Below are 284,795 nucleotides of genomic sequence, written 5' to 3' on the forward strand. Positions count from 1 at the left end.
GACACAGAATCCAAACCAGGATCCAGGCTCTGAGCTGTCACCACAGAGCCCAACGTGGGGCTTGAACTCACAAACTGAGATCGTGACCTGAGCTGAAGTCTGATGCTTAACTGACTGAACCCCAAGGTGCCCTAACATATTTGAAATTCTTAAAAATCTTACAATTTCTGAATTATTTTAATGAACTATATGTATATCTCAGAAATATGATCTAAGAAGGTTAAACAATTACATTTTAGGGGCGCCTGGGTGGCGCAGTCGGTTAAGCGTCCGACTTCAGCCAGGTCACGATCTCGCGGTCCGTGAGTTCGAGCCCCGCGTCAGGCTCTGGGCTGATGGCTCAGAGCCTGGAGCCTGTTTCCGATTCTGTGTCTCCCTCTCTCTCTGCCCCTCCCTCGTTCATGCTCTGTCTCTCTCTGTCCCAAAAATAAAAAAATAAAAAAACGTTGAAAAAAAAAATTTAAAAAAAAAAAAATTTACATTTTATTTGATGTTTCCAAAATAAGCCTAAATAATTTTTTTTCATTCAGAATTTGAGGGAAGTTTGTCAAATATGTCAGAAGATTTAAAACATTTGATCAGATAGGATCATCAGTCACCGTGAGACAATACTTACCCATTCAACCAAAGTGACAAAAGATTTCAGAGGCAAATACAGAAAGAGTCATAGTTGTAAAAACAAAGAAAAACCCTTAGCTTTTTTAATAAGAAGACTCTGTTATTTTCTTAGTCACCAAAGACTTGATTGATAAAGACTTGAACCACAAATTATTTTCATAAGACATAGAATCTGTTTACTAGGCAAATTACATAAAGGTAAAAACAAAACAACTTGTTTATAATTTCTTAAGAGCAGACCAATAATCTAAGAAAAAAACGGTTGTTTCAACAGAGGAAACCAAATTTTAATTTTGCATCTGTATACTTTTGATATTAAATGTTAAAAAAAATTTTTAATGTTTACTTGTGAAGGGGAGAGAGAGGGAGACAGAATGAGTGAGGGAAGGGCAGAGAGAGAGAGAGAGAGGGAGACACAGAATCTGAAGCAGGCTCCAGGCTCTGAGCTGTCAGCACAGAGCCTGATGTGGGGCTCAAACCATGAGATAGATCATGACTTGAGCTGACTTGGACACCTAACTGACTGAGCCACCCAGGCGCCCTGATATTAAAAGTCTTTTTTAAAACAAGTCCATTCTAAGCTTGATCACATAAAATTCCTTTCTCAAGATTCCCTTTTCACAAACCTTCTGTAACTTTCTATATCCAATTAGGTTTTGTCCTTTTTCCTTATTCTGGAACAATCATTTTATTTTAGGACAAAATTACTTTTTATTTTTTTACTAAAAAAAAAAAACCCAAAAGTCCTTCGTATGTTTCCTTATTCAAAAAACATTGTTTTCTTTACCTTCTTTTCATATGCAGTTGGTCTTTTTAGCCCTTTTATTTCTAGTAGATATATATATATATATATATATATATATATATATATGAATTCTTAACTGTTAGGATCTTTAATTCCTAGTTGAAAACTAAGAAAAAAAAGTGTGGGTTGGCAAATTTATAAATATATTTCACAGTTTCTAAAGTAGATTTTTCAGTGTGGCACAAATCATGTTTATTAATGGACCCAAATATCTTTTATCTCTGTAGAAAATTAAAAAGCCAAAAGTAGATTAACATTAAATGCTAAATGTAAGTTTGGAAATGATTTAGATATTCAGTGAATACCCATTATTCAGTTAGAGTTAGTATAAACTTTAAATTATTACTTTAAACAGTTGTGCTTGGATTAGACATAAACAACTATCATATTTTTTGGCAAATGTTGAAGACATACCTGCTTTTATTAAACCAGCATACTTAAACTAGCTTGTATTTATCAAGGATTGTCTTAGATCATAAACTTGAAAAAATCTGGGTTAGTTTCTATACTTCTGAGAGTATCTTGATAAAACACTTTTCTTTAAATTAAATAGAGCTCTTTACAATTTTGGTAATACCATCTGGAAAGAGAAACATATCACCTATCTGTAACATACATAGACCTACATAAACATACAGACATCCAAAAAGTTCTTAAAGCTTTTGTTTTGAAAACTGTAGCCACGTCTCAGGTACAAAAGTCAAAAGAATTGTTGGATACAAACTGTGTTTCTGGCAGGTGGACTAAATTAACAGTACCTACTTAGATGGCCAAAGACACTATTTGCATGCTGTAAGGATTTTTTTCAGAGCTCTTTATGCAGTCATTTTCGTCTTTTAGAAGCTTCTACATGCCATTTAAAGAATACATTCCATGGTTTCTGAGAGGTTTGGAATCTTCTAAACGTGCTTAAGGTGGACCTATCTAAGTTAAAAATTCCCCAAAGTGGCCACTACAATTTCAAAAGATCAGCCATTTTCCAAAAAGGCACAAGAGCCTCATCCATAGGCCAGACGGAACCCGTCTTTACCTTTAATGTCTTAACTGTGAGAGGCCCTGTTTTCCAACAACTGTTTCAAAACACAGGGAATCACGTTCCACCCCACCCCCACTCTTTGAACAGCACAGAGTGACTAACCAAGAAGCTTCAACAAGCAAAATGCAGGTGTGCACAATAAAGTTGGAGCGCTCAAAACACAAAGAGCAGACCTCAGATATCAGAGACTTACCCTCAAATTCCAGGGTTAGGTAGAAAGCAGTGAGTTCACTGGGCTTTGTGGGTACTAGGCACCTATGTGTTCACTGGCCTTGGAGACATTCAGGGTCTTTGGATCCCACTTCTTTTGCCAGGAGATGTCAGAAGTTCAGAAATAACAGAAGTAAAACCAATCAATCACCAAAGCAGTTAATTAGTAAAAGTTTATTATGCACACACCAGAAACACTCAAACCAATATGTGGAATGAGACTCAGGGGAATATTTGTTATCAAGCAGCTGCTTTTACAATGAGAAAACAGTAACTGTTTATTCAGTGTTAGAATATATTAGTGTTTTCTTACATTATAGGGAATTGGTCAGTGTGTTACTTCATACCAACTTTGGGAACTGTTCAAGTTTTGCTTATTTTCAGAGGCATAAGCAAGAAATGACCCAGGTCAAGTTAGTCTTGCAAAGTAAGCTAAATCAAGTTTTGTTTATATGACTAAACTGGTTTTGTCTGTTCAGAGAATTTTCAAGGCTGGTCTCCATTTGTTTTTTAACACTGCCATGAGTGTTCATGAACATGTCTTAATGTAAGCATGTTTTCATTTATCTTCATAGGTTCATACAAGTGGAATTGCTGGGTTGTATGGTAACAATTTTTAAGAAACTACCAAACTTCTTCACAGCGGCTGTACTATATTACATTCCCATCAGCACAGTATGAGTTTTCTGGGTTCTTTTCATCCTTAACACTGTGTGTTGTCCTCTTTGATTATAGCCATTCTGGGTGTGAAGGTGTAGCTTCATGTGGTTAAATTCATATATTTTTTTCCTAAGGGAAAGGGTTGCTCTCTAGTGGTGCATTCTGCACATTACATGTGGGAAAAGGGCCCTAATGAGAAGCCTAAAGCTAAAACTTGTTAAAATTCATTCATTTCATGTTGCGCCTGCATTGCTTAGCACACCGAGTGCAATTTGAGGCCCAGGTTCAAAATGTTTTCCTCATTACCACTATTCATAATCCTCAGGAGCTGGCTGGTTGTCTGTGGCTTTTACTTAATCCCCAGAGGTACATTATAGTCAAAACCCTAAGCTTTTCTGCTTCAGATCTCCTCCTCTTTATGCACACAGATCTCTTGGTGTACAGGTTTACACCTGCAGGGTGGCTAATGCCTATGAATAAGGGGAGGAAGAGGCCAGAGACGGTTTTGTTGACTCAAACCTACCACATCCTTTCAAGCCAGAGCCAGAGAAGTAAATAATTCTTACTAGTGGAATGAATGTAAATTCTTTTTAATGAATTGCACACAAATGGAATGTCTGGTGGCTCCTTGGTATTTTCAGGTAACACTTTGTAAATATGCCTGTAGGGAGTTGTAAAGTTTTAGGAGAATGGGTCTCAGCTGACCCTAGGCTTCTAGGCTCTGCTGAAATGAGAGAGCACTATGCACATTAAAAATAGCAAAAAGTTGAGCCAAGGAAGGAACCTGGCCAGGGATTTACTTAACTTACAGGAATGTATATTTGGTAAGTAATGAAAGATGTGGCTTCAGGAAATTAGGGAAGTAGAACCAAACATTTAATGGTTTAATATAAGAACCTACAAGTTTTGTTTTATTGCAACAGGATTTTTTTTTAAGTGTCCATATGTGAAATTTCCCTAACTTCCTGTGTTTTAGGTAAATGTTTCATGCTAACAATGCATTTTACTATCCTTACCTATCCATTAAGTGATTATGGAGATTCATCATTTGTGTAAATATGCACAAAAATACATATGCATACTCAAATGCCTGAACACAGAACTGTAGAGAATATAATGGAGGGGTCTTGCCATGGCTGATTAATGTCCCAGTCAAGTGGAAACAAGAGGAAGAAACACATCTGTGACATTTTTGTACACAGTAATTCTCCATAGTCCAGTCCACTTGTGTTTCCAATCGAGGTGGATATAAGCGTATAAGGTTCAGGATAAAGTTTATTCAACTTTCGGTTAAGCGCTGGATATAAAGGGGAATTAAAATATTCTGGGATGAATACAATTTTTAAACATGTATTAGAACTTCAAAAATGTTGATATAATGAATAGCGCTTTCCAAAGAATATGTGGAGATTTTCATTAATCCAGTGATGCTGCCATCATGCCCAAAACAAACATAAGGAGACACTGGAAGTATTTAATAGGGACATACTATTTTTGCCTCTGCCTTTTGAAAATACGTGTTTTAGAGCTAAGCCTGGTGAGTTATTTATATGGACAAAACTACCATATAGTAAGGTGTGTGTATGCTTACCCATCGAGTACTGCAAACAGCTTTAAAGTGTTCTACATATTTTCTGAGCAGTGCTCACTGATGTGTACTCCTCCCCCTCACCCAAGATGATGATTTTGTAGGACAGTAGTCCTTTTAGTGAGTTCTGTGTATCTCTAAATTTTAACCCATCAAATTTAACAGAAATACATGATTACTATTACTATTTCATAGACTTTAGGATAGTATGTATTTCAACCCCTTTCTGTTTTGATAGGAAATAGTATCAGACATTTAGGTAACTTGCACAAGGTAGAGGATGATTATTGTTTTGGCTTCTGGTTGTATTTTATAGATACTGTATCATGAGAGTGAGACGCATCCTGCCGGGCCAAGGCATTCAGCCTTCAAAGTTGTTAGTTTCTAAGCTAAAGTTTTACTTGGTCCCACTACTGTACAACTTGGAGGGCCCTGGGGGGATTCACACTGTTGCCAGTTTCAGTTATTTCATATTTGTTGGGATTTTTTTTTTTTTAAATTTTTTTTTTTTTTCAACGTTTATTTATTTTTGGGACAGCGAGAGACAGAGCATGAACGGGGGAGGGGCAGAGAGAGAGGGAGACACAGAATCGGAAACAGGCTCCAGGCTCTGAGCCATCAGCCCAGAGCCCGACGCGGGGCTCGAACTCCCGGACCGCGAGATCGTGACCTGGCTGAAGTCGGACGCTTAACCGACTGCGCCACCCAGGCGCCCCTATTTGTTGGGATTTTAACCTTTGAAGTTACTTTGCATGACTTTAAAACTTTTGTTTTATGCTAGTTTCCTTAAAGGTTTATGACAAAAAAGTAAAATCTAGTGATACTTTTTTTTATTAAATAATACATGTCCTCATAAAAAGGAAAAAACCTATATATTTCAGCAAGCACTAGAGATGTACTCGTGTTCTGACTGGTTCAGGTAAATGGATAAAATCTACAAGGCATATGTAAGGCAACATCTGACTTGGGAAATCCCCCACTGTGCTAGTCATTGTCTAGTGACTACATATTCTCAGGACTTCCTTCTCAAGCTCCATCAAAATTTTTTTTAAAGTTTATTTATTTTGAGAAAAGAATGAGAGCAGGGAAGGGGCAGAGAGAAGCACCGAGGTGCCCCTTGAGCTCCATTTTATAAAACCTAATTCCTACCCACAATCCAATTTTACTAATTGCCTCTAGTATAATCCAAAAGTGGTTAAATGTTAAGAGTGTTACAATTCTGTTTGTAGAGGACATTAAAAGAGCTTATTTAAAAACAACAACAACAACAAAAGCCACGTTTCCTCTAGTTCATTCTCATAAGCAAAATTCTTCATAATGAAGTCAGACAAATCAGTATCATAATCTGGGTTTCACCTTTTGCTAGCTGCTTGACCACAAATTACTCATCTTTAGCTTAAATTTGATCATCTGCATGATAATGACTAATTTGGAAGGTGGTTTTAAAAATACAACTATGGAAGTTATACAGGACAAGTGGCTTAACATATGTTCTTTTCCCCTTCTCCATGTTTTCATTTTCTAGGTCTGTTGGGCTCTGGGGATGGGGATGTATCATGGAGGTAGTAAATGAAAGGGAAAAAGACTGAGTGGCTCCATTTTGCTCTGGTGAATTCAGGACAAATACATAGACACAAGAGGAGTGCTGTCCTTTGCCTAATAGATACACTGACATATGCCATGCTGTCAAGCTTGAAATAACTCAGTCTGAACATTGTAGCTACAGGGTGTTAGTTTTACAATAGCATCTATATTAGGACGGGCCAGAGGCAAGGACAATGGCTATCTGAATGGGAAAATATCAGATCTGAAGTTAACCTGTCACCTGGATGGAAAAGAGACATGCCATCCGGAAGCCAGGCACCTTGACCTATACTTTGTGCTACACACATTCTGAAGCATGTCACTTTACACAAAGGAATCACTCAGACTATTGAATGGATAGAATTAAACTTCATGGGGATAAGAAATCAGTCTTCCCTTGCTCTTTTATCTTCATCTAAAATAAGCAAATTATCAGGTTATTAGGACAATAATCAAGTGAGGCTGGGGACTGACCTGTAACAGATTTTAGATTTGATCTCTGTAGGCCATAGAGAAACCTATGGTGAAATTCATTCCGTAGATCCTCAAAACTGTGCCCATATTTCATAGCTTCCATTTTATCCAGGATAAATCTCATCTGCTTGGACAAGGAATATGTTTTAAAGATTAATGGAGCTTCAAATCCTGTGTATCAATGATGTATGCAGTTTCACTTACTTAGGGGTTGATCATTGTCTCCTTCAGGGTTGGAAAAAAAGAAATGGGAATTGTAAGCAGCTCACAGATGATGTTTTCTGAGGTGCAAGCAATGGAGTATTAAGAAAACAGTCCCATTTACAATTGCACCAAAAAGAATAAAATACCTAGGAATAAACTTAACCAAGGAGGTGAAAGACCTCTACTCTGAAAACTCATGAAAGAAACTGAAGAGGACACAAAGAAATGGAAACACATTCCATGCTCATGGGTTGGAAGAACAAAAGTTGTTCAAACGTCTATACCATTCAAAGCAATCTATGGGTTTAATGCAATCCCTATCAAAACACCAGCAGCACTTTTTCACAGAAGTAGAACAAACAATCCTAAAATTTGTATGGAATAATAAGATGCTGAATAGCCCAGGAAATCTTGAAAAAGTAAAAACTGGAGGTATCACAATTCCAGATTTCAAGTTATATTACAGAGCGGTAGTAATTAAAACAGTATGGTACTAGCATAAACACACACACAAAGATCAACGTTATAGAAGAGAAAACACAGAAATGAACCCACAATTATATGGTAAATTAATCTTCAATAAAGGAGGAATGAATATACAATGGGAAAAAGTCTCTTCAACAAATGGTGTTGGGAAAACTGAACAGCAATATGCAGAAGAATGAAACTGGACCACTTTCTTTCACCAAACAAAAAATGGATTAAAGAGCTAAATATATGAGACCTGAAATCATAAAAATCCTTGAAGAGAGCATAGGCAATATTTTCTCTGATGTCAGCTGTAGCAACATTTTTTCTAGATAGGTCTAAGGTCAAGGAAATAAAAACAAACCATTGACTACATTAAAAGTTTCTGCAAAGGAAACAACAAAACTAAAAGACAACCTATTCAATGGGAGATATTTGCAAATGACATGGCTGATAAAAGGTTAGTATCCAAAACATTAAAGAACTGATACAATACCTCAAAAACAACCCAATTTAAAAATGGGCAGAAGACATGATCAGACACTTCTCCACGGACATTCAGATGGCCAACAGACACATGAAAAGTAGCTCAACATCACTCATCATCAGGGAAATGCAAATCAAAACCACAATGAGATATCACCTCACACCACTCAGAATGGCTAAAATCAAAAACCACAAGTGTTGGCAAGGATGTGGACAAAAAGGAACCCTCCTGCACTCTTGGTGGAAATGCAAACTGGTGCAACCATTCTGGAAAACAGTATGGAGGTTCCTCAAGAAAATTAAAAATAGAACTACCCTATGATCCAGTAATCACACTACTGGTCATTTACCCTGAAAATACAAAAACACTAATTCAAAAGGATACATGCACTCCTACATTTATAGCAGCATTATTTACAACAGCCAAACTATAGGGGCACCTGGGTGGCTCAGTCTGTTGAATGTCTGACTCTTAATTTCGGCTCAGGTCATGATTCCAGGGTCGTGGGATCGAGCCAAGCATAGGGCTCTGTGCTGAGCGTGGAGTTTGCTTAAGATTCTCTCTCCCTCTCCATCCCCACTCATGCATGTGTGCATACATGTGCTGTCTCCAAAAAAAAAAACCCAAAAACCAAAAAACAAAACACACACGCGCGCACACACGCACACACACACAAACAAAACTTAAAAATAGCCAAACTGTGGAAGCAGCCCAAGTGCCTACTGATGAATGTATAAAGATGAATGTATAAAGATGTGTTGTATACACAACAGAATATGATTCAGCCATAGAAAAGCATGAAATCTAGCCATTGGCAACACGGATAGAGCTAGAATATAATGCTAAATGAAATGTCAGTCAGAAAAGACAAATACCATATGTCACTCATATGTGGAATTTAAGAAAGAAGCCCAAAACAGGTGGTGGTGGGTGGTGGTAGAGAGATAAACCAAGAAACAGACTCTTAACTATAGAGAACAAACTAATGGTTACCAGAGAGTAAGTGGGGAGGCGAGGATTAAAGAATACACATATCATAATGAAAGAAAAAAAAAAAAAAAGGAAAGAATGCATACCCATCCACAGTTGCTAGAAGAGCTTTTTGGGAGAAGTAGGTTTGGTAACATCAAAAATTTTTAATTTGACTTCTCTTTTGACTGAGACATCCCTCTTACAAAAATTTATCCTGTAAAAATACTTAAAAGAATGCACAATGATGTGTTTATCAAGATTCCTAAAAAAAAAAAAAAAAAAAAGAAAGAAAAGAAAGATTCCTCAGTATAGCTGTTTGTAACAGAATAACGGGCAGAGGCCCAGGGGAGGCTTGTATGCATAATGTGAGAATGTTTACATAAAGGGAGATATATCCTTATTACACAATATATTGCATCCAAAATAGGATTACCATAAAAACACTGACATAAAATCAAAAGAATCAAAATATACTCCAAACTTACGTTTAAAAACAACGTATAAGTACACAATGAGTTCTGGAATGAGATGCACCAAAAGTAATGGCTATTAGCTCTGGAGGGAAATGGATGAAGTATGTTTGCCCTTGTGACTTTTTTGTTGATTGTTAAATGTTTATTTATTTTGAGAGAAAAAGAGCAAGTGCGAGTAGGGGAGGGGCAAAGAGAATCACAAACAGGTTCCACGCTGTCAGCAGACAGCCCACGGAGACCAATGAAGGGCTCCATCTCACGAACTGTGAGATCATGACCTGAGCCAAAATCAAGAGTTGGATGCTTAACCGACTGAGTCACCTAGCTGCCCTTGCTCTTGTAATTTTTGCTCTACATGCTTTTATGTCATTTGATTAAAAAAAAATTTTTTTTTATGTTATTTTGAGGGAGAGAGACAGAACATGAACAGGGGAGGGGCAGAAAGAGAGAGAGAATCTGAAGCACGCTCCAGGCTCTGAGCTGTCCGCACAAAACCTGACGTGGGGCTCGAACCTATGAACCATGAGATCATGACCTGAGCCAAAGCTGGACTCCTGACTGAGCCACCCAGGTGCCCCATCATTTGATTTTTTTTTTTTTTAGGTTTATTTATTTTTGAGTGAGAGAGAGAAAGGGAGGGAGAGGGAGGTAGGGGCAGAGAGAAAGGGAGACACAGAAGCTGAAGCAAGGCTCCAGGTTCTGAGTTGTCAGTGCAGAGCCCAACACAGGGCTCAAACTCGCAAATTGCAAGATCATGACGTGAGCTGGCACTAAGTCAGGCACTTAACCCACTGTGCCACCCAGGAACCCCTCATTTGATTTCTTTTAATGGCCTATCTATAGATCAGTTGAAAACAGGATTTAAAAAAAAATCCAAAATAATTTACATGATTGGGAAGCTCTGCAAAGCCACTCTAGCATATCACTCCCTTAAGATGCTTGTAAAGTCCTCAACTACAATCCTGCGTGCTAAGTCCTACCAGCAGGAAGAGTTTCTTCAGAGACTGTAAGACAAAGATAGAAAAGCAGGGAATTGAATAGTTAACTGAAGACATTTTTCTAAGGCCCATGCAGTTCAGTACAACTCATTTTTCACATCTAATCATGTATGTACCTATAGAAAAATGTGTGTGCATGCGCCTGTTTGTGTGTATTGTTGCTTAGATGATAATTTATAGGAATACTTAGCAGTAGAGAGATACAAACCCATAATTGTTTCTGCCACCTACACATGAAATAAGGTAAATAAGATGTTAGGACTGGGCTGCAGCAACAGAGAAGGGTGATTTACAGCACTTATCCAGAGCAAGCACATGGTCTTTTGAAGCTAAAATAGAATTGTCTGTTTAGAAAGCATTCAAGGTCTACCCTGCAGTCAGAAGGGCACAGGTCTTTATTATCAGAGCCTTGATGTCTCACTACAGTCTCGCTTTCAGCGGAGTGTGGTCTACAGGGAAACCGCAAACACCGAAAGAGTCCTGTTCTAAGACAAAACAGACTAGACGGGTACATTTATCTAAGCACAGCCAAAATGACAGCAGATAAAATTCTGATTATATTATGGTAAACACCGCTGGGCTTCAAAGTTGTTTGGAATGGACTGGAGGGTTCTAAACACCTAGATGTCCTAAGTAAAAGTAGCCTGGATTGTGACAATTTACATTTCCAACAACTCTGGTAAATCGTGAACAAATATCTATATAAATAATTCAGGCTCCACAAGTGCCTAAATACTTGCTAATACAAATACTAACAAGGCCACCGAGGGAAATTACTACTTACCTCAGAGTTGTTGCTGGTTTTAAATAATACAAAGCCTCTCAGGGTCTGGGAAGCAGCCCACACATACCTCAAGACACCAGAAGCAGAAACTGCAAAGACATTGGCAGAAGTTGGCCTACTTAAAACTAAACAGGCTCTGCTTAAAAGGGCCCTAATAAATACTGAAAAGCAAAAGATAATTTGGAGAGGAAACCTTTATAACATAAGGAGAGGTTAATATCGTAAATACATAAGTCAAAAGGAAAAAGATTAATAGCTTGAAGGGAAGTCATCTATTCCTTTTTCTGCTCAGCATCCTCTTTGTTAACAAAACCCTTCCTAATGGTGAACTCATTACATGATTTCGGTGAAAACCTTCCCCACATCTACTGAATTGGACACTTGAACTGGATTTGGGGTACTGGTCACATAACCCATGCACTGCAAATGGCCACTTGGTACGTGATGGGGAAAAAAACCATGTACCACAGGAATAATATCTGAATGAAAACATCAGAAGATACCATTTCCCATCTATCAAATTAGGTAACTTTTCCCTTTGCATTTTTTTTTTTAATGTTTATTTTTTGAGAGAAAAGAAGAGAGAGCACAAGTTGGGAAGGGCCAGAGAGAGAGGGATACACAGAATCTGAAGCAGGCTCCAGGCTCCGAGCTATCAGCACAGAGCCCGATGTGGGGCTCAAACCCATGAACCGCGAGATCATGACCTGAGCCAAAGTTGAACGCTTAACTGACTGAGCCACCCAGGCGCTCCTCCCTTTGCATTTTCTAAACATGGTATCTAGAATCGGAAAGGCAATGGATTATCAATGCATGCTAAAATAACTGGATGTTGGAAGATGTTGAAACAGGGAAAAGCCTGTATTTACAACAGCGTTCTGGTGGTCATATCTTAACCACTCACTCAAAGTTAGCATCACTGGAGATTTTAGGTGTCTCCTGATGTAACACCATGTGAAGTATACCACATACTCTGTAGGGTCTTTTCAAATATAATCAAGACTCTAAGACTGAATCCAGTTTCCAGGAAATACAGAAGTTAGAGGAATGAATTAAAGGACACTTGGTGGAAACACACAAATGTTTTTAATATAATAAATGTTACTCATGAAACTTGACTGAATCCTGGTTTGAAAAATAAGCCCTAAGGCCTTTCAGGGACAAATGCTGAAATTTTAACATGAACTGAACTTCAGATGTTTGTGAAAAAGTTTTCTTAGTTGGTAACATGTTACTGGCATTGGAAAATGTCCTGGGAAATGCATGCTCAACTTTTTAGGGCTGAAATCTAATTCAGCATAAATATATACATGCACACATATACTAAGGATAATATAGTACAATTAATCCTTAGTATATGTGTGCATGTGTATATTTATGCTGAATTAGATTTCAGCCCTAAAAAGTGAATCTGTCCAAACAGTTTGCTTCAGGGATGGTTGTGGAAGCATTCTTTATAATATCCCCTACTTAGAAATAATCTCCATGTCTAACAAGGTTGGTTAAATAAACTGGTACAACCATGCAACGGACAACCACTACTGATAATCTATAATGGACAAGATAGGACACGGATAGCATTTGTGAAAAAGATGAAAACCAGAGATTTTATGACCCATTTTTCCAGGCTTCGTTCAAATGAGAGCTCTTCCCTAGAGATCCCTCCCTTCTCTTAATGAAACACTCCCTTTTCCCACACTTGCCATTGCATGCTTACCAGTTCTTGCTGCTTGTCAACTTTACCACAAGCTTGCCGAGGGTGGGTATCTATTCATTAGGACCAATATAAGTAGAGGTCAACCTAACCTAAGGAACAAAAAATGAAAAAGAGGTGGGTAGTGAGGTCTGAGGCTGGAGGGTAGCTGTGGGCAGTGTGGTGCAGCAAGGGGAAGGAATAAATTAAAGGAGCCACCAATTTAAGAGTGTTCATGCCAGGCATTATGCTAAACACTCTCCATATCCTCTTGTACAATCCTCACCATCTTACTAGGTACATACCAAATCAACAAAGTTTATAAATGAAAAAACCCCACAGAGGTTAAACAACTTGCCCAAGGACACATAGCAAACTCAGGGGCCAGAATTCAAATTCACCAAGTCAGATTTCAGTATCTGGGTTCTTGCTGATTTTCTAAAACCACTGGTGTAAAACATTAGCTCCTTCAGAGTAACAAAGGGAGGACAGACCATATGCCTTTAGATTCCTTTTAATACTAACATTATACAAATCTGTCCATGCAACAAGTTAAAAATAGGCAAATTATGGTCACCATTGCACCGGGCAGTTGAGGTCAGAAAGAAAAGATGCCACAGTGGTGGTATCAGGCTAATTTGTGTGTGACTGAAGTTCTTGAAAATAAACCAAAGGGAAGGATGAGCACCCTCTGCCCCCACTTCTGTTCCCATTTTAACAATAAATATATACTGTGAACAACGGCATGTTATTCCACCATGTGAGGCTCGCCTTGGCTATATAATGGTAATTATATATGGCAATTTTAGGAATTCGTTTATTCAAGCAAAAGGAAAGCATGAATTCAACCCCAACAATTTCTCTAAATTTTTATTAATTTTTTTTTTTTTACAGCTCGATCCTCTTGTGAAAAGGAAACAATTTGAAGATTAACAAGTCAATTACATGTTTTTGTTTTTTTTTTTTAAACAGCAATTAATCCTCATTACAGAGAACAAACAAAAGATCTGTGGCACAGTATCTTTGGAAAGATCTTTTGCAAATTTTTCTTCTAAAAAAAGAAAACTATAATTTTCACAGATCACATGTCTCTTTCAAAGGACTATACAAGGCAGCTAAATTTTATTCACAAAAGCCCCAAGTTGCAGTTCCATTGCTGAAGTAGATAAAATACATGGAGTCCCCTTGTGTTGCACATCTTCCCATTGAGAGCATCACTGCTTCCCTATCCTACATACAAAATCACTGTATGGACTAGACAGCTGGCACATTATTCCACAATAACTAAAGAAAAATTCATATTTTAGACCAGTGATCATTTATCAACTGGACAATTTTATTCTTTTTTAAACAATTTTAATACCAAGATTTGACTTCCTCTAAAGTTATAAGAAAGCAACAAATATATAATATAATATAATATATAATGGTAATAAATAAAAAAAAAAAAAGGCAACCCTGCTCAGGTATCATCCAAAACATGATCACATTCAGGAAAACAAAACAAAACAAAACAAAAAAAACAAAAAAAAAAAACAAAAAGATTTGGGACACATGCCTATAAACACACACACACACCAACATGAACAGTGTATACTTGATATCTGAGGGGGGATGTGCAGTAATTTTAACAATACATGTTGATGGCCTGAACAAAAGGCGAAGTTAATACTGCCTGTGTTAAGCATCACTTCAACATCTACTTTTAAGCAAAGCAAGTTATCTTCCTTAGGTCAGCCACTGCCCGGTCTCACCAGGGCAGCATGGCCACCTTGCTGCCAGTGGTCTTATTCCCTTGTCCTTCCAGGCCAATATAGTACCATCTAGGCTCACGGGGAGCTGTAGGTCTTCTTCCTGCCCTTGTGGGTAGAGAAATATAGGCACTTTTCTGCCCATCACAGTACCTGTTGATATCTGGCGCACAGTGGAACATATTGTGATTTCCCTAGGACGACAGGAAATTCACAGCTCCCTTAAGTAGATGGTGCTTCTCAACTCATCACAAAAACTAAAGAACATGGCCAGTGGTCATCGTTCTTAGTCACCAAGAAACCAACACAACTGGATTGCATACTGGAGGTTTATACGGTAGAAATACCACTTGCAATGTTTGAAGGAAAATCCCCCGACATGTTATTCTGCCAGTCCACCTCCAGCAAACAAAATGACAGAAGATAAAAAAGGCACAGGAAAAAACCTTACATCCATTAATTCTCAATAGAACCAAAAACAATCAAAAGAGGCAACCCACCACAGAAAGGGAACAAAGGAGTAAGTACCGCCATAATCCTGACACTCCTCCTCCATGGCCACTATGCAGAACTCACTTTCCAGGGAGTGAATCTCTGCATTTGTTTCTAAAAGAAGCCCAAATATTCTTGCAAAATTTAAATGTTGGTAATTGATAGTAAAGAGTGTAGTAGATGAAGTGGCAAAGTTTTTCAAAGATTTGTGTAGTGTCTGGGAAAACAAATCCTTAAGAAAAAAGTAGAATCTGTGGTAAGAGGTACGGAATCAAGCCTTATTGGATTCATTTACCTTAAGGTGTACAAATATGCATCACACTTCATGAAGCAGAAGAGCAAAGGTACACATTAACATTTAAGACCCACATTAACAGGTCTTAAAGCCATATCAAAATAAATACAGCATTATCCCCAAATTACCATTACTTCAAAATTATGTTTGGTCAACAAAGGCACAATAAATATATCCAATTCAACCAGCCTCATAATCTTGTGTGTGTGAATGTTTATGTAACACATACAACACACACACACACACACACACACACACACACCTCCTTTCATCTATCAGATATAAGAGCTGTTCGTTTTGGAGGACATAATGGTTAATCTTTTTAGTTCTAAAAATTATTGGACAGGAAACCTAACAAGAGTAATAAGCTCCCAATTCTAACATGAATATTTAAGGTACCAATTAAGGCAAGTTTTCAGCCAGAAAGGGGTCAATTGTTAGCTTCTCAACAGCCTGAGATCTGGAATTAAAGGATATAAATGTGTTCTAATTTGTCTACAGGAAAAGGCTAAATATTTTGGTCAAAACAGATCTATAAAATCAAGGTCCTTTTGGCTTAAAAAATCAGACTCATTCAGTCTCATTCAGTACTGAGTATATCAGATAAACCATTCTATTGCAGTTCTCTTCCTGATACTATACCTGCTGGACCCCTACTTCCTCACCACAGCCAGCATGTGGTGAGTGTTTTCACATTCTTAACCCAGTGTGATTTGGTAAATTTCAGTGAAGTGTTTTTCATTGTTTAGCAGGGCCCCTAGTCTGGCTAAAATCTCAAGTTCAGTGATTCACATTTTAATTATCTCCAGAAAGGACAGAAACATTCAACATTTTAAAAAGTAAAACAGTGTTCTTCCATTTCTTAGTACACACACACACACACACACACACACACACACACACACACACACACTGTAGTGCCAAAGGCAAGATTTTCACTTCTTAAGATGTTTTGTATTTGTCTCATTTTATAATCTAGTCCTTTCAACCATCTACCTCAGTACAAAAAATCTGCCTTTGGGAATTTAAGCATGCAGTGAAAAAGTGCAGCGATTTTAAAAATTCTTTAGACTTCTATATACAACTGTAACAGGAAAAAGACCTTATGAACATTAAGGATTCATCAGCCACTATTTTTCATATACTCTATTTTAAAAGTAGCCATTGGGAATCCTCTTTTAGGTACAATGCAGTAAGAATCGGAAATATTCCATGATCAAAATACTACAAATTGATCTCTGCAAATTAATGTTTTTTCAAGGGACAAATAAATTTTTAATATAAAGGTCAGGGTGGGGGCAACGCTACACACAAGGAATAAGGCCACTGAAAAAGCAATCAGGTTTATTTATTTTTTTTACAAGTGGCTGAGAAATCGACTTAGAAACGTCTTCAGTCACAGGAGCACTGTCTTTCACCGGAAGACCACACATGCCCTCACACACACACCCACACACTCTTTCTCTCTCTCTCTCTCTCTCTCTCTCTCTCTCTCTCTCTCTCTCCAACACAATCTGCATAGATCAGAACCTGTCCTAAAAAACACACACTTCCAAACTGACAGGTGACTTGCATTGGGGAATGGTGGGGTAAAAGGGAGGGGGAAGGCCAAGTGAATAAGGGGAAAAAAGGCATTAAATAATCACATAAAGCTGATTCTGGTGTCTGGTCTCCCACATTTTATGAGATGGACACAATGCCACAACCCACCAGGCAATTACTGTTCATTTAACAAAAAGTTTTGTTAAATGGCCGTGCTTTAGAACATCGATAAAGGAAATCTGTCCATCGAAATCACACATCAAATTCTTATGCTCAGGTATTACTACTGCCGTAATTCTCCGGCTTTAACCTAAACATGAGGTAACAAACCTCTGAACTAGCTACTGGTAACAAAATAGGTTGGATAAGACACTGAGGGAACAGCTTCACACAAACAGTTCATATGTGAAAAATAATCATGGCTCCCACCCTCTACACATCCCTTTAAAGATAGACCAAAACTTACATTCCTCATATGGACCTTCAATCTGTTCATTACTCCCTTCCTCATTAATGATACGAAAATGACAAAACATTCTTGGTAGGAAACAAAATGTAGAGGGGCAGAATGGGATAAAGGTAGTGAAAAATGAACCAACTACAGAGGTAACACTCACTCCTCAATTTTAGTACATGTGCAAATTCTACTTCTAAAAGAGATATAAAGAATTGGCTTTTAAAAACACTGCACTCAAAATAATGCTTCCAATAACCTTCAAAGTTTTAATTAAAAAAATCTGTGCTTATGGTTATGTGGGAATTTTGATCGTGTTCTTTCATTCTAGGTCATTCCAAATGAACTTGGTTAAATGTCTATAACATGGCACTAACAACACATGGGAAGGCCACAGCTCCTCTTTAATCCAATCAAATCTAGTTGACTGAGAACACTTTGGAGTGAAGGCATGTGGTGACTTTTTTTTTTTTTTTTTTTTTTTTTTTAAAGTCTAATTAACCACCCAAATCCCCACATCCTCTCAGGGAGTTGATTTACCCTAGACAATCAAGGGCTCAGAAAGTCTACTTTTTGCTATAAATATAAAATAATTTGTAGCAGAAAAATATAGCCTCTCTAAGAAGTAGATTTCATTTTTCTTTGCTGACAAAATTCTGAGTTGGTTAGACAACATGAGTTACCACATAACTGTAGACCACAGATCAGCACCTCAAATTCCAGCTCTACTCAAATAAACATTAAAAAGCACTTTAGCCATCATCTGGTCAGGTATAAACGTTGGTTCCCTTCTTCCCCAAGGTAGAAAATTCATAATATAGTCAATGGTGACTGCCTTTCACGGAAGCGGGGTGGTGGGGATGGCAGCGCCGCGTCCTCCATTGCGCATGCGATCTCAAGATGGCTTCCCGGTGTGCGGTAGCCCCTCCCTCCGCAGCTCTGGTGTAGGCGGACTTGCAGCAGTGACTGAGAAATTGGAGCTGGGGTGAACGCGCGGTGTACTCCAGGCAACAGGAGGGTTGGGAACCGGGGGGGGGGGGGGGGGGGGGGAGTTGCCTTCAATTTTATAAATTATGACAATACTTGGTATTATCAAAGTGATTGTTCACGGGCAGAAAGTGGGGTACAGTGGAGTCCTTCACAACTTACGCTTTATAGATGACCATTAGAATTTACTAAACAAAACAAGTATTTCCCCCCTAAACTTAAAAGAAAAAAAAAAATCATCCACAAAACCCTACACCAAAATTCATTGTTTAAAAAATTTCCTTCTGGGAATGGACTAAGGTGGCTACTGAGATGACATGAACTTGCTCTCAGAGCTGAAACTGCTTCTCCTCATTTCATTTGCAATTTGCATCCTGCTGGTTAAAAAAAGTATGGAAATGTTTCTAGACCACTCATACGCCCACTTAAGTCTACATTGCACTTCTGTCCTTTAGTTAGGAAAGGCAAGATCATCTCTGAGGCCAGCCTCCTCATTCTGCTCCTGCATAACCACCGTGTCCAACCAATGATCACTTAAGTTCTTGAAAGTTTAAGTGGACAAATGTCCTGGCCATCTCACGGTGCTTCTCTTCTCGGTTTGGTGTCCTGATGAGACAAACGTCTGAACTGTTTTTGAGGCTTTCAATGTGCAAAAAAGTTCCCAAGCCATCAAATCAACTTGGGCCTCCGTTAAGGTGTTTTGGTTGCTTGTTTTAGCCGGTGAAAACCCTGTCTTGTATAGTGCACCAGATCCATCAAACTGCTGTTGAGGGCCAAGGCACACACACTTGTGCTGAGCTGAGCAAAAAATTCTGCAAACAAAGCAAAACCAAAACTAAGCAAACACATTTTCATACACAAAAATAATACAGGAAACATAAAGAGTCAAAGTTCCGGCAACTGTATCCCTGCAATATTCTGTACTTCATCATGGCAAAAAAAATCACGATCTACTCTAACGGCCTGCTAGTTCACACCCTTCTGCTAGACCAGAAAGGTTAAGAACTGAGTTGGTTTTAGAGTTGAATCCATAATGCCTGGCACAGTGGCTGGTGTTGGAGAATACCCTATTTACACTACTGGATCAGCAGATGCATGAATCAGAACAAAACAAAACAATCCCAACATGTTAAAAGCATCATTTGTTTGCTAGGAAAGAAAGTTCTAAGAGGCTATGAGAAAATTAAGTGGCTACAGCCAGCTGGCCACCTCCTTCCCTGCAGCCAGGAAAAAATATGTAATGGCATTAATGTGGCATTTACATATACGCATCTCCTTAGTGGTCACTGGCACTGCCACGGAGCGGTCCGTCTAACAGCACACCCTATACCGTCTCCTAAATCTTGCATTTCTCCAGGAGCTGTCTTCTCAAAGGAGTCTCAAGAATGTTCACTATGCCGTATTTCTTCCGCTGTCGCTAACCATTTTTCTCAACGCACACTGAAAACAAGCAGGCAACTCCGTATTTAGGTTACACCACGCCATCTGTTGTGCCCGGAGACGGCCAGGAGCTTTCCTTCTTCACCTGCCTTGTCCCTGTGCTGGAGTTTCAGTTCAGGCTGAAGTAACAATGCCAGAACTCCTGAAGGCACAAGGTGCCGAAACCATTCCTAACTTAACTTTGCTAAGATCGAGCCACAGAGATCTGGCTCCATGCCACCAGAGCTCAAGAAAGAACTGTGACTAGGTGATGGAGCAGAATGGCCAAAATGTGAAAAGAGTAAATACCTACACATTTCCTTTTCTTCGATAAAATGCACATAAAATACAAACCAACAACATCCTTCCCTCCCAAGCCCCCTGCCCCAGGAATTACCAGCAGAGCCATTTACCTTTATTCTTCCTCGTAAGGACCTCAGCCTGTTCCCAAAGGTCAAAGGCGGCAAGGACATGGGAAGTGATGGTGACATAAGAAGATGTCATGTTTTGGATGGTGACAGGCATCCCACTGCTCCCTACGCTGCCAGCACTTGACTGGGAACCCATGGAGCTGGCAGAAGAAGGCATTGGGGAAAGAGGGGACGGTGTGCCTGTACTTCTGAAAGGTGAAGAAGAGAACTGGTTAATCATCTAAACCCACAGATTACGGATTTCTTGTCTCTGGGACCACAGTGCTAGTTACAAAGTTTCCGTGTGTATTAGCCAAAATGACAATCGCTCCCACCAGATCAGAGACACCCTTTCAATATTTGGGGATTTCATAAAATACAACAAAATGCCCCCCCCCAATAGAGAAATTAACAGAACAGAGGCAAGGTGTCCTCCACATAATCAGGCAGGCAAATCTGGATTCTGAGTATGCCTACTCCATTTACACAGTCTACCCCCTCAGCCCAGAAGCCCTCCTTTTCCCCACCCTCAATTCCAACTTCTACTAAGACAATGCTTCCCTGTGAAGATGGTCCTAACCTTCTATATATTCATTCTTTCATCCTCCCCATTTACTGAGTAAAACTCTGTACCCGGCAGTCTTCTAGACACTAGGGAAACATCATGGCTTCCTTTCAGCCACCACCTGAATGCGTCTCTTTGCATTTACCTATCAATTTATCCATTGCATTTATCACATCCCATTATACCCTTCTGTCTATTCCTTTTCCTTCCTTGAAGGCTGGGACCATTTCTTATCAACCTTTGCATTTCTAGCACTTAGCACAAAGAGTGGGCTCTTGACAAATATCTGCTGAACCAATGACTGGATGAGGACAGGACAGCCTCTGAGGAGACTGAGCAAGAAGTATTATGGGAGTCACAGTCTTCTCTTTGCTCTCATCTTGCCTGCATACCTGCACATACAAGTTAATGAGAGCCTTGATGTGCATAAAATGCGAAACACAAGGAGAACACTTACACATAAAAAGTAATGGGAAGATGGGCCAGTGGCCGGAGCCTCACGACTGGGTATGTCTGCCCTCGGGGGGCCTGTAGGGACCCAAAGTGTCTCCAGGAGAGCGTGCATTTTGAAAGACTAGAGTGGAATCTCCATGAGGGCAGAGATTCCTGCCTATTTTGTTTACTGCTATACTCCCTGTACCTAACAACAAGGTTTGGTACAGAGGTGGCTTGCTATATAGTGACTGGACAAACTGAAGTTCTCTCAAATAATGTGTCTGACATGTCAGGGGTGAGGATCATGAAAATTTTCAGAGATACGAAGTCACTTCTCAATCAGGACTTTTTTTTTTTTGAGAGGCCATATGGGAATCTCTTGAGTGAGCTGGAAATGGGGCAACCTTCTAGGTGATACTCTTAAAATAGCAAAACTTACCAGAACTGGGAATTTTTCAAGGAGTATGACCAAATTTTTAAAAATACTAGGCAAGTGCTACAGGGAAGAAAATTCTATCTTTATTTTAAAAACACCTGCACAAAAATTGCTCTGCAATATATTATGGTACAGATGAACAATTTCAGTTCACAAGGTGGGGTAGGGTGTGTGTGTGTGTGTGTGTGTGTGTGTGTGTGTGTGTGTGAATTTAGTTAGAACTTTCTTCATTCTTAATATCACTGTCACTGTCATAGATCCTAGAGGAGGTGGAGGGCATACAGTTCTGGATTGTTCTTGTTTACTGAAACACCAAGACAACATGCTATCTAGAGGGAGAAAAGACTGGCTCTGACTGGCTCTGCCTCTGTTTTGTTGTCAGGCAAATCTAAAGACCCTATGTTCTCTGTAATTATCTTTTTATATTACTCAATAAGCCAACACGTTGACTTATAACTATTCCTTAAAAAGGTAGAAATATGATAATAATTTAAGTTTAAGGAGATTAGCACACAGATGTACACAATCTTTGCAAAGCCAAAGTCATACAGATGGTTGCAAAAGCAAGAAGTAATTAAAGAAATAACTCAATTTTGAAAATTATTTAAATTAGACTCTTCATTACCTTGCAACGCATGGAGATGGTGCCTGGGCAACTTTGAAAAAACTGCTGAAGTGTTCATTAAGAGCACGAGAATACTTTATTGCTATATCTTTTTTACAACGAAACATCGCCATGTTCAAAATGGATTGGCAACGCATGCTGTGGACATACACAGAAGTTTAAGTGAAGCATTACTACTTTACAGACACGAGTATCACCACTACAGAAAGCCATCTAACTAATCTCTTATAGCCTAAAGAACACACTGGGTTTTCCTCCTCTACACTAGGAAGAGTATCTTAATCTTACTACACTATTCACACTATCAGCAAAAGTAAATATTGGTGGAAAAACACAAATATACAAGAACATAATTGAAGTTACAAGACCAAACCATCTACTGAGTCATCGGTAACATGGCACTAGATGCCTTTCATAAAAAGTAACTATCACTAGGTTTCACCCCTTGACCACACCTCCTACTACTTTCTGGTTTTGTTCCACCTTTCATTATAATTTCCATGTTAAGAAAGCAAATTTTAAAATCTTTTTTGTAACAGCAAAAGAGGCAAAAGCAAATGCTATTTAGACAAAAAAAAGTACACACCATAAAACAGCAAGTATTTTCTCTTGTGGAGCTGAGGCATCTGAGAAGGATTTTAATGACATTATAAATCTATAGGAAAACATAAAAATACATCACGTTAAACAAAAGCAGTTAGAAAATCCCAGGCACAAAGACATTTTATTATGTCTGTCTTAGCTTTCTGCTGATTTTCCTGAAGATGTGACGACATGAAAACCACGCAGAAAAAACCCCAAGGCTTTAGAGCAGTAATTCGAGCCATTCAGAAAAGCAGGTGAGGGCATGTCTCTTCCCTGGCCTGTCTACCTGCTGTAAACCACGTAGACTTGTGACTTGCGTCCTCACTGAGTCCCCTGCCGAAATGCAGATGATAAGGAAGGGAGCTTACAGTGAGCTGATAAGAAAGCCAAACTGGAAAAACCAGCCTCTCCCTGAAAGGACTGGCATTTCACAGTGAACCTGGCACAATGAGAGAGCCAGACTCAGTCACTCTGCTCTAGCGCATCATCTAGAAGTGCTACACCCTTAGTTTGGCTCCAAGAAGAGGTCCTGGATCAGTTACTTTTTTAAGGCTCCCCTTTATTAAGTTGTCTTCATACTAAGTTCAAATGGATTAAAGCAATAAAGGAGAGGAAAGAGAAGTACTTAGGGAGATGGCAGAATGACTGGGCACTTACTTAATGAGGTCTACGGTTTCTGAGTACACCGAGTAAGCCGACTGGGACGCCGGGCTCTCCGACTCCATGGCGATCCCACACTCGATAAAGGACAAGGCGGCCTCCAAGTACTTAAAAGCCTTCCCAACCTTGTCTGTCTGCAGGAGGAGAACATGGTCGTTGTTAGACCTTTGTTTAGTTTCTCAAACACATTCTTTAACCTTCATTTCCCTCCAACTGTCTTAGTTTACTTATGGCCAGGGAAAAGGGTGAACTCAAAATGATAACCAAAAAGCCTGCTGGCTCTGACCCGCTGAAAACTTTCTTTTAGCAAAAATTTGGTAGGAAGATGAAAATAATGTTGTTAAGACTGTTCTCTCAAAATCTTAAACTACATATTCAAACCAAGGCAATAAGTCCCCTTGCTGTTAGTGTGCAATTACTCATTACATAATTTTCTTGGGAAATAGATTTTTCTACACATCTAGACTGATGCAGACACAAATATCTTTGTTATGTGTTGAAGTTTATCTTATAAGCAGTAGAAAACATTATGGCTTATGAGCATCTTAGATATTATGTCTAACAATAATCGTTTTATGTATTTTACAGCCAAACAGATTATCCCAACTTCTCTGGAAGTCAGGGTTCAGTGCACAAGGCTATCCCCTAGGCTAGCAGGGATAAACTTGCAGAGTCCCTTAAAGGGCAAGCAGAAATCTATGAATGAAATCAGATACCGGTGGTCACCCAAACCTGAAGGCATACTGTGTCACTTAATGCCCCCTCACTGGAGCGCAGCCAGCTCCTCTGAGGCTGTGATAAGCACAGCCTTTTCTCTACACTTGGCATCTGCACCACATGTCATAAGAGCAACTGATTAACATGACATTTCCAAGTTTGCAGCTGCTGCCAAGGCTTTCGATCTGATACGTTCAAAAAGAAGTAATAACAGCGAAGATGCAAGTGGAGTGGAAGGAGATGGTGACATATCAGCAAAGAAAGATAGTGTGGGGCTACTAAGTTTTTAAAATAACTTGGTTCTGGGGTGCCTGTGTGGCTCAGTCGGTTGAGTGTCTGGCTTTAGCTCAGGTCATGATATCACAGTTCATGGGTTTGAGGGCCATGTCGGGCTCTGTGCTGACAGCCTGGAGCCTGCTTCACATTCTGTGTCTCTCTGTCTCTCTCTGTTCCTCCCCGGCTTGTGCTGTCTCTCTCTCAAAAGTAAATAAAAGTTAAAGAAGTTTTTTTTTTTTTATATAACTTCGTTCTAAAATACTTTTTCTAGAGCAGGTAGGCTCAGAAAATTAGCGACAGAAAGAATAAAGATCAAAGTGGCAAGCTCCAGTGAATCAGCAGTAGAGGCTTAATGGTTTTGCTTCATTGGTAAGAATTTAACTCCTGAAATTTATTTATTCAATGCCAACTCCTTCACGGAATTTCCAAGATTTATACTGGCCTTAGCCTATACACAAAAGAAACTACAGCAAAACAAGATGCCTCTTTGAGGTAACTATTTTCTAAGGCCATTAACGCAAATATTCCTGTGCCGGCTCCTGTGGAGCTCTGGAGACAGTGTTCCAGCAGTAGTATTCACACTTCCGTACTCAACAGTGACTCCAATGTGGAGATAAAATACACCCCTCTATATTCAGTTGTGAGCTTAACTCCTTGGAATTCAAAATGGACCTAGTTGAGACCTTGTGCCATTAAAAGAATATTACAAAAAAAAAAATTACAAAGAGGCTGGTCATTCAGGTTTTTGTCCAAACCGGCATATTTTCACAGGAAAATGAGCTGCTATTTATTAAAATGAGATTCAACAGGTATAAATCAGGACTATCCGGGGCGACCGGGGATACAAGGACAGCTTAGGTAGGGAGAAAGAAGATGTGCAACTGTATAAATAAAAAGCAAAAGAAAAACAAAGTTCCCTGTACTACTGTTTGAATAATGAAGGGATCTAGTAATGAAGGGACGCTGAAAGCATCCACTGCCAAGACAAATTTTAGATAACCGGCTGACAAAGTACTGAATATTTGCTCTTTTACAAAACGCAAAAGGTTCTGACAGTTCTGGCACCAACTTTGGAGAGCTAGAAGGCAGAGACTGGAAGAACACTGTCATTTGGTACAGAGTCAGACATCTTAATCTGACTCAGGCCATCCTAGTGACAGGGCAGCTTTGGAGATCGGTCTACAGAGGCTTGTCTCTGATCCCCTTACAGCACCCAGCATAGTAAGGACTTGATAAACATACTGCCCTGGTGAACGGGGCTGAAAAAAGGGTCTCAGTCCAGCCCTCCCTAGGCAGTCAGTCTGAGCAGAGATGTCTAGGTTGGAGTTGAAGAGCACCAGGCCAGGATCTCAGTGGCCACCATGGCCTGGTCCGACTGCGATTCCCCTGGGCCTCTGGAATGTGTGGGTCGGTTTGTATGTGGGAGAACAGAGGCGACCCATGTTCTTCCCATGTGGTACAAGGTTCAATATATGGTATTGGCAGGGGTTTAGGTCTGGGGAATACATTAAACAAAAGGCCCAGAGTCTCAGATGTTTCAACATAACAAAGGGCAAACATTATCTAATTATACTACAGCAGAAATGTAAAAGCACATTTTTTTTTTAATTTTTTTTTTCTTTCAACGTTTATTTATTTTTGGGACAGAGAGAGACAGAGCATGAACGGGGGAGGGGCAGAGAGAGAGGGAGACACAGAATCGGAAACAGGCTCCAGCCTCTGAGCCATCAGCCCAGAGCCCGACGCGGGGCTCGAACTCACGGACCGCGAGATCGTGACCTGGCTGAAGTCGGACGTTTAACCGACTGCGCCACCCAGGCGCCCCATGTAAAAGCACATTTAATTGCACATGCACAAAGCATCACTTTCCAGAAGTCCCAACAGCCACTGGGTAAAGAGAGCTCTTCTTTTAATTTGTTTAATGTTTTTTCATTTCGAGACAGAAAGACACAGAGCATGAGCAGGGCAGGGGCAGACAGAGAGGGAGACACAGAATCTGAAGCAGGCTCCAGGCTCTGAGCTGTCAGCACAGAGCCCGACGCAGGACTCGAACTCACGAACCATGAGATCATGACCCGAGCCGAAGTCAGACACTTAACCAACTGAGCCACCCAGGCGCCCCAAGACAGCTCATTTTTAAAAAGCATATTTACCAACAGTATAATCATTACCTTCATCTTAAAATTTTACCTAACAGCCTTTGGTCTGCATTCCCACGGGTTACTATTTCAAAGGTTTTAATTTTGGAGGCAAACAGACTATCTCACCTTTTGAAATGTTTCAAGCTGAACATAAATTCATAGAGTTTCAATAGCAGAACTTGTCTTTCACATCCAAAGAATTCATTCAGTGGCACAAGGAAGCACTCATGCATTAAATCAAACACTACCAGGTGGATTTAACTTCCATTCGTTTAGATATAAAACTTGTCACTAGGTACACTGTATATTCGCCCACGCTCAAACTGAGTCAGAGAAAATAATTTCACTAAGAATCCCTTACCCCTTGTTCCTTAAGACCCCGTTGATCCCACTTACACTGTGGCCAATGTTCGCCCTGCCCCCACCCTCCCCACTCCACCCCCGCTGTTCAGTGAGATGGCAAACTACAGATAACTTATCAGAACACATTCTACCAAAGGGAAGAAGAGCCAAACTGACCATTAATTCTGCTCTTTGCTTCAACTTTTTGGCCTCCTTCATGTGAAAATCTGCTTGTTGTCTGAAAGAGAAGCAAAGATCAGGGGTGGGTCACAGGAACCTAGAAATTACTACCGGGGGCAAGAGGACTTAAGACTAAGAGGGAAGAAAGCGATGGGAGGAGACAGAGGGCAGAGGAGGGAGTCAGCAGAGAAGGGGCAGAGGGAAAGTGAAAAAAGCAGGAGCGGTGAGCATCCAGGGTCTTACCTGTCAAGCTTCACTGGAGGCTTCCCTGGTTTAGAATTACCATTTGGCAAAGAAGGCACTAGAAAAGGATTTGCAGTATCTCCAGAAGATCCCTTTAAAAAAATCATCATACAGATCACACTCCAACAGTTAAAACCATTGACCTAAAGGTCCCACCCCTCTAAATCAGACCAAAATAGTAGTTCAAAAAAGATGAAATCAAGCACTGCACAGTTTAGCTTGGTTTAGCATTTTCCCGGCTAGATTCGACTGACACTGTAGGTTCTGATTATACTGAGGACTAAAAAGACAAGAATGTCCAGAAGAGATATTCAACAAAGCTAAACATAACATTTTCTCTTAGTCAATACACACACACACACACACACAGGTTAGTGGGAAGAGAAGAACTTGTATTTGACTTGTATTCGAAAAGTGGCTAATTTTGTCCCATTATAACCAATAGTGAAAGTATTTGACATCAAACATCCAAACCGAGAACTAACCAGAGTAACCAATTTTTATTGCAAATCACCTGAGAGAAAATTAACACAAAAACTGATTCTGATTTTTCAACCTCTGAGTCACTTTAAGATGAATAAACTGATATCTAAACTTATATGGAATATTAACCATCTTTTTACTCTCCCTCTAAAAAGTAGAACTTTAAACACAAATAACTCACTGCAATACCACCACCGGGAACTTCTCTTACGGGGAATTTAAAGATGTATCGATGGACTCCGTTCCCTATGTCCCAGCAACCCTTGCTTACTTTGTGCTCTGTACAGCTTCCAGATCCCTTCCCCTCCACTCTTCTGTGCTTCGGAGCAGAGGAGTCTTTGTGGCTGCCCTTGCTACTACTGGCACTTTGGGGAGGGTCCTGGTCCGCTTCCCGCTTTGGCCTCTTTTGTGCAGGCTTGGCTGGCTTCTGGGAGGATGAGGACGAGGAGGACACAAGTTGGGGGGAAAGCATTTCCTTCTTTGAGGGCTCAGAGGAGGGCCTGGGTGTTCTGGAAAGAAACATCACTCAAAATTGAGTTAAGGAAGAACACAAACCACATAACTTAGTTGTTTAGTTGTAAGATAAATGGCTGCTGACACCAAAAATTAAGAAATCAGACCATGAAATCCATTCTTGTAGAAAGGCCAAATTACAGAGACTTTGGTGCCTCTGAAAGATCTAGAAAGGCCAAATTACAGAGACTTTGGTGCCTCTGAAAGATCTAGAAAGGCCAAATTTCAGAGACTGTTGGTACCTTTGAAAGATCTAGTTCTATCTATGAACAATGGATTAAGTGGTGGAATTTGTCACTAAGCTTGCAGAGCCTGCCAGAGATCCTAACCTCCCCTAACCCAGTTAGTCTTATTAGCTACTCCCCAACCTGTATTTTTCTCTGACAAGTGGGCAAGCCCAGCTGCCACCTTCACCCTCCCTCCCTGACTCCCTCTCAAATCTCTGCTGGCTCCCAGCCAGTGACACTATGCACTTTCTTTTGCCGAGTCCTGTTGGGAAGCGATTTCTTGACTTAACCAGAGAGTGAATAACAATTACTTTCTATATTCAGACCTTCTTGGAACTACTCCCCTTCTCTTTGGCCCTCTCTCTCCAAAGCAAGAGACATAGTGAGCAGGCATGTGCATTCCTAGTAATTGCTTCAAGAAAGAGCGCTGAACCCAGGCCCTCAGAGTTCAAGTGCTGGTTCCATCTCTCAAGAATTCTGTGACTACAGACAAGTCATCTTCTCTCTCTGTGCCTTGGTTTCCAATTCTGAAGAGTAGGGTAATAGCAGCACCTTTCTAGTTTTATTTAAAATGCTTTTAGAAAGAAGCTGTTTCCAGAAGTTCTGGAAATTTTCCATTGTTAAAATGCCTTTGATAAACCCAAGTTTGCTGCTCAGTGAATTGCTAATTCCTAAAAGGTCCTTTTCCATGGACGACAGCAACATCAAACCAACCTATCTGCACATCTGAGCTGGACGTGTGTGTTAATCCACTCCTACTGCAAGAGAGAAATGTTTTTGCCCAGTCAAGACCCAGGAAGACTCGATCACCTTTCAAGTCTGTTGTTAATCTCTATACTCACTTTGTTTTAGAAGAATCTTTATGGGAAGATGAACATGATGGCTGTGCCTTGGTTTCTTTCTCCAGTCTGGCTTTCTTGCTATCGTGGTCTTTCTCTGTGTCACCCTATGAGTGCAGCATAACCAAGTACACAGTTATAAACACAGTCATGCAGACAAAACAGAAGAGACTACACGGCAAAGTAACGACAGTAATTAGGCTTTCGGCGACATCTATACCACACAGCAGACTTACAGGTACCTACACCATGTGTGTGTCGGGGGGGGGGGGGGGGTGGAGGGAAGCAGACAATCTAGATTTGATGAGGTTTGTACTGAGACAGATTTCTGCCTGAGGAAGGAGTATTCTTCCCACCTAGGAAAGGGAGGATGTCTAAGTAATAGCTGACAAGAGTGATCGTCTTCAACAAATTACTGAAGTTTTTTAAACATAAAAGAATCAATAAAACATGCATAGTCGCAGCAATAAAAGATGATTTTATGAATAAGGGTATCTCCCTTTCTTTCACAAGAACCATCCACTTGATGCCTATTAATTTTTTTCTCTTTTTACTTTTAATTTTTTAATGTTTATTTTTGAGAGAGAGAGAGAGAGAGAGAAAGAGAGAACGCACACGCGAGCAGGGGAGGGGCAGAGAGAGGGTCCAAAGCTGGCTCTGCGCTGACAGCAGTGAGCCCAATGAGGGGCTCAAACTCACGAACCATGAGATCATGACCTGAGCTAAAGTCGGATGCTCAACCGACTGAGCCACCCAGACACCTCCCTTTTTTAAAGACTGTTTTTATATTTCTTTTTAAATATTTTTATTTATTTTTGAGACAGAGAGAGAGCATGAGCAGGGCAGAGAGAGAGGGAGACACAGAATCTGAAGCAGGCTCCAGGCTCTGAGCTGTCAGCACAGAGCCTGACACGGGGCTCGAACTCACGGACTGTGAGATCATGACCTGAGCCGAAGTCAGATGCTCAACCGACTAAGCCACCCAAGCGCCCCTATATTTCTCTACATAGATATGGGGACACATGTTTTTATTTTTCAAAAAATTTGAAAAAACTGAAGGATAAGTATAATTTGAGAGAAGAGTGATGAGCAAAACAGATATTTAATTCTACAGAGACGCACGTAATCGCAAAAACACGTTTATACCAACTAAAGTACAAGATAAACATATGCAATCGCTAAGAGAGCAAAGAATTCTTTATTTGTCATTTGTCAACATGCAAACCAAGTTCACAGGAAGTCTAACACAGACCGAGTGACTTCGCAATGGCTTCCTTCCCACTGGTCTGGACTCACATGACCGCTCTGTGGGAAGAACAGTAAGCAGCAGTGAAGTGACAGGTGGGAGGTCCTTAATTCTGATGCACATTTAGAACCAAACTCCTCCCACTGTCAGTTCACCAAGAGAAATCTGGGACACGGCCAGTGAAACTAGGACAATCCCGAAAAAAACCTAAGATCCTCTCTCAAAGCCTTAAAGGAAAAAAACATTCTTCATATTAACTGATTGTGGGAGGCCCTGGTTTTCACCACAGTCTCTCCTTCATTCCCTGAATTTCTCCAAGTAAAATGAATAAATTAAGAGGTGTAGGCTCAAGCTCTGCCCCAACCCTAACAGCCTGACCCTGCTCAAAAGATGGGGAAAGAGGAAAAACATACCCCTCCTCCTCCAGACATTCTGCAAACAAATGTGCCTAAGTGTGTACATGCATTCAGCCCTTCCTATCTCCTTTGGAAAAACAGTTTTATTTCCTGTTCCAAAATTGACCATAGGGGCTTAGAAAAGGTAACAGGTTTTTAATCTCTTGGTGTATGTACAAGTGAGATTATTAAAAAGGGTAAATATGGATATAGAAGAGAACTTAAATCCAAGGGAAAGCCTTTACCTTCCTGGAGGCTGATTCTGTGGGACCTGCACACTCTGGACAGCCCCCAGACAGCATCTAGAAAGAACCTGGACATGGGTAGTCCAAAGTGATTAAGTTCAAAGACAGAGCAAAAATGAGAAATGTAATTATTTTTATATTGACTAAACAATGAAGTAGTGATGTTTTGGATATACTGGATTAAATAAAAATTTTTAAATTATTTTCACTGTGGGGGCACCTGGGTCGCTCTGTCAGTTAAGCATCTGAATCTTGGTTTCGGCTCAGGTCTTGATCTCACAGTTTGTGAGACTGAGCCCCATGTCAGGCCCTGTGCTAAAAACAAGGAGCTTGCGTGGGGTTCTCTTTCTCTCTGATCCCCTACCCCTGCGTGATACCTTTCTCAAAAACAGATATACAGGTTTTTTTTTTTTTTTAATTATTTTCACTGGTTTTTTTTTTTTTTTTGGTGCTACATATATTATGTACGTATATATATGTGTGTGTGTGTGTGTGTGTGTATGTGTGCATATATATATATATATATATATATTTTTTTTTTTTTTTATTAGAGAGAAAGAGAGCAGGGAAGAGGGGCAGAAAGAGAGAGAGAGAGAGAGATGGAGAGAACCTTAAGCACACTCCATATTCAGCATGGAGCCTGATGTGGGGCTTGATCCCATGACCCTGGGATCATGACCTGAGCTAAAAATCGAGAGTTGGACACTCAAAGGACTGAGTCACCTGGGTGAGGCTTTTTATATTCTTAATGTGGCTACTAGAACATTTTGAATTACATATGTGGTTTACATTGTATTTCTAGTGGACAGTGCTGTGCTACAGTTTTCAAGAGCCAATCTGCAAACTGGGCTCTGAACTTCCAATTAGCTAATGCAAAGAAGGAATAATAAAATGTACAGGCTAAATAAGATAAAAAAACAAACCAGCTGCTCAAAAATATAACTATTTATTACAGAATATTGGAGAAAAAGTATCTCGGGGGACCTAGCAAGGAGATAACGTGATGTAAATGAATAGCTACATCTAAAAGGCACAGCCGTTTCTCCTGTGACGTTAAACACAGGCCAGCAGCAGAATTCAGGAGCACAATTCAGAAGAAATGAAAGGCACTGGCACATGCCAGGAGAAGCCTCCTGGGATTCTGCCCAGCACATGGATCCCCATTCAACAATTCATAATGGTAACACTTGAGAGATAGTCCATGTTGGCAGAGAAAAGAGAGTAAATTGGGAATGAATGGGTTAAAATAGAACCCTACTATCCTATCCTCCTTGTCAGTTAAGAACCTACTTATGCCTGGGGCATGGGGGTGGCTCAGTCAGTTAAGTGGCGGGCTCTTGATTTCAGCTCAGTCACGATCTCACAGTTCGTGAGCTCAAGCCCCGCACTGGGCTCTGTGCTGACAGTGCAGAGCCTGCTTGGGGTTCTCTCTCTCCCTCTCAATCTCTCTCTCTCTCTCTCTCTCTCTCTCTCTCTGTCTCTCTGCCCCTACCCTGCTTGTGCTTTAGCTCTCTTCCAAAAATAAATAGTAAAAAAACAAATGAACCTACTTGTGCCCAAGAGTCTCTGCCACCAGTGGACCCAATGAATTCTCCTGAGTTTTAGATTAAAGGCTAGAAAGTTGGCAAGCAAACAGTGCAAGAAGATGGGAGATTTATCTTTGGAAAGTCACAGAATTTGCTAAAATATACAGATATTAACTTGCAAGTGGAGTAGTTAGTAATACATACTTTTTCCAGTGGAAGGTGTTTCCAAGCAATTAATGACATTTAGGGTAAATTCCCAAGGCAAAATTAGGCATAAACTGTCCACAAGGTTACTTCCTTAAAAACAAAACAAACAAACAAGCAAAGCCCACCAAACCCCAGAGGTGAAATGTGAGTTAATTTTTGTTTATAGATCTTCATGCTGCTTAGGACTATAAAACCAAAGTGGCAGACCTTATACACCACACATGAAAATAAGATTCATAATGAGTCAATCCTCACAGACCGGACATAACCCTGGCTTGCGCCAATCAGCGACTCAAGAGAACAGCCAAAAAACCCCAAGAAGTTACCACACAATAACTTCGACACAAGCATTTAACAACTGTGTTGGCACTTACTGGAATAATATACTGATTATATTGATGTGTAGAACTTACAAGCTGATAATATTCTTTAAGCTGGTAGAAAGTAAGCCATTAAACCAAATAAAGCAACATTCCCCTTCTGGTGATTTTCCTCGCCTGAGTTCAAGCCTGTGGGCTTGAGGTTAGTATTTCTGTACACTATGCACTTGGAACCCTGTCATCCTCTGTCTGGAACAGTCACAGAGGCTTCCCCAGAGTAAGTATTTGTCCGGTGGCACAGAAAGCAAGTTTGGCAGCTGACGGCACAGCTGAAGCCCCTGGAAACAGGACTGCAAGACAAGTCTCAGGGGGTGGATTTAGGAAAGGGCCATTAAACAGGGAGCCAAGCAATACTGAGCGGCAGGAAATGCACACTTGAATTCCAAGCCTCCAGTTCTTAAGATTTTCCTGGGACATGAAGCCATTTGAAAATGAGACAAGGGGCACCTGGGTGGCTCAGTCGGTTGAGCGTCGACTTCAGTTCAGGTCATGATCTCACGGTTCGTGGGTTCGAGCCCTGCAATAGGCTCCGTGCTGACCGCTTGCTCAGAGCCTGGAGCCTGCTTCGGATTCTGTGCCTCCTCTCTCTGCCCCTCCCCCACTCACGCTTTGTCTCACTCTGTTTCTCAAAAATAAATAAATGTAAAAAAAAAAAAAAAAGAGAGAAAAGGAAAAGAAAAAGAAAATGAGACAAGAGCGATGCACTCCATCTTCAAGAGGAAAAAGACGTCTCCTTTGCCCTTTGGCCTATTCACAGATCACCCCCCCTTACAAGGAACCCTTGTCTAAGGTCTGGGCTTCAGAAGTTCTCTTTTTCTAAAAGGATAAGCATCTCAAACAGGGCCTATATCTACAACAAAAGGAGGCTGCTGGCTGATGACTGGTTCCTAACTGACTTGTTTGCTTTTCTTAACCTGGTGGGTCAGGCGGCCAAGGATTATCTGCCAAATGGCGCTCCACCTACAGAGTCCAGTGGAAGGGCAAGCATGAAGACCATACAAGGAAGAGATGGGGACTGTGCTGGGCCAAGCTGATTCCTGAAAAAGAACACCCCCAGGGCAGCCTCATGCCCACCCCAGCATCTGGTTCACCATCTATGTACCCAAAGGTGGCAGAAGGAACATGAAGACAGCTTTAGGCCATAAAGTTTCTAACAGGTAGAAAGATGGTCTACCACAAGCTTTGCTATGGCAGGGAAAGATGAGGGGCATCTGAAAGGGAAACTGATGTAGAAGGGTGTGGGGGGAGCACTGGAGTGGCAGGAGCAGGGACAATGCAGGGACTGGGCCAGGGATGACACTCTATCAGTGTCCATACACTGCCCTTGAGCTGTAACCTTGTGCCTCTCTCCAGTAATCCCCCCACCAGACACCTGTGTACAAAAAGAAACCCCCATCAGGTGTGAAAGATAAGAGCATTGCTGGACTGGAAGGGGTCAGCACATGTGAGCTCCAGACCCACTGGTTGCTAAGCAGCCAAGCGATGTTAGAGCCGTCCTGGATCTCATCTAGAAAAGGGGGCAGCTGAACAAGGAACCCACAGTGTCTCAGCACTCAAACTACCAGACTGTCCTCTCCCTCAGGAAAGCAAAGGGGCTTGGCAAGCACCTGGGGGTGGGAAGAGTGGAGAATCTTCTGGGCAATTCAGGGACTTTCTGGGATGTGCCTTTGCACAAAGTTCACTAAGACAACGACACAGTGGTCCAATCAGCACCGAGAACGAGGGCAGGGACTTACGGAGAAGACAGCTTACATTCACTGGGATAAGTACGACAGACAAGGAAAATTAGCCCACCTTTGGCCCTTCTTTTTGGTGAGGAAATACACAGGCATTAAGAATGGTTTAAGACAGTCTTCACACCACACTCACATGGTCATGATGCAGAGTAACTAACAAGGCATGAAGTAATTAGATATCAGTGACTTGAGGAAACTTCTAGTTTCTTTATAGGGATGACTTTTCAAACCCTTGATGTTGAAGAAGAGTAACTGGGAACATTGATCTCAATAGGTAGTTTAAGGAAAGACAGATCTTGGAGAGAACGAAGGGACTGAACCAACCATCCTCAAGCAATAAAAATGCACTACATCCCCTAACTTCCTTTACCCATTCTCCAAAACTGACATAAATGATAGCTCTGAAATTGTATTTCACGAAATGCCAAAGCTTCTTGGTCCGTAAAGCAGCTATTAAGAGAAAGGAAAAGACAGGCTTGAATGAATATACCTCCTTGTTCAGACATATGTCTACACCATGGTTAGGACCTGCTGGCATTTCATTTGAAAGATGATCTATACAATGATTGAAATTAAATGAGATACTGTCAACAAAAGTGCCTAGAATAAAACTTAACTCACGCATGGAGCTTTGTGCGTGTTAAGTATGTTGTTAAATGCTCTCAATTGCACTAGACTGGTTGTATTTCTTATATTGTGCTTCTTGACTTTCATTTTTCTTCCAAGTCTGAGCAACATAAGCTTGGTTTACAAATTATATAAATGAAAACATAAGTTGTGTTTTAAATTCTAGTTCTTTTTGTTTTTAATGTTTTATTTATTTTTGAGAGAGAGCGTGAGCAGGGCAGGAGCACAGAGAGGGGGACAGAGGATCCAAAGCGGGCTCTGCGTTGACAGCACAGAGCCTGATGCAGGGCTCGAACTATGAACCGGGAGATGATGACCTGAGCTGAAGTCGGATGCTCAACCGACTGAGCCACCCAGGCGTGCCCCCTAAATCCTAAACTGTAATCAAGTTGATGAAATTCTGTAGTTTATGTAAGGAGCACTCGGTCAAGTCATGCGTGTTTCCCCTAATTTTCTCCACTTCTCCTCACAAACTGCTCCTTGCCCACTCTTTCAGGTGCCATATCTGACAGCTTCATCACAGCTACTGTCATCCACTGTAAGTCTTTAGGATTATCTTCTCACAATTTTAAGCCTACAGTGGCTTTAAGGATCCCTTAACACTCTGAAAATAGTTGCTAAATTTTGCATCAGGAAAGGAACACACTGAATTTAAATGAAAAACTAAATTTCAGGGGCACCTCGCTGGCTCAGTCCAGTCGAGCATGTGACTCAATCTCAGGGTCATGAGTTCAAGCCCCATGTTGGACATGGAGCCTACCTAAAAAAAAAGAAAAGAAAATACAAAAGAAAAGCTAAACTTCACTAATGTGAAGGATAAGGTACATTCTTCAAACTGCTCTCATTACTTCCGCAGACAGCTTTTTCTAGTGCTCCCACTTAAAATGAAGGCAATGAACAAATTTTCACCATCCAAATTTGTGGAAAAGCGCTCAGTCTTAAAACGAGAACAGTCCTTGGGGCGCCTGGGTGGCGCAGTCGGTTAAGCGTCCGACTTCAGCCAGGTCACGATCTCGCGGTCCGTGAGTTCGAGCCCCGCGTCAGGCTCTGGGCTGATGGCTCGGAGCCTGGAGCCTGTTTCCGATTCTGTGTCTCCCTCTCTCTCTGCCCCTCCCCCGTTCATGCTCTGTCTCTCTCTGTCCCAAAAATAAATAAACGTTGGAAAAAAAAAAAAAATTAAAAAAAAAAAAAACGAGAACAGTCCTGCCTGCCTTGGGGTCCAACCCCACATGCTGGAGGAGCAGCTACACTATGGGAAAGGCCACAGTCACGCTGCCCTGAACAAAGGGAGTCAATGGGGTCTCAACAGGAAAGGGGGAAGCCCGCCTGCAAAGGGAAGGATCTCAGGTTCCTATGACCAATATTCATACTACCTGGAACACAACAGGTATAAAAACAAAGGATCATGATTCTCTGATCATGAAATAAGTATACTGCTGAATTATTTTTAAGTTTATTCATCTGAAAGCTTCTAACTAGTGACATCCATTAGGTAAGGAATTCCTCACTGCCTAGATCCATGATGTTGAAAAGTGGCACATGGGAGGTACTTCTCAATCCAAAGAACTAGCTTTGTACAATCTTGGCCCTGTGGTATGACTCTGCTCCAGTGGTCCCCAGCTCCACTAGACATTAGGATTTAGGAAACACCAATGGAGGGAGGAAGGGAGGGGGACACAAACCTTGCCATCAGCATTAAAGGCTCCCTGGTGACCATCACATTGGTTCAGACCCCGATCCTATCAGTACCACAGCAGAGAGGCAAACTGTTCCCAGGGGCAGTTCTCTCTGCCGCCTGCCGAACACCCAAGAAAGCATGCATCTGACTAAGATGGGGGGGAGGGGGGTCATTATTTCTCCATCCTCTAAACAAAGAGATCAATTAGCTGCCCTGGTGGAGCAAGGCCAAGGGCTGGGAATGGCTTTTAGAGTGCACAGCTCATATCCTCAACAGGGAGAGCTGAGTTTCCCTTCATGGAGCTGCAAGCGATGCTTCTAGTTTTGTGCTGGGGTATGGACGGGGCTAAGAACTGTCCGGGGGAGCCTCCATTTCTAACATCCACACTGGGTTAGTAAGTATTTTAGAAGCCAGTATTTCTCCCCACTCCAGCTACTGTAGAAGGGTCACTGGAGACTAGACGAGATCATGGTGGCTGGAGGTTAAGTGATTAAAAGATTTCCCAGGAGGAAGGGGAGGTGAAGGAGTATATTTCTGAACCTTTCTCATGGGTATGAGATGCAGGCACCTTTTTCCCACCCAGAACCATCACAATTTTATCCGTGAAGTTTTACACCTTCAACACATACACATACCGTTTTAAGGGTTCTCTGACCTGGGACATGCCCCCTTCTAGCTGAAACAGCACCACCAATCGGCACTGGATCCCACCCCGCTTGACTTGCCGGCTGCGGTTATGGTGGTAATGCACACCCTCAGGTCTCATTCAACAAGCTTCTGGAGAAAACAGTCACCCTTCGCTATTTGATAAAGTCATGTTATATTTTTAACCTAGTGGAGTAACTGGTCGAATCACAGACAGGACAGCAGGCTTCATGATCTTTTTGTCCTTTGTTATTCTTAGCTCAATTTCCACAACTGAGTAAGAAGGTTTTGGTGGACTTGTGAGAGTGTTAAAACTTTTATCCCTTGTCAGCAGGAAAGAGCTGGCCCTTCTTGTGCCTTTCGTTCTGAATCTTGGGACAGATTAGGCTGGAATGCCACTGGGGAAAAAACCTGCTTATCTTTCACCATGAAGAGTATCAGGAGCTCAGTGATTCAGAATACAGGAAGGAAGGAGATTGTCCAACTGAATAGTATGTCCAAGTTAACTCAGGGTCTTAAGTAATGTGAGATTTTTTTTTTTTTAACCTTCTTCACTGTGTTTATTCCTTAAAGTGAAGTTTCCAAAAATTATGATAAATGAAATGACAGATTTTTAATACCTCACAACATACCATTACCAGCCTGTATTACTCAACAAGATATCCCAACCATGTGTTTAATAGCTCTATAACCTTTTTTTATAATGTTCTGCTTATTAATAAAAGTCTTTAATAGAGGTCACAAATTCTAAATCTGGTAGTTTCAAATTAATGAAGTGTTAGGCAGCCGTGAGTTAAAATATAGATGTAATATTGGTGGTGTTAAAAAGAATCATATTACGGGAGTAAAATTTAGAGTATAGCAGTTCTTTCAGTAATTCAGAATACTAATTAACATTTCAGTACATTAAGATTTTAATTTCTAGGACAAAACCTAATCATGGGCCAGGTGGTAAATACCAATGTTATTGGAAAAAATAAAAGTGTACCCCCAAAATGCTACATTATCCTAAAACAAGACATCCTTTAGGAGGACTGCCTCCCCTTTTCAGACTGTTGAAGGGACCTGGCATCTGGTAATGCCCGCTGGCAGAGGGGGAAGCATGCAGATCCTCAGGGAGAGGGTAATTCTGGTGTCGGAGCAAAGGCTACATCAGATCAAGGCAAAGATTCCCCGTCTCTTCTAGGACAACTCAGGGGTCAGAGCCAGCCCCAAGCCAACAGGAGGTACAATCCACACGGCTGGGGGAGGCCAGGCACCTACACTCACCTTTCTCTTTTTGGCCAACTTGCTTGAACTGTCTGCGCCTCTCTTCTCGGGATCAGGCTTCTTCCCTGTGGCGGGCTGCTTGTCCTCTGGTCTCTTCTGGCGGCCCCCCTTCCCAGGAAGCTGGGGTATCCGAGAAAGAAGGTCGAGGGTTATCTTCACCATCAAGATCGGCGGGGGAGCGGTGTCCCTGAGCGGGGAGAGCAGCTTGGGGTCTCTCGTGGGCCCCGGGAGCCTGTCCTTCCGGCGGTCTTCCTGGACAACCACGGCACGCCGGCAGCCGCTAGTCCTTCCACCGCCGCCCTGGGGCGGGCCCTGGCTCTGGGTCAAGGGGACCAGGGCAAAGTGCTCGGGGCTCCTGGCCCCCACATTGTCCTTCGTGGGCTCCGGGCCCGAGAGCGCCTTCGAGGGGGCCAGCGGCCCACTCCTGTGCTTCTTCCTCTCACTGGGGCTGGGGCTGGGGCTGGGGCTGGGGCCGGGCGCCACGGGCTTGGGCTCTCGGCCGTCTCCTGCGCGGGGCCTCCCTTTCGTCTTCACCTTGGGCTTGTCTTTGGAAGGCTGGTCTTTGGAGCCGTAGGGAGGGGGTCCCGGCTCACTTTCCACCTGCAGGCTGGCCCGCGAGTCTGCCTGCGCAGGGGCCTTGACGGGCTTTTTGGGCTGTTTGTTTCCGACGGTCTGCCTCTGGGGAGCCTCCTGTTGGGCGGGGGACTTCTGACAGCTCCTCTTGCCGGCGTGCAGGCCTTCCGAGGGGCCCCGAGGGCCCTTGCCGGAGCTCTTGAGGGCAGGATCTTTGGATTCCGAGCGCTCGTGGCTGACGGCACCACCACCGCCGTCGCCCCCGCCCTTGCCCTTACTCTCTGGGTGCCGAGGCGGAGGCTCCGCGCTCCCCAGGGCGTCCGGCGCTGCTGCTGGCTGGCTCACTTTGGTCAGCCAGTTGTCCAGCTGCCATTTGTTTGTTGTAGGAGGCTCGGGCTAAAAACCAAGGAGTAGAGAAGAATGTGAGCTAACCAAGGATGATAAACTCTTCTGTGCTAGTCACCCAATTGTATAGGACTCTCCCAGGGAGACGTAATCATTCCAAACCTAAGAATTCGAGTCCTTTTTATCCCCTCTAGATACAGGTCAGAGCCTCTTAATAATTAACTCTTAAAACAATCTTCCCATCTTTTTGTGCTACAGGAATTTTGCCGTAGCAGATATCGACTAATAACAGACCATGAGATATTGACCGATGTAGACCACTGACAACTGGGGAGAAATCTTTGTAGCAAGTATTTTGTTCTAATAGTAATTCCAGTGTAATTTAGACAGAAATGACACATTTTGGCTCCTAAACTATCCTATCAGAAAATAAAGGGAAAAATGAAGAATAAACAGAATCCTTTTATCAAGGATTTTCAGAAGGCTAATGAGTAAACTAATAATCTTAGTGATTACCTATAGGCTTTATCCTTTTTTTTTTTGACATACTTTTCAACTGAAAAGCACTTTCCGCAAGACTTGATTTCTTTACTTAAAAACATTAAACATTTATACATGACAAGGTTTGCAGTATGTCGTGGAATACGGCTTGATTTTCAAATTTTACACCTCGCTTGGGTAAAAGAATCAAGTGAAGGTGCATTAACCACTTGAATTTAGTCCCACTTGAAGTCTTTAAAACTCAAACATTACGTCTCTTGTTACAGGCAATCTTATCTGAAATAGCATCTATTTTTCTAAGAAACACAGGGTGGCTCCAGAACACACAATTAAGAGCAGTGAGATGACACTGATTATACGTACATCTGATAGGACAAACAAACAGAAGTTCCTGGCTTCTCCTGGTATCTTAACTGTTTTTCAAATCTTTGTTGCTCACTGGCTATTGATGCATCCTAACACGTCTCTCCAAGTAGATTATTAACAGAATGACCCAAAGACGTTTCTGTCTCCAAGTTCCACTCTTATGTTTGCAATACAGTGATGTACATGAGATACTTACTTAAAGCATTTCTACAGGCATGTTACAGCACCTATACATTTTACGCCATATGGAAACATTAGTGTCTAATAGAGTAGGCAATGATTATGCCTTTTAAAAGGGCAGCACATCACCGACATGCTACATGTTTTTTAAGATCCATTCTGATCTGTGGTTTGTATGAGTGACTAAACCATATATGCAATGTACCAGAGAGTTAACTGAAAGATATTCCACATAGGATTTAACTGGTTAGAGATTAGGGATAAGCAGATCACTCCAGTAGGTGGATGATATTTTACAGGAAAGACTGCTAACAACTTTCTGAAGTGGAATGTCCCAAATAATTCAACTCTATAAAAACACTACAAATTGATACGTCAAGACGTGGATATAATGTAAAGGATTTTTGACCAGAGAAAAAGTTAGGTAATAAAATGATCAGGTAGGTAGTTTGGGCTTGGTGTGATGAAAACAGAAGAGGAACTGTAAGGAACCAGGTAGGACCATAGTTCAGCCAGAAGGAGGGCTGCAGAACTGTTTTTTTCTGCTTACCCCTCATTGCTGCTTAATATATCTCCTTCAATATCAACTCTACACCCAGGCTCTCATTTGAATTTCAGAGCAGAAGGGAAGGAAGAAGGAAACTACTCTAATGTGCCAGGCATTTATTTTGCCACAGGAAATCTAAAACTGTATTCCATATTCTAACAAGACAGGATGATTGTTAATAGTGGAGAAAAGATTAGCACCCAATACCTACTTGTCAAATGTGACTTCCTGCAAAGGCTTGAGGGTGTGGTAATCTGGGTGCTAACCAGGAACAAGGCATTAAGATATATCACTTACCAATCACCTTAGGAACCAAAACTTTCAAATCCTTTCTTGGGAGAGGTATGGATCTCTCACCAAGGCTAAGTTTACAGCCCCACTGACATCACTGACATGCTCTATAGAAGAGTATTTATTCGTGAACCAAAAAGGAAAGTCATTCCTGGTATAAATAACATCTGTTCTCCCCCCACCCCAAAACAGGGCAGTATAAGATACATTTAGTAGGAATGTCCTACTAAAGGAATGTCCTGGTTACAGAAATAAAACACATTTTCTTCAACTATGGTCCTAAAATTGTCCAGAAGGAAGGCATATGGCCCAATTGCAGGGTAAAATTGAATTTATGTGCCCAGACAAGGAGAAAAGGTATGGACAATCCCTTCTACAGACCTGCCATAAAGATGTAAAATGGATAGAATTATTTTAAGATCAGATATTATTTGGGTGTTGGGATAAGGAAAACTTTTACATTAAGGGATTGAATGAAATAGATTTTAAGATGAATTTTAAACGCTGGACAGGATCAAGGTTTGGACTTTCCTTTCTTCCCCTGCCTTTCCTCATGCCCCGCCACCAGTCTCCCAGTCCAGTGCTGGTGCAACCCCAACACTGCACACTGGGTGTGAAAAAAATACCGGATTTTCACTAGGTTTTTTTTTTTTTTTATTTTTTATTTTGAAAGGGAGAGCATGCACGAGTGGGGGAGGGGCAGAGAGAGAATCCTGCTCTGTCAGGGCAGAGCTCGAACCCACCAACTGCGAGATCATGACCTGAGCCAAAGTCGGATGTTTAACCCACTGAGCCACCCAAGCGCTCCTCAATAAGTTTTAAGAAATGTTTGACAATACGTCCCTTTACATCTCCTAACTCCTCAAATTGGTGGAAGTTCATGCATTTTAGGATAAATTGCGGTTCTGAATAAAAAGTTTTGAGCTATGCACAAATATGTCTCCTTTTTTTTTTTTTCTTCGTAAAAATGTCGTTATGAGTCTCAAAATGTAAGGAAAAGAAGGAAAGGAGAGGACTATGAGAGAGAGGCATGGTGTAGTAGCAAAAAATGCTCTGGAGTCAGATGGCCATGGGCCTAAATCTTGGTGTTGCTACCTTTTAACTGGTAAAAAGACAGCTCCCAACCTCCCACGGTTGATGGAGAGCTAAGTCAAATAACTCATTAAAAAATACCAAGAGTATGGGAGGCAAATCAACAAAGGCATTTCACTATAAACAAAGTGGGACAATGAATCTACGTTAGAAGACCAAGTAGATCCTTGAATAACGGAGAATAGAATCATTTTTTCTTAACGTAAACAGTAAAAAGACGATGTGTCCCATGTATTTGGAAAAGCTGAGATTTACATTTCGATTCACACTATAGAGCAGACACCGAAAGCAGCTTCCCCCAAATTGCCAGCCCATTGGTGGGCATACGGCATTTCAGATCACCTAAGATCACTGGACTACTTTATCAAATGGATTTAAAATGGAGCCATAACAAGCACAAATCTCAGCATTAAAAATAGATTTTAAAAAAGGGTGACGGGGAGGCTGGGTGGCTCAGTCGGTTAATCATCTGAATCTTGGTTTCGGCTCAGGTCACGATCTCACGGTGTTTGAGCTCAAGCCCTGTGTTGGGCTCCACAGCTGGAGTTTCAGCTGCTTGGGTTTCATCCTCTCTCTCTCTCTTTCTCTCTCTTCCTCTGGCCCTCCCCTGCTCGCACTATCTCAGTCTCTCTCAAAGTAAATAAATAAACTTAAAAAAAAAATACTCTCACACATGAGATTTACAATAATGCAGGTGTTTCTTTGAAAAGAAAAGAAGGTATGGGGCGCCTGGGTGGCTCAGTCAGTTAAGTGTCCGACTTCGGCTCAGGTCATGATCTTGCAAGTTCGTGAGTTCAAGCCTTGCGTGGGGTTCTGTGCTGACACCTCGGAGCCTGGAGCCTGCGTCTGTCTCCCTTTCCTTCTGCCCCTTGCCTGCTCACACTCTGTCTCACTCTCTCTCAAAAATAAACATTAAAAGAAAAAAAACTTAAAAAAAAATATATAAATAAATAAAAAATAAAAGGAAAAAAGGTAGTTAAATACACCGGGGGGTGGGGATGGGAATTAAAGGTTTAAAATCTACACAAAGACAAATTATTTCTGGTGACATCTCAGTACATGACATATAAACTGCACCCAAATCTAGACTTGCTCATCAGCGCAAATGTGCAAATATGAGCCTGTTTGGTAAGGCAATTTAAAAAAATAAAGTAGGATGGGAACATTTATTTTTTCGAAAAGTCTCAATCTTTTCCAGTAACTTTTGAACAACAAAATATAATGGTTTAATTAATATAAATGCTAGATGAAATTTTTCTTTCAAATTTCAATTATTCAGCCAAATCTGTACCATTTCATTTGAACTGAATTTTATTATTTAATTCAATTCTCTTCCTTCTTTTAGTAACCAAACAAGCATGAAGATTTTTCTAATTGAATAAGGAGACATAAAGCAAAGTTCTTATAAGCAGGGGACAACCAATTTGTCTACAAAGCATTTTCAGTATCTTTTCCCTGATGCACAGAATAATTATTTCAACAGTAATTAGAATCACACAAGGAAACAGCCCCCAGAAACACATAGAGTAGTTTCTAAAATCTGCAAGGCATTTTAAGTACAGTTAATGCTGATTCATGTTTATTCACTCCAAAGAAATATTTATTGAGCATTTAGTCTGTGCCAGACATAAATTCATGTCTAACAAAAAAATGACACTCAGTTATTTTTCCTTGCCCTCAGACATGGCTGTTAAGTCTCACTACATTATCTCCAGATGCATTCAGTTAACGCTCTAGTGGAACTGCCCTGATTTCTAAACAGATGTAAATATTGGGAACTTGAACGCTTTCTTAATCAGAAAGGCTCATTTCCCAGGATTCCCATCTAAAATGAGCAGAGTAATTTTCTCTATACAAACTGGTCTAGTTCATTCACCAAAAAGGTCTTCCCTTTCCACCAAGTATAATTTTTACATTGCTACTCCATGTTTTGAGGGCCTCTGGCAACCCTGATTGTTGTTACTAGACTTCTTGTATTCAACAATCCAGTAAAAAAATAGCATAAGTCTTCCAGATAAACTTGCTTGCGATTTGCAGTCTCATCTGTTTATCTTACAGTTTCTCCCAAGGGTGGGTGACAGGCACACACAATTATCCCTGTTTTACATGGAACACAGGGAGCAAGAAACACAGCCCTGGCAAGATCACTTTGCCATCAATTTAATGCATGGCTTTTAGTGATTCAAAAATAGAACCTCTGATGACTTATTTCTAGTTCACGTTCCTGTCCTATGCTAAATTGGGCCGTCTCCTTTTGATTTCCTTAATTCATGCATTCCTGAAATTTCAAAAAGAATTCTCATTAATATTAAAACAGCAGCCTACTGAAAAAAAAAAAAAAAAAACCACACAAAAAATGAGTTGTCTTTTTTAATAGAAGGGAAAAGAAAATGGTGTGCAAACATTCTTAATGAGTCGCTCCTCCAAACAACACTAGCCACAACAGAGAAGAACTTATCATTTTATAGAAGGAGAGAGAAGACCTCTCTCCCAAACTTCTATTGCCAAATGTTTGGTAAGAAATAAACAGAAATAGCTGGCCCTACGCAGCACAGGGGTAGGAGAGAGTTGCCCCATGGGACAGAACCACTCAGTCCACAGCCAGTGCTGGCCCACAGCAGACTCTAGCCCCAAAAGCAGAATGCTGCCATCCTAGATTGCCTCCTGGAGGGGACACAATACCTCAGGAGCCGGAGTTTCTAGGGGCTCATTCTCTTCGCTGTCACTTGAGCTGCTCTCGCTCTCCGAGTCCGAGGAGCTGTCTGAGTCACTGGTGCTCTCTGACTCGGCACTACTGGAATGTGCTGAGGCCGCGGCTTCTGGAAGCGACTGTGGAGCACTGCGAAGCAACCGAAGACAGAATCTGAAGACACCTCACAAGGTGGATTTTCTCCCTCTTTACTCACACCCCACCCTGCCCTCCAACCATTTTTCTGCTACTCAAAAGAGAGGGCCTTAATAATACCTAACATTACTAAATTACCACATCATCCAGTTGAGAGAAAGGCCCACAGTGGCTCAAAAGGTCAGTGAAAAATCTGTAAAATGGCTCACCAAATAACTACATAAATGAGAAGCTTGTGGATACTTTGCTCCTGAAGAACATTTTGAGCTACACAAAATTCAAGTTAGATGGTAGCACTTTATATCAGAAGTTTAGTAAACCACGGCATGGACTGCCTGTCTATTCTTCTAAATAAAGTTTTATTAGGACATGTCCACACCTGTTATTTAAGTATTGTCTAGATCTGCTTTTATACCACAAAAGCAGAGCTGAATAGTTTCAAAAGCTAAATAGTTTTTAGGCCATATAGCCTAAAATATTTACTTTCTGACCCTTTGTGTTTGCTTTAAATGGGTATAAATTAATCCATTAAGTTATTTTATGAAGTTATAATTAAAACCTCCCTCTGTTCTCTATATGAAAACTAACCGAATGGTAGCCAGAGACTGTTGAATATAAATGGTGCTCCTCTGGAAAGTGGCCTCAAAGGTAATCCAGTCACACCCTTGGGCAGAGTTATAGAAGAGGCCGTTCTTTATGAGTGGCTTAGGATCACCCCCAAATACCAGCTGAAGTAGAGATTAACTACTACAAGTTTTAAGAATAAGGCAAGAATTCTAGTCAGGGAGAAAACACACTGATCACACTGCTGGGCCCATACAGAATTTCATAGCCTATCTTAAAAACTTGTCCCAGGGGCGCCTGGGTGGCGCAGTCGGTTAAGCGTCCGACTTCAGCCAGGTCACGATCTCACGGTCCGTGAGTTCGAGCCCCGCATCGGGCTCTGGGCTGATGGCTCGGAGCCTGGAGCCTGTTTCCGATTCTGTGTCTCCCTCTCTCTCTGCCCCTCCCCCGTTCATGCTCTGTCTCTCTCTGTCCCTAAAATAAATAAACGTTGAAAAAATAAATAAATAAAAACAAACAAACAAACAAAAAACTTGTCCCAGATGGGATCAGCCAGGGCAATAAATCAAGAACTATAATCTTGAAAGCCTCCACAACCACCTAAAATATTAAATGATTTATTAAATAAATTTTTTTATTAAAATAAAATAGAGTAACAAAAAAAAAATACCAAAGTCACTAGTTGAGGTAATTTTAAAACACGCACACTATGCTACAAATGATGTAACTGCCTCATATAAAACGCTACATCAAATTTGCGATCCCATTCTCCCTGGTAGCTGAAGAGCTTCAGCCAGTGAGGATTAGAATGAGATGCACTTTCAGTGTGCTTCCTGCTTCTAATTTATCCCCATCTTTCCTATTTTCTCTTCCTCCACTTTAAAGTTAGGCTATTTTGTCATATTTTATGCCACCAGAAGTTACTGAACAGAAGAGAAAATGAGCAGAGCTTTTGAATCCAGACAACCTCACATAATTACACGATAATTACATGGTCTGCCTCCACAATAACTGTAACGTCACCTGTGTGGCAGGAAGGTTTTTATTGCTGAGCACGTCTCGGAATGGATGACCACATCTCAAGAAGTAAAACAGCTACAGCATAGTTTAACCCTTTGTCCATGGAAGGCAGGTACCAATATATTAAATCATTAAGTTCAATACCAGAGGAAAATATTGTAAAGACAGTTCAGATAATTCCCACTTCCAAAAACTAAAGCACCTTATTTTCTGAAATATGGCTGCTACTTACAAAGTGAAAACAGTGCCATTTTTCATCACACTAAAATGCACTCTAGGTCAATTTTTTAAAGCAGCTGAAACAACTAGAAAACTCACATGACTGAGAAAACAGGCACTATGGAAAACAATTTCTAGAAATGATTCAGCTTTGTAATTTTTGAAAACAGCAAATAAAAACATTATGCTCCTCAGCATAACTTTTTAAACACTGGTTATATTAATACTGATGAAAGTGATTTAAGCTTATTTTTTTTTAATCTCAGAAATTTTTAAATTCCAACCTGATGATCTAGGTAGGTACAGGGACTTTCTCTTTTATAGAGCTAACAACCTCTCTAGGCTGATTTAAGCTTCCAAAAAATTAAATAGGTACTTTCTTCTAACTGTGATCCTTCACGTCCTTCTCCATGAAGAAGCTATGAAAGCACTAACGGAGAAACGCAAACACTTTGCCCGCACACAATACCTTGGAGGTGCAGATGCAGAAGGAGGCTTCTCTGGGCTCTAGGTATTCACAATAAGGGCAAGAAGGACCAGGAAAAGAACAAAACAACAGGTTAGGATAAGCAGCTGGAAAGCTTACATTTTTAAGGATTCCTGGTATTACGGGGGTGTACAAAACTTACTTGTTCGTTGTCACTGTCCTCACTGTCACTGAGCTGAAGGTCATCTTCGAGCATGCTGGAATGGGCAGGGACACAGACATTGTAGGATTTAAAGTATTGTCTACTAACTTCTTTTAGTATATAAATAGAAAATATGCTTAATGATAAAAAAAAAAAACAACAGAGAGATGGGATAGGTATAATTTTTATTTATTCATCAAATGCCTTATTTTTCAGAAATGTTAAGTTTTACTATTATAACACAGAAACTAGTTTAGTCCAAGCTCCTTACTATCTCAAGACTGAATCTTCCACATGTTCTGAGCATTAAAAGCAGAACTACCACAAGACAGGGATTTGTGACCAGCCTGGAGACTGAAGTTCCCAGGTTTACACAAACAAAACAAACAATAACGACTACCAGAAAAAATATACACAATACACTCTATTTTCTTCAATAGTCTCTAACTACATTAAGTGATTAACCAGTAAATAAGTTAACACTGGATAAGTGAGTATTTGTAAAGTGTTTAGAAGAGTGCCAAGGTACTTAAGTGTTATATGTGAATTCAATATATAGTAAGATATACGAAGTTATCAAGGCCATTGCCACCAAATACTGCAGGTATCTTACATTTTTGTTCAAGGGACATTATTAATATTAAACTTTATTTTTCACCCCACCCACAAATTCTCTTTTGTCTGCTTAAACACTCATTAGTTGAAAGAGTAGTAATATCAATAACACTGTTGTCTAGAAAATATGTTTAACCTTACTGCTATCATTCTGGTGAAAATAAAACCTCAGTTCACTTCCTCAAAGTTATAGTTAATACTCATCTCTAGGTATTCTGGTCTATGATCAACTTCAGTGCTAAGAGCAAACATCAGGGGCACCTGGGTGGCTCAGTCAGTTAAGCTTCCAACTTCAGCTCAGGGTATGATCTCACAATTCTTGCTCAGGGTATGATCTCACAATTCTTGAGTTCAAGCCCTGCACTGGGCTCTCTGCTGTCAGCACAGAGACCACTTCAGATCCTCTGCCTCTCTCTCTCTGCCCCTCCCCTACTCTCTTTCTCTCTCTCAAAAATAAAATAAAAAAATATTTTTAAGAGAAAAAAAAAAGCAAACATTATACTTCAATTTAAAAAAAAAAAGCCATTTTCCATTCCCTACATGTTTATTCAACTCTCAGCCCCTCCTTATCTCCTCCCTCTTACCATCTTCTGAGGATAAAACTACAATCAAAAGAATGTATCAGTAATTAATTGTTTGTTCCCACTTCCCCCAAATTTATAAGCATCACTATTTGAGGAAATGTTATTAGTGAAGGTGGAAAACAAACAAACAAACAAACAAAAAAAAAAACCAATCTGCTTAAGTATATAAGAAATGCTCCAAAAAGCAAAATTATATTAGTTACAATCCTTTAGTATTTCTAAAAATACCTCTCCAATAATCTGACCAACAACTTTTACTGCAAACCCACTAGCTGCCACTGAAGTAAAAGCAGGCATGATTATTTTGGGAATCCTTGGTAAAATCACTCTATTTTCTAACGAAAATAAATTATGAAATGTGGCTCTTTTGTAAATGACCACCTACATGCAATGTTTTAATTGTGCCAAGGAACTATTTTCACCAACAAATGTGCGAAAACTATCCTGTGATAAGTCTCTTAAAAATACAAAAGCTGTTAGCTACTTGTAAATGGAGATGCTGCTCAATATTTATCTAATGACATAAGGCTAGAAAAACACAGACTTCAGATGCAAAACCTGGCAGTAGCTATCACAATGGTGTGTAAGAAAAGTCAGTCAACAATGTTAGTGCTGAAGGGTGGCTTGGCTGGGGTATACACACAAAAAAGATAAAAGATACATATATATCTTTGAAAAGGTATAACGCAACCAGAAAAAAAGAAAAAAAAAAACCAACCTGACAAAGTATATTCAATGTTAGCCACTACCACCAAAACCACAGTTAACAGACCTCTTTGTTTCTTAGTTATTGGGTTTTGCATAAAACTGATTTGTCTTAACTTCCCGAAATATAAACGATCATGTAATCCAATCACCTTCCCGTTATAAGCAGAGGGCTAGATACTCTGTTAAGCTGTCTGCCTGGCTTCCATGAATATACTCTCCTAAAGTAAGTCAGAAAATATATGTTCTGACCTTTAGCTCTACTTTCTCTTAGGGAATGAAAGGGACTGTGAAAGTGCTGTCCCAGATTCCGAGAATTTCCCCCTCAGAACATTATGTAGGCAATAACAAAATAGGCCCACAGGTCTGACACCTAAAGAGATGAGTGGCCTCTGAAGGCAGATTGCTCCAGATAGCTCTAAAGAAACATTCACTCAAAAAGCAATGATAAACCAATAGGCAAACAAAATCTATCACTTACGTAGGATATACTGGTTATTTACACTTGGTATTCCACTGAATCAAAATTCAAGATACAATTTGATGCAAAAATCAAGATTTTTTTAAAGTAAGCTCTATGCCCAATGTGGGGCTTGAATTCGTGACCCCAAGGCCAAGAATCGTGTGCCCTACCACCTGAGCCAGCTGGGCACCCTGATGCAAAAATCAACATATTATATTGTCAGTGTCTGCCAAAAGTAACCACGGAATCTTCCAGAAACCACAGTTTATTATTATCGCCAGATGGGTAGCTCAACATAAACCAGCATGCTAATGGGGGGAGGGGGGCAGGAACCTCTAAAGTTTTTTATAACAAACATGTACTACATCTGTATTAAGAAAAAAATTAACTTGAGGTGCCTGGGTGGCTCAGTCATTAAGTATCCAACTTTAGCTCAGGTTATGATCTCACGGTTTGTGGGTTCAAGCCCCACATCGGGCTGTGCTGACAGCCTGGAGTCTGCTTAGGATTCTGTGTGTCTCTCGCTACCCCTCCCTCGCTCATGCTCTGTCTCTCTCTCTCTCTCTCAAAAATAAGTAAACACTAAAAACAAAAACAAAAAAAGTTAACTTAAGAACCATAACTAAGTTTTGCCAATATAGAAAATTAATCATGAATGCCATTGTGACTTTACAAAAAAAAAAAAAAAAAAAAAAAAGAAAAAAAAAAAAGAATCTATATAGTTAGGAGAAAATCTAACCTGATGACAGGTAAAAGTTTTACTGTTAGAGATAAAGAAAAAAATGTAAAGGAACCAGCTGCTAAAACCCTGTTTGTCCCACTAACAAGCATGACTGAGGCCAAGTACATTACTATACTGCACTTCACATACCGTCTGTAGAAGAACAGGTCCTTAATGGGAAAAATGGCAAAACTAATTATAGCACATCTGGGTGACCACCTTTGCACCCCTAGAAGGGAATCAAATCTCTTAGACCCAGTCTCACTCATACCAGTAAGATCTAGGTCAAGAGAGCATAAGGCTCAAGGGACATACTCAACTGTAAGCTTTTCTGGGGCAGGATCAAGTCATTTTCACCTTCGTATCTTCTATATCCAGAACTTGGCAGGTACCCTAAAAGGCTGGCTGAATGAACAGCACTGCTTTTGCTGAATAAGTAACAGTACCACATAGCTGAGCCCACTGTGTGATCACAACTCTATAATCACTGCCTTTGCTCACAACCCTATAGGCTGCCTCTCATCATCCCGTCACATTCTAAGGGTGAGGCAATGGGCTCAGAATGGCCACCTAGCTTGCTAGCTGAAGATCATGGGGCTGGTACATGCTGGATCCAGAATGCAAAAGCCATTCCATCTTATAGGACCCCCTTGCTCTGGCCAATAAAGGACACAAGGGCTGGAAAACCTACCTGATGGGATGGAATCTAAGCTTCAGAATCCCCTGAAAGACTTGGATTTAAAAGAAAATAGTAATTATCCTGTTGGAATAAAATGAATGCACTATTTTTCCCTTATGAAAATAAATGAACTAGAACCCTTACATACTTTTAAAATTGGTGAAACAACAAATTTCACTTCCAAACGTCAAGACAAAGCAGTTATTTCAAAGCATAGGACACCATACGGCCTACCGTAGCACTGTTCAAAAGAAGCCAAATACTCAGGTACAGCAACTCTTTGAACTAACACGGAGGTTTAACCACATTTCACATTACTGGTGAGGGAGAGTTTTCACTTAAAGGTTACAAACAACCCTCAAACCCCTTTGTACAAACGCATTCTTCAGGCAGCTGCTCCACAGAGCCGACAGAGCCACGTACAGGTTCCGGCAGGCATGCTTCAGTGACTCATGGCCCGACTGTTACTGTGCGAAGACACACAAGACAAGCCTTTATTCCTTTCCCATTCCTCAGTACTGGGCTTGCCAAAGACTTCACTGCCAATATTCTGTAACATCTCAACTCAAACCCCAAAACGACGTAAATAAATGGATTTTTTGGCTCAACATTTCCTATGATCACGCCATACATTTTTTTGGGGAAAGAGCAAGTGAAGGCAAGCTCACGGTAATTAGTAAGTCACAACCCTGGTATTAGGTGTGTTTAAAACGGTAAGTAATACTTTTTCGAAACCGCTAATGAACACGTGAGAATGTGCAAACTTGAACAATCTCACAAACTTAAAACTGATTTGGGAATAGGACGGGTGATGGAGTGCAGGGAAAGACAAAGAGGCTGGGCTCCATAGTGGACATACATAATTCTTCAAATCTAAAATTCAATCAGGTTGTGATTCCTTTTCTGGTAAAGGGCAGCAATAAGGACTGCAAAATGTTTTGCAGATGATGGAAGATTACAAATTATGAAGAAGGTTCCACGTACACTAAATGAAAAATCGAAAAAACAAATCTCAAGCAGCTGTGACACTACATCTAAGGGGAACTCTCCATAAATGGTGACAGTGTTGGCATTACTCAAATTCATGAACTATGGGAGGTTATGGACAAACAAGATTGAGGGGAAAGTGGCTCAGTACATGATCTACTGTAGTAATTGAGGTTATGGCTGATTAAGTAAAAATTGTCAGAGGTGTAAAAGATGATTTAAAATCCATGGAAGAGGTGAAGATTATCTGAGGTCACATAAGGATGTGAGAAAAATTACAAGAGTATAAATGAAGGGAAATCTGAAGTAAAAAGATTAAATCAGTAAATGTAACATGGGTGCCTGGCTGGTTCAGTCAGTACATCACATGATTCTTGAGCTCAAAGTTGTGTGTTCAAGCCCCAAGTTGGGCAGAGAGATTACTTAAAAAAAAAAAAAAAAAAAAAAGGTATGACATAAGATACTAGTGCAAGAATGACCTACTGGACAACCAGGAAGAACCGGGAAAAATTACCGCTGAAAATCCTGCTAATATTGCTTATTGGGGTGCCTGGGTGGCTCAGTTAGCATCCAACTCTTGATTTCAGCTCAGGTCATGATCTCACGGTCGTGAGTTCAAGCCCCGCATCAGGCTCTGCGCTGGCAGTGTGGAGCCTGCTTAGGATTCTGTCTCCCCTCTCTCTCTGCCCCTTCCCTGCTCATGCTCTAAGTAAACATTAAAAAATTAATAAAAAATATTGCTTATGCATATATTTAATCAAATCTATGTGTAATATTTTTTCCTTCCACATTTACTCTTAGTACTTACTATATGCCAAACCCTGCTCTAGACTCAATGGATACAACTCTAAGCAGACAAATTCTGTTTTGTGGCACTTACAGTCTAGGAGAAGGAGATGAACTAAAATAAATACTTTTCCCTTATGAAAAGGGAAATAAACAACTAAATATATACTTTTTCAATGGGTGAAAAGCCTATGGAGGGAAATAAAAGAATAAAGATGGGTTCGGGTTCCTTTTCTACATGGGGTAGTTAAAGAAGTCTGCACTGATAAGGGGGTGGCATCCATTGCACAAATAGAGGGTAGAGTGATCAGGGCACAGAAAATAGCAAGGAGGCCAACGTGGCCACAGTGCAAAGTACACCAGAGTATTCAGGAAGAGGGGTAGTAAGGGAGGGTAGAGAGGTAAGTTATCAGAGGGCTTTGGAGGCCCATGCAGGATGAGACAGAATAGACATTCTTATGGAAGTAGACCACATCTTGTTCATTTAGTAATAGCCCACCATCCCACAGTGGGTGGAATGTACAAACTGCCTTTAGGGCTAACAGATTCTTAGCAAATTAAAACATTTTATTCAATCTTTCAACCCATGTTTAAATTAGTCTATGGTCACTTACTGCAGTAAATCAGCAGTTATGATCCAAAGTGAGACTTGAATTGACCTTCATGGGCTCCCTTAAAACCATGTTTTTGCATATGCAAAGGAACTACTTCAAAGTTGTCACCCCAAGTAAGAATGACTTGCTGATGTTTTCAAGTGGCTTCAGAGCCTGCTGCAAAATCAAACCCCTTTAGACGTGGCAGGAGTTCTCTGCCTCCCTCTCTCATCATTCAGGCTCCAGATCAAATGTTACCTCCTCTGAGAGACCTTTCCTGACCTCCCTCCCAAACATCTCACCACCACCCAAAAGAACTCCTCCCTGAGCCTGTCACTATCACATCACCAAGTTTGTATTACATGCCACCCGCATTAAGTTACAAGATGTGGAAGACAAGAATTTTGTCTTATTGGCCACTGTTTCCAAGTCCCTAAAGGAGCACCAGGCACACAGCATGTGTTCACTAATTATGCACTCAATGCATAAATGGAAGCAATTTTTAGAAATATCTCCAAAGTCACCTGGAGCCAAGCCCTCAGAATAAGATTTATATAATTGGGGTCTAAAGCATGTTAAATAAGGAGAATCATTTTTCTTTTGTAGAAGAAACTCATTTTCCTAACACTTACCTATTATACAACAGACAAGCGATAAATTTGTTCTTCTGGTCCATTTTATTTATCTTTGGTCTAAGACCAAGTATAGCAGTATATTTTATCCTAAAGGGGCACACTCCCAAAGTAGTTTAAGCCGTGGCTGGATCATCTGGGAAAATTCAGCTCCAAGGTGAAAACTTTGAAGAGGACAATCCTTTAGCACCTTAGTATTATTTTTATAATTATTTGAAGTATGCTTAATTTCATAGCCTCATCAGAATATCCCTTCAATATTATGCAAGTTTCCAACATGAGCTTGTATAGAATGTTAAGTCAAATATTACCCTCCAAGGGATTCAAGAATATCATCTACTAAAGCTAGAAATCTAAGAGTTAAAATGATTATTCCAAGAGACCATAATTCTACCAGGTGCTGGTCACAGCACAGTGCAAATGAGGAAAAGAGGTGATTCTACATTTGGGAGTTTCAGTATTTTCTAAATATTGGTTTAATGTGCCTGAGGGACTATAATTCTGAAATAAGCAGATTTTTGTAAAATACTGCACACCAAGATTCTTTTTGTTTGCTTTCACTTAAGAGTAGAAATTCTTGGTGGGGAGGGCACCTGGGAGGCTCAGTTGGTTGAGGGTCCAACTCTTGATTTCAGCTCAGGTCATGATCCATGGTCACGGGATGGAGCTCTGTGATGGGCTCACGCATTGAGTGTGAAGCCTGCTTAAATTCATTCATTCATTCTCATTCATTCATTCATTCATTCTCTCTCTCTCTCTCTCTCTCTCTCCCTCCCTCCCCCCGCCCTGCCTCTCTCCCCAATTTATGCTCTAAAATAAATTTTAACACAAATTTTTTTAAAGAAATTCTTTAATACTCCATTTTATAAATTCTCATTTCTCTATAGCATGGCTAACATTAACTCCTTTTTTAAAAACAGCTATATTCCATGGGGCTCCTGGGTGAGCTTCCAACTCTTGATTTCGTCTCAGGTCATGATCTCACAGTTCAGGAGCTTGAGCCCCGTGTCAGGCTCTGGGCTCTATCTGCCTCTCTCTCTCTGTCCCTCCCCTACTCATGCTCTCTCTCAAAAATAGACATTAAAAAAAATAAATTAATTAGAATAAACAAATATAAAATGCTATAATCCTTATTTGCTTTCATTTTACAATTCTACCTTTTCTCCTGAAAACTAACACTTCTTAAAATACCTAGGTAACTAAAATAATTATGAACACCAATATCCCCGAATTCATCAGACAAATTGGGAATGAATATGAAGCGTATTCTTCTCTAGCAACACCTGGTCCTGAGTACTGAGAATTATCATTAAAAATTGGCTCTCCATTTACATTCTGTGATGCTCAACTTTAATGTAGTCCTACCAACACATAAGTGACCAGCACAAATATTTGTTCTTTGTTTTGAAGAACTGTGAATAAGGCCACAGGAGTGTGACCTCAGTGACAGATAATTTATAAGCTATGCACATTAGGGTGATTTCTACTACTTCTTCTGAAATGTGTATCAGCAAATAGTAAAAACAAAAAAAAATAATAATAATTTCCTTAGGCCAAATATGATTTAGATGAACTGGTACAGATAAGCCACTTCTTTAGACTTCATTCTGGGACATTTCAACTGTCAAATGTCCTGAAGTGATGATTTTATATTATAATAAACTAATAGAATAGGTTTTCCCTAGTTCTTTTACCAAGATATTTAAAAACCAATAATGTTTTGAGCAAGAGATGAAAACTCAGACTCACTTAAAAAGGTATCAGACTCTTCCCAGCTTTTATTAACTTTGCACCATTCCTTTTTGTCAAACTTCCAGGACCATCCCAATCCCAGCCTTCATATCCAGATATTCTCCTCATGTCAGAAGAAACTTCCCATGTGAGTAATAAAAATTTCAAATTGCTAAAATGGTTAATTTCTGCCTCTTAGTCCCAATAAACACTGATGATTTTGGAAGCGGAACCAATAAAAATAAAGGAGGACACCTTCTAGTAAAAACTTGCGATTTGAAGGTAGGGTAGGAAGGGAGAAAGAAGTTAGCACGGTAACACCTATTCAAGTGCTTTGTAGTTTCTAGAATAAACACATGATCTCTTTTGAGAGGCTGACAAAAAACAATGACACTGGTCAACTATATCTGGCTGCACAACAAGGGAATTATAAAAGGACATAAGTGTGTAGAAGAAGGAAATACAATAAAATCTTGGTGTGCAAGCATAATTTGTTCCAGAAACATGCCTGTAATCCAAAGCACTGATGTAACAAAGTGAATTTCAAGAAGCACTGGCTCAGTTGTGATCATGTCACATTTGGCATCATGTACTACTCGTACTGCAAGACATCATTCATTTATCAAGTTAAAACTTATTAGAAATGCTTGCTCATGGGGAACCTGGGTGGCTCAGTCGGTTGAGCGACCGACTTCGGCTCAGGTCATGATCTTGCAGTTCGTGGGTTTGAGCCCCGCATTGGGCTCTGTGCTGACGACTCAGAACCTGGAGCCTGCTTCAGATTCTGTGTCTCCCTCTCTCTGCCCCTTCCCTACTCATGCTCTGTCTCTGTCTCTCAAAAATGAATAAACGTTAAAAAAAAAAATTAAAAAAGAAAAATAAAAAAGAAATGTTTGCTCGTGACGCAGAACATCATAGACCGAGTTACTCGCAATCCAAGGTTTTGCTATACCTTACACTTTGCCTTGGGAACTCAACAGATCTAAGCCTTAGAAAAGGATTCCAAAGTCAGGAGGCCTTAAATCAATACCACTTCCCCTAAATTTAAGGGCAAACAGCGCTAACATCATAGCTATTCACTCCCTAGCAAAGGTTGGCAGAAGGAATTCATCATTTGAGAGTTTCAACTTCAGAGATTAAAAAGTAAGGGATTCAGCACATATTTCTTTCATACCTACATCCTTCCACCACCTAGCTAATGGCCCCCGCTGACCTGCCCTGCTCCCCACCCCAAGCCTGGACAGATGTTAAGAGTTAATACAGACTCTCCACAAACTTATTCTCCAGTACTGGGTCACTCTGTTTTCCTTTCACATGCACTACTCCACTTTTCTAAGGATTCCAAAATATTTGCGACTGAAAGAAAAAGCATTAAGACCTGGATTGATTTTTTTAAACCAAAGTACAAACGACCCCAAAATTAACATTTTTTTTTCCTGACATTCAAAGTACATTAGGCCATCCCTCTGGTACTCTGTGTGCCACTCAAATCGTTTAACTACATGTCAAAGAACCTTAATGCTGACGCTAGATCAAATCAACCCGTGGGCACTAACAGATGTGACATACTAAATCTGAAACTACGACTGCACTTTACAAATTAATTGGGACACTGAAGTGATTCCTTTCCCCCCGAGGTACATTTGGCACTTATCGATACCACCAGCCCCACCCCCATCCAACCACAGCCATACCACCCTCATTATTCTACTGAGCCTGGGGACTACGTTCTCTCCTATTTCATGCTTCCTTTTCCTCTTCACCTTCCACAGGCCCTGCTTTTCTCCCCTCCTTCAACCTATCAGGATCATAATAAATATTCTTTCCTACGTGATTTTATTTCTGGCAAATGAACAGTTTTACGAAGAAAGCACTATGTATGTCACAAGACAGAAGTTTACCTGCCATACGCTTTCAGGCACCTCTGATTTCACTGGTTTAACTCGGCAGGAGAACTGCCTATTCCTCTGAGGAGCAAAACTGTCAGAGAAAATGGTCTACCCAACTACCCAAGCCTGAAAGCTGATGGAAATTGGTGTGGGAAGCTGTAACTTTGGCCCGCTCAGTCTGAGGCTGCCTAGCCCTCAGGCCTAGCTCATACCAGAGTTGCCTTTTTTCCTCTACCCCCAGGCCCAGGCACACAGCGGCTTCCTTCTCTTGGTGCTGTTGCCTCCAAGCGCTGCTCCATGGGGAACTCCTCCCTGCTAATCTTACTGCCAAGGGGGATGCAGGCTCTTTAATTCCCTCTTCCTCACAGTCCCCAAAGACACTGACAAGGGCCTTTTATTGTATAAAGGGCTTTACTACCAACCATTACAAAGAGTACAAGGTGTACAACCCTGGGGGAAGTTAGAGCTTCCACAGAATTATTGCAGTTGTGGTCCCTGGATCTATAGTTTCTATTTTCTACCAGCCATCAACTGGTTTAAAAACTCTCCTCCTTTCAATGTAATCTAAGTCAGTGATTCCATACTTTCAGAATTTAGGAGCCAGAAGAATTAAAAAGGGAGGAGGAGGAGGACAAAGAGAAGGAGGAGGGGCGCCAGAGGGGAGGGGGAAGGGAGGAGGAGAAGAGGCAGAAGCAGCAGCAGCAGCAGCAGCAGCAGCAGCAGAAAAGAGGGGAAAAAAGGAAAGAAAACGCACATAGGGGTTAAACATTTTTTCTGGTAAAAGGACAATAAAAACAAGCAAATGTTCACCATCTGCCAGTACTATAAATAAAATAATTTTTATTACACACACAGAAAAGTCCACCCTTCAAACTATAATAGGTTAATCTTTAAAAAAAAATCATGTTATATATACATATATATTTTTTTTTCCTTCTGATTTTGCTTTGGAGAAATGAAAACAAATTCCATCGAGGAGCTGGTGCTTAGGAACAGGGATTGAGTCCAGTCTCACATTCAGAGTTACGGTGAAAAGATAAAATAACCTGTTTGCCTCAACTACACAGCTTTTTAAAAATTCAACCCACAGCAATGCCTCCTTCCAAAGCACATGGGACAAATATTGTGCCCAGAGCAAAGCTGGAGCTCGAACCTCAAATTCTGGGAGATTGGCAGCTCCTGGTCAGTTACTGATTAGATACTGAAGGAGTATCGCCTAGTTCCTAAAAACCCTTCCTAGTTGTATGAAAAGCAAGAAATATTACTTTAATACCATCAAGAAATGACAAATTAGGTCAAAATGCTGATTTAAAAATCTTTATTATGTACTTCAAACTGTTCCAAAAACCCCAAATGTATCTGGACTTACTTGGCCTTAATAAAGAACAGCTGGGCAACAGGACTTGTTCTTTATTAGTTAAAACTAGGCCAAAAAAGTGGCAAAAAAAAATCTTAAATTGTACACATCCCCCCAAATTTGTTTCCTAAAGCCAAAGCTATTTGAGACTGAATTTTACTAAGCTAAAACCTTCTATTTTCCACAGTTAATATGCAAATAACAGCTCAAATGCTTTTCTTTTGAGAAAACCCCTTGGCAAACTCTGTTATGGAACCTGAACCCTCAACAGGAGAACTTAATCCAAGCATAAATCTAGGGTATTACTTCCTTTTACAAAGCAGTGGTAGTTCATGAAAGAAAGCCATTACTTGAAAGCAGTAGGGCAAAAAAATCTAGGCAATAGATTTACGTGGGAAATTACAATGTTACGTTATAAACTCTTAATAAACAAAAGCATTTTACTTACGATGTTCCCTGCTGAGAATTAGTGTGGTTTTTTGAAGATGTATCATATTGTTCTGTGGGGAAAGGAAAATGATCAAAGCAACATAGTGAGATATATTCATGAGTTTCTTATAACCCCCCCCCTTTTTTTTTTGCTGTCCCTCCACCGCTGTCCTCACCTTTTCCACCTAATTGTTTAGTATACTTGAACTCAGTCAACCACAGTGCTTGCTATACACACTGGACTTGGTACAATCTCACCATTATATAATAACTTACATCACCTCTAGAGTAGACTTGCTCAGAATCAAAGAATCCTGAACAGAGCAAAAACACAGAAAAGAACTGCTTGCAGCACACACTGCCACATGGCTGGTAACTTTCCTACGTGCTGGAACCTGACTTTCCTTGACGTCGGGTTGTGGGGGGCGGCTCACGTGTTAGCACTATGACAGGGCGGCACTTACTCTCACCTGGTCTGACCTCACCTATCTTTCAGTGATTTGCTAGCACTCCCTTTTCTCAGCCTCTGTATTTGGTCAAGTGTGCTCCCCTTCTTATCCGTACCCCCGTTATTCAACACCTGCCCCCATTCATTTATTCAACAGCTATCTGCAGAATGCCTCACAGATATAAGATGTTCAAGGCATTTGATCCTGTCCTCGATGAGCTTACAATTAACTGAGGAACACGTGACAGGCACACAAATATATATCTATGACCCCAGGCAGTGTGAGATGAGTACACAAATCAATCATATAAATTAACTGTACCAGGAATCTAGGGAATGGTCTGTTGACTATGACTAAAGAAGGCAAGTTAGGCAAGGAGCAAAATGAATTGTGTCACAAAAGATGGGGGAGATTTTGACAGAATGACTGCTCTGGCCATAGAGAGACAGGAGGGTGAGGAAGGCCTTTGGCAGAAGAGACCGTGTGAGCCAAGGCAGAGAAGAGGGAAGATTTAAAATGGCACAGATTTGGAAACAGTAAGGGCGGGGCACAAAAGGTGTGGACACCACAGAAAGATGGGTGAAGGTTGAATTTTAGAGGGCACTGGATGCCACGATGGTAAGTTATAACATTGTTAGGCAATGAGACATCACCAAAGGTCTAAACAGGAACATGACAGATTCCTCAGAAAGATTAGTCTAGTGGTGCCACCTGATAGAACCTAGAAGGGAATGGGGAATAGTAAATGTGGAGGAAACGAACCAGCTGGGAGCCTGCTCTAGGTGTGAGGTAATAGCTGAAACAGAACTTGAAGTGGAATGGCAATATGGGTGCCTTTTAAGACACGGTTGAAGATTTCCCAAAAATGTCATGTGGAGACCCTGCAATTAATCACTCTGTCCTCGTGGTGGCAGCAGCTCTTGCATGATATTTTTGAACTGCTTCCCCTTGGGGCTAAAGCTGGAGGCAGGACTACAAATGGGAGGGGCTAAGGTCACTCTTCAACACAATCACAGGGACTCCCATACAGTGGTCTTCACTGGGTCTTAAGCACCACGAGGCTTGGTTATCCTCAGGCAGTCATGTTTTTGCAAACCTGTGAACATAAATACTGGGGCATGCAAGTAAAACCCTTATACCTCATTCTCTACAGACTCTAAAACCTGAAGATAACCTCTCAAGAAATTTGAATTCTCTTGCTGAGCATACTTTGAGAAACACATGTCAAACTCTACTTTTCTGATCACTAAATCGGCACGTAATCCACTCCCTCTTCATCCAACATACAACTAGATCCTTCTAGGGTCCAACGAGGCCCTGCAAAGGCCAGTCTCACAAAAGTGAAGAAGGTTCCCCAGAACACCAACAGACAGAGTGGCAGCAGCAGGAAAAACCCCAGGGTAAGCATCTAGTGAGCCAAGATCTACTGGAGTCCTGCCAGGGTCTGAAAACGTATCAGAACAAGGGGGAATCAGCCCATGCTACTCCAGTGGCCAAGAGGGCCATCCATCCGCAGCCAAAAAAAGTGCTTACCAGCTCATCTTCAACTATATTTTTGCTATAAGAAGGAAATCAAACAAAGAATTAAACGGAATCTTTCTAAACCAAGACTGAGCAATCATCAGAGCTGTAAGCCAGTGGAAGGCATACAATCTGCCTGACCGGCAGACCTAGCAAAGGGGGAGCAGGGAGAGCAACAAGTAAAAGGGGCACATACTACTCCTGTCCACAGCTAAGCTGGCAATGCATCTAAGACTTGTGCCACTCTCACTGCTTATCTGTCTCTGTATAGGCAGCCAAGACGTTGAGAAAAAAAGATTTCCCCATCTCCCCCAAGAAGCCACCAATTTGTTAATTTTACCTTGCTACTTATACAATACTGTGGCAAGATGATCAGATTTACTTCTCTGCATGTAGGGGAAATTCAGTAATAAATTCATTGAAGATCTTATTCAACATCTAGAGCAGGGGATGGCGAACTTTTTCTATAAAGGTTAGACAGTAAATATTGTGGACTTTGCATGCTGTACCTTGTAGCATAATAATAAATGAATGGGTAAGGCCGTGTCCTAATAAAACCTTTACAAAATATAGTTGCAGAACAGACGGACTCTCAGGCTATGATGGGCCCACTCCCATTCTAGAGGAAGGGATATTCTGCTTCTTGCTTTCCTCACCTTTTCTACTCTCCCCACATCCTTGTAATTTAAACAATAGAATAATAAAGGGAAAAATGTAAGTAAGGGAAAAGAATGAGGTGGGGAGATCTGAGGAAGAGTCACCTCCATGAAATATCTAAGAACAATCTTTTCCTGACATACATACATATCCTACTTTGGTAGCCCTATTTTTTGAAGATTAGCACTTCGTAACTTGGATGCTCACCGTATATTACTAAACTAAATGACTGCAAATACCTGAGTCATTTTTAGAAGGTTTCAAATGCCTTGTATGTAGTTGGGACACAAAAAAATTTGCTGAACCAAGGGGTTACTGATGAAGAGAAAGGCTAGATCCAGTTAGCTTACTTCTGTTTCCCCCTAAATTCCCAACTATTTACAATCCATAAAGAGAGACAAACAAGAATTATAGGGTGAATACATACAGGAAAAACTAAAGCATCTGTGTGCTCTATTCCTTTTCTTTTTCTTACTTTTTTTAGAAAAAAATTTCTAAATTTCTTACTTTTTTTAGAAAAAAAAAAAAAAAAAAAAAAAACGACAACACAAGAACCACACAAAATACCCCAATCTATTCTTATATATAATTCCTGAATTATAATGCTTTGAGAGTCACATTCAAAATGTGTAGCACACATCAGCTAATTATATAATTATATATTAATTATATATACAGCTAATTGTTATAATTGTAACACATTATATTTGTTAAGTATTTTACTACGACCTCTTCATTAACTCTTTGCAACAATCTGAAATTCCATCCAAGGAACAGTTTTATGTTTTCCCTCCTTTCCTATTCTTTCAACAGAGGAAGCCCTCATCTGTGCTAGGCCATTTTTCATTAATTTTCTTATATTAAAACAGTAAAAACTATGCTTTGTTTTTCAATGCAAAAATCAGTTCCACGCAATTTACTTACTTTGGTTTTGAGTTGCAGAACTGATGTGCTGAGAATCCTAGAAAGAAAAATAAATATCTCCAGTTCTCAAAATACTAAGGTTTATAAATCTTACGTGGCATCACCACTAAGTCTGATGAACACTGATAAATCTAATTTTTACATAAAATAGGTTTTATTTCTTCTGCTGTTTCCTAGAGTTTACTTTTCCTTACAGCAAAGATAGATTTATTTTATTTTATTTTATGCAAAGCATAAGGTTTTACCTTAAAACCAGTAATAATGAACATTTTTTAAAAACTATCATGAGAAAACATGGAAAGTATCTAACATGGCAAATTCTGGTTTGGGTAGATATAACCTCTTTTGAAAACAATACCATGGAAAGGAATAGCTATAATATATTAACAATGCGCATGCATACAAAGCTGGACAAAACACAGATCTGAAGGTGCTATTTCTATAGCTCCAAGGAGATCCAAAAGTACAAATAAGCAAAGGAAAACGGCAGTGTTTAAAATACATTGTTCACAAATGCTTCAATGAAACATGCAACTCAGCAACTGATCCACTTGTTACTAAAACCAGCACTAATGTAGATGATCATATCAAACTTTAAGAAAATTAGGAAGTATAAGAAGTGGAAGATTTATGTATTAGACCTGAACTAGGAATCAGACACTCACCTTACTTACTTTCCCTGCACTTCTGTTTTCCCATTTGTAAGAGTCTCAAATGAGAGAATTTACTGAAAAGTCCTAAATGCTTTCATAAGCTATAAAACTTGGTACAAATGTAAGATGTTCTTACTGACATAGTTTGGAGAGTGAAGTGTTTGAAAACATTATGAAGCATTTTAAGCGCTAAATTAACTGCAATTTTAACCTTATCTGCAAAGATTCCAACAGCTAGTGCTAGATTAATCTGGTTCACAGCAATACTTAAGACTTTTCACTGATGTGGATACAGTGCCTACTGTACTTGTAAGGAATTACCTTTGTCGGAAAAGGAAATTTGGAGGGCTCGGCTGTACTGGGCGTATGTATTGCTGTCAAAGGAGGCGGCCATGAATGGGTCATTTCCTGGAAAGAGATTTGGAAAGGGATGAACAATTATAAATAGAACACTTATTGCTATGTAAGTTAACTTTATTTAAGACTTTTTTTTAACATTTATTCATTTTTGAGAGAGAGAGAGAGAGAGAGAGAGAGCGAGCGAGCAAGGGAGGGGCAGACAGAGAGGGAGACACAGACTCCGAAGCAGGCTCCAGGCCCCGAGCTGTCAGCACAGAGCCCGACGCAGGGCTCGAACTCACAAACCGTGAGATCATGACCTGAACCTAAGTCGGACGCTAAACTCACTGAGCCACCCAGGCGCCCCAGCTTTTTAAAGTGGGTTGATAGTAAATAAAAAGTGAAATCTTAAAAGTTATTTTACTTTAAAAAAAAAACCCCTACTTAATGGGCTATGTTCAAACACCAAAGATCTCCAACTCACAAAACAGTAATCAGTTCAAAGAAGAAAAACAAGAATGCAGAACATGAATGGTCTTAACACTGAATATTATAAAGCATATAAACAGTAATAGGTATTAACAGAGCTTATGTAACCGTGAACACAGAGTCTCTACTCAATGCGTTCTTTCTCCCTCAGCTTCTTTATTGCATTTCCTGGAATTATTTAAGTTCAAAGGAAGAAGAACTTTCCTGTTTGACTTAAGCAAACAAGTAATTCAGGTCACTTGTTCCACTTGGGAGAGTTTTAATGGATTTGACCCTTCCCTGATACACACTATTAGTACATATGAACTTTTTTGGAGGAAAGGGCCTTTAAAAATTACGTTCCCTTTCCAGCAACAGAAGCTTCACTTCTATTCACTATTTTCATGGAGGCAAGATTTTTAGATCTTCCAAATTAATATATATATATATATATATATATATATATATATATATATATATATCTCCTGACATGAATTCTTTTTTTTTCTGAGTGCATTCATGACTTATACTCTGCTTTGCTAAAAACCTGGCCCTAAACAGAATGTCAGATTAAATATGTCCAATCACAAATATATGCAGGTGCACACACACACAATTTCTTAAAATGGCATTGGAGATCATGAATATCAACCCCTTCGTTTTACAGATGAGAAAACTGAAGTCTGAAATGACCGGATTTGGTGTCCCAGGAAGCTGATGGCTGAGAGCACAGGGTGTGGGCCCCTTCGCTTATCCAGTCTAACTAAGAGAAAGAAGTTCATTCCCACGCATCTCAGACTTGCTTGGTAAACTGGCTTAAAGATGGACAGGCGACTCCCTATGAGCAAGCTCGTGACCCCAGATTTCCTGCTGAATTACTTCACCTGTATAACACACTGTATACTATAGCATTTCTTTTCAGAGTGTGGACCAACCTCTCCATTGCCACAGAAATGCCATCTGATCCTTGAACAACTGGAGACGGATCTCTAGCAAGTATTTCCATTCCCAGACTCTGCACTTTTCCCCTTGCCTTTCCCCACAGCCACTCTCTTGGTGGCTATCACCCCAGGACAGACATAAATGACCTGGCACAGTGACAAGAAGAGTAACTGATGCTGGCTTTCTTCAGTAATTTTTGTTAAAGGTGAAGACGTGTCCATGCCTACTGACTAACCATCTACTTTGTTCAGCACAAAGGAAGAATCCTGTCCTAGAATATAATGGAAAGAGCAACCACTCTGGAGCCAGAGTCCCAGACTGGAATCCTAACTGATCCTCACCAGCCCTGGCAGCCTACAGTCCCCGAGCTCTCTGCACCTCTGTTCTCAGTGAGGGGTGAACTAAGACCACTTATTTTTCTAAGTAGAATGAGGGTAATTTATGTAAAATGCTTGGATACATGGTCATAAAAAGTACTTAATAAATTAAAAGCATCACAACTTTTAATTAAGTCTAGTTTTGAAAGAATTTCAATACTGCACCAAAGCAAGCTCCCTGCTGTTTTATTTATTTGACTATCCTTTAAGGAACAGGATCATTATAATGCTACAATATAAAAATATAATTAATTGAGGTGTTTGAAAGTATCCCCCCTTCTGTTTTCCAAGAATTTCTTTAGAATCCCAATGGCATCTATGACTTTTAGTTACCAATTATTCCCAGAAAATGTCCATTGTGCTCACAATGCCTAGGGCTGCCCCAGCTATTAAATTAGGAAGTTGGAAAGTGCATAAACTCTTTCAGGACCTAAGTTGTTTGCCAACAGCCTGAAAGAATTTATATACTTCCCTAAATGCTTGGCTTAGTGGAGGGAGTTAGGCCTTAGGAGAATTGGGGCCATAAGGCAAGGAGGTTGCCCAGAATTGCACACAAGGCCATGAACTTGCTCCCTACCTTAACAATGACTTACCACACGAATGAGGGTAAATCAGGTGGCACCTGCCTGGGTCTTAGCTTCCAGGTGCCACGGAGCTGTTGCCCCTTGCTCTCTACCTTGCTCACTCTGCTCTAGACACACTGTCTGCTTCCTCTAACTTCTGGTCCTCCTCGAATACACCAACCTGTTCCCACCTCAAGGCTTTTTGCATTCTTTCCTCTGCTCATCCTCTTCATTTGCCTGCTATGGGAATCACTGCATTCATCAATACCTGGTATTTTTATTATGTAATTATCTTCCTCCTGTAATCCCCATTAGAGCAAGAACTAGGTCTTATTCACATGGCATCGCCAGTGCCTAGAAAAGTACTTGAGGCTTAGTGGCTATTTGTTGCATAAATGAATGAACAAGTAACAGTGCTACCACTCACTGTACCAGAATTGCTAGAATGCTGCGCTGAGGTACTGTCTACGAGTACTGTGCTGATTTCCCAGGAGGCTGTCCAGGCCATGCCACTGTAAGTAGAAAACCCGAGCTGTTGCCTTACGCCCACTGAGGACATGAGGGCACAGTCCGCTGTCTGGAACTCATATGTGACCAATTCCTGATCTCCAGTACTGTCTGCTATCTTCTTACCCCATCAGCCTGCAGGAATTATAGGCCTTTGTTAAAACACTTCCACTCTTCATATTTCCACCAGAGAACCAAGAAAGATTTTCTGATTGTTTTTTCTGTGAGGAAACTATTTACTGCTTCTATCACCCATCAGAAATATTTGTGTTAGGATTCCTGGCAATCTTCATCAACTGCTGGTAAAAGAGAAGAACATGAACCACGAGGCAGAGGAAAGTACCTGGATCAGCACTAGAGAGTGAGAGCTAGATAGGACCCTAGGGATCATCTATTAGCCCAGGGCCTTCATTTTACCAACAAGGAAACTGAGGCCCAAGGAGTGCACATAATATGGCTGGAGCCCCCAAGAGAGGGTGAGTGTAGGGGGAAAGACTCCAAGTCTCCACTCTGCAAAGGCTTGTGCCCCTCCTCAGTCCAGGATATCCTTCTATTTGCTCTCCCTATGATTTTCAAATGAAAATACTCACCTGGTAGCTTTCATTAACTGTTCACTTTCATGCCTTTCCAGGTAAGCAAGGACCCATGAAAGTGACACTGGCGGAGAGGGGAGGGACGATGAATAGGTTTATTAAATTAAAACCGCTTGTCTGATACTCTAATACCATCATCCTAAATAAGGGATTTCATGAGGAGTATATTAACACATCAAAATCTAAGAGCAACATTTGATATACACAGAAGACAAGTAATCTATATTGTTGCATTTACTTTTGAAATAACTATAAAACAAATCACACACACTTTCAGAGAAAATGCTAAGGCCATATTTTATAACTAAGTCATTTGTTGTTTTATTACTCATCACACCAAAGGATTTCAGAAATATCAGAAGAAGAGGATGAGACAAAAGCTTAACCAACATAACCTGTTTATTATTAATCTTACTTGCTTGTTCATAAAAATTGTTCAATTTTAGCAGTACAAAGTGTGTTTCCTCAGAGATATTTCTTAGAAGATTCCAACTATAAAAGTAGGGGACAAAAATTATAAAACAGAAATGATGGAACTGCTTTCCAAATATCTGAACATCTGGTTAGACACTACCTTTGTCAAAAATTTTGCAAGGGAGGGGCTCCTGGGTGGCTCAGTCAGTTAAGGGCCCGACTTGGGCTCAGGGCATGATCTCACAGTTCGTAGGTTCAAGCGCCGTGTAGGGCTCTGTGCTGACAGCTCAGAGCCTGGAGTCTGCTTTGGATTCTGTGTCTCCCTGTCTCTCTGCCCCTAACCCACTCGCATCCTGTCTCTGTCTCTCTCAAAAATAAACAAACATTGAAAAAAAAAAATTTTTTTTTTTTTGCAAGTGAGAATTACTGGTTTCAATGCCATCCACTTAATACTTTATAATAAAAAATTAAAGGAAAAATTGGATAAGCATATATTTTGAGGAAAAGTGAACGGTGAAAATACAAATGAATAGGTACATGTGTCATACAGATCTCTACTTCACAAAAAATCAGAAAACTTACAGTAAAAGATAAAGCAAGAATAGCACTAACATGCTTCCACTGACATGGAAGAAAGTTAAAAGCCAAAGAGGAGCAATGAGAAATAAACAAAACCCTTAGTTATTACAATTATAGTACTTGAGCATTCAATTTAGCTCTAGATTTCCTGGAAATTGAAGCCAAAGTAAGAAACTAAAGAGTTTCTGTAATTCTTCTCTGATAAAATGAAAGCATACAGGTTCATGAGGAGAATTAATTTATTTTTTTCCTGGAACTGAATTCTAGGAAGAATCTGTTGTCCTTGTGGGGGGAAAAAAACAAAACAAAACCCTGAACCAACAGATAACGGGTTCAATGATGTATCTGTAGAAACAGCAAAAATGTTCACAGCACCATCTCAAGAAACAAGAGTGAAAAATAACCCTTCAAGGTAAGTTTATAGATATCCATTTACTTCCTACTGTTTTTCTTCATTCTTTTAAAAATTCATGGTCTCACTGAAGATGAGGCCATACATAGCAAGTGTCCATTACAAAACACCCAGAGGTATAAATCAAGCACCATTTAACCCCTCAATACAGAGGGTTTTCCTTTCTGAGAAGTGAGCAACTCTTGTGGGTCTTTATGAGCCACCAGAAAAACCTGAGACAAATGCCTTGCAGCTTGCAGATTTCATTTTAATTAATAGAATCTGTCAGAGAGCTCAATAATGCTTTAAGAGTCCTTCTGTTACTATTCTGGTTTATTTTGCATTTGAAGGTATGAGGAGGGGAACAGTTTAAAGGGGTATGGAAATGGCAACTGTTCATTAAAGTCAAAGTAAATGGAGATATGCCCGCCTCCTTAAACATTTCTTCAAATGAAAAACAGTAAATGAACTCACCTTTAGAATCTCTTCAACACAATGAACTTCATTGGAGTAGGTCTGCTGAAAGTGAAAACCAAGAAGGGAAAGATTAGCACAGAAACAAAAAGAACTTGGGTGATGGTATTAGTAGATGCTGGTATTCATAGGGCAACCTTCTGGTGAGTGGAATCACCTCAGGACCACCCTTTACTAGCTAAGTATTAGGAACTTCACATTCTGGATAAAACAAGACCAGAGACTAACCTGACTTAATGGGCGGGGAGGGGGTTCTGCAGGAGACAATGGCAGACTAATTCTAACCCTCAGACCAAAGTTTCCAAAGGAAAACGTGTATATTAATGAAAATTAGCAAATTAGTAAATCTATGGGGAAAACAGATACAACAAAAGTAGAGGCAGAAAGAAATAAAACTGGGGTCGCAGTTTGCCGCTTCATAGCAACATGTGTCCTGTGAGCCAAGTAAAATGAACACAAAGATGGAAATCATCTGAACACCTACCTCATAGTTAAAAAGGCCAACATCGAATCACGGACAGATTTTTTTTTTTTTTTATAATATTCTAACTGGCCAAAGATTCACTTTAAGGTAAAGACATTCACTTCAGTGTCTCCGCCCCTGCTTCCAGCCAGCATTTTCACCTTATATACGCAAATATACACATACACGTGTGTACACACAAATGCATACTATGTATTTCCTCAGAGAAAGACCCTAGGAGAAACAGATTTCCTAGTGTCTTGGATAAAAGATCTACTACTTAGACTTCTCTTCCTTATCTCCAGCTAAACAAATGACGGCTGCTGCCACCAATATCACCACCACAGATGGTGTCTAGGAAATGTCTTTTTACAGTCTTTATAAGTGCAAAGAAAATGCAAAAGTTTTAAAAAAAAAAACTTTAAAAATCATTTTTCCTTAACTAGAGACATGAAATCCCACGACCTCATGATTTTCCCTGGAAAAGCAACTTTTTGCTCTGTGTCAATTCACAACCAAGTGCCCCAGGCAAGTTCTCTACAACACACACTCCTCCCGTTACTGGTCTTCCCAGTCTGTCTGGTCCAATACCTGCCTCATAGCTGGAGAGTAGATGAAAGGCTTCTTTTCCTGGCTCTCATTTCTGATCTGAGTGTAATTTAATACAGCACTGGTTGCCAATTCCTGATCTACGATTCATTAACCCACCATTCCAGTTGAAGGATGAAGGCAAAGGAAAGAAAAGAGCATACAACATTCACACTGCCATGGAATCAAACTGAACGGATCTGTCAATGTTCAAATGTAATTTAATTTGCCTGGGGTCAGGTTTTAAAACGTGAATTTCATGCAGTTTTGTTGAAATGTTTGCAGTTTGATATTTTTGACTGGCTCTGGAGGTCAGAAGGTACATCCAAAGAATCAAGGGTATCCCTTTAGTCCGCATGTCCTATCAGCTCTGCCTTTAGGCATTATGCATGTCAAACACCAGACTTGCTTACCTGCTTTTTGTTTTTCAAAACCATTAAGAGATGCTTAAAAACTGGACCAAATACTAGTAACCCAACATTTCAGGACAACTGTCAGGAACAGAAATGAATGCTGTTTTGACATCATGATAAAATTTAAGAGTATTCTATGGTTTCAGTTTTTCACATGCATAATTAGGACAAATAACAATTATAAGCTGAAGGTGGATCAACACAACAGAGATACAGCATATTACTACTGACTCTGGTCAAGTAGTCCCCTCATCCCATCTGTTCCTGGAATGAGAATGGGAATCCAATTAACATATCTGGGAATCAATGAAAGTGAGGAATCAGAGAGAAAAAGATTCCTCCACTGCTTCCAACAGAATGAGATGAAAAAGCTGTAACTTCAGGACACTAAACGATTTTCTGAACTTAATTATTCAAGGAGTCAATACCTAGCCAAGATGTTTCGTGCCACTAAAAGATTCTTTTTTTCTAAAGTTTTTATTTTTCTTTAAAGTTTATTTATTTTGAGTGGGGGAGGGGCAGAGAGAGAGGGAGAGAAAGAGAATCACAAGCAGGCTTCACATTGTCATTGCAGAGCCTGATGCAAGGCTCAAACTCATGAACCCGTGAGATCATGACCTAAGTGGAAATCAAGAGTGACACACTTAACCAACTGAGCCGCCAAGCTGTCCCTAAAGTTATTATATGAGATGAAGCGGAATTGAAGAAATTTTTCTATAGCTCAGTATTTATTAGTATCTGGATAAGATAAACATTGCTAAGGAGTCACCATTTAACCCATTTAAAATTATAAATAAGGTCTTAGGTTCAAGCATTAATTGGTTAATTTACTGTGAATGTTCCTATTAAATCCATTATGAAAGTGGGAGTATTTCAAAGGGATGTGGGGATTCCATCCCAAATACATGAGGATATATTTAAAGACCTCCCTGGGGCGCCTGGGTGGTTCACTTGGTTAAAGTGTCCAATTCTTGGTTTTGGCTCAAGTCATGATCTCACAGTTTCATGGGTTCAAGCCCCACGTCAGGCTCTGTGCTGGCAGCGTGGAGCCTGCTTGGGATTCCCGCTCTCTCTACCTCTCTCTCTGCCTCTCCCCCGCTCATGTGGTCTGTGTCTCTCTCAAAATAAACTTAAAAAAAATTTTTTTAAGACTTCCAAGCAGCACTGTTTATAATGGCAAATAACTGGAAATAATCAAATGCCCGACAATAGGAATCCAGCTAAAGACCTTTATAGTACATCTATATAGCAGTGTGTCAGAGAATTAAAATAATAATATAAATGTATGAGCTTGCATGGAAAGATGCTCAGGATATTTTCAACTTTTTTTTTAGAAATAATTTTATATTTACAGAAAAATTACAAAAATAATAAAAGAAATTCCCATGAACCCTTCACCCAAACTCCCCAAATGTTGGCATTCTATCACATTTACTTTGTATTTTTCTCTCCCACCCATACTTCTACACTGAACCATTTAAGAATAAGTTACAGAATTAGAGTTAATTCCCCTTTATCAAGATACATTTTTCAAACTGTATTTAAAAGAGGGGAGGTTATAATAGAGATATATAAAGAGAGTCTGTATAACATGGGCCCATTTTATGTTCCATCTGCCTGAAATTCAGATCTCTACTCTTTTTCTGGCTCAAATTAGAGACTCTTAAACTAGAGTACAGGTATTTCAAATCTGTCTGCAGAGAAAGAGCCAAATAGTAAACAATCAGCCTCTCTAAAGCACAGCCTAGTTAAGGCTGAAGATCTGCAGGTAAGACCTCCACAAAGCACAAGACATGATAAAAAGCAACAACAATAATCCATGCTGGTTGCATGAATCAAGAAATTCTAGTCTGCAGGTCCTTCTTTGTCCAGCTCTGCTTCCACGGTGTAGACAGTGACCTTTAGCACTTACAACCACAAATCCCACTGCTGTCTCTCACAGGCAGTATCTAGGTTCCTAGGGGAATGCAGCTCTTCCTTCCTGCCCACCTACTTCTGACTGCCTCACAAATCTGGTATCCTGTATGTAGACTGACCTTGCTTCCCCATAAAGGTATGGACTTAACACAGGAACCATAATTCAATTGAAAATAAAATGATAGCAGCTACTTACTGAATACATATTGTACCTGACATTGCATTAACCTTTTTATGTACTGTTATTTCTTCTATTTGATACCATTTATTGTAAGATGCAACATCATTAGCTTGGCGGGGGTGGGGGGGGGAAGCTACTGTACTAAATGTACCCATCAACTGCAGATATAGCCTTTATTGTAGAAACTTAAAAAAGAAATACCACAGCTAACATTATATTCAAATGTGAAAAGCTGAAAGCTTTTCTTCTAAGATCAGGAACAAGATGAGGATGCTCACTCTTGTCCCTTTTGTTGGAAGTCTTAGCCATAGCAATCAGACAAGAAATAAAAGGCATCCAAATTGGAAAAGAAGTAAAACTATCACTATTTGCAGATGACATGAAACTATACATAGAAAGCTCTAAAGACTTCATCAGAAAACTATTAGAACTAAAAAAAGAATTCAGTAAAGGTTCAGGATACAAAATTAATATACATAAATCTGTTGCACTTTTATACACTAATAACTATCAGAAAGAGAAATTAAGAAAACAATCCCATTTTCTTTTTTTTTTTTTTCAACGTTTATTTATTTTTGGGACAGAGAGACACAGAGCATGAACGGGGGAGGGGCAGAGAGAGAGGGAGACACAGAATCGGAAACAGGCTCCAGGCTCTGAGCCATCAGCCCAGAGCCCGACGCGGGGCTCGAACTCACAGACCGCGAGATCGTAACAATCCCATTTTCAATCACATAAAAAAAAAAACAAAAAACAAAAAACTAGGAATAAATTTAACAAAGGAAGTAAAAGACCAGACCAGTACTCTGAAAACTGTAAGACATTAATGAAATAAACTGAAGACCACAAAAATAAATAAAAAGACATAACATGCTCATAGACAAGAATACTGTTAAAATGTTCATACTACCCCAAAATAGAATACAAGTAAAATAAGATAAAGTAAAATGCCCATACTACCCAAAGCAATCTATAGATTCAGTGCAAATTACCAAAACACTAATGACATTTTTTCACAAAACTAGAATAGTATGAAAATTTGTACAGAGCCAAAACAGACCCCAAATAGGCAAAGCAATCTTGAGAAAAAAGAACAAAGCTTGCAAGTATCATACTCCCTGATTTCAAACGACACTACAAAGGTATAGGAAGCAAAACAATATGGTACTGGCACAAAAACAGATCAAGGGAACCAAATCGAGTCCAGAAATAAACCATGCTTGTACAGTCAATTAATCTTCAACAAAGGAAGCAAGAACATACAAATGGAAAAAGACAGTCTTAAATAAATGGTGCTGGGAAATCTGGACAACTACTTGCAAAAGAATGTAACTACATCACCTTCTTACACGATACACAAAAATAAACGCAACATGGATTAGAGACTTTAAGACCGGAAACCATAAAACTCCTGAAAAAAAAGGATAAGCGGTAATCTCTTGAACATCAGTCTAAGCAATATTTTTTTTGATCTGTCTGCTCAGGCAAGAACAAAAGCAAAAATAAATAAATGGGACCACATCAAACTAAACGCTTTTGCACAATGAAGGATACTATCAATAAAACGAAAAAGGGAAAACTACCGAATGGGAGAGGATATTTTCAAACAACCCAGTAAGGGTTAATATCCAAAATACACAAAGAACTCACAACTACTATCCAGAAAACAATCTAATTAAAAATTGGGCACAGAACCTGAATAGGCATTTTTCCAAAGAAGACATACAGAGAGCTGACACATGAAAAGATGCTCAACATCACTGATCACAAGGGAAATGCAAATCAAAACCACAATGAGATACCACCTCACACCTAAGAGAATGGCTATTATCAAAAAGACAAGAAGGGGTGGCCGGGTGGCTCAGTCAGTTAAGCATCCAACTTCGGCTCAGGCCATCATCTCACAGTTTGTGGGTTTGAGCCCCACATTGGGCTCTGTGCTGACAGCTCAGAGCCTGGAGCCTGCTTTGGATTCTGTCTCCCACTCTCTCTGCCTTTCCTCAGCTCGTGCTCTTTCTTTCTCTCTCTCTCTCTCTCAAAAGTAAACATTTGGGTGGGGGGGGAACACAAGAAATAACAAGTGTTGGTGAGTACGTGGAGGAAAGGGAACCCATGTGCACTGTTGGTGGGAATGCAAAATGGGGTGGCCACTATGAAAACAGTATGGAGGTTCCTCAAAAAGTAAAATTAGAAATACCATACAATGCAGCAATTCCACTTCTGGGTACTTACCCAAAGAATCCAAAGAAAACAAAAACACTAATTTGAAAAGATATAAGCAAACCCACATTTATTGCAGCATTATTTACAATAGCCAAGATATGGAAACAACCTAAGAATCTATCGATAGATGAAGGCATAAAGATGCAGTATATACATGCAATGGAATGTTACCCAGCCAAAGAAAAACATAATCTTGCCATTTGTCACAATGTGAATGACCTAGAGGGTATTATGCAAAGTAAAAGAGGTCAGAATTAGACAAATACTGTATGATTCTACTTATATTTAGAATCTAAAAAACAAAACAGAAACAGACTCACAGATAGAACAATTCGGTTACCAGACGGGAGTGGGATGGGAGATGGCTGAAATAAGGGAAAGGGATTAAGAGGTACAAACTTCCAGTTCTAAAATAAATAAGACACAGGGATGCAATGTACAGCATAGGGAATATAGTCAATAATAGGTAACAACTTTGCACGGTGACACATGGCAGCTAGATTTAGTATGGTGATCACTCTGTAATGTATAAAGGTTGCATCACTACGTTGTACACCTGAAACTAATAGAATATTGTATGTCAATTATACTTTGACAACAAAAAAATTGGACAAAATTCCGTATAATGCTCCAATTCTCATATTAACCTCTGTGGTAGGTATTATCCCAGACTGAATTCTAGAGAAATTAAATTACATATCCAAAGTCACACAATGCTCTGAAGTGACTGAGCCTGGTTTCATAATATTAATACTACCTTTCCAAAAACCTCAACCTTCAGGCAAGAGGCAAATATATTAGCATTTTAAGGAGGAGATGTGACTCCAGTTGTCCTACACGTGATCAAAAACATTCTTTGAAAAACAATGTCTTGCTTCTGTTTGTACAAAGAAGCGCTTTGGTATTCAGATTTAACTGCCTCTTCCTACTACACGGCTTCAGACCAGAAAAGGCAGCAATGCTGGCCTCAGTCTGATTTCTCACTGCTCTTGGAATGACATTGTGTAATCATAAGGAAATACACAGATACCAAAATAAAATATGTTAGTAAATGAATTCTAAGCATGACACAGTTTGTTTTAATAAGCTAAAAAAGAGCAGGACGAAGAAATATACCTCACCACTGAGACCTGGAGGCTCTTGCAATACTGTGTTTTAAGTTTCTCAAGTTTCAACGGAGCAGCACTTTTATAACAATGCCAGTCTCAAAAAGGCTTAGTTATCACTAACCAGGAACTGCAGGGAGCGCGAAGGCAGCATGCTGACAAAGGAAGTCAAAAAAGATCTTGGATTCTAGTTCTGGCCCTGCTGAGGACTGGCTCTCCAATTCTGGATGAGATTCAACTTCTTTGCGACTATTTCCTCATGGTGATAAAGGGGATAATATTAACAAACCTAACTGCTTCACAGGATTGGTATGAAGGTCAAATGTGAAACTCTAAAAACTTTCAAAAGGCCCAGGGATATGTGAAATCCCTGGTGCCAACATTATCAAGGCATTCTTTTTAAAACATTTTTTAAAGTTTATTTATTTATTTTGAGAGAGACAGAGACAGCATGAGTGGGGGAGGGGGCACAGAGAGAGGGAGAGAGAGAATGCTAAGCAGGCTTTGTGCTGCCAGCACAGAATCTGATGTGGGGTTTGAACCCATGAAGTCATGAGGGCAAAGCCTGATCTGAAACCAGACACTTAACCGACTGAGCCACTCAGGCACCCTAAGGCTTTCTTTAATGGTGTGGACAGAAACCTCAAGAGGGTTCTCTATCAGTTTAATTTTTAAAAGATAAGGCTCATGCTATTTTTCTTCAAACACAGGTCAACTTTTGGATTACGGTTCAGCCTGTAGTATCTACTTGTTGCACACCAATCCCCATCTAGCTAGATGACTCATACTTTTCTTGTCCCTATCTAAAACTCTCTTCCCTCACTGGTGTCCAGATAACTCCCATGCAGACTTCAGGTCACAGCCTAAAAAACATCTTTTGGAAAAGATTCCCCAATCCCTCCCTCCCAAAACTGTTCACGTGCTCCCACAGCTCTCTATACTGCTAAAGCACCTCATGTAACATCATCTCTGCTACTTCCTGATCACAAGTTCCATGAGAGCGGGGGCCAGTACTACCTGGGTGAACCACCAATCACACAATGCCTGTCACACAGAGGCAACCAATAAACATTTGCTGGTATGTTTTCAGGCTCAGAACTCAGAACATGAAAATAAATTTCCAATTTTTAGAGCTTTAGAGACTTCCTAAATACTGTAGCTTGTAGGAATTATAAGTCAATGTCTTAAATAACAAACTACTGGAAATAAACATACCAGGGACAAAAGGGAAACTGTTTTGCATTGTTTTCTCCTCAAAAACACTATGACTATGTAGAAACTATTTTTCACATACTGACTGGCAAAACAAAAAACTGATGATACTGTATCTGTTAAATATGAGGAAAAAGGCACTCTAATACCCTGGTTTGTGGGAGGGTAAAGGGTCACAACTTCTAAAGGCATCAATTAGGCAACCACCCCCAAATTCTAATTTCCCATACTCAGACACAACAATTTGACTTATAGCACCAACTTCTACACATAATGTACAAACCTATTCACTTCAGCCTCGTTTGCAAATAGTAAGATACTGGATACAATCTAAATGCCCATTCAGAAGTTAACTGGCTAAGAAAACTGTGGTACATGCCCCTTACGCAGAAATACTATGTAGCTATAACAAAGAATTAGTACTCTCTTCATGTATTGATTTGGGAGTAATTTCTAAGACATATTGTTAAGCAAGAGGGAAAAATATAGGTGCAGTATATGCCAGGATTTGTATAAATGAAAAGGTGACAGAAGGGAACATGTATGTAGTTACTAACCATGCAAAAAAAATACTACTGGGAATACAGACAAGAAGCCTGTGACATCAGCCTTGTAGAAAAGAGAATTAGGTGGCTAGAGGGGTGGAGCAGTGGGAAGATTTGCACTACATATTTTTATCTTTTAAATTCTGGATCACAAAATATATCTGTTTGTAAATAAAAACATAATTGATATTTTTAAAAAACAGGGATAAAAACTTTTACTCAAAGTACAGTCAATGTAACTTTCCTTCTCCCAAACACACACCTATGTGAATCAGTTTCCAGTTTCTTCCTCGGTGCTCTGGGCTTGCCCCACATAACACTTAGCACACCGAGCTATTCACAGATTTGCAGTCAGCCTTCCACCACAGACTGTGAGGTGTTCCTATGGAAATCCAGGACTACTATCAAGGCCTGATCCAGTGTTTGCTGGCTAATTCTTTCTTTCTTCCCAAACTAAACTACAAAGTCCTTGAAACAGCCGCATTATTTGGCTTGGTTTTTAAGAAATCAGTCATACTTAAATACTGAGCACACACATTTGAAATACACAAAACCTCACAGGACTGCTGTGAGGAAGAAATAAGACAATACGTGTTAAAGCTAATGTCATACAAATAATGCATTTATCATGAAGATGCCATAATCAACATTTCCAAGACACAGATTAGAGATGGAAACCAAAAGGCCTGCCTGAGCAAGGTTTTGACACAAAATTAATTTTACTTTGTGAATACACAGTAAATTATCTCAACAGTGAGCCCTATTACAAGAACACACTTATACTGCCTCGGTGTGCCTACTTAGGCTGGGAAAGGTATGAAGGTGCTAGCAATATTACTTCTTCAGAAGCATCATGCCCTTTGGGCAACTACCTAAGCATCTACTTCCATACCTGGTATTTTAAAAGAAATTTTTAAGATCCCTAGACACACTGGGGCGCCTGGATGGCTCTGTTGGTTAAGCATCCAACTTCGATCTCATGGTTCCTCAGTTTGAGCCCCGTGTGGAGCTCTGTGCTGACAGCTCATAGTCTGGAGCCTGCTTCAGATTCTGTCTCCCTCTTTCTCTGTCCCACCCTGCTCATGGTCTGTCTCTCAAAAAATTAAAAATTAAAAAAATTTTAAAAAAAGATCCCTAGTGAAATTTATGGGCACACTTACAGTACAAAAAGCTATAAGCTTTTGTAAGTAAGAAAGTTATAGATTGTTACTATGAAAGGAGGGATAATGAGCTGACAGAATTAGGCACTCTTAACAGTGTAATAGTATTATGTAAAGCGCAAACCAACTTTAATTGTTAAGTTCTCTCTTCAAAAAATTAAACACCCTCCCACCTCTCCCTAAGTATTTTAAAAAAATGGAGAGGTTTTGGATACCTTTTAAAATGTGATATGCTCCAGGGGCGCCTGGGTGGTTCAGTCAGCTAAGCGTCCAACTTTAGCTCAGGTCATGATATCACAGCTGGTAGGTTTGAGCCCCACATTTGGGATTCTCTCTCTTTCCCTCTCTCTGCCCCTCCCCCACTCATGCTTTTTTCCTCTCTCTCAAAAATAAGTAAACTTAAAAAAATAAAATAAAATTGATACACTCCAACATGTAGCAAAGATCTCTTTTTTTTAATGCCAAACTGTCTGCCAGGCACGAGGGCTCCCACAATTAATGTCATGCTAATTGCAGAAATCTCTACAGCTCCCCAAATAAATTTTTCAAAGAGAGGAGAAAAGAGACTGATAAAGGACAAGGCTATTTCAAACAATTTTAGGAATCTATAGGTCACCTACAGTTACCATCAAACAAAAATTTATTGTGGCAAGACCATGCCTTCTACTCATATTGGAGGATCCAGAAAAGCGGGGAAGTGTAGAAACAGGTGTCAGAAATACTGACAGACCTTTTCTATAAGTCTTCTTACACCAAGATAACCCTTGGTGTTTTCATTTATTTTCCTCAGACTTGTTTCCTATTTGGTGGGGTCTGGAGTTAATTCATTCATCTCTATGTCTCCCATGACCTCAGCATAATTATGGACTAACACAGATATGCAAGTAGTATTTGTCAAATGAATGAATTTGATTTTGTCATTTCGTGGCATCTTCAACGAAATTCAGAAACATGAGCTTACCAAAAATTTGGAATATGTTATGGTGAATTCTCCCTTTTCCCCCTACATATTAGAAGCAACGTGTTTGTTCACATTTGTAATATTACAGACATCTCCACAGAACAATGATGCTTTTTAAGACACAGAAATCCTCAAAAAAACAAACAAAAACTATTGTAACAAAATTCCATTACCACCAACAACCCAATCAGATGTTTTTCACCCAAGGAGTAGTTTCCTAAGTGCAGTGTGGGGACATGAATTTCTCTGAGCAAAGTTTCAGATATGAGAGTTGCATGAGATCATGACTGTTGGGAGAGGGGGTACATCAGGCATGCTTGGGTGGGGTTAAGGAAAGACATGTGTATCCTTAAGATAGGAGATCAAGAAATACTCCAGGATAAAAAAACAGAAAAAGAATGCTAGAAGCTTTGGAAGATGTGGTGGCATCCCAACTCACTTTTTTTTTTTTTTTAATGTTTATTATTTTGAGAGAGAGAGATAAAGACAGCAAGGGAGGGGCAGAGAGAGAAAATTCCAAGCAAGCTCTATGCTGTCAGAACAGAGCCCAACATGGGGCTTGAACTCACAAACCATGAGAGATCATGACCTGAGCCAAAACCAAGAGTCGGACGCTTTACTGACTGAGCTGCCCAGGCACCCCCCCATTCACTTATTAAATGAGAGCTAATATTCCTGATTTTTTCAAAGTTCACCTTTAAGTAAACTCCTTTTTTATAGGCAAACTGTATGTATCTACTTGTCTTTCACCAACTAGGGCAAAATGGTCTAAAAATAAAAAGAACCCTAAATATCATTACTGAAACTTAAAAAACCTCACAGGAAGAAGTATTTTGAACTTTTAAATATCAATATGAATAATTAGAGTTTATTGTTCCTTTCCAGTCACTGATTTTACCTGAAGTGGTTTGCTTTAGTGTCATAAAGAATTTATTTTTCAAAAGTATATGAATTTATAAGAAAGCTCATAAATTGTACTAACTGAATTAGTTAAAATATTCTGGAAATTCTGTTTTGATTTCTATTGAAAGAAAGTATCTTTTCATTGTGAAAACTAGGATCTAGTTTTGAAGACTTGGTTTAAATAAGTAAAAATAAAAAACAGTGAGTAGCTGTTTTCCACATATAATTGTAAAAACTTGATCTAAATGTACAAATGAACATGAGGGGAGTAATAAAGTGTTGGTTTCATTTATTTTATTACTATTATATTTCCTAAGATCAACTGAGTGTGTACATTTTGATGTATTCCCAAGGCTTCTGTAAAGCCACATGAAACAGTTCCTATTTAAAAAAAAAAAAAAAACAACTATGTTTATGCATTATATACAGAAATGTTCTTCAGTAGATATTATGGCAATGTCAACTAGTTTCTTGGTGTAAAAGTTAAGAGGAATGGGGTATACCTGAGCCAAATTTAAATTGACTTAAAAACAAAGTAGTTGGATGAAAAACAAATGTAAAAAACTGACCATTGTTTGATAGTACTCATGTCTAATCTCAGTTATTCACTGACTTCCTAACTTTTGCCTGTGAACCACTACCATTCACCATGTAATAAGGTATCAGAAATCTCCAATGTTCTTAAGACTTGAAAACACTGTGCCTATGATGAAAGATCACATGAGACCCCATGAAGCCCACTGTGGGTGTATTAACTGTGAATGATTTAGTAAGACTAGCTAAAAAGGCAGTGCTTTAAAAAAAGAAAGGGAAGGAAGGGAGGAAAAGGGAGGGGAAGGGAAGGGAGGGGAGGGGAGGGGAAAAGGCATCACAAAGAACAAGTCTAGACACTGGTTCCATTCCAGTGATAATAAATTGACAAGGTTTTTCAAAAGGACCAAACTATATGATCTATTCCTACCACAACCAATCCTCCTCACCAAAACAATCTTTAGAGCTTTTTCTAAGAGAGATTTAATTTTTCTTTTTGACTGGGTACATTAATTTGCAAAGCATGAGCAGTCTTTCAATTAAAATATTATCACTGTAAAGAAGGTGTTATACTGCAGTGTGATGGTGTTTTGTGACCATGCTTACTCCAATCCCCATCCTACCCTTCCTTCCCTCTTCCCACAGCCCCCCTCTTGCTCCCTTGAGTGCTCGCTCGCTCTCTCTCTCCCCCCCCAACACACACAAATCGTATTAACTGATGGTTGTAAGTATAAAACAACACTACTAGTTTGTCAACCGTGACCAGATTTATAGATACATAAACCTGTGTTCTGTACCTCCTTTGAGTATAGGTGTCTATCAAACTTAAGTGGCAAACAATGTTCAGAAACCATGTCGAATTCTACATTCCATAGGGTGCCTGGACTTTTTTTTTTTTTTTTTTTTTCCATATCTGAGCATAAGCGAAGACTACAAGAGGCATCAGAAAAAAACTTTCCATCAGTTTCTGGATTAGGTTGAAAGAAACTGAAGTCATATGAATAAGATAAGCCATTTAATCCATGCTTTGTCTGAAAGAACATAAAGATTTTATCTTGGATTTATTCCAGCAGTAATCTCAACAGTCCCCTCTGGGCTAGGTGTTGGTTGTCTGTCTCCTGGCATGCTGACTCTTAAAAACAAAAAACAGAACCCAGGGAAAAAAAGGAAAGAAAATTACTGAAGCAGGCATATATGCACTGAGGAAGCAATTTGAACTTCACACTACCTTGGGGATTACTGATACTATAATAAACACAGAGGAGAGAAGGCAAATAAAGATGGCCTCGTGCTTTATATCTTAATTCTGAACAAGTAAATTCCCCCCTCCCTTCTTTCGGCTTTAATATTGGGTAACAACTAACCAGGTTACTTGCCAGAGTGTAGAAAAAGGGCCAAAGATCATTCTGGGAAAGTACAATTCATCTAATATTATAACATTATGAATGATTATAAATCACTCATTTAATCTTATCATCAAAGAGCACCTACATTTAAGAGACTATTTTGCTTTTCTATAATCTACCAAGAACCAGATTCAGTCATTCTTTTTAGGAAAAAAAAAAAAGTTTACTAATTCCACTGAATCTCTGGGAGACTTAATAATCTTTTCCTTTTCCTGCATTATCTTTGTATGTAAGTTTGGTCAGAAAATACAGAAAAATTGCATCAGGCTTCCAGTAAAGTTCATCTTATAAAGTGATTTAATAAACTGGCCAAAGTGAAAATGTTTAATAACAATGTTCTGAATAAATACTTAGTCACTCCACAAGTGCCAGTATTTTTTTCTTTTACAAATACAAGGGGTAAGGTAAATATATACATATAAGTTTTATTCTTGCATTTATTTTAAATAGCTATTTCATATGTGCCAAGGAAAAACATTCTTGTAAAATAAATGTACTCTAATACCTGCTGAATTAAAAGCATTTTAAGCATTCATACTATATATGATCACGATTCCAAAAGTTGCAGCAGCAAACAATAGGTTTGTGCCCATTTTGAAAACATGAAGCAGCGACTATCCTTGCAACTTTTTCCATCTCAATCTTGTCCACGCTCCGTCTCCTTTCTGCTCTTCTCATCCCCTCACACTGACACACACCCACAGTGAAGTTTTCAAAGTACTCTTTTGACTTTAACCCAGAGCCCCTTGAACCAAGACTCCAACTTTTTGAGTGTTTTAAGACACAGGGTGACTCAACCACATCTGTCATAACTCTCAATACTCTTGCATTCACTGTTGTTCCCATTTCCCCTCTTTCCTTCTAAACTTTTCTAGAATATACAATCTAGGTGCCACAGAAGAGAGAATATGAAAAACAGTCAACCATTCTAATAGCAGCAACAAAACCAACTCCTTTTGAAAACTGCCTTTAGGAGATGGAAGGGTCAGGGTGCTTGGCTGGCTGAGTCAGAGGAATGTGTGAATCTTCATCTTGGGATTGTGAGTTCGAGTCCCACGTTGGGTGTAGAAATTACTTAAAAATAAAATCTTAAAAAAAAAAAAAAAAAGAAGATAGTAGGGTCAAACCAGAAATAAATCACATCTCAGTTGTACATAAATCCAACTGTGGCCCTCCTGAATGTTCCTTATACCTGGCACATGGCCTGCTGGGAAAATGCTCCTGGAGCCTTGGTCACTTTTTTACTGACATTATCATAAACACGCTGCCAGTTTGGAACATGAGAAGGGGCACCTGCTATTTAAAAAGTCCTTTCAACTTAAAGTTCTTTAACTGGTACAGCAGAATCCTCTGTAAAAATAAGCATTATTATTTATGATGCCATAATAATGCTGTCTGCCAAGTAACATTAAATGAACCTGAAAAGTTTTACACTGGCTCCAGAGCAGGTCAGTCTTATTTGTTTTATTATCTCTTTTAGTAAAACTTTTCAGAGGCATCTCAATGTCAAAAAGTTGTTTCCTCAATAAAATTCTCTCAAAAGCTTTTTGTAGGAGAAAATTAGCCAGTTTCTTCTGGACTTCATTAGAACAAGTTTTTAAAAAAAAAAAAAAAAAAAAAGAAAGAAAAACATTATTTGTGAGGGACTCAAGTAACTAAAAAACTCTATTCCTTCCTAAATCTGGAGCTAACAGGTCCTCCAACTCATTTTAGGACACAGTTCCTAAAAAAAAAAAAAAGCTCAAAGTTATAACCTGAATTCAAATCAATCAAGGAAAAGTTCACATTATAATAACTTGAGGGTTCTCCCTCCTTTCTCATTACTTGTGCTCCATTTCTCAGTTCTCTTGTGGCAGACAGAAAATGCACTAGTGCTTAACTTTAAACAAATTCTATCTTCTAAAGCGGGGTGGGGGTGGGGATTGTAAACACTGTCATCTTCTCTAACTAGCCTTTCATCACATACATTTACATCCTACACAGTTATAGGCTACATGACCACAAACCCTGGTGAATAAATTAATGGGAACCATATAACTCTAAGAACATTAAAATTTGTCTCCTATACCTGCCTATACAGAAGTAAAATTACTTCAAAATATTCTTTCACCACTGGAAATCAATTTTTAATTTAAGTTAGAACCTGGGTAGAGCCCCACAATCCTTTGAATTTGACTTAAACGCCATTTGCTGAAAAACAAAAACAAAGCAATAAAAATCAAGGGGGAGAGGAGACAGAAAGGGAGGGTGCAGAAGGGTAGGGAGGGAAAGCAAAGCAGGGGAGCATACACGTGTATACGCACACATACATAAGCTTTTAAACTGCCAATATCTTCCGTGTGTACCTGTACTTTAGAAAGACAAAAGAAACCATCAATATTTGTCAAGCGATTCAGAAGTTCAAGACCAGAGCTTGAAAGATGAACAGAAAAAAATCTGAATGGTAAGGAACTGCTTATTTTTAAATGTTTTTAATTTCTTTAAAATGCATTGCCAAAAATAGGCTGTGATTTCATACAGTTACAAAATGATAATATTACACTTTCTCTACTTTAACTCCATTATTTCATTAGGAAGAAAGAGACAGAGAAAGGAAAATCCATAATCCAACCCAACAACCACGAAAATCTCAAGAGGTATTCAGTCTCTGGTGGCAGCCAAAAGAAAAAAAACACGCACACAACAACAACAAAGCCACGCCACACCACCTGTCAGCTACCTATCAAGTGTATACCAAGGGAGGGGCCATGGGAGGGGCCGGATACCTGTGGCTGGAAAGCTTATTTATCTTGTTTAGAAGGTCATGCACAGCCTCGCTCAACTACAGAGGTTACTGGGATCCTTCTCTTCTCTGATGTTAGCCCCTAACAGAGAAGGCAAAGAGACGAAAAGGAGGGAAGGTGGAAAGAAGGGAAGGACGAGAGGAAAGGGAAGGATGGAATGGGAGAAAAGGAGAGGGAGAGACGTTCCTTGTTTGAGGCCTCACTCTCTCACCTCCTTCTTCCCCACCTGAACCTCAGGCTTGCACTTCCTCATACTTACTGTGGGGCAGCTGTTCACTGTGGGGCACTTACCTCTGTGAACATGTCTTACTGCCTTCCTACATGGCAAAAAAGCTTTCCTGTTTTCATACATCCCCTTGCCAGCCCTAATCGGTGCCACTGGGCCACTGTCTTTTGTGCTAGCGGCTGCAATGGCGGCCCTGACAGGAAAGAACTTTGAATCTCTTCCCCTGTACTGAGCCATAAGCGGCAGCGAGTGCTCCCAGGCACAACTCCCCTGGCTCTGCTCCTAAAAATGCTCTCAAGTACACCGTTGCTTAGCAATATTTGCCTTCCCCCTGTACATTTGAAATTGGCAACATCTGTCCCTTTAGCAGTTTTTACTTGTGCAAAGCACCATGCTCACAGTTTAAAAACATACGGCTTTATGACACGGGCAATCCTCCACTCTTTCCATCAAAGCCAGGGTTGTGAAGACCCCCCCAAAGTGGTTTAAATCTTTACTTTGCTTTCAAGGTCCATATAAAAATCTTCATGATTTAAAATTGCCAATAGTATAAAAGCAAAATATTTAAGCCACCACTGGGAGTTCCTATTAAGCCCCACCTAATAAGTGTCTGCACAATGACACCTGAGGTGTCTGAACTAAAATTCCCATTCAGCTCGAAATTTTCTATATAACTAATTCTATCCCCAGGTATTATGTGCAAATGTGTATTAGATAAGATAAAATGTGTATTAGTTAATATGTGTAAGTATAAAGGCAATGTATTCATGGAGTAGACAGGGCAATTTTCATGCCCACGTTATAATCCAACATCATAAACAAAAATACACCAGCGCGTGCACACACACACACACGCACACACACACACACACACACACTGATCAGTGGCAAAGGAACTCTTTAAGAGTCTAGAGGGGAAAAAATTCATTTAAGTAATTCCAACACTATGTATTTCAAAACAAATGATCTTAAGTTTCCTAAGCTTTTTCTTTATCTCCTGACAGTAATCTAAGTATTGTGCTAAAGTTACTCATTAACACTAAAGTAGTTCATAATGCTGTAATTTTGCACATAATAACCAAAGATAAAAATGAACATGGGTATTTTATAGGCAGTACATATGTCCTGCATATAATTTTACTTACCTAGCACATTGATGGGAAATAAAAATCAGAGTAATAAAAAGCATAAAAGTCAATGGAGAATTAAACCATACTCTCTGCACTGAAACTTTGGTGTGTAGTTATTTTTGTTTCTTTAAACAAACCAGGCTACAAAAGCTACAATTTTCCTTTTGGCCAAACCAATTTTGACAGATCAGAAACACATGTTTTCAAAGACATTCTATAGGAACTGAGCTCCAGCTACAAAGGGCAGGCTGACCTATTGGTCTCATCAAGTCTCTACCTGGTGCTCATAAGAAGCAGAAAAGACTGGGTGATACTTACACCACTAAAAATACATCCAAAAGGTCCTTGATTCTGTAGATTTAATCACAGCCCTGAAATCCCATTAACATGCATGGATTTGTAATCCTGCTTAGCCAACAAACATGAATTCAACACCCTCAAGCTGACTTCTCATTGTAGCTCATCACTCACTACTTGCCCAGATGCACACAGTAATTCTTGTGAAGTCAGGCTTTTTACTGCAGTTTATTAAAGAAACTTGAGTGCACTCTGCAACTGGGGATTCTCAATAAGCCTCAGATGTTCCTCCCCAGTGGTTCTGGCCTTGCAGGGTAGTGCTTAGGAGCAAGGGTCTGAGTTGGACACACTGGCTTCCAGATATGGCCCTGCCAGGGACCAACTCCAAGCTCACTGAATAGAAAGGACTTAAACACAGTGCCTAGCACACAGTACCTTCTCAATAAAATATATCAGTTTTACTGCTATACTCTTACCATGACACAAAAGTCTCAATCTTATTTTTCCTTTTTTTCCATTTTATTAAACTTTCCCACTTCTCCACACCATCACCCAGGCACAAACTTTATTTAATGAAACCTTCCTCTGGAAGGGGGAAGGGAATGCTGAAGGAATGAATGACAACAAATTTTACATTTTTTTGTAACTGTTCTAGGACAATCTTTGCTTGCACCTCCCTCTGATTTTTCCTTTTTTTAAAAAATGTTTATTTTTCAGAGAGAGAGAGAGAGAGCGAGAGCAAGGGAGAGAGAGCAGTGGGGGGGGGGGGTAGGGGGTGGGGAGCAGCAGACAGAGAGAGGGAGAATTCAAAGCAGGCTCTGTGCTATTAGCTCAGAGCCCAATGCAGGGTTCGAACTCATGAACTGTGTGTGAGATCATGACCTGAAGTGAAGTTAGACGCTCAACTGACTGAGCCACCCAGGCGCCTGATTTATCCTTAAATAGCCAAAGTTTCTTCAGCTCTGGAGCAGCCATCACCTATGGACATTCTTGTCTGCACCTTTTTCCAAATTAATTCATGTGGGGGAAACCTGGTAATTTGTAGAAACTGGGATCCTGAGCCCTAGAGACTGGAAGAATGGAGGGAGCCAGGGCAGGGGCTGTGGTGCTGTCCACCAGGCAAGTGCTGATAAGCCTTGAGGGTTCAGTTGAGACTGCCTCCAGGATACCCCTCATGTCAAGCCATTTATTGAACAAGGAGAAAGTTCAACAAGCTTTCCCTGAGAGGATTTCAGAGCTAGCATGGGAAAACAAGGACTGGTCATGCCAGCAATGCCCTTCTCCATGAATGTCCCTTTACAGAGTGCCCTGTAGAGGGCACTCAATGAGGGGCCACTAGAAAGCCAAACCCTGGGGTTTACTTAACCAACTACAGCATTATTGATAATTTCTCCATTTTGATGCTTCTGGCATGAGACTTGCTCTTAAGGATGAATGCCATGACCTATCTATCCCACATTGCCAATCAACAAATTAAGTCTTCAAGCAAGGGAAATAAGACACAGGCTGTAACACTCATCAAAATCAGTTGTATCTTCATTACCATGCAGTGATACTATACCCTATTCTGATATCCTAAAGAAAATCTATAGCCCTTGCATTGCTTGCACCTCTGAAAATACCGAAATAGAGTTAAGGCCCAATCTCTTTCAAATAATACATACCTAATAACTTGCAGGACAACCTGCTGGCACAGTCTGAAATAAATTTCAAACAATATTATCATAAAAGTCTTCTAGGGTGCCTGCATGGCTCAATCGGCTACGCATCTGACTTCAGCTGGGGTCATGATCTCACGGTTTGAGTTCAAGCCCCACATCGGGCTCTCTGCTGTCAGCACAGAGCCTGCTTCAGATCCTTTGTACCCCTTCACTCTCTCTCTCTCTCTGCCCCTCCCCCTGCCCCATTCTCTCTCAAAAATAAAATTAAAAAAAAGTCTTCTAAAAAATATCCCTTACTCATGAAAAATTTTATAGATGGTATTGGTAGCAGCAGTCAGTAGTAGAAACATTTAAGAACCAATTAAATAAAGGGGGTGGAAGAAGGGGAAAAGAAAATAATGGACACAACTTAGTTCTGAACTGAGGGAAGCTCTTCAATCATGAAAAAGTCCTCCAGTGGTGAAGACAAGGAAATGTTTTAGATCACTGCCAGGCCTCAAGCTTTTTTTCTTTTTTTTGATACTGCCCCATCTCTAACCAAACTTTGTCAACTCTTTCCTCCATGACTCAAAGTATAGTCTAAAACAGCTTTATACAAACTTCAGTCATTTCCACAGTATCTTGACAATGACACCATATTATAATACTACCTATGCCATTTTCTTTTTTTTTCAACGTTTATTTATTTATTTTTGGGGGGGGGGGGACAGAGAGAGACAGAGCATGAACGGGGGAGGGGCAGAGAGAGAGAGAGACACAGAATCGGAAACAGGCTCCAGGCTCTGAGCCATCAGCCCAGAGCCTGACGCGAGACTCGAACTCACGGACCGCGAGATCGTGACCTGGCTGAAGTCGGACGCTCAACCGACTGCGCCACCCAGGCGCCCCTATTTTCTTTAAATCAACTTATGATTAACTTTTTTACTGGCCTCACCCTAAGTAACAATATTTATGTAATCCTAAATTTGATGTGATGGTACATATATTTTTTTCTAACTCACATTAAGATAAATATTGGTACTCCTATACTCTTTTGGAAGTTCAGGTACTAACCATTATTATTTAAACCAAAAACTGAATGGATGCCTTGGCATACTTCACTGATGTTTTCCAGTAAAAATGTGGTGACTTCCCTAGCTCATAAAGTCATCCTATTTTATTAGCTTATGTGTCGTCCATCCTCTATATCACACTCAAGAAGCCTTTACAAATTACATGAATATGCCTACTCATGCCTATCCTTACTGGATTTGTGATCCAGACTACAAAATTAACACTATATGATCTGCAGTTCAGTACATAACTTTCCCCCCATATATTTCACGATGCCCAAATACAACTGAAAGTTCTTCACTAGCCCCACGGAGTCCTTGTAACAACTAATACCAATTCTGGAATCCTGAAAATACAGCAGGTACTCAATACTTAATTAGTGGTAAAAAATATTCATTCAAGTCACTTATTTTAAAAGGTGTATTTTAAAATCTGAGTAAAATTAAATGCATGATGAAGAATTTCACTACCTCACCAAAACAATTGAGAAACATAATTAAACCAACACAAAATATCAGGATGTTTCTTAGGATCCTAGTGACTTCTAAACATAGTTGTAAAGTCAATAAAGACAACTTGAAGACGGTTAAATACGATTTTCTGACAGTGTGAATTTGCTTTTACTGTTACTGCGTGTCAACGAAGGTGGGACATCATGCAGCCTACTGTGTGCCAGACCAACATGTACCCCATTCATTTTCACGCAGGCCCTGTAGCTCCAGCAGAAACGTCTTGGAGGAAGGGGTCACCTGGGTGGCTCAGTCATCTGTGCATCTGACTCTTGATTTTGGTTCAGGTCAAGATCTCATGGATCGTGAGATGGAGCCCTACATCAGAGCCTACTTGGGATTCTCTCCTCTGTCTGCCCCTCCCCTGCTTATGCTCTCACTCTCTCTCTCTCAAAATAAATAAACTTAAAAACAAAAAAAGATGGAGGAAAATGGGGCATCTGGATGGTTCAGTCAATTAAGCATCCAACTTGATTTCGGCTCAGGTCGTGATCTCATGGTTTGTGGGATCAAGCCCTATGGTTGGGCTCAGCACTGACAGAGCAGAGTCTGCTTGGGATTCTCTCTCCCTCTCACTCTCTCAATATAAACAATTAAAAAATCTGATAAAGTGCTATAAGCACTACTTAAAAAAAAAATATATGGAGAAAAATTAACCCAGGTATTCTGACTCCATAATGCCATCTAACATTATCTCCCACGAATTATTTCTTTAAAGTTTAAAATTCAGAACTATTAAAACTACCCAAATTTCAGATTCTAAGCCAAGGTGAAGAGATGAATCTACTACATTTACTTATACACTTAGACAGTGTTAGAATAACTATGATAATGATGTAGACACAGCAGCTATTTATGAAATACTCACTATATGCAGTAATAGAGTTTCATGTTCATTTTCTCATTTAAATCTGACAACTACATTGTGAAGAAAATTCTATTATTATTTCTGTTATACAGCTAAGAAATGGAGGCTTGACCAGTAATTTTTAGTATTTAAGTAATTTGCCTGGTCTAATAGCTAGTTTGAGATAAAGATTCAAACCCAAGTTTTCCTTAATCCAAAACTTCATGCTCTTAACCACTATGTATAATGCCCTAAAGTCCCATCTATAATTAGCCAAAAAAAAAAAAAAAAAGAAAGAAACCAAACAAATCTGAGATTACCAAAAAAAAAAAAGAAAAACTTAAAAGTATGTCTTTGTTCCCTCCAATGACTCCAAAGTTCTCAGTGTTCCATGGATTGCATGTTCTATTATAGATTTATTATTTGTCCCTAGTTATAAATATTAACACATCAAACTTTTCAGCAATGATACTGACAGGGGAAAAACAATCCTATCCAACAAGAAAAAAATAGCTTAGAAGTTCTCCAGAACAGTCACACCCCAGTTCTTAAATAGTACCCTATACTAATTAAATATACGTGTATATTTGTACAAGTATAGAAACCTGTACTCTACAGAAAGTTCAATATGAGTTGCCCATAAAACTACATGATCAATATTGCTAAGATCAGCCTTTTTGGAAGATGATGAGAGTATCCAGAGCCACGCAGGAGCCAAAGCTGTTGTATCCCTTCCTCTCTTACGTTTTCTGTTTGAATCAATAAAGGCTGTTCATATCATAGAAACATGTATACACGTTGTTAAGATCAAAGAAAGGAATGCAGCTCTTTTTTGCTGAATGGGCGCTGAAAGCCATTTTCCCATTATTCACTTTAAAAACAAGAAAAGCATTTCTGAGTAAAAGATTTTAGAGAATATGCTACTGAACTCAGTATAGGAAACAGCATCAGCATCCAACTGGTAGGAATTCAACTCCTTTTTAAAAAAGAATCATAATATTTTAGAGTTGAGAAGAGCATGAAATGACTACCCACCTCTTCATTTAGGAAAACTAAGTGAGCACATTTCGATTAGGTGACAAACAGAGTAAGAATCCACGTTCCATGGTTTTGGGTAGTAGCAAACTTAAAAACAAAAAACAAGTGGTTAAGTAGCCTAACACTGTGGGGTTTTTTTTTCTTTAAAATATGCATAAGTGTCTGAATTACACATTTAAAGGTTTATCAGAAAACATTTTCATATCTGGAAACAAGGGCAAAAGATAAAGAAGTGGGACCAACTTTATGTAATTTCTTTTAAAAGTCTGAAAATCAGGGGCTCCTGGCTGGCTTAGTCAGTACAGCAGGCAACTCTTGATCTCAGGCTTTTTGTTTTTGTTTGGAGAGGAAGAGAGAGAGCGAGCAGGAGAGCGCTCACTCCAGGGAGAGGGGCACAGGTAGACAGATGATCCCAAGCAGGCTCCACACTCAGTGCAGAGCCTGACATGGGGCTGGATCCCAGAACCCTGAGCCAAACAACCAACCTGAGCCAAAATCAAGAGTCGGACGCTCAACCCACTAAACCACTGGGGTGTCCTGGTCTCAGGGTTTTTTGAATTTAAGCCCCACACTGGGCACAGAGCTTACTTAAAACACACACAAAACAGTTTGAAAATCAACTGCTTTTTACTTCAACTAGAACCATTAAACACATTTCACTATAAATCCTTCCGAAAAGATAGGTCTTTTACATGTCTGGGTTTTCATCCATTGGATCTGCCCAAAGGGAGGGACAATCAAGGATAGAGAAATACTTGAACTCACAGAGACAGCACGGACACTCAAAGGGCTCAAGCAAGGACTGGGACAAGCCAGCGTGTTTGCCCTAAAGGTCAGCCAACTGTTGCTTTGCAGAAATGCAAAACCTATGTTGCCAATGCCTACGGAAAAATAAATAAATAAATATCCAGATTTCAATGTGAAGTATATTAATTTCCAGATGCTGGCAACTCAATCAGTACACCATACAAGACGCTGTCCCTTCGAAGGGGAGCACTCTCCAAAGTTGGCTTTAATGCTGCCTTCTCTCACAAATGGGGGCTTGGGGGAACACGGTATTTGGAAACACGCTCATTTTGAAGAGATGAATCTCTTTTTATACTAAGCACAGTGCCACATACATTATGGACATCTTCAGTTCCCTCTGAGAGACTGAAAAGGCCCTCTGTCTGGGGGACACGGTACAAGGCGGCCTGCCGGCTGCACTCTGCGACGGTCTCCTGTTGGCCGCACGAGCGCCTGCCAAAGCCTGCTTCGGCGGACTGGCATATGCAGCCTGACAGATCACCAGAAATGCAAACCAAGTAAGCAAAACAAACCACAGTGTAGTTATTTTACATGACTTGCATGGAATAAACCTGTGAACTATAGGTGAGTCATAACATAATAAAGGACTCAATTAGGTTCAGAACAACACACCAGTGTTTTCCCTCATCGTAGCAACTAGTTCACTGGCATCTTGAGAGAATATAAGGGACATAAAGAACCCTGCTGTCTCTGTCTCACCCTTTCCTGCATGATAATTAATCTTACTAGAAAATTAAACCCAGGTTGCCAGTCGGGCATTTTCAGGGTCAGTAATTCTTAAGTTACTAGGATACCAATTAATGGTACCCAAGTGCCCTAAGAAGAGTTAATGCCCCTACCCAAAATGGTTGGCTCATTCCCAAAAAAGTGATTCACCCGATGGCAAAATATCTGAAACTGAGATTCCTCTGAGAGTAACAGCAATTTTATCATATGTAACCACTTACATAAAAAGACACCCAAAATACACCAAAGGAAATCTGGTGTCTTATTTAATAGAGAGGAAAGCACCCAAATACAGGACAGACACAGAAAAATCTTCACTTTCCAAATTTTATAGTACATAAAACCACGAGATTAATCTCTAAACTCAATACTGAAAATACAGCAATTAGGAGGCTGGAGCTCTACTAAGAATACCTGATGATCGGATTCGACTGCTTATTTTCAAATCCACATGTAAGAATGCCTAAAATGACCTGGGAAATACTTAGGCTGAAAATGGTAAGTCAAACAATTTCTTTAAAAAACTGCTGAACTTAAGTACCTGCTTCCCATCCCAGCATCCTAAATAATAAATATGGTCCTGCATCAAACTGTTTACCCCCATTACTCCCACACACATTTATAAGAGATTGTCTTTCAGACTGCAGATCCAAGTGAACTAAGAACTCGAGCTCAGCACAGAGCAGGAAAATCCCCATTTTTGCCTCATTTGTGCTAAACACAAAGGACAAAGAAGAAAAGGCAACACATGATCCTGCCCTCAAAATGTTTAGCACCTGGAGAAAGACAGAGGACAACACCAGGAAGTGCTGAGACCAGAAGTCTGGGTACCAGGAGCACAGAGGAGAAAATCACATCTTTCAGGGCCTGGGTGGTGGGAGTGGGGACAAGGAAGCGTCAGCAGGGGTCCACGACCCAGGCCTGGAGTGACAGGCAAGAGTCCTGTCGAGAAAGCAATGGGCTTGGGGGCGGGGGGGGGGGGGGGGGGGGGGGGGGGGGGGCGGCTGGAGGTCCGGGCAGGGGAGAGAAGGTGGCAACTGGAAACACCTGGATTTGTATCCTGGACAATAAAGAGGTACTGAAGGATTTAAACCAGAGGTGACTTGATTCAGTTTTCATATAATAGAATCACTCTCTTGTGCACAATATGGCAGACAGTTTGAAGAGAAGGAAAAGGGTAAGAAGGCAGATTAGAAAGAAGCTGTAACAGTTCAAGAAAGAAGACAAAAACCTGAACTAGACATGGGACAGTGAGGAACAGAGAAAAGCAGCTTTCAACAATATCTAGAAAGCAATATCCATAGGACTGGGTTGCCAAATGGGTAATGCAGGAGACAGAAAGGAATGGGGACTGATGACCAGGAAGAGGGAGGAGAGTGTTCTGCGTGTATGAAGAGGTACAGGAAATGTGATAAAATCCCTTAGAGCCGCTGAATTTGAAATGCCTGTGCAACACCAACAAGAAAAGCTGGATGAAAGGATCTAGAGCTGGAAAAATTTTTTACGAGCTTTAGCCTAGAAAAATCAATTTGGTGGTCATAAGTGTGTCAGCATTTGAAATCTATGTGCAGAGCAGATTACCAGGAAAAGGCTACAGAAGGAGAAAATATGGCTGAAGGCAGAGCTTGGGGAAGCGGTGGGAAAGGCAGCCTCCAGAGGGGATTAAAGCATGTGTGGAGAGGTAGGAGCGAACCCAGCCAAATGACAGCGGTGTTTCAGGGGGTGGTGGTCAACAGTGTCAAACGCCCCAGAGAGGTTAAGCAGGCTACTACGCCTCAAGAGTGCTCCTTGACTCTGACCATCAGGCGTCCACTGGAGGCAGCACAGGGGCACAAGCCAGCCTGCAAAGGGTTTAGAGACTGGCTGGGAGGAAAGGAAGCAGGCACAGAACGTCTACCTACTTCTTTTTCCTGAGCCTCGGCTAGGAAGGGAGGAAGAAAGAGGTGATTAGAGTAAGACAGGGGTGAGAAAAGGTTTTGCCCTGTAAGCTAGGAAAGGCCTGAATGTAACTACAGACCGTTAGGAAAGAGGCAAGTGAGGAGGGAAAGGCTGAAGGTAACCAAAAAGGGTATGCAGGTGGAAGGCAAGAAGAGAAAGATCACCTCCTTCTCTGAGACCAAAGGGAAAGAGGCAAATGGTGGATGTAAATATGGACTTTTGGCGGGGGTGGGGGGGGGTGGGGGGGTGGGTGGAGGAAATCAATGTAGATGGAGAGAACAGAGATCTCATTCCTGGTGGCCTCCTCCTTTAAAGGGTAGAAACCTCAGAGAAAGCCACATGGCCACCATGAGCAAATCTGAGTTTTAATCATTCTCTCATCTGAGTCATAGTATTGCCCAACATTTGCATTTATCAGGCACTGACATGAAGGCAAGGCCATGTAGAAAATCAGAGTTCTTAACGCTTCCAATAAAAGTGTTCCACAAATGATCATTGCTCCACAGAAACCACGTCCTGTGGTGGAAACAGGAGCCAAGGGTCCTGGTTTCATGCCCCCATCACTGCCACTTAGGAGCTTAAATCATTAAACCCCTTAGAGACTCAGTTCCATGGCATGTAAAATGGTAATCTGTGCCAACTTCCCTAACTCACAAGGTTGCTGTAACAATGGAGAGAGAAACAAATAAGCAAGTGCTTTGGAATTAAAAGGGGGTGGGGTGGGGGCGGCAGTAAAATATTTTCAAGCACAGACGTTTTTATAAAGGGAAACATTTACACCAGGAATTGCCAAGCTATGGAATCTGCTCTACAGGAGCAAGTGCAAACCCCTGTGCTATCAGGCAGGGCCCGGCAGTGGGGCCTTCACCTCAGCAAGTCAGTTCTTTAAACAGTTCTTGATAAACCCTAAGCAAGTGCCGTCTTTCCCCCTAGGCTCTTCGTTAGTTTATTTTTAACACTTATACACCAAAATTTTAGGGTTTTATTCACCTAGCATCTTAACTGGGAATTCCTGGTTCCCTTGATCTGATTCTACCTACATTTCTTTTTAAATTTATGTTTGTTTATTTTTGAGACAGAGAGCACGAGCAGGGAAGGGGCAGAGAGAGAGAGGTAAACACAAAAATCGGAAGTAGCCTCCAGGCTCGGAGCTGTTTGCACAGAGCCCGATGCGGGACTCGAACTCGTGAACCGCTAGATCATGACCTGAGCTGAAGTCAGATACTCAACCGACTGAGCCACCCAGGCATCCCCACCTACGTTTCTAAAGTATACACCAATTAACAAGAATGGGTTCAGAGCCTTTCTACCTTCCCAACAACACCAACTCCCCATGTCCAAATTCTACCTTTTTCCCTAAAGCCTCGTTCAAATTTTAACTCTAATTGCTCCAACTACCGCTCATTGAGCTTTTACTATGTACCAAGTACCGTTCTAAGCATTTCATATGGACTACCCTCAATCTAGTATCCCTGTTACTAACAACACAGCCAGGTCAATTTCCCTGCCCAAGGTCTCACAGAATTGTAACACCATGCTGAAGTGTCTGCCATCAACCCAAAGTAATTTCTCCTTTTTATTAACCACCAGTTCTTGGATAAATTACTCAGTAAGGAACTAAAGAATTTCACATACTGGCCCCATTCCTCATCTCCCCATTGCTCTGCTCTGTCTCTACCCAATCTCCTTGAACCACAGGCCCAGACATTCTTGCTGGGCTCCTCACTGTGTCTTGCCTCCATGTTTCTTCTCCCCTGAGTACTTGAGCCTGGAATGCACTTTTGCCAATACCCAAAACCCAAAGTGCTACAAAAGTCAACTCTAAAAGAATGTGCAGCTTCCTCTTTTGAAAGGCAACTTAATATAGGGGTCATAGTTAAGAGTGTGGACTCAAGCCAGGCTACTTAGATCTGGATTCCAGAGCCAGCACTTAAGGCCGAGTAAGCCTGGACAACTGAATCTCTCTAACTCTGAGTCTCTCAATAAAACTGCAATAGTAATAGTGCCTACCACATGGGGATAGTTGCAAGGATTAAATGAGTTAATGCACATAAAGCATTCAGAACTGGTCCCACCATAAACAAGAAAACAGTGTGAGCTTTTTAAGACTGTAATTAGTGGTTCCACACTACCTTTTTCATCCTGATGATACTTTGTTATTTTTTTTGCACTATATAATAAATGTATTGTGTCAGTGTCTTTCTCTCCCATTAGCTCCCTTTGTATCTAGTAGGTGTTCAAATACTTGTTGCCTAAAAAGGCGGAAACCTAGAATGTAACAATGTGAATACTTTCTGACCAAACTGTTCTTGACAGGAAAAGAATTTTTAACATTTTTAAAGAATGTCTAGATTATTTGACACCAGGGAAAAAAAGAACTTTTTTACAAATTCACATGTTCTCAAGTATGAAAAAATGTTGGAAGCAACATAAGAAACTCTACAGCACCAAAATCTGTTAAAAAAAAAAAATTCTTTTTCCCTACAATGCACTAGCAAATATTTGCTTTGAGGCAGAAGATTTTTTAAGAATTGGCTGTAAGGAAAAGGAGAATCTATAAAGCTTGAGTTTGTAACTGCAGGAAATTTGAATATGGAATGCTTTTTTTCCTTAATTCACGCAGTTCAATTCAAGCTTCAAATTCTTGTCCAATATATATTTTCAGAGTTCTACTATTTGTAAACTGGAACAACAACAACAACAACAAAAAAAACCCTAAGGTGAGTTATCTAAGGGACAGAGCTAGAAATAGGACCTCTAATTACTTAAATACTGAGGCCCCTAGATTAAAACATTAAACCTCAAAACCCTTCAGCCAAAGGATTAAGGAGATTAGAGCAGGCTTGACAAATTACCACAGGGTTAGGGGGAAAAAATGCAGAGAGAAAGTAGGCCAAGCTTAAATAGGGAATGAAATGAAGTTCAAGAGAAAACTAATGGTGTGTGTGGACCCTAAACCTCTATGGGGGAAAAACTGTCAACCTAGTGATTTCAACAATTAAAGAAACAGCATCAGTGTAAAAATAGCTGCTTCTAAAGTTCTTGAAAAATGTGAACACACAGCAAAGTTAACCTCGGAAAATAATGATTTTCAAACAGATCTTGGCAACTGGAGAGGAGAAATACAAGGCCAAAAAATAAACTTGTTATGATAACAGGAACCAGGATTCTCTCTTAAAAGGACTTCTGCTTAAATATCCCATTAGTAATGGTCACTCCCATCAAAACAACCAAAATCAAAACTACTAAAACTCACTCATCAACAAGACTCCCCTTTGGGTTTTCTGTCCCTGAAGATTATCAGTTGGCTCAAAATAAATCACAATTAATCTAGACAAGAGCTGAAATGACTCCGGTGGCTACATGAGGGCCTGGGAGAGCGCACGGCCTGGAAAGCTTCTAAAGAGTTGAATGTCTCCATTTTGGCAAAGGCACAGTGTGAGGGACCCATGGGGGATCCAATAACTCTCCACAAACATCTCAAGTGTGAAAACAACAAGGAGGAACAGGAATTTCTTATCCTGGTACCAAATGTACTTCTGGCATTTTGAGAAGGAAGAGAACATAAAACGTACAAAGAAAACAACTCCAATTAATACCACCCAAAAAGATTTTCAAGGTTCAATTGTAGGCTTTCTTCTTCGGCTACTATAAGTAATTCTATTATTCACACTAACTCATTTCTAGCAATTTTTGAACTTTTCAAAAATGTCTTGCTTTTATTACTTAGAATGTTTCTTCAGAGTTTAAAGTGTTTCTTCAAACTCAAAAACAATTACCAGGATCAGGACATTAAAGGCGGAAGCTTCTACTCAGCTCTAATGGTGAAACTGAAAATCTGATTTTCTCCAGTTTGTAAATATTGGCTCAAAGGCCGGGCGGCGGGGGGGGGGGGGGGGGCCCCCAAACCCTAAAAAAATACACACATTACAGAAGCAAAACAAAATCGTCCACAGGTCCTACTCCCTTTTCTTCCCTGAGGCTGCTCTCATTTCCTTCTCGACAGGAAAAGCCCCACCAATTCAGCAGGATCTTTTAGCCTGAGGCCCACATGGGAGACAGGGACCGCTGAGAAGAGGGCACTCTTTTAACCCTGCTGGGGTCCATTTCAGCTCTTCTGGAGCAGTTTTCATTTCTAGACCCTAGAACAAACCTCATGAAAATCAAAGATACAGATTCTTGAGCCTACCTGTATATCTGCTGAATCAATCTCCTGGAGCAAAGGAATTTTGAACAAGTTGTATCTTTAGCAGGCTTCCCCCAGGTGATTCTGCTGTGTTGCCACGTTTCAGAATGAATGTAAAAATTCTCTTTGATCGACAGTAGTGGGCTTCTAACCTAAGAGGACTTGTAACAGGCTCCACACATCACGTGGCATAAGCCAGGGGCACATGCTGTTCCCTCTTCCTGGAATATTGATGCTCCCTGACCCCTGGCACATCTGCTATGGTCTGAATGGTCATGGGCCCCCCAAATTGATGTGGAAATCCTAAATTCATGTTGAAACCCCATAGGTGAGGACAGTAAGAGGTGGAGCCTTTGGGAGATGGTTAAGTCATAACGGTAGAGCCCTCAAAAATGGGATTAGTGGGGCGCCTGGGTGGCGCAGTCGGTTAAGCGTCCGACTTCAGCCAGGTCACGATCTCGCGGTCCGTGAGTTCGAGCCCCGCGTCGGGCTCTGGGCTGATGGCTCGGAGCCTGGAGCCTGTTTCCGATTCTGTGTCTCCCTCTCTCTCTGCCCCTCCCCCGTTCATGCTCTGTCTCTCTCTGTCCCAAAAATAAATAAACGTTGAAAAAAAAAATTAAAAAAAAAAATGGGATTAGTGCCTTACAAAAGAAGTTACACAGAGATCCCTGCCCCTTACACTAAGTGAGGATACAGTGAGAAGATGTCAACAGGGAACTAGGAAGAAGGTCTTGAGAATGTGGTCATGCTACTGCCTTGATCTTGGACTTCCACCTTTCAGAACTGTGAGAAATTTCTGTTGTTTATAAGCCACCCAGTCTGTGATATTTTGTTCACAGCATCCCAATCAGACTAGGACAATCCCTCACTTTTTTCCCTTTTTTTACTCACTATTCAGGTCTTGTGTGAATTCTTCTCTTAGTTCCTTCATTCTAAACTACAGTCCCCCTTTATCCTTCTTATAATAAATAGTCTGTGGATACCTTTATAGTGCTGGCCAAAGTTCTTACAACTTAATCTGAGTGGTTATTTGAATAATGTCAGCTCCCAATTAGACAGTTAAGGTCCAAGAGGACCAGAACCATCTGTTTGGCCCACCATTGTAATCCCATCCCCAGCACTACGCCTGGCACATAGCAGGTGCTCTAGATATTTTAGTTAGAAGTTGCAGAATTCATGGTGTATAGGGGAGAGGGTGTGCTTAACTCTACAAGAGTGTTTTATCAGCAGGACACATACCATCGACACACCAAAAGTGAACTGCCTGAAAGGTTACATCATTGTGTAATAGGGAAGTTGCTCTTTTCAACTTTAAGATAAAAAGAGAACTAAATATGGAAGAAGGAAAGACTGTACAAATGAATGTAAAGTGAAACCACTATCACAGAGTTTTCCACCATGGACCAACTCACACTGTTAGGCTGAAAATGGAAGATTCAGTTTAAGAGTTGCCAGGAATCAAGGTGATCCAAAATGGCATTGACAGCTGCAGGTGACACCTGGGTTTTGGAAATTAGGTAGAAGCATTTGGTAATATAAATCATCCCTCACTGATGCCCTAAGAGGCCACAAGGTAATCAGAGACCATTAGGACTCAAAATCAAATTTACCTGGAGGGGTATGGCATGGGACCACATAAGGAGATAGAAGCAGTAGCAAATTTAAACGGATACTAAATTCTGCTAGATACCAATAAGTAAATTAAGATATTTACACGTATACTTCAAACTCTAAGTGAAAAAAAAAATGGAAACCTATCATTTCTACTCTTTTATAAGCAGATTCTCAAGTTCCCAGAATGATCTTCAGTTTTTGCTTCTGAAGACGAAGCCACCCTCGTTTCTTCCCACCCACTTGCCCCTAGCCACAGGTAAGCTGAGCCAGGAAGGGCTTGAATCAGGGACTTCTCAGGCAGTCCAGTCCCAAAGCTTTAAATACCTACTGTATGCAAACACAGACCAAAGTTATCATTTCCAGTCTTAACAGTTTCTCTGAGCCAGTCTTAGAGACTTGTCGAGTCTACCTGGACAAATAATGGCATCTCAAACTAGGTATTTGATCTACTCAGAGCTCTTGCCTTTCCCTCCAAACTTGCTACACCAAGGTCAACTCCACCTCAGTAGCAGCTATCATCCCAGCATCCACACCTACCAAGTTGTTAAAAAAAAAAAAAAAAAAAAAAATCCTTGATGCCTCACTTTCCCTCACCTCAGTCTCACTCCCATCTCTAATCAATCAAAGCCCTACCAGTTCCCGGTCAAAAACATCCAGAAATCTGCCCAGTGTGCACCAAGCCCACTCTTATCATCCTACTCTAAGCCATCATCATTTCTCAGCCCTTAACTGGTCTCCCTGCTTCAACCCTTGCCCCTTCAAGCCTTTTTCCACCCAGAAGCCAGAATTATTTTTTTTTTTTTTAAAGAAAGATTTATCACTGTTATGCTCAACATGGTCCAGTGGTATCCATTCCTACTTAACATGCATAAGTAGAAAGATCACAGTACTGAGGGTGCTAGCTCTGGCTCTGTTACTAATTATAATAAATCTTGGCAAAATCAAGTGATTTCACCCGCCTAGGCCTTCCTACCAAATGAAAGGGCTGTATGTTTAGCTTCACAAGTCTAATATTCTAAATCCAATATATTTAAAATGCCCATCTCAGCATATTCCATTTGTCTGTTTCAATAAAACATCTATTTCCTAAATCCTGTATCTAACTCTCTCTCCCTCCCTCCCCCTCCATCTCTCCCTCTCTCAGGGTCCATGCTCAGAAGCACAACACAGAAATACCACAGCGCCTCTCTCACATCCGTTTGTTATCTTTAGGCAGAAAGGGGAGACAGCGAAGAACCTCAGCCTTCCATTTGGGCAGGTCCATCTCCAATGGGGCGACTCTACACCTGGAAGGCACCCATGTAAGATCGCTGAGGCCTGGCTGTACCCTCACGGATCACTTCACGCCACTACACATCTCCCAGCTGATACAGAAGAACTAACACGCCCCCAGAAAGACCAAGTGCAGATTTTTGTGAGCCAGGCCTCTAGGTGGTCATAATATTGACCTGCTGATCACTTTCTTTCCTGTAGATTTTAGGAAAAACTAACTTTTTTTTTTTAAGTTTATTTATTTTTGAGACAGAGAGAGACAGAGCATGAATGGGGGAGGGGCAGAGAGAGAGGCAGACACAGAATCGGAAGCAGGCTCCAGGCTCCGAGCCATCAGCCCAGAGCCCGAAGCGGGGCTCGAACTCACGGACTGTGAGATCGTGACCTAAGCCAAAGTCGGACGCTCAACCGACTGAGCCACCCAGGCGCCCCAGGAAAGACTAACTTTTAACTATGAAGATGACTTATTCCAGAGAAGAATACCATTTTTTAGGAGAAACAACTAAAATGTACAAACCATGTTCATCTCCCACAAAAGGAAAGGACTGTGTAAGGAATTCACATGTACGTGGCTTGAGAATGAAAGAGAGCCAAGCAGACAAGAGGATTTTCCCAATTTGGTTCACTTTTTAAAAATACTGTTTCATGGAAGCCACGGGGAAGGGGGTGGAGATGAACAAACAAACCGCAAAACCCTCACACTCAAAAAGCCAGGAAAGAAAACCTCCTCTGACTTGCCTTAGGACAAATTAAGCAAATAAAGGAAAACCACTTAGCTACCCCCACACCCCTTCTTGCAGGGGCACCAACAGCCGATTTCCTCTATCCCCATTCTCTATCCTTCTGCCCCAATTCCACAAACAGCCCAAGATAATTGCTAATATTCTGGTCCTAAATTCAGAGTTTAACTGCTCTGGGGCTAATTCCCTGCTTTCTCTGACGTCCCATCTCTATGCTTCCCTTTGATTCGTGAGAATATTAAAATTTGATACTTTAATCCAACCTATACTTTTTAACATTCATTTCAAGGAGAGGGAGAGAGACGGGAAGGGGCAAAGAGAAAAAGAGACAGAGAATCCCAAGCAGGCTCTCGTCAGTGCAGCGCCCCATGCGGAGCTTAATCTCACAATCTCACAATCCCACAATCTGTGAGATCATGACCTGAGCCAAGATCAAGAATCGGCTGCCTTGGCACAAAAACAGACACGCAGATCAATGCAACAGAATAGAGAACCCAGAAATGGATGCACAAACGTATGGCCAACTAATCTTTGACAAAGCAGGAAAGAATATCCAATGGAATAAAGACAGTTTCTTCATCAAGTGGTGCTGGGAAAACCGGACAGTGACATGGAGAAGAATGAACCTGGACCACTTGCTTACACCACACACAAAAATAAACTCAAAATGGATGAAAGACCTCAATGTAAGACAGGAAGCCATCAAAATCCTTGAGGAGAAAGCAGGCAAAACCTCTCTGATCTTGGCCGCAGCAACTTCTTATTCAACACATCTCGAGAGGCAAGGGAAACAAAAGCAAAAATGAACTATTGGGACCTCATCAAAATAAAAAGCTTCTGCACAGCAAAGGAAACAATCAGCAAAACTAAAAGGCAACCAACAGAATGGGAGAATGTATTTGCAAACGACATACAGGATAAAGGGTTAGTATCCAAAATCTAGAAAGAACACATCAAACTCAACACCCAAAAAAACAAATAATCCAGTGAAGAAATGGGAACAAGACATGAACAGACACTTCTCCAACGAAGACATCCAGATGGCCAACTGACACATGAAAAAATGCTGAACATCATTCATCATCAGGGAAATACAAATCAAAACCACAATGAGATACCACCTTACACCTGTCAGAATGTCTAACATTAACAACTCAGGCAACAACAGATGTTGGCAAGGAAGCGGAGAAAGAGGATCTCTTTTGCACTGCTGGTGGGAATGCAAGCTGGTGCAGCCACACTGGAAAACAGTATGGAGGTTCCTCAAAAACCTAAAAATAGAACTACCCTACAACCCAGCAATTGCACTACTAGGTGTTTATCCAAGGGATACAGGTGTGCTGTTTCAAAGGGGCACATGCTCCCCCATGTTTACAGCAGCACTATCAACAATAGCCAAAGTATGGAAACAGCCCAAATGTCCATCGATGGATGAATGGATAAAGAAGATGTGGTATAAATATACAATGGAGTATTACTCGGCAATCAAAAAGAATGAAATCTTGCCATTTGCAACTACGTGGATGGAACTGGAAGGTATGATGCTAAGCAAAATTAGTCAGAGAAAGACAAATATCGTATGACTTCACTCATATGAGGACTTTAAGAGACAAAACAGATGAACGTAAGGGAAAGGAACACAAAAATAATATAAAAACAGGGAGGAGGATAAAACATAAAAGACTCTTAAATATGGAGAACAAACAGAGGGTTCCTGGAGGGCTTGTGTGAGGGGGGATGGGCTAAATGAGAAAGGGGCATTAAGGAATCTACTCCTGAAATCAGTGTTGCACTATATGCTAACTAATTTGGAGGTAAATTTAAAAAATAAAATAAATAAACATTAAAAAATAAAATAAAATATAAAATAAAATAAAACTGATTTCAAATTAAAAAAAAGAGAGTCGGCTCCTTAGCCAACTGAGCCACCCAGGTGCCTCAAATTCAACCTACACTTTTAAAAAAAATATTTAAAAATACCCATTTTATCAGGTGTGTGAAGTTAATGTTAAGTCTATGAAACGTGAGATATTAGATAAAAGAGCTAATCAGATCTGAAACCTAGTCAGATAACACTAATACCCCTGCTTTCCAGATTTATTCCCCCTTCATTCCAAGAGCTTAACTCTGAATCCCCCCCTTCACATAGGCTGCCCTGAGCCCTCCATCTCCAGGGGCTCAAGGCAGTCGGCACCACAGCTGCCAGCAGCCCAAGAACCCTGAGCAGAAACTAGACGGAGCCACCACCATGTTAAAATGAATGCTAACTGGGAACACAGCACAGGCCCAAGATGAAAGGTTCACATCTGCTCAAACTGTTGACAGCAGATGACCTTGGGCCAAGAAAACCCCATGCTCCAATCACCAAACCTATAGAGGATTTTGTTCCTTTCAAATATCCATTCAGAAAATATCCCAGGGCCATCAAGCATGGTCCTATGGCCTAACATACTACATCTGAGGAGCTTTGAGACCTTGGAGAAATCTCAACTTGGCTTATCTTTTCTTCACTAAGAAAGCAAAAAGTTGACTAGGATTCTCTCCCCTGGAAGGTCTATTAGAAATCCCATTGGTTCAATTTACCTAGGTTCACCGCTTTATGACGACCACTTGAAACTTTCTCCTAGGCACCAAGTAGTAGATAGTTTGGACTCCACTGACCTCTAACTGTTTCATGTGTGGAGGCTGATGTACACACTAGACTGTCATCTCTCCTGGGGCAGCACCAATACTTGCCTGGCATCCCACCCTGCGCTTAAGCATATGGTGGAGCATTTGGCAGACAATGCAAATATTTGCTAATTTGCCTTAAACTTGTTTTAAAGCAATTTTTAGTGGCATGGTTTTTTGTTTTTAAAGAAAATATGTTTAAATTTCCCCCTTATCTGTTTTTTAAACTAGGAAAACAGTTATTTGATAAATAAGGCAAAGAAAATCCCACTAAATTCTTTACTGTCTGAATTATAAGGCAGGCTGGCTGACTGACCATTGTGAGGGAAGATCTCACTTCATTTCACTCTAACTTAATTTGCTGCCTACCTCTCCCCCTAGCCCAGCACACAATGTTTAGTAAATATCATTACAGTGAATTTTCATAACTTATGGGAATTATGAGTTCTGCCATTTTGGCCATTTCTACCACTTGTTTTCCTCCCGCTTTCCCATTTTTCCTCAGCCTCCAAAGAAGTCACATGGTGAAAACATCCAGAGACACTCCATCTCAACAGCTGACTGTGGATGGAGCCATAACCTCTTTAAACCAAAAGCTGACACCCCAGAGGAACAGATTTTCCTTCTTCAAGATAAGGGTTATCTTTCCAGTTAAGCATCCTGGAGTCTGTTTTGGTTTTGTTTTTAAACCTTAAGGAATTTTACCTTCTAGCACTAGGTAAGACTGATATCTGGGTGCCCACAAAAGCCTTTGAGCAATGGATATGCAAATTAGAATGTTTATACAATAGATGTGACTAAACCAAGGACATTACCTTAACAGATAAGCTTCAAGACAAATTCACTTCAAACATTTCACTTTGCACTACTAATCTGAATTTTGGAGTAACTAACTGGTGCTAATTTAGAATTCCAGTGATAAGATGTGTGCTCTGATTCTCTTCATTCAAACACAATGCTGCCATTTACAAAGGAGCAGAAAAAGGAATTTCTTCTTTGTTTAAAAAGATAAAGTATTTTGGTTACTTGAAAAAGCCAGAGTTGAATAACATTCTGTATTATATTTGTGACTCACTTTCAAATGAGAGGTCACCATACCCCCACTCCTTTTTTAGGTGGTAAATAAAACAGAACCTCAGTTTCAGAGTTTCTTATAATTTACAGGGAAATCTTTATAATCTTTAGAAATACTTTGCCTTCAACATTTTAACCTCTTACTTTCACTTTTGTATGGTTTAGATCTCAGAAAAACTAACTGGGGTAGAGGAAGTCTTAACTTTTTTTTTTTTTTTTGCTCTACAATGTCAGTGTTCCCCCAAACAAACAAAAACAATAGCTCAAAACCTTCCTGAAACTTTATGATAAATACCGTGATTGGGTTGTAGATTATAAAACGGAGCGAACGGTACTCATGATCTCTATATTTTACAGCATATAAGTTATGGCCCAATAAAAATACTTTTTTAAAGACCTTCCTGAAAATCACATTTCCGTATCCGTCATCAGCAATTTAGCTCAGACCTGAGTTCTCTTGGGTCAACATGATCCCAAAGCCAAAAAGGAGTCTCACAACCCAAAAGCCATTGACATCCATGCCCCCAATTCTCCAGAACCTTCCATCTCAAATTTTCCTTCACACCAGAATTGTCCCAGATACAAAATTTCACTCACCTCAACCGACTGAGAAGGCATCTTCAGCTTGGTGAGCTTGGCTTTCGCAGGCACTTTTAAGTCTGTTTTTTCAAAGGTCTGCTGCCGGTAGTCCTCCGGCAGTGGTTTCAGTTCAGGAGACTCACTTGGAGCCTGATCTTGACCATCCATGGGCCGGACATAAGCCGTGGGCTTCTGCTGCATTGCCACAGTTTTTGAGGGGAGGGAAGGTGGGGGGAAAGTCTGAGAAGGTGGCTGGGGAGGGGCTACCCCAAGGCTGGCAACTGCCACTAAACTGTCTTGAGGGGTCTCTTTATCATGGACCTTGACCACTAGGTCTTTGGGAGATTTGGCCGGGCAATAGCCTTTATTGTTACTGTTACTGCTGTGAACCTTGTTGCTTCCTTGTGTCCTGGGAAGAGTCTGCTGGTTGGAATGTACAGGTGACAAGGGGGCCACTGGGGAAGGCAAAGAGAGCAAGGGAGAGAGCTCCCTCTCTGGAGCAGAGTCTGTCACCAAAGCACAGCGGTCTCCATCAGCTCTGCGGTCACCTTTTTTGTGATGAACAGAGCCGCACCCCTCCTGACCGAGGCGATCTTGGGTCAGGTGCTGGCTGTCTGGTGGGCCATAGCCTCTGACATGAGGATTTGACATTGGTTCCATTCTTGGCTGTGCCATCTTTGGATTGTGGCTGATGTTACCAACAGGAAGTGGTCCGGAGGCAGGAGTGTTAATAGGCTGGTGGTGGGCACTGGTGTGGAAGGGGTGGGGTGGAATGCTGCTCCCCTTCTCAGGAAATGAAGGATATCTTGGCTTTCCCAACCTATTTTCAGAAGCATCCAAGCGATGAGGGTGGGACTTGGTACTGAGGAACTCCTTCATTTCTTCATAGTTTCCCAACATGTTCTGTATTCGACTGGATAGCTCATCACCTTTTTCTGTCTGAAAAAGGAAAGACAGCAGAGTTAGATACCAAAAAAAAAAAAAAAAAAAAAACTAAGGAAAACCACTATTTAATAAACAATGTTACATAATACCATTTAAAAGGGGAAAAATAACCACAAAACTTCAATTTAATGTGACAGGAAACGTAACATGAAATTTAAACTCAGTTCCCCTGTTGAGAAGCCTGTCACGGACAAATATTACTAAAGACAAGAGACTGACATTACAAAAGACTATCAACTTTGGTAATTTGCACAACAATGTTCAGAGAATTTTCATAGTTTGTTTTCAAAACCAACCTAAGATAAGTTGTCTTATTTTCACGTTTGTGACCCTTGTTCAAACTCATTTTCAATGCAGAGTTAAATACGGTGATAAATCAGACCTTCTAGTATTCAATAAATACCTTGTAGGGCTCTCCAAAAAGGGGGATCTTTTCAGGAAATGCCTCTTTCTCTTGGTGAGCTTCCTGGTTGCGTCTTTCCTTCTCTCTAATTCGAAGCAGATTTCTGTCTTCATTGTACAAGCTGTTTCAGATGCCACAAAAGAACAAAAACAATAAAATTTATCATGTCCAAAGTTTTGCTATGCATATGTAGATGTGTGAAGGAGGCCAGGATAGGTCAACAAGAAGGTATGACAAGGGAGATGTTTTCAAGAAAGCCTAAGTCCCCTCAACCCACTCTTGGATTAAGGCTGTGACCCTCCAGCTGTGGGTCCTGGCTCCAGAAACCTAAGCATTCACTCTGGAATACTGCCTTCATGGCTCAGGACTGATTCCAAACTGAACAGTCTTTTATAGGCAGTCATGGAAGAGAGACAAGATTAATGATATTTTTACTTTCAGCTTGCAAAATATGGGGTAGAGGTAGAAGCTTTTCATCTGAAGGAGTCAGCAGGATGTGAACTTTAAAAAGGCTGTTTTCCTGGATCAGTATTATACATTCTGGAAGATTAAAATCAAAAGGCTTATTTCATAATTAAAAGATTACCAACCACCCCAAACAGCATTTACTTTATTCTCAGCTTATTCTACTGGGAGTGTCTTGGCATGTAAATCCGAAAAGATAATTTTTATTTCTCATTTCAAACGTCAAGGATGGGAAAATCCAATTGTAGATGTCATCTCTACCTACCGAGAAGTCTGATAATCTGCTTGCCCTAAACCACATAAAACTATATCCTACATCCTTTTAAACCACATAAAAATACATCCTAAATCATCAGCCCTGGCACCAAAGGGGTTAAAAATGCATTCACTGACAAATAAATTGCAGAGATGGAAACCAAAAAGAGTGCGGTTTTAGCCAGCATATAAACCAAAAGTGGGCTTGCCTCAGGTGGGCAACACAGGCCACACCCTCTCGACCCCCCACAAGGTGATGTATGAGAATAACGAAAATAAGAACTATAAACCAACTTTTGTCCTCATAACACTTCCTTCTAGGGTATCTACTGAATCCTTTCCCTCAACATTATGTAAATAAATAAGTAGGAAATTTTTCAATTGTCTTGCCAAGACAATATATACCTTTAGAAACTCGCCCCCATCTCAGACACCCCTTTTCCTGGCCTCTCTGCTCTCATGTCTCTTTATTTCCTCTGGCAAGAGCCTACTTACTGGTCTCTCTGCCTCCCCAACATCTTGTCCCTCTAAATTAACCTTCTCATGGAAAGAAATCCAATCTAAAACTCTGGTTTTCATGGCACTATCCATATTTTAAAATAACAAGAATTGGACAGCTCTTTGCTGCTGCAGAATAAACTCTAAATCTTTGCTTTGGCATTAAAATTCCCCCATAATCGGGTACAGATCTACTCTAGATATTATCCTACTGTCTCTAGATATTATCCTACTGTCTCCCTTGCAGGCCTGCCACAAGCATTCTCTTGACAGTCATGTCCATTCCCCAAACATACCCTGTTAAAGATACCCTCTTGCTCCAATCCCCACCCCAAAAACCCTGAATGATATCCAATTCTTCCAGGACCAGCTTACACACAAAATATGATTCTCCTGCAGACCACATCTATATTCCAGGCATACCAGACTATTCCCTGCTCCTCAGTGACATCCTGAACTTCAATGCTTTTATTCTAAACAATTTCCTCTGCTTCTCTCTCAACCTCACACCCCCATCCCCAATTTTCAGCCACCAGCAAATCTCTGGAGTGAAGGTTCCAGTGTTACTCACCCTAAAGGGTTCCTCAAATCCACCAAGTATGTGCTGCTAGAACATACTGATTGCTTCTCTCTCCTCCTCCCCTTCCCCCTAGAATTTGCTTCTCCAACAAAATAGAACGACTCATATTTCTCTCTTTCCTGATACTAAAGCATGGTACTTTGCATTGAAGCTTATCATTTAAGTATTTTTTTAATTAAAAAAAAAAAAAAACAGCTGCTATTGCTTACAGTATATTTTTTAAAACTTACTTGTAATTACAAAACAAACAAAAAAACGCTGAAAGACATATGCAAAAACAATTTTTAAAAAATAGTCATCAGGGCGCCTGGGTGGCTCGCTCAGTTAAGCGTCCGGCTTCGGCTCAGGTCATGATCTCATGGTCCGTGAGTTCGAGCCCCGCGTCGGGCTCTGTGCTGACAGCTCAGAGCCTGGAGCCTGCTTCAGATTCTGTGTCTCCCTCTCTCTCTGACCCCCCCCCCCCCGTTCATACTCTGACTCTGTCTCAAAAATAAATAAATGTTAAAAAAATAAAATGAAATAAAATAAAATAAAATAAAATAGTCATCTAGGAGCGCCTGGGTGGCTCAGTCAGTTGAGCGCCTGACTCTGGCTCAGGTCATGATCTCAAGGCTTGACCTTGTGGGTTCGAGCCCAACATGCGCTCTCTGCTGTCAGCGCTGAGCCCACTTCAGGATCCTCTGTCTCCCTCTCCCTCTCCCTCTCTGCTCCTTTGCCACTCATGTTCTCTCTCAACAATAAATTTTTTGTTTTAAACATAGCCCTCTAAAAAGTGATTTGCAGCTATTTCTACAGCCTTAAGGTAGTGGGGGGCTAAGCTACCTGGCTAAATTCACCAGGATGTGGCAAAGAATTACCTGCTCAGACCACTGTTACCAAAAACTTTTCCTAAATGATGGATATCTCGATGTCCTACTTTCAGAGAACTACAAAGTGAACAATTTATGTCAGTCAACATACTGAAAAAAGTGAAGGAAAGAAAAACTAAACCAGAAACTAGCCATGGAGTATTCTTTAACAAAGTCTGAATCTCACATGTTTTGGACAATTAGATTTATTTCTGGTTGAAAGAAGCACAGTGGACTTGATGACCACTCTGGAATTCCTTTCAATTAGCTTAGAATTTTGGTAATTCCTCGTTGGCCCAAAAAACAATCACGTAACATTAACATACGTAACGTTAACATACATCCATGGGAGCCAATAAGAGGGTTGATCAGGAAATAACTTTCTTCTTTCAAACTTGCTTTTACAGCCACTTTGTTTACAGAGGGCGTGGGGCATGCAACTACCTCTGGGCAACCTGAACTGCCAAGTTTCTCTTTTCCAAAGCTACTTGGTACTGTACCCCGAATGGGCACGCACAAAGAGAAGCGGCCTCCCAAGGGCGTCCGCTTTACCATTCTTGCCACGAAGGGAGTTCTCCCTTTTCGGATTCTGCTGGGGACAATGGCAGAGTCCCTGTGGCTTTATTGGCGTGGCGTGTTCACAGCCTCTGGCTCTGCTTCATGAGTAACTGCTTCTGAATAACTGCTACCCTTGTCTCAGAAAAGGGAACCACAAATGGCTTAAGTCTCCGTTCAGGATTGAAAAGCGAGGATGTGAACAGCAGTACCTCAACCATCAGGCTGCTTGGGGTCCTCACTTAGTTTTCCTGTTGACTCCACACGTACCTTTAAGAAAAGCTACCCTGGCTTTAAAATGACTGAAGTATTTCCAAATTAATCAGCACAGCCTTATCTTAGCATCTGGTACATTCCACCACGCTCGCTTCCAGGTATAAAGACTGCTATGGAAATAATGAGAAGAACCCAATTTGACAAAATTCCTAACACTGGCTTATTGCTGTGTGATTCAAATATCAAGGTACCTCCCACAGGGGAGAAATCCTATTAAATTAGGGACTCTGCTTAATTACAAGTTTTACTTCACTAGTTTAAAAAAAGTGAAAAACCCACACCAAGATTTTATTGGCAACATCATAATACTACACCAATCTTGAAACAAGCGTTGAATATATTTTTTTCTTATTAATTATTACCCTTCGACTGGAAAACCCAAAAATAGGGAGATGAGGAAAGACCACAGGAATGTCACTGATAGGATGAGTTTTAGGAGGTCTAGACTTTGAGAGAGAAACTCTCTCTCACCTACCCTAGGGTCTCACTCCCTAGAGGGCCGGGGAAGGCAGAAGAGACAGGAAGTGACCAGTCCACAGTTGCCAGGACTACACAGGACAAGGTGAGACCTCATTCTTCTGGACTGTCCACCTTCTCACCTTGCAACTAACAGAGTTTTGCCAACTGTACTAGGTAGGGAGCTTTCTGGTTTATTTGGCTTTTACTTATTGTAAGTTTGCAATGGCTTCAAGGATGGTTTGTTCAAGTTCGTAAGCAAATTTTTTCATGAGTATCTTCTTTTTCTTGGTTCTATTCTGACATCGGGGGAAATACAAATTTTAAAAATATTAACGCAAGTAGTAGCATGAGTAAGTAAATCACTGTTCAGCCTTATATGTCATTGTTTTTAACTCAAGGTACAAGCAAAGAGCGAGTGGATAGAATTTTAAATGAGGGGATTTTAGGTAGCAGTACATGTCCTACAAGATTCACAAACTGTTAATTACCTTTGAATAATTACAAGCTGACTACCACTTCATTTAATTAAAGGTGGCATTTTTCCTCTGTTGTGGAGGAGAAAATATTCTCCCTCATGGGATAACCTCATCCCAACATCAGCATTTCACTGTTAGACTTTCTCACGGTTCCATGCAGAATGGAGTGAGCTAGGAGTTCTCCTTCCCTTTGCATTAGATGAGAGGTTCCCAAACCAGCAAGCATTAGCATCACACGGGGGGGGGGGGGGGGGGGGGGGGATCAGAACACAGAGGGCAAAGACCTGCCTCCAGAGTTTCTGAGTCAGCAGATCTAACGCAGGGCCTGAGATGTGCACGTGTAACAGATTTCTAGGTGGTCCTGAGGAGCACAAGATAGTACACTCTTCTTGGGCTATGTGGAGCACTTGAACAAAGCTTACCGAAAAACAAGAGCAATGAAGACAGCAACAGCAGCAGAGCCTAGCACGTCCACCACTTAGCATCTGTTGTTCAGTCGGCACTGATTCAGGCACAGCACATCAGTCTCCTATTTAATTTTCACAACAACTCTGTGAGAGGGAGATTATTAACCCCATTTTCCAGGTGAACGAAAAGAAAGCTCACAGATTAACCTGCTATTAAATAACAGACCTTAAAATTCGAATGCAGATCTGCTTGGCACCAAAGCATGTGCTCTTAACCACAGTTCTGCTGGCAAAGCTTTCAGGCTGTGTTAAATAGGGCAACAACAAAGAAGGTGGGCTGTGTGTTCACAATTCCTTGGTCTCAAAGAGGGACACGTCGATTAATTCAGGTTTTATCCCTGCCGGCAGAGCAATCTCAGAGCCACAAGATGCATTTGCTTAAATGTGTCCACACAGGTCTGTCTTTGCTGAAGGACCTAACAGAGAGCCCTTTGAGAGAGGGATGGCTGGCAGCATGAAGTGGCTCCTCAAATTATAAACACTGCACTACAAATTCGCATTTTGGAACTTTTTTTGTTGTTGTTAGAGCTTTCTTGAATTTACAGACTTGAGGTCACTGGCCCCATAATAACCTCTGGATTCACAAGTCATCTCCAATGTGCTAGAGGCTCTCTGCATTAATATCTTTAAAGAACAGGCCGCAAATAAACTTGTACCAAAGCAGCCATTACATGCCCAATATCGGGCTCCACTCCCAGTAACTTCTGGCCACTGACCTAGGCCTCAATGCTAGTTGTCTGGTGGGCCCAGGAGTCCCTACCTGGGGAGAGAAAGACCAAGTCACGTGACGACTTCAAGCAGCTGAATGCATTCAAAAACAAGTCCACAGTGTCGAAATACCCCTGGGGAGAGGGTGCAAAGTCTGCCCACCCGGCAGATATCCATGAGTTCCATGGAAAGTCTGCTTTAAGTATTTTAAATCAGGGGATTCCTTTCAGGAGCCACGTTGTTGCTTTTGGATCATATGCTACCATCCACCATCTATCTGCAAAGGTTGCAGCGCTGATACACCAAAAGGATCTCTGCGAACGGCAACAAACCACCTCCTGCCATTTTTTTTTTTTTTAAGTGAACTAGAAGGACCAAAGGGGGAAGCACAGGCCTCACATCCCAGGGCTCAGTGTGCCCTGCAGAACACAACCGCACGAGACATCACTGCGCTGGCCTGCACCACCCCATGTCTTCGGTGACAGAATCCCACCCTTCTCATCCACGCAGGAGCCGGGATGAAGCCTGGAAGTCTAAAACAAGCCAGGATAGGATGCTCTCACTTTCAGAGAGGTTGTGAAACTCCTGAGGAATTCGGAGCTGCCCATTCAGCCCCTGAATGCAGTCATTTAGTCAACCCCATGCTGGGGCCTGTCAGGGCACACTGATTCCGACTTTTCAAATGCTCCTCCTTGGGGTTTCGGATGGACGTGTTAGAACACTGTGATAAAAATGAAGAAATCCCAGCTCTGTGAGCATTAATGAGAGCAATCCCTCTTTCTCACTTTCCCTCACACAAAAAAGGAAAGACCGTATGTGGAAGGAGGAAAAGACGGCAACAGGAAGGCCCAAGCTGAACATGAGCAGTGGGGCGGCGTGCTGGCCTGGCCATCATCTGGCTTCGAGCACCTTCTTCCAGGCTGGAGCCCACGGGCCCTGCTGCTAATCTAGGTTAGTCATGCAGGATCGCTGAATGCCACTGGGCGCTTCCATGGCAACCCTGGGCCCACGGGGCAGGCTATGCACAGCTGACTACCCATTTATCACCCTTGACTGGCCACTTCACACAGACCTGCCTCTGATAGATGGGACCAACTCTCTCTAGAACTCACGTTTAAAAGTTTAATTCTCCCTTGGGGGACAGAGTGTAATTTCTCCTGTGTATTTATTTCCCTAGGCATGGAAGAGACATTTGGCGGGAAGGAAAGGAAAAATCCTAAAATCAGCCACGTACATTAAATTTGGAAAGGAACAAGTCTTTTATACTGTTTTAGGGGAGAGTGATGCCATTCGGATTTGCATGTAGCAAGGAAGGATAAAGCAAAACGTAAAACTCTCAAGTCTGTTCACAGATGTTGGGCAACCCTGGTTTAGAGACTGGTGATATATGTGTCACAGAGGCAAAAGAACAGCAGGCTTGGGTTCTCACTCTTGTGCAAGTGACTTTTTTATTTTCAAAGCTACCCTCTATTGACTTTTTAAGTCCATCTTCTGGCCCTTTTTTCCCCATGTTCCTCTAGTCCTATAATCTAACATCCAGGGGACGTTTTTCAAACACTGGCTTTACAGAAAAAGGTCAATATATGCTTCAAAGCACAAAATTAGTCTTGCCATTAAACTGTATCACTCATAAACACAATTTAAACATGAGAAATCAAAGTGGCTCCAAGTTTGGAAGCAGAAGAAATGTTGCTTCAAAGAATGGAGGATTGGGGCACCTGGGTGGCTCAGCTGGTTAAGCGTCCAACTTCAGCTCAGGTCATGATCTCATGGTTTGTGGGTTCGAGTCCCACATCGGGCTCTGTGCGAAAGCTCAGAGCCTGAAGCCTGCTTCGGACTCTGTGTCTCCCTCTCTCCCTCTCTCTGCCCCTCCCCCACTCATACTCTCAAAAATAAACATTTAAAAATCAAAAGCAAAGAACGGAGGATTTTTTTCCTCTTTCACTTTTTGCATGGGAAAAATTTTGCAACAGGCTTTCTCACAATAAAAATCACTCCACTAAATCTTCCAGGAATTTCACCTTCATAAGAAAAAACAAGAAACAAAACAAAGAATGCTTAATTTTAAAAACAAAATCTGATTTAACATAAAAGATAAAGTATCAGCATAGTGAAAAGGCAAAATAGCACTATGCCACTGTTGTTTTCCTGGAGGCACTCCCAGGGGATCTTCTCAAAGTGACAGCTCTCTGCTGGCCACAGAAGACTGAGCCTCATTAGGATACTGAAAGAGTTGTAGGTAACTTCATTTTGCAAAATTAAATCAACCTTTAAGATATGTTGACATAATTTACAAGGAATCCTTTGAATTTCAAATTGAGACAGCCCCTACCTGGGCAAACAACTGAAAAAGTAAGTCACTTCTAATAAGAGACATGCTAATTTTTACCTTTCAAAATGAACCTGCCGCGTGCCAGGTACTTTTCCGCATGCATGTTAATATGTGGCAAAGGTCCGAAAGGATTACCTTTACAAAAATCTATCAAGAAGGAGCACCAGATTAGGGTGGAGGAAGTTAACTGGTAGTGTGGTGGTTTAGGGAGTATTTTAACATTCTTTTCACAAGAAAGTATCCATTTGGGGCGCCTGGGTGGCTCAGTCGGTTAAGTGTCCAACTCTTGATTTTGGCTCATGATCTCACGGTTCATGAGTTCGAGCCCTGCTTGGGATTGATTCTCTCTCTCCCTCTCTCTCTCTCTGCCCCTCCCCTGCATACGCACACTCTCTCTCAAAAATAATTTTTTAAAAAAAGTGTCCATTTAATATTTGTGTGGTTAAAATTTTTTGACTGAAAACAAAAGAAACTAGGGTGCCAGGATGGGTCAGTCGGTTAAGCGTCCAATTCTTGGTTTCAGCTCAGGTCATGATCTCACAGTTTGTGAGTTCAAGCCCTGACACTGATAACAAGAAGGCTGCTTGGGATATTCTCTCTCTCTCTCCCTCTTTCTCTGTCTCAAAATAAACAAATAAACTTTAAAAAACAAAGAAATTGCCTTATATAACATCAAGATCAGGGCTAAAGAACAGGGTGTTGAACATTTTGGCAGTAACTCTCACTGGAAGCCCTGAAAACTGATTTTGGACCCTGGACTCCACCTTTGATCATTATGAATAATTATAGACCCATCTGCATAAAGCAGTGTGTTAGAGACTATGTTGCAAAGTTCAAACACGAGCAGCTGTTTTTTGGAAAAGTAGTCTCACTTATAGCCTGTTCTGGTTACCTCAACAGATCATAAATATATTCCAAGAGGCACCTTTTTTACCCTATAGATGGAAAAGCACAAGAATTTGTCTTCACTGATTTTCAAAGAGCAGTGGGGGAAGCTGTGTGTGTGAGGATACACAGCCCCAACAAGGAGAGGAGAGAGGAAAGGAGACAGATGAGCTACTGCACTCCTATGTGTCCTTCTGCTACTGCACTCCAAGTCCTTCACCTTTTAAATACATTTTAAACATACATTAAAACAAACAAAAACAAACAAAAATAAAACTAGTGCTGAGGAAGGCCGTCAAGCAAATGGAACAATTACGCAAACCACACCAGTGAAAAGAAATCACTCCTGACCTTGAAGATTTGGCAATCTATGTGTGAGGGCTTAATGAAAGTTGCTTTTAATGCCATTTGAAATGAGAACATATTACTGTTACTGAGAAATTCTAGAAAATGCAGCCTCTGACAGGGGTTCCCTAAAATGCAGACAGTTCTTACCCACGTTAACTGAAAGCACATACAGAAATCACCGCCTCCCATAGGGGCAACAGGCTCACTAGAAATAAATCTGCCACCTGACGATTTATGTCCTCCTATTTACTTATAAAGGCCCCTGGTGTTGGGAGCTACCTCAGACCACCTGCCTTACTGGCAACTGCACATTTGGCCCCAGTCAGAAGCATGGGCAGAAGCTGTTGGCTCTTCCCCCTGCAGGTCTCATCTGTACTAGAATCAACCAGAGCACTGGCCTCCCTACCATGTCATTCTCCTTACACACTCAACTGACCATTAAGGACCACATCACATACCTATAAAGTGAGGGTGGGGAAAGTCTGTATCCTTAGAGCCTCAAATTAAAAGAATGTGGTGGTTACTAAGAAAGAAGTAGACTAGCAAGCTCAAAGTTTTGGGCTTTTTTATTGCTTGTCTCATTTAATTTATACTCAAAAACGGGGGTCATTAACTCTATTAAGCATCCACAATTCAAATAAAGTGTTGTGTGGACTTCCTCATTTCTCATTTGGAGCACAGCCCCAACAGGCTCCTTGTCCTGGGCCACTCAGCTCCACACAGCTGCCTCAGTGAACTTCTAAAAATCATGAATCTGATCTTGTTATTCAGCGATTTACAACTTTTCTGACCCCAACGCTCCCTACAAGATTAAAACTGACAGACGGTTAAGCCAAGCAACACCCTTCACTACCTGGCTTCAACTTACCTTTAATCTTGGGGCGGGGGCGCGCAGGTTAAGACTTCTTTCTTACTTCTCACCCAAAAATGCGCAAGACCCAGTTTTGCCCCCTCTCTCTCTTCCAGACACTATGAACACAAGGAACTGGGACGCGTGGGGGAAAAGCAAAGCCCTGGTCTTGGCCAATTCTCTAATGAATTCCTCCCCTTACTTTCACAGCCTTCTGAAATATCCTTGCCTCTCCATCACAGTCCCCAGCCGGGACCTCCACTCTCACTTCCCAACCTGGCTGTGAATGATTCCTTTCTCTGGGATACATTTGTCCTCGCAAATCTGCCCATGTTTACATTTACAAAAATGAGATGGACTGTACACGTGCCAACAGATTTTCTTTATTAGACTGTGAGCGCCTTAATGGCAAGGACTATTTCTGAGAGCACAGTGCTTAGCAAAAAATGATGCTTAATATACATCATTGATTTAATGATTATATTCGAGTATTACTCAAACAATCCAGAATTGTACTGAAGTCTGCCAGTCTTATTCATTATTTGATGACAAAACATGATTCACTGTCTAATACCTAAAACCGATTTTACCAGACTGTTGTACCCATCAAATGACTCATCTCCCTTCCCAGGTCAGCCGTGAAAGCTGCCTCAGTTAACACCATATGTTTATCAGCTAATACGACAGGTTTATTCTTCAGTTCGCCGTATTACTCATAAAGCCCAAGTATACTGTAACAAAAAAAAAAGTTTTGAGTAACATTTATAGCAAATACACATTTAACTTTAAATTTTTTTTCATGTTTGTTCATTTTTGAGAGAGAGAGAGAGAGAGAGAGAGAGAGAGAGAGACAGAGCATGAGTGGGGGGAAGGACAGAGAGAGAGGGAGATACAGAATCCAAAGAAGGCTCCAGGCTCTGAGCTGTCAGCACAGAGCCCGACGTGGGACTCGAACCTGTGAACCATGGCACTCGAACTCGTGAACCGTGAGATCATGACCTGAGCTGAAGTCAGACGCTTACCGACTGAGCCACCCAGGCGCCCCTTAAATCAAGTAAGATTCAGAATGATATGAATAAGCTGTCTCTAGGACTACGACTTCACCAACAAAAATCCCACAATGAAAAATCTTTCCATGCTGCCACAAACGCATCATGGGGAAAACAAAACAAAAAATACAAGATCTAGAGAGTTTTAAAATGCAAATGAGATTATGTAGCTCCTTCCACTGCTGACAGACCGCCACAGGCTTCCCTTAGCATTCAAGATGAAAACCCAGAAGCTGGATCTATAAGGCTCCATTTCCCAGCACACCTCCTCTTAATTGCTACCTCCAGATACATTCCCCTCCCCCCTGCCCTTCTCAAATACTAGCCACATTGGCCTTCTCATGCCTGGAACGAGTGGGGCTGTGCACTGCTGATTCCCACCTGGATGCTCTGTCCAGAGAGCTGAGGGCAACGTTGTCACTAACACCTCAGGTTAAATGAGCTCTTCAGCGAGGTCCCAGATTTGAACGGGCACTTTACCCCTCCAGCACTCCACCCTCCATCTCTTTTTATCACTATCTAAAATAAAATTACCTGGTCTATTCACTTATCTGTTTAATTATGTCTGGCTCTCCACACTCACCTCCTCCAGGAATGTGAGCTACAGATGCCCAGTCACCTTTTCTAGCTCCACACTGTATACCCAGCACTAACCCATCAGGCTAAATGAGTATTGGCTGAATGGGTGGAATTCTGCATACAGATGCAGAACCTGAAGTCGTGGTTACTTTTTAAAAACAAAACAAATCATACAATTTGAAACAAACATTTTCAAAAGATAGTGTGTTATTTTTTTTTAAACTAGGCAGTATGGGGGCGCCTGGGTGGCTCAGTTGGTTAAGCATCTGACGTCAGCTCAGGTCATGATCTCACAGTGCGTGAGTTCGAGCCCTGCGCTGACAGCTCAGAGCCTGGCGCCTGTTTCAGATTCTGTGTCTCCCTCCCTCTCTGCCCCTCCCCCGCTTGTGCTCTGTCTCTCTCTCTCTCTCTCTCTCTCAAAAAATAAACATTTTTGGGGGCGCCTGGGTGGCGCAGTCGGTTAAGTGTCCGACTTCAGCCAGGTCACGATCTCGCGGTCCGTGAGTTCGAGCCCCGCGTCAGGCTCTGGGCTGATGGCTCAGAGCCTGGAGCCTGTTTCCCATTCTGTGTCTCCCTCTCTCTCTGCCCCTCCCCCGTTCATGCTCTGTTTCTCTCTGTCCCAAAAATAAATAAACGTTGAAAAAAAAAAAAAAAACATTTTTTTTTTGTATTTTAAGAATACATACATACATACATACATAAAAACCAGGCAGTTATGGAGATCATCCTACCAAATAACGGATTTATACATCAAATTTTCAAGTACCACACAGAAAGCAAGAGACAAACCAATCATTTCCAAATTCACCTTGTGTCTCATGAGACTGCTGAAATGTCTTTAGGGAGATTGAAGCGGGGAGGGGAGCAATTCTTCTCTCAAGTAATTATTCAGGAGTAAGTTTATTTTTTGTTAAGAAGAGTCATAAGAGATCAAACATATTAAATGGATATTTTTTGTCACTTGACATTTTGAGCACCAGATAATTCCCGACATACATCAAATTGAATGAATTACATTCTGTAGAGCAGCTTAGAAAACTGCACAGGATTTACCACTCCGAAAGGAAGAGTCCCTCCCAATGACTGAACTTCTAACACGCACATTCCAGAGAACCAATTGCACCACATATGATAAGAAGAACTGTTTGAAACTGGGCCAAGGTACCAAGCACTGCTCCAGCCAGAATAAATGCTCAGCATTTAGACTTGCTAACCAACAGCAAAAAGCAACAGGAAAAGGCTTCATTTGGGAAATGAAAGGAAAAACAATGTCTATGTATTGATAAGATAATAAGAAAACTGGCAAGAGGCGATTTATTTCTCTAAAGAATATTAAGAAACATTTATTCTTTAAATAAGTACACATCAACACATTTCAGTTACTGAACAAACCAAAACAACAGTACAGCCCCTCCTCTATTCATTTAATGAAATGTATCCCATTATGGGAGTATATCTAAAACTAAAGTCCAGGCAACACACAACTTGCAGGAGAAGCCACCGACAATTATATTTTAAACCTAGTTAAACAGGCTGCTATGGACACCCCATAAGAAGAGATAAACTTTCTACGACTGAAAAACTTGTTTTAGGTTCTAACAAACACCTGGACATAAAAAAACACAAAGATATATAACCTTATTTGCATAGCACACAAAACAGACAACTACGTAAGAATAAAGCGTTCATGTTTTTATAGAATCATCACTTTAATCTCTTGACTTCCAGTTATCTTCTTTTGGTTAACTGCACATGTCACACTTGTTTTCACAGAGAGAAAGCTTAATGTCATAAAAACTAGAGGCAGCCTCATTATTCTATTCCGTTTCATTCCACAGACATTTCAAGTAGGAAGAACAGGGAGATTATTATAGGAGAAGAAAGCTGAAAACATGTATTGGTATTTTATATGGCAACAAGCAACAATTACATGTTTCTAAATATTCTCATTTTCATCATAACCCCAGCTCACCTCCTACCAATGGCTATAATTGGCATCTCCTTAAAACTAAACAGTAAGTCATTGTTTTTCTGGAGAAGTCTCCCTTCATTTTGACCTCTGCTAAGCAGTGTTATGAGCCTTACAAAGCTTGTCAGGATTCTTTGGGCTGGATTTTGGCCCAGCCATGGACATTTATATGCAGAATATATCATCTTTTCCCCATCACTGTCAACAGGCAGTTCACTTACATGAAACAAAGGGTATTTATCAATCTTAATACAGCACCCTCCACCTTCTTCAACACTGGTCAAGTAGCATCTGAGAGTTCACTTAATTTTTTTCTTAAAAAAGTAAACTTCAGGAGTATTAGAGATTGTGTCTTTTATAATGCTTTAAAATTTCCATTTTTAACTCTCTATTTGAAAAGTGAAGCTGATACATCCATTGTAAGGAAACAATAAGCAAACATTTAAAATTACCAAATGCACTGATGATTTATATTAAAAGCCTCTCTGACTGTAAAAGAATGTCTTCAAACAGAATTGCATTTTAAATTTCATGCCACTTAAAGTTATTTAAGAGCACAAATGCACTTCTATGGTTTTCTGTAGTCCAACTCAACATCGTAAGCCTCACAAAATAAAAACAGAAAATCTATTTGTTTTCAGTCAATATTGACTCCACTCCTATGTGCTAGACCTAAAGGACAAAAGAAGTAAGGATTCGACAATCTAGTAGGAAAAATGCAAAGGGGGGTGGAGGGTGGGGTAGGGTAAGGAACAGACTGCTAAGAGTGATTTGCAGAGGTTGGTTACAAGTGCTAAAGAATCAGAGGAGAAAAACACCAAGTCTAAAGGAAGGAGCCTGGGATGATTTAATTAGGAGCGGTGACATCTGAGCTTGAAGAATGAGGAGTTTGAAAAAGGGGAAGGGGCCCCCATGCCCCTGCTAAGAAAGCATGTAAGTCGTGGAGGGGTGATCATTCACCACGGGGTGTTTGCACCATCTCACCTCGTTCCCCAACTCCAAATTTGTCCAGAAAGGGTCCAAAGAACCACTGATAATTCATGAGGATGACAGCCTTTTGCAGCCATCCACTCCACTTGGCTAGCCTAGAGCCTCGAGGATATTTTAAGGCAGCGATCCCCTGAGAGTGGCCTGCAGGCTTTCCTCTGCCTGAAATAATGACCTCAAATTACTTTGCACATGAAAAACTGTCAATTTTAGGAAGTGAACAGAGTGGGGATGTCAAACTTTGGAATGCAAATGGACTTAACTGCGGCCTCAGAGGATCACAGAAGCAAAACTGACCACTCCTCCCACCCTTAATCCTCCCCATTGCCCCCAAAGAACACAGTCCTGGTGCCCACTCAGTACAGAGCCTTGCTGTGCAAAGTCTGGCCTGACTTCCTAATTCAAATGATTTTACACTATTTTCCAGACCTCCTTGTATCCTTGTGTTTGTTGAGCCAGCAATCACAATTTCATGATTTTACAAACTCTGTAATATATCTAAAAGGGGCATTTAGTAGAACATTCCCACCTGAAACTGTTCCTTGATTTCTCGGCCTGCTTAGCCCAGAAATTTCAGGCCTAATTTTAAGTAAAATTAGTTGAAAAAGAATAAGGCTACAGTGGCAAAAAGGGGAAAAATTTTTTTTAAACATTCCAATTTGCATTAACATTGGTCAATGCTTAAATTTCAATCTAAAACTGTATGGTAAACAAAGTTAGTAGAAATAAAAAGAAAAAAAAAGTAGACCAGGCATTGGTAACCTGGCTCATGAGCCAAATCTGCCCCAGCTGCCTGTTTTTACAAATAAAGATTTATTGGAACACGACCCTGCCCATTTGTTTACATACTGTCTATGGCTGCTTTGGTCCTGGAACTGCAGAGAGTAGTAGTTGCAACAGACTGCACGGACAGCAAAGCCTGAGATAATTACTACCTGGCCCCTTACAGAAAAGAGTTGTCAGTCCTTGGACTAGACCCTAAATTATCAAAAAATATGAAGGGTGATTTTAAAAGTTTATTTTGAAGTGTTTCATTTTAAAGGAGTAAAGTAAGGGCTATTTCTGAAATAATTTCTTCTGAAACACACAAGTCTTTCAGTAACATCAAACTTCTCTCTTATCAGCTTTCCTGACTTGAGGGGGAAAGATGAGAAATCTACTCATCTCGATCTCATTTTAATGCCTTACTCTATTATTCCAAAAGATTAGCATAATGTAGTGTGTGGTGAAAAGTGTGCCAAGCTGGCTGCCTCCAGAATCTGGCATCATTCACTGTATGATGTTATCTATTACTTCCAGGACTCAGCTTCTTCATCTCTAATACCCTGCCCTGGGGCCTAATGGTCAACAGTCTCAAAAGGGTTGTAAAAAGACTGTGTTGGTGAAGTATGGGAGATGTAGGAAGCATAAAAAACATCCCAGTCACTGGTTCCAGCTGCATCTTCAATGGAGTAATGGACTTCACACTACAATTCTGTATGACTTTAGCATGAAATGAATGGAGAAGGAGAGTATATGAGGGAGATTGCAGAGTAGAAGAAAACATTGGGAGAAGCTCGGGAATTAAAACCTCCCAAGGCACAGTGAGTCCATCCAACTTCCCTGAGCTATCTACTCCAGCAGGCGGGTGTGGTTTGCGGAAAATATGAAGAATTAAGCCAGTGGCTGCTATTAAAGGTCAGAACTTACTGTTCCTCAAATGTCCTGGTTTTTTAAAAGTGTGGTGGGAGACTGCATCACTAGATTCAAATACCTTTATTTAAATAAAAGGACACTTGTCAGGTTGACAGTATAAATAAACAGGCTTGACAGCCTTTATAAAATTAAACTGAGATGTTCAAATGTAGGTAGAGTGAACCTCTTACACGTTTTAATCTTATTCCTTGGACTTAAAACCTTCTAGGGGATCTCTCACTAATTAAGGCTGCTATTCCCACTCTGCCCTCGGGGGAATGTCGCCTCCCTACAACTCTGGCCCAATAGTAAACTCAACTATTTCCTTATAAATAGCTGAGAAATGGCTGAAACATTTACATTAGACTACCAAAAGCTGGAGGATAACAGAACAGAAATAAACAGGTAACATTCAACCAGATAATTTAACAAAACACAACTTGCCTCACTTCAGTTCAGGGGCCCCTGTTTATCTAGAGACCCACCACTAGGTTACTTGGAAAGGCATTCCTTCACCCCCAGACTTCTCTCAATCATCCAGGTCCAAGAAGGAGGCTCTGAGAGTCCTGAGCCCACCCATACATGATGAGTGACATCAACTAAGTCCACCTCTTTCAAGAGAGAGCCCATCTCCCTACCTGTGACTGCTACAGCATAATCCTGGAAGAACACAACCCAACCATCCTGGCACCTCTCTACTACATACACTCTTTTTTTTTTTTTTTTTTCAACGTTTATTTATTTTTGGGACAGAGAGAGACAGAGCATGAACGGGGGAGGGGCAGAGAGAGAGGGAGACACAGAATCGGAAACAGGCTCCAGGCTCTGAGCCATCAGCCCAGAGCCCGACGCGGGGCTCGAACTCACGGAGTGCGAGATCGTGACCTGGCTGAAGTCGGACGCTTAACCGACTGCGCCACCCAGGCGCCCCTACATACACTCTTAAAGTAGCTGGCTTTAAGTACATCGTGTCACATGCATTTCTCTGTTACCCAGAAATAGGAAGGTCTTAAAGAGTGGACAGAACTCTCTACTCTCCATGAAGTCTTCCACTGGGAAAAGGACTAAATCCCCCCCCCCCCAATTAATGATTTTGGAGTCAGATTCAAATATTCAAAGCACTTGGTAAAGACAGGCTTTGCTTGTTTTAAAGAAAGCAGTCACCATATGCCTCATCACAGAAGCAATTTTAGTTACAGTCATGGGAGAAGTCATTTTTGAAACAAGATTCAATATATCTTAGGAAGGTCAAAAATCCTAGAAACTCAATACAGTAATTGAGGAGAATTCTTAGCAAGAGACAACCTAGGTAAGGAAACCTCTACCTTAATCCAAAGGTTTTAGCCTGAGACCCCAAGAAATTACCTAGTCTCTACAAAATGAGACATTATCAAACACAAAGTCATAAATACAATTTAAAAATATATAGAAATGATACCTTGAAAGAAGGAAAAATAAAACCCAAATGAGGTTATAATTATCTTCTAATCATCTTACCACATACATGCCAAAAAATAACCCTAACATTAGTCCTATATCTTTTTTTTTATATTTATTGAGAGAGAGAGAGAGAGAGAGAGTGTGTGTGTGTGTGTGTGTGTGTGTATGCACACACAAGGTGGGGAGGAGGGGCAGAGAGAAGGAGAGACAGAATCCCAAGCAGGCTCCACACCATCAGCACAGAACCCGATGTGGGGCTCAAACCCACAAACTGCGATATCATGACCTGAGCTGAGATCAAGAGTTAGACGCCCTACCAACTGTGCCACCCAGGCGCCCCTAGTCCTGTATCTTAATAGGGGTTTGGGTTACACAGACGTATACATTGTCAAAATGTACCAGTACACTTAAAATCTGTGCATTTCATCATGGCATCTAAACTTTAAGGCAAAAGAGGAAAAAAATTGTAAATAAATACTTAACTTTAGTTAATGACACACAGGTTGCAGTATTCTGAGATCTGCAAACCCACACAAAAAGCCTAAGAGATGAATGGATGGATATAACAACGAAGAGATGAGTACTTACGTGGACACAAGTATAATAAAGTGTTAACAAGAGTATAATCTGGGAATAAGGCTTTTTACTGTGAAATTCTTCCAATTTTCTGAATGTCTGAAATTTTATTTTATATAGAAAAATTTACATTTAAATTATAATTATATATACTACATATAACTATGCATAAAGTAACTTATACTGTATAATATAACGTTAGGAACAATAGCCCCAAGAATAAACTAGTAAATACGATAGGATCTGAGAGGCTGCCAAACACCAAGCAATCCCACAGGGTTCCATCACACACATCTACAGAGAAACTTGAGGTTTAAGCAGACGTCTCCATCAGAAAAGGGTAAGTGGGAATCACAAATTCATCTATTAACTAGTAGAGTGGATCTGTGAAAGGAAAGGAACTGAGGAGTGGTCCTGAACTCCGTGAGACACACAATAACAGCTGCTACTGGCAGAACTGAGACAGCTTGAGTGTATGTACGCCTGCACACTGCATGAGTTGATCTATGCGTGCACGCTGAGCAAAACCTTACCTTGTTCCTCCAAAATCCTGCTTGGGCTTCTGCTTTTGTTCGACTGAGAAAGTACAAGTGATCCAGTAGAAATACATACATACATTTGGAGGAATACATTTCAGACTCCCCTCTGGAAAGCTTTCAGGCAGTCTCCTTCACAGCCACCGTGGAGACTTAATTCACCTTTCCGTCTTTCCTCCTCCAATCTTCATCTTTGTAAAAAAAAATCATTGTTTTTCCCCATTTGAGAACTAGGTTGGTTGTGAGGTTTCAGAAAATCAATCTTCTCTAATTCTTGTCCTACTTCTTCATGTACAGATTTAGTGCCTATAAAGGAACCACTGGAATCACATTTCCTTCTTCATATTTCAAAGTGTTTTTCCTGCAAGTCCTTCCCTACAAAATTACCAAGCCAGAAAGCTTTGAGCTTTAAGGCGGGCCTGATTCTATGGTTTCCCTAGTTTAGGTTACAACTGATATCCAAGATACAAAAGGTCCAGATTTTAGACACGCATTTTACACAAGTAAATTTGTAATACAATCAGCGGTTACCTTATACCTACCAATCTCCCTTTCTGCCTGTTTTTTCCCTTGAGCTAGTTCAAAACGCTTCTGCAGGCAACCTCTTCCTGGCCAGATATGTTGAGGCCCCAAGCCACTCGGAATTCTTTCCTTGCTGCTTTAAAAGGCTCCCCTTAGTTCTCTGCTAATGTGTTCCCTCACCTCTGACCCCTCTATATCACCTCCCAGTACAGAGCAACCGGATGGGCACTCAAGGTCCCCGAATGGAGACTGCTGTCAGTCTCCCACAGCAGCTGTGCTGAATTCAGGGAAGGCAGAGAGGAGGCTGAGCGACAGACAACAGGATGGAACACTCTGCTTACCAGCAGAGTAAGCTGGTCAAGAGCATGGTCTCAGGAGTTAGCAATGGGTTAAAACTCGGGCTCTGCAACTTTCTAGCAGCGTCCTTCGTCCTTCGTCCTTCGGGTCAAGTCATTTAACAGGAATGTCGGCCTTCTTAAAAAAGTAGAGATAATAATGGTGCCAATTCCCTAAAATTAACGCGAGGTTTAAGTGAGCTAATGGCTTACAATACAGAGTAAAGGGAAAGCACTCAGGTGAGTAAGAAAGGGGAAATCTGAAAACGACCCCAGATGCACCTCCAGCTGTGCTTTGTCCCACTCAGGCTTTACGCTTTCCAATTTTGCAGCTTATACCTATCCAAGCCTCTCCCCACCCCATGTCCCCTCTGCTTCAACAAACCCTTTCCTCCCCACCACACTTCCATTTTTCCCTTTCCTATGGGCTGTGTTATCCACACGGTGCCCAGCAGCATCCTGCACATGTTGTGTCTAAACTAACAGTTCAAATAACTAACACTTAGAGTCAGCACTGGCTGAGCAGGAGTCTGGTTATGATGTACTGATGTTGTCTGGAGCACAAACACCCCCAAACCTATGAACCAGGGGGAACCAGCAGAGCAGGGCACTTCTCAACTATAGCACTATTGACATTTTGAACCAAATAATTATTTGTGTCAGGGCTGTCCTGTGCATTGTAAAATGCTTAGCAGGGTCCTTGGCCTCCATCTTAGGTGACAGTGCACACTCTCCTCCCAGCTGTGACAATCAAATATACTTCTAAGCTTTGCCAAATATCCCTGTGCTTAGGGTGGGGGCAAAATAACCTTTTCCTCTTTTCCCTGCCTCCCCCATATTGAGAGCCAATGCTGTAGATAACGAGAGATATTCTCCACGTCACAGTGTTAGTTTTCTACTGAGACAACAGCCACCACATTGCAGCACACTGAAAACAGACATGGGAAACATTTCCTAATAGCTATATTTGTGAAAGGTACCTTCGAGACTCTATCACTACTAGCTATGGCCAACAGGGTAAGTCACAAACGCTAAGCTCTAATTGTACCAAAAGGTTTAGGATGGTTGTAAGATTTAAATTAACTAATACATACACAGTGCTTAGTCCAGTGCCTGGCTAAAGTATTTGATACCTGTGAGCTATTACTAATAAGTATATACAGCTGCAGTTCAAGTGCTTGGCAAAGCAGCACGGGCCTTGGCTCTCCTCTCACCTATTCTTTCTATGCTCCTCCCACCCATCTCCCCAAAGAGAAAGGTAATTCAATACTGAAAACAATACGATGGTCCCTAGAGCTGACAGCGTATGAAGCAGGGTAAGAGAACAGAAGAAAAAAAAGGAGAATCCAAAGATAGCACATAAAGTGCGGTGTCCTGCCACAGAGGCAAAGGGGTTTACACATTTCACACTAAACAGGAAGAGGCAGAGGATGACTTTCATTCCAAAATGAGTTTCTTATAAGGAAGGAGCATCCTGAAAGAGGATGAGGGGTACAAGGGATTTGACATCTTTTACCCAGAGAAGTTCCACCCCACATAAATCTCCCTTTCCAAATATCACAGGAGTTCCCTGAGTTAAAAATAACCACAACTTCAAACAGTTGTATCGTCTCTCCTTAATTCCCCATGTGGTAACGAAGTTGTGGGGGGAAGGCACTTCCCAGTGCTGGGCATTAGGAAACACTGACCTCACATTTCTTTTGTACATGTCTTCACTCTGCGAGGAATTTTACACATACCATGCTTCCCTACTCTCATCTCGTTCCCTTTTCCTGTTTCATACACTTCAGGTAACAGGCACGCACACACAATCATGTTCCATTTTCTCCATCCTTCCTTTGCTCCATTAGTATACCAAGGAGCACTGACCACATAGATACGTGTGTGAAGGACAAAAACAACATTTACATAAAAGTCTAGAGTAGATTAGCAGAGGCTGTGTAACCCTTATTGGTCAATCACTGAGAGTCAAATCCAATCTCCAGGAGTCTCAGTTCTTCACCTGTACGTACACTCGGAGTGATAATTTCTGCCTTATAGATTCAGTGATACCAGATATGCAAATTTCTGACTTGGAATATAACAATGCACAAATGATTGCTATTATCATATACTAAAATGATACATAATGTCTGTACTTCAAAGTATTCAAGTTTGCCAACAAATACTCCGAAAAGAATTCATTTTGCTCATATTTTGTTCCTATTAAACCTAAGGATCCCTTAGAGCACTCCTCTCTCCCACCAAAAGAACCAACTTAGGCAGAAGGTAAGCTGTCTTATTCAAGCATGGTTTGTATGCTTTGTTTAATCAAAACCGCTGTTTTCCATTATTGTACCACATGTTTGACATTTTGGCACCTTAAGTGAAGAAACACTCTGGGTTCAGCCTTGGGCCTAACCTTCATCACATGATTTTCGTAGCTGCTTCTGCAAAATATCTTCTGTGCTCCAAACCCATTTCTAGAAGAAAAAGCAGTTTGTAAATAGGAAACCGTGCAGGCTTTCTTCTTAAATTTCCAACATCTACTGAAATAATATCCACTCTTACTAGCAAGTCAACTATGAAAACAGTGAAAGAAATGATTTTTGAACTAAATCAGAAACGTTTCTCTCAAAAACAAAATGAATAATTTGGTGGCTCTTGCTGTCCTACAGTTTGGGCACAATTTTTAAAGGAACTCAATAAAAATATAAGATCTAAAATTTCTATTCCTGATAATTTAAACAATTAGATTAAAATTTACAAAGTTAAAGACAATTGCCAAAAATCTATTTCCTTATCAATTTTAAAAACAAATGAAATTTTTCATCAGCTAATTTTAAGCTAATATTTAAAAGCACAAGCAAAAAAAAAATCATTTGTCTGCATTCTGATTCCAGCTTCTACCACTGAAGCAACGTTTGTGTTTCTGTGTGAGCATGATGTACATATACCTGCGTGTATGAATACAAAGGAAAAAATACCAGAAGAGGTCTTCAATTTATAGCAGTTTCTGTTACACGTTGTTCTTCAACTATGACAGTCTTATACATAAATATGAATGAGAGGTGTCGGGGTGGCTCAGTTGGTTGAAACTCTTGGTTTCAGCTCAGGTCATGAGCCTGGTGTCGGGCTCCACATTGAGCATGGAGTCTGTTTAAGGTTCTCTCTCTCTCTCTCTCTCTCTCTCTCTCTCTCTCTCTCTCTCTCCCCCCCCCTCCCTCCCACCCTCCCTCTGCCCCTCCCCTTGCACACTCATGCGCTAAAATATAGACAGATAAAATAAGAATGAGTGAAGTTCATAAATATGGTACTCAGTGTAGTTTCCATACCCAGCATCATGAATCACATAACATCTATCTGTGGAAGTGTGTTATTATCTGTTACCACCTTGGTTTCTAGTGCAATGTATAAAAAAACAACACCTTGCTTTGGGCAATATTAACTTTTTGACTTTTAAAAATGTATTCTTAGCATTGCATTTCCAGGCATAAAAAAGATCTCAAAGTCTTATGTTCCTCTTCAAATTTAAGACAAAATGAAAATCTAAAAAAAAAAAAAAAAAAAAATCACAACTGCCTCAAGTAACCCCCACCTCACCTTTCCCCCTATACACTGAGCACATCACCTACCAAATATATACCAAGAATGATTCAAAGTGCAGTAACATTTAACATATAAAGAAAAAGTAGAGGGGCGCCTGGGTGGCGCAGTCGGTTAAGCGTCCAACTTCAGCCAGGTCATGATCTCGCGGTCCGTGAGTTCGAGCCCCGCGTCAGGCTCTGGGCTGATGGCTCAGAGCCTGGAGCCTGTTTCCGATTCTGTGTCTCCCTCTCTCTCTGCCCCTCCCCCGTTCATGCTCTGTCTCTCTCTGTCCCAAAAATAAATAAACGTTGAAAAAAAAAAAAATTAAAAAAAAAAAAAAAAGAAAAAGTAGAAAAGGAACAGAAAGAAAATGTTTGGTCAAGCTGTTAAAAATTATGAAAATGTTTCTCTTTCATTTTAATTATAATTAAGTTCAATACATTCTTTTGTTTTACTGAACTACAGAATATTTCAAAAAGTAGAAATTATATCTATTACAGTCAAGGAAATGTGAATGAAAAAAGTCTGCTAGAAAGTGAAAACTTCTCAGGGCACCTAGAGGGCTCAGTTGGAAGGCCATGCAACTTTTGATCTCGTGTTTGGGTGCAGAGATTACTTAAAATAAAATGTTTACAAGTGGGGATGGGCGGGGGGGGGGGGGGTAGCTCAGTCAATTGAGCATCTGATTCTTAATTTAGGCTCAGGTCAGGATCCCAGGGCTGTGAGACTGAACCCTGATGGTGGAGCTTGCCTGGGATTCTCTTTCCCTCCTGCTCCTCTCCCCCAACTCGCACACACTCTATCTAAAGAAATAACAATAATAATAATAAAATTCTCTTAAAAATTAAAAAAAAAATTAAAGAGTAAGTTTAAAAACAAAACAGGAAAGTAAGATCCCCTCTACAGCAATACAGAGACCACAAAATCCTCCTCCTGCCTAAAGTCCGATGTAGTCATTCACAGAAATAGGATTCCCCTTAGAGAGTTAGATTAACAACACGCTCATTCGGGACAAGAGCAAACATACATTTTTACTTCCTCCTGAAGAAACTGAGGCAAACAAGATTTCCCGAATGTGTCCAAGATAAACAAGCGGTGTCTGTCCAGTGATTCAGGAGTCCCTGGCACTCAAACCTACTCTTTTCCATTCCATGAAAATCTGCAAATTTAGACAGTAATCCTGTCTAAAACTTTAATGCTTCTGAAAAACAGGATGAGGTTTTTATAGGAAATTATCCTATTAAAAGGCCACACACTTTTTTTTTTTAAACAAAATACTCAAGCTGATCTTGAAAAATATCTGTGAAAATAACAAAAGCAGGACAAGTTAGGTATCGTGATGGAGTCTGACAATGGCTCTTGAATAGAGAGAACAGAATAGCTCCTTTTGAGGGGAGAGAACAGGGGGCTCCAGAACCCACACTCCTTAAGCCAAAATAAAATCCACATGGATAAAAGATGTAAAGACACAGCTTTTTAAAAAATTTATCACCAATACTCAAAGAAACCTTCTACAAGAATACTTTAATACCTTCAAGAGGACAACTTAAAATGAAGACATAACAATTATGAGTATCTATGCATCAAAAACACTGCATCAACATTCACAAAGCAGGGGTCCTGATGCTCAGTCAGTTAAGCGTCTGACTTCGGCTCAGGTCATGATCCCACAGTTTGTGAGTTCAAGCCCCTCGAGCCCCGTGTCGGGCTCTGTGCTGACAGCTTGGAGCCTGAAGCTTGCTTTGGAGTCTGGGTCTCCCTTTCTCTCTGCCCCTCCCTGCCTCTCAAAAATAAATAAATGTTAAATAAATAATTTTTTAAAAATTTAAAAAAATTCACAAAGCAAAAACTTCAGAAGATTATTAGGAGAAATAGAAGCTCATTAATTGTATGTGACTTATTCATCTCTTAGTCCACAGAATGGATAAAATAAGAATACAAAAATAAGGGGCGCCTGGGTGGCCCAGTCGGTTAAGTGTCTGTCCGACTCTTGATTTTGGCTCAGGTCATGATCTCCCGGTTTCAGGAGTTTGAGCCCCGAGCCTGCCTGGGATTCTTTCTCTTTCTCTCTCTCTCTCTCTCTCTCTCTCTCTCTCTCTCTCTCTCTCTCTCTCTCTGCTGCTCCCCTGCTCATGTTCTGTCTCTCCCAAAAAATAAACTTTAAAAAAATGAATATAGAAATAAGGCAAGACAGGTCTAATGTACAAACCCACATTTGACTCTGGACCCTGAAAATAGAGAATATACATTCTATGTTCACATTCATGGAATTATCATCTATTAGGCCACAAAAGGTCCACGACTAACTATATTTATTTGAAAATAACTGTAAATAGAGGTACAAAAGAGATGAGGTGACACTGAATGCAGGATCCTTATAGTAACTTTATATAATTAAACATAGCTGTGATGCATGCAGAGCATAAGAACTTTCAGTTCCTCTAGCAGTTTGTTGTGATAACATTTTTTCAAGAAGCCACAAAATCCCTTGAGAAAAAGGTACTCAAACCATCTGCTACTTCCTAAAATATCCAAGGTAGAGATTATCTATTTCCTATTTCTCAATAGACTAAAAGAACTCCACCTCCCACTATGTTTTCATGTTTAATTATCTTCAATGAGAAGTTCGTTGCTGGGCTTTCCTTAAACCCCTTAACATATATAATTTATTAATTCAAGGTCTGTTTTTGGCAGAAGTGCAAGCCATCTTTCACCACACTTCCTATGGCAGTCTTTCACAAGCATAAAAGGTTGCTTTGTAAATTAACCTTTGTATTTAATAGCCAGGCTAAATATCCTCTTTACTGTCTAAATCTTCACCTCCTTATGACTGTACTCCCTGAGCTGGGACTTCTCTAATTCTATCACATCTCTTATTTGATGGCTTTCCAAACTAAGAAAGATGTCCTCTCAAATTTATTTTCTGCATGTTTAACTTGTTTATATTTATGCACCAATTAAGGCAAACTCTTAGAAAACAGTCTCTATTTTAAAAGCTCATGTTATGTTATGAAGCTCATTTTATCTGTATTAAAAAACAAAAACAAAAACAAAAAACACAGGACTGAGTTTTGGTCGAATTAATCCACAAAAACAATTTTTATTTTAAGAAACTGCCACATGACAGTTTCCTAAAATCCTATCTGCCCTGTTTAAAAAATGCCATTCTTTCCACTATCACTTATTTCCATGTATATTCTGAAATAGCAGTTCTAACATATCATGACTTGATTTTTCTCTACTTCAGTCAACTCTATCAGAGGTCCTTGTGGCTGACAAAGTCCCCCACATTCCATTATTCTCTGTCACGACACCCCCATTTGTTTTTTTGTCATGGTGCCGTAACAGTTTGCGACTGTTTCATTGGTCAGTTTTGTTTGCTGATTTTCTGTCCCCCACCCCCACAACCAACTATGAGCTCCTCTCCATGTGGGGAGACAGCTCCCCACATGAACCAGCTTAGAGACCTGCACACACAGTGGCTGGCTCTCAGTGAGCAACAAGGCATTCGTCAATACATGATATGGATAATATTAAAAGCACTGTTCATGTATGTGAATTGGCCACAGTCATAAAGCTATTAATGCTGATATAATCTTTAAGTAGGTAAATTAATACCCAGAAACAGTGAATTCCAGTCACATGCCACAATGTTCTGAGGCCCCAAAGCTGTAAGCACATGGGCAGACTTGTTAAAGGCAGCCATGTAGGAGACAACTAAGTGTGGCCTCACAGCTCCTTTACAGAATAGCAACAGGAGTGCTGAAAAGGGGATTCACTCTCACTACCATCACACATACACCCACAGATAATTTCAGAGCACTTCATGAAGTATTCTTGTTCATAAAGTAGATCCACCTTTTCCTGAAGTTTGGAACACACTACCAATTGGGGGAATATGGTCACCACCTTCCTCTAGCAAAACCCCAGTTTTAAAGATAATTTCCAGAAGCTCCACTCAGATAACATATCTTTGCGCAAATTCAAGACTGTAGCTAATGAGAACAGCTAAAATTTGCCTGAAAGTTTTTTTTACTAAAAACACATCTAAATGACAATTTCTAGGGCTGTTTAGCAGTTCTGAAAAACAGAATATATATACACATATATATGTATACATATATATCGATTTGATGGGTTCATAAGTTGTGTGTTGGAAGTTTCACTTGCAATTTTGACAAAAGCATGCATTGATATTTTAAATGTTAATTTGACTTTCTTTAAATACTTCTTGATGTAAGCTTCTTCATCACAAAGTCTGACCAATTTTAGAAATCTTCATAGTATCTTCTATGAAAAAAACAGTTGTGTTTTAGCCATATGTATTTAAAACACATTTAACATTCAAATGCAAAATTGATCAGATCTCAGAACCACCAGTTCCACAGCCCAGTTGACTACAAAGACAGTAAAATAACTTGCAAGAAACTGAACTAGATCAGTTTAAACATGGGTTAGGATGGACATACAGTTTGGAAAACAGTTCAGTGGTTTCTCAAAAAAGTAAGGTATAGGGGTGCCTGGGTGGCTCAGTCAGTCAAGCATTCAACTTTGGCTCAGGTCATGATCTCACAGTTCATGGGTTCGAGCCCCGCATCAGGCTCTGTGCTGACAACTCAGAGCCTGAAGCCTGCTTCAGATTCTGTGTCTCCCTCTCTCTCTGCCCCTCCCCGGCTCGCACTCTCTTTCTCTCTATCTCTCAAAAATAAACAAACATTTAAAAAAAAAAAAAAAAAAAAAAGGAAGTAAGGCATAAAACTATCCTAAGGACCCAGCAAATCTACTCTTTGGTATCTAACCAAGCAAAAGGAAAATGTATGTCTACACAAAGACTTGCATGCAAATGTTCACAGGAGCATTATTTGTAATAGCCACTCCCCTGTGAACACATATGAAACAACCAGTCTATCATACTCAGACAGCAGAATACTATTTGGTAATTACAAGGACAAAGCTGACATATGCTATGCCACAGATGAATCTCAAAAAAATTACACGAGTGCAAAGAGCCAGATGTAAAAAACCTCAAGGTTCCATGTATGTGAAGTAAAGACAAAAAGGCAAATTTACACACAGAAAGATTTAGTAAGGAGCTAGGAACATGGATTACCTGTAAATGGACATGAGGATCTTATTGGGGAGATAAAATGTCCTAAAAAAGATTTATGGTGATGACTGTACCACTTAAGAAGGTAAACATAATGAAGTGAAATCACTGAGTTGCACACTTGAAATGGACAACTCTTAGGATATGTAAAATATACTACAAAGTTGTAAAGAAAAAAGAAACTTGGGTTGAGGGAAAAAATGATAAAATGAGAAGTCACAAAAGAGATGAAAGATCTGGGTGATAGTGACTGTATCTTGATTAAAGCAATCTGCTCCCCTCCCGCCCTGCCAAAAAAAAAAAAAAAACAACAAAACTCATTTGCCAAGATACCAAAAAACGAAGTAGGAGTAAAGTTTCCACTTCACTCTTTAATATAATGGATAATACCAACACCTTAGAGGGATATCACCACAGAATATGGGTGACGTCAGGAAGAAACCAAGTTTTATTCTAGGCTTATGAGAATTGTCATGATTTTTTTCAAAGCCTACAAACTAAAGTCCACAGTAAGTAAATCTAGTTATTTTCACTTTATCCTTAGAAAAACATGACTGTTAAAATAAGAAAACCATGAAGCTATTTGTAAGAATAAGGCACCTGTTGGGGTGTCTGGGTGGCTCCATCGGTTGGACTTCAGCTCAGGTCATGATCTCATGGCTTGTGAGTTCGAGCCCTGCTTCGGGCTCTGTGCTGACAGCTCAGAGCCTAGAACGTGCTTTGGATTCTGTGTCTCCCTCTCTCTCTGCCCCTCCCCTGCTCGCACCTTGTCTCTCACACACTCTCTCTCTCAAATATAAATAAACATTAAAAAAATAATAAAATAAAGCACCTATCATGAGTTTTAACATAAAAACCCCACACTATCAACAAAAAGATAGAAACTACCAAATTCAATCTTTTATAACTTCCAATCTAGGGCTTTTTGTCTTCTGGGCACAGTTCCCACTTTAAAAAACTGTTTAATTGGTTTACTCTCAATTTTACTAAAATCAAGTGACAAGCAGACAATACTCATCTCTGTATTCTTTACAACACTTTCAGCTAGAACTTGGTTTTGGAAACAAATGTAACACACTGGGTTCCATTCTATCTTTTTACTATGCTAATGTCAGTAAATGTAGCTGCCTAATTTCTTCCATGTGGTACAAAGTTTATATTTACACAGCTTTTTAAAATGGAGAGTTAGCAAAAGTATGGTTTAACTCTAAAAGGGAAGTGGGGGGGGGGGGGGAAGAGAGATACACAGACCATAAAATAACAGAAAAACATAATTTCTAGAAGTGCAACTGCAGGTCAACATTACTTAAAGAGAAAGAGTGAGAGAGTGTTAACTATGTGTTACCGTCCAGAATTTTGTACCACTAAATATCCCCTTTTAACAAACTTTTAGAAGTATTTAATATTCAGCATATTAATTCAAGAGGTTCTGTTTGCCTTTAAACACACACACACAGCATAATTTCATGAACTCATGACAGCTAAAGCTACCAACTGACTAGGTAAGCCATCTTACTTAAAAATGTCTACAGTAAAATATCAGTTTATCGACCAGGAGACAAAAATATGTAATTTCTACATAAAACTAAGTAGGAAACATGTTTCATTCTTTTATATAAAGCAATGGGGACTGGTTAATTTTACCACTTACCAAAAATTCACATCCAGAGTAAATCAGATACACCTGCATTTTTAAGGCAATGAGAATGAGGGGATCAATTTAACAAGTTATCCAGATGCACATTATCCAGGATGAAAGTCACGTGAGTCTCAGCTCTATCATGACCACAAAAACATATGCACCAAATCAAAATTTAATTACACTGCACGACACCGTTTGTGAATTGTGCTACATATTTTATCAACTGCTCTGCTTTTGACAGGACAGTTTCCTGAAGGAAAGTTCCAAGAACTGAAGAGTTACAACACCCACATACCAGAAAGTGTTTCCTGAATTTTGTTACAGGAACTGACATCTGCTATAATTTGAACATTTACTTCCCAGTAGGAGTCTCACTTAAAATTTTTACTGAACATTATTTGTTCAACAGTGGACACAGACAGTATTTTGTTTAAAAAACAAAAACAAAACACCACCACCTTTTAGTTTCATGGAGTTTGGATATAATTGACCAATTCACAGTTGTAACTTTTCTCTGGGAACAAAAACAACTGCCACCTGATAAACTGGGGTGTGTGTGGCAGAATGTGAGTTAGTAGTTTTGGGAAGGAGCCCAGAATGGATAGGAAAGGGTAAATTAAATATCTAGGTCCTTGAAAAGAAACAATTCTTGGGAAAGTGCTGCATGATCAAATTGGGCATTACTTCTTGATGCCTTCCTTTTCCTTTTGTTTTTTTAAATTTAGGTGCATCTGGATACTTTAAGAAATACAGTTTGTAATATATATATATAGAGAGAGAGAGAGAGATGGAGATCTACTTTTTCTACCAACCTCTTGTCTATTTTGGGGGGGGGGAGGAGGATATGTGAGTATATATTAAGTCAAAATGTAATTGCATTGTATAATATATATATATATATATATATATATTTTTTTTTTTTTTTGGCATGATATACTTTATATATCTCTCTCACACAGACTCCACTTCACAAAGGGTAGTAGGGTGGGCCTCTGGCCTCAGAGCCGGCAGGGCTCCACCCAAGCTCCACCCTACACCTGTCTAATGAGACTCTCTGAGGGTGGGGAAAAAAGGAGTAGAATCAGCATGTTAGCAACCACCCCCCCCCCCCAACCCGGTGATTCTAGTGTCAAGTTTGAAAGAGAACCTTGAACTTAATATGACCACGTTGCACCTAAAATATTCTTTTACTTTTATTTAATTGCCAACCCAGCAGTAAGCAATATGAAAAAGAAAGCAAGACCTTGTAGGGTAAAATAAAGGCAAGCCAGTGACTCAAGAGTTGCATCCTTAACTCTCTACAGCCCACCCAAAGGACCATGTGGCCTGCAGGTCTCCAAGTATTCATCACATGAGCCAATAAAGAGAAACAACAATTCTTGGTACCTTTAGAACGTGGTCGGGGCACCTGGGTGGCTCAGTCAGTTATGCGTCCAACTTCGGCTCAGGTCATGATCTCATGGCTAGTGAGTTCGAGACCCATGTCAGGCTCTGTGCTGACAGCTCAGATTCTGTGTCTCCATCTCTCTCTGCCCCTCCCCACTCACACTCTGTCTTTCTCTCTCTCTCAAAAATAAACATTAAAAAAAAGTTTTTTTAACAATGTGGTCAAACTGTGGGTGTCCTTTGGAAATACCTAACACCAAAGCAAAGGCAATTTAGGCATCAGTCGAAATACACTATAGATTTCCCCCTTCAGTTAGTTTTCATTCTTTTTGACAAGATGTCGCTACTGGGATTCCTCTTACCATACTAAATCTGACATAAAATTACTGCTTGAGTAACAGCCTTATGAATCTGATAGTTCAATCTGGTTAAATTAAAAACAAAGCCAATAAACCATAACAAGAAAACAGACATTCATCAGAGAACAAGACTTCCAGGATATTAAGTCTGCTGGCTTTGTGGCCATTGGGTTAAGCTTTAACTCACTAGGCATAGCTAGGAAAAGGGAAAAGTTTGCACAGGGGAAAGATTCTCAACACCGATCACTGCCAAGTCACAGAAAGTCAGCACTGGGATGGTTGTGAAGTTAATTTTTACTTTAGGGTCTCTAGAGCATTAACATGACAAGTTATAAATCTTATTTCTCCCTTTAAGGCCTAATACTAAACTCCACCTGATACATCTATATTTCAGCAAGACATTATTGTGCCTTCTACTTACTGCATTATTTTGAGCAAATGAATACATGTATACTCATAATAAAAAGGAATGAACAAAAATACAGCCTTAGTTCTCTCCCCATTTTTTTTCACTTATGTAAAAAAGGTAATCATTTAAGCTGTAAAAGTTATGCACACACCCTATACCAATAAAACGTAACTGAACTGCAACAGAGACTATGATATCCAAGTTTGTTACATTTTTACTTCTGAGTCAAGAAACTTTGTCCTAAAGATGTAGACTGTATTTCCAACTAGTTCGGATCATCAGAAATGCTACTGCTTGTAGTTCCCACCACAACTCACATACAGAACTTTCCCTTTTAAAAGACAGGAGCTTTTGGAATTAAGTTTATATGCCAATCTTGGAAAACAAATGAAATAGAGAAATTCCCTAATAGAAAACTAAGTTTATATATTTAGAAGCAATCAAGTTGTATGCTGTGCCTCAAAGCAGTAACGAAGATACTCAGCTTTATTTCCTGCATTTTACAGCTACTGGGTAATATATAGATTTGAAGGCTCAAAACGAACGACAGCACCAAAATGAGATTTCCCTCTTATCCATGACTAAGAGAACATTTCTCATGCCTGAGAATATGTGACATTTAAATTGCTTCAATGCAGCATTCACTAAATTCCATTTTCAAAAGAGTATAGAAACAACTATCAAACACCTTTTCATGCTATCCCGTAAGAATCCCCTAAATCTCTTGAGAGATCACGTGCGTTAATATCGCCAAAGAACATCCCCATAAACCAGCTGACTGGAAAAAAAAAATGACTCAATTCTCCTTCTTTATGTTGGAAGAAACTGTAGTCTGGTGAGTCAGGAAGCTCGGCTGGCTCTCAGGATGAACTAGTAGGAAATCACTTAAGAGACCTGTCTGTGTTTCTCTCTTGTCAAGGACACTGTTTACCATGGCGTCACAAAGGAAAAAATGAAGACATTCGCTGGGTCAAAATACTGCATAAATTATTTCCTTCTTGAAATCACATCCTTGAACCGCACTTCCCAAAATACCACAGCATTTTTCTTTGATATCTGCTCATATTTAATCAGAGCTTCTTTGCTTTTGTGAATTTTCTTCCAAGGTAATTGGTAGCTCAAAAATGAGGAGCGCAGAAGACAGAACAAAACTGGTTCTGTACCAGTTTAAGAGCAATGCTTTTTGCAATGGAAAATTTCCCTCACCAAAGAGATCCACCAAAAACTGGCTTCATAATAATCTTAGGAACAATCTGACTTTGCTTTATTATTATTATTATTATTTAAACTTCATTAACATTAACCTCAGTCAAATTCAAAACAAAAACACCGTGGGAGAACTGACTAACCCTAATTTCCTTTTGCAAATTGTCTGAAAGTGCTTTCTTCTGAGATGTGCTCAACCACCAGATGCTGTTCTCCTACAGAATTTCAACTCCCCCACTCCCCTCCCTCCCAGGGTGGGGGGGTGGACCAGGGCTTCTCCCTTAGCACAAGGTGCGTTTTAAAACTGGTTAATCCCTGGCAGTAGTTGAAGGTACGTATATATTCCTTTCTAGAATTCAAGGATTGCTTCAATGAGGGGGTTAGCAGAGATGGGGAACCAGACAAAGCCCTCCTGTTTTATCCATCAACACACTTCTAAATATAAAGTAAGTTAATCCTCACCGAAAAGTATAGATCTACAAACTATTGAGATGCCATACCCACCTTTACCCCATCATAGGCTTGCTATTATCCAAAGAGGGCACGCCAGGTTATATACACTTCTATAAAGCATTCGGTGCTTTAGATCAGAAGTTGGAAACTAAAGCCACGGATCTGTAACTATTTCAAGTTAAAGAAGGCAAGTTTATTACAACTCCCATAAGAAAGTAGCCAGTGTATCTGTTGTGCTTAAAGGTTCCAAAGAAAGCACACACGAATCTGAGAGAGAGAGAGCGGAGGCACAGTATGTCCTGCTTGAACTGGTACTGCATTTCTTTTTATTTTTTTATAAATTTTTTTTTAATGTTTGTTTATTTTTGAGACAGAGAGAGACAGAGCATGAACGGGGGAGGGCCAGAGAGAGAGGGAGACACAGAATCCGAAGCAGGCTCCAGGCTCTGAGCTGTCGGCACAGAGCCCGACGCGGGGCTCGAACTCACAGACCGCGAGATCATGACCTGAGAAGTCAGACGCTTAACCGACTGAGCCACCCAGGCGCCCCAACTGGTACTGCATTTCTAAATGACTGCGTTTCTCCACAACTTGAATACTCAAATCAAATATTACATGTTTTCAAAATACTGACCCAAAATCTAATTTTTAAAGTTTAGGCAACTGACCTTTCATTCAACAGATGTCTTCCACTTCTGGGGGAAGAAATCAACAACAAAGCAAAACAAAATAATCAATTTCCTAGTTTTAGGTTGTTGTTGTTTTTCGCTCCTTTTAGGTTTTAAAATGAGAGAGAGGACTGTACAAACTCAATTTATAAAGGTTCACAAGCTAAGAAATAATTACCTAGTCTCTTCCTCATTCAAAATACTTCTAGCTTATGCAGGAGACAATAAAAATGTGAGACAATGTCTTGCCTTAAGGAGCTGACTATAGAAAAGGAAGACACTGCCTAGCCTATTCAGTCACACAAAAAATTAGTCATATACCAACCGTAAGTATCAAATGAAAAATATTACCTGAAAGCAATGCCAAATAACGAGAGGAAAAGTGACATGGTCCTCTCGTGTAGTCCCTGTCAGTGCCACAAAATTCAGTTTGATCTAAGTTCTCATCTACCTCTTCGAAGAAAAAAAAAGTCAAATTACTTTAAATAGTGCACAATGAAATGACTGTGGTTAGAACAAACTGAGCTATGAATCCTGAGGACCAATGAGTCCAACAATCTAAACTGTTTCAAGAGCAAACAGATACTGTGTGTGGCACATGGACAAGATTTTACTGCCCCAGATCGTAAATCAGAGGTGATGGTTCTGTTTCTCTTAGCACTACTCAGAACAATGTGGCCCAGCTTGAGGTTTCCTTGAAATCCAAAAATATCTGCAATCTTCTCTTTGGATCTCAGAAATTACCTACTATCCCACAAAACACAACGTCTAACTGAGCGTAGACCACATTCCAAATGTAACTGAAGAAAATGAATATTTATAACTTAAGAGATCTACTCCCATCATGCAGGCTAAGAAAACAACAGACATCATGGCCTTGTGGCTTTGTTCCTAGTTCAAGGGCACGTCTGAAGGCCAGGAAGAAGAGCAGAATACAGGCAGTCCTCCTATTTCAATTACCCACAAGTTGAACTACCAGACCAATAATTCCGATTTTTCCATTTTGTAGCAGAGCACTTTGAGCAGAAATTGCTTTTTGTATACTTATATTGAGGCTTTGCAGGTCCCTTTTCACGCCTCACCTCACCATTAAAGAAGCATCCCGGAAGTAAGCAAATCTGCAGCGCAGCTCAGGAGTCAGGCACTGCTCCACCTGTGTGATCTCGGGCAAGAAACAGGCAGGCCGGGACTCAGTTTCTTTAACTCCAAATGTGAAAAATAAAACTCCTTACCTATTTAAGTGACTGAGAAGAATCAAAGAGATAATTCAATCACAGCAGCTGTGCCTGGCACACTGCAGTGTCCAGTTAGTTACTATCTTATTTTATTCTTAGCTTAAGAGCTGAGGCATTGAAATCACTTGCACCTGAGTTCAAATCGTACCTCTGTATGAAGGAGTTTTGTTGAATAGTATTTAATTATTTTGATCAAGGTATCTTATCAAAGGTTTTATGCCACAGGCCCCCTTGGCAGTTAATTTTCATTACAGGTTAGCACACAAAGATGCAACTTTTGTTTCTAATCAACGTTTTCCTACTACTTGGATCCAAGAGCCCCTTTCTCAGAACAGCCAACAACATGGAGCAGGGAATAAACCACTGAGTTGAGATGTTAAAATATATACAGCAGATACCGCACAAGAGGTGGTCTACATTAGAGAAGTTGTTTCTCTTCCTAGAAAGTTCTCTTAGGAAACAATTTTGAATTTCATCTCACCCAATCGTCAGCATTCGAGCATCTATTTCTTTTAGTGGTACACCTGGGTTTTGGGACCCAAAACGTATTTAGCCTAAGACATCCCCAAATCACTATACTACAATAAGTGTCAACTTGAAGGGCCCTATTATTATTTTAAATATGTGACACCAAACTGCTTTCTAGTAAAACAGTTGAAAAAGAACTTAAATATAACTTTAAGCTTCCCTTAGCACCAACTGCTGTCACAACTAAAATGAATTCACACACAACAGTCTGAATCGTATACTAACCACTAACGCCTTGTTATCACTCTTTAACACTCATTGCAAAAAAAAAAAAAAAAGGAACCAACCAGACAAAGTCAGAGCTTGAGGTTCTTACAATAGCGCTCCTCTGACAGCAACTGCAGTTCATTATCCTCTCCCCTTCGCCAACCCCGGTACGTTCCCGGTCTTTGCCTACTCAGCAGATTCTCGCAAGCCGTGCCGTTTTATGTGGAATCCTACATTTTAGCAGCAACATTTTCGATCACTCACCAGCCAAATTCTCAACCACCTTCTCTAAGGCGAACTGTTTTTACATTTACTGACTTCTAAAATTCCGATCAAAATACTAGCGCCCCCCCCCCCCCCCCCCCCAAATCAGGCGAACCAAAGAGAGGTGCACAAAGAAACTAAACGAAAATTTGGGCAAAGGTAAGCAAGTTCAAACAACTTATTTTCTCCGAAAATAATTATTTTGGAAGACGGAAGAAATTTAACTTTTAACTTTAACTCAACCCCTCTCCTCCGCGCTGCAGAAATTGTCCAGTACGCTCTCCCAACTGTTTTTTTTTTTTTTTTTTTTTTTATCTGACGTTAAGTAATGAACCACAGCATCGGGAATGATGAGAGAGCAATGACAAAGCTGCTTCCTGCCGGTCGTCTTCGCAGCACCCCAACCGTCCCTCCCCCACCCCCCGCCCTCAACCTTCAATTCCCCTAGCCACTAACACATTTAAAAAGTTTCTCTCGGAGCCTGGCTTACCTTGACTGGGCTGCCATAATTCACTTTGCAGAGCTCAAGGTCTTCTGTCCATCGGAGCCTTCCACCCGCGGCCCTTCTGCCAGCGCCGCGCTCACCATTTGCCGGGGCCGGGCGGGGACGAGCTCCCCAGCGCAACTCCCCGGTGTTACGGGACTACCTGCTCCCGAGCCCGGGCGTCCTCAGCGCAGCCTCGGGCTCCGAGCGTATTGGCTCGCACTAAGCCTGATGGACATCCGGGCACTGGGGCCTCTGCAGGCGAACTACACTTTGGACCAGCTCGGGGAATGTTGCGTCCGAAATGAGAGCAAGTGAAGACCCTCGGGGCGATTTCGGAGAAGGGAAACCCGAGGAGCCCCACGACCAAAGCCCACCAGCGCACAGCTCCCCCTGAGCGCCACTAGAACCCGGGCCAGGGTTAGAAGAGAAACGAAATCGTCTTTAGGCTCCCTGAAAGTTGTCCGAGTTCGCCTGACTACCCCCTGTCAAGAAAGTTCTGGTGGTACGGTCCGCCTCCTTAAATGGGCACGGCGCTCCGCCGGCCCGAGCCGGAGGCTGCGCCGGGCGGGGGCACCGAGCCCGAGCGCCGACGCAGCCCCGCTCGCTCGTTCGTGGCCGAGCCCCGCCTGCCGGCTCCTGGCTGGTGCTCTCTTGCCAGGTTTTAACAATGTACAAACACACCGCCGGAACACACAGTACCCGGCCGCTCAGAACTCCAGCTCCAATTTGAATATTTGTTGAATATTGGGCCCCTAGAGGCTGCAGTGAGCAAGGAATAAAAACCACAGCAGTAAACCACGTTCGCTACTTTTGATCATTCCAATGCTCGCAGTCAGGAAATGTGCAACCAACGCACTCTTGTTTTACTTTGTTCGCTTTCAGTTTTGATTTCATTACACTGAGAAAACATTTACAAAACGCCCTGCCTTTTCTGGACAACATACAGATTGCAAAGTAAACAGTAACTCATTTTGGTCCTTTAGTAAATTAAGGGATTGGCATTAAAAAAAAATTGAGGATGCAAACTACCAATATAGTAAACGCTATGTAGTTAGTACAAACAAAAACGGGTCGTACTAAGAGGACTAGGGAAGGCATTTGTGTTTCAACAGTGCCTAAAGGTAAGCAGGAAAACCCTTAGGTGGGCAGAGATGGAGAGACGGTGTGCTACAATATCTCCTGGGGACGTGCAGCACACTGTAAGAGCTGGAAATGAAGGCTGACCGAATGCCTGCCCTGTAGGCTCCTCAGTTCTACCTAGAATCATTACAGGGTTGTCTACCTCACAGAGATAATCCAGACTGTGCTACTAAGAAGCCATGGAATAGTGACATGTTGATCTCTGGTATGAAAATGACAATGCTGGGAGGAAGGCTCAATGCATCTCTATGTGTGGTTCTCAAAGTGTGATTAGTGGACTCCTGGGAGTCCCCAAGAACTTCGCAGAGGTCAAAACTATTTTTAGAGAAACACAAAGCCCTTATTTGTCTTTTTCACTGTGCTGCCATTTGCACTAATGATGCAAAAGTAATTGTGGGGTAACTGCAGGCCTCTGAGCCCTAATCGCCACAGTGGCAGCAAATGGAACTAGTAGTCCCTGCATTCTTCACCACCACACATCAGCAGTTACAGCAAGTGTCCTTCACGAATGTCCTTAATGAAGCAAGCAGTAAGAATTACTACTTTTGTTAAATCGACCCGAGTAGGTCTTTTTGATGTTCTTTGGGACTGAATGGGAAGTGCACCGAAGCACTCTGCTGCTGCAGAAGTTAAGTACAATCACGGCCTAGTAGAAAAGCACTTGTGTGTAATTGAGTTGCAAGCTAGCCCAGCTGTTTTTTCGTGGACTACCATTTCTACGTCAAAGAACAATTGATGGACTGTGGTTAGTCTGACTTGGGTTTCTGGCAGTCATTCTCTCAAAAATGAACAAAGTGAGTCTGTTTCCTCAAGGAAAACAACCGACACTATTTACTGCCAATGGTAAAATCTGAGCTTTCAAGCATTTTGTAAAACTTTACATCTGCCACTGTGAGCTTGATAGCTTCGCCACAATTAAAAGACTTTTCTGATGAGATTGAAGGAGGACCCAGTCATAGCCCTGACTGACTCCATTTTTGCCTTCAATCTGTTCCTCTTACTTGTTTTTCCCCTTCCAGCTTTATCAGTTAACTCAGGCAAGGGACCCAGCAGGCAAAACATCTAACGATGGGAACAGAAACTACCCCCTCGAGCAAGAAGGACAGCCCAGACGCCAGCAACACCCTGTGCGATTGACCCCAAGACAATAATCAACCTGACCTTTTGCTGCTCAGCTGCGTACCCACAGATCTTTGTTCCACGTTTTCCCTATATAAACTTAGAAGTATTCTCAGCACCTTGGAGACGATTCTTTGGACATTAGTCCTGTCTTCCTGGTGCTGACCTCACTGAATAAATTCCTTTCTTGCTTCACGCCATGTTTCTTTCAGCCTTTAGATTTTGTTGGCGGTGAGTAGCTGAAACTGTGTTGTTTGGGCCCCCTGGGCCACGTGTTCTTGCACCCTTGGGCTCCAGTAACACATTTTCTGGTGAGCCAGACAGGAGCTGCTTCCAATCTGTCCCACCCTCTTGGGATTCCAGGATGGAGCTGCAGGCTGCAGCGCCCAGGGCTCACACATTCATTTCCCCTAATAATTGACTATGACAGGTCAGAGCCAACCACTGTGACTAGCTGATGCCAGGCAGGGAGAGTGAGGAGAACAGTCCCTTACAGCTGCCAAAATCTGTTTTGTTTTGGGGACAGTCCTTTCTGCTCCCCCCAGACAGGCACGGACTGCCTTAACTACATTTATTGAAGCAGAGAAATGAACTGAGGAGTAAGTGCATCCTGAAAGATTTGGTTCCTGGTAAGTTCTTCGACAGTGCACGTCGGGTCCTATCCTTCCCTACTTCCCTGTTGTTGGACCTCCTAGGAACCATTCTGAGTTTGCGTGGCTCATTCATATGACTTATAACAAGAAATCTCTAATTAGAGACACCATTAGAAGAGTGGAAGGGATGTGGGGCAAGTAGGGAAGCCAGGATGTGTTTGGGAGATCTCTTGAAATTTGTGTGAGAATGGGAAGTATTATTTCTATTCCCGCTCCCAGCCCCCTCAGGAGAATATTGGCTGAGTCGTCTACTAATTTTAGCTATGAACCTATGACTAAAAAGAAGTATTTTATTGTAACGCTGCCTGGCCTGTGTATACGTTAAGCTCAGAGAAAAGACGGCTCTGAATGGCTCTCTTTGATTTCTTCCTCCCATTTGGTTGCCACCAAACAGGAGATTTTGATCTGGCTCTCTTAGCTGGTCTAGAAGCTGTTTGGTTCAGGGGCACCTGGGTGGCTCAGGAGGTTAAGCGGCCAACTCTTGATTTATGCTCAGGTCATGATGCTAGGGTCGTGGCATTGAGCACCACATCCAGCTCTGTGCTGGCATGGAACCTGCTTAAGATACTCTCCGTCTCTCTCTCTCTCCCCCTCCCTCTGTCCCTCTCCCCTGCTCCTGTGTGCTCTCTCTCTAAAATAAAATAAAATAAAAATAAAGGAAAAAAATAGAAGCTATTTGGTTCAGCCAGTGAAGCTCCAACTTTTGGGAAAGAAAGAATGCTACCACAGGTACTCTGAGCTTCGTTTGGTTACAATTTTGTATCTTCTGTGTTCTTAACTTTTGCCTATGGAGATGGGGGATGCTTCTGCTCCCAAAGAAAGTCCATTAGGACATATTTTGAATAAATGATGCAGAGAGCTAAAAAGCAACCAGAGAAAAAGTCTGTTTTGCAGGAGAAAGAGGCAGGAGAGGGAGATAAAGGAATGTTAGTCCAGACTTTAAATCCACCTTCAGCCTTGCTGAGGAGGCACCTCTCCCTCCTCCTGTTCCTGTACCACCACCAGCCAGGCTCGCACCACTGGCTCCTATATTATCCTCAGTGCCCCAGCTCCTGTTCCCACCTTCACCATCAACGAGCAGAAAGCACCCCAAGCTGTTGGGCCACCTCCTTATGAGGTTCAACCTGAAGCACCTCCCAAAGCAGCACGAAGGAGTCCAGGGGCTTCCCAGGATCCAACTACCGACTTCAGATTTCCCCACAGGAAAAACAGACAGGGGAACAAATTGATGGACTTTAGTGGACACAGGTGCAACATAGCCAGTATTAAAGCTAATTCGAGGTTGTTGGTTTAAAATAGACATGTCTTTTAGAGTTATCAGCATTAAATATAAAACTTATTCTACCAAGGTTTACTGAAGGTCAAATAAGCTCATGTTATCTCTATTGCAGTTTATCAGCAAAAAAGATGACTTAAAATAATGGTTAACGTAGTCTCTCGCATGAAGTTTTCATGGGTAATTGTTCAGAGCAAGTAGATTAAATAAAAAGGCTTATAGGTAAACTTTAAAAAAATTGTTTTTAAGTTTTATTTATTTATTTTGAGAAAGACAGAGACAGCATGAGTAGGGAAGCGAGAGAGAGAATCCCAAGCAGGCTCCAAAGTTCCTGCACGGAGCCCAATGTGGGGCCCGAACCCACAAACCTGCAAGATCATGACTTGAGCCAAAATCAACAGTTAGGTGCTTAACCAACTTAACCACCTAGGCTCCCAGGTGAACTTTTTTTTTTAAAGTTTATTTTGAGAGAGGGAGAGAATGCAAGTGAAGTAGGGGCAGACAGAGAGGGAGAGAGAATCTAAAGCAGGCTCCGTGCTATTAATGCAGAGCCTGACATGGGACTTGAATTCACAAACCATGAGATTATGACCCAAGCTGAAATAAAGAGCTGGACACTTAACCAACTGAGCCACCTAAGTGTCCCTATAGATAAACTTTTAAATAGCTTTCAAAATCTTTGGTAACCTAAAACTTTAAATTTTGCTAGGTTTTTTGGTTTTTTTTTTTTTTTTAAGTTTACTTATCTTGAGAGAAGGAAAGAATGGGAGAGGGAGAGGGAGAGAGGGAGAGAGGGGGGGGGAGAGAGAGAGGGAGAGAGGGGGAGAGAGGGGGGGGAGAGGGGGAGAGAGAGAGAGAGAGAGAGAGAGAGAGAGAGAGAGAGAGAGAGAGAATCCCAAGCAGACTCCACGCTGTCATCTCGGAGCCCGATGTGGGGTTCAAACTCAGGAACTGTGAGATCATGACCTGAGCTGAAATCAGGAGTCAGACGTTTACCTGACTGAGCCACCCAGGTGCCCCTTAAATTTTGCTAGGTTAAATGACAGATTGGTTTGAACTCACTGGATATCTACGTCTTTTCCAAATAAGATAATAAATACTGAAACATTAATTACTAAACACAGGTTTATCTGCTTTTGGCTTATTACAGAGAAACTAACAATACTTGGGTCTGCTAATGAACATTTTATGCTTTATCGAAAGATATACTATGAAAAAACACATATTTCTAAAAATGAAATATATTCATAAATTTGCCAGTCTAAAGCATTCTAGTGTAATAGTTCACAACTGGTTACTACCTAGTTTTCACTGGAAACTAAGGTTTCTAAGAGTGAAATTCTGATAAAAGTAATTAAAACTGCTAGAAACAATAAGGAAGATAACTCTGTATGTAGGAAAAGTTACGATATGTTTTCGAAAAAAAAAAGTATGAAAATGGTAATACATTTTTGGTGACAGAAAAGAAAGTAATTTTGTCCTACACTGAGACTAAACGAAGTCTTTTTGAGTGAGAAAACTTAGGATAAAATCTGAATGTAAAGAAAAATAATTTTGTTATAAACTGAGACTGGTTAGAGAGAGAAAACTTAGGATAAAATCTGAATATATAAAAAAAAATTTGTAGAAGGTTTGTGAAGGGGAATCTTTGGAAAACAATTTTATGCACAGTCAGGAGTAAGGTTGGAATAAATGAATTTTTAAAGTATACTGGTATAAGATTGGAATTCGAGGGGTGTTTTTTCCTTTCTATTAAAATGACAGTTTTCTTAGATTATTGGTCTACCCTTGATAAAAAAATTGTAAACAAAGGTTTTTTTTTTTCTTTATCTGCCCAGACAACCAAAGTTTCTGTCTCATCTTTATCAGGTCTTTGATTATTTAAGAAAGTTAAAACTTCTCAGTATTAAAGGAGCTAAGTTTTGCTAACAACTATGTAACCTTCTGTAGAATCTCCTATTGCCACTTTGGTTAAATGATAATTAAATATTAAGTCTTATAATGATCTGTAATTCTACCTAGGCATTTTGCTTTAAAACCTGAGGTCTTTAACAAAACTTCCCCCAAATTCAAATTCTAAATGAAGTCTTTTTGACTAATGAGGCTTTATAGTTTGGTATATTAAGTTACATGGGAAGCACTGTCAAACAAATGATGATAAACTTTCTTAGGTTACACTTCATGGGCACATGCAAAACTGTCCTACAAATTATATGAAATTCCTAAAGTTTAAGTATGTCCTGGTATAAGGTCATCACTTGACATTGTAATTATTATGTTGTGTGTCACAGAAATAACTGGATTTCCTTGTCAATTGCATTATAACAAATGCTCATCAGATCTTTAACCATGTCCATCTTCAAGTCTTTTTGTCATTTACACTTATTGTTCTGATGCTCTTGCAAAATGTGTTTCATCTTCAAGGAAATTCATGAAAAAGACTTTGCACAAATACATCTTTCTGATACTTTAAGATCACAAAACTAAACTGGGTAAGAATCTCCAGAACTAATGGAAAAGCTGCGAACAGAACCAGATTTAATATAATTAGGAACTGAGTGAATTGAGGAAGATGATTATAGTTTTTCTGACTCTTGTTTGAAACACTGCTGGTTCTCTAATGTTTGCTGTTTTAGATTTAGGGGAAACTTTTTCTCTTAAAGTATGTATGACTTACAGAAATATGGTAAAATATTCCTTTGTGACAAGTGAAAACATTTCTTTTCTCCCTATCTGAACCCTCTAGAATTCAGAAATTCTCAGTGAGTATTCTTTCTTTCACGACAATTATAATTGTTTATATAAGTTCAGTAAGAATCTGTTCTCCTAGTAACAGGACACCATTGGAAACACTGGTTATATTACCAAGGTTTTGACTGGAATGTCATATTTGAGACAGACATACATAGACTCAGATATGACCAGACAGTTTTAAGGCACTGAAATTGACTTTATGGAGACAACAGAGCCCCTTGGAGATGTTCCCTGACACCTTGCTTACAGAGTCCCCAGCAGCTTTACTCCCAGGTGAATAAAGAATGTCACTTCCTGGCAGACACAGGAACCTTAGGAAGGATGTTTGGGGGACCCCAAGAAGAGAGGAATTCACCCAAATCTATAAGCATTGCAGGCAACCTGACGGCAAGTATTTGGCTTGACTTCTCACCTTGACAGGCTGTTAAAAGTTCAATCTGAACCTCCTTATAGAAAGTTCCAGCAAAGTAGATTTTAAAGAATTTATATGGTCAATCAGTATTCCAGCTGTGCTTATGTAAATAATTAGGCCAAGTTTGTTAAGATTGGACTCGTTTTACAAATGTCTTGATTTGGCTCTCTTTGCTGGAAATGAGGATGATTTTAGAGAGAAAAATTATGTTTCGATAAACACTTTTGTGGATGTTAGATTCTAGTTTTGTCTTTCAATGTTTGTTGTGCACCTAACCTACACAACTTGAGGTAAACATCAGAGAAATTCCCACAATGAGGCATGTATAGACAGTCTTCGTGCCTGTTACTCTGTGGGGATGACAAGAGGACCCACGGGCATATGACTAAACAGCTGGACAATGGAAGACACTTGCTTATTAGGAGTTCTTACCGCTCCCTTCTCAGTCCACATGAAGTCTGAAGTTGCCCACTGGACTCCCTCTCAAATTATTCACCCAGGTCACACAGTACCTCCTTGAGGAAATACCAGAGGAAGCTGAATATCTTTGGGTATACCTTGCTCCCCTGGTGGGGACCTGCAGCTCATCACATGTGTTTGCTTTAGTAAAAGAACAGATAGACACCACCCCAGGTATGGGAAATGCAGCACATGGTGGAACTGGGTAGCTAACTGCTGAGCAAGTCCAATGGAGTAAAGAGCACCCCCCCACCCAGATATTAAAAAGTTAAATGGTATTTAGGGATCATCCCAGGCAATGGGGTGGACTTCCTGAGATTTGTGTAACGCAACTGTCACTTTGATTCTATGTGACTGGAATGGCAAAACTGCTACTTAAGAGCCAAGAGTATCCCACTACTCCATGGGGTTAGCTATATGGACTTGTGGAAATAATGGATAGCCTTACCTTATGAATGGATTAGATTATGCACTTGTGAATGAGTTACCTCCCACTTGCCAGTGATTTCTCATAATAGGGATACTGTTAAAACTAGACATCAGGCAAACAGGGCTTTTTGATGGTTTTATCCTTTGGCCATATTTGTCCCAGGAGCTGCCTTTATCAATGTAGAATTAGAAGTAGAGGCTTTAGCCAAGCATACAAAGGCCACCTTGATACTTCTTTTTTTTTTTTTTTCCCAACGTTTATTTATTTTTGGGACAGAGAGAGACAGAGCATGAACGGGGGAGGGGCAGAGAGAGAGGGAGACACAGAATCGGAAACAGGCTCCAGGCTCTGAGCCATGAGCCCAGAGCCTGACGCGGGGCTCGAACTCACAGACCGCGAGATCGTGACCTGGCTGAAGTCGGATGCTCAACCGACTGCGCCACCCAGGCGCCCCCAAAGGCCACCTTGAAACAAACCCAGCATGCACTCTCCTAAATGATGATACCACACAAATTCAAAAAATTGCCCTTCAAAACTGGATGGCCACTGACGTTTGACTGCAGCCCAAGGAGGAAATTGTACTGTCATTAAAACAGAATGCTGTATTCCTATTCCAAATTATTCAAAAAATGTAACTGAAGCCACTAAAGATTTAAACAAACACATAACTGCTAGAGATGCCCTAGTTCTAGATCCTTTTAGCAGTTTGGTGAATTCTATTCCTTTCAAATGGAAATATGCCCTGCTAAACATTGCATATGTCTTGTTCTTCTTCTCTTTGGTTATTGTTTGACTTTCTGTATTTGTCAAACAGGAGCCCACACTCATACTAGCTTGGAGATGCCCTTGCTGTCCTCCTCAGCAGGGACACAAGAAACAATTCTAACCTGTCAAAATCCTCCATCCCAAAATTCCTACATCATCCCTGGTCCACAGGAAGTAATTACAGCAGAAATGACCATCATCATCCCTTCTTGTTCTATTGAAATGTAATAACTTGACAGTGAGGATTTGAAGAAGGACCCAGTCTTTGCCCTGATTGACTCCATTTTGCCTTCAACCTTTTCCTCTTAAAGGCTCTGTTTTTCCCCTCAGGCTTATCTGTTAACACCGGCAAAGACCCAGGGGGCAAAAACATCCCCTGGGAACCAAAACTACCCCCTCAGGCAATAACTACTCCCCTGACGTCAGCAAGACCCCCACGTGATGGACCTCAGGACAATTGTCAAACTGACCTTTGCTGCTCAGCTGCAAGTACCTACCGATTTTGTTGTTCCCTGTCTTCCCTATATAAACTTAGAAGTATTCTCAGCACGTTGGAGACATTCTTAGGACTTTAGTCCCCAGTCTTTCTGGTGTTGACCTCACTGAAATTCCTTTCTGGTTTCACCACCACTTGTCTCTCCAACTTCAGATTTTGTTAGTGGCATGGGACAGAACCTGGTCTGTTTTGGCCACCCCCATGCGTCTAGGTGGTCTTGCACCATTGGGCTCCAGTAACAAAATGAGAGAAATAAATGTGATTTTAGAAGGTCTGCATAACCTCGTGACCAATGTCTTCTAATTGGTACAAAGTCATGCATGGGTAAAAAATTCACTGAAAGTGTAAAACAGACTAATGGATTTGAATGTATCAAAGTAAAAAACAAAACAAAACTCGGTGACAGAATTCCAGATTCCATACTGCAATTAAGCTTTAAGAAAATGTGACTTGTATAGTTTTAGTATAATATGAAAGAAGGCTTTAAAATACTTCCCTCTTTTCTGTGTGAGACTGGATCTTCTTCATAGATTTCAACCAAAACATTGCAACACATTGAATACAGAAGCATCTATGAGAATCCGGGTGCCCTCTATACTGTATTAACCTTCTATTGCGTTAACAGTAAAGAGATTTGCATAAATGTGAAATAATGCCATTCCCCTTCCTAATTTATTTTGGAAATAGTTTTCTTTCCCAATAAGAAATTATTTCCAATAATAGACCCAAGTAATGGGTTTATTATTATTTTAAATACGACCTGAGCCGAAGTCAGACGCTCAACGGACTGAGCCACCCAGGCCCTACAGGTAATGTTCTTATATTGTAGCTATTCCCATATAACCTCTTAGCACCTAGAACAAAATATGCTCACATCACCTGGGACTATGTCAAAAACACAGTGGAGTCCAGAACTACTGAATGAAAGTCTTTGTGAGGTGAGGTCTCCAGGATACACATTTCAGCACATTCTCCAGGTAATACTTGTTGTCTGCTTGTACATGAGAGCCACTTACCTAGATCATGCATATTTAGAAAATAATGTTAAAAGCTTTTTGATTCACTATTGGTTTATAATTCCTGAATCATTTGAAGGATCACGGTTGGACAACATTTATATTCATTGTCAGAGATCTCTATTAAACAATAAAATACCACTGCACACATATATTCTTATTGCCAGAGTAGAGTGATAAACCTTCAAGGAGACAAATATAAATTCAGGCAAAAGTCTACTCCTAAGAATTTTCTGCTTGCCATTTCCTCCTGTTTTTTTCTTATTATTTTCAATACCAACTATGATCATTTGTACTTCGAACAAATTGGTATCAGACATCTAAGCAACCTGAAACAGTATTTTTTTGGGGGGGGGGGTGAGCAAGTGAGCAAGGGGAGGCAGGAAGGGGAAGGAAGAGGGGGAGGGAAGCAGGGATCGTGTTTCACCCAAAGTGGGGCTCCTGCTCACCTGATGTGGGACTAGAACTCCTGAACTGTGAGATCATGACCTGAGCCAAAGTCAGATGCTTAACAACTGAGCCGCCCAGGCACCCTGCAATAGTATTTCATAATAGCATTTACTCACAGGTTCTCCATTTACCACAGTCTAGAAATGTAACATCAGTAATATTAAAATTACATGTTTCCTCTTTGAACTGTGCTAATTGTTCTGGCACTATTTAAATATGAAGAAATGGAAGAACACAGCAAATAGCTACCCAAAAGGAAAATGGGAATCACCAGATCACGATTACACCTGTGATTACCTGGGCCCTCAAAATTGTTTGTAAATTAGTGAGGGTAATTTGAAACAGAAGTGAGATTACACTACATTTATACCATATCTAAAAATACTAGAGGAAAGTGCAAGAGAAATTTTCTGAAATTAGATACTGTCTGTGGCTGAAGTACTGCAATACAAACATGGGTATAATTATTTCCAAGCATTTTCAAAACACTATTGTGTCCTAACCACAGACTTGTTCAGCGATGAAACTGAACAAAAATGGTATTTTTGGCACGCAAAATTCTTTGGCTTTCAGATGAAATTTGAGGAGATAGCCCCTGCATACATTTGTGATACTTTTATGTGTTTAAGATCTCCCTGGAGCCCCGGAGGCTCTGTAGACTTCAGGTGAAGAGCTGCTGGGCCCTGAAATACACTCAAACTGGACCAGCTCGTAGACCCAGCTTAGCTTACAAGTAAGAGGTAAGACCACCTGTCAATCCTTACTGTCCCTTAAAAACTTAGATGTGTCTTATTCATTGCCCAGTGAAGGACTACTAATGAAAAGAGAAAGATGTGACATGCCATCAAAACACGTGTACAACAAAATAACAGGTTTCTCTATACAGTGAGAATATGCTAATCAGTCTACATTTCCTGATTAATCCAACAGTGACCACATATGCTAAAACCAATAATACGCTACACAACTTAATAAGTAGGGTAGAATTAATTTATAAGGTTAGTGGGACTATTTTACAATCATAAACGTGTTCTTGAATCACAAGAGTATCTTTTTTTTCTTTTAATGTTTATTCATTTTTGAGAGAGAGAGAGAGAGAGAGGGAGTGACTGAGGCAGGGACAGAGAGAGGGAGACACGGAATCCAAAGCAGGCTCCAGGCTCTGAGCTGTCAGCGCAAAGCCAGACACGGAGCTGGAACCCACGAACCATGAGATCATGAACTGAGCTGAAGTCAGACGCCTAACTGACTGAGCCACCCAGGCACCCGAAAAGTATCTTTTTATTAGCCCTTTAAATTAATGAGCTTTATAAGTGACACTTGAACATATGTAGTGGCAACAACATATAGCATATGTAACACATCTTAATTACAATCACAAATGTGTACTGGATATTGTTATCCAAGAGTGAAAACAGAATAATCTTTCCAGTGCTCCATTACCTATTTGGCAAAATATACAGACATATGTTTAGAAATATATATATTTACATTTAAATATTTTTTTTATTTAGATAGAGGGCAATATCTTTCTAACATACCTTAGTTGAAATTAAAGGGGGAGAAGAAAAGGTTACTCAGATTGCCTTAATCCAAACTGTAAAATGCCTCATTCAATGTACTATGCATTTGGTCCACAACAGTCATTCAATGATTCCACACCTTAATAGCATTTTGGGTCTAAAAGTTAGCCACACAGGTCAAATCTCCTAAGAACTGCTACTTCATTACAATGACATGTTTTTTAACATGGACACTGCAAAAAATCACTTCACAAAAGAAAAGTGCTCCAAGTTGCCACTGGAAGATCTCAAATAAAGCAGACACAGGAAAACCAAGGAGAGGCAAAGGAGGAGAAAAAAGATGAGCAGTCCCCAGAGGTCAGAGCTAGCAGAGAAAACAGTATCATAAGCATCACTGGAAATTAACTGGCTCCCCCTTCAGCTGTGACCTCAACACAAAGTAGTCCTCCCCTCACTGGTCCCGAGAAAACCCTCCTCTCCAGGCACTATTCCAAAGCTTTACTCCACATCTCTTGGGTCTTCTTTTTATATTTTTACTAAAAACAAAAATTTTAGCGTCTATTTATTTTTGAGAGAGAGAGAGAGCGCGCGCACGCATGCACATGCATGAGCAGGGGAGGGGCAGAGAGAGAGGGAGACACAGAATCGGAAACAGGATCCAGGCTCTGAGCCATCAGCCCAGAGCCTGACGCGGGGCTCGAACTCCCAGACCACGAGATCGTGACCTGGCTGAAGTCGGACGCTTAACCGACTGCGCCACCCAGGCGCCCCAGTGTCTATTTATTTTTGAGAGAGAGAGAGAGAGCGCGCGCATGCACATGCATGAGCGGGGGAGGGGCAGAGAGAGAGGGAGACAGAATCTGAAGCAGACTCCAGGCTCTGAGCTGTCAGCACAAAGCCTGACATGGGGCACAAACTCACAAACCGTGAGATCATGACCTGAGCCAAAGTCAGACGCTCAACTGACTGAGCCACCCAGACGCCCCCACATCTCTTGGGTCTTCTAGTACGGTCTTCAAACTGAGGGTACAAGGAAATCCTCAAGAGGCCTGAGGGCAAAGGTTTAGGTAAATCTCTTTCCAAGGTCATTAATTTCCAAATGTCCTCTTTCCTGAAACAAGGATTCAGGCTTTCCTTTCACTTCCCCCTTGCCTTTCCCTACCAGAACAAGAAAAGCCTGCCTCTCATTCATCCCAAATCGGGGTACATTGTTCTGGGATATAAATGCCTCTGAGACCCCAAAGGAACATATCTATGTAGAAGAATCCCTGAGCTCAAATCAAGAAATATTCATGGGTGATTCCTCATTAAAGACATCCAGGTAACCAACCTGTAGCAAGGCCCATGCCTTTCCTATCTAGCTATGCAGAATTACAAAATGAGGTAAATCTTCTCTAATAGGTTTGAAAATGAAGACCTATGGTTTTTCAGCACTCTGTTGGGGAGTACACAAGCAACAATGTTTAGGACTACCATCCAACTTCAGCTCTTCACTGAATGAATGTCTTTTTCTCTACCTCTGGTTTACACTTTTCCATCTCCTTCCATGGGCGCATTGTTAGACCATTCCTCCTCACCCTCCCCAAGACCCATACCAATTACTTATTCTCAGCCTGCAAAGGAGCTCAAGTTTCCCAACACCCCCCCGCCACCCAACACACACCACAGCCTTAAAAAAAAATTATTTTAGAATAAACTTAGATTTACAGAAAAGTTGCAAAGAATTTCGATATACCTCCCCAGCCAGCTTCCCCATTTTTACATCTTATAGCACTATTTGTCATTTGCCAAAACTGAGAAATCAACATTGGTATATTACTTTGAACTCTAGACTTTGTTTTGAATTGTTTTTCCATCCATATCCTCAATCTATTCCAAGAGCCAATTCAGGGTATCACGCACTGCACTCTATGATAGTATCTCAGTTTTTCCTAGTTTTTCATCACGTTTAACAGTTTTGAGGAGTTCAGGCCATGTGTGCTGTAGAATGTCCCCCACCAGCCTGGGTTTATCTGATGTTTTCCCTTCAGGGGAGGGAGGGAATTACACTCCACCTCCTGTAGGGTGGGTGGTATCTATACATCTTATTTGGAATTCTTCTGTGAGGAAGATTTGCTTCTTCTCAGTGATTAATATTTAATCACTTCTTTATATTAGTATGGGGCTCACTGTTATTTTATCCTTTGGGTTATAACTCAGGGCTACATGATTTATTTTATTCCTCCAATTGTTCCAGCCCTGGCCATTGGGAGTTCTCAGGTGAGCTCTCTGGCCCTTTGACCTGCTCCTTTGGTCATTTTGTCTTTTGAACACTTCCTTACTTTCTGCTACAAGATGCTCAGGTACCATCTATTTTCTATATGCTCTGCCCCAGTTCTAGAGTCAGCCATTTCTCCCACATATCAGCATCCTCTTCTTAAAAAGCTATCCCCACTCAGGGTGCCTGGGTGGCTCAGTCGGTTAAGTGTCCGTCTTCAGCTCAGGTCATGATCCCAAGGTTCAAGCCCCACATCAGGCTTTGTACTTCAGCTCAGACCACCCGCCATCCCAGCCAAATTTCCCAGCCATGAAAATGTAGGAAGCGTTGTCGGCTTCCTTTACAATGAAGCTCTCCTCTGTGGCCTTTTAGGGTACCACTTTACTTGGGGGGGGGGGGGTGGGCGGTGATGCTCACTTTATTTTACAATTTCTATTCACACATCCAGAATTCAATATAAGACCTTAGAAAACTTCACTTATCTCTCGGTCTGTTTGTGGTCTTGTACGATATCATAAGTGACTCTCCAAAAGTTACTCTAGCCCAAACCTTTCTTCACAACTCCAACTTCATTCTTTCCAGCTGCCCAGAAACACTTTGTTGGGAATGGAAAGGAATTTGGGAGGTTGTCCAAAATGGATCATTCACTTAGTGAAAAGTGTTTTACCCTCGAGATGCCAAGAAACACTTATCATTCAGCCTGAGCTGATGCTTGGGTCTGCAAAGGGCATTTTCTCTACAAAGGAAGGAGACAATGTCTTCCTCCCCAAAGAAGGGAAAGAACTGAGGGAGGAGGGCTAGAACTGGTTCCATTCTTGCAAATAAAAGCAGAAGGCAGAACTTAAAAAGGGCTTCTAACTGGCAAATCAGGAGAGACAAGGTAACATAAAACTAAAAAATGTCATTATCTTTATACTGTGTTTAACTGTAATGAACAGCAATAAACATCTTAAAATAACACCTGCCTCCTTAAATTTTTTACTAGCAAAAAACAGTGAGTATGCACAGTAACAGGTGGTATGCAGAGTAGTGATACCTTTAAAAAGGAAAGGCAAACAGGTGAGGGAAAGAGAGACAAAGTCAGCCTGAGAAATGGCCCCAGGCCAGGCAGTGACCCCCAGCAACTCACACTCACCAGGGCCAGAATTCATCTGACCTCAACTCCAACCCATTCCTCTCCCCTTGGTCTCCATCACCCAAACTAAAGATCAGTTACTCCTTTTCCTGGTTCTTTCTCCACATGTAATCACCACCCAAATCCCAGAGGTCTCTTGAGATAGTAAAAATGCAGGGATACAGGGGTGGGGGGGCTCTTCTCTTGAAACACTTCTCTATTTTTCTTTTCAATTTATACAACTAGCCCCTAAGTGCTTTTTCTCCCCCTAGGTTGAATATGCTTTCACCCTCTTGTGTTACAAAAATATTTAACAACATGGAAAGATATAATATAGTACAAGTTTTTTTAAAAAAGCGATTGCAATACAGTGCCTTTGTTAGCAACCCACTTCATCAAAATTTAAGTGAATATTTATATTCATGAGATTGACTGGGCCTCTGTACCAAAATGCTAGTAGCTGTAGATATTTCTGGATGGAAGGACCAAATGGCTTGTCTTGTTCTGGGCATTTAAATATTTTCTAAGTATTATAAGGGCTCGTGGGTGACTCAGTCAGTTAAGGGTCTGACTTCAGCTCAGGTCATGATGTCACGGTCTCTGAGTTCGAGCCCTGCGCTCAGAGCCTGGAGCCTGCTTCAGATTCTGTGTCTCCCTCTCTCTCTGTGCCTCTCCCCCACTCACACTCTGTATCTCAAAAATGAATAAATGTTAAAAAAAAGTTTTTAACATTTTCTAAGTATTATAAAATGAACATACCCACATTTCTAGCCATTAAAACAAAAAAATCACAATTATTGTAAAAAATAAACTATAATCAAATCTTAGCTCCAGAAAGGAGACCAAGGTCATCTAATCCACATCTCTATGTAAGAATGCTCTTTCTGTGTGTAGACTAGACCATTTGGGAATCTCCAGGGACATGTGTTGTAATTAAAAGGCAGCCCCTTCCACTGCTGGCCAGTGATGAGCACCAGAAAGTTCTGTGCTCCATAGAGCTAAAATTGGCTTCCCTGTAGCCCTCATCCATTGGTTCTATTCTGTCCTCTTGATCCTAATGGAACTGTCCAGCTTTCTTATGCTTACATTTGAGGGTGTTGCTTATTCTATCCTTTTTCCTTAGACCGATTCAAGTTTTTATATTTAAAATGCATCTACTGTAAGGGTATTGTGCTGGGTAAAGCCCAGTCTGCTGGATCTTTGCCTTGTAACTGAAATGTTTAGATATTTATTTTAATTATTGATATTGTTGGGTTTAAGTTCTACCAACTTGCTACCTGTCTTCCATTTTCCCTTTAGATTCCTGTTCCTTTCCTGCATTCTTTTGTGAATTTTCAGGCTCCACCCAAACCTACAGAATCAGAAACTCTATGGGTGGGGCGCAACAACTGGAATTTCAATAAGCCCTATAGGTGACCCTGTTTTACACTCAAGTTTAGAAACCACTGCTCTAGCGCTAATAGAATGCATCCTCTACATAACCAAATTCTATTCAGACTCAATCTTGTACCTATTCCCAGCTGACACTTTCATCATCTAATTTATTTTGGAAATTAAAAATAATCACAAGGTCTTCTAGAACCCCTACTGTTCTTAGTTCAGGTTCTTTCTCATATATCATCATGCTTTTCAATAGCTTAAGATTTCTCTTGCCAACTTTCTCTCTCCACTCAGCCTTCAACAGTACTGCCAGAATATATCATTCCTAAAATACACATCAGATGTTACTCTCTTGTGGAAAAAAAGAAAAAGAAAACCAACCCCCGTCCACTGCTTCCTCACTTTATCACCACAAACACCCTCCAGCCAGACACCTCTCATGCCTGCCATCTTTGCAGAGTATTTTCTCTTTGTTGGAATACCCTTTCCTTCTTCTCCAGCTGAAGACCCCCTACCGTTTTTCAAATCCCAACCAAGGCAGCTCTTCTCAGAAGCCTTCTCTGCTATCTGAACCTTCACGCTATCCCACAAGCTCCTAGCTCTCATGTATATCAAGTCACGAGGTGGGATAGGATCAAGGGGAATGTTTGCTTGTTTGAACAGAGCGGAAAGGAAGCCAAAAGATAACGCAGCTAACAGATAATTACTGAAACAGAGAGCTGTGAAGAACTCTGCCAGCTGCAGCTGCCAGACTGCTTCCGACACCTGAATCCAAGGGAGAGCTCTGCCTGGAACCCACACAACCTGAGAAGCTCCTGGATTATGTAATCTCTGGACTCTGACCCACGTCCACAAATGGAGATCAGTGAACTATTTTCGACATTTCAAAAAGTCCAAAGGAAATCACTTATTTGTCCGTGGAAAGTATGTGCAGGCCTCTGCTTTGGGCCTTCCTAGACCCTGTGCCAACGCAGTGTGGTAACACCAGGGAGCTCATGCTCACCAGGAAGTCTAACTGACCAGCTTATGTGGTTTGATTAACTTAAAACCAGAAAACAGCAAAGCTGTTTAAATGTAGTTTAGTAGAGGGACTCTTCCAAAACATGGGCTCCAAAGGAGAAGAGAGAAATAACAAAAGAAAACAAGAGTACTTTAAAACACACACAGAGGACATCACTTTGAAGACAGGTACTTCCCCACAGATGTCAACTAATGAAAACAATTTAGATCCTTCAGAATAAGCAGTGTGGTTCCCGGCCTTGACTCTGCATGGGAATCACCTGGGGAGGTTTACAAGTTCCTGACACCCAGGCAGCACCCCAGGCCAATTACTCTCTGGAAGTGGGACCTATGAGTCAGTATTTTTTTTTTAATTTTTTTTTTTTCAACGTTTATTTATTTTTGGGACAGAGAGAGACAGAGCATGAACGGGGGAGGGGCAGAGAGACAGGGAGACACAGAATTGGAAAAAAGTCAGTATTTTTTTTAAAAGTCCTCAGGTAATTTAAAGTGAAGCCAAGTTTGAAAACCTCTGCTTTTAAGCCTTGCTACTCCTCCAAGTGAGGGCTGGACAGCAGCAGTGACAGCCCCACAGGGAGACTTGTTAGAAACCCAGAATCTTGGGGTGCCTGGGGGGCTCAGTTGGTCAAGTGTCTGACTCTTGATCTCAGCTCAGGTCATGATCTCACGGTTCATGAGTTCGAGCCTTAAGCCTCGCATCGGGCTCTATGCTGACAGTGTGGAACCTGCTTGGGATTCTCTCCCTCTCCTCCTCTCTCTGCCCCTCTTGCGCGCGCGCACACACACAAATTCTCTCTCTCCCCCTCTCAAAATAAACTAAAAAAATATTAAAAAATAAAAACATTAAAAAAAAAGAAATACAGAATATTAGGTTCCATTCCAGATATACCAAATCACAGTCTGCAGTTTAACAAAATTCCCAGGTGATTCATATGCCCAATAAAGTCCAAGAATCACTGCATTATAAGATAACAAGATGTGAGGTGCCTGGGTGGCTCAGTCCATTGAGTGTCTGACTTCAGCTCAGGTCATGATCTCGTAGTTTATGGGTTCAAGCCCTACATCGGGCTCTGAGCTGACAGCTCAGAGCCTGGAGCCCGCTTCAGATTCTGTGTCTCCCTCTGTCTCTGCCCCTCCCCAACTTGTGCTCTCTCCCAAAATTAAACATTAAAAAACTTTTTAAAATTAAAATGTATAAGACTTAGAATTCCTTAAATTCTCAAAGTGATCAATACCTTCCCAATATTCAGTCTAAAACAATAATCTCTAAACAATGTTTTCGTGAAGTTCTCTATGCGTTGGGGACTTTTCTATCCCTTCAAAATACCCTCAAATTTTCCAGAATACACATAAGAAAAAGGGAAGGATGTAAGAATTGGAAGAGACGAGACATTTCCCAGGCTTTCAGGGTTGTTTTTCCTTTTTGTTTAAAAAAAAAAGTTTACATACACAGACAAGCCACAATGATCAGTAAATTGCAGCTCATAAATTACAGTAAGATCTCATCTCCACACACATAAAAAGAGGTTACGTCAACTACTGACGTTTGTCTGTGATAGCCAGGCCTGTCTTAAATGTGTTTTTATTCCTAGCAAATGTTTTAATCCAAACAATTCAAATCTAATTTAAGGCATGAGTTTTGCATTCCATTGGAGGGCAACGGATCTCCTCCAAAAACCAGGGGAGTTTCATTTGAGGTCATGAGCTCTGCCTCCTACCTAGGTCACATGCAGAACAGAAAGATTAAAATGAAATCAAAAACAGCATTTATTAAGCATCTATTTGGTCCCAAACCCTGCACAACCCCATAGGAGAGATTTAAAAATCTTTGTCCTCTAAGCACTTACTAACTCAGAGAAAGAGCCACTCTATTTTCTATGTCCAAACACCTTGAAAATACAACAAATCTAAAGAACAAAAAGTTGATTAATCACCAATTACACCTCTACATGATCAAGTATCTCTAAGTTATTGAGCTAATTAGTTTTAAGCATCATGCTGAAGGATTCATTTAAGAAAAGTACAGCAGTTTTTGTTCACAGTGTTACCTATAGTCCAGGAGGAGACTTCCTGGCTAATCCAATTAGAAAACTCATCCAGTTCCAGTGGTCAAGGTGAAAACTCTCAGCTGGGATCTCTACTCCCAGCTGACAGACTAGTCAGTGCCCTTAACACCTCAAAGCTCGATGGCCTCGTGCCTTAAAAGGATTAACAACTTAATGGGCCTCTAAGCTTCTTCCACTTGGAAATTAGCAGAAAGATGACATTCTTCCACATACAATATTTCCTCAGTACACGTGCTTGAGATGTTTGGCAACAGTCTTAGATACCAAAGTCTGGGCACAGTGGCAAGCAAGGTGCTGGGAATAATTCTGTTACTGATATGAATTGTAAACATGGCACCCATCATATATAGCGCTCTGCCTGTATTAATTCCCACCACAAACTATTAAACCAAGTACAGGGTTGCCATCCCTGCTTTACATACAAGGATACACGATGGTGAGGCCCACGAAGGCAACTGGTAAGTGGTGGGACGGAGCTACGGAGCCTAGCACCCTGGTTCCAAGAACCCTTGCTCTTAATCACTATGCCTGGAGCCTCTGGAGAGGCTACTGTTACACTGTCGAGCAAACAGTCCCAGGAACACTTTTACAGTCTTTTAGGAAATATTCTTCCTGACATCTAGCTATGTTTCATTACAGCATTCCCAAATGTGACATTATTTTTGAACTCAGCTAGATGGCAAATAGGGATTTATTATCATGGTTACCCTGGTTTGGTTTTCTCCAAGAGTGTTTGGGGTTGAAAGAAATGTGATACCTGGGATCAGGGCATCTACTATATTTCAGTGACTAAGGATAAAAAAAAACAAAACAAAACAAAAAAAAAAAACCCTGATTTGAGGTCAACACGGAACTCCATTCCTGAATTTTCTCCTGATGTTTCAGGTGCTATGAACACTGAAGTTTCCAGCCATGAAGATGTGGTTAAGACACGCCCACCTCCATCCGAGCAGAAAGTCTGCAGAGACAGCTGTAAGGTAATGTGACTGAGTCTGAGCAGTAACAGTCACACAGCTATTGATGGTGGTGTCCTTCCAGGACAATCATCTTATGACAAGAAAGTGATTTTAGAACAAAAACTAACTTGGCTGAAACAACTTCAAGTAATAGCTTCACTCTCTTTACCCCTCTCTCCTCTCAACCCCTCTTCTGTCTCTTTTAATAAATGCACCCTTTCAGGGAGCCAAGTACGTAGGTCACATATTTCCAACCTTAAATGAGAGGATCACGGCCAATAAAATAATAAACCAAAAAAAATCTTTTTTTCTATGCAATTCTCCTAACTCTCATACATTTATTGAGTTGAACCACATTCCTGGCAAATATACCATGTTGAACAGCCTCCTGCTGCCTACATGTAACACTTAAGCCCTAGTTTTTCCATAAACTTTGATGGCATCTCTAGCACGTTATCCAAGGCATCTTCAGCAAGTGCCTCCTTGCACTCTCCTTACTCAATGGTAGCGGCTAGCAACGTTACTCATGGATGGCATCTTCTCCGAGGGCAGTCTGAAATTGCTCTTGGGGAACTTGGCATTTCAAGAAGTTGTGCTGTACACAAGCTCTGGAGTACAGCTCTCTCGAGATGGATCCCACGGCCTCGTGTTCACTTCATACTTCTTTCACATCAACAGCTAACCAAGGCTTTTTGACTATGACCAAAGCAGTGTGCCAAGGGCTCTTCCTGAGGGGGTCCTGGTACCTTCTACAACTTATGCGGTCTTAAAGAGGTGCTAAATCGTTACTACTCTACAATGGCTACTGCCTCTGGTTTCTACCTGGGTATCAGTTACCACCTCTTGCCAAGTCTGACTCAGCCTCGTCTATAAACTGCTGGTCGTCAAGCCCCTGCTGGACCCCTGACTCAAGGCTTAGAACTGTTGTGTTCAGACCCTACTCAGGGAGAGGGTAAATGGCCAGGAAAAAAATCAGAGGAGCTTTCCAGGGCCTAGGGTCAATCAGGCCATTCAGGCTGAGTACTGAAGTTCCTGCCCCACAGAGGTGCAACTGCTAAATAAAGCCTGATCCACATGCAACACACTGCCTGCACATAACAGAAGATTCTGAGAAGGAAAACAAGAAGGAGTGGCTATTACATAAGGAGCAGAGAAAAAACAGGAAAGACCTCTAATCTAATCCTCTTTCTTATTTTATGAAACTCAAGTGCCAGGGAGTTCCAGGTTTAAAAAGACTTTTAAGATGAAGATTTTCTTAAAAAGCATAACTATAATACCAGTAGCCCATCTAAAATGTTTTAATAGTAATTATTGTTTACTATTAATAAAATTTTCCTTTAATAATATATTTCCTCAAGTATCCAGTTAGTCTACAAATTTAATTGGTGTGCTTAGATCAAACAGGATCCTTTCACTACAGGGTTATGTCTCTTGGGTTTTAAAATAAGGTGCCTGGGTGGCTCAGTTGGTTTAGCGTCCGACTTCAGCTCAGGTCATGATCTCACAGTTCCCGAATTCGAGCCATGCGTCGGGCTCTATGCTGTTGGTGCAGAGCCTGCTTCAGATCCTCTGTCCACTCCCCCTCCCCTCCCCTCCCCTGCTCGTGCTCTCTCTCAAAAATAAACATTCAAAAATAGTAATAAAGTAAAAGTAAAATGAATACTGACCCTTAATTAAAAAATAAATTAAATAATCTATTTCTTTTTCTAGAGATTTGTTGGAGGAAAAAAATTACTTCCTGTAGCATTCTCACATTATGGATTTTGCTGACAGCATGCTGGAAGTATCCTTTGACCCCTTTCTTGGTCTAGTGTATTTCCTACAAACTGGCTTGAACACATTCCTGTCCAAACTCTTGGAAAGACTGTTCCGCAAGTGGTTTGTCAACATCCCATTGAATCACATCAGGATGCACAACAGTTATCTCTTTAAAAAAAAATCTTAACATTAAAATCTTAAATAATGGATTCAGGTGTTATCAGCCACCCTAAAACATCCCACTGAAAAGTTTCTTACCACTTTTTAACCTAATGATATTATCAGCTACTGGTAATGACTGCCTATTCAGTGTGAGAATGCAAATACTAGAATAATATTCCAATGCTATCACTCTTTATCTGTTAATTTTTTCCTGTAAATATCTTTCCCTCATTAATTACTTGGTTACCCAATTTGTTCAGGAAACTAGGATAAATTGCTTGATACTTTCTTCTGTTTTCATTTTTAAAAAGTTATGAGTTGGTTTCCCACCATTTCCCAAAGGTAATTAATGGACTTTGTATTGTTTTAGTATCAACTTAAACTATGGGTTTAACCATATTTAATATGTTTTAATCCACTTAAGTTTTATGCTTTTATGCTGCCATTTGGCTGCTGTTTGCTGCAACCCTTCAAGTTGTTTCTTTTCGCTATCACTCCAACCGTCTTTAATAGTGTTTTGCTCTCTGGTAATGATGAGAAATTTGAGGCTCAGCTTGTACATTTCTAGACCCAGATGTAGAACCAGTCCTCACTTCAAAGGGGCCTGGTTCCTTTTGTTGGGAAATGGCATGTAAAATCCACACTGTGGGATCTGGGAGAGAGCCCTGATGCTGAGTTGGCCATGTTTAGGCTCCCCCCCCCCCACCACCCAAGAGACAGAAGGAAATGCAATTTTCAAAAAGATAATAGACATCATTAGTTTCCATTGATATTTTCAATTAAATTTAGGATTACAGTGTTTTTTGTTATCCTCTTTGATTGTGAAATTTTGTTTCCTAACAGTACAATACCTCTAGCATTACTAACCATATTTGCTGAGACCAGTTTACAGCTTGTCACTAGAGTCACTTGAAATACAGATAATCCTCACTGCAGAGTAGTGAAGGACCATAAAAAACTGAAACTCTGCAAAAACAATCTTAATATCAATGGGCAAAATTACAAATTGTTCCATGTCCTTTACAAATTTCTGTCAAAATACTAAAAATGTATGCTATAAGTCTATAGGTTTACAGGGAAATAACATATATAACGTAGAAGTAACATACACGTTATATATAAACAACATACAAATAACATAAATAAGTTATAGTTTAAGGGAAATGAACAAAATAGTAAAATATCTACTAAATATGCTGTGATTTAAAACATTAAACACATTGAGAAGTAAACAATTTCTTTGTTAGGGGCACCTGGGTGGCTCAGTCGGTTAAGCGTCCGACTTCGGCTCAGGTCATGATCTCACAGTCCGTGGGTTTGAGCCCCACGTCAGGCTCTGTGTGGACAGCTCAGAGCCTGGAGCCTGCTTCAGATTCTGTATCTCCCTCTCTCTCTTTCCCTCCCTCCCTCACTCTCTCTCTCTCTCAAAAATAAATAAACATTTAAAAAATTAAAAAAAAAAAGAATTGCTTGTTAAAAAAAAAAACTTTCTAAGAGTGCTTTGAACAGTGCTCGCCTTCTTGTTACATAAGTCACAACACAAAGCAAACATCTTTTCTACACCCTGGCAAATTGTCATACTCCTTTCTAAGTATGGATCAGCTTCCAACATTTCATCCTTGGCTCTTTCAATGTGGTGAAATGTCTCAATGTGGTGAAGTAAGAGTTCCTTTAATGTGAGCATTTCTTAGGTAGCTCATCCTCTGGGACATCGTCCTCCCTCTCATTGCAACTGCTTTCCTCATTTATGTCAGTAAGCTCCTCTCCACTGTGTTCCTGTCTGCACATTCCCAGTCAGCCATTTTTTCTGTAGCTTCCTTTATGCTCGTTCAGTATTTCTCTCTCAGCATTGCCACCTTTCGTTTCTTTCTGCACTTTCATATTGGTTGGCCAAGTCTCTCTTTAGATTATCCATTTATGTGAAATGTCCCATGGGTTCATCACTGGGAGACAAGGAGCCAACACAACTACAGCAACCAATCAGGGTAGGCCTTAAAAGAAGTGACATGATTGGTTATTGATCATGATGCCCTCTGTTATTTACACAGTGATTTGTGGAGGAATTAGCTAGTTTGCACTTTATGAAATTGCTGCGCTAACTGAAATCTGAACCACTCTGTTGGAGACCTGGTGTTACTGAAACCATGATAACTGAAATTCGTTCGCAGCAAGGGCTGACTGTAATTCCTCTCAGTAAAGGCAAACCACCAACTTGACAAACTATTAGATTCATTTGTTCATTGTTGCTTTCCACATTTTTTTTAATGTTTATTTTTGAGGTGGGGAGCAGAAGGGGCAGAGAGAGAGGGAGACAGAGGATCCGAAGCAGGGAGATTGTGACCTGAGCCGAAGTTGGACACTTGACTAAGCCACCCAGGCACCCATTGCTTTCCACTTTTAAGGGTTGGTTTCACCCTTCACAATTTTGATTTAATTTTGTTTTATAATTATGTATAACATTTAGTAGTTCCAAGATGAGCCATAAAGCAAGGCACATTCAGGAAAGTCTAGCTTCTATTTTTGCCCATCAAGTTTTTGAGTTATCTATTAATTATTCTTTTAATATAAGCAAAGCATATGCATTTCCGTATTCTTCCCTTACTATTTTTTTAAGTGATTGCTACATACAATGTGGAACCTGAATGCACAACCCCAGGGTCATGTTCTACTGACTGAGCCAGCCAGATGCCCCTTCCCTTACTAAAATAAAAGGTAACATAATTAAACATGCTATTCTACACTTTACTTTTAAAAAAATGATAGATCCCGGGGCATCTGAGTCACTCAGTCGGTTAAGCATCTGACTTCAGCTTAGGTCATGACCTCACAGTTCACGGATTCAAGCCCTGAGTCTGTGCTGATAGTTCAGAGCCTGGAGTCTGCTTCAAATTCTGTGTCTCCCTTTCCCTCTGTCCCACCCCCAGTCATATTCATTCATTCATTCATTCATTCATTCATTCTCTCTCTCTCCCCCTCCCTCTCTCTCAAAAATAAACATTAAAATTTTTTTTAATAAAATAAAAAAACGATAGACCTTAGAGATCACACAATAGTAGAAAATAGAGTACTCATTCCATTTTAAACTTGTATAATGCTCCATTATTTTGAAATACCAGATTTTTCTTTTAAGTTTATGTACGTACGTATGTATATATGTATGTAATCTCTACACCCAACATGGGGCTTGAACTCAGACCTCAAGATCAAGAGTTGCAGGCTCTTCCAACTAAAGCCAGCCAGGTTGCTTTTAAACCAACTCCCTAATGATATTTGGATTATTTTGTCTTTTGCTATTACATACACTCTATAATAAATACACCTGTAGATACCTTTTCCTTATTTTTGCAAGTGTATCTTGGGGATAAATTCCTAGACGTGAGCTGATTGAATCAAAGGGTAAACGCAAATGATATTTTGCTACTTACTGCCAAACTCCCCTCATAGGGTTATATCATTTTGCGTTCCTGCCAGCTACGTATGAAAGCATTTTGTCCTTGGGGCGCCTGGGTGGCAGCAGACTCTTGATTTCCGCTCAGGTCCTGATCTCACAGTTTTGAGATCTAGCCCCATGTTGGGGTCCACACTGACAGCAGGGGAGCCTGCTTGGGATTCTGTCTCTCCCTCTCTTTCTCTGACCCTCCCCTTGCTTGCTTATGTGTGCTATCTCAAAATAAATAAATAAGCATTAAAAAAGAAGAAAAAAAAAAGGAGGGGCACTTGGGCGGCTCAGTAGGTTAAGCCACTGAGTTTGGCTCAGGTCATGATCTCATGGTATATGAGTTCGAGACCCAGGTCAGGCTCTCTGTCAGCACAGAGCCTGCTTCGGATCCTTGGTCTCCCTTTCTCACTCTCTGCCCCTCCCTCACTTGCTCTCTCTCCCTCTTTCTCTTCCCTCAAAAATAAACAAACATTAAAAATGAAATGAAAAGAAAAGAACGAATGAACGAACTTTGTCCCCTACAGTCTTATCGATAAAACTTGTTTGTATGGGGTGCCTTGGTGGCTCAGTGAGTTAAGCAACCAACTGTTGGTTTTGGCTCAAGTCATGATCTCAAGGTTCCTAAGACTGAGCCAGAGTTGGGCTCTGTGCTGAGAGGCGGGGCCTGCTTGGGATTCTCTTTCTGCCCCTCCCCCATTCACATGCCGCCCATGCTCACACAAGTTCTTGCTCTCTCAACAATGAGTAAACATTAAAAAAATAAATAAAACATGTTGTAAAACTTTTTATTTTTACCAGCCTGATAGACAAGATATGATAGCTTAATGTAGTTTTCATTTCCATCTCTTTTATGTTGCATGATTGGGCATCTTTTCTAATTAAAAAGACACTGTAACTGCTCTGACAAGTTTGATATTTTAGAGTAAGAGTTTTCAAATAAAATTTTCACAAAGACAAAATGTACTATTAAACACACTCTTTAAAAAGCTGAGTAATTTAAATACACTTCCACTCCCACATATGCTTTATTTATATCAGTTCATCCTATCAACACAAACATGAGGGTTTTGGTGTACCAGGACCTGCCCCTGCTGTACTAACGCAGGTGAGGTTAAGGCGTTTGGGGATGCTAAGGATGAGATGTTCAGCAGGGATCCCAGTAGTTTAAAAATCACTGAAGTCGAGAGCATCTATCTTTCAATAGAAAGTAATGCATTGAGGGGCACCTGGGTGGCTCAGTTGGTTGAGCATCCAACTTTGGCTCAGGTCATGATCTCACAGTTCACAGTTCGAGCCCCACTTCGGGGTCTGTGTTGACAGCTCAGAGCCTGGAGCCTGTTTCTCATTGTATGTCGCCCTGTCTCTCTTTGCCCCTCCCCCACTTATGCTCTGTCTCTCTCTCTCTCTCTCTCTCAAAAATAAATAAAAATGTTTTAAAAAAAAAGGGGGGGGGGAGTTATGCATTGGGCCAAAAGAGAAAGGTTTTTTTTCTGGGTTTAGAGATGGTCTGAGCAAAGAGTGATAAATGTTCACAACAGAACAAGCCTGCCTTTTCTATTTGAAAAAATAAAAAGGCAGCAGGGTAGGCTACAGAGGCCAGAGAATTATGGTGAGAAAAGTAGGGACAGATACGAGTAAAAGCTTAAAACCATAGCTGTAATAAAAACCTGTAACTAGGTACCTTTAATCAAACATAATACTCGATGCTGATTAGGGATTAAGTGCAAAAACAAAGAGCCCAGGAAGGTACTTGGTCCAAAGGCAAGGATATACCCCTCCTTCCCACATGTGTGGAGTAATTTCTATTCAGGATTAAAATCTGAGAAATGAGCAGGCTTACTGTGAACTTTACACTGCGCAGTTTATTAGACAGATTCTGTTGTGACAGAAAACTGAAATGTAACAAGAAATAAGCTACCTTCAGTGAGACATCATTAAAAAAAATAAAGTCATTCTGAAATGCTCTGACTGAAGCAATTACACTTCTAAACAGAAATCCCAATACAACCAAACCAATGCATAGCCTATTTTTCATTTTATCAGCAACCATTTACCTCTTCCCTTACATCCACAATTAAAACTGTAAGAGCCAACACAACCCAGGGCAGAGTACACAGTTGATTCATCTTTGTATCCCCCACAGCGCCATGTGCAGTAGGCACTCAATAAATACTTGGTGTATGAAAGAATGAAAACACCCTCCCATAGCAACATGCCCAGACTTTTCCATGGGAGGACCTTTCTCCTGAATTATAAGTTAGGGCAACTCCCTAGTAAACCTTTCAAATAAATTCAACAACTACTTGTCGAGTGCCCAATATGTGCCAGTGTTAGGCACTGCCCTTGGCAGGGGCATGCAAAGATGAGTAACGCATACTCTTTAACACCCTGAGGGAATTCAGTCTAGTGTGAGAAACACAAACTATAAAATTCAATGGGAAAATGCCACCATGGAGATAAAATGATGTGGGAACACAGGTGAAGGAACACGTAATTATGCAGGGAATGAAGAGAAAAGGTGAGGTCAGAGAATCCACAAAAATACAATCCCAGTCCCCTCCTCCCCAATACACAGGCTTAAACTTGCTCTAAAATGATATTTGAGAAACACAAGAATGATCAAGCCATTCCACTGCAAGTAACCCTTAACAGGTCTGCAGTCAGTCATAGCTTATCTCCATGCAATACTATGTCCATAATCACCACCCCTGCAGTTAGTGGGCACCTGATATGTCAAACAGTGTTCCAGGCATTTTGTAGGTACTTATTTAATCCTCACAATAACCTGATAAGGTTGGTGCTATCACCATCTCAGTTTTACAAATGAGGAAACTGGAGGCACAGAAAGATTTTGTTTTGTTATTATTAAACCTTGTCCTATTTATGGGAATGCCAGAGGCTGAGATCTGAGCCCAGTTCTGGCTCCAGAGCCCCCTTCTTGACCACCCACTTCTTAGCCTTATTTCCTGCCTCTAGGCTCCTCCTAACATCAAAGTACTTTAAACTCTATGAACACAAGTTGTTTTAAACCTCTGTGCTTTGGCATGGAAAGCCCTTCAGCCACCCTTCACCAAATTCTTCCACTGCATGGCAGAAAACACCTTGTGGGCCCTTCATACTGCCAAAGTACCCTTCGTTACATCCCTGTATCACTGAGTTCATCACATCATATTATAACTATTCATTTGCATTTACATTTTTACACATAGGTCTCCTACATTTATCCTATGATAATTAAGCTTTATTACGCTTTGCTATAATTACTTGCTTAAATGTCTTTTTTAAAAGTGTCACCTCCTTGGAGAAGCCAAACCTGACCCTTTTTTTTTTTTAATCTAAAATTGACTTTCCTATCCTTCCTAGTTACTTTCTCAGATCAAAGTCGTTTTTCACTTTCACAGAACTTCTCACAGATCAGTTTCTAAAATTTGATATCTTCTCCCCAACCAGAACATATGCTTCATGGGGGCAGGAAGCCTGTCTGTTCTGTCATGATATTTCTAACACCTAACCCTAACACACAGGAATATTAATAAATATTTGTGTACCTACCTCCTTAGACTATTAACTCCTTAAAAGAAAGACTATCTTGACAAGTTTGTATCCCCAGCATATGGCACATGGAACAACCTCAATAAGTGTTTGTTGAACCGAAACCAATTAAAGGTTACGGTAGGATAAACAGGATTTTCCCCAGGAAAACAAAGTAGTTTTGAAGATCATTCAAGGCATGGGACCAATATGGTCAAAAACAGAGAGACATGGCTCTTGGTGAAAAGGTGTTCTGGGGCACCTGGGTGGCTCAGTAGGTTAAGCGTCCAACTTCAGCTCAGGTCATGATCTCACAGTCTGTGAGTTTGAGCCCTGCTTCTGGCTCTGTGCTGACAGCTCAGCGCCTGGAGCCTGCTTCAGATCCTGTGTCTCCCCCTCTCTCTGCCCCTCCCCACTCACACTCTATGTCTCTCTGTCTCTCAATAATAAACGTTAAAAAAAAAAAAAAAAGAGAAGAAAAGAAAAGAAAAGAAAAGAAAAGAAAAGAAAAGAAAAGAAAAGAAAGAAAAGGTGCTCTGCACAAGGGAGCCCATGAGAGAGGTAAGGAAGGCACTGAAGAAGTGAGCATACCAGGCTGCAGAAAGACCTGCATCTGTTTAGGCAGCAATGATCTGGCAGAGTTTTTAAAGCAGTTGTGGCTATCGAAAGATTGTTCCAACAGACAGAGGAGGATGGAGGAGGCAGCTATTAGCTGGAGGTACAGGGAATTGGGACCCATTGTAAAAATCCAGCTCGTACCGTCAATAACATTCACGAGATGGAAGGAAATGAAGGCGACCTGGAATCTGAGAACTGAAAGAACGGTGGTATCTCCTAGACCACACCCTGCTAGTTTGTTCTTTGTATCATGACTTGCATCTTTAGCTAGTCCCCAAAAGTCTTTTCTGAATTTAATTTACACAACCAAAACATTATGTCCAGCTTTTTCTCTTAAGTGTATAATAAGGCTTTCCTGTGATTCCACATTGTTAGTCTTTAATATATTTTATATGAATACCATTAATTAGAAGAAATATCATCCTGAGGTGCCTGGGTGGCTCAGTCGGTTAAGCGTCTGACTTCGGCTCTGGTCATGATCTCAAGGTTTGTGAGTTCGAGCCCTGCGTCAGGCTCTGTGCTGACAGCTCAGACCATGGAGCCTTCTTTGGATTCTGTGTTTCCCTCTCTCTTTCTGACCCTCCTCCACTCGTGCTGTGTCTCTCAAAAATAAATGTTAAAAAAAAAAAAATTAAATCTCTGCATTTACAGAAATTCAAAGTTTAGGTAGGACTAAACTTAAACCCACAAGTTGAATTCTGCCTTAGCAACACTTCAAGAAAACTGGTATGACCCCAAGACCCCCAAGAGAAAGTGAGAATGAGCAGAATATCCATGGTTCTAACCAGAAAGATCTTAGGTAGGACGCATCACTGCCTCCCACGATCCTATACAGTTTTATTGAGACTTCCCTGAGAGCATTTATCTGTCACACAGTTTCATAATTTATCTGTGTGCCTATCTCCCTGGCTAAACAGACAGGGACTCTTATTTTGATAATCTTCGATACATCACATTGTAATGTTCTACCTGCCATAGTAAATATTTACTAAGTACTTTCTGAATGAATGAATGAAAATTCCCCAAAGGGAGGGCTTTCCTAATAAAACCCCTATCAGTCCTCACTCTGATTCTAGGAAATAAAGTTTGGCAAATTTGTTAAACGGATACCTTCTTTCTCTTTACAAACCAGTCTGCTTCCAGAAATAATAAGGAAAAAGAGAAGTTGCTATACTAGTCTAAATATTTGCATTAAAATTTTTTGGCCGCATCATAATTTGCATACTTCCTTTTCTCCCTATGGTAAAAGTATGGCAATTTAAGAAAAAAATAGGGATTGAGGCAGAATTATAAAATTCAGCATAAACTACAAAGCAATTCTGCAGATTATTTCTATAGTGCAGGACGCTCTCACCCTGCCCCCCTCCAAGAGGCTACAGCAAACAGTTGTGATGGGCATGGGACCCAACCTAACTGGTCTCCCCACCTCCAGCTCCTGCCAGCCCCACATTTTGCTGCCAAATTAATCTCCCTATAGCACAGCCTGTGATCAAGAGGCCTCCAATGAAATCATCACTGTCCTCCACCCTCCAACGCCTCCGTGTGCTCTCCTTCAAGTTGATTGTGACATCAGCCAGAGCCTCAGGGGTATCACCGACCTCTCCCACACCCACTAGTGTAAATCATGTAGATTCTCCTTTCCTGGTTTTCCTCTATCCCTTCTCTCCTTCTTTCCTTCCACCCTGCTTCTGCCCCCTCTCCCAGGGTTAGCAAGCCTAGCCTAGATCAGCTACGACCAATAAAACTATAATGGGGGCTACAAATGTAGTTTTTAATTTGCCTGTAGCCACATTAAAAAGGTAAAAAGAAACCAGGGCCATAAATTTTAATACTGTTTTGTTTAAAACCAATATAACCAAAAAGTAATTTCATTGCTTAACTTTTAACCAACATAAAGTTAATGATGAGTGGTTTTACTTTTTTCCCCCTCCAGACCAAGTCTTTGAAATCTGGGTGTCTTGTACTTTTCCAGGACGTCTCCGTTCAGACCAGCCGTGCTTCAAGTACCATATGTGGCCAGTGGCCACCGTACTGGATTGTAACAGCTTGGGCTCAGATGCAATAGTCTCACTTGGCCCCATTGCCTCCTTCTTTTTCACCTCCTGAAAATACTTTAATCCAGTTGTAGTCACCCTGTCCTAAACCCATTTCCTTCCCTGGTGCTCTTCTGGCTGTCCCTTAAGTACAAAATGTCTCCAAACTTCAATACCCAGTTCAAGTGCTACCTCATTCAACAAGCATTTCCCACACCCCCCCCCCCCACTCATAATTCATCTCTACGTTCTTCGTATTCCCAGTTATCATCTAGCAACTCTCTAATAACATTAATGTTTTCGCTGTTGTGCCCAAGACTGTAAACTCTTTAAGGGCATGATATTGCTGTTTATGTTACGGCTCCTAAAGAACATGGCACACTGCTTTGCATACAGCAGACCTTGATTAACTTCTGGTGAAGTGAACTCTTTAATTTACCAGGCTTAGGATAAATAACTGTACCCTTAACGTGAACACTCAAGTGTGGTTCCAAGGTAAGCTTAACCAGTGCATACTACCCACTGAAAACACAAGTGCTGAATGTGTAGGTGCATCCAAACCCTGCCATGGACAAAGCAACACTAACTCATACTCTGACTCAACATTTTAGCAAATGTCATAGATCAGAAGCATTATCTTCATACAAGAAGAGCACTGAAGCCAGAACCCCTGGAAATTCTGTACAGCATCATGGGCCATGCTCATAATAATTCATCAGAGATCTAACTATTAAAAATAACATGTTAGGGGACACCTGGGTAGCTCAGTCATTAAGCGTCCGACTTTGGCTCAGGTCATGATCTCGCAGTTCGTGAGTTCAAGCCCCATGTGGGGCTCTGTGCTTACAGCTGGAGACTGGAGCCTGCTTCTGATTCTGTGTCTCCCTCCTTCTCTGCTCCTACCCTGCTCATGCTCTGTCTCTGTCTCTCTCTCTCTCTCTCAAAAATAAACATTAAAATTTTTTTTAAAAATAATAATATGTTAGGGGCACTTGGGTGGCTCAGTTGGTTAAGTGTCCAACTCTTGACTTTGGCTCAGGTCATGATCTCACGGTTCATGAATTCAAGCCCCGCATTGGGCTCCGTGCTGATAGTGTGGATCCTGCTTGGGATTCTCCCCCTCTCTCTGCCCCTCCCCTGCTGGCGCATGCTCGCTCTCTCTCTCTCTCTCAAAATAAATAAATACACTTTTAAAAAATTAAAAAATAATAAAAATAACATGTTATAATATACCAGACAATGGAAATTCCCAGATTAGATACCCTTACCTGAATAACAGAGTGCTGAAACGACAACCAGGAAAACTCGAGACCTGGTCCCTACTCTGTAATGTTTCATGTTCCTATACCAATCTTAACTTTCTCTACTTGTGAAATTAGGGGGAAGGATAGTCCCTATCCATTGCAGGAATGGTTTCTTTTGCTCATGCCCATCACAGTGTAAACTCCATAAAGCTCCCCAAGTGACCATATTAAAAGGACACTCAGACAGTGCTACTCCTCTGGTCAAAAAAAGTTTTCCATTTCACTCCAACAACTTTCCAATGGCCTACAAGGCCCTGCATAATATGGCCTCCTGCTAGCTCTCTCATACCTCATCCCAACCACTCTCCCTCTCATCACTGCTCCAGCATCACTCACTGACAGCCTTGCTGTTTCTCAAACATGAAGAATACACATACTGCCCCAGGACCTTTGCACATGCTCCCTCTGCCTGAAAAGTTCCCCCCCACACCCAGCTCCAATCATCTATATGGCTTATACTCCTTCAGATCTCTTCTCAAGTATTACCTTATCAGAGAAGACTTTCCTAATGACTGGACATAAAATAGCCCAGCTTTCCTGCATACACCTGACACTGTTTACTCCTACCTATGCTATTTTATAACCCTGAGCAGTTATATGCTTATACTTTGTCTACCCCTACATTGGACCTAAGCTCCAGAAAAGCAGGATCCTGTTGGTTTTATTTGTTACTGTATCCTCACTGCTTAGAATAATGCCTGGAATGCAAAACAAACAAATATTTGCTGGCTGAATAAGTTAATAAGCTACACTTTATCTTTCTTCTGAAAATAGCAGAACAAGAGACCATTCCTTCACTTTTTCCAATAATATTAAAAAAAAAATTATTCTTGACAGAGACAGAATGTGAGCAGGGGAGGGGCAGAGAGAGAGGGAGACACAACGTCCAAAGCAGGCTCCAGGCTCTGAACTGTCAGCACAGAGCCCAACGCAGGGCTAGAACTCACAAGCTGTAAGATCATGACCTGAGCCGAAGTCAGACACTTAACCGACTGAGCCCCCCAGGAGCCCCCCAATAATATTTTAGAAAATATTTTCATTTTAATACATGCACATCAAGAAAAGATTACTTGAAAGTATATACATTTAAAAAACAAAAGTCATCCTACTGAGTAACCTAAATAGTCCTATTTTGCAAGGTTGGTAAATGTCCTTTCAGACCCATTGTATGTCTGTCTGTCTTGACAGAGTTCTACATTCCTATTCACAAAAACAAGATCATATCTGATTTTATTCTGTAGTTTGTACACTGTATCATGTCATGGTCATATACTTAGAATTATCTCATTCTTTTTAATAGCTATTTTTCTATTTTGCAGTATATCCTAGTTTAGAATTCAATCCCCTATTGATGGGATAATTCAAGTGTCTTTTTTTTTTTTTTTACTGTTTTTTATTATTTTTGAGAGAGCGAGACATAGAGTGCAATTGGGGGAGGGTGAGAAAGAGAGAGAGAGAGAGAGAGACACAGAATCTGAAGCGGGCTCCAGGCTCCGAGCTGTCAGCACAGAGCCCAACATGGGGCTCGAATACACAAACGGTGAGATCAGACCTGAGCCGAAGTCGGGTACTTAACTGACTGAACCACCCAGGCACCCCAATTCAAGTGTCTCTCATTTGAAAAGACAAAAGAGTTTTGTTTTGTTTTGTTTTGCCCAGGCCAAATAATTCACCCTCTGGCCAAGACTTTAAATCTCACCTATGCATCCAGAACTAGAGCAGAAAGTAATGCAGATTAATGAAGGAACAGGCAGAAACGCCAGAGGGTACCATATAAGATCTGAAACCAACGAACACACCATCTTCTACTCCCTGCCAAATGGCCCCTTCGCTCTCTTTTTCACTATTCAGCATGCATTTATAAAGCTACAGATAATTCTGGGCCCTCTGGGTTACGTCTCTGTTTTCTCTTGTTCCTTTTTCCCTCCTTCTGAAAGATGGATTACCTCAGCCCAGCATTAACCCCTACAGAAACTTAAGAAGAATACCACCTATCAATTCTCTTTCACCCATGTGTTCTCCAAAAGATAGCCATAAAAGGCCCCCCTGAGACTCTCCTGTGGCAGACTTTATTTCCTGAGCTGCCTTCGTGACTTATACAGAAAGTTCTCCCCCTCTTCTGTCCCCAGCAGTGATCCCAGAGCAGGATGTTGCTCATAAATCTTTTCCCTCAGCTTACCTACCACCCACTGACTGGCTTATTTTTACAAGAGTTGCCATTTCCCACACTCCCTTAGTGTAAGCCCCCTGTGTCACAAAAGTTTTGTTCCTGAGGTCTCCGTCCATCACAAGAACCAGGCACGGTCAAGATGTCATTACTTCTGCTATTGTGAGTGCAGAAAATTCTAGGGGCTATAAAGGAATATTGACAGACTTAACTTATTTGTTTTGAGAGAGAGAAAGAGAGAGATCACGAGCGTGGGAGGGACAGAGAGAGGGGGAGAGGGAGAGAATCCCAGGCAGGTTTCCTGCTGTCAGTGCAGAGCCTAATATGGGGCTTGATCTCAAGAATCGAGGGATCATGACCTGAGCGGAAAGCAAGAGTCAGATGCTTAGCCAACTGAGCCACCCAGATGCCCCTCTCATTTATTTTTAAAATATTTATTAATTTATTGAGTGTCTTCTTAGTCCAGATACAATGCCAGCCCTTGAAGACACAAAGATGGTAGCCCTTAAATCAGCTGTCTCATGACAGAATCTTGTAACGAAGGCAAACATCACGGCAATTTAAGAAATAAATGCCATAATAAAAGACTTGTACCTTTTTTTTTTTTTTTAATTTTTTTTTTTCAACGTTTATTTATTTTTGGGACAGAGAGAGACAGAGCATGAACGGGGGAGGGGCAGAGAGAGAGGGAGACACAGAATCGGAAACAGGCTCCAGGCTCTGAGCCATCAGCCCAGAGCCTGACGCGGGGCTCGAACTCACGGACCGCGAGATCGTGACCTGGCTGAAGTCGGACGCTTAACCGACTGCGCCACCCAGGCGCCCCAAGACTTGTACCTTTGAGAGGTGGTGGGCCATTGCTGCCCAAGGGTGACAGGGGCATGCTGAAAGGTGAGTGAACCAGAAGTTAAACACCATTTGATATTCAGCCATCCTTGTATGCTCTCTCCTCTTGGTCCCCAAGTCAGCACTCCCTTGTTTTTCTTCCCACGTCTTTGCTATTGTCTTCTTAATCTCTTGAAAACTTCTTGCTACTTAGTTTCCTCTTCTTGGGCATTTTCATCTTCTCCCTCTCCCAAGAAAATCTCATGTATAACTGTGATTCAATTTCTTCTTTTTTTGAGAGAGAGAGACAGCACGAACTAGGGAGGGGCAGAGAGAGAGACGGAGGAGAGAGAATCCCAAACAGGCTCCATGCTGCCAGCACAGAGCCCGATGCGGGGCTTGAACACACAAAACCTCGAGATCATGACCTGAGCCCAAACCAAGTCAGATGCTTCACCGACCGACTGGGCCACGTAGGCGCCCCTCAATTTCTACCAAACAAATGTGTCTCTTAGGCCCAGATTTTCCCCAATGAGCTCCACTCTTAGATAACCAACTGCCCACTTGACACCTCCACTAGTGAGGGGATTCAAAGGCATCACAAACTTAAACTCTCCCCCTAAGCATTTACATCATCTACCCACCTTGACCACAGCCCCTCCCATTAACAACACCACATAATGAATTGCACTTGACCCTTTTCTTTTATACATGCTTTACATCCAAACACCTACAAATCCTTTTTCACTACTTCTCCCAAATTATCCAAAATCTATTTGGTCCTTTCCAGCTAACCCATGAACCCACTTGCTAATCCCCCCCAACTGGTTTCTCTGCTTCTGCCCCACTACACTCATTCTGTACTTTATAACTGACCTTCTAAAATCATGTCAACCATTCACCTACTTAAAATTGTTTAATAACTTCCCATACCCCTAAATATAAAGTCAAATTTCTTAGTATGGCCCACCAGATCATTTCCTGGCCTGGTGCTCTATTCTCCAGCTATACTGAAGTCCATTCAGTTCCTCAAAGGAGCCATTTGTGTGTGTGTGTGTTTGCATGCGTGTGTTTTAAAGTACTTTATTATTTTATTTTATTTTTGAGAGAGAGAGAGAGATAGCACATGCACAAAAGGAGAAGAAGGGCAAAGGCAGAGAGAGAGAGAGAGAGAGAGAGAGAGAGAGAGAGAGAGAGAGAGAGAGAATCTAAAGCAGGCTCTATGCTGGGCATAAAGCCTGATGCGGGCTGGATCTCACAACCATGAGATCGTGAGCTGAGCTGAAATCAAGAGTCAGATGCTTAACCAAAGCTACCCAGGTGCCCCGTGTGTGTGTGTTTTCTTAACCCAAACCATCACAAGTATGTTTCCTTTTAGCTGGAATACATTTTTCTGCTCCCTATTCCACTACCCAATTTTTTCAATTGATTAACTCTTAAACATACACTCACTTGCTGCTGGGCACCTCTTCCTCCAATAAGTCTTCCCTGATTATTCTGCAAATCTGACTTTAGGTGCCCTTTCTACATGCTCCTGTAAAGCCCTGTACTTCCTGAATAGCACTTACAGGTGAATGACGCAAAGATGGGAGAAAGGCATAACATATGCCAAAGCATGCTATTTTAAAGACAAAAGTCTGCGTATGGAATTATAAGAACTTCTGTCCAGGCATCAAGGCTGGTGGAAGCACAAGAGTGAGTGGAGATGAGACCCGACGAGAATGCTGAGGCCCAAAGGATGGAGGCTTGAAGGTCACATTAAGGAATCCAACTATAAACAGTAGATGATTGGGAGCCCTGGAAGGTTTTTCTGTTTTGTTTTGTTTTCAAAAAATTTTTAATGTTTATTTATTTTTGAGAGAGAGGGAGAGAGACAGAGAGAAAGAAAGCGTGTGAGAAGAGTGGGGGTGGGGGAAGAGGAAGGGAGACACAGAATCTGAAGCAGGCTCCAGGCTCTGAGCTGTCAGTACAGAGCCCGACATGGGGCTTGAACTCACAGACCGCGAGATCATGACCTGAGCCGAAGTCAGAGGCTCAACTGACTGAGCCACCCAGATGCCCCTGTTTTGTTTTAAGATTTTATTTTTAAGTAATCTCTACACTCAACATGGGGCTTGAAGCCACGACCCTGAGACCAAGAGTCGCATGCTCTACCAACTAAACCAGTCAGGCGCCCTCTTTTTGTTTGTTTGTTTAAAGTAAGGTCTACACCCAAAGTGGAGCTTGAACTCACGACCACAAGATCAAGAGTTGTGTGCTCTACCAACTGACCCAGCTAGGTGCCCCATTAAGTTTTGTAAGTAAAGGAGCAAAATGAACACACAGGAAACCTAGCATAATGCACTTCCCTCCTATTGAGTAACAGTAATGAAGTTAGGATGGGGAGATAATGACTTACATTTAGAGGCACAGAGGAATCTGGGAAGGGAAATGATGGTACTGTGGGAGCAGTTTTGGCTTAGAAATCCAGATGTGGGAGTCACCTATTGTGGGTAGTGTAGCCACAATAAGACACTGTACAGAAAAAAATCTGTAAGAGGGAAAGAAGTCAGGGATAAAGGTGTAAGGAATGACAACTTTTATTAAGCAGGAAAAAAAGGAAGTTACATGCAAAAGTGGGAGGGGCCAATCGGAAAGGTAAAGAGCTTATGAGCTAGCATGAGTGTCCCAGAGAAGGTGCCAGGGAGGAGGGAAGGAAATGTCCCATCGTGTGCCAAGTTCACTGTGCAGCACTCTGCACACAGTAGGTGCTGAGCATTGTTAAAATAATACACTGAGCACCTCTGTTCAGGTTACATGTATTCTAAAGAAACTGCATATATTTCTCAGATTATTTATTAAGTTACTATCTTACTACAGAGAGTTAGTTTGAGAGATGTTTTGAAAAACCACACCCACTCCCTGATTCAAAGGATGCCAGATGTGAATCCTTCTGAAAAGAAACAAAATTTTCTTCATGCAAATAATTACCCTCTAACATTTCAAATTGGGGGGTTAAAGTATCCTATCTTCATAAAGGAGAGGAATCTTGCTTTAGCATGAAAAGGTCATCTGAGTGGGTGGAGCCAAGAAGTGTACAAAGATTTGGACAATGAAAGACAAACACTGGTGAAGACCAGGCATGGGCAAAGGAAAGGCAGAGCCAAATACCCGTGAGCTGAAATCAGCACAACATGAAGGCGGTCACTCAGCAGACTGGCTGAACCAAATAACTTTTAAAGATTCAAAAAAATGCTCACTAGCCTCATAATGATACCAAGTATCAATATTTCCTTTCTGAGCCATAATGAAGCACCTCCTTTCAAAATACAGGCAATATTCCTGCTTCTCTGGCTACACTGCTTCCCTAGACATAGACTTAGCCAAATGGAGAAAAAAAGATGTTTTCCTCTATGAGGTATACCCTTTACTCCTCTTTGCTCATGGGTTGGTGAGAGAAGAGGCTTAGCAAGTGTGTGTATAGAACCTGAACAGTAACCTAAGTACCACCCTGCCTACAACAGAAGAGGCTACTGTGAGAGGACACTGACAAATTAGCCTGAAGAAATGGAATATGTGTGATTGTTAAGCACCACTGGCTAAAAGGCTTGCTGTACTTCAGAGCAATTTGTTTTTAAAAGGTCACTGAAGACAAATAGGTAGAGTAAATCACTATTGACACAATCCTGAAGACTTCACAGACAGGCCTTAAAACCTACTTTTCAATAATTGGGTCACCAAGTAATTGCCTCGGCAGTTCTAGGATTTCACAAAAACACCAAGTTAACGCATTAGTAATACAGCAAGAACTTTGAGTTGCCTTTCCCATAAAGAGCAAATAACCATCCTCCCTCTCTCTCTCCCACAACAGCGGCAAACTCAATCATTCATTAATCATGGGTTCTCTGCAAAGCACAGAGATAATGCTGAGGAATTAAACAGGCCCCTGCTGTAAAAGAAGTTAACAATTTACACAGATGTGTGAAATAACACTGGGACCAAGGAAAATAAGCACTGGAGGTTGTATTAGTCTGGGTCTAATCAGGAAAGAGAAACCACACAACAACGTAAACAGAAAGTGAATATAAAAAGCAATCCCACTAAGACAGAACAGCCATAAAGACATAAAGAGAACTCTAAAGGGTACCCTGAGCTGAGAGAGGGTACCCAGGGAAGAACAAACTTTGCAGAGGAGTCCCTCCCCAAAACTGAGGTTGAGATGTCATGGGCGGGGGTGTGGCTGCAGCACACTGGGTGGCAGATAAGGTCACTGGAACTGGGCTACACTAACAGCAGCAGGGGACAACTCTCTGGGGTGCGATGGGCCGAGGCTAATGCAGGTACACAGAGCCAGCTGTGCACTTCTGTGGGAATCAGACCAGGCGCGTGCAGTGTCTGCACTGACAGGATCAATGGATCCAGGCTGCAAAGTCGCCAAGAGACTTCATGTGCCAAGCAAAGCACCACTGGATATGTGTACACACAGAGTGTGCATGCTCACACTGACAAGCTGCACAGCAGGACCGAGAAAAAGCAAGCACAAACAAAGGAAGAATCTCCCTAACTCCACAATGTCCCTCCAGTACCCTCTACTGGTCAAGTTGAACACCGTGTCCACTGTAAAGGAGAAATGCTTAGAGTCTATTATAACAGAGCAGGTACTGAAGGGTGAATTCAGAAAAGAGAAGCGTTAATTAAAATGTGGCACAGAGGAAAGGACAAAGGCACAAAAAGAGCAAAGAATTTCTCGGGTGATCAGAGTTTTAAAAGAGGCGTTGTTTCAGTGGCACCTTGAAGAATGAGCAAGATTTTGAAAGACCTGGGGGTGAAGGGGAGGCGGGGAAGGTGAGAGAAAACTCATTCCAGGTTGAGAGGACAGTTTTATTATTAACTCTGGGATTTTGGGCAAACCATTTAACCTCTTTAAGCCTACCCACCTTATAAGATACCTAAGAGGTTAAAGTGCAACAGAAGACTATGAATAATGCTTTGAAAAAGTTTAAAGCACTAAATGAAAACGACTTGACGGTAATACCTTTACCTAGTAACTAGAATGCAAGCTCCAGCACAGATCCTACCAGCTAACTTACTCCCACCCCAGCTCCTTCCCTCACCATCCACTCCCCCTAGTTCCTGGTAGACACTTGTGACATCAAGGCCCTACAGAAGTCTTTGCTGAATGAATGAGTAGATCTTGGATTATCAGGAGAACAGAAAAGACCCTTCATTTAAAATCAAACCCCCACAGGGGTGCCTGGGTGGTTCCATCAGTCAACTGACTTTTGATTGCGGCTTGGGTCATGATCTCACAATTTCATTGATTCAAGCCCCATGTAGGGCTCCATGTAGGGCTCTATGCTGATAGCACTGAGCCTGGTTGGGATTCTCTCCCTCCCTCTCTTAAAATAAATAAACTAAAAAAATAAAATAAAATCAAGCTAACCCAAAGGAAATACATGACTTATTTCCTTAAAAGTGTAAAAAGTATTATTAAACATTCTCTCTACACATAAGGCACACTTACCATTTTGTTTTGTTTTTAATTTTATTTATTTTGAGAGAGAGAGAGAGAGAGAGAGAGAAAGGGAGGAGAGAGAGAAGGAGACAGACAGAATCCCAAGCAAGCTCCACACTGTCAGCAGGGCTCAAACTCATGAACCATGAGATCATGACCTGACCTGTAACCAAGAATGGGATGCTTAACCAGTCGAGTCACCCAGGTGCCCCTACACTGATTTTACATATACCCTAAACCATATTCTTAATGTAACATTTTCTTAAAACACGGACCTTTATTTTTTCTTTATTTTTTTTGATGTCTATTTATGTATTTGAGAGAGCATGCATGTGCAAGCAGGGAGGCGGGGGGGGGGGGGGGGGGGGGCGGCAGAGAAAGAGAGAGAATCCAAAGCAGAAATTGAGCCCAGAGAGGGGCTCTATGTCACAAATCATTAAATCATGACACAAGCCAAAATCAACAGTCAGATGCTTAACCAACTGAGCCACTGGCTCCTCCTTAATGTAACATTTTAACAAGAAATATGAAATAAGAATTTTATTGAGAAATGAATGCATAGTGTCACCTACCATTTTAACTTACCCAAACGCTTAATATATAAATCCCACAGTAACAACAACAACAGAAAAATCATTCTCAAGCTTGCTTCAGCAGCACAAGTACTAAAAGGCAAACAACAACAGCGCACTTGGGTGGCATAGTCAGTTAGGCGTCTGGCTCTTGATCTCAGCTCGGATCACGATCTCTCAGTTTGTAAGTTCAAGCCCCCACATCAGCGGGCTCTGTGCTGCTGGTGCAGAGCCCGCTTGGGATTCTGTGTCTCCTTCTCTCTGACCCTCTCCTGCTTATGCTTGCACTCTCTCTCTCTTTGTCAAAATAAATAAACTTAAAAACAAAACAAAACAAAACAATAAAAATACAAATCTCAATCACCTGAGCCCACAGTCAGCAGGAACATTTGATTAGGCAGTTCACACACTACCAGACCTCTGTCACCCACCAGGTTTCTGAGCTGGGTCTCAAGAGCACAGCAGGGTTATTTCCCAAATACTGCCCAATGGATCCCACTTTTAAACCTCCTATGGGCTTTAGGAACATCACAGAGTTCAGGGCCTGGAGAGGTCCTGAACACTAAAATTATCAAGGCAGGTCAACAGAAAGGGAAACAAATTAATATTTATTAAACACTGGCTCACTGCAGGCACACTGCTGGGTTTTGAAAAATATTATCTTACATAATTCTCATTTTTAAAAAAAATTTTTAAATATTTATTTATTTTTGAGAGAGACAGAGTGCAAGTGGGGAGGGGCTTAAAGAGAAGGAGACACAGAATCCGAAGCAGGCTCCAGGCTCTGAGTTGTCAGCACACAGCCCAAAGCAGGGCTCAAACCCACAAACTCATGACCTGAGCCAAAGTTAGGTGCTTAACCAACTGAACCACCCAGGTGCCCTGATTCTCATTTTTTTTAAAGTTTATTTATTTATTTTGAGAGAGACAGAGAAAGCATGAGTGGAGGAGAGGCAGAGAGAGAACCCCAAGCAGGCTCGGCACCAGCAGCACGAGCCTGACACAGGGCTTGAACTCAAGAAACTGTGAGATCATGACCTAAGCCAAAATCAAAGAGTCCAGACACTTAATAAACTGAGCCACCCAGGAACCCCTATAATAATAATAATAATAATAATAATAATAATAATTCTTCTTATTATTATTATTATCTTAAGTAGGCTCCATGCCCAGTGTGGGGCATGAACTCAAGACCCTGAGATTATTTTTATTTTTTAATGTTTATTTATTTTTGAGAGAGACAGAGACAGAGTGTGAGCGGGGAAGGGGCGGAGAGAAAGGGAGACAGAATCCGGAGCAGGCTCCAGGCTCTGGGCTGTCAGCACAGAGCTTGACGCAGGGCTCAAACTCACAAACCGCGAGATCATGACCTGAGCCATAGTCAGACGCTCAACCGACTGAGCCACCCAGGCGTCCCAAGACCCAGACATTAAAAGTCACATGCTCTATCCACTGAGCCAGCCAGGCACTCCTCATTATTATTCTTATTTTACAGATGAAGGAAGTAGAGTTTGGAGAGGTTAAGTAAATTGCCCAGCATTACACAATCTAGTGGGGCTAGACTTCAAGCCCAGGTCTAACGGATTTCAAAGCAAACTTTTTCCCTTGAACTTCAGCTGTCTCCAGGTGAAAATCCAATGGCAGAGTCTCAGTGAGCCTGTATGAATTCCACTCACCTGGGTCACTACTGCAGGTTGAAGACAGAAAGGAAAAGTAACAGTGATGTTAAGACCTGTTCTAAACTATCTTCTCCTCTCACCCCGTTCGTTGCCTTTGCTCTCAACTTTTTTTTTTTTTTTTACAAACTAGCACATATTTTTAAATATATTTTTTATTTTTTTTTTTTAATTTTTTTTTCAACGTTTTTATTTATTTTTGGGACAGAGAGAGACAGAGCATGAACGGGGGAGGGGCAGAGAGAGAGGGAGACACAGAATCGGAAACAGGCTCCAGGCTCCGAGCCATCAGCCCAGAGCCTGACGCGGGGCTCGAACTCACGGACCGCGAGATCGTGACCTGGCTGAAGTCGGACGCTTAACCGACTGCGCCACCCAGGCGCCCCTAAATATATTTTTTAGACAAGAGTTATTCTCCGCTCTCATTTATTACTGTGCCCCCTTTGAAAATCAACACCTCCCTTCTTACATTAGGACAATCTCATATCTCAGTAATCAAGTGCTCACTTGAGGAAAGGAAGTCTCACCGGATGTTGAAATGATCATCTAAAATGAGAACTGCTACAACTTCTAACCGTTGAGGGGTTGATTCATTAACAGGGCCACCACCTGACATGTGTGCAGCGCTCCACGGACTGCTTGAGGCGCTCTCCAAGACAGCACACGACACCTCACCACAAGGATGACAACAGCTCAGCTAGGGCAAGCTGGGGCGGTCTGAACTTCTCCTAGGCTGGGCACCACCTCTATCCCTCAGTTCATCTTTTTCCTGCCATTGGCTCATCAGTCATCCTCCCTTTCTTCTCCCGACTCCACCTTCTACACCTCAACGTAAAGAAAGCAGCTTTGTCCCTTCACCAGAAGGGTCGCATGTTCCTGTGACTACAGGAGCCAGGTTGAAGCGCTGTCCCAGGAGCAACCTTTGATGCAATACTCCTTTATGGTGTCAGACAAGAACAGTCTGCTGCAGAAGATCTCTGGTCCAAGCCTCAGAGTTTCAAGTCAGAGCTCAGAAAGTACTTCCCTGCCACCTGCTTCTGCCAAGACAACATGGAACAGGAGTTAAGGACCCCTGTTAAGGGGTTAAGGGTCTGGTGATAAAAAGAAGGTAGCTTGAATATCTACCACTGATGAGTCAGTTACCTTTTCCTTTCCTTTTTTTCATCTGTAAAATATAGCTGCCTAGGGAACTGAGACTGAAATGAAATCACGCCTATCAAACACTTATTAACACAAAATCTGGTCACTGTGCTCATTAAATATTGGCTGCTGTTGGCATCTGAACTCACAAAAGCAGTGTCTCCCACAGTCTGGCTCTTCCAGCATCAAAGGGGACTGGAAGGCCTTGAATACTCTTATCTCTAGTTGAATCACCTCAACTGGAGGACGGAGAGTCTACCCACAGTCCCCGGACTTGCTTACTCCTCCCTCCAGCTGTGACCTCTGCTCTTTTCTCAAATCTTACAACTTGTTTGGAAGATATGCTCAGAAGGTGATTACCAAACATTTGGGAAGTTAGTAAACACATTAGCATTCTTGGGCCCAGTACCTTACTAGTTCACTGGAGTTACAAAGGCCAGTCTCTGACCTCTAGTTTAAAATCTGGTTGGGGCTTAGACTAACTGCAACAAAGGAGCCAGGTGAAAAGCCAGCAAGAGATAAGCTTGATGGGGAGTTGGGTACACAGGGAGGGAGTTTACCGAAAGTGGACCTTCAACTCTGCAGGCCTGAATTTAGAGAGCAGTTTCCAAGTCTTGGTTCCATAAAATGCTAGATTACCCGTGTTAATAATAGCATTGCTTTTAATATATCAATATAAACACTGAACATAAAGTGTTCAAATACCATCATTTTTGCTAAAGGTTTCAATCACATGCAAAGCCCTGCACTACATGAAAACAAGGGGATAGGAATTTAAACTTTAAATGTAAAATTAAAAACAATGGCTTTGGGACCTCTGTACAAAGTTCCAAGAATTCACTTAAAATGACCTCTTTCTGCACCACACAAGAGTAAGGGAGTTTTTCTCTTGATGTTGGGTGGGAAAAGGAGCAGAGGAAGGGTCTAAGCCCTCAGCCTCCTCAGTGGTACAGAGCTAAAGAATTCTGCCGTGTTCCCCTTACTGCAACAACAACACAGCTGACCCCAGGGCACTTCAAATCTCAATCCAGGAGGAACACCTGCGAGGCCACCCTGGGCAGGGCACATTTACACAGGATTTGTGAGTCAGAGCAAAGCCGGGGTAACAGCGGCTGCCACCTTACAACCTTAACAGAAATCTTCTCCTGAGGGAGCAGTCAAAATTCAGACGAAGAGCAGCTCCACACTCAACCACTAGGAAACCCTGTTTTCTTTTAATTAAAAAAAATTTAGAGGCCACCCCTCCGCTTTGTTTACAAGTAATGAGTCCCGCAGCCCCCATTTATCACCCCTGGAGATTCTTTTGCACTTTGATGTGAAAAGAGTCAGAGCCCATTGTGATCTTGGCTACTCCAACAGTAGTCCTTTCATTTGCAAACGAAGCCTTGGCCTCAGTGAGAACCAACTGTCAGAAAAAATTCATGGCCTTTCCTTCCAATGATTTATCAGAGATGGGGGAAGAGAAGCTGGCTGTAAGACAACTTTCCAGAAAGGGTTCCCAGCACATCCCTAATGCATTCCCGGATCTTCGCCGGTTCTTTCAGCCCAAAATGCCCCTTTCTCAAATCCCACCACTCATGAAAGGTCACCTTCTCTCTTGACACTCCATCCCCTTTGGAAGGACGTTCTCTCTCTCCTTTAAGCTTTCAGACAAAGCCCAAATGGCCTTACTGTTTTTAGGTGTTCTCTCCCTCATGGCAACGCTCCAGAGCAAGAAAAATACCTGACGTGGCCATAACAGACACTCAACCATCCCAATAATTAGGTCACAAGGCACCTGTTTTACCCCATCTTTACCACTGTCTTATATTAAATGGAACTGAGTGTTAAGAAAGTTTATTTTTTTAAGGTTTATTTATTTTTGAGAGAGAGAAAGAGACAGAGTGCAAGCAGGGGAGGGTCAGAGAGAGAGGGAGACACAGAATCTGAAGCAGGCTCCAGGCTCTGAGCTGTCAGCACAGAGCCTGATGTGGGGCTTGAATTCAGGATCCTGTGAGATCATGACTTGAGCCAAAGTTGGGACGCTTAACTGACTGAGTCACCCAGGCATCCCAGAGTGTTAAGAAAGTTTAAAACTGAAGAGGATTTAAAGATTTCTTGACATATCTAAGAATCCAATGTGGTAGTCAAAAGTACACAGCAGGGCGATTAAGACTTTTTCAAGTAAACTTTAAAAATTAGAATATAACATACATTTAAAAAGTATACAGCTCTTGCTGCCATTTGCAACAACATGGATGGAGCTAAAGAATACAATGCTAAGCAAAATAAGTGAGACAGAGAAATATGATCTCACTCATGTGGCGTTTAAGAAACAAAGCAAATGGGGGCTCCTGGGTGGCTCGGTCGGTTAAGCATCTGACTTCGGCTCAGGTCATGATCTCACAGTTCGTGGGTTCAAGCCCCCCACCTCGATCAGCAGCAGAGCCACTTTACATCCTTTGTCCCCCTCTGTCTGCCCACCCACCCCCCCCGCTTGAGCACATGTGTGTGCATGCACTCTCTCTCGTTCTCTCTCAAATATAAACATTAAAAAAAAAAAGAGCAAATGAACAAAAAAAAGAGACAAAAAAAAAAGCCACTCAAATATGGAGAACTGGTGATTGCCAGGGGGGGACCTGGGTGGGGGATGGGTGAGATAGGTAAAGGGGGAGTATACTTGTAAGTATATACTCATAAGAGTATACTTATGATGAGCACTGGGTAACCTATAAAATTGTTGACTCATATTGTACACCTCAAACTAATAACACTGTATATTAATTATGTTTCAATTTTTTAGAAGTGCATAGCTCAGGCACACATTTTCACAAAGAGACATACTCTGGTAACCAGCACCCAGATCAAAACACAGAACAATACCCACACTCTTGAACTATTAAACTATTTTTAGTGAAAAGACTTATCTTGACTCTAAGTGAGCTTTAGAGCTAACTTCCTGGGATAGAACCACAGGGTCTCACAACCTCAGCAATGCTGACATTTGGAGCCAGAATATTCTTTGCAGGGAAGGGAGGTAGGGTGGTAACCTGTGCATTGTAGATGTAGCAGCATCCCTGCCCTTTACTCATTAGATGATGACAACTAAAAATCTCTCCAGACATTATCAAATGTCTCCCCAACACTGGGGAGTAATATTATTCCTGGTTAAGAACCGCTGGTATATAAGAACAAGTTAAACATATTAAGAGGAAATAGATAAATCCACAAAATAGGACATACATTCAGCTCAGTTCCACAACCAATCTTCCACCCCTCAAGTAGAGTAGTTGCTCTAGATTAAGACTCAAGAAATAAAACCTAGAGGGGCGCCTGGGTGGCTCAGTCAATTGAGCATCTGACTTCGGCTCAGGTCATGATCTCACAGTCTGTGAATTTGAGCCCCGCGTCGGGCTCTGTTCTGACAGCTCAGAGCCTGGAGCCTGCTTCGGATTCTGTCTCCCTCTCTCTCTGCCCCTCCCCTGCTCATGCTCTGTATCTCTCTGTCAAAAATAAATAAACGTTAAAAAATTAAAAAAAAAAAAAAAAAAAAAGAAAGAAAGAAAACCTAGGGATGCCTGCCTGGCTCAGCGGGAGGAGCATGAGACTCAATCTTGCAGTCATGATTCAAGCCCTGCATTGGGTGTAGAAATTACCTAAATAAAATTTTGACAACAAAAAGAAGCAAAACCTAACACAACGTAAGTGCTTTGGCTTGCTTAAATCAGGAATCAGAATGTTAATAACTTTAATGGATTTTTTTTTGAGAGAGAGAGAGAGAGCATGAACAGGGAGGGAGGGAGGGAGGGAGGGAATGAATCTCAAGCAGGCTCCATGTACAGCACGACCTCATGACCATGAGATCATGACCTCAACCAAAATCAAGAGTTGCACACTTAAGCGACTAAGCCACCCAAGTGCCACCCCCCCCCCCACCTTTTAAGTAATCTTTACACCCAACATGGGGCTCAAACTCATGACCCTGAGATCAAGAGTTACACGCTCTACCCACTGAGTCAGTCAGGTGCCCCTAACTTTAATAGACATTGTAAACAATCTCAACAGTTTGGATATGGGCTAGTCATTAGATGAATCCAAAATGTTTATTTAATTAGGTATTAAATTGGTGTCCAGTTATGTAGTGAAATATCTGTATTCTTTTTAGTGATGCACATAAGGTATGCAGGAGTGAAAAAATAGATGCCTGGGATTTACTTTAAAACACTTCAGCAAAGGGACGCCTGGGTGGCTCAGTCGGTTAAGCATCCAACTTTGGCTTAGGTCATGATCTCATGGTTCGTGAGTTCAGGCCCCACGTCGGGCTGTGTGCTGACAGCTGAAAGCCTAGAGCCTGCTTTGGATTGTGTGTCTCCCTCTGTTTCTACCCCTTCCCCACTCATGCTCTTTCTCTCTCTCTCTCTCAAAAATAAACATTAAGATAAATAAGTAAAATAAAAAATAAAATCCTTCAGCAAAGAAAAAAAAGGAAAAGGGGCAAAGAAAAAGGATAGATTTTAAGTGTGACAAAATATTGAGAAATGTTAAATATGGGAAAAGGGTATTTGATAATGAAATATTCTTTCTACTTTTCCTAATATCTAAATATTTCTATGAAAAAAATGTCTTTTAAAGTGAAGGAGGGACAAGGAGAGGGTAGGCAAGAACTATGATGAAGTCCATACTAATAGATTATCAAGGCCAATCAGAGCCAATATTATTTCCTTATTGCTGCTTCAGCGCACAAGATTCCTTTCCCTCCCTCCCTTTCCTCTTTGTCTATCTTGCCCTCCCCCCTTCCCTTTACACTCTTCTTAACAAGAAGTCTTGGACAATCTCATGCTTCCAATAGCTTTAATAAGACATGTTCTCTTAGCTATATCTATTAACATCTTACTTCCGAAAACATATACAATCCAGCGCCTACGATTTTAGCAACAAAAATGGCGGCATTCTGTGATGCCTTATGAAGCCTTATGAAAAAGGCTTCATCTGATGAAGGCATCCAAACTTGTTGGTCAAAAGCAGAAATGAATTGCACACAATGAATGTGCCTCATATGTTAAATGTTATTCTGTATAGTAATTTAAAAATTTCACAACCAAAACAAACCAGTTGCCCCCAGCATTCCCTATAGACTGATTCACACATTCAGCTATTGACTTCTCCAGGCCTTTGCTTCCTCTGGTACAAGGAGGCTGATTACCATCTAATCTGACCACTTTACAGGGTTATCATGAAGCAGAAGAAAACAAGACTCTGATTCTGAAATAATGTCCTACAGGCTTCTCATAAACCACAGGAACCTGAACTGAAATTCTCTTCTTCCTAACCATGTTTCACAGATTCTTAAGGAGGCTAACTGCTCAGTAACTTCAGAAGAAAAGGATTATTGTAATTGAAACTCCACAGAAAGAAGAAAAAGGCTCTTCTCCAAATCAGGATAGCATAAAATTAGTATCCCTACAAAGATAGTGTAATCCTAAACAATGTAACTCAATGTCCTTCTTATCCACCACCGCAGACCAAGTATCATGTAAAATGATATACTGCCACTACCTAGACTAGTATCCATTATATAGAAGGCACTAAATGATATTAACTCATTCTCTCCAACTCTTAGCATTGGTAGAGTTCAGAGCTGAAGGCAAAAGGAAAAACCATCTGCAAACGAATCTGAAACTGACCCACTGGCACAATAATCTGGAACTTAGAATAACCTAAAGATGTCTCTAAACAGGAATCTACCTCATGAGAAAGCAATGCCACTTCTAGTATCTACCCAAAAGAAATGAAAACACATGTGCAACATTATTTATAACAGCCAAAAAGTGGATACAACCCAAATGTCCATCAATTGGTGCACAGTAAAAAAAAAAAAAAAAAAAAAAAAACCACTAGTATATCCATACAATGGGTTATTTGGCAATAAAAAGGAATGAAATATTGATACATTCTATCACATGGATGGATCTTGAAAACTTTATGCTAAGTGAAAGTAGCCAGTCACAAAAACCACATATTATGTGACTGCATGTACATGAAATGTTCAGAATAGGCACAAGTATGAAGTAGATTAATGGCTGCCTGGGACTGGGGTGGGAAACAGGCAGTTGCATCTACTGGGAGTGCAATTCTGAAAATGGGTTGTAGAAATGGTTGCATATCTCAGTAAATTTATTAAAAATCCTTAAACTGTATACTTAAAAAGTGTTTTTTTGTTTTTTTGTTTTTTTTTAAAGACTACACTACTTGTAGAAAGGAAAATACTATGCAGCAGTGTTTTTTTATATTGTATGTGATTTAGGACAATCCCATAGCCAATATTAAATGTAAAATAGACCACAGCAATACTTATAACTGTATCTACATGCTCTGCAAATAAACACACTCTGTGTTTTGTTTTTAAGAGACTGTTTCCTCTATCATTCTTCTTTCTATGAATGCTATTCCTGGAGTAGCTCAGAAAACAATCTCTTCTATCCAAAGAGTTGCCTCTAAATAAAGCCTTTCCCCTCAAAATAGAAATAAGAAAGCTTCTGACTCCCCCTGAAATCCACCATTCTACCATCATCACCGAAGTGGTAGAATTAATAATTTATTGAGGATTTATGATGTAGGAGGTACCATAAGCACTTTACACACATTATTCTTATCCCCATTTTAAATTTTTTTTTTCCACGTTTATTTATTTTTGGGACAGAGAGAGACAGAGCATGAACGGGGGAGGGGCAGAGAGAGGGAGACACAGAATCGGAAACAGGCTCCAGGCCATCAGCCCAGAGCCCGACGCGGGGCTCGAACTCACGGACTGTGAGATCGTGACCTGGCTGAAGTCGGACGCTTAACCGACTGCGCCACCCAGGCGCCCCTCTTATCCCCATTTTAATGAGGTTTTAAAAGTTGAGCAATTTGCCCAAGTAACCAATGTGTCAGAGAACTACACATAGCCATCCCACTGCAGAGTCCCACACTCCAGCTCACTATAACACACACTATTACGTCTATATTAGACTATTACGTCTATATTAGACTATTAGTCTATATTAGACTATAACAAAGACCAGCTCCACTGGATTTTACTAGTGAAATTATTCAGTATTTCTACAGTTTAGCCTCAGTCCCCACCCCACCCCACCCCCTGATTTAACTCTCCCTTTGGGAGACAACTAATTTTGAAAAAGATTTCCTCAGGTCTGGGATAAGTCTGAAACCAAACTCTTCTAAACCCATCAAACTGAGTGACTCATCTTAAATTACTAATGACAATGTCACATACTAAAGGATGAGGAACCATTTTCTAAATGAAGGGATACAATGAATTCTATATAAGAAACATTATTGCACTTGTAAATCAGGCCTTAAATGACTTGCTTGGGAAATACAGGAAATCTTCCTATTTCCCCAGTTCACAGTCCAGGTGTGGATTATTTACAATGCCCAGGCCAATCACTGTTTCAGAAAAACATGGCCTATAGCCAGTAATCTCTCTAGTAAGCATTTGGAAGTTAGGCCTCTGATTTACTCACACAGAGAAAATCTGTCCATATAATAGGTGTTAATCGGCTTAACACCTTGTAGCTTCCTTACTAATTGAGGACTCTTCTCAATTAGGAGAGTTTAAACATTTCAGACTCTCCTGGGGAAGACAGGCTTCCAAGAGTACAGTACTATAATATAATCCAGCATTCACAAAATGTAATCTTTTAAATCTTCCCAAAGTACTGAAAAGCATATCTCAGGAGATCTCCTAAAACATGTATAAGTACCTACCCTTAATGGCAGAAAACAATAAAATCATGTCCCACAAATCTGGTGATATAGCCTGAAATAAAATTTATTTCATTCTTATGTTTCACCTTCACATGTTCCCCACCCCCCCCCACCCCCATCACCAACTAACATTTTCCTAGAATGTATCCCAGCTTTACTCACTAGCTTCATTTACCTGGGCCCACTTTCAGAAGAATGTAATTTAGCACACAATTTGTAAAAATTAATTTCAGTTTCAGGATTCCAAGAAGAAAATGAGAGATTTGTACAATAGATACTGAAGGGGAAGAAGGGGAACAGATTGGTGAAATAGCAAAAAGGCATGTTCTCTCAATAAGGAAAAACTAAAAACTCCAGCAAAAAATAAAAACACCATTCAAAGATAAAGTAACTGGGGCACCTGAGTGGCTCAGTCAGTTAAGTGTCCGACTTCAGCTCAGGTCATGATCTCGGGTCTGTGAGTTTGAGCCCCTCATTGGGCTCTATGCTGACAGCTCAGAGTCTGGAGCCTGCTTCAGATTCTCTCCCTCTGTCTCTCTCTCTCTCAAAAATGAACATTAAAAAAAATCAAAGATAACGCAATTTAGGGTGCCTTGGTGGCTCAGCTGGTTAAGCATCCAACTCTTGGTTTTGGCTCAGGTCATGATCTCACGGTTCCGTGAGATGGAGCCCCATCAGGCTCTGCACTGACAGCAGGGATCCTGCTTGGAATTCTCTCTCCCTTTCTCTCCGCCCCTCCCACCCATGCATGTACGTGGGAGCATGTACTCATGTGCTATCTCTAAATAAATAAACACACGTTCAAAGATGAAGCAATTTATTTTTTTTTTTGATGTTTATTTTTGAGAGCGAGACAAACAGACAGATAGAGCATGAGCAGGGGAGGGTCAGAGAGAGAGAGAGAGAGACACAGCAACTGAAGCAGGCTCCAGGCTCTGAGCTGTCAGCACAGAGCCTGATGTGAGGCTCAGACCCATGAACCACGAGATCATGACTGGAGCCAAAGTCAGATGCTTAACTGACTGAGCCACCCAGGTGCCCCAAAGATGAAGCAATTTAAAATGTGCCATGAATTTGAACAATTTAATTAGCTTTTAAAGTCAAGGGTTGATTTGTCCTGACCAAAATGAACCTTCTCTTCCAAGTGTTTCTTGTGATGACTTTGAACCCATATGATATATGAAATGAAACTATACACTATTTTACTTCCCAATCAAAATAATGTATATAATGCTGTTGGTTTTTCAACTTCTGTTATCAATTTAAAGACCAAGGTTTCAAGGGTACTGGTAACTATAAAATAAAATGTGCTATCAAGTTGGACAATTTAAAACTAAAGAGCTGGGAGCCTGGGTGGCTCAGTCAGCTAAGCATCCGACTTCAGCTCAGGTCATGATCTCACGGCTCGTGAGTTCAAGCCCCACATCAGACTCTGTGATGACATCTCAGAGCCTGGAGCCTGCTTCGGATTCTGTGTCTCCCTCTCTCTCTCTGCTCCTCCCCCACTTGCACTCTGTCTCTCTCAAAAATAAACATTAAAAACAATTAAATAAATAAATAAATAAATAAATAAAACTAAAGAGCTAACAGTTGGAGGTTAGAAGGAAAGAAATGGAAGAGCAAGGATAATTATATTATATCAGACCATGGAAACTTGAAAGGAAAATAAACGTATTTAATATCAACTATATAAAATATACCTAATATAGTATTTCAATATAAAATACATTACTGAAATACTTAAAATGTAAAGATAACAATTTATGAAACAGAAGAAACAAAAATAACAAACATTAAACCTGAATAAGGAAACATAAAAAGCATACTGGAGGATTATAATGAAATGAAATCTAAAAGCAAACAAAACAGATCCATAGTGTTAGAAGTCAGAATAGTGGCAGCCTTTGAGGGAGTTAGTAGCTAAAAGGGGACAGGCGGAGGCTTCTGGAGAGCTGGTATTGTCACTTGATCGGTTACACAAGTGTGTTCACTTGGTGAAAACACACTGAACTGTACTAATAATGTCTGCCCTTTCCAGTTTGTTATACTCCGATAACAATTTTTGGAAAGAACAAAAAGAAAGGAGAGGGGGAGAAGGAGGGTAGGGGGAAATATAGGTGAGCTCAGATTCAGTAGTGTTCAACGGTGATAAACCTGGAAATCACAGAATAAGCCCATTATTTATAACTAAAACAAATACTGTCTTTGCCCATTACATTGATATTCTGTCCACGCTTATGACTTTTGATAGCCCTGAGCAAAGTAAGGGCTCACACTCAGATTTCTATTTCATTTGAACAATTAGAGTTGCACACTCAAGACACATCTGTTTCAAATATGTGATAGCCCTGGACCAGTTCCACATGAATTTGTGGGTTTTTTTTTTTTTTTGGACTACTAAAAGATTAAAGTATCATGATTAAACATTTAAACAGTAAGCTATTGGTTTATATTAAAAATTGAGCTCCATTTAGGATTTTCCCTGGCTTTATCACTTGTACTGGGTATTAAAATTAAAAGGAGCACATCAGGAAGGCAATGAGTTGGGGCGCCTGGGTGGCGCAGTCGGTTAAGCGTCCGACTTCAGCCAGGTCACGATCTCGCGGTCCGTGAGTTCGAGCCCCGCGTCAGGCTCTGGGCTGATGATGGCCCAGAGCCTGGAGCCTGCTTCCGATTCTGTGTCTCCCTCTCTCTTTGCCCCTCCCCCGTTCATGCTCTGTCTCTCTCTGTCCCAAAAATAAATAAACGTTGAAAAAAAAAAAATTAAAAAAAAAAAAAAGGAAGGCAATGAGTTGAAAAAATGTCACCAACAATAAAACCAGTTCTGTAAGTGCTACAATGTTACTACAAGGGCCCTTTTTGCATCCTGACTTAATAATTAGCAACAATGGAAAACATACGTAAATAATAGAATACAGAATACCTTTTTAATCTTGCCACTGAGAATACTGTAACTATTACAATTGATTCTTCTACCAGAAAGTGTATAGGATGAAAGGTCAACAACTAGAAATTTTTGAAAAATCCTACCTCCAAACACCATACAACTGAAATTTAAAATTTCTTGGGGCGCCTGGGTGGCTCAGTCGGTTAAACATCCGACTTCGGCTCAGGTCACGATCTCGCGGTCCGTGAGTTCCAGCCCTGCGTTGGGCTCTATGCTGACTGCTCAGAGCCTGGAGCCTGTTTCAGATTCTGTGTCTCCCTCTCTCTCTGACCCTCCCCCGTTCATGCTCTGTCTCTGTCTCAAAATAAATAAACGTTAAAAAAATTTTTTTGAAAAAAATAAAATTTCTTCAACCTCTTAAAATTTCATCAGTCTGATATTTAGATTCTTTTGTAGAAAGACCCAGTTTTAATAAGCTATAGAATCTGACTTGCCCCAATTGGCAAAATTCAAAGGGACCCCAATCAAAATGCCAACATTTTTCTAGAAAATGACTAAAGACGTCAGAGTACATATGGAAATGTAATCAGATGTGAATAACTATCAAAATTCTGAAAATGAAAAGTAACGACAAAGAAGTGTTGGCATATTTTGAGGTATGGGAATACAGTGAAATAGCACTGGCACCACTGGCAGAAGAAACAATCTATGGGACAAAGGAGTCCAACAAGAGACTTAAAAATGTGATGGAATTTACATGCAGCACTCAATCAGTGGAGAAAAGATGATGATTTAATAAACTATGGTCAAACAACTGCTTAGCTTTTTGCTTTTTTAAAAAAATGGCTCCCTAACATCCCTTGGACCTTTTCACTTTCCTATTAATATGGAAATTTACAGCACATACTTTATACTAAAATTAATTACAGATGGATCAAAATACCACAAAAAGTCCAAGATCTAGGGCGCCTGGCTGGTTCAGTGGGTAGAGCATGTGACTCCTGATCTCAGGGTATGAGTTCAAGCCCCACACTGGACATACAGCCTACTTCAAAAATTAATTAATTAAAAATTAAAAAAAAATTAAAAGCCCAAGATCTGAAAAGGGTCACAAGTTAAGAGGGCTAAGCAGTGAGGTGAATGTGGGAGTCCAACTGTGTGGGAACTGTGCTGAACTAGAAAGCTGCTGTGCTCTCCTGACTTCTTCTTTTAATTTCTTTTTTTTTTTTTTTTGAGAGGGAGTGAGTGAGGTGCAGAGAAAGAGAGAGAGAGAGAGAGAGAGAGAGAGAATCCCATGAGAAGCGGGGGGGGGGGGGGGAGGGAGAGAGATAGAGAGAGGAAGAGACAGAGAATCCCATGAGAAGCAGGGTGGGGGGAGGGGAGAGGGAAGGGGAGGAGGAGAGAGAGAAGTGGGGCACGAGTTCACTGGAAACCAGCTCACTGGAGCTGGGTTCAAGCTCACCTGACCAGGGACTTGAATTCATGAACTATGAGATCATGACCTGAGCCAAAGTCAGATGCTGAACCGACTGAGCCATCCAGGCATCCCTCCTGACTTCTTTTTTTTTTTTTTTTTTTTTTTTACATCAAGTCTTTCTGGGGAATCCCGACAAAGCAGAAGTCTGCAGGGGGAATGCAGGTGGGAATCCTGGAGTTCTGTCTGACTGGCAGGCTGAGGGGACGAACGTGTTGGCACATCTGAAAAGTACTGATGGCATACCATTTGGTAAGTTCTGAATTAGAACTTGTCTAAGCTCATGACCTTGTCTAAAAGAGCAACAGCCATTTGACTGTATCTGAGTGCTGCGATATAGCAATGCAAGCCCAATGTTGTTAAATCTTAAATTTTTAAAGAGAAGATGGAAGTCTAGATTGTTATGTAAAAAACATTGGCAGATATATTTTTTTAGAACACTGTGAGGGGCCAAACAAAACCCATCTGTTGACCAGATCTGTCCCTTAGGCCACCAGCTCACAAGTTCTGATTTAAATGCAAAAAATGAAACCACTGAAGTGCCAGCAGAGAACACATGACATTATTTTCACAATCTTGGAGCTGGAAAGACCTTTCTAAGCACAATCAAAACCAGAATCCATAAAGGACAAGACATTTAACTACATACAAATTTAAAACTTATGTGTAACCGAACACAAGGACAAGCCTAAAGACAGATGACAATAGCTTCCCCCAGCTCTAGCAGAACATGAATTGTTGCAGCCTGGGTCACATACCTTCCTCTGTGGGGGAGGACAGTGCACCAAGTTTAACAACAGTCCCACCAGGGCCACCTGGAATGGAGGACAAGTTTCCTAATTGAACCAGAAAGGGGAAGTGGGAAAGCATCCAGGCAGGACCTTCCAGAATTGCATGCACCATCATCTGCCTCTCAATAAATATCAGTTGAGTAAGTTTGAGTCTACATGTCTCATACTTTAATATGTTTTGGAATATCTAACAGTATATATAAAAAAAAAAAAACTGATCGGTGATATTAAGAATGCCTTCTGGCTATCAAATGAATTATTCTTAATAACTGCTTCAGAATGTTAACATGCTCCCCTCAATCAACCCTGACCCCATAGTATATGCAAGAAGGAAGTTAACTGTATATGCACATTTGGAGGGAGAGATGTGAAAGTAAATAAAATGTGACTGACAGAATTCCCTCCTTTGAAGCTCCCATGATAAGGTAGATCTCATATTTGTTTCAGCACAGGCTGAATAGGTGCTCATTTCTGCAGATCAGTGGAATATGGACCAGTATCTTGAACACAGAATTAGGATGCTGATCTACTATATATAACATCCACATGTTAAAGAAAGGGGTTATGAGGCTGAGAGAGTATTAGATTTAAAGAAAATATGTAGCCACTCTAAGAGGTTTGGCTTCCTGTAGAGAAAACTGACATTTTCACATATTTTATTGCATTGCAAAAATGAAAAAGATCAAGCTTATTCTTTGAAACATAGATTATAAACTTAAATACTGTCGCAGCTTTGAATCAGGGATTTCACAGTTGTTACCTGCTGCTGCTGCTGCTGCTGCTGCTGCTGCTGCTTTTGACTCTTTCGGTAAACGCCATTGCTGCCAGTCAGTGGAAAGTAACAAGTCTGTTCATCTGAAAGAGAAACAGCAATCTGTGAATATTAGTCCATAAGTAAACTCCTAGGCATGCATAACTTGCAAGAAAATCCTACTGGAAACAGAATTCAATGTTCTTATTAGAATTAGGGAGTGGTTCTTCATCAACTCTCAAGCTGCATAAACAAACCGGCTACCATATATCATAGGGCAAAGGTACTTTCAGTTTTGAGGCTGTTACTCAAAGCCATTTCAGGGTCACCTGGGTGACTTAGTTGGTTAAATGTCCGACTCTTGATTTCAGCTCAGGTCATGACCTCATGATTGGTGAGCTCAAGCCCCGCGTGGGGCTTTGTGCTGACAGTGAGGAGCCTGCTTGGAATTCTCTCTCCCTCTCTCTGCCCCTCCTCTGCCTGTTCTAGCTCAACAAATAAAGTTTAAAAAAAAATTTTTTTTAATTTCAAAGCCATTTCAGCAAGAAGAGATAGGCATAAGTTAATCATGAGGAGTATGAAAGGAAATAACATGTCCCCAGTGTCTACTTTTGCCAAGCATTGTGTTAATCCCTTTCTAAAATGAAAGTTCATGTAAACATTGCAATAAACTTGAAAGGCATATACTAATATCCCACATACTAATAACCCATTTTATAGATAAGAAAACGGAAACCCAGTTTTAAGTAATCTGCCTGAGGAAACAGAATCAAAAGAAAGTAAGAGGGGCGCCTGGGTGGCGCAGTCGGTTAAGCGTCCGACTTCAGCCAGGTCACGATCTCGCCGTCCGTGAGTTCGAGCCCCGCGTCGGGCTCTGGGCTGATGGCTCAGAGCCTGGAGCCTGTTTCCGATTCTGTGTCTCCCTCTCTCTCTGCCCCTCCCCCGTTCATGCTCTGTCTCTCTCTGTCCCAAAAATAAATAAAAAACGTTGAAAAAAAATTTAAAAAAAAAAAAAAAAAAAAAAGAAAGTAAGAGTTGCACAAGAAAGGAAATCAACCAGTTGGTCTTTATATAAGAATTCAATACTTAATAAAATGTAGGCCAAATAGGAGCCAATCATAAGATTTTACTTCTACTCATAAAATGTGTTTAATCCCCAAAGTCATTTTTGAACCTTCTCTCAAAATAGTACTGGTCAAAAATTAGAAAAAGAAAAAGTTATACAACCTGGGCAGATGGCCTTGGTACTGTCCTGTGTATCTCTAGAAACAACCTGTCTTTGGTTAACACTATCAACAGCTGTTTCCTTTTCCCTTTCTTGTATTTGTAAATTTACTGCACTTATCCTAACTTGCTTTAAATAGTTCATTTTTTTTCAAACATCCTTAAGACAAAGGATATGTTACAAATTATCTTAGCACATATTTAACAAACTGTGATACAAATGAAAACACACTAAATTTGTAACAGTTTTAGCTTGCTCTCATGTTTAAGAGGCTGTTACACTTCCAGCCTGAGGCTGAAACATTGAATATAGGCCAGTGCTATTCTGACACCTGATAAGGTCCTTTTATCTCCTCCTCCCTGAAATTAAAGTTGCTGACCACAATGTTTCCATACTAGTAGATATACAGTCACTCTATCTCCTCCCCCCAAAAAAGAATGCAACATGGATACTGCACATATTCTAGTTAAACTCACACTAGTAGAGCTCTTAAGTTTTTCAGGGTCAAACAAGCTTTGGATTCCACACTCCTCTAACCAGCTACAGCAGCCCTACTTAACCCAGCTTAGCCAAGTTTCCTAAATTCTCCAACTTTAAATCCCAGTCATCGTCCCCCCCCCCCCCCCACTTTCTCTCTCTCTCACTTTCCCTCTCTCAAATACACTTTTATTTTCCTTTCCTCTCTTTCTCTACCCTCTTTCCTGCCATTACTCTCCCTCCCCCACCTTTCTCTCTCTCCACCCCTGTTGCTGCTCTCACCTTCTCTCTCTTGACATGCAGGGCTGGCACACAGTAGATGGCCAATAAAATAGTATGTTTTCATTTAAACCCTTTTGAAGAGTCCTGATGGTCTCCCACAGGACCCTCCCAAGGAAGATGCCCCACCTGCTTGCAGACCAACAGTGCCCTCCCGGGCTTGTTGGTGGGGAGTGAGCAAGCAGTGAGGGGGGAGGTAGGTTGAGTTGTGGAAGAACACCAACCCTGAGAAGGGTCCTGAGTTCCCTTGTTTATTCACTTACTCATTAGGCCAGCAAATGTTTCCTGAGCATCTACTCCAGCCCAGGTACAGAGATTAAGAGTGAAGAACAAAGACTTGCCATCACAGAGCTTGCAAACTAGAGTTTAGCGAAGACAACACATAAAAATACATAGATGTTAGACATTAAAAGGCAATAAAGGGCGCCTGGGTAGATCAGCTGGTTGAGCCTCTGACTCTTGCAATTTTATATATGGTGATCAGAGACTGTAACATTTGAGCAAAGACTTAAAGTGAGGAGCAAGCCATGCAGACCTGCAGTGAAAGATGGTCCTAGAATTCTAGATGATAATGATGTGTCAGTGTAAATTCATCATTTGTAACTAATATACTACTCTAGTGGGAGACACTGATTCTGGGAAGGCTGTGCATGGGGACAGGGGCGGGGCGGTTTATGGAAAATCTCTCTACTTTCTCAATGTTGCTGTGAATGTAAAACTGCTCTAGGGGTGGTGCCTGGGTGGTTAAGCATCCCACTCTTGATTTCGGCTCAGGTGATGATCTCACAGTTTGAACCTGCATTGGGAGCCCAGAACTTGCTTGGGATTCTCTCACTCCCTCTCTCTCTCTGCCCTTCTCCCCTTCCCCTGGATGTGCACACACTCTCTCTCTCTGAAAATAATCTTGGGTGAGTGGGCAGTGTACAAAGTGAAAGAGACATATTCTCTCAGGGATCTGCCCCCAGGCACAGCCAGAGTCTATACACCTCAAATTCTTTGATTTACCAGGAGGCACAATCCTTTCCACAGAGACAGGTGCTAGGAAGCTACATCACCAGATTATTGACTGTTATCTCAATTATGTCTCACAGAAAAGAACAAATTCAGCCTGTGAAAGACAGTTTAGGTGCTGATGTATGATTTACACCTCTGTATGGAATAGCCACGCAACTCACATAGGTTAGGTTAGCTGGGCACCTAGGTGGCTCAGTCAGTTAAGTGTATGACTCTTGATCTTGGCTCAGGTCATGATCTCAAGGTTCGTGAGTTTGGGCCTTGAGTGCAGCTCTGTGCTGACAGCAAGGAGCCTACTTGGGATTCTCTCTGTCCCTGTCTCTCTCTCTGCCCCCCCCCCACTGGTGCTGTCTCTCTCTCTCTCTCTCTCTCTCTCTCTCTCTCAAATTAAATAAATAAAAAGTAAAAAAAAAAAGTTAAGTTGGAATAGAGACCTACTGTAGTCAGGAAGTTATTAACCTAAACCACTGCTAAGAAAGGAAATTAGTATATGCTTCAGTTAATGTCTCTTTCAAAGAATTTTTCTTAAAAATACAGTCACGGTGTACAAGGAGTTATGTGCAATAAAATATTGTTTGTAACAGTAAGACAACTGGTAACAACCTAATACATGCCAACACAGAAATGGCTCGATCAATTATGATACATCATGAGATGCAACAAAACATCAAAAAGGATGTTTACCTAAACAAGATGCTGAACAATATGGACAGTGTGAGCCAATCTGTTTAAAAAGCAAATGCTTTAGGGGTGCCTGGGTGGCTCAGTCTGTTGGGCATCCGACTTCAGCTCAGGTCATGATCTTGCGGTTCATGGGTTCGAGCCCAGCGTCAGGCTCTGTCTGTGCTGACAGCTTGGAGCCTGGAGCCTGCTTCGGATTCTGTGTCTCCCTCTCTCTCTGCTCCTTCCCTACTCATGCTCTGTCTCTCTGTCTCTCAAAAATAAATAAACATTGACATTTTTTTTTAAAAAGCAAATGCTTTATTTTAATGTTTATGTATCATATACACACAAATGTGCATGTGTGCACACATATACCAAACTGTAAATGGTGACTTCTCTGGAAAGGGACACTTTTATTCTGTACGCTATGAATCTTTTATTATCTATGTAAACAGTTTTGCCTCTAATATATAGGGGCTTGGAAGAAAATGGACTGGCCTACAAATATTGAAATCAGAAGGTCTTCCTGAAATTTTCATACATTTTTATATTATTTCCCTAGATTATAAAGACAAAATGGGATAAATAGGGGGAGCAGTTTAAAATCCTATTAAAAAAAAAAAAAAGCAGAGAAGACACCAACTTGGCTGTGCAACAGAACAGGTTCAGGTTGAGACCAGGGATCAGTTTGGGCAAATTAAACCACACCAGCCTCAGTGTTCCCAGCTGTAAAATGGAGCACATTCTACGGTTACTGAGAAGACTGAATTACAGAATCCAGCTGAAATGCCTAGCCAGCTGACACATCGTAGGTTTCCAATACACAGCAGCTCTTGCAGAGCCAGGGGGTGGGGAAGAGGGGAATACAGAGCCTCTCTGGTTATTTAAGTCAGTAACATCTATGTTACATTTTATATAAGTGAAACAAATGGGTTTCATTTAGGAATGCACGCTGCCGAGGTCTTCTACACTCCTTCAGCCTCTTGCAACAAATTTTTTCAAAAACAAAAATGTCATGTATATCAAATTGCTTTTCTCCCCCAAATAGCAGGTAAAAACAATTCAAGTAAAAAAAATTTTTTTTTTCTTTCATTTTTTAAGGGCTTCCAAAAACCTAGCACATTCTAGGGAACCTACTCTCAGGAGTCTTTTAAGACAAGCTGGTTGAAAGGCCAGCTTTGCAACCTACTACCTGTATAATCTCAAAAAAAAAAAAAAAAAAAATTACTCTCAGGAGTCTTTTAAGACAAGCTGGTGAAAAGGCCTGCTTTGCAACCTACTACCTATATAATCTCAAAAAAAAATGTTACTAATTTTTTCCCTAAAGTCTCAGCCTTCTCATCAGTAATACAGGGCTTCACAGGATTGTCATAGGGTTAAATTAAATGTTTGTAATATTTTTAGCACAATGCTTGGCTCATGTTAAGCACTCAGTAAAATGGTAGTAGTTGTTCTGGCTATTCTTCTGCCAATCAAAGCACATGTTTGGGAGAACCCATATATTGCTTTTCAACAACAAACTGACCTAAGCAGGTCTCGAGGCCCCATGACCATGACCCAGTTCCCAAAGGAGAAAATAACTCTGTCCAGAGTCCAGAGGGTGTGTGGATTGGTCTGGTCAGAAGTCCCCATCAAGTCTACTTCCCTTCCTGTCCCCACACAGACCTCCAGGAGTAACAGTCTCCTGGGAACAGGCAATGTGTCAGAGGTGAGTCACGCATCATACACTGTTTTCATCGGCATTCTCCAGAAGTCTACCCCAAGCAGATCATAATCTCCCAGGTCCCAAACTGATATGATCACTCCCAGTTCCTTTGGCTCTCCAATGTCATGAGCCCATAGCTTAGAAATCTATAATGGAACACGATTTTCCCAACCACCTCTTCACTGCAAATCCTTGTTCAAGAGGGCTCTGGTGCTACCCCAAACTCAAATATACATGCCACATCCTGTCGGCTCCCTCTCATTACTCAGGTCTCTGCTCAATGATACATTTTCAGAGAGACCACAGTAGCTACTGTAGTACTACTGTGCCTTCAACCACATCCTGCAGCCAACCCACTCTCAATTCCATTATACTCTAGGAACGTGCCTAGCTGCAAGGAGCAACTGCTTGGTTAACGGAAGTTTATACTTCCAGAGCAAGTCCAGAAGTAGGTGGCTACTGATACCGTTTTAGCTATTCAATGAGGCCATCAAGAATTCTGGCTCTTTCTGCTCGGCCATATTTAGCATGTTGTCTTTATGCCTGTCACCTCATGGTATGAAAAGGTTGCTGCCATAACCAGACATCTTACCTGCATTTAAGGCAGGAAGATGAGAAGAGAAGGATGTGGCTAATGCCAGCCATATCTTCCTTCTTTTTTCAAGAAAGGAAAATCTTTCCCCAAGACCTTGCCTATCAAAAAACCAGAGCTAGGTCACATGGCCTCCTAAAGGTGCATGGGGAGGGAGGTACATTGGGATACAAGTTGTTAGCACTGAGAAGAAGCATGATCTATCACCTAAGGCTAGGCACAGTGTAGCCCCACACACAATTAAGGTTCTTTTTTTTTTTTAATTTTTTTTTCAACGTTTATTTATTTTTGGGACAGAGAGAGACAGAGCATGAACGGGGGAGGGACAGAGAGAGAGGGAGACACAGAATCGGAAACAGGCTCCAGGCTCTGAGCCATCAGCCCAGAGCCTGACGCGGGGCTCGAACTCCCGGACCGCGAGATCGTGACCTGGCTGAAGTCGGACGCTTAACCGACTGCGCCACCCAGGCGCCCCTTAAGGTTCTTTTAGTAACAACAACAACAAAGGCAAGGGCTTTGGGTAGGAAAATAATAGTACTGTTCATATTTTTCATAGTGCTTATCATCTGAAATTAATTTATGCAAAATAATGACAATAAATGTGAATTGCTCATATCCTCTCAGAAGAATGCAAGCTCCAAGTCTAGAGCCTATATTTTAAAATAAAGTAGACAGGTATTATATATATATATATATATATATATATATAGGCACTGGGATAGAATAGTCCAGGTTATCCTGTAGTGGCAAATTAACATCAAAATCCCAGTGGCTTGACAGAACAAAGGTTTCGTTCATACTCACTCTTTACGTCCATTGCATATTGGTGTGTTGGGGTAGGAAAGAGGGCAGGGAGCTTTTCTCCACATTGAGAAACCCAAGCTGTTGTAATCTCCATTATTTCAAAATGTGGCTTCAGGGTTTGCCATAATAAGAGAGTTGGAGGGTCTCAAAAGAGCCACTTATAAATGCTTGAGCCCAGAAACACGTTACTCCCATAGACAGTCCACTGGACAGAATTAGTCATATGATTTTTTTTTTTTTTTTTTTTTACTTAAGCTTATTTATTTATTTAGTAATCTCTACACCCAACCCAGGGCTCGAACTCACATCCGCAAAATCAAGCGTTGCATGCTCTTTAAGAGTCACATGCTCCTTAGACTGAACCAACCAGGCACCCCCAGAATTAGTCACAGGAGTCTACATAATCATAATGAGGCAGTGAAACATGAGAGAACACATGAATATTGGTATAAATGTTTCTGCCTCATTCTCCACAGGCTGGTAAAACAATGTATTATTCCATTTTAGAATTTAGACCCATTAAAAAAGTGTCTTGGAACAAACTCAAAGTTAGGGATACTCATTGAAACAATTATTTCATCTTATAAGGCAATCCTTACCATTAAACACACACACACACACATACACACACACACTTTTTCCCTCAGGAGAAATAATAGGAAATATTTATGTAGCACAAATTATGCTCTGCTCCAAGTACTTGCCAAATTTTAGTACCTTTAATCTACTCAACTATCTAATAAGGGAGATCTTATTAGGAGTAACAGTCTTATTAACCCCTTCTTATAAGGGAATGGAAAAGTGTTAGAAGCCAATTCTCCACAGGTCTATGGCATTTCTGCACATTATACAAGCAGAGACACCAGCTGTCTTTGTTCCGATCTTTAAGGATGTTTGTATAGAGAACGGCCTTGGAAAATAGAGATAGTGTCTCCTATAGTACAGGGCAGCATGTTTACTGTGCAGTATAAACAAGATATCTCCCCCTCTGGAGCAAAGGGCAGACATGCTTACTGCCCATTATAAAAGATTAGAATTCCCTAAGCTCAGGATTCCTCACCTGTAATGCAACCCATTTTGTTTCCAAGTGTCATCTGACTCTCTCCACATCTCTCTTTGGAAACTGGGGCTTAGGGAACCAGTATAAGGAAATGTTGATACTCTCTCTACAGCTATTACTGTGAGTAATAAAGTCATTCCCAAGAGCCCATGAAACTGTAGCAGGTTAACTTGTTAGCTTGAAAGTAGGGTAGAATCTCAAAGCCTTCACAATTTTTGACAAAAAGTTAATGTGCCTAAGGTCTGACAGCTCGTAGGTGGCATGTGCAAGATTCAAGCCCAAGCTGTGTGGCTTAGTAACCGTGCTTTTAAATGCTCTGCCGTATGGCACTTCTCAAAGTGTAGTTCCAGAACTAGCATCATCAGTATCACCTGTGAACATGTTACAATGCAAATTCTTGGGTATTACCCCAGACCCACTGAATCAAACCCTTGGGAGGGGGTTGGGGGGTGGGGTGGAAGATGTGTTTTAACAAGACTTCCAGAAGGTTCTGACATTAGAAGTTTGCAAACCACTGCTACACTGCATAAATTCACTGAATCTATAAGATTGAAGGAAATGGTATGGCTATATCCTGATTTACATACTGATGTGACTGACCTTTCATAACTCTAATAGGAAGCACTAAGGGAGATGGTTTATAAGCCCTTGCATATAATTCTTAGGAAGGTAAGGATCTTTATATGGTGCAAATAAACATCACATGTCTTTTTAATAGGCCTGCACAATATTTTCCCTTGGAGTCACAAATACATGTCCAGAATGCTAAATGAAAATACCTGCTTCTTTATTCCCATAATGATCAGAAAGAATTACTTAGCCAAGGAGAAACACTATTTATACTTTAGAGTCAAGCTGTAATTCTTGAAAAACAGGAAACCACACATCAACAAAGCCAACTCAGTGTACCATAGTGGAAAGGGCACCAGGCTTTGAGTCAGAGTCAAGTCACTTAACTTCTTCAACTCAATTTCCTGATTTTAAAATGGAAAATGAACTCCAACTTTAGAGTTGTAATTAGGCTTAAATGAAAGCTGTTGGTAAATAGGTTTTATGCTACATGAACGTAAAATCCACTTGCAAGAGCACTTTCTCTTTCTTGATCATGGTGTTATCACATTTTCTCCAAAGCTTAGCGTACTGAGAGGCACACAGAAGATGTTCGATACTTATGAGGTATTAGGAATGAATATGAGGTATTATATGAATGATGTAACTGACTCCTCTGGGCTCCACTTGTCACAATAATTTCAGCCTTTTAATAGGAAAAAGTCACTCTAACAAGAAATCCTTAGTCATGTTTAAAATGGGCCAGCTAATTTAAGAAAATCAGCTGATTTTCTTCCCCTGGAGAACACTACTGAAGGAGTTCTGTACTAAAGCAGAAGTAATAGAAACTCCTATTAGCAACCCTGATGGCCTTAGAACCTCTCAGTTTCAAGTGTACAATAATCTGTTGTGCCTATGTAAACAGTCAGGAATAAAGGATATGTACCTACAAAGAACTACATATTCACATTTACTTCTGCACTGTGGTAGAATTTTAATAAATGGATTATAGGGTTTATGAAATCTATTTTAATAAAATCTGAGAATCAATTCAGCATATATTAAAAAAAACTGTGTGATAAAAAAGACAGCTAGAAAACTACTGCCAATTAAATATCATTTGGGAACAGAATTTGTAACTTAATAAGGAAAATATAACTTATGTACAAAACTCTGTACATTTATGTTCAGGCAGCTCCTTAATTTGTACTCTCTCCAACATACTTTCTCAATCTCCTGAAAAATTAATTATCTGGAGTCTTAAAATAGGGGACCTTCAAGCATTTATCTTCCACAGACATATCTAAGTTAGCTAATAAATTCAAGTTGAAGGTCAGCTTTCAGTGTAGGGCTTTAATAGTAAGGACACTATCCTAATTATGCTGCCATACCTTCATAAACACCTGCAGGGTATATTGTTCCCTGTGTGTGTCTTATAACGATCCAAATATTAATACATAAATTAGCTCTGCCTTTTAAAAAGTGAAAGTATAAGTCCATCTCAAGATTTGTACTTTTAACAACCAATTATCTTCATAAATGATGACGCAAATTTGTTTGATGAAAACACAAATTACCATGCAGCATGAAATTCCTTCCAAATGCTTCTTGAAAAAAAGGAAAAAATATATGGAAAACAAGTTTACCTTTTCTAAACCTATTTTGTTTACTTTTCAACTCAAGGCAATATAACTTCAACTAAACACTCACATAGCTACAGTGATTTGTAGAAGTTCCTAACAAACATGCAATTCATCTGTGTATCTTAATTGAATGGCACTCTTCCAAATTTAATCCAAAATCCAATTGAGATTCTTGGTTAATAAAACAGTTAACTTTTAGCTCAACCCACTGCTTGCAAAAATTCAGTCAAACCAGATAGGAAATAGGCGAGACAGCCAGTTTTGATGTAGTCTCTAACTACTACTGCTTCAAAGTACTAGGTCTTATAACCCTACAGTGAAACAGTGACTTCTGGTGGCAAAAAAAAAATGCATGCATACTCCACATTTTGCACGAGAAAGCAATGTTTAAAATCACTGAAATTTTCTGACCATAAATTCTATCTCTGGATGATTTTTGTATTCTAATTTAACACGCTGTGATTCTTCAAAATTGTATTTTTTACAAAGTTGAAGAGTTAAGCAAATCACAAATGCCAAAGCCACTACAGAAATTCAACTGCTATAGTGAATGAATAAAACCTGTTAACTTTGATATGTAACAGTTCATTTTCTTTCTGCAGGTGGAAAGCTAAGAGTTCACACCAACATGTCTGCAAGTCCCATACCTCCAGCCTCACCATCCCTGCAAGTTATATTTAGAAAAAGAAAAGAAGGGGAGGGTGTGGGGGATGGAAGTAAGCGCTCAATATCTAAACTCATTTTTTTCAAAGCCTTGTGTCCTCCTCTTTGATACTTCTTTGTCTTAAAGGGACCAAATCATCCCAAGTCCTTTCTGTGGTTCCCCCTCTCCTAAATTAGCTAAATTCAAATTCATTTTTCTAGTTTTACACAAGTACCAGGAGTTACTTTCTTGCTTTCTCTCCTACTCTCCCTTCCTTTTCTTGGGTTATTATTGTTTAGTACTTTCCATTACTTTTCTGCATATTTATCACCAATACAATATTTTCTGACACTGGCAAGAGACAAATTAAATTTGTCTTTAAATTAAAGCAGGAGAACCATCCAGAATTTTCAACTCTCCTGTAAATTTATTTCCAGAATATCCACTCAAGGAATCCTTTCCACTAAAGATGAAAGGCAAGCTAAGGAAATACATTAGACAGAGGAAGTAAACATTGAAACAGGGCCATGCCTAGGTATGCTCAAGCCTCCGAGCAGAACTAGACTCCCAGTCCAAAGGTCTTTTCTTTTTCTATCTCCACCCGGAGCCTGACATAGGTAGCTCCAGAAGTATCCCACCTCTGCCTACCTTCTACGAACTCTGCATGACCTTGCTCTGAAATAATCTTGCACGAGCAAAATTCCCACACCTCTCAGGCCGTTCGGTCGCCTGATGTTTTTCTGTGCCTCAATTTCTGAGCTTTTTTCACTTTGCAACTGTCTCAGGGAACACTGGGTCTTCGTGGGTCTTAATTACGGTTTCTCCTTGAAGGTTTAAATCTGTCGGGTTCCTCGACGGTGTATCATCTCCCCGGCCCCGCCCTCAACGTACACCAACAGGGTTAAAATTACCCCCATCTAACACTGAAAAAAAACACACTGTTAAAAAAAACCAAAAAACAAAAAACAAAAAAAACTGCGAGCGCTCCCCCAAAAAGAGACTGGCTCCCGGAAGATACGGACATCTCCACCTCCAAATCCAAAGGTCTTCCTGAGACAATTTGCATAACAACAATGGGGTGTAAGTGTGTATAGAAACTCCTGGAAAACTAACCTAGTAAGAAAGTATCAAGGCGCTCGAAGGTCCCTCGCAGATTCATTAACGTAACTACTATTACACCAAGGTGAAGTACGATTCACACAACTCTCCCAATTTCTCTCCCTTTTAATTCGACGACCCTGGCGCACGCGACGCCTGAGGGCTCGCTAGCAGAAGTCAAAGAGGATCTGACAGTGGCGTAAAAAATTAGCAAGAGAAATTAAGCAGTCCCACGTTCGGCAAACGGAGCCTGCCTCCGCCCCAGGGGCAAGTCTCATAAGGTGCCTCCAACTTTCCCCTCCCTCCCTGGAGGCTGCGGACCACCGGCACATGCCTCCCTCTCAAGCACAATTAGATCGGACTGGAACCACTAAATTCTCTCAACTAGACGCAAGGGGGAGGGGTGACAATGATGAGGGGAGGGAGACTCCGAGACTCCGGGTGGAAGGGAGAAAAAACCCGCTTTTACCGCCCGAGAAACTTCTGGGACACTTTATTACGCAACCCTGAGAGCAGGTTCCAAAACCAAACATCTTTCCGCAAGACGCGGGGCGCACCAGCAGATGTCAGATCTGGGGGAGTGGGGAAGGAGAATGGGTCTCTTCCAGTGTTTCCCACTGCTCCACACCGTTTTTCTAGACGCTACCTACCCTGGATTTGCAAATAAGGGTGGTGCGAGCCCCGCGTCTCCGTTGCGCGTTCCCCGCCAAGGTTCCCACCGGAAAAGTGGGAACGCCAGCTACTTGAGTCAGCGTGCTGGGAAGCAGGCAGCGAGGCGGGGAGAGCCTGGGCTTCCCAGAAGTCAGCGGCTGCGGCGTTCCGGGCCAGGCTGACCCCCAGCTCGGGGGCGCAAAAGGCTCCGCTTACCTTCCGGACCCTTGCTCCTCCAGTCGCAAGTCGTACGCCCTCTCCGCCTCCGCCCTCCCCTGACCTGTTGCGGTGGGGAAGGGGCGCGGGTGCGGAGGGCGTAGGGGAACGCGTCCTCCCGGGATTCAGAGGTGGTTCGTACTGGACTGGGCTCTCGAGCCGCGGAGGCGAAAATGCAGCTGCGCCCGCGACACGCGCAGACGGCAGCCCAGTGCGCAGGGGCCGCGCGCCAGTCCGCTCGCTGGCTCACCAGCTCCGCGCGCCAGCAGCGCCAGGACGCCCGGAGGCAAGGCCACGCCCTCCTCGGAAGGCCCCGCCCCGCCCTCTCCCTGCAGCCGCGCTACGCGGATCCACCCGGCCCACGCCCTCTAGCTGGCGCCACCCAGATGGCTAGGAACATCGCCGCCCTCCCCGAGAAACCAGTGGGAGGATGGGGGGGAAGCAGCCGCTGAGGATGGAGTACTGCAGTGACCGCACCAGCAGCGTGGGTGACCCTGCCCCAAGCTGACGTGGGGCACAAGAACCCTTTCGTTTTGCAAAGAGCTTCGGCAGGGTCAAGTTCTGACTAAAAGTGTCAAGGAGTCTTTTCTGCAATCTCCTATACAATTGAAACAGATTGTGTCCTTTAAAGGAGATAACTCACATCTCGGGAGTATTTTACACTTTATAAAGGGCTTTTCATTCACAGGCCCGACTCATTTTCACAACAACCTTATAAAACAGGTACATCATTATTGTCATTTCCCAAACAATAAAATGGAAGAGCTGAAAATTAAGTGTTGTGCCAATGTCACAAGCTACACAGTGGCATGGGAAACAAATTTCCTGAATCCAACCTCTGGGTATCTACATTTCACCAGTTCAACCCCAGAAAATCCTAGGAGGGGAAGGACTTTGGCAAACAGAACCAAAACTAATGTCTAATTAAGATGCTACCTGATTCCTTTTATGAGCATACCAAGAAAGCATTGTCTTCCTTGCGCCGTCCCATCTCCCCAGCAAAAGAGGTGCAGAAAGATTACATTGAGAGGCCCCTGAGTGGTTCAGTCTGTTAAGCCCCCGACTTCAGCTCAGGTCATGACCTCCTGGCTTGTGCGTTCGAGCCCCACGTCTGGCTCTGTGCTGGCAGCTCAGAGCCTGGAGCCTGCTTGGGATTCTGTGTCTCCCCCTCTGTCTGCCCCTCCCCTGCTCATGCTCTGTCTCTGTCTCTCAAAAATAAGTAAGCATTAGAAAAAAGGCATTTTTAAAAAGTTTTTTTTTTACATTTATTTCATTTTTGAGTGGCAGAGAGAGACAGAGCACAAGTGGGGGAGGGGCAGAGACAGAGGGAGACACAGAATCCGAAACAGGCTCCAGGTTCTGAGCTGTCATCATAGAGCCCGACTCGGGGCTCGAACTCACAAACCAAGCCGAAGTCGGATGCCCAACCATCTGAGTCACCCAGGCGCCCCTGAAAAAAGGCATTTTTAAAGAAAGGTTATATCGAATGGCCCAGATGGGTTTTTCCAATATCTTAACAGTTTAAAGTGGTGAAATTATTTGGATGAAGAAAATTACCTTATTCAAATGTAATATAATGTGAATTAATATAATGTATGAAAATAACCCCCTCAGTGCCCTCTGTATTCTTTCTTCTGCTTTTCCTTCTACTTTTCTTTCTTTCTTTCTTTCTTTCTTTCTTTCTTTCTTTCTTTCTGTTTCTTTTTTGTCACTTTCTTTCTTTCTTTTCTTTCTTTCTGTTTCTTTTTTGTCACTATTGCTTTGCCCCTCATTATTCCTTTATTGTGCACATGAATAGTGTTGATTGAAAACCCAATCAATAGACATTTGCATTTCCAAATTAAACATTTTCCCATGGATTGTTTTCCAAAATGCAACTCTTCTTCCTACCCCCTATGCTCCCATGATGATATTGATTTGGGTTACCTTAACAGCTAAAATAATTAAGTGGTCCCTGATGAAATTTGGTGTGCCTCTAGATGAAAGCTTTGGAAGTCATCTCTGAGCAGAGTGGGACAGGAGTCACCTCTGACAGAGGATGTTTGTGTACTTCTTAAAACTTCTAATAGAGATCGGTATCTCTTCTAATCATAACAAATATTTTAACCTTTTTGTTATAGAACTAATATACTTCATTGTAATACATATACGCATAATATTTTATAACGTAAAGGTCTTTACCATTCCTATCTAAAACTTTTTCCTTTGTCATATTGCTTTTTATCATCCTATGCTACTTCCTAATATGTTCAAACTGTGGTCAACTTAGTAAGTAATGTTGACTGAAGGTTTGATAATTTTATTTTCCTGCTTTTGGAACTGAGGGATGTAATTTTGCAAAATTTTTTGGTTGAAGATGATATAGTTTTGTCAGAGAGTAGTTCATTCCATTTATATGAATATTCTTAAGGTAATGTGCTAGGTGATAGGCCGTATCAATAACAAAGGTTCAGTGCCTAGCAGAAACAAACGTGTGTAAACAATTCCAATATATATGCTTCTATTGGTTACTTTCTAGAAAGATGGTAGGTTATTTAAAAACACTTAAGTCAAAATTAACTTTTTCATAATAAATAAAAAGCGGGAGAGTTATTCCACTGAGTTGTTTGGATTTTTTACTTTGTTTTATTTTCAAAAAGTTGCCTTTCTGGGGTGCCGGGCTGGTTCAATCAGATGAGCATGGGACTCTTTTTTTTTTTTTTTTTTAAGTTTATTTATTTATTTTGAGAGAGAGAGTGAGAGAGAAAGAGTGCAGGAATGCACTGGGGAGGGGCAGAGAAAAAGGGAGAGAGAGAGAGGATCCCAAGCATGATCCACAGTATCAGCGCAGAGCGGGATGCAGGGCTCAAATTCATGAACTGTGAGATCAAGACCCAAGCCTAAATCAAGAGTCAGAAGCTTAACCAACTAAGCCACCCAGGTGCCCCAAGAGTTTGCGACTCTTAATCTCAGGGTGGTGAGTTCGAGCCCTATGTTGGGTATAGAGATTACTAAAACTACATCAACTTAAAAAAAAATTGCCTTTCCTCCTCTTCTATAGGTCACATTATATAAATGGTTAGTAAACAGGCTATTTTAAATAGTGATTATACTACATTTAAATTTTTAAAAATTAGGACATAAAAGAAAATTATGTAATAGAGATGCAGACGTTGAGCTTTATTAGCTATGCTTTCTTCTACTTCTTTATAGGGATTTGTAAGTTTATTTATTTTTGAGATGGGGGGAAAAGAGAGAGAGGGAGACAGAGAATCCCAAGTAGACTCTGCACTGTCAACACTGAGCCTGAGTTGGGGCTCAAACTCACGAACTGTGAGATCATGACCTGAGGTGAAACCAAGAATTGGATGCTCAACCGACTGAGCCACCCAGGCACCCCAGGAATTTTTAAATTACATTTTTAGTTCACTTGATGAAATTCTAGCACTTTTTTAATCTTGACAACCTAGTCACATATTTTTCTAATTGTTTCTGCTAAGGTAAAACAGGTCTCTGACATCAGTGATTTTTTTTTCAACAGAACTAAAGGAAATATTTTTCCCTTTTTAAAGGGCACTTTTAAAACTGCCTCCTTATGTGAGGACTCCTGGGATGCTAGTTGACAATTGTCAGCCATGATTTTTCTTAAAATTTAAAGACAAGTGAACCCCCTGGGACTCACAGAAACTCATAGGCTGTATTCTCAGAGGGCCTGAATGGAACGAAGGGGCAGGAACATAATGTTAGGAAATGTGCCGGCATCACAACACAGACAGCTGTTTGCTTGGCCAACCTGAAGTACTCCTGAACTCTGCAGTCAGCAAGATGAGCAGTTTAAGTTAAGTTACTCCAAAATCACTGCGTGTCTATTTCAAAGGGATAATTTCTTCAAAGTGTAAATAAATCCTAACCAAACACTTGTAAAAGAAAAAAAGCAACCCAGAATTGGGAGGTACGTAGATGAGGAGAAGGTGACCGTGAGGAGAGAGGTGGAAGGATTAGCCTAAAACCAGGTAAAAGGAAGTGGAGGAAGAGCCAGTTCCCAAAAAGAACACAAAGAGGGGTAGTAGGAGCTTGGGACAAAGATTACAAGGGGCAGCGATAAGATGTAAGACAGGAAAGGTCAATAGGAAACTGCTGGTGAAGTACCCTACATGCCAACCTAGAGAGATTTCCTTTCATGCGAAATGCAGTGGGTAGGAGATTTGATCAGGCTGCATTTTAGAAAGACTACTGTAGCTGCCTTATGAAAATGAGTAGGAGAAGGTAAGGCCGCAGTCATAATCCCCAAGGCCACGTAAGAAAGTGTGCTGAGAGCTCAACATAGATTGCAGGCAGATTCAGAAATTCCTAGCTTTCCATCTCAACCTGGGAGGCAGATATGCAAATACAAGCCTGCTATCTTTTGCTATAGAAAGAATTAAGTGCAATATTATTATAATCAAAATAACTGTCTTTGTTTCATCATAAATATTTAAGCAGAAAATACGGTTCTAAATGACCTGACATCACTTTTTCTAGCAAGTACAATATGAGTTTCATATTGTGCTTTTTTTACTCATTGCTACGACACACTACTTCCCAATCCCAGTGGGGATTAGGAATATGTTTTAGTCATGTGATAATATTGTTAAACTGATTTCATATTTACAACAGTAATTTGACAAATCCCAATGAATCTGGAGCGAAAGAATATGAGCACAACATCCACATTTTTCTCTAAAAAAAATTAATGCAGGGATTTAACTGAACTTCTACAATTTATCAGACATTTCACACACAAAATTTTAATTCTCTTGAAAACATGTGTGTATATCTAGTTTATGTATAAAGAAGGAATAAACTTAAGAGAGATCATTCATCGGGATCATGATTATACAGCAAATAAACAGAAGCGGTACTTGAACTCAGCTGTTCTGTGGCTCGAGGTCATGTTCTTACCACTATACACAGAATTAGATCAGTATAAATATCTCAACTAATGTCTATTACAGTTAAATTCACATCAGCAGGACCAAGAGAGTTGGCAATGGATTTTTATTCTGACGGTTATATCTGGAGGGTTATATCTGGAGGGTATAGGAAGAGGATAAGAAAATCTGAGTAATTATGGGAAAATCAAATAGTTGGGAAGTAGAAAAGGGAAAGAAATAAGAGTCAGAAGCCAGGGGTGCCTGGGTGACTCAGTCCTTGAAGTGTCCAACTCTTGATTTTGGCTCAGGTCATGATCTCACAGTTCATGAGATTGAGCCCCACACTGGGCTGCTCAGTAACAGCCTGGAGCCTGCTTGGGACTCTCCCTCTCCTTCTCTCTTTACCCCTCCCTCACTCATGCACTCTGCCTCAAGATAAATAAATAAACGTTAAAAAAAAAAAAAGAAAAAAGTCAGAGCCAGAATACAAGAGCCAAATTATGGTGTCCCCATGGGAGCAGGATTGGCAGTAAGAGTACCCTACAAACTATGGTACTACTTCAAGCACTCAGTACTAAATACTGTAATTCATAGTATTCTCAACCCATATCTCTCTTCTAAGTTACACACTATCATCCTCATTTGTTCGCAGGAAATTTCCACATGGTTGTGCCACAGGCAAAACCAACTCAGAATATGAAGAATGAAACACATAGTATTTCATTCTGTCCACCCATTCTTCCACAACCCACCCAACCCAATTCCTCCTAAGTTTTCAACTTTTGTTAATGGTGCCATTATAGACCCAGGATTCAGGTTCAAATGTCCATTACCTACCAAGTCATATTTACTTTCCATTTAAGATCTCCCTCCCCTACAAGTTCCCTTCCCTTTTTTGTATTTCTTCATTCTTTCATTGAATAGCTACTAAGTGTCAGGTACTAACAGTTCGATTCTGAGATATAACGACAAATAAGAGACTAGCCTTGTCTTGGGATAGTTTACATCCAGAAGGACAGTACGGAAGGCAGAATTCTATGATGGCCCCCAAGATTCCCAGTCCTGGTGTGTATTTGTTATTTAATTTTTCTCTCCTTGAGTGTAGGTGAACCCAACCTAATCAGGTGAGCTCTTTTGAAAAAGAGGATCTAGGGGCCAAAGAAGAGGAAAGCAGAGATATTTGAAGCTACAGCAGAAGCTCTCCTGTTGGTTCTGAAGAAGCAAATTACCATGTTGTAGAGAGGGCCATCTAACAAGGACCTGAAAGTGTCTCCAGGAACTGAGAGTGGTCTTTGGCCACCAGCTGGCAATAAAATAGGAAGCCTGGTCATACAACTGCAAGGAAATGAATTCTGCCAAGGGAACTTGGAAATGGATCTTTTCTTGGTCAAGCCTGCAGATGAGGATACAGCTGGCCAACACCTTGATTTCAGTCTGGTAAGATCCGTGCAGAGGGCCCAGGTAAAGATGCTGGCCTTCCGACTTACTGAAACTGTGAGGTAGTAAATGTGTGTTGTTTTAGACTGCGAAGTTTGTGGTAATTCATTATGCAGCAGTAGAAAAGGCAGTAGAGGGGCGCCTGGGTGGCGCAGTCGGTTAAGCGTCCGACTTCAGCCAGGTCACGATCTCGCGGTCTGTGAGTTCGAGCCCCGCGTCAGGCTCTGGGCTGATGGCTCAGTCTGGAGCCTGTTTCTGATTCTGTGTCTCCCTCTCTCTCTGCCCCTCCCCCGTTCATGCTCTGTCCTTCTCTGTCCCAAAAATAAATAAACGTTGAAAAAAAAAATTAAAAAAAAAAAAAAAGAAAAGGCAGTAGAAAACAAAGAGAGAGATTCATTGTCAGACAGTCTGCCTGGTGCTATGAGAGAGGTGTGTAGAGGATGCTCTCAGAGCATCGATGGGGCATTTAACAAACGCTGATGGACTCAGGGAAGACATCCTGCTAGACACAGAACCTAGGATGATAACAAAGGGAAAGAGGGAGTTGGGGGAAATGTGAGTCATCAGGAAAGGGCACAATGCTGTGTGGGCACAGGGAGCTAAATACAAGTCCCCAAAAGTGATAGTTCATGGTGAATTGGTGAGTTTTAGAAACTAGAAATACTTCAATATGTCCAAAATTAGGAGGGAAATGGTAAAAGATGATAGAGATGTAAGAAAGGGTAAGAAAAAAACAGCACTTGATCATTTACTGATTGCATACTATGCGGTGTGATCTCAGCTGAGGTGTTCACAGTAATCCCCAGTGATATATCCATGTGTGCTGCTTGATTGATTGTTTACCTCAAATCCAGCCCCTGCTCTTCTTCTACTCTGCTGTGAATCACAGGGGGTTGTTTCTTGCAAATCACCTTTCCCAGGTTTCTTTGCTGGGAAATTGATTCTGTCTAGGTTTGGCCAATAGATGTCACTGGGAGAAGACTGCAGGACAGGGAGAGAGGAGACTCCAGAGCATTTCTCTTCTCTCTCTGCTTTGGGCACAGCTGTGACCCAGTGGCTGCAGCTCCTCTTTAGCTCTAGTTCCCACACATCCTGATCAGCAGCTCTGCCCCCTGGGCTCTGGTAACACTGTCTTCCCTTAGTTCCAGCCTTGGAAGTGGTCATTGTTTTCTGCAATTGCTTAATCCCTGGATGACCTTGCCTTCCCATTTGGTCTTTCAGCTCTTCAGTCTGTACCTGTAACTAGTTCCCTTATTAAATTCTATTAAATTACCTGGCATGCATGTTATTTTTCTAATTGGATCCTCATTGAATCACCATGTTTTACAGACAAATAGACTGAAATTCAGAAAAGACTGTGCAACTTGCTTAGTATCCCACAGTTAGGATACTGTGGGGCTGAGATGTAGACCAAGTATAGCGACTCTATCGGGCTGCATCATCTCTCTGAACTTACATCACCATAACACCATACAAAGGAGCTCACTCCTTTGTATTTCACTATTCCAGTAGCTCTGAACTGTTCTCCATCCCTCCTCTGTCTTCTAACTCTAGTCTGTTCTCACAGGGCTGATACATGAGTCCTCCTTAAGCTTATCTCTGGTCATGTGACATATCTGGCAGTTGCAAAGAGAACTAAGCACCAACTCCCCCTTCTAGACCCCAAGCTTCCCAAAATAGTTCTTAATCTTTCTGGCCTCACTTTTGCTAAATATTTTGCTCTACTGAAATCTACCCTTGATTTTCACTTCTATATCTTTGCTTATACTATTTCTGTTCTCTTTAGCTAGAATGCTATCTTTTCATCTTTTGAAATAATATCTCTCTCAGTTCTACCTATTGATATAATATTTGCCCTTCAAAGCTTATTTATTCATTGATTCAACAAACCTGGACAAGGCACATTCTAGGCCTTCAGGATAGAAAGAAGAAAATTGTTACTATCTTGTAGAGTAGGGATTGACAAAGTTTTTCTGTGAGGGGCAGATGGCAAGTATTTTAAATGTTTAAACTTTGTGGATCACACTGTCTCTGTTGCAACTACTCAACTCTTCCATGGTAGCACAAAAGCAACCATAGATCATACATAAATGAATGAATATAACTATTCCAATGAAACTTTATTTACAAAAACAGATGACAAGCTGGATTTAGCCCATGGGCTGTAGTTTGCTGATCTCTCCTATAGAAACTCACATCAAACAAATGGAAAAGCTAGCAAGAAACGATAATGAATAAAACATAGCAAAGAGATGTGGAGAATAGAAATAGTAGAGTCAGCATCTTTGTAAGAGGAGTCTCAAAAGACAAAATTTTAAAGAAGAAGAGGATATATTTGAAGAAATAATAGTTAAATTTCTCACAACTAATGAAAAATTAATGATTTCAGATCATAAAATGTCAAAGAGAGGAGATAAGGAAAAATCAGACCTAGACAGGTTATAGTGAAAGAGTGCTAGAGATAAAGAAAAAATCTGAAACTTTCTAGAAAGAACATACAATCTACAAAGGAATAAGAATCATACTAATATTAAACTTCTCAACAGCATACTGGCTGCAGGGAGGCAAAGGAGCAATATATGTTAAGTACTGAAAAAAACTTGAGCCAAAATCTTGTATTCAACCAAATTGTCTTTCAAATATAAAGGCATAGGAAAAGTGATATTCAGCCTCAAGTATACAAGTTCTCAGAAAACTTGCCACACGAAGACTCACACTGAAAACATTTTTGAGGAAGTACAAAAATGAGAAGAAAAATTGAAAATCCTGATGTGCTCTAAGAGATATCAGAAGTTTGTTGTAGCCTTAAAAAAGAAAAAGCAACTGGAACCAAAGAAAAAAGACAAAAAATATCCATTACATTGCAGAACTAAAATCCTAGATATTATTAATATAACAGATGCTTTGAGAGGATATGAAAGGGAAAGGAGAGCATGCTAACATATATTTATTAGGATAATAATACAGATGTGACAAGTTTAGGAAATGAATAGGAAGAAAATAAATAAGGTTATGTTTGTATCAGTCTGGATACAGAAACCACATCTATAATTTATCAGGGAATATTTAATGTAACAGTCATGAACTAATAAAAGGTGGTTAACTATTAACAGAGGTAAAAGTTAACTCTACAGAATAGCAAATGTAAACAACACTATTACTTCTAAGCTTGAGGGAGAATATCCAAGAGAAAAAGAAACTTGGAACAGATTCTATCCCCCAGGTGAGGCTGAGATTCAAACCTCCTTGGAGAGGGTAAGGCTATAGTCTAAAGAAAAGTTCAGTGGAGTGCTGCAGCCCAGAACTGGGGGGTAGCCTATATGCCAGGGGTGGTCAACTGGAAGCCATTCATTTAGAGTGGTGGTGAAATGTGCCACTGGGTCTTCACAAGAGACATCACAGGAAGATCTAAGAAGAGAAGCCACCTTCTCTGCTATGTCTTGCAGTGTCCCTCCAGTGCCCTCTGCTGTAAGGCCTAACATTACACCTGCTAGCAAACGAATTGTTTACAAGGTCCAGCTCCAAGTGACTTTGGAGCTGACAGGCAATAAATTGATAAGAAGCCTCTCCCAGTTTTTTCCCCTATTCAGTGTTGTCATTATTCATCCATGTTCATTGTGTATAGTTATTGAATATACTGCCTTGAGCACCCTTCCTAAATATATTTTTCTTTCATTGTTTTTTCGGGTTTTTTTACTATTTTATGGGTTGAAGAAAACTAACAATAATGAAAATGACTTGGCCCATAGAAATGGAAAGTAATTGTGTCAGTGGAATGCAATTGATTATTTCCTGGTGATTAGACCATTTTGTATCTTTTTGTAAATTCATTCTAGCATTTCTTGTTGCCTATATATGTGTGGTTATTTGAATTCTCCTTTCATCTAGTTGTAACATCTTATTGGCTTCCTCATTAATTAATGAGGTAAACAAAACTTCTGATCCCTTTTCATTTTATATCTGTATGAGGGTTATATTAACTTTCAAAAAAAATTGTATCTTAGATAAGTCAGTCCTAGGATAGCCAAACTCATAGAGTTAGAATGTAGAAGGGTGGTTGCCAAGGCCTGGTGGGAGAACATGGGGAGTTATGATTTAATGGGTACAGAGTGTCAGTTTGAGAAGATGAAAAGTTCTGGAGAAAGATAGTGGTGATGGTTGTACAACAATGTGTATGTAGTCAATACCACCGAACCATACACTTAAAAATGGTTAAAATGGTAAATTTTGTTATGCATAGTTTACCACAATTTTAAAAATAAAAAAAAATTAAAATTATACTTTAGGGGCCCTGCCTAGCTTAGTTGGTGGAGCATGAAACTCTTGATTTTGCGGTGGTGAGTTCAAGCCCCATGTTGGATGTAGAGATTACTTAAAAATAAAAAAATCTTTAAAAAAAATTATACTTTAACAGTATGTTAATTGCTTTTCAAGTTCAGTCACAATTTTACTATTCTATTACCTAAAGACTAAAGAGTAACTTGCAAAGTTAACCTCCAAAAATTTATATATGAAATAATAATGGAAGAAGAGGGGCACCTGGGTGGCTCAGTTGGTTAAGCATCTGACTCTTGACTTTGGCTCAGTCATGATCTGTGAGTTTGAGCTTGCTTGGGATTCCATCTCCCTCTCTCTCTGCCCCTCCTCCCCTGCTCCTCTCTCTCTCTCAAAATATAAATAAATAAATAAATAAATAAATAAATAAATAAATAAATAGTTTAGTAGAATGTTAAAGTATCAAAGTGTGGATATATGGATGTTTGTTGTAAAGTTCTTTGAACTTTAAAAAAAATAATGGAAGAAAGAAAATGGTTGATATTTACAAATGAACGCACGTACACAACAAATGAGGAAATATGCAAAACTGCTACAGTCCTTGTTTTTGTAACTGGTCACAAGGCCATAGTTGATATTTATGATCCCCTTCTTTCACTATTTATTCTGTATTTCCTTTGCTCTCAGCCAGAAGCTCAGCTGGTCAATTTCCTAGTGGAGTGACCTAAACCTACCTTCCTTAAAGCATCTCAGTCCTCAATATTCCTGCTGCTTCCCTTTTTGAATATGGTTTTTTATTAACACTTACTATTGGGCATGGAAGTACTAAGAGATGCCCCAGGAAATGCACTGGGTTCTGGATATAGTCCTACTTGTACTCATGAGTTAGCAGCAACCTAAATTCCCTCTTGGTAACTGGGATCAGTCCAGCAGTAGAGAGATTCCTTTTACTGCCTTTTGGTTTTGTGACATAAGAAGTCCAAGAGAGCCAGCTGGCAGCCTTACCTTCCAATTTAGAGCATGCATTGTTGTGTCCCCTGATGGAAGCATTCCTCCCTTTGGAACAAAGACTTTTTTTTTTTTTTTTTTTTTTTTTTTTTTTAGCATTTTTATTCATTTTTTGAGAGACCAGAGACAAAGAGAGACTGTGAGCAGGGGAGGGGCAGAGAGAGAGAGAGGGAGACACAGACTCTGAAGTAGGCTCCAGGCTCTGAGCTGTCAGCACAGAGCCTGATGCAGGGCTCGAACCCACGAACTGTGAGATCATGACCTGAAATCTACTGCTTAACTGATTGAGCCACCACATGCCCCTGGAATGAAGACCTTTAAAAACAGCAAATCTCAGAGCTGCATGGATGGGAAGCAAAAATTTTGTGAGTAGATTAGGTGATATAATAGTGAGAGGCGCCACTCCCACCTACATCCCTTGATTCCCAAATCCACGTATTCTGGCTGTGGAGGAGACAGCACTATGTAATGACCTCTGATTCAAAGTATGCACTGCATTTTTCAAGACAGAATCCTGTCTCTGAAGACATTGTCTCACATCTGGTACTATAACTGAGTTTTCAGTAAGCAATTCCACTGTTAAGTTAAAGTAGCCACTTACAGACGATGCAGTATGTGGTGGGACCACTTAGTTCTATAGGCTTAAGTTCACTGCTGTATTTCTACTGGTATGAAATGAGTTTCTTGATCAGACGCAGTGCTGTGCAGAATACCATAATGGTGAATAAGATATTCTGTGAGTCTATTGATGGAGGTCCTGACAGAATTATGGATAGAGAAGACATCTATACCCGGAATATGTGTCTATTATAGTGAGGAAGATTTTCTGCCCTCTCAACAACGGAAGGATTCCAATGTAATCAACCGACTACCAGGTGGCTGGGCAATGGTGCCTTATCAGGGGGCCAGTGTTGGTCTCTGCTGTTGCCAGATAAGGCACTCAGCAATAGCATTAGCCAGGTCAGCTTTGGTAATGAGAAGTCCATGTAGCAGAGTCTATGGCTAGCTTCCATCCCTGCCATAGTCTTTATTCATGGGCCCATTGAAAAAGCACTGGGTGTCTGGGGAAAGAGGTTGTCTGACATCCACAGAACATGCCATTTTGTCCACTTGATTATTAAGAGCCTCCTCTGTAGTGAATCTCTTTTGGTGATCATTCACACAGACAAAAATATATTCGCAGTCTGTGTCCTTTCCAGGAAGACCACCAACATTCTTCTTCTCCATACTTTTTTTCAATCTGTGTACTTAGCCCTAACCATCCAATCAAATTGTTAGCAACCACACATGAATAAGGGTAGGTACATAATCTGTCTTCTCACATCAGACAAGGCAGATATATTAGTTTCCTCATTTCTAAGTGACAAATGAGGTGGCTTAGAACAACAAAAGTTTATTATCTCATAGTTCTGGAGGCTAAAAGTCTGAAATCTAAGCGTTAATAGGGCCATGCTCTCTCTGAAGGCTCCAGGGACTGATTATTTCTTTCCTCTTCCTAGCTTCTGATGGCTGCTGGGACTCCTTGGTGTTCCTTGACTTACAAATGTATCACCCCAATCTTTGCCTCTGCAGTCACATGGCATTTTCCCTGTGTATTCGTGTCCAAATTTCCCTCTTCTTATAAGGACACCAGTTACTGGGTTAGGGTCTACCTTAGTCCAGTATGACCTCATCTTAACTTGATTACATCTGCAATGATGCTATTTCCAAATAAGGTCACATTCATAGGTTCTGGGTGGACATGTATTTAGGGATAGGACACTATTCAGTTCAGTACAGTAGACAATCCTATTGTGAGCATTTCCTTTTCCCATTGCCCAGTAGGGTGATTTCTGAGTGGAGTTTTGCCTAAGCATATTGCAATGAAGTTAAAATTTAATTACAAAAGGATATAATTTCACATATTTGAAAATTAAGTTACATATTTCTAAATAATCTTTATGTTAAAAAGGGAAGTGTAGAGTAAATTAGTACTTAGAAATAAATGATAATGAGGGGCACCTGGGTGACTCAGTCGGTTGAGCGTCTGACTGTGGCTCAGGTCATGATCTCATGGTCCTTGAGTTCGAGCCCCATGTTGGGTTCTGTGCTGACAGCTCAGAGCCTGGAGCCTGCTTCAGATTCTGCGTGTGTGTGTCTCTCTCTCTGCCCCTCCCATGTTTGTGCTCTGTCTGTCTTTCTCTCTCTCTCTCAAAAATAAACAAACATTAAAAAATTAAAAAAAAAATTATAATGAAAATACTACATGTAAGCACTTTTGGATCACAGATAAGGCAGTTCTTAGAGAAATAAATGATAATTTACATATATTTATTAAGAAACAAGATAGTTTTAAAACAAAGCAGCTAAGTAATTATGGTATGTGAAAAACAGTAATATCTAAGAAACAAGAAGGAAGCAAATAATAAGAAAATAAATAAAACCAATAATATTTTTTAAAAGATAGAAAATACTAATGAAATATTAGATGAGATGAAAATCCCTGGCAAGATTGAGAGAGAGAGAGAGAGAGAATAGAATATGAAAAGGGGGAAATTAACCACAGTCTCAACAGAAATGAAAACTTAATAAAAATAATGTTATGAATAAGTATATATAAATACATTTTTTAAGTTCTTATTTATTTATTTTTGAGAGAGAGAGTGTTAATGGGGGAGAGGCAGAGAAAGAGGGAGAGATGACCTGAGCCAAATTCAAGAGTCAGATGCTTAACCAACTGAGCCACCCAGCACTCCTGTAGGTAAATACATTTTAAAACCTAAATGAAGGGCTTAGTCAGTTAAGCGTCCAGCTTTAGCTCAGGTCATGATCTCATGTTTCATGAGTTGCAGCCCTGCTTCAGGCTCTCTGCTGTTAGCATACAGCCCACTCCAGATCCCCTGTCTCCCTCTCTCTGACCTCTCCCACTGGTTCTCTCTCACCCGCTCCTCAAAATGAATAAATAAACTTAAAATAAAATAAATTTAGACTAAATGAAATGGACAAAACCCAAGAAACACAAAACTGCAAAAATAATGCAAGAAGAAAGTGGGAACTGGAAAAGATCGATAAGGATTAAACAAAACATAACAAAGTCTCAAGGCCTACATGGTTACACAGATAATTTCTACCCAAAGTTGTTGTTTTTTTTTTTAAAGTAATCTCTATACCAACATAGGGCTTGAACTCATAACCCTGAAATCAAGAGTTACATGCTCTCCCAAATGAGCCAGGCAGGCATTCCAATTTCTACCCAAGTTTTAAAGTATAATTAATTTAATGTGTGGTATATAATTACTTAACAGTGAACATGAAAACAAATGGAGAAATCTTAAATATATTCCTTTGAGATCAGGAAAAAGAAAACACTGTCCAATATTACTGATGATATTACTGTCTTGATCAATGGTATTAGGAAAGAAAAAAAAGCTGATGGGATATAAGAGATAAAACTGTAATATTTTTCCAGATAATATAATCATCTATAGAGAACAACCAACAGAATCAAATTATGAACTTAGAATAATAGAGTTGAACAATGTTTCTGGTACCAACACAACATACACAAATTAGTTTCATTTCTCTACATCAAAAACAGTAAACTAGAAGATACAATTTAAGAAAAGACACCATTTAATTTAGCAGCAATATACTTACGGAGAAAAATGTCAAACTGTAATAAATGACCTAGGACCAGAGGATGATCTGAACAAGTGAGAAGATATTCCATGCATTTGGGTGGGATAATAATAATAATAATATTATTATTATTATTATTATTATTTTAATTTTTTGAGAGACCATGAGTGGGGGGGGCAGACAGACAGGGGAACAGAGGATTCAAAGTGGGCTCTGAGCTGACAGCAGCGAATCTGATGAGGGGCTCAAATTCACAAACCATGAGATCATGACCTGAGCTAAAACCAAGAGTCAGACGCTTAACTGACTGAGCCACCCAGGCACTCCTGGGATAACTTATTAAAAAGATACTAACTTTCCCAAATTAATCAATAAATTCAATGTAGATTCCATCAAAATTTTAGTCGAAAATTTTAAGGAATTTGTTAACTTACTCACAGAGAAGAGTAAAAGTCCATAAATAGCTAAGTCAACCTTAGAAAAGTAGAATAAAAAGTAGGTCTTGCTTTATCAGACATTAGGGCATATTACAAAGATGCAATAAGAAACACTGATGTTGTTAACACAGAAATAGATAAGAAACTAAGTTGCCATATGGAAACAATAAAACTGGATCTCTTCCTAACATTATGTACAGAGGTAAACTAAAGATTATTTAAGAGCATAAATATGAAAGATGAAAATATGTATTAATAGAAGAAAATGTACAATTTTTTTCAGCAAGGAACTTGGGAGGTGAGAGCTAACCACAGACAGTGACAGTGGGGATGGAAGGATCACATAGAAGATATTTGGGAGGTTACCATTGACAGACTCCTATCCAACTCTCCCTTATACTGCTGTCTCAGAGTTTGGAGGAGATAGCGGAAGTGGGTATAAATGTATAAATGTATACACATATACATTGCTTTGTATTAAGTAGTTATGTGTAGTAATTTTGTGGCAGAGTGTTATAAAGGGAATTGAGTTTGTAGTCAGAAGACCTGAGTTTAAGTCATAGTTCTTTCATTAACTAAGTGTGACCATGAGCCTTAGTATTCTCAGCTCCATAAAGTGGATGGTCAAAAAAAGATAAAACCTGTTATGAAATAAATATAGAGCTCAACCTCCCATTACTCAGTTTCTTCCACTTGGACATCCTCCTTCCTATTATAGTTGACTTTGGTAAATGTCTGTATCTGGGAGTATTCTTTCTTTCACACATTATAGATACCTCAATCCAAACAGGATCAGACAAAACAGCAAAACAAAGAGAGGAGGGGGAATTATTACCTCTTGTAGATTTAAAATCCATGAGTAGATGTAACATCTAGCATGGCTGAATTCAGATGCTCGGAATAGGTTTTAGGAAGCTGTCTTGCTCCATCTCCTTGTTCTGTTCGTTGGGTCAGGTGTGCCCCATCTGTTCCCAGTAGTTTCAGGCTTATGTCTTCACAGTCCCAAGATGGAAAACACTTCTTTTGCTATAAACTCTCCCAAAGGTTCTGGGATATATGCTGTTTGGGTTAACTTGATTCCTTCTTTCATCCTTGCGCCAATCACCATAGCCAGACTTATTGCTACATATGGTGGTACTTATGTTGATCAGTGTAAGCCAATAGCATGTGATCATTTCTTGAACTTGGGGCGTGGTCAGGTGCACCCAAACAATGAGTACTAAAAGTGGGGTGGGGTAGTTTCCCAAGGAAATACAGGGCTCTGAAATAAAAAAGGAGAAGAAGTTTGTGGTAGAGAAAAAGAATAGACATTTATTATATCTTTTCCTTTTCTTTTGTCTTTATTGTTCATTTTGACAAGAAAATACATACAAAAACATTGCAGGAACCAGAGACCATTGCAGATTGGTGATTAGCCCCTGGGGAGGGCCCTGACTTGAATTCAAGGATGGCTGGGTATATGAGAGATAGGGTTGTGTAAGAAGAGTAACTTGCAAGTTGGTAAAGCCTCTTCCTCACCTCCTGATCAGACAGAGAACTTTTTTTTTTAATGACTTTATTCAGATATAGTTCATACCATACAATTCACTCATTTACAATGCACAATTCAATAGTTTTTGTAATTTACAGAGTTGTGCGACCATTATCACCATCAATTTTATTTTATTATTTTTTTAAGTTTATTTATTTATTTTTGAGAGAGTGTGAGTGGGGTAGGGACAGAGAGAGAGGGGTAGAGAGAATCCCAAGCAGGCTCCGTGCTGTCAGTGCAGAGCCTGACGTGGGGCTCGATCTCACAAACCGTGATATCATAACATGAGCCAAAATCCAGAGTCCACGCTTAAACAACTGAGCTACCCAAGTGCCCTACATACATGTAGAAACTCTACATCCTTTAGCTATCATTCTCTCTCCCCTCAATTCCCCCATCCCCACCAGCCTTAGGCAACCACTAACTATTTTTTGTCTCTATAGATTTTTGTATTCTGGACATTTAATATAAATAAAATAATATAATATGTGATCTTTTGTGATTGGCATCTTTCATTTAGCATAATGTTTTAAGGTACATCCATGTTGTTACATGTATTTGTACTTCTTTTTTATGGTTGAATAGCATTCAATAGTATACGATGGAATACTATTCCATTGTATAGATATATCATATTTCAGATATAGATATATCACCCACTCACTCATTGATGGATTTTTGGATTGTTTCTAGCTTTGGGGACTGTTTTTAGGTGGAAATATATTTTCATTTCTCTTGGGTATATATTCAAGGGTGGAATTGCTGGGTCAAATAGTAACACTGTGTAACTTTTTGAGGAACTGCCAGACTATTTTGCTAAGTAGCTGTATCACTTTCACCGAAGTTCCAATATCTCCACACCTTAGCGTGATCTTTTTATTATCTGTCTTTTAAAATATTACAGCCGTACTAGTAGGTGTTACGTGGTATCTCATGGTTTTGATTTGTATTTCCCTAATGGCTAATGATGTTGAGCATCTTTTCATATGCTTGTTGGCCATTTGTACATCTTCACTGGAAGAAGGTCTATTAAATATATATATACACACACATATATATATATAAAGTTTATATATTATATATAAGCAATTGTCTTTTCACTTTCTTGATAGTGTCCTTTGAAGCACAAATTTAAAATTTTTGAAGTCCAATTTATTCATTTTTTCCGTTGGTCACTTGATTTTTAACATGCTACCCTTGTTGCTTTTTTTTTTTTTGTAATTGTTTTTTTTGAGTATAGTCGACTTCAGGTGTACAACTTATTTTTAATTTTTTGTTTATTTGCTACACTTGTTGCTTTTAAACCTGGTACTTGGTACAAAAGCTTATCTCAAGCTTACCTCTGTTTCTTTTATACATAAGATCTCACAAGTACTTCAGGTGAGTCATAAGAATATTTTAAAAAAAAATGACTCACAAGCATGGGACATCAGAGCCTGAATAAGATGAGAAGGACCTCTACTCGGGTGGCCAAATGTGAAAGGTTAGAACCCAGAGAAACTAGGGGAATATCCATGCATGGGGATGATTCAGAATTGGGTGCTGGAGCCCAAAAAAGGAAGGAAGGCAACCACACATGGGAGCATCCTGGTGTGGAGAGTCAGAACCTGAATAGACAATGAAGGGCATTCATGCCGGGGCGGCTCAGTGCACTTGAGAGCCCAAATGGCATGAGAGGGCTTTGATACTGAGAGTACAGTAGCCTGGAATAGAGTATTTGTATAGAAGTGAGATGAGAAGGGTATCTGCATGGGGTGGGGGGGGGGGGAGGACAGTGGAGGTAATAGGAGATTGATTATATTCAGGAATATTGATAAAATGTTAAGGATAACAAGGGCTAGGTTCCCACAATTGGAGAATAGATTAAAAGTATAGAAATGAAGAGAGGCGCCTGGGTGGCTCAGTTCATTGAGCATCTGACTCTTGATTTTGACTTAGGTCATGACCCCAGGGTCGTGGGATCAAGCCCATGTTGGGCTCTGTGTTGAGTGTGGGGCCTGCTTAAAATCCCCTCTCTCCCTCTGCCCCCTTCTCTGCTCATGTGTGTGCTCTCTCTAAAAAAAAAAAAAAAAAAAAAAAAAAAAGTATAGAAAGGAAGAAAACTAGAATGAAATTTGTGGTGGATTAGAATTGGAAGTATTGGTGTAAACTCATAGTTTTTAATATAAAAAGATCAATATAGAAATGTACATGCATTTACATATATGTATTCACATATACATGTCCATTCACGCATAAATACATATGTACACACATGTATTGATTAGAAATACCTCCTGAAGGAACTTGGAAGCAGTGACATCTCAATAGTAATGAGCAAAAACAGTCCCCAGATCTTGGTTTCTAAATATCATTCTGAGAGCCGATGAAGCAGCTTACATAAGGATAAAGGTGGGCATTGACTATTGGGAGACTGTTCATTTCAGGAAGGCAGAGTGGGGCCGTTTACAATGGGGGCACAGGGACCTGTAGTGGCTTGGAGACCAAGCTTTGGATCCACACCAAGATTGAGTTAGGGGGCGCCTGGGTGGCGCAGTCGGTTAAGCGTCCGACTTCAGCCAGGTCACGATCTTGCGGTCCGTGAGTTCGAGCCCCGCGTCAGGCTCTGGGCTGATGGCTCGGAGCCTGGAGCCTGTTTCCGATTCTGTGTCTCCCTCTCTCTCTGCCCCTCCCCCGTTCATGCTCTGTCTCTCTCTGTCCCAAAAATAAATAAAAAACGTTGAAAAAAATTAAAAAAAAAAAAGATTGAGTTGGATCTCAGTTCTGGATTTAACAGCTAAGTGATGTATTGACAACAGGTTCCTTAACATTTCTCAGCCTCAGCTCCTCATTTGTAAATAGGACAATAGAAAATAGAAAGGGAAAAAGTAAGTCAAATGCCTGGCATGTTGTGAGCACTTAGTATTCTTACTGGGAACACCAGGAAGGCATATTGTAGTAGTGAAAATAAATCACAGAAATCAACAAAAACAAAAAGACTCTGAAAACTTTCCAAAATCTTCTTCTAAGCTCAGAAGGCCAGGAATTTGGTGGAGTTCCAGGGGCTTTTCAGTCCCGTATACCAGCTATGAAATTAATGTGTAATGCTTTTGTGTTAATTCTGCCTATTAATAAAATTTGTGATACGAGATCTGACCCATGTGTTGGATAGTCCGAAGAGTGGGGTGCCACATGGGGTGGGATGATAGGAATTATGCCAATTTGATTTCATTTCACAGAACTAACTAGCTGGGGAAATTCCTATGGAAGTGGGCTGCCACTGGGATCTCCCTACTGCTCAAACCAGAGTCTTCTGTTTCCTTCCTCCCTCAATAGTGCTTACATCTAATAAGTCATCACGCCTTTTCTTCTCAGTTTCCCCATAGTTGTTCTGCTTCTCTTCACCACCACTCTGGTTCCAGCCTTCCATTCTGACTTGGTTACTTTGTGAAAAACTTTGTAACTGGTCTTCTTGTCCCTAGTTATTACATCTCCAAACCACCCCTATCCTGCCACATAGGAAGTTCCATTTTTCCAAGGATTAATCTGCCCACACTGAAACTCCTTAAATCCTATTTCTTCCATGATAAAATTTGCCTTCCTTAGATGGCATTCAAGGACCTCCTGCTATGCAACCAGCTACAACCAACAGAGGCCATTCACTCCCTATTCCTTGGGACCATATTTCACATTTCTTTTTTTTTTTATTTTATTTTTCATATTTCACATTTCTATCTACACTTTTCACCTAAGCCTTCCTTACTTTTCCTTTTGCAATGATTGTTTCTTTTTATATCCTGTCATTAAAATGTTTTAAGTCATAGTTTAAAATGCCCATAGCAAAACAAAGAGTGTGGATCAGTCTCCTGTCCATCACAATTTCCTTCTCCTTGCAGGCTACGACTTTCACTCTTGTTGATTATTTTCATATCTTCCTCCTCATTTCTAAATAAAATGCTTAAGTTGCTACTCAGTTAAAAATTTTCCCAACAAACAAAAGTCTAGGACCAGACAGCTTCACAGGCCAATTCTACCAAACATTTAAAGAACAGCTGGGGCACCTGGGTGGCTCAGTTGGTTGGGCGTCTGACTTCAGTTCAGGTCATGATCTCACATCTCATGGGTTTAAGCCCTGTGTCAGGCTCTGTGCTGACAGCTCAGAGCCTGGAGCCTGCTTCGGATTCTATGTCCCCTCGCCCTCTTCCCCTCCCCCACTCATGCTCTGTCTCTCTCTCAAAAATAAATAAACATTAAAAAAATTTTTTTAAATAAAAAAAATAAAGAACAGTTAATAGCTGTTCTTCTCAAACTATTCTAAAAAATAGAAAGGAAGGAAGGAAAACTTCCAAATTCATTCTACAAAGCCAGCATTCCCTTAGAGCAAAAACAGATTAAGATACCACAAAAAAGGCCAGTATCTCTGATGAACATAGATGCAAAAATCCTCAACAAAATACTAGTACACGGAATACAACAATACATTAAAAAAATCACTCACCATTATCAAGTGGGATTTATTTCCAGGATGCAAAGGTGGTTCAATATTCACAAATCAACATGATATATCACATCAATAAAAGAAAGGATGAAAACCATATGATCATTTCAATAGATACAGAAAAAGTATTTGACAAAGTACAACACGCATTCATGATAAAAATCCTAAATGAAGGAGGTTTAGAGGGAGCATATCTCAACATAATAAAGGCCTTGTATGAAGAACCCACAACTGACATCATACTCAATGGGGAAAAACTGAGAGCTTTCCCCCTAAAATCAGGAACAAGACAATGATGTCTACTCTCACCACTTTTATTCAACACAGTACTGGAAGTCCTAGCCACAGCATTCAGACAATAAAAAGAAATAAAAGGCATCCAAATCGGTAAGGAAGAAGTAAAACTTTTACTATTTGCAGATGACGTGATACTATATATAGAAAACCAAAAAACTGCTAGAACTGATACATGAATTTAGTAAAGTCACAGGATACAAATCAATGTACAGAAATCTGTTGCATTTCTACACACTAATAATGAAACAGCAGAAAGAGAAGTAAAGAAAATAATTCCATTTACAACTGCACCAAAAATAAAAAAGTACCTAGGAACAAACATAACCAAAGAGGTGAAAGACCTGTACTCTGAAAACTATACAACATTGATGAGAGAAATTGAAGACAACACAAAGAAACAGAAAGACATTTCATGCTCATGGATTGGAAGAACAAATATTGTTAAACTGTCTATACTCTCCAAAGCAATCTACAGATTTAATGTAATCCTTATCAAAATACCAACAGCAGTTTCACAGAACTTGAAGAAACAGTCTAAAATCTGTATGGAACCACAAAAAGACCCTGAGTAGCCAAAGCAATCTTGAAAAAGAAAAACAAAACTGGAGGTATCACAGTTCCGGACTACAAGTTATATTACAAAGCTGCAGTAATCAAAACATTACACAGTACTGGCACCAAAACAGACACATAGATCAATAGAACAAAATAGAAAACCCAGAAATAAACTCACAATTATATGGTCAATTAGTCTTAGACAAAGTAGAAAGAATGTCCAAAGGGAAAAAGACAGTCTCTTCAAATGGTGTTGGGAAAACTGGTCAGTTACATGCAAAAGAATGAAACTGGACAACTTTCTTATACCATACACAAAAATAGACTCAAAATTGATTAATGACTTAAATGTGGGGGCATCTGGGTGGCTCAGCTGATTGAGTGTCCGACTCTTGGTTTCAACTCAGGTCATGATCTTGTGGTTCATGAGTTCGAGCCCCAAATCAGGCCTTGGGCTGACTGTGTGGAGCCTGCTTGGGATTCTCTCTCTCCCTCTCTTTCTAACCCTCCACTGCTCAATCTGTTTCTCTCTCAAAATAAATAAATAAATAAATAAATAAATAAATAAATAAATAATAAGTTAAAAAAAAAAAGACCTAAATGTGAGACTTGAAACAATAAAAATCCTAGAAGACAGCATAGGCAGTAATGTCTCTGACACTAGCCATAGCATCATTTTTCTAGATATGTCTTCTGAGGCAAGAGAAATAAAAGAAAAACTAAACTACTGGGACTTTTTCAACATAAAAAATTTCTGTACAGCCAAAGAAATAATCAACAAAATTAAAGAACCTGCTGAATGGGAGAAGATATTTGCAAATGACGTATCCAATAAAGGGTTAGTATCCAAAATATCTAAATAATTTACACAACTCAACACTCCCAAAACAAATAATCCAATTAAAAAATGGGCAGAAGACATGAACAGACATTTTTCCAAAGAAGACATCCAGATGGCCAACAGACACATGAAAAGATGCTCATCATCACTTGTCATCAGGGAAATACGAAACAAAACCACAATGAGATACAACCTCACACCTGTCAGAATGGCTAAAATAAAAAACACAAGACAGGCACCTGGTGGCTTAGTCGGTTAAGCATCCAACTCTTAATTTTGGCTTAGGTCATGATCTCATGGTCATGAGATTGAGCCCTGTGTTGGGTTCTGTGCCAGGCATGAAGCCTGCTTAAGATTCTCTCTCCCTCTCTCTGTCTCACCCCTATTTGTGCACTTTCCCTCTCTCTCAAGAATTAAACAAAACAGAACAAAACAAAACAAAACAAAACAACGTTGGTGAGGACGTGGAAAAAAATGAACCCTCAGGCATTGTTGGTGGGAATGTAAACTGGTGCAGCCACTGTGGAAAACAGTATAGAAGTTCCTCAAAAAATTAAAAATAGAACTACCTGCTATCTAGTAATTGCACTAGTGGATATTTACCCCCAAAATATGAAAACACTAATTCAAAGGGACACCTGCTATAATGGAATATTATTGAGCCATAAAAAATAATGAAATCTTGCCATTTACAACAACATGGTTGGAGCTACAGAGTATTATGCTAAGAGAAATAAGTCAGTCAGAGAAAGATAAATACCATGATTGCACTCATATGTGGAATTTAGGAAACAAAACGAGCAAAAGGAAAAAAGAGAGAGTGAGAGAGAGAGACAAACCAAGAAACAGAATCTTAAGTATAGAGAACAAACTGATGGTTTCCAGAGGAGAGGTGGGTGGGGAGATGGGTGACTGGTAAAGGAGATTAAGAATATACTTAACATGATGAGCACTGCGTAATGTATAGAATTGTTGAATCACTATCTTAGACACCTGGAACTAACATAACATTGTATGTTAAGTATACTGGAATTAAAATAAAAAAACAATAAAAAATTTAGGTATCTATGGACTTTCTACTACTGAAAATTTCACTCTTTTAGTACACACACCCACATTTACATCTTTCCTGTCCACACATTGTGCCAGATGCCAAAGGTGCTTTGCCCCTTAGAGAAGTGTCCTTAAAGTTTGCCCATGATTATCTTCCTTCTTCACTTCCCATGATGAAGGTCTTATTTACTATACCTGTCTTCCCTCGTGATAGAGGTATGGTCTTGTCTACTGGATTCCATGTCTTCCTTTTTTGAAGGATGTCTTGTCTACTGTACTTCATGTCTTCCTCTCCTAAGGGAGGTTCTTGCGTACTGGATTCCATGTCTTTCTCTTTTTTGGTTTACTCCCTTATTTTGGAGAAGCACATTCTTTCTGGTTTCCTATAAAGAATTCAGTGCAGGTATAATTTTTGAGACCTTTTGTGTATTAAAATATTCCTATTCTACTTTCATACTTAAATGATAATTTGGCTGGTCTGAAAATTCTATATTGGAAAATCTTTTCCTTCAAAATTTCTTCATCTAGCTTTCAGGGTTGTTGCTGAGAAGTCTGACTTCATTCTGACTCCTGTTTCTGTATGTGGGATCTTATCTGCTTGTCTTTTTCACCTTAATTCCCACCATATCCTCTGTTTTGGTTGGGCTGCCTTCGCTGCAGTTGAAAATCAACTTGAAGTGGCTTAAAAAATAAAATTTATCTCATACAAGAAGTCCAAATGCAGAATGGCTCCAAGGAGAGTTAATTCATTGATAAATTATGTTACCATTGACCCCAGACTTTTCCCTTCTCTTTTTTCCCTTAGGTTAGTTCTCCTTATGGTCCTAAGATGGTGAGAGCAATTCCAGTTTGTATCCAATATCCAGATGCATGAAAGTATAAAGGAGGAAAAGATAATCTCTTCACTGATATCTTTTCTAGGAATAAAGAAACCTTTCTCAGAAACACCCAGATGATCTTACCTCATGTTTCATTGGTGAGAATATATATCACATGCCCAAGCCTAAATCAAAGATAAAGGGAATGGTACTACCTTGGTTGGTTTAATCAGGATTCACCTTTAAGAGCTTTGGAAGTGACTGGCACACAAGCACATGACCAAATGGAGGAGCTTAGATACCTGAACAAAACTAGAGGTGCACCAGCAAGGAAGCAGGGAAATGGTTTTGGAAGGGAATCAACAGTGTGTGCTACACTCTTGGACATATTTTATTTCATTAATCCTGACTTGATTACAGTGTCCCCAATGCTCATATTATTAGGTTTCTGACTTTGCATTGGCTCCTGCTGTTCTAGTCACTGCAGGAAGTCGAAGAGTAGGCTTGACTTCTGGAGTCTCCCTAGGAAGTCATTTAGTTCTGTACATTTGGCTAGCATTAGATTAACCTTGTATCCTCTATAAGTAAAGTCAGAGTGTTGACACCGGTGCTCCCTTACCCATTGAGATGGGGTCCTGGCTGCAGGTTTGTACTGAAGCCTTCCTGATTTCCCATTACCACCAAGGCTAATTGGTCCAAGGAGAGAATACTGAATCAGATTCTCTCCCTATTTGGTATTAGGACTGAAAGAAAGGCAGTCTCCATTTGCTTCAAACTATCACTTCCAACTCAAGAGGGGCAGCTGCATTCCATCTTGTGCTTTGAGGAACAGAGAAATCAGTTTGCAGGGAGAAGGAGCAAATGCAGAAGAGAAAGCAGACAATGAGATGGAGTGGAGTGTTCCTGGCTTTCTACTTCTTTTTATTTTTTTTTTAAATTTTTTAACCTTTATTCATTTTTGAGAGGCAGAGAGAGAGAGAGAGGGCACAAGTGAGGGAGGAGCAGAGAGGGAGGGAGACACAGAATCCTAAGCAGGCTCCAGGCTCTGAGCTGTCAGCACAGAGCCTGACACAGGGCTTGAACCCACAAACTGTGAGATCATGACCTGAGCTGAAGTTGGACGCTTAACCAACCGAGTCACCTAGGAGACTCCCCTGATTAAAAAAAAAAATTTTTTTTAACATGTATTTATTTTTGAGAGGCAGAGACAGAGCACAAGCGGTGGAGGGGCAGAGAGAGAGGGTTGGCTTCCTACTTCTTGATTTCAGCTCCTGTCTGAGGGCTGGCTGCATTCCTTGCCCTTGTGTCTTGTGAGATAAGCAAGTCTCCTCATTTTAAATCCTACTATTTATTTAAACTAGTTCCCTGGAAGTTCTGCTATTTTTAACTACATCATCTTAATTTAAGGAGTTATGACCAATCCTTCTGGAGTAGGGCTATGAAACCTGAGGGCTTGTGTCTCAGAGCCTCTTTTTCTCCCCCTTATCACCAGGTTTTATTTATTGTATACCTTGTGGGGAATCTGGTATGCTTGGGTAGGAAATCTGAGGTGTTGTATGCAAGAACAGGTAGAAGGGCGTGTGTCCAGTTCGTGCAGACTAGTAAGATGTTTCACTTCTTCTGTGTGATGTAAAGTAAGCATTGATAAATATTTGAACAGATAAGCATTATATACCTTGTAAACCTGAATCTGATAAAAAAAATAAATCTTAAAGTAATTGTTAATAGCTGTTGTGTCACACTGAGATAAAAACTCGGTGATCATCTGTAATTGTTGCACCTGTGGTCACTGTGTTGGGGTATCAGACTTACATTTATGAGCTGACTTCCCTTTATGCAACCAGTTTGCTCCAAGTGGGACAATTCTAGTGCTGACACAGGACTTTGAGAAGTCCTGAGGAGTCTCAAACAGCTTGGGATCTCAATAAGCACTTTTGCTCAGAATCTTTGCATTGACTGTGTCACCTTTAAATTTTTTTATTTGAGAGAGAGAGAGAGAGAGAGAGAGAGAAAGTGTGAGTGGGGGTGGGGGGCAGAGGGAGAGAGAGAGAGAGCATGTTCCATGCTCAGCATGGAGCCCAACATGGGGCTTGATCCCATGACCCTGGGATCATGACCTAAGCTGAAATCAAGAGCCAGATGCTCAACTGACTGAGCCACCAGGCATCCTGATTATGTCACCTCTAATCATGCATTGGCCTCCTGGTCAACTTTCATCACTTCTCAACCCAGCTCCTTATATATATGGTGTTACTTTGGACAAATTAGAACTACAGTTTCCAGAATCCCCTTCCTTGTGTGATTTGCATTAGAGTTGGAAAAAAAAAAAAAAAAGAAGCTAGCATGCGATTTGGTAGGTAGTAGGGAAAGAGCAGCCATGCTCTGGAGGAAACACACAGAGAGGTTTGCCTATCTCAGTTGTGCCCACTCTCTACCACACTGGTGGCACGTTCTGTATGTTCTTGCTCCCTCCTACCCCATACCAGACTCTTGTCAAGTGCAGGCCCTGTTGACCAGAAGTGACTCCAGGCTGGGCTGTTCCACTCTGATAGCTGAAGCACCTGGATTCCCAGATGAATTTGCAAGCTTCATGTTGCCCACCTCTGCCAGCACTAAAGGAAGGCTGGCCAGTGATTTTTCCCTGATCCTTCAACTTCTACTTTTCACTTGATTTCCTCATTTCTTCAATAATAGTAGGTAGTAACTGTATCTTGTTTGCTATCCCAGAAGTCATAGCTTCTAGCACATAATGAATCCTCAATAAACATCTACTAAATGATCTTTAGTTTACAGAAAGAAGGAAAGAAAGAAAGAAACTACTTGTCTCATTGAACTGGCCTAGATGCCAGATGGTGGAGATTCTCTTCACAATTTTGGCTAAGAGGAAAAGGTGCTTTCCAATCTCTGATTACTTACTTCTTAAAATAATTCCACAAGGCATATTCCTTAAAAAAAAAAAAAAGAGAGAAATGAAAGTAGCTTGCTTAAGATTCTGCAGCAAAAGAGGAAGTAAACCCAAATTAGAACTTGTAGTTATGCTTTCCCTAACTTACAACTGAAGTCTGCTTAGCAACTCATTAAGTTTTATCTTCCTTACTTTATCAAACCCACTTTTGTTCACCATCACCTCTCTGCCCCTTGCCTGTACATACATGTATGCTTATCCAAACACCACTAGGAAAAAATTATGGAAGTCCTTGTTGAAAGTATGGCTCTCCAAAGGGAATACATTCAAGTCAACTTAATGGGTATTTATAGAGCATCTACATGTAAGAAAATTTGCACTGCAGGCCAAGTATGGATGAATAGAGGACCAATGTGTTGCAGTGTTCCTACTGGAGAGACTTTATAAAAATTCTTTGATGTGGAACCATTGTTGGTTATTACTTAATTCCTATTCTCAGTACCTTGTCTTTTTCTCATTCCTTTAGTTGAGTTCTTGGGGTTGTGGTTTCCTCATGAACATACACCCAAAGTAGCTTCATGAGATTCAGCAGAAGTAGGTCCTCCAGGCCACAGCCCATCTAAGAGAACATTTTGTTATTCCTTAGGTGGGTGGTTCTTAAAATTCAGGAGTAAACCTTCACCTGGGAAGTCTCTTTAAAATGCAGAATCCCAGGGGCGCCTGGATGGCTTGGTCGGTTAAGCATCCGACTTCAGCTCAGGTCATGATCTCACGGTCCATGAGTTCGAGCCCCGCGTCGGGCTCTGTGCTGACAGCTCAGAGCCTGGAGCCTGTTTCAAATTCTGTCTCTCCCTCTATCTCTGCCCCTCCCCTGTTCATGCTCTGTCTCTCTCTGTCTCAAAAATAAATAAATGTTAAAAAAATTAAAAAAATAAAATAAAATGCAGAATCCTCGACTTCCTTCTTCATCCTCCCCCAACCAACTCTGCCCCTGCAGATTAAAATTCAGGATATCTACGGACTTTGTATTTTTCACAAGACTCCGGGGACTCATCTGATGCAATGGTCTTTAGGCCAGTTTTGGAGAAATGTCCAAAAACACCTGAAAGAGAATCATTTGGGCACTTATTTTTTAACAGCTGATTCTTGATCCCTCTGAATTAGAATTCTGGAGGCAGGACCTGGGAATATGCATTTTAAATTCATCTCCTACTTAAAAAACATTTTTTTTAATGTTTATTTTTGAAAGAGAGAGAAAGAGAGAGAGAGCAAGTGGGGGAGAGGCAGAGAGAGAGGGAGACACAGAATCTGAAGCTATCAGCACAGAGCCTGATGTAGGTTTGAACCGTTTGAACTGTTCGATTGTGACCTGAGCCAAAGTGAAATGCTCAACCGACTGAGCCACCCAAGTGCTTGATTGTTATGAATCCACAGACCCCTTTGAGAAGAATTAGTAGATTTCCTACTTTGAATTTGAAGCCCAGTTCAGACACAAAGTCTTCTGGAGAGAGAAACAGAAAAAAAAAGGGAAAGCTTTGCTAATAAACATTGATTTTAGAATCACTCCTTCCTAACTGTTCGAATCCGTTCCCAGCTTATCGCTGTTCTGAGCCTTTTCTGGAAAATGTCTGGGTTTGCAAGGTCAGGCAGCCTTCATACCCCTTGAGGTGGTAAGGACTCTTCTAATGGGCCCATCTGAGGGAGCCCTGTTTGCAGACTAAATGTATAAAGGCCCATCAAACAGTAATGGGAACTGCAGAGGACTTGGGGGTGTTGGGAACTGTCTTCCTGAACAATGGGGCCATGGTCATTCTGGGGCTAACTTCAGGTCACCTGTCTGCTTCTCTACGCCATCCCATCCCGACATTCCCAGCTACTGAGCCCCAAAGGTAAGTGCAGAGTGATAACTGCTGGGAGGGGCTGTGTGAAGCCAGAAAAGCCAATGTGTGAGAGCACTGGAGAGAGACAAAGACGTGGTACTTCAGAGGTGGCTCAATCAGTTAAGCCTCCAACTCTTGATTTTGGCTCAGGTCATGATCTCACTGTTCATGAGATCAAGCCCTTGTCAGGATCCACCCTGACCGCAGGGAGCCTGCTTGGGATTCTCTCTCTGCCCCTTCCCCCGTGCTCTCTCTCTCACTCACAAATTAATAAACTTTAAAAATAACAGTTAAAAAAAAACAAAACAAAACATGGTACTTTCGTCTCTTCCTGACCCTACACTCCCTTTTATCCTCATTCTTTCCTCCTTTTCCATCCGTCATCTTCCCTACAAACTGGACTGGTTAGTAAATCGAGAAGGCTTTCTTCAGCCACCCCTGCTGCCCCTACTTTGTGCAGGACTGTGTCTGGTAAGGCACTACCTTCTCTCACCAGCCTGCCATAACCAGTGCCAGCACTTGGTCAACTTTACTGTAGTAAAACCTGCTCCAAGGACTGAAAGGCGACATTTGCTGGGCACCAGGCAAGTGCCAAGTGCCAAGGACTGACAATACTACCAGAAAAGTGCTTAGGGCAGTGGCTGGCTTGTTTAGTAAATTATAGGTATTACTCACCATCGTTTTGCTATTTATTTCTCAAAGTGACCCTGGAAAGTGGGTCGTGACTGCTGGTCTGCTCCTCTTTGCAGGTGAAAAAACTGAGGCCCAGAAGAAAGTAAGTGATGTGCTTCTGATCACATACCTAGAGAGAGGTGGAAGAGGAATTTTTACCCAATCTAGAGATGGCTCCAAAATCCATACTTTTTCAACTGCCATCATTAAGATCTCAGTCTGAGGTCTTACATTCAAAACAAATACAGGAAAACTTAAAAAAAAAAAAAGCTGTTAGTTCTAGAGATATATACACACATTTAATTTTTTTGTGAAATTAAAGTGACTTGTAAATGAATTTTAAAAAGTTACTTAGGGGTTGCCTGGGTAGCTCAGTCAGCTGAGTGTCCAACTCTGGATTTTGGTTCAGGTCATGATCTCATGTTTTGTGTGATTGAGCCTCGCATTGGGCTCTGCTGGCTGTGAGGAGCCTGCTTGGGTTCTCTCTCTCTCTCTCTCTCTCTCTCTCTCTCTCATGCTCTCTGTCTTAAACTTAAAAAAAAGTCACTCAGTGTTTACAGGGAAAGTGACACAATTAAACAAGATTGGAAATCTGTTGATAAGCAGCTAACATTGGGTGATGGGTAGATGGAGATTCAGTGTATGAATCTCTTTGCTTTTGTATAGATTTGAAATTTTCTTCATTGAAGAGTTAAAAACCGAAGTCACTTCACATCCATCCAAAATATGATGATTATGTACAGTAGCGGAATATCTACAGGCCCTAAATTTGTAGTTGATAAACTTCACATTTTGTGAGGATTGTTCTGTTTTTTCTTTTTACATTTATTTATTTTTAAGAAACAGAGTGAGACAAAGCGTGAGCGGGGGAGGGGCAGAGAGAGAAGGAGACACAGAATCTGAAGCAGGCTCTGAGCAAGTGGTCAGCACAGAGCCTGATGCGGAGCTCAAACCCACGAACTGTGAGATCATGACCTGAGCCGAAGTCGGACGCTCAACCGACTGAGCCACCCAGGCGCCCCGTGGATTGTGTGGTTTTTTGAAGATTTTGAATACTAAATTTTTGGTTTTTAAACTCTTAAAATAATGACAATTTATATTTGTTGTATAATAATTAGGGCAAGGCAACTAATGGTCATGACAGTCCTATGGTGAAAGTAGAATTATCTCCATCTTATAGATGAAAAACTGAGGCACTGAGGTAACTTCCTGGCTAGAAGGCTACTAGATGAAGTGGAAGGGGATTTTGAACTCAGGAAGTATGTCTCAGGTCCACACATATTATGTGGCTCGGCTTGAGGGCACCATCTTTTTTTTTTTTTAAGTTTTTAAATATTTATTTTTGAGAGACAGAGACAGAGCAAAAGCAGGGGAGGGGCAGAGAGAGAGAGGGGGAGACAGAATCTGAAGCAGGCTCCAGGCTCTGAGCTGTCAGCACAGAGCCCAACGTGGGGCTCCAATCATGAACCATGAGATCATGACCTGAGCCAAAGTTGGATGCTCAACCAACTGAACCACCCAGGTGCCCTTGAGGGCACCATCTTTAAGAAAATATTCATCTTAAGTATCAGTTAGGAATGATTTTGACACAAATTACAGAAAACCATAGTAATTGTAGCTTCAATGACTTAAGCAAAAAAGAACATTAATATTCTCACCTAATGAGATTGGAACAAGGCACTCCAGGTTCAATGCCACCACTCAGGCTGCCTCCATGGCTCTAGGTGCTTTCTGTCCTTATGCTTAGCCACCCCTGCCTGATGCCTTCCCATCATCACAATTAGCTTCTCACTGGCACAAGACAGTGGCCTCATACAACTTTTCAACACACCTGTAAGATAGGAAGAAAGGTCAGGGAAATGCTAGTGAATTCTTAAGTGTGTGTCTCTACTCAGCAGGAAGCAAAATATTTCCCAGGGGCTCCCAGTAGACGTTCCTTTATGTCTCATTGGCCAGAACTTTGTCCATGGCTCCACGTAATAAGAAAAACTGGGAAATTGAGTGTCTAGTAAAGAAGGATAAAATTACTAGCATTGACTTACATAAGTCATTCATGAGCCCAAGGACACATTAAATCACTGGGCAAGTTGGATTATTATTATTTATTATTATTTAAAGATATGTAGATCTTTATTTAAAGTTTTTTAGGAACACAGGGGAGAGATTTATACCAAATAAAACAGAAAAATTTCTTAAATAAACCTTTTAACTAATCTCTCTGTCCCAAAGTCCCATTTCATATATCACTGCCCTAACCTCATCCTGTCTCTCCAAATGAGTGAACACCTTTGAAATTCTCCTCACTATACCCTCTTTCCACTTCTTTTTCCTCCTAACTCCTCATTTCCAGATCTTTCCTTCTATGTCTCCTTATCTCCTTCTTATGTAAGAGTAATCTAGCCTCTAGAAATTACCTATTGGAGTAACAAATTACTCCCAATTTAGTGTCTTAAAATAAACATGTTATCTCACAAATTCTCTGGGTCAGGAATTTGAGGGTAGCTTAGTTGGATGTTTCTAGCTCAGCATCTCGAATGAGGTTTCAGTCAAGTTGTGTGCAAGGGCTGCAGTCATCTAAAAGCTCGACTGGGGCTAGAGGATCCCCTTCTGAGATGGCTCACTCATACAGCTGTTGACTTTCAGCCTAAGTTCTTTACTCCATGGCCTCTCCATAGGATGGCTCAACATGGTGGCTGGCTTCTCCCAAAGTGAGTGATCTGAGAGAGAGAGAACATGAAGGTGGCCATAGTGCCTTTTATTACAGAGTCTCTTCAGTCATATGTCATCATTTTTACTTTATTTTATGAGTTAGAAGAGGGTCACACTCAAGGGGAGGGGAATTAAGCTCTTCTTCTTGAAGGGAGATATATCAGAGGATTTGTGGACATGTTTTTTAAACCATCACATCTATATATCATTTAACGTATCACACCTCAGTTTTTTTGAGAGGGGGAGAGGGACAAGGGTAAGAGGTATAAAAGAATGGGAACAAAAGTGACTCTGGGGTGGCAGCTATATTTGTCTCCTCAGACTGCCACAACAGAATACCACAAACTGGGGGCTTAAACAACAGAAATTTATTTTCTCACAGCTCTGGAGGCTAGAAGTCCAGGATCAAGGTGCCAGCAGAGCTGGTTTCTGGTGAATCCTCTCTCCTCTCTTGCAGGTGGCCACTTTCTTGTTTCCTCACGTGGCCATTCCTCTGTGTGTATTCCTGGTGTCTCCTCCTCTTATAAGGATACCAGTCTTACTGGATCAAGACCCCACCCTAATGACCTCATTTAACCTTAATTATCTTCTTTTCTAATCAATTAATTTTACTTTTTTATTAAAAAAATTTTAATGTTTGGGGCACCTGGGTGGCTCAGTCGGTTGAGTGTCCGACTTCGGCTCAGGTCATGATCTCACAGTTCGTGGGTTCAAGCCCCGCATCAGGCTCTGTGCTGACCGCTTGCTCAGAGCTTGGAGCCTGCTTCAGATTCTGTGTCTCCTACTCTCTCTGCCCCTCCCCCATTCACGCTTTGTCTCACTCTGTTTCTCGAAAATAAATGTTAAAAAAAATTTTTTTTAATGTTTATCTTGAGAGAGAGAGAGAGAGCGCATGAGCTTGAACAGGGGAGGGGCAGACAGAGGGAGAGAAAGAATCCCAAGCAGGCTCCACGCTGCCAGCACGGAGCCTGACTTAGGGCTTGAACCCACAAACTGTGAATCATGACCTGAGCTGAAATCGAGAGTCAGACGCTTAACCAACTGAACCACCCAGGAGCCCCTGACCTTAATTATCTTTGTAAAGGCCTCTTCTCTAAATACAGTCGCATTGGGAAGGGTGCAGTTTACAGCTCCAACATTTAAGTTTAGGGAGATGTAATTTGTTTTGTGACAGTAGCTATGTATGTCATGTTGCTGCTTTACACATCACTTCTATTAAGATCATATTTTAAAATAAAATGCCTTTATGGCTTTTGGGGACACTATGTTGTACTGTTGTTGTTGTTGTTGTTGCTTTTAATATTTATTTATTTTGAGGGATGGGGGTTGGGGGGAGGGACAGAGAGAGAGGAAGAGAGAGAGAATCCCAAGCAGGCTCCACACCATCAGTGCAGAGCCTGATGTGGAGCTCGAACTCATGAATTGTGAGATCATGACCCGAGCCAAAATCAAGAGTTGGGTACTCAATGAACTGAGGCACACAGGAACCCCTATGTTGTACTATTTAATATAATCATCAAAGTTATGACATTTTTATAAATAATATTTTTAAGCAATAACTTTCCCCATAGGAAAAAAATAAAAGTAATTCTTTTTAAATGTTTTTAAGTGTTTATTTATTTTGAGACAGAGGGGGAGAAAGAGAGAGCAGGAGAGGGGCAGAGAGAGAGGGAGAGAGAAAGACTCTCAAGCAGGCTCCACACTGTCAGTGCAGAGCCTGATGCAGGGTTCAAACCCATGAACTGTGAGATCATGACCTGAACTGCGATCAAGAGTCAGCCGCTTAATGGACTGAGCCACCCAGGTGTCCCCAAAATGAAAGTAATTCTTAAAGCTTCTCTTTGTTGTGAAAAATGGCTCATGCAGAAAGATGTATAAAACATAAATGTACAATTTACCAAGTTGTGAGAAAGTAATCATGCCTTTAACTGCTAACCAGGTTAAGAAATAGAGCTCCACTTGCAAGTCTGAAGGCCCTGCATACACTTTCCAATTAGCAATAATCACACCTCGGATAAACCTCACTGGCTATGATACTGCCACTGTGCAAAGCTCATGTACTTTCCAAATTATAACTTTCCATCTCCCTCCAAAGGTAACTACAGTCTCATCTTGCATGATATTCACCTTGTTGCCATTCTTTATTTTTTACTACCTACATATGCATTCCCTTGAGTGTTCAAGGCCCTAAGGATACAGAAGTGGAAGAAACAAACTCTCTACCCTTATGGAGTTCACAGCTAACAATAAACATTGATCATATAATTAACAATAAACGTAATGAATAAACTGTATAGTATGTTAGAAGGTGATAAATGCAAAAAAAAAGCAGAGCTGGAGTTTACTTGGCTCTATAAGCACGTAATGATTTCAACATTGGAAGGGAGACAAAAAGGACAACTGAAGGTAGGGAGGGAAGAAAGTAAATGAAAGGAGGGTAGAAAAGAATAAAGAGGGAGAAAGGAGGAGGAAACAACAGGAAGAATGTCGGTGGGAAAGCAAACAGAACAGATGGTAAGAAGAGGGAAGAAAGGGAAAATAAGAGGTGGAGAAGGAAAAGTGGGAGTTTAAAAGTTTTTTTCTCACCTGGAGGGTTGCTGAAAAGACCCTGAGCTGAAACCCCTTTATTTACATTTTGGTAAAAAGAAGTACTAAATTCTTAATTAGAGAGCAGTTTCCTACTTTGAAGCTTTTTGTTTACTACAAATTTATTTTATGCAAGCTAAAATTAGCTTGCACGAAAGTATTCCTTAATACTTATACAAAATTTAGGCAGCTGTTTTAGAAATGGATGTTTTTGAGCCCATAGCAGATGACTGGGCTGAGCAGAGGCTATGCAACATGCCTGGAATTTGTAAGAATTGCCAGCTGTTAATAAAGTAGTTTTCTTTTTTAAATATTTAATTAATTAAATGAATTAATTCATCATTCATTTAGAGAGTGTGAGCAGGGAAGGAGCAAAGAGAGAGAGGGAGAGAGAAAATTCCAAGCAGACTTTGTGCTGTCAGTGCAGAGCCTGATAAAGGGCTTGAACCCATAAACCCAGCTGTGAGATCATGACCTGAGCCAAAATCAAGTTGGATGCTCAACCAACTGAGTCACCCAGGTGCCCTAATAAAGTAGTTTTCTTTAAAAAAAAAAAAAAGGAGTGGGGTGGCTGGGTGGCTCAGTTAGTTAAGCATCTGACTTTGGCTCAGGTCATGATCTCACGGTTCATGAGTTCGAGCCCTGAATTGGTCTCTGTGCTGACAGCTTGGAGCCTGGAGCCTGCTTCAGATTCTGTCTCCCATTCTCTCTGCTCCTCCCCCACTTGCTCTCTGTCTCTCTCTCTCAAAAAGAAACACTAAAAAACTTTTTTTTAATTAAAAAAAGTAGAGCAGGGTAAAGGGATTGGCAGCACAGGGGTGAGGGGTAGTGGTTTTGACTAGAGTGTCAGGGAAAGCGTCACTAAGCAAATGCATGACGGAGGTGAGTTATCCATGTCTGGAGGAAGACTATTCCAGGTAGAAGGAACAGCTACACCTACCACCTACAGTGGTGTATTTGGTTTCATAGAGCTGCTCTAACAAAGTACCACAAACTGAGTGGCTTACAACAGAAATTTATTCTCTTATACTTTGCAGGGCCAGAAGTCTGAAATCAAAGTGTCAGCAGGGTTCGGTCCTTTTTGGAGGCTTTGAGGGAGAATCTTTTCCTTGTCTCTTTTGGCTTCTAATCCTTACTGGCAACCCTTGGCATTCCTTTTTCTGTAAGGACACAGTGATTGGATTTAGGCCCAATCCAGTAGTACCTCATCATAACTTGATTATATCTGCAAAGACCTTTTCCAAATAAGGTCACTTTCATAGGTACTGAGAGTTAAGACTTCAACATTTCTTTTTGGTGGACTCGGTTCAACCCATGACATGTGGGAATACACCTTCCAGGCTTGGGAAACAGCAATCAAGCCAGGGAGGCTAGAGATGCTTAGATGCATTTGAGACTCTGCTTACCTTTGGGATAAAGAGGAGTTTGTTCTAGCATTGTGTTATCTCCGCTGTTTCTTTCTCAAATATATAGTTTATAGGGGACAAACCTTAAAAATTGAAAGCATATTAGATCACAATGCCTACTACAGCCACAGGGGGTGTCCTTTGATTTATTGTTGGTACCCTGAAGGTAGAACTGGAAGATGAGAAACAAGATTTGGTGACTGTAGTTAAGAATATAGTATTGTGCACTTGAAATTTGCCTGGGGTGGGGGGTGGGGTGGAGGCAGTGCCTAGGTGGCTCAGTTGGTTAAGCATCTGACTCTTGATTTCAGCTCAGGTCACTGTTCATGAGTTTGAGTCCTGTGTTAGGCTCTGTGCTGACAGCATGGAGCTTGCTTGGGTGGGATTCTCTCTCCCTCTCTCTGCCCCTCTCCTGCTCACTCTCTCCCTATCAAAATAAATAATAAACATAAAAAAAAAAGAAATTTGCTGGGAGTAGATCTTAAGCATTCTTAACACACACACACACAGAGCTAACTATGTTAACTATTAACTATGTGGGGTGGTGATGCGTTGATTATCTTGATCTTGGTAATCATTGTATAATGTATATTCCTATCAAATCATTACATTATATTTGCCAATTATCCTACAATAAAATTAAAAAAGAATTTAACTTGGAAAATCAAGAAGATGGAAAAGAATTAAGGAGTAAATTTCACAGACAGGTTTATCATTAGGAAGTCAGTGCTTGAGCAAGTCCAAGAAGTTCTACACTTTGAAATAATTCCTTTTTCTTCAGTCCTGAATTTAGGTAGACTGTTATTTACTGCCTTTAGGGGTTTATATGCATTTCAATTTTAGGTTTTGGCTTAAAAAGGGAAACTTAATTCTTTCAAGACAACTTTCACAAGTGACAGAGTGGTGATCCTTTCTTTTTCTGTATTTCTGAGAATGTACACTTTCATAATTGACTTAACTCTACATGGGAAAAGAGAGCTGTTCTTTATTTTTTTAATTGAGCAATGATTGACATAAAATATTGTATTGGTTTCAGGTGTACAACAGTGATTCAATATTTATATATGCCAAGAAATGGTCATCACAATATGTCTAGCTACTATATGTTACCATATAGATATTACAATATCATTGACTATATTCCCTAATCTGTACTTTTCATTCCCACAACTTATTTATTTTATAACTACAACATCATACCTCTTACTCTCTTTCATTTATTTCATTCATACTCCCTATTCTCCTCTCTGGCAAACAACAATTTATTCTCTATATCTGTGTCTGTTTCTCTTCTATTTTGCTTATCTGTTTGCTTTATATTTTAGACTGCACATGTAAGTGAAATCATATGGTATTTATCTTTGTATGAGTTATTTCATTTAGCAGAGTACCCTTTAGGTCCATCCATATTGTTGCAATTGGCAAGATTTCACTCTTTTTTATGACTAGGTAATATTCCATTGTATATGTTATATATATATATATATATGGTGTGTGTGTATATATATATATACATACACACACACCATATATATATATATGGTATTGTATATGTATATATGTATGTATATATGTGTATATATATATGTATATACATGTGTAAACATATATATATATATATACACACACACACACACACATACCACATCCCCTTAAAAATTGTTTTTTCTTTAAAATTTTTTATTTATACCACATCCTCTTTATCCATTCATCTATCGATGGACACTTAGGTTGTTCTGTATGTTGGATATTGTAAGTAATGCTGCAATAAACATAGCAGTTCATATGTCTTTTTGTTTTTGTTTTGTTTTTTTAAATTTTTTTTTTCAACGTTTTTTATTTATTTTTGGGACAGAGAGAGACAGAGCATGAACAGGGGAGGGGCAGAGAGAGAGGGAGACACAGAATCGGAAACAGGCTCCAGGCTCCGAGCCATCAGCCCAGAGCCTGACGCGGGGCTCGAATTCATGGACCGCGAGATCGTGACCTGGCTGAAGTCGGACGCTTAACCGACTGCGCCACCCAGGCGCCCCTCATATGTCTTTTTGAATTAGTGTTTTCATTTTCTTTGGCTAAATATCCAGAAGTGGAATTGCTGGATCATATGGTAGTTCTATTTTTAATTTTTTGAAAAACCTCCACACTTTTCCACAGTGGCTGTACCAATTTGCATTCCCACCAAGGAGTTCCCTTTTCTCCACTTTGTTGCCAACATTTGTTATTTCTTGTCATCCCCCCGCCCCCCATCTTTTTTATACTAGCCATTCTGACAGGTGTAAGGTGATATCTCATTGAGATTTTGATTTGCATTTCCCTGATGATGAGTGATGCTGAACATCTTTTAGTGTGTCTGTTAGCCATCTGGAGGTCTTCTTTGGAAAAGTGACAGGGCCTCTATTCATTTTCTTTCTTTCTTTCTCTCTTCTTCTTCTTCTTCTTCTTTTTTGAGAGGGAGAGAGAGAGAGAGGGAGGGAGAGAGAGAGCACAATGAGCAAGGGGCAGAGAAAGAGGGAGAAGCAGGGCTCACCCAAAGGAGGACTCAAGCTCACCTGAGGTGGGACCCAAACTCATGAACTGTGAGATCATGACTTGAACTGAAGTCAGATGCTTTAACTGACTGAGCCACCCAGGCACCCAGCTCTGTTCATTTTTTAATTGGATTGTTTTTCTGATATTGAGTTATATGAGTTCTTTATATATTTTGAATGTTAACCCCTTATGGGATACACATAATTTACAAATATCTTCTCCCATTCAGCAGATCACCTTTTTGTTTTGTTGATGGTTTCCTTTGCTGTGCAAAAGTTTTTTAGTTTGATGTAGTCCCAATAGTTTAGTTTTGCTTTTGCTGTCTTTGCCTTGAGAGACAGATCCAAAAAAAAACTGCCAAAAGCAATGTCATAGAGCTTACCTCCTCTGTTTTCTTCTAGGAATTTTATGGTTTCCGGTCTTACATTTAAGTCTTACACCCATTTTGAGTTTATTTTTGTATATGGTATTAAAAAAGCAGTCCAGTTTCATTCATTTGCATATAGTTGTTAAAAACTCTCTAAGCTTTTCTTACACATGGCAGGGGTGAGGGACAAATTTCAGACTACAGGGGCTAATCACAGAGCTTTGCATACAGAAAATGTTCAATAGATATGTGTTAAATTGCCTTGAATCTAACTGAATTAAAGCTTAAGATGAACTATGAATGAACCACTGAGATAAATAAAATTAAAAAGATTATATAGATATTATAAGCCTGGGATATAAATCTTCAAAAAAAAAAAAAAAGAAATTTTAGGACAAGATTTCTATCCAATATGAACTTTAATGAATTCTTTTTTTACTTATTTATTTTTTTTAAGTAATCTGCATGCCCAACATGGGGTTTGAACTCATGACCCCAAGATCAAGAGTCACATGCTCTACCTATTGAACCAACCAGGGGCACAGTTGGTTAAGTGCTCGACTCTTGATTATGGCTCAGGTCATAATCTCATGGTTTGTGAGATTGAGCCCTATGTTGGGCTCTACAGTGGCAGTGCAGGGCCTGCTTGGGATTCTCTCTCTGCCTTTCTCTCTGCCACTCCAATACTTGTGGTCTCTCTCTCTCTCTCTTTCAAAATAAATAAAAATAAATCTTAAAAAAATATTGTGGGGCGCTATAGAATAGGTTTCATAAATGGTACAAAGGTTTAGAAGCTTTATATTTGTAAAAGATCTCCAGCCTAGTTTATTTTTTATTCCTAGTTAGACCTTTTCTATCAAAGCATGCCACCTCTCCATCTGGTCTGTGTCTCTTCAGGAAAAGAGCTCAACTGCTATGACTTATTACGTATTTCAAAAGTTGATAAAATGTGACTCATTTTAACAAATATTTAATGAATGACTGGAGACCTCATCTTCTTTTTTCTTTCTTCTTCTTTTTTGATGTCTGATCTTATTTATTTGTTACTCGTAGATAATCTCATATTTGACCGGACTCAAGTAGAAGCTCTCAGAGAAGACAGCCTCTGTCTCTTGACGATCTGTTCCCGGCATTTTCCTTTGGCCTCCTTCATTCTCTTGGCCAAAAGTTTATCATATTTTGCAGCCTCTTGCTTATTTTTCATAGTACAGTTTCTTCGAAGCAATACGCTATCGTTTGTGTTGGAGGACACATGGAATAACAAGATGTTGAACCCTGGGTGCTCTGGTTCTCGGTTTCTTACCTTCTTTTAGGGTCTTTCTCACAACACATGAGTGGCCATCATCTTCTTTAGAGAGACTGAAAAGTTTGCGGATTCTGCTAGCTCTTTTGGGCCCCAGGTGATGAGACGCACTAATACTAGCAAGTCCAGGAGTATCCTTCTCCCCTTTTTTCACAATAACCAAGTTGAGAACACTGAGATTGGCATCCACAATGCAACCCCGATCAAATTTGCACTTTCTTTCCCCAGTGTTCCTTTGTCGGTAGTAGGAATGCCCCTTACTCAGCAGCAGGTGGACACGGCCATGGGTCAAGATGCCCTGCTTCATGGGGAAGCCCTGTGTGTCATTGCCACCACTGGTTTGGACCATGTAACCCTTCCACTCTTCACCAAGAGCATCAGCAGCTTCTGTGGCCATTCCCTTTGAAGTTTGCATTTATCATCCACGTCAATGAGTTTCTGGCAGCCAGTAGCTGGGAAAGAGATGTTCGGCTTCATCCTGAAGCAGCCTACCGCCTCTGAGCCACCACAAAAAGAACCTCTTCTTAATTTCCTAATTGCTCCTACCTTCCTAATTATTCTTAAAGTGACTTATTGTAAATTAGCATGGTTGAAACTAGTACTTTACAGGGTGACATTGTAACACTCCAAAGCCCTCATATATTAAGATGTGTAAAGAAACACCTTTCTTCCTATTCTTACAACTAATGCTTTACGCTTGCACGGTGGAGGAATTCAAATGTAGTTGTCATGGGATAGCTACCCTGATATGTACTGCTCCGTGACAGATGCAGGTTCACAGTGCCTGCCTGAGAGGCAGCCAGGGATCCCTACTGCTCCAGATTTTGTCCTGGGGAGAATCCTAGGCTGTAAATCACATAGTCTTGGATTAGGGTAATACATTCTTACCTGCTTTGCCTCCTAAACAACAGGAGTTCATCAACTGAGCACATAGGAAATTTTAACTTATACCTCTAAAGAGGGCAGAGGAGTCTGGACTCTAGCTGTGGCTATTATTTTCTGTTCTGGTCAGGCACTAATGTGCTTAAGGTACAGAAGCCTACTCTGTCAAATAAAATGGGTGGGTAGTCAATGCTATGGTAAGGATGCAATGGAAATTTCATGGACTGAGGAATATATAGTTAAGTCAGAGAACTCAGAGAAGGTAGGTCAGGAGTGAAACTGACCTGGGTTAAATTAGGTTCTGTAATTTACTAGTTGCGTAATTGTAAGCAAGTCATTTAGTAGCCCTATAAAACTTTTTTTTCCCTTAACTGTTCTAGGGAAACTATTACCCTTTTTCCCACTAAACTGCGAGGCTCAGATGACATGGAGAAGAATGACTGCTGGCATGGAGTAGGTGTCCAAGAATATTCTGTTAATATATATATGATGAGAAATTAACAGAGTATTTAAACAGGGAAGTACAAAAATATTTACAAGTATATACCTTAAAACATTGTCTTAATTACAATCCGGGGAGAATGTACAGTATGATAGAAAGAAAAATATCAGAATTGCATAGTCTTGAGTCCTGTGACCTTGGAAAAGTTATTCACACGTGAGGTACCTCAGTTTTTACTTCCCTAATATCCCTAAACTCACACCACTAAATTGATAATAGCATCTCTTCTTGTGATGATTAAATGAATCAATGTATATGAAGTACCTTGAACAGTGCCCAAAGTGTAGTAAACATCACACTAGTATTGTTTTTTTGTTACCTGTTATTATCAGGTCTCTTTGTATTCATCTTCGTGCCTTAGTTTTAACGGTAGGTGGCAGCAATGTTCTCTTAACCAATTCAAATGAAACCTGCCAACTTTCTGGAATAGAGATCAGTGAAGCCTTACCCAATAGGCAGATGTGTGCAGGGCAGTGGAAAAGCAGTGGGAGAGAGATCATAGAGAAAAGAAAGGAAAGGAGGAGAAGGACAGGAGAGAGAGAGAGTAGGCGGGTGGGAGACAGAAATGTTTATGGGAGTCAGTAATGTTTAGAGGTGATTTGATATTTCAAAAGAAAATACTAAAATTGTCATTATGGGGGTAGGGTGATTTAGTGTTATTTTTGTTTTTAAATATACGTGGGAGAGGTGCCTGGGTGGCTCAGTTGGTTTAGTGTCTGGCTCTTGATTTCGACTCAGGTCATGATCTCATAGTTCATGAGATAGAGCCCTGCACTGGACTCTGCACCGACAGTGGGGAGTGTACTTGGGATTCTCTCTTTTCCTCTCTCCCTGATACCTTCCCCACACCCACTCTCTCTCTCAAAATAAATAAATGAAATTAAAAAAAATAGAGACATGGGAGACTGGTACTTACCATATTTTCTGTGTTGACAGTTTCTAAAGCTTTCAACTGGTCCTAGATGAGATTTAGCAAAATCAGCTGCCCAGAAAGAATCTGTAAAAGCATAATGTTTTATTGTTCATTTATTTTTTATTTTTATTTTTATTTTAGAGAGAGAGAGAGCATGAGCAAGGGAGAGTAGGAGAGAGAGAGAGAGAGAGAGAGAGAGAGAGAGAGAGAGAGAGAATCCCAAGAAGGGACTTGCTCAGCACAGAGCCAATAGTGGGGCTTGATCCCACAACCCTGGGATCACAACCTGATCCCAAACCAAGAGCTGGATGTTCAACCAACTTAGCCATTAGGTGCCCCTTTACTGCTCATTTTTTATCAAACTATTAATCTCAACTAGAAAAATATGGCTATTTTCCTCTGTGTAAAATATTCCTTCTCCAATAAGACACTTAGTGTTATATTAGGTATCTGTTGCTCTGTAACAAATACTCCAAAGTCTGATGGCTTAAAATGATAAGCATTTATTATCTTATATTTTCTGAGGGCCAGGAATCCTGGACTGGCTAGCTAGATGGTTCTGACCCAGGGTCTCCCATGAAGCTTCAGTGAGACATCAGCTGAGGCTACAGTCATCTGAAGGCTTGATGGAGCTTTGGAGGATGTGCTTCCAAGCTGGCTCACTCACATGGTTGGTGGAATGAGGCCTCAGAACCTCACCAGTTGTTGGCTAGAGGCCTTGATTCCTTTGCATGTGACTTTCTCCACAAGGTGGCTTGAGTGTTCCCTAACATGTTTCTGATCTCTTCTAGGGTTAGTGATCCAAGAGAGACCACAGAGGTCTTTTGTGACCTGGTCTCAGAAGTCATATTCTGGGTGCACCTGGTGGCTCAGTTGGTTAAGCATCCAACTTGGGCTCAGGTCATGATCTCACAACTCGTGGGTTCGAGCCCTGCACCGGGCTCTGTGCTGACATCTCAGAGCCTGGAGCCAGCTTCGGATTCTCTGTCTCCCTCTCTCTCTCTGCCCCTTCATCTCTTGTGCTCTCTCTCTCAAAAATAAATAAACATTAAAAAAAATTTAAATAAAAAAGTCATATTCTGTAACTTCCACCATATTTGTTCAAAGTAAATCACTTAGAAAATAACTAAACATAATTCTCAGGAATTATGAAGGAAACAAATACAGGAAATGAAGTTCCCACATGGAGAAATCACAGGCTGTCTAGCCTTTTTCAGTGGGGCCCTGGAAACATCTCTCTGGATTATTGATTTCTTCTATTAAAAAGAGAACAGGCCATAGCTCCACGTGTCACTTCAACTCTAAAGTGGCCTATTTCTGCTCCATCTAAATGTGATTTCAGTTAACAACTTGGTCTCCACTTTTTTCATCTCTAAAATGAAATGTTAGTGGCTTTCGAACTTTTTAGACCCACTGTGAGAACTACAATTTACACTGAAACTGCACACACACAAAAGCATGAGAAAGAGTACATATGGATAACAAAAATATAAGTTCCACAAAACAATACCTAGACTTACTTGCATGATGTACTCTCATTCCCCACACTCCACCCCATTCTATGTTAATTCATTTGAAAAAATCCAGGTCAAAATCTACTACATTGATTTCATAGTCCCTTAATGGATTCACCATTCTTCGTGTTAAATACTAACACTCACTCTCACCCATTGGGGTTCCTTTCCCAGAAATGTTAAAGAGCAAAGGAGTCCTAGCCTTCCAGTTTCAGGAAGGCAAAAAGCTGGTTCAAGCCTACCACTATTCTAATTAGGCAGTAGCTAGTAACAGAGGTAGCCTGTCCGGGTACTGTTGGGCCTGTAACTCGAGAGCTATGCCACCTCTCTTACTTCATTCTTCCTCTCTACAATTGGAGTAAGTATCCCTTGCTTATGTCATAAAGTGTTACTAGGCTCAAAATTAGACAATTAGGCACTTACCATGTGGCAGGGAATTTACAGACAGATCTTTAATCCTCACAACGACCTTGCAAGTCCTAGAGTATTATACTTGTTTTATAGACGGAGAAATTGAGGATTAGAGAATTTATATAGGCAAGACCTAAAAGTTGTCAACTGGCAGAACTAGAATTCCAAACCAGTTCTGACTCCAAGACCCTCCTGCAAAATGGACAGGTAAGCCATTTTCATTTGATGTTTAAGTGATGACCATTGGCATATTAAAATATAGATTCCTCCTGAATCACCACAGTGTAATGACTTCAAAAACTGGTCCATCAGGCCACTTTTTCCATTCTGTCTTGCCCTTACCACGACGAACACGTAACACCACATTTGGGCTTGGGGCTTGAGCGTTTATAGCTGCCTTGACCCACTAGGGCGCGCGAACTGTAACAATAGCGCTTCCGCTCCTCAGGCGTCACCAGTGAGCATCGCTCAAAGAGAACAGTCAAAGCTGAGCACGTTTCTTTAAATTGTGCCCCCAAATGGGCCCCAAAACGAAGTTCCCAGGTCACTTCAACACAACCTACTGACATTTAAATGTCGTTTTCAGAGAAAGACCTCGCTTACAGCTCTTTTGCTCCTAAGTTTTGTTCCGTCAAGTGTGTGCTTGTCTCGCTTGCTTAACCCGGAGGCCCCCGCGGGACCCCATCAGGGACCTGGTTCCCAAGGCCCCTGGAGGGCGGGGCCGTCACCACAAAGCCCTTTATTGAGGCCCGGGCGTGACGCGAGGCGTCCCGGCCTGGGGCGCGGCCCGTAGCTCGGGCGCCAGCGGGAAGGAGGCGTGTGCCCGCGGCGCGGGCCCGCTAGTGCGCGCGGCCATGAGCGCCTAGTCGGGCGCGCGCTCCGCCCTCCGTCCGCGGGGGAAACGCAACCCCCGAGACCCGCGAGCGCCGGTAATCGGGCTCCGGCGACCACTACCCCTTCCGGCCCCCGAGGCCCCGGCCGACCCGGTGCGCCCGCCGCGCATTGTGTGCGGGTGGGAGGAGAGCTGGGCGCGGACGTGGGAAGAGGCGGCGGGAGGGCCCAGCCTCCCTGCCCGTCCGCCTGTCCGTCCCTCTGCCCCGGGCTCCGCGGACCGCCGAGACTCCACCCGCTCCCAAGAGCCGGTTCCTGCGCGGAACTGCGCACCCTGGCGGGACGCAGTGGGAGGGGCACTTACAGGGGGTCGGTTGGTTAGCTCAGGCTTTTGAAAAAGGGAAAACCTGGGAAGGGGGCTTGGGCGGGGAACGGGAAGTTCGTGTACCCGCAGAGCCATTTGTCTTTCAATATTGCCAAAGTCAGACACGTTTGGGTGATGAGGTGTTTGAGCCAGTTTTGCAGGCTTGGGCAGTGACGGAATACCGATGTTAACTTTGCATTTTCTCCATACGTGGCCAGAAATGATAAAATGAGTTCACGACAAATAAAAGAGAACACAGTTGTACATTAGGAGTTAAGCTTCAAGGAACATTTATTAGGAACTTCGTGACATCCAGAAATGCTTTTTCTAAATCTTTTTATTATTTGGGTATTAAAAAATATTAAAGTGAAAGCCACTAATTCTGTGTATTGCAATCATTTCAGGCAGAGTGAACAGAATACTGCAGTCATAACATCAGGCACCTATGTGAGGAAGTTGGACTATGATAATTCACCATGGCTTATGGCTTGCCAAGAAAGAACACAGTGAAAACCATATTGCGGGGCGGTTGTTTTAAAGTGTAAGTATTTTCATCACTGTGAGCCTTGACTGGGGATGGGGAGTGTCCTTGGTAAAATAAGAGTACCGGAAACCCTGATGAGCTACTGGACCATGTGAGGTATTTTCAGTGATCTGAATAGTGATTTTTTTTTAAAGGTAAATGCGTTTATTAAGAATTTATAAATTATCGTACTTGGCAGTTATAACAAAACAACACAAACAGGTTTGGAGAAGTGATTTGATCAAAGTCATACAGTCATGTAGTAAAGAAGTGACAGGGATAGAAGCTCATCTTTGTACTCCAAAGCAACATTTTCGACTACTGTCAACTACCTTAAAATATCTCTGTAGATAGTGTAAATCTACCTGAAAGTGTCTTGGTGTCAGGTATATCTTAACTTAGCACTTGATTGGCTGATACAAAGAGTCAGTTTTGCATCCTGTACGTTTTTGCAGGTGATGTTTGGTATGGACAACATGGGTTTTGCAATCAGAAAGATCTGAGCCATGTGCTTGCTTCTGCAGCACAGGTACTAAAATTGGAACGAAACAGAGAAGATTAGCATGGCCCCTGCACAGGAATGACATGTAAATTCGTGAAGCTTCCATATTTTTAAACTGCAAAACCAATTTGTATCATGCACTGAACTGATTTAAAATAAATCTACATGTTTATTTAAAAAAATGGGGCGCCTGGGTGGCTCAGTTGGTTCAGCGTCCGACTTCAGCTCAGGTCATGATCTCAACGGTTTGTGGGTTTGAGCCCTGCATCCAGCTCTGTGCTGTTAGCTCAGAGCCTGGAGCCTGCTTCGGATTCTGTGTCTTCCTCTCTCTCTGCCCCTCCCCTGCTCGCGCTCTGTGTGTCTCTCTTTTTCAAAACAAATAAACATTAAAAAAACAAACAAACAGAAGACCTGAGTTCGAAGCCTGGTCCTGCCCTGGCTCCCTATGCCAACTTGAGTAAATTACTTTTCTCTATCTTGGTCTCCACATGTGTAAAATGAACTTATCACTACCTGTCTGTATGATGTGGAATATAAATAATGTGTGTTACATACTTGCATATTGCTTGACATACAGTAAACCCGTAATGAACATGGACTGCTACTACCACATGGTAGTTTCACTGTGTGGTGTCTATTGCGACCTTGTTTTTTTGTTTATTTTTAATTTTTGCACTTGTTTTTTTAACCTCTCTGCCACAGTCTATGACATACTTGCCATTATGGGTCAGTTGAATTTTTCTTTTTAAACAATATTCTGAGAAGTAAGTGGAGACACCCTTTGGGTTTCTAAAACCAGAGCAAATTCACCATTGCATTTTATTTAGTTTTGTCATTTCCGTATGTGTTTAGACATTGAACTATTGGCAAGTACCATGGTAGTCAACATTATTATAAATGTAATTTTTGTAATAAAGATAATCCTATGTCTGGAGAATAACTTAAAGCATTTATTCTGCAGTTTTGATTATGTAGAATTTTATATCATGAATAGTCTCTGCAGCACCAGTGCCTTCTCTATCATACTTACAAGAAAGTGTTTGATACCATATTATTTATAAGAACAGCTAAATTAAGAGGAAAAGAATGGCAACGACACTCTTTGGAATTAATTTGCTAAGACAACTCCTCACTGACTTTTTGGTTAAATATTTTTAGAGAGTTGTAGAAAATACACACAAAAATTTCAAACAGTATAGAAACATTTGAAAAGAAAATAAAAAGGCTATCTCAGTCCCACTCAGAGGTAAAATGTTTTATATTTTTCTAGAATTTCCGTCTGCTGTACAAGATACACACATATATACACATATACACATATGTGTTTTTACATGTGTGATTATGTTGAACTTTGCCCTGGCCCCCACTATATCTTGTATAGCCTAATGGTTATGAACACAGTTTCTAGAGTCTGACTTTCTGGGTTCAAATCCCAAACCCACGACCAACAGCCCTGTGACCTTGAACAAGTTGTTCTATTCTTATTTCCTTATCTGCAAAATGAGTTTAATAATAGTACCTGCCTACTCCATAGAGTTACTGTGTCAATTAAATGTGTTCATATGCGTAAACTGATTGAAACAGTGCAGTGCCCAGCAGATAGTAAGTGCTAGATAAAATTAGCTGTTTTATTGCTCATGTTTCCAAGTCGACATATAAGGATAAACCTCATTCTTTCATCAACATGTGTACCACAGTTTGTTTAACCAGGCTCTTCTTGATCGACATTAAGGCTATTTTGTGAGTTTTTTTGTTTGTTTGTTTTGTTTTTGACAAACAGTGCTTCAGTGAACATTCTTATAAATACATCTTTGTGCCCTTATTCAAATGCATTTATAATAATTGTAGACTTCAAGTTGCTCCTTAAAGTTAGATGATAAAGTAGCAAGGAAGCTGGAGGAGGAAAACAAGTAGACACTTGTACATTACACCCTTACTTCCTCTACTTGTACCAAAGCAGGTCTTTCACCTTTCCTAGGACATATGAAACTCATATTGACTCAGTGAGATGAGAAACATGTAGTTGTCATTTAGCATTTCCAAATTAGAATATATAAAACAATTCATTTGAAGTTCATGGTGATTATTTTTAAATATTATAGTTTGGAATTTCATCTCCTCCAGTTTTCCGAGGATTCTCTTGCTACTAGTGCTTCTGAATAACTCCAGCTGGGCTAAGTACCAGCTCTGGTTCTTAATTAACTTCTGAGTCTGTTTCCTTGTCTATCCACAGGGAGGTTGTAAAGATTAAAATAAGATCACACATTCGAAGCCTTAGTGTATGCCAAGTACCTGCTCAATGAATGATTATTCTCTTTTTTTCTTTCCCTAATGTGACCATATTTGTGATCGGCCATAAAAGACTTAGAGCTTACAGTTCTTAACCACATCCTCTTAAAAGACATAGAAAGATTGGCTTGACTGCAGGGAGACTGTTTTTAACAAAAGTTCCTGTCATTATAATTTATGGTAATTTTGCAATATATCTCTACATTAGTATATATACATTACATACTATACATTAATATAAGGCTCCTTCTCCTGGCTAGATTTACAACTCTGGAAAATCCTGAATTCCCATCTTAAACCAAAATGTCTAGTGGAAAATGTAATTGAGAATTAAGATATCTTCTGTATATTCCACATTAGATGTTCAATAAATATTTATTGAATGAATTAATGAATTTTTGCCCCAGACAGGAACCTTGGGATCTTGCACTGCTTACAAAGACCTGGTACATGAACCTAGCCAACATCAAATTGCCTTTCTTGGAAGAAATTACATTTGGTAGTCCTTTTTACCTCCAAAAAAATAAAACCACTAAGAGTGCTCTGCTCCCTTCTGCAGAATGTAAGTTCTGTAAGAACTATTTTAATAAATAGCAAATTTTATCTATATCATTTTGTTTATTGTCAGATAAGTGTTTAAATATGCTTATTCAGACCCATACCCCTCATCTATGAAGCCCTTCTTGTTTAGTATTTAAGAATGTGTGGTTTGCTGTGTGATGAAATATTCAGTTTTAACCATATTATGACTGGTGAAAAATATCAGTTGGATTGCTTCATGTATTTTATTTTCCAGACATCAAACTTGAAAGGGAGTATGAGATGAAGCGCTTGAAAAACCTGAAATGTCAGAAAATCCTAGCTGAGGAAGTTCAGTTTTCTCTAAGGGAAAGGCAAGTTGGTTTGAGAAGACCCCTTCCACCTAAGTGACCATCATCTCATAATTGAATCTGTACTCTGAGCTTTCCACATCCAAAGGCAATGAAGGTCTCCAGCCTTTCACAGTGTGAAGTTTGGTGCAGACATGAGTACCCACTGCTGGATGAACCAGCTCCTGTGGGTTGATGGCAGCTCTGACAGATCTTCTGTGTCCCTACCACATACTTGTTCCTTTGTGTCACAAGCAACAACACTGTAAGTAGATGAAAGTAGTTGGGATTGAGTCATTTATGCTATTCATTTGGATTTTTGTAAAATTGCACTATGGAAAGAGGAAACTCCTTGTCAGAGACATTATTTTGAATTTGCATCTTTGAGATACCAAAAAAGGAGAGAGAAAAATTCTTTTTTTCTTTTTAAAGATTTTGTTTTTAAGTAATCTCTACATCCAACATGGGGCTTGAACTCACAACCCTGAGATCAAGAGTCAGATGCTCCACCAACTGAGCCAGCCAGGCGCCCCAAGAAAAATTATTTCTTTAAAATTTATTTTGAGAGAGAGAGAACAGGGAGGGGCAGAGAGAGAGAGGGAGGCAGAGAACCCCAAGCAGACTCCGACTGCCAGTGCAGAGCCTGAGGTGGGGTTTGATTTCATGAACTGTGAGATCATGACCTGAGCCAAAATCAAGAGTCAGATGCTTAACTCACTGAGCCACCCAGGTGTTCCAAGAAAAATTCTTTTAAAAATGATAGACTAAAAATTTTTTTGGTTAAAAAAAATTGAGGTAGAGAGAATCTTAACAATGGGGCTATCATGACTATGAAATAAAGACCTGAGCCAAAATCAAGAGCTAGATGCTTAACTGACTGAGACACCCAGGAGCCCCGAGAAAAATTTTAGATTTCATTTTAGTAACTCTTCAGTTTCCAATGTTCAGTGAAACATCATTTACCAGTCTTACGTAGTACTTTATTTTTTTTTATTTTTATTTTTTTTATATATATGAAATTTATTGACAAATTGGTTTCCATACAACACCCAGTGCTCATCCCAAAAGGTGCCCTCCTCAATACCCCTCACCCACCCTCCCCTCCCTCCCACCCCCCATCAACCCTCAGTTTGTTCTCAGTTTTTAACAGTCTCTTATGCTTTGGCTCTCTCCCTCTCTAACCTCTTTTTTTTTTTTTTCCTTCCCCTCCCCCATGGGTTCCTGTTAAGTTTACGTAGTACTTTAAAGCAGCAAGTAGAACTTACGTTTTGCTTTTGTTCTCCTAAAAAATAATCTTTTTCTTTCTGCTTAATTTCATATTATCTTTCTGGGATGCCCTGGAACATATGGAACACACATACACGTGAAAATGATATGAAAACGCAAAGACCTTATTATGTGGAAAACTCTTATTTGCAGAAGGGCTAGAGAATGGGGAACTGATTAGCTGGAAAATATTGGACTTGTGTGAACCAATTTTCCTAGAATTTGAATCCATTAAGGCACACTTGGATATCAAAGTTATATTTAAGCACAATTTAGTGTTTGTTAGATGAATCAAAGCATACTTAGGGGGCCGTAATACACCCCTGTGGGCCCACAGTTTGACTTCTTAACTAGGGAATTATATCTGGTGGTTGCTGTTTGACAATATTTAGAAGCTGTTGTCTGAATTATCTTCAGATACTTTCTTCTACCTATGATATGGTGGCTCACATGAAGGTCATTTGTTTTTAGAAGTGTGTCAGTGACCCATTTGATTTAGTGATCCTCAGGCCTGGAAAAAGCTGTCTGTATGTAGTCTTGAGGAGGTAGAACTGCCACATTCCTAGTTAGATTTGCTTAACAAAATTCAGATGTGCTTCATGTAAGATGCTTAGCTGCCAACCAGAGCCACTCCCAAAGTTTCTTGGCTGAGTGTGTGGGATTTTCACTATGTTACCCAGTTGTACCACGTATCTCCCCTTTTTTCCACATCTGTTCTCTCCGCCTGTTCTTTTTTCCATTTGACTAGTTTTTTTCCCCCTTCCACCAATGTTATTATCATAAATATGGCAGCTGAGTTGCTGACTGCTTAAAATGTGGAAAATACCACTTTATAATTTCTCAACCAAAGACCAGTCTTAGGCAAAAAGTCAGTGTATTTCTATTTCTTTAGAAATCAAAATCAATTCATTGTTTTCTTTAAAAAATTAATCACATCCAGCTGTATCAACATATGTTTTGGACAGTAATGGGATTAATTGCATGTTTATTTTTGTAGTTCACATCCCATGGAGTAGTTTGTGTACTTTCCCTTTTAGGGTCACTGTTACTAATTCATCTAGACTGGAGATAACACCTCAAATAGTTTCTTTGAAAACTAGAAATATTTTTCAATCTATAGCCCACAATTCTACTGCACACTGTATCTAACATTGTTGCTATTAGTAAGTTTTAATTTCTTAAAAGTCATATTTATGTAGATAGGAGTAGAAAGTTAAGTAATAGTAAGTAGTAGAAAGAAAACTGTAGGTTTTAGTTAATAGATCTGGGTTCTAGTCCCCTCCCTTTCTTTCCCTGATTCATCAGGTATCCTTGAGAAACCTTTTTTTTTTGTAGAAGTTTATTTATTTTGATAGAGAGTGAGTGGGGGAGGGACAGAGAGAAAGGGAGAGAGAGAATCCCAAGCAGACTCCATGCCAATGGCACAGAGCTGCATGTGGGGCTTAAACCCATGAACTATGAGATCATGACCTGAGCCAAAGTTGGACACTTAACTGACTGAACCACCCAGGTACCCTGAGAAAACTTCTTCTTTTTTTTTTTTTTTTAATTTTTTTTTCAACGTTTATTTATTTTTGGGACAGAGAGAGACAGAGCATGAACGGGGGAGGGGCAGAGAGAGAGGGAGACACAGAATCGGAAACAGGCTCCAGGCTCTGAGCCATCAGCCCAGAGCCTGACACGGGGCTCGAACTCACGGACCTCGAGATCGTGACCTGGCTGAAGTCAGACGCTTAACCGACTGCGCCACCCAGGCGCCCCAAAAAACTTCTTAATTTCTTTTTTTTTTTTTAATTTTTTTTTCAACGTTTATTTATTTTTGGGACAGAGAGAGACAGAGCATGAACGGGGGAGGGCCAGAGAGAGAGGGAGACACAGAATCGGAAGCAGGCTCCAGGCTCTGAGCCACCAGCCCAGAGCCCGACGCGGGGCTCGAACTCACGGACCGAGAGATCGTGACCTGGCTGAAGTTGGATGCTTAACCGACTGCGCCACCCAGGCGCCCCAAAACTTCTTAATTTCAATGGAACTAAGTCTGTTTCTCTTAAAAAAAAAAAACCAAACAAACTATCAATTATGTATACGTATCCCTATGTTTATAGCAGCATTATTTACAATAGCCAAGTTATGGAAGTAGCCCATGTCCATTGAGTAATGAATGGATAAAGAAGATGTGGTGTATATATATATAATGGAATATTATTCAGAGCCATGAAAAAGAATGACGTCCTGCCATTTGCAATGACATTGATGGAGCTGGAGAGTATAATGCTAAGCGAAATAAGTCAGAGAAAGAAAATACCATGATTTTACTCATATTTGGAATTTAAGAAATAAAGCAAATGATCAAAGGGAGAAAAAAGAGACAAATCTAGAAACAGTTTCTTAACTATGGAGAACAAACTGATGGTTACCAGAGGGGAGGGGGTAAGGAGATGGGTGAAATAGGTGATGGAGATTAAGGAGTACACTTGTGATGAGCACCGGGTATTGTATGCAATTGTCGAATCACTATATTGTATATCTGAAATTAATATAACACTGTATGTTAACTAACTGTAATTAAAATAAAAACTTAAAGATATTAATCCATTATGAATGTATTTTAAAAGGTAAAATAAAGATTTGTTTTTAAAAACCATAGCTCTGTGGATCCTCGCCACTCATTTCCACTTCAATGGAGGCAACTAATTTAATCTCTTTTACCTGTTTCATTATTTACCTTTATGTCTCTAAATAATACTTTGATTTTGCTACTTCTTGGATTTTCCTTTTTAGGTATTGACTTCCCAGTAAAGAAGATAGAATTTTTTTTTTCTTTTCTTTCCTCCATCCTCAATACACATACATATGCCATTTCTATCTACCTGTAAATATAGATTATATTTATAATTTTGGTTAGATCAGTATTAAATGTTAACATTATTATGACATTATTATGTTAACATTATGATGTGTAAATACTTCACAGCCTAGCCATGTAGTAGACTATAATTGCTTTTCCTTTCCTGCCATTGTGTGTGTGTGTGTGTGTGTGTGTGTGTGTGTGTGTGTATGCATGTGCACAAGTATTTAGTAGAGTTAATACTTGCTTAGTTTGCAATGTATTTATCACTAAATCAACTCCACGCTCTTTGCCAGTTGTCAGTCTTCTGAAAACATTCCTACATATTCTCTCATTTCATCTTCCTGCAAAGTCTTCTGAGAAATCTTGTCCTGCCCTAACCTGAACTGCTTATTTCCACACTCATAAGTAGCTCTTCTATGATTTCTACATGATCATTAGGGGATTCACTTCACACTCTTTGGTGTAAGGCCTCCTGTTTCTTCTGGTGTAGGGCCTCCTGATTATCCTCTTCCTTGGTTTATTTTTTTTATTACATTGGAGCATATCCTCCATAGGTTGTAAATAATGTTCCTTTAAAATTCGAAGGATTTGTGTATTTCTTTTTAGTTTTTAGTATTGTTAGTGAGCATTCCAAAGCCATTTTTACTTTGAATGCTTTCCTTGAGAACTTTTTTCTCTCTGGAAGCTATGGCATCTTCCTCTAGATCCCATTGTTCTGCTAGGAAACATGGTGTAAGGCTAATAATCCAATGTAGCACAGTGATTTAGAGCACTGGGTGTAAATCATGAGCCCCCTGGGATTGAATGCCAGTTCTACCATTTATTAAGCTGTGTGTCATCTTGGACCCATTACTGAACTTCCCTGTGCTTTAGTTTCTTCTTCTGTAATGAGTGGATAGTGATAGTCGTGACAAGTAAATGAGTTAAATATGTAAGCACCTAGAATAGTGTCCGACACAGAATAAGCACTAATACAGATAGCATTAGCTACTCTTACCATTACCCATGGTGCTTGGTACTACAAAAGCCCTTGCAATCTGGAAATTCATATCCCTTAGTTCTGGGGGATTGTATTAAATTCTCTTGTAGATATTCACACCTTTTCCTTTTCTCTATATTTTCTAGAAGTACTATTATTCATATTCTACATCTTCTGTACTGGCTGTATTTTTTATCTTTTCCCTTCTGCTTTCCATCCTTTTGTCTTTTGCTCCATTTTTCTGGAGGAAGCTCTCAGTTTTATCATCTACCCATTATAAGTTTTTAATTTCTGCTATCATATTTTTCCTTCTGAAGCCTTACTCCTCTCCTTTTTAAAAAGTAACCTGTTTTATTTATAATTGCCTATCTTCCCTTACCTCCCTGAGGACATGAAATAGATTGTTCTCCCTGCATTGTGTGGGTTTCCTCAACACTGTTTTTGTGTTAATTTTTATTTCTTTCTTTCATGTTAAAAGCTGTCACGGTAATCCAGGTGTGACAGTGCATAACTTAAGGAAGTAAAGGTGGGATGGATAATACAGGTCTGACTCAGCAGTCATGGAAGAAGTAGAAACCACAAGATAGTGTCACTGATTGGATGTGGTTGAGTGAGAGGGATGTGGGTGAGTTAAAGGGATATGGGTGAGTGAAAGGGAGGAATTTTGAATGAATTCCAGATTGTGGGCTTGGGAAAGGAAGAGTTGTCTTGGGTGTGTGTGAGACACATTAATTTTAGGTTCATAGATGTTTGAAATTCTTGGTAGACACTAGAGTGGAGATCTCTAGTAGCAGTGGGCTTTACAGGTGTGCTGCTCAGGAAGGAGAGAGTATAGAGAAGAAAGGTGAAAACAATGGGTGTCTTTGAGCTCATCCAGGAGGAGTAGGCAGAATGAGAAGAATGAACGTGTAGTGATAGCGAACATTCTGAAACTTTGGTTGGCAGTGTAGAAGAGGCAGACCTTTAGGAAAAAATGGCTTAGATACTGAAACCCTGGGTGAATTGCATGCTGTATTTTATTTGTAGCGAAAATTATTCTGGTGTAGAAATTTAATAGTAAGTGACTGAAATTTTTGGTGAGAATCTTCATTGTTTTCAGTTGACAAAAATTTCCTCAATGAAAACATTTCATCAAGGGTCAGAGGAGGGAGAGAGAAGGGAAAAGAGAAAACAAAAAAAGCCTATGTGGTGAAAACTTAGATGTAGAAACTCTTTTAGGTACTCTATTTATATCCTGTAGTCCTCACAACAAGGAAGAAAGGGCAATGACAGAACAGAGCAGAGCTCTAACATCAGAGGGGTAAGTTTGGGGACAGAACTGGCCCAGGGTCTTGATGAGGCAGAACTTATGCCAACGGTTGACAGGGCAGCAAGCATGCAGGGGGAAAAAGGAACTCTCTCTTTGTTCACTGTCTTTAAGTACTATTTACACCCAATGTAGAACAGATAGATTTAGAACATTAGGTGTAGGGCATGGACCACCTGGGATCGAATGCCAGTTCTACCACTTAATCGCTGTGTCATCTCAGACAAATCGTTGGGGTCTTGTGTCGCTTGGGTTCTCTAGGCTCTTTTCATCATGGTCTTAAGAATAGTTTTTTTTTTTTTTCGTTCTAGTAAATGGTGATGTTTCCATTATGCAGGCCAAAAATCTATGGGCCATCTGTGATTCCTGTGTCCCCCATCTCCTCTTCTCTCTCAGTCCAATCTGTCCCAGCAACTGTTGTTGGGTCTACCTTTGGAAAATATCCCAAATATGTCAATTCTTTCTCCACCACTCTCACCCTTGTCCAGGCCTCCACCATTTCTTGTTTGGAATGCAGATACAGTCTTGTAACTGACATCCTTTCTTCCATTTTTTGCCTTTCTGTAGTCTACCCTTAGCAGTCATAGTGATCTTTTAAAAATGGCACTCATGCAGGGACCCCTGACTGACTTAGTCTAAAGAGCATGCATTCTTGATCTCAGGGTCATGACTTTGAGCCCCACCTTGGGTGTAGAGATTACTTAAAAAAAAATAAACAAAAAAAATGCATTTATGTCATTGCCAAAAAGATCACCTCACTCCCCTGAGTAACACCGTTTCCCATGGCTTACAAGGCCCTATGTTATTTGACACTTGCTTTCCTTTTGGACCGCATTCCTTCCACTCATCTTTCAGTCCTACTGGGTGCAAACATATTAACCTCCTGTTCTCTGACATATCAAAACTATTTCTGTCTTGGAACATTTGCACTTGCTGTTTATTTTCCCTAAGATTGTCTTCCCTTGGATTGTCACAGAGACATCTCCTATCTCTTTAGGGCTCCACTCAAATGACATCTCCTGAGGGAGGTTCCCTGTGACCTCCCCACCCCCCCTCCCCAATAAATTGGCCTTTCCTTTTACTCAGTCACTTTCTGTGACAGCACCCTGTTTTAATTCCTTTATAGCACTCATATCATTATCTGCAATTATTTATTTGCTCACTTGTTTGTCTGTGATATTTCTCTGTGGTGTCTCTATTGTCTGTAATAGTACCTATCCATAGTAGCCACTCTATCAGTATTTGTTTAATGAATGAGTGTATTACCTTAAAAATTGTTGAAAAGGTGCCACTTTTGAAGAGAGTGGTCAGAGGGTTTGATTTTTGCTGTTTTCTCCATATATTATTATAATTATAATAATATATATTATATATATAAATAATATATAATAAATATGATTATTAAATAATTAATTTAAATAATCCCTACACTCAACGTGGGGCTTGAACTCACGATCTAAAGATTAAGAGTCGCATGCTCTTCTGACTGAGCCAGCCAGGCACCCCTTCCTATATATGCTTTGACACACATTTTTTTGGGTATATTGGGTATAATTTACTACATCATAAACTGCACGTATTTGAAGTAAGTGTGATGGGTTTTGACACCTGTGGGATGATCATCACAATCGAGATAAAGAACATTTTCATCCCCTCAAGAGTTTTCTTGTGCCCCATGTATTCCATCCCTTTTCAGTGGTCTTCTCTCAACCTCAGCACTGCTCCACCCTCCACTCCCCCGTGCAGTGACTGATCTAGCTGCTTGCTGGCACCATAGGTTAATTTGTGTTTTTTTTTTTTTAATGTTTATTTATTTTTAAGAGAGAGAGAGAGTGCGTGAGAGTGCACACACACCTGAGCAGGGGAAGGGCAGAGAAAGAGGGGGACAGAGGATCTGAAGCAGGCTCCGCACTGACAGCAGAGAGCCTAAAGTGGGCCTTGAACTCATGAACCATGAGATCATGACCTGAGCCAAAGTTGGATGCTTAACCAACTGAGCCACCCCGGTGCCCTGATTAATTTCTGTTTTTGAGAGTTTTATATAAATGGAGTCATACAATATATACTTTTTTTTTGGTCTGGCTTCTTTTGCTCAGCATAATTATTTGAGATTCATGCATGTTGCTGTGTATGTGTTCCTTTTTTTTTCTTTTTTTTTTCTTTTCTTTTTTTTTTAAATTTTTTTCTCAACGTTTATTTATTTTTGGGACAGAGAGAGACAGAGCATGAACGGGGGGAGGAGCAGAGAGAGAGGGAGACACAGAATCGGAAACAGGCTCCAGGCTCTGAGCCATCAGCCCAGAGCCTGACGCGGGGCTCGAACTCCCGGACCGCGAGATCGTGACCTGGCTGAAGTCGGACGCTTAACCGACTGCGCCACCCAGGCGCCCCGTATGTGTTCCTTTTTATTGCTGAGTAGCATTCTGTTGCACAGATATACTACGCTTTGTTTATCCATAAACTTGTTGATACGTTTCTAGTTCTTTTTTTTTTCCTGTTTATTTATTTTTGAGAGACAGAGAGAGACAGAGAGAGAGAGAGAGACAGAGCATGAGCAGGGGAGAGGGAGAGAGAGACACAGAATCCGAAGCAGGCTCCGTGTCTGAGCTGTCAGCACAGAGCCTGACGCGGGGCTCGAACCGACGAACTGTGAGATCATGATCTGAGCTGAAGTCAGACGCTTAACCTACTGAGCTACCCAGGTGCCGTGATAAGTTTCTAGTTCTGAGTGCTTACAAATAAAGCTGTTGTGAGCATTGTATGGGCATGTCCTTTCATTTATTTTGAAGTAATAAATCAAGGAGAGGAACAGTTGGTTGCATCGTTGTATGGCAAGTACATGTTTAACTCAGCCCATTTTCGGATCCCTATTTTAGTGTTGAAGGAATTAGGGGGCTAGGTGAAGGATTAGTAACTTCCCCAAGGTGACATAGCTTTAAAAGAGGTGAAACTGAGATGGAATTCTAGATCCATGTGAATTCAAAATCTAAACTTTTCCAGAAGACTATGCTTGGTCCACCTTTGGCCTGGCTGCCTGTGTGGCCTATCGAAAAAGCAAATATTGGAGAATATGGCTCGTATGAGACAAGTAGGTCCTTTACTAAAATTTGGAATGAGGATGAGGTTAGCTCAGAGGATCTCTATGAAGAGTGATTTTTGCCTCTCCTGCCCCTCAGGGCATTTGGCGATGTCTGTAAACGTTTCTGACTATCCTAACTGTAGGGTATCACGAAGGCATCTAATGGGTAAAGTCCAGGGATGCTGCTAAATAGCCTGCAATATACAGGACGTCCCTCACGACAAAGAGATTTCCAGCCCCAAATGTCAAGAGTGTCAAGGCTGAGAGACCCTGATTTAGCTGACTGGTTTAAGTTACTCAGGACACATTGGTAAAACAGAAGGTTGGGTCCAACTGCATGGCTGAGAATCCTGAGGTGGGGTATTTCCCCAAAAGAAATGCAGACCATGACAGGAGGCGAATGAACACAGGGCAGCAATCAACAGATGTCTCCAGTCCTGTGGCTATTTACACTCACTCACACTCTTTTTTCCATATTATAAAACTCACTAATTTCTCAAAATCATATCCACTTACTGCCATAGCCCCAAGTCCAGGGTTTCAGTTGTCTTTAGTCTGGATCTTGCAACCAGTGGCCAAATAATACACCATTAACCCTAACACAGTCGGTATAGTGTGATAGAAAACAGGGTAATATATATAATGAAAAGGTTTGGTCCTTTAGTCTTGCAGATGGTTTGGGCCAAGACATGAGATTCCTCCTTTGGTATTTGGGGAAGATGGCAGAGGGGTTGCTGAAACTATTCAGACTTCACTGAGCCATCAGCCTGCCGTTATGGACCTTAAGATGAAATTCAATTACAATTTTCTTTTGCTTCATTGAGGAAAAAAAGGGGAAGCAACAAGACAATAGAGGCATTGATAGGGAAGTTTACAGAGGTTTACACTGTACCTCAGAACTGATACAACCTATAAGAAGAACCTAGTGATCTTGGTGCACTTTAATTGCACTTATGGGTATAATGTATCAGTCTTAATTGATCCCTAGGGTAGAAAAAGTTGCCAATGTACCAGGAGTCTCAGGCTCTATTTTGGAATTTTCTACCTTCCATTCATGTCTCCTTTCAGTTTCAATCCCTCTCCTCTTCAAATCCTTCACCTCCACTCTAAGGACTTGTTTTGCACTTTGCAACCTTCACAGCATTGGAATGTAGGTGTAATCTTTTTCAGGGACATCAATTGCAGGTGTCGGGTTTTTTTCTTGCATCAAATTAACTCTCTGTCAAAGCAACGCCTTTCAAGTTCCAGAAGCAGACTTCCTCTCTCATTGTTTTAGAGATTGCTCACCATGTGACTATTTACTGAGGAATTTAGCCTCCTGCTTTCACCACATATGTAGAACAGGTAAGGTAAGTATAACTGGAACCTAACATACAGACATTTACTGGGTGCACCACCTCCTTCCCCAGGAGCTCTGTTGTGTCAAAACACAAATATTCCCAGGAGAATGAATGTCAGAATTCTAGCATTGCAGTTTAACGATATCGAAATTGCTTTAGGAGCCCCTGGTTGGCTCAGTAGGTTAAGCATCCAACTTTGGCTCAGGTCATGATCTCGTGGTTTGTGAGTTCGAGCCCCACGTCAGGCTCTGTGCTGACAGCTCGGAGCCTGGAGCCTGCTTCGGATTCTGTGTCTCCCTCTTTCTCTGCACTCCCCTGCTCATGCTCTGTCTCTCTCTGTCTCTCAAAAATAAATGTGTTAAAAAAAATTGCTTTATGTGAATAGTAGAAAAAGCTGACATAATTTCTTTTGAGATAAAAGGAGGGTTATTTCCTAATAATGATCTTCTTCATCATGAAATCACATGACAAATGTATATATATATATATAATATAAATTATAAAATATATTAATATACATCAATTAAAAATTATATAATATATATAAAATTCTTTTTCTTTTCCCTTCATGGCTTTTTTAGTATTTGAAAGAAATTTCTAAGCTGTAATAACAAAAGATTTTGAAAACTAAATCAGAAAATTGGAAGCAGGAGGAAAGGAGAATTTATTTTTTGATACTGACATTGTTATTTTTCTGGGTTAGATGCAACAGATGTTATTAATAATAATAACCAACACACTAGCTAATATTTATTGAGCACTTAAAATGTTCCAGGCATAGTAGCTAGAAAATGTCAGATCAAAAAGCTGGAAGTTTGGACCAGATGCTTGCAGTTAATCCCTGGTTTTCCTATGAAATGCTTGAGCTCCACAGCACCCTTTATTTTGATTAATTTTGGCTAGAGTACTAGGTGCATGTCCTCTGGCTTAGCGATGGAGGGTGGAGAAAAAACACTTCTGAGCCTTTCAAGCCGTGGCTTTAGGGTTTAACCTCTGTTGAGAGTATATTAAGAAGGGATAAATGGCCATTTTCATCATTACTGAAAAATGTCTGACTTTCCCTGGTCCCACCCTTCTTTTCTGGCAGTGGCTGGTTTATGTGGTCAAGGATCTGTTTTGCTTATGCATTCTTTTTTTTGGGGGGGGGCACTATAAAGTAGCTTATAACCCACAGGGAATATTAAGAAATATTCTTTGAATATAGGATCATGAATGTTTGAATTGGGTAGCTCCTTCAAAATGAAAGAGTTATTCAGACATGTAAATTAGGATATTACCCTTTTCAGCATGGATATTATTCTTTCATAATGTCAGTTAACACATATTTACTGTGCACCTGTTGCAGCATCTGATAAGGCACGTGAGTTAAGGGTTTAGGAAGATGACTAATAGTGACCAGTATGTGCAATATAGTTTGAGTGGGAAGAATAATATTTTATATAAGTGGAACTCATGAACTTCTGAACTTTAATTATTTCATCTATTTTTCATGTATAGTATGGACCCTAGATTCAACTCTCATGATCTGCCTTAGCATTTATTAGCTTAGCCCATGCAGGTTGTTTAACCTCTAAGTTTCTCTTCACTCATAGGTAAATGAGGGTAATAATAGTATCTAAATGACAGGGTTGTTGGGAGGATTAAATGAGATATGTGTAGGGGAGGAAAGACTTTTTTTTTTTCTCTCCTCATGTTGGACTCCCCAGCTGGGGCCCGGTAAATCAGACTGAAAAGACAGATTAACAAGAGAAAAACAAGTTTATTAACATGTGAATTGCAAATACACATGGGAGCACTCAGAAATGAGTATCTCAAAGAGGTATTAGAACTTGGGATTTTATAGCATCTTAAAAGAATAATAGAGAAGTGACAAGACGAAAAAAAAGGATTTTGAGGCTGTAGGGATGGCAAATCGTGGGAAGACAAATACTGGGTAACTAATAGTAGATAAGGGCTAGCTAGTTCTAGCACGGTTTGTGATGTAGATTCTTCTGATGTGGATTTCTCTGGGCTGATGAGGGTCTAGAGTTGTCTCTGGTGTTAACTTTTGTCCTTCCTGGTGGAGAGGGGAAGGGGATACATTTACAAATTTCTGTCCTGTTTTTAGGCATATAGAGGGATGGCAGGGAGCTGTTCTGGTATCTGCTTCTTCTCAGTTGCCTTCTGCTTAAAATAATCCTTATCCAAAGTGGCATATTTTGGAGTGGCACATTCGACTACCCTTTATATATAAGGGATCTATCACAGGACCCGGTACATAGGGAAGACTCAATAAATGGTAGTTGTTTCTACTGTTATTATCATAGAAAATCAGTATCAGTAATTTGTGGTAATGGCTGACAAATCCCATTAATTTTATTTATTACAACTTGTAGATTTTCTTCTCATAATT

At 40.6% G+C, this 284,795-nt stretch overlaps 2 protein-coding genes, 1 non-coding gene and 2 pseudogenes across 4 annotated transcripts; 2 read left to right on the plus strand and 3 right to left on the minus strand.

Moving 5' to 3' along the window:
- Positions 1-14,008: 14,008 nt before the first annotated feature.
- AFF1 (AF4/FMR2 family member 1) lies at positions 14,009-148,607 on the minus strand. Of its 2 annotated transcripts, none has more exons than XM_030313477.1 (20): positions 148,117-148,607; positions 110,927-111,047; positions 109,597-110,517; positions 70,820-70,864; positions 65,494-65,580; positions 64,520-64,556; positions 60,988-61,039; positions 48,798-48,852; positions 48,638-48,675; positions 46,203-46,359; positions 39,626-40,594; positions 29,675-29,778; positions 28,364-28,601; positions 27,610-27,701; positions 27,364-27,424; positions 23,708-23,844; positions 23,052-23,120; positions 22,466-22,603; positions 20,408-20,613; positions 14,009-19,387 (listed from the first exon to the last, which is right to left on the minus strand). In XM_030313477.1, the coding sequence occupies exons 1-20, from the start codon at positions 148,131-148,133 to the stop codon at positions 19,266-19,268; spliced, it is 3,666 nt and encodes a 1,221-aa protein (XP_030169337.1). In that variant the 5' UTR covers positions 148,134-148,607; the 3' UTR covers positions 14,009-19,265. The 2 variants fall into 2 exon arrangements, with proteins under 2 accessions (XP_030169337.1, XP_030169339.1); XM_030313479.1 differs by having other exon boundaries at positions 70,820-70,861; positions 148,117-148,604.
- Positions 148,608-255,664: 107,057 nt separating this feature from the next.
- On the minus strand, positions 255,665-255,848 carry LOC115513272 (annotated as a pseudogene).
- Positions 255,849-261,757: 5,909 nt separating this feature from the next.
- On the minus strand, positions 261,758-262,499 carry LOC115511580 (annotated as a pseudogene).
- Positions 262,500-267,802: 5,303 nt separating this feature from the next.
- On the plus strand, positions 267,803-271,998 carry CB1H4orf36 (chromosome B1 C4orf36 homolog). Its single transcript, XM_032593044.1, has 3 exons — positions 267,803-267,943; positions 271,124-271,278; positions 271,513-271,998. Exons 1-3 carry the CDS (start codon positions 267,879-267,881, stop codon positions 271,644-271,646), a joined length of 354 nt encoding a protein of 117 aa, XP_032448935.1. The 5' UTR covers positions 267,803-267,878; the 3' UTR covers positions 271,647-271,998.
- LOC115513129 lies at positions 268,434-268,540 on the plus strand. Its single transcript, XR_003968555.1, has one exon. It is a non-coding gene; the product is annotated as a U6 spliceosomal RNA (small nuclear RNA).
- Positions 271,999-284,795: the final 12,797 nt, after the last annotated feature.

This window comes from Lynx canadensis, chromosome B1 (genome assembly GCF_007474595.2).
Source record: "Lynx canadensis isolate LIC74 chromosome B1, mLynCan4.pri.v2, whole genome shotgun sequence".
Taxonomy (NCBI): Eukaryota; Metazoa; Chordata; class Mammalia; order Carnivora; family Felidae; genus Lynx; species Lynx canadensis.

Excerpts from the sequence above, each read along its gene's own strand:
- CB1H4orf36 (XM_032593044.1), top strand. The coding sequence starts at position 267,879 with ATGGCTTATGGCTTGCCAAGAAAGAACACAGTGAAAACCATATTGCGG. Across the intron at positions 267,944-271,123 it reads CGGGGCGGTTGTTTTAAAGT|ACAGGAACCTTGGGATCTTG; the intron begins GTAAGTATTTTC and ends TTTTTGCCCCAG. Across the intron at positions 271,279-271,512 it reads TCTGCTCCCTTCTGCAGAAT|ACATCAAACTTGAAAGGGAG; the intron begins GTAAGTTCTGTA and ends TTTATTTTCCAG.
- AFF1 (XM_030313477.1), bottom strand. Across the intron at positions 110,518-110,926 it reads TTTTTGGAGAGCCCTACAAG|ACAGAAAAAGGTGATGAGCT; the intron begins GTATTTATTGAA and ends TTCCTTTTTCAG. Across the intron at positions 40,595-46,202 it reads TAGAAACTCCGGCTCCTGAG|CCCGAGCCTCCTACAACAAA; the intron begins GTATTGTGTCCC and ends CTTGGTTTTTAG.